The sequence below is a fragment of the Macaca thibetana genome, chromosome 11, assembly GCF_024542745.1.
Source record: "Macaca thibetana thibetana isolate TM-01 chromosome 11, ASM2454274v1, whole genome shotgun sequence".
Classification (NCBI taxonomy): Eukaryota; Metazoa; Chordata; class Mammalia; order Primates; family Cercopithecidae; genus Macaca; species Macaca thibetana.
In genome coordinates this window covers 35,235,653-35,520,329 of record NC_065588.1, presented here as the reverse complement: position 1 = coordinate 35,520,329, position 284,677 = coordinate 35,235,653, and the positions used below count along the sequence as shown (strand labels likewise).

Sequence of the window (284,677 nt, the reverse complement as noted above, 5' to 3'; positions counted from 1 at the left end):
TTTTGTCTTACTGCTCTGTTTCAAAATACCTGTTTTTAAGTCCTGAAATTCTTTCTTCTGTTTGATCTAGTCTATTATTGAAGCTCTTGGTTATATTTTTATTTTATTTGTTAAATTTTTCTGTTCTAGAATTTCCATTTTATACATTTTTATGATATATATCCCTTTTTCTCATTTAATTTTTAATTTTTGTGAGTACATAGTAGGTGTATATATTTGTGGGGTACAAGAAATATTTTGATACAGACATGCAATTTGAAACAATCACATCCTGGAGAATGGAGTATCCATCACCTCAAGCATTTATCCTTTGTGTTACAAACAATCCAATTATGCTCTTTTAGTTATTTTAAAATATACCATTAAGTTATTGTTAAGTAGTGTGTCTTATTCATTCTTTCTAACTGTTACATATATGACTGCACTCATTAACCATCCTCACTACCCTTCCCAGACTGTGGTAAGTATTCTTCTACTCTGTATGTCCATGAGTTCAATTGTTTTGATTTTTAGATTCCACAAACAAGTGAGGACATGTGATGTTCATCTTTTTATGCCTGGATTATTTCATTTAACATAAAGATCTCCATTACCATCTCTTTGCTGTTGCAAATGACAAAATCTCATTTTTTTAATGGCTGAATAGTACTCCATCATGTGTATGGACAACATTTTCTTCATCTATTAATCTGTTGATGGACACTTAGGTTGCTTCCAAATCTTAGCTATTGTGAACAGTGCTGCAACAAACATTGGAGTGCACGTATCTTTTTGATATCCTGATTTTCTTTCTTTTTTTCTTTTGAGATGGAGTCTCACCCTATCGCCCAGGCTAGAGTACAATGGTGTGATCTTGGCTCACTGAGACCTCTGCCTCCTGGGTTTGAGTGATTCTCTTGCCTCAGCCTCCTGAGTAACTGGGATTACAGGCATGCGCTACCATGCCTGGCTAATTTTTTCTATCTTTAGTAGAGACAGGGTTTCACTATGTTGGCCAGGCTGGTCTCAAACTCCAGACCTCATGAGCTGCCTGCCTCAGCCTCCCATAGTGCTGGAATTACAGGTGTGAGCCACCACACCTGGCCCTGATTTCCTTTCTTTTGGGTATATACTCAGCAGTGGGATTGCTGGATCACATGGTAGCTCTATTTTTAGTTTCTCAAGGAGCCTCCTAACTGTTCTCCATAGTGATTGTACTAATTTACATTCCTACCAACAGTAAACAAGGCTTCACTTTTCTCCACATGCTCAGCAGCATTTTTTATTGCCTCTCTTTTGGATATAAGACATTTTAAATGGGGTGAGATGATATCTCATTGTACTTTTGACTTGCATTTCTCTGATGATCAATGATGTTGAACATCTCTTCATATGCCTGTTTGCCATTTGTATGTCTTCTTTTGAGAAATGTATATTCAAACATTTTGCTTATATTTTGATTAGAATATTACTTTTTTTTCTTACAGAGTTCTTTGAGCTCCTTATATATTCTGGTTATTAACCCCTTGTTAGATGGATAGTTTGCAAATATTTTCTCCCATTCTGTGGTTTGTCTCTCCACTTTGTTGATTATTTTCTTTGCTGCACAGAAGCTTTTAAAGTTGATGTGATCCCACTAGTCCATGTTTCTTTTGGTTGCCTATGCTTGTGGGGTATTGCAGCCCTCCAGGTAGACACAAGGGGATGTCAGTGGGGCTCCAAGGATTAGTGCATGCAGGAGATGATAGGCCTCAGGGGAGATGCAGTCTGGTGGGGGCTGGGCTCTCAAAATGGTGTTGTGCTGCAGCTGTTTGGGTCTCAGGGCATGTGTGGGACCTAATGTGAGCTCTCTATCTGGAGCAATGCTGTCTTGCAGACTCCAAGCAGCTTCCTATACTAGCCTCTGACTCCCCAAGGGTCAAACAGCTCTCCCACGGCTAGAAGTGCAAGAGTCCATAGTGGGAATGTAGACCACTGGGGTTCACTCACTTACCCTTTCCCTGTACTGAAAAATCTCTCTGGGATCCCAGCTGATCTTGCCCCAGCAGACTTCCTTACTTCCCTTTCTTTCCTTGTTTCAAGTGTTTCCTCTGCTAAATTTCAGTGTTCTCCCTTAGATTCTCCATTTGAAGCATGGTTATTTTAGTTCTTATTTGTGCAGGAGATGAGTGTCAGGTACCTCTAGTCAGCCATTTTCTATGTAAAATTTAAATGACTGGATTATTTGTTTGTATTATGGTTCGTATAATATGTGAATGTAATAGAACTCTTGAAGCAGTGGCCCAGAAAAATTGGCTGTTATGACAGAAGATCCATTGAATCAATGAAAATTTCCTTTAAATGGGAAGACATCTTTTCCATTTTGGCTTTCATGACCCTGAACTTTCCTTATAAGCCATTTATTTTTTTGGCTAAGAAGTATTTATTGATCTCTATGTATGAAGCTTTACAGTAAATTCTACTTAAATTAACTAGGTCAGTAAAAAAAGGAACATATCTTTGCAATTCTTCTGTTGTTTTTAATATTAATCTAAAGCACTATAACATGGCTAAAGGAATGTCTTTTTTTTCTATCTACTTATCACACTTATTTTTTCTATAAAAATAAGATAATACTTATCTACTTTATAACTTTTTAATTTTTTTGTACAAGGACACAGAATTCATCGATTAGTGTAAATCTAGTAATAAAATGTTATTTCAGTAGAACAAAGAATTTTAAAAGTAGTCATTTCAGCAAATGTCAAAGAATGAGTTGCTGTACATGTCAAGACTTCCATCTTATTTCTCAATGTTTTTACCGTTAAGACCCCAAAGCAAATATCATTTATTCAAATAACTAAAATTTAAACAATACATTTTCATCAGATGTTTCCTGTTTTAGTTGAGCACTAGATAACATGTGTGGAAGAACTATCTGACATTATTACTAGATGATTGCTCCATAGTTTGCCCACTTTTGTCTACACAGTATAATTTGAAGGAAGGAACTTGTATTAATTGGGGTTCTTTGTCACAAACAACAAAACTCATTTTAACCTTTTTTTTTCGAGACAGAGTCTTGCTCTGTGGCTCGGGCTAGAGTGCAGTGGCACAATTTCAACTAACTGCAACCTTGGCCTCCCAGGTTCAAGCAGTTCTTGTGCCTCAGCCACCTGAATAGCTGGGATTACAGGTGTGTGCCACCATGTCTGGCTAATTGTGTACTTTTAGTAGAGACAGGGTTTTGCCATATTGGCCAGGCTGGTCTCAAACTCCTGACCTCAGGTGATCCACCTGCCTTGGCCTCCCAAAGTGCTGGGATTACAGGGTGAGCTACTGCGCCAGGCCCATTCTAACCAAATTTAAATAGTAAGAAATATATTAACATATCTTAGAAAGGGCATAGAATCTCTATGACAGTCAGAGAGGCTAAATCACATTGTAGAGTTACTCCAATAAAGATCCCATGGCTCTCTTATTGGGCATAGACAACCCCATCTTACACTACTGACCTGGGACACCATATACCTGAAATTCTATCATTGCTAGCCCCCAAAACCACATGCTTCTGCAACCATCTTCTCTAGAAAATATATTTTAAGTGGTGCTTGCCACTTCACATTATTCTTTTCCAACTGAGAGTTTCACATAAGTACACATGATTAGCAAAGCCAAGGTGCCTTGGTTGTGGCCTAGATTTCTAGCTTGAGGAAGGATGTCAAAAATAACAAAGGGCAAAACATGAGAAGTAGCTGCTATAGACCTTTTCCTGACCTGCCTGTCATAGGCTGCATTTATTGCTTTGTGTTAAATATCTTCTTGACATTATTAGGTCCTCTTTCCAAAGCAAATTCCCATTTAAGAGGTGACATAAAATCGTCTACAACTTAATGCATTTTTTCTCAGTTTCCTTTGCTTGAATGAGAAATTCTGGATGGTATGGGAACAAAGAATGTATGAGAAAGAATGAAAACACATCCACTGGTACAGGATAGTAAGGCAGGATAAATTTTGGTTTCCCAAATTGTTTAGAATCTTGGATCCTAGAAGGGTGAAAGGAGCCCAACAATCTTTCTCCCCCTATCATTTGAAAATGTATCAATGTATTTGTGCATTCAGTTGTTATAAAATATTCATCCAGTGGCTTGTAAAGATCATACCACTTTCACATCACAGAGCAAGCATCTGGTTTCTTGTTTAGATAACAACAGATAGTAGGATCTTGAGAAGCCCACTGAGTTATAGTGATCCCATAGTCCTAAACTTTACTAACTATAAAAATTCTATTCATGGGCTGGGTGCAGTGGCTTACACCTGTAATCCCAGCAATTTGGGAGGCTGAGGCAGGAGGATCACTCGAACCCAGGAGTTTGAGACCAGCCTGGGCAAAATGGAGAGACCCCCATCTCTACAAAAAATTTAAAAATTAGCCATTCATGGTGGCCCTCATCTGAAGCCCTGGATACTTGTGAAGCTGAGGTGGGAGGATTACTTGACCCCAGGAGTGACAGGTTACAGTGAGTTTTAATCACATCACTGCACTCCAGCCTGAGTGACACAGTGAGACCTTATCTCAAAAAAAAAAAAAAAAAAAAAATTCATCCATTATGACTGCAATAGCAGCAGAATATCCATTTTTCCAGGAAACTGCTAAGTAGAGCTCTGTGCCACAGTTCAGGTTCCCCAAGGAAGCCAAGGAGAGACAAAAATAGCCACAGAACAAGTTGTGTCCTTTGATGCCTTCATCTCCCTTTCTGCTCCTTAAAACCCAGGGATTTTTCTTTTTTCCATCTGAAGCACCTGGTGGTCTTTCACAGATATGTCCACTACAATCAAAAACATATTTCAGGATCTAGTGTTCACTCTATGGCAGTGACTTTCAAACTTTTTTGACTGTGTTCTTCCATAAAGAATATATTTTACCTCATGTCCCAGTATATACATATGTGATTGAAAGTAAAATATCATTAAATAATACCTTCCCTTACTAAGACAGAAAAACAAATATTTTCTGTTCTATCTTATTTCATTTATTTTGTGTTTAAGCCAAGACCCAATAAATTGATTTCATAAACTTGTAGCTTAAAAACACTGGTCTCTGATGGTATAAATGCTTAATAGAATTAATGTTTCCCCACTTAGGTATATTTTCGTTTTAGCAAAAGATGTAAAGTAAGGACAAAGAAATGTATCTCAGCTGCATGGTGGTTCACACCTGTAATTCCACATTTTGGGAGGCCGAGGCAGATGGATCACCTGAGGTCAGGAGTTCGAGACCAGCCTGGCCAACTTGGTGAAACATTTCTCTACTAAAAATACAGAAATTAGCCAGGTGTGGTGGTGGGTACCTGTAATCTCAGCTACTTGGGAGACTGAGGCAGGAAGAATTGCTTGAACCCAGGAGGCAGAGGTTGCAGTGAGCCAAGATGGCACCGCTGCACTCCAGGCTGGGCAACAGAGGACAGAGCCAGACTCCATCTCAAAAAAAAAAAAAAAAAAAAAAAAAAGAAAAAGAAAAAATAAATATATCTCTAAATGTTAAATTTTAGATACCAATAAGCTTATTCCAAAGGTAGTTTTGGAGAAGCAAGAAAAAATTTCACTATTTCTGAATTCCCAGCATACAAGTTATCTCTTGCCTGTTCTATTTTTTATTAATGTTTTTAGTTACAAAAATAATATACTTTCTAATAAGAAACCTAGAAAATGCCAAATAACTACAAAGTTATAAAATAAAGTTCACCATAATCTGACCACCCAAAGATAACCACTGTCAACATTTTGCTTTTATCTGTCTAGTTATTTGTTATATATGTACTTACATATATAATAAAAATAGTTTAAATAGCATGCATTTTAAAAGAGTATGTAATAAATGTTTACATGTTAATAATGATACTAACATCCTATTACAACTTAATTTTTAGGTGACAACAGTCTATCATATGGATGTATAATGTTGATTGTTCCTATTTTTTGAATTTTATAAACAACAAGCCATCAGTGTGAGCATGTTTCTGAATACTCCCACTTTTTTCTTTTTCTTTTTTTTTTTTTTTTTTGATACAGAGTCTTGCTCTGTCGCCGAGGCTAGAGTGCAGTGGCACGATCTCGGCTCACTGCAACCACCACCTTCCAGGTTCAAGCGATTCTCCCGCCTCAGCCTCCCAATCTGAATACTTCCTTGGGTTAAATTCCTAGAAGAGGTGCTTAGAGGTGAAGGAATCATACACTTAAAGTCTCTGACTTGGATATTGTCCTTTGGTTTGTGAGGTCAATGACACAAAATTCTTTATAGCAACTGGACCATCTTGAGTAATGTTCAGCTTTCAAAACCTATAGTACATTTGTTGACATTTGGATTGTGATTAATAACTGAATCTCGAAGGCAGTTCTAAAAGGTAAAAGAAAAAAATGAGAAACCACAAATCCTTAATAAGCAACTGAGATAGGCATGTGGAAAGGAGTGTGGTCGCTGAGCAACCACCAACAATGCAGAGCTCATTACAGGGGTTTGGGGATGGGAACGTATGAGCTGCCTCTGTGGTTGTGTTTAGAAGCTCATCAACTTTAACGCCATCTAGTATTATACCTCTTAGTCTTCTTCCAGTTCCTTTCCTCTCTGATTTCCATTCTGGCCCCCACAACTCCGAAATGTTGTGCCCCCTCTCAATATTCTGGCCTTAGTTAATCTCTTAATGAACTGTGTCAGTTTTGCTTGCAAATTGGAACCTGATCATTGCCTCCCAACAAACATCTAATAATTTATTGGAGGATGTCAACCAGTACCTTATTACTTTGACAAGTTAGAAGACCAGCATCTTCTACAAGCCTTACAATTCCCTGTAATCTTGGACCATAGCAGAAAAGGGATGGTTTATTTTGAGGCAAAGATGAAGGGAGCTGCAGTTAGGGAAAGGGCAAGGAATTATCAAAGAAGAGAAAAATTGGCATAATTAAGATATAGTGTCAATAGGATTATCTTTGTATGGGAAAGATTTGAAACACAGTCATTCATTTCTTATTTATTTATTCATTCACTTATTGATTCACATTTATTAAATCCCCCCATAATAAGGCTGTCAGTCACTGGAAAGTCAAAGTTAAATATCTCATAGTCATTTTCCTTAAGGAGCTCATTGTCTGAAAAATGAGCATCCAATATTTTTAGTTAGATCAAAACTTAGAAGGGAGGGGAAATGGTAGATATGTTTCTCAGCGTAAACTTCCGGTTGAGATAGAAGAAGTAGCATGATTGGCCAGGGTATAGGTTGGAGGTGAGTACAGTAACATGCTGTGGTGCCTGTTGGGTACCCTGGACACTGGAGATCCTGGAATTGTATCCTAGAACTGCAATTTGGGATATAGTTATAACATGCTCTTACAAACTTAGCACTCAATGGCATGTCATAGATATGCCATTAAGTTAAGTGCTGCCAAGTAAGAACAATTATGCCTTGACCTCATGACATTTACATCATCAGAGTACCCAAAAGAGAGAAGTGATTTGTTTGATATTTCACAAAAGAATTATAAATAAAGCAGATGCCCGATCTCTCTTTTTTTTTTTTCTTTTTGAGACAGTGTCACCCATCGGTTTGTCACTCAGGCTGGACTGCAATAGCACAATCATGTTTTACTGCAGCCTCAACCTCCTGGACTCAAGCAATCCTCTTGCCTCAGCCTACTAAGTAGCTGAGAATACAGGTGCATGCCACCATGCCCTGCTACTTTTTTTATTTTTATTTTTTTGTAGAGATGGGGTCTCACTATGTTGCCCAGGCTGGTCTCAAACTCTGAGCAATTCTCCTGCCTCAGCCTCTCAAAGTGCTGGGATTACAGATGTGAGCCACCTTGCCCAGTCAGATCTTTTAAGAAGGGTTATCAAACTGGATTTGGCACAATTGGGTTTATTCTAGAAGGCACCTTCCTGGACCAAGAAGGAGACTTGCATAAAACACCGCAAGTTAAGACTCAACTATCTTAGGCAAACAGTTAATCTCCCTCCTTAAGTTACTCAGTTGTTCCTCTAGAGGAGCTGTACCATCTTCTTTGAAAACACATAGGGCAATGGTTAGTCATACTGGAAAGAATAATAGTGATAAATCAAAGGAAAATGCAATAGTTGAAATAACATTGCAAAATTTTAAGACATAAATAATCCAGATTGTGCCACCGAAACCCAGATATTGAAAAAAATTGGTATCAGTAACATTTGTAAAGAAGCACAGTATTAAATTAAGTTAAAAAATTATACTAAATACTTGTGCTCCGTTTTGGCTGTGCTTTACCCCTAGTTTTGTGATAACCAAGGTGTCACTACCTATCTCAAAAGGTGTTATGAAATTCTGTGAGCAAACTTAGTTTACTAAAGTAAATATTAGGAGTAGGAAAATATATTTGACTGGAACTCATGAGATCTGGATCCTATTCTAGTTTGCCAGTAACTAGTGTAAATCTGAACAAATGAATTCCCTTTTTGACTTTCCATTTCTTCATATTTAAGTTAGGGATCTGACTGATTTACACAGTTCCATCCAATGATGTAATTTTGTCTTTTTGCCCACCTTGGTCTCGTGTGTGTGTGGGTGTGTTTTGTGTGTGTGTGTGTGTGTGGTGGGGCTTGGGGCTGGTATTAGTGACCTGGAAATCAGAGTTTGGGATCTCTCCAGTACTGGCAGCTCATTATAACATGCTGAATAACCTCACAGTTTCTTTGGGAAGAAAGGGAATGAAAAACTGTCTTGTAGCTGGGAAGACCCAGAGAGTACTCAACAGAACGCAAGGAGGGGAGGATTAATACTTATTCAAGGCCTGAGGGTAGTGAAGACAGGCTAGACCAAGAAAATCAAGGAGCTTTTTCTGCCTACCTTATTGTTTACTACCTTATTGTTTACCCTGTGGATTTTTCCCCCCCTTTCACACTGCTATCTGGCTTAAGAAAGTTCCAAAATGTTTCTTTTCTGGGATCTTGTGACCCCTCAAGTCATGATGCTAATTGCCTTACTTTAGCCTTGGCAGGAGCAGGACCATACCTCTGCTTTTATGGTCTACAGCTAAGCAAAAGCCTTTTGTTCCTTCCCTCCCCCACCGTCGCCCCACCCCGCCACCCTGCTCAGTTCTTCCTAGGGCAGAACAATTTTTTATTGTTTTTTTTTGTTTTTAATTTGAATAGATCATTTTGAGCTGCCATGAACACCCATTCCAACCATACAGAGTCAATACATTAGCCAGCCAACACTTCAACTGATAGAAGGTGACTTTTGGGTCAGGTATTAGCCATGAAGAGGTATTCCAATATTTCACCTGTTGGATTTACATGTTATGAAATACTTAAATATGGGACACTGTGGTGAGAAGTGTGCAAATGTTTAGGTTGTCACCACTTCAAGTGGTTGCTCACAACACAACCAAGGTGTGGCACTTGTACCACACAGGTCCTATCTTGCTAATTATTTATGGTAATTACACCAGAGGAAAATACACAGAACAAGCTGGAAAATAGAGATGTGAGTTTAAGGGAGAGGTAGGGAAGGGTGGAGAGAGAAGGGAGTAGCGAATGAAAAGGGTGTGGTGTATGTTCTGGTTCTGAAACCTTAATGTCTGCCAACCATGCAGTAGATATAGAGGTATCTGTAGCAAAAAAAAGTTCTAGAAATTCTGTTCGAGTTTTTGTTCCTAACTATTGATTTGAAATGCACCCTCTTAAGTATACATTAAAAGAGTAAATAACTGTTTTCCAATTTAAAGCAAAATAAGCTCATCCATCGTTTCTGTTCTTTGAATCTTTATGTGCTTATCAGAAACACTGGTATATCTCATAACATCATTAGTTGTTATTTCCAACATTTTAATTTATTTTTCTTCTGCTATCCTGCTGAACAGTTCTTTCCACAGCGTCAGAAATTTTAAAAATATACATTTAAAAGGTTTCTTGTTTAAAATATTTCAAGGTTTACATTTACAATATTCTGATTTTTTAAAAATCTGGTTAATATATTTTGGGTTTTTAAAACTTCATATAGGAGCCAGGCCCGGTGGCTCATGCCTGTGATCCCAGCACTTTGGGAGGCTGAGGCGGGCAGATCACGAGGGTAAGAGATCGAGACCATTCTGGCCAACATGGTGAAACCACATCTTTACTAAAAATACAAAAATTAACTGGGCATGGTGGGATATGCCTATAGTCCCAGTTACTTGGGAGGCTGAGGCAGGAGAATCGCTTGAACCCAGGAGGCAGAGGTTGCAGTGAGCCAAGATTGTGCCACTGCACTCCAGACTGGGCAACAAGAGTGAAAAAAAAAAAAAAATTCATATAGTTATCTATCCTGTAGCTTTAGTATGTGTTTGGGAAATTTGTTAAACTGTCCAAACTTCAGTTTTCTCAGCAATAAAATGGGATTTGAATACCTCCTAATGATTGTTAGAAGGATTAAATGAGATCACGTAGGCAATTCACCCGGCACTGTTACAGTAGGTAGTAAGGCAGACAGGAGCAGAAACAGGAGAGGGCCGCCTCACCAGAAATGCCAGACAGCCATCAGATGATGGTCAGATGGCTGTTGAACTGCCTCTCTAAAATAATAATTTGTCACAGCCAGCACCAAGAAAAGGAAGTCTCCCAATAGATAGAAAAAAACCTTGATGCTGGTGACCAGCAACTTCCTAATAAGATCTCAGGAGTTGGGTTAGTGAGCTCCAGTGTGTGCACTGAGAGGCAAAATAGTGGAGTTTAACTGGTATATGACCTTCCTCTAGGAACACTGGACTAGTAAGGGAAAAACGCCTCAAGCGAGCATGCACACAACTTTAGTGCACACATTGTGCATGCGGCCCCTCCCAAGTGCTGGTAGGCCGCTCTGCATGCAGACAGCCCGCCCCAAGGAAAGAATCACGGGAGAAGTAATGCAACCTCGGAAGCATGCCAACATATAAGACCCTGAGTCAAGGGTCAAAATGTGCACTTGAATCTCTCAAGTCGCTTGCTTGACTCTCTTCCAAATGTACTTTACTTCCTTTAATTCCTGCTCTAAACTTTTAAAAAAGACTTTCACTTCTGCTCTAAAACTTTGCCTCGGTCTCTCACCCTGCCTTGTGCCCCTCAGTCTAATTCTTTCTTCTGAGGAGGCAAGAATTGAGGTTGTTGCAGACCCATATGGATTTGCCACCACTAACAGTACAAACCCCAACAGTGGTAGTTAAGTCATGAATATAAGGGTATTATTAGCCTGACAAACACAATGGAGTCCTCAAAATGTTTTTTTACTTCAAATGGCTCAAAAATAATTTATGAACATGAATTTAAAGACGTGTGAGAGTTTCATTGTTTAAAACTACATCTATTCACATAACCTATTCTCTGTGGTCAAAAGGCCACAGTATAAGTGGGTTGTAAGATGAGATCTGTAGGGTAAGTAGGTACTAGGCAGCTTGCAGGGGATGTGAGGATCTAAGAATAAACAAAGGTGGGGGTGCAAATTTGGTCAGGGAGAGAAAGTAAATATATGCACAGAATTGCAAAAGTCCCCGAACTGAGCTGCACTTCAGAATAATCTTGAAGTTTTAAAAACTTACTGATGCCTGGGTCCTCCCCCAAAGGGTCTGATTTAATTGGTCTGGGATGGCCTTGGCATGGGATATTTTAAAGTCTCTATGTGATTTTAATGTCTAGTCAAGGTTCAGAACCAGCACTCTACAAACAAGAAATCAGGGAGTTAGAAGAAAATAGAGAGAAAGGTTACTGAGGCAGGAGAATAGAAAGACTAGAACGGAAGAAGCAGACAATTTGTGAAATGCCTTGCAGACTACGCAGTGCCATCCTATGCTGTGCTACGCTAAGAACTTTAGGCTTTATTCTGAAGAGAAATTAGTTGCAAGATAAAGAGTGAAGTGATCAGGTTTGCTAGCACTGGGTGCAGGGTCAAGAATTGATTATAGGGAACAAGACTAAAGGCAGGAGCTGAGTTAGATGAGTAAGAGGTTGTAATTGTCTAGGCTAAACACGGGCAGTTGTAATGGGTTGGAGAAAAGTGAAGCGATTTGAGATGCCTTAAGGAGGAAGAGCTGACGGAAGTTCGTGACCTGATTGGAAAGCAAGGATGAGAGGAATTGGCTGGAGATGCTGTTAATTGAGGTAATCCAGAAAAAGTGAAGTCTGTGAGAAGGAGATAAATTCAGTTGGAAATGCTGATTCCAAGATAGTATTGAAGAGTAAAGTACCACCCCACCGTCTGGGAAGTGAGGAGCGCCTCTGTCCGGCCACTGTGCAACTCTCCAGGTGTGAAGTGTCAGCCTGTGTGTGATCTTTCTGCCTTCCCCAAGTTTGCATTTTTGACCTTAAAGTTTACTTTTAAATTAAAAAGAAATAAAGAGTAAAGCAGGTAACGACCTTATTTTGTAATAATTGCATTATTTTAACAAACATTTATGATAGTTCCCATTTCCAATGGGAATTTACGGACATTATTCTGAGATTATCACACAATCCAAGGAAAACTTAAACAACCATCAGCAAGAATGGAGGAACCAAGCCAACTCTGCAGCAGGAACTCTGTTTGTTTGTTTGTTTGAGACGGAGTTTCGCTCTGTCACCCAGGCTGGAGTGCAGTGGCCTGATCTCAGCTCACTGAAACTTCCGTCTCCCAGGTTCAAGTGACTCTCCTGCCTCAGCCTCCCAGGTAGCTGAGATTACAGGCATGTGCTACCACACCAGGCTAACTTTGGATGACTAAATGGAGATGTTGGTAAGCACCTGGACACGTAGGTCTGGAACTTGAGAAAGCAATAGGGGTGAGTGCGTTGGAAAAAAGAAAGGACCTATGACTCAGGTCTCATACAGACTGCCTTTCCCTGCCTTCATTGCTGCTCCACAAGCTGGCCCTTTCTCGACTTGAACTTCAGGGCCTGTCACAACACATAATCTTTGCATTTAGTATGTAGTATCGGTAGAGCACTGAAGTAAAGGGGCAAGATGGGAGGAGGACAATTGATTATAGAAGGTTCTAAACACTACTTTGTCATATCTATTTCTATGAAGATGGTAAGACACCATGTAAGCATCGGAAAGACAAAATCAAGTAATAGGCCCAGCATTCCACCTCAGGTGTTGCTTCCTGGCAGCTTTTATTCCCCCCATATGACCCTGGTTCTCTGGTCAAACATAATTGGTCCAGGAGTAGCACCTGACCCTAGTTGAACCAATCTGAGACTCTCTAGAGAATTTAAACTGAAAGACACATTGATCACAGCACTCTGGAAGGAGAATCAAAGGATTCCTGGCTGGGTGCAGTGGCTCATGCCTGAAATCCTAGCACTTTGGGAGGCCGAGGCGGGCAGATCACCTGAGGTCAGGAATTCGAGACCAGCCTGGCCAACACCGTGAAACCCCATCTCTACTAAAAATACAAAAAAAAATTAGCCTGGCGTGGTAGCACGTGCCTGTAATCTCAGCTACCTGGGAGGCTGAGGCAGGAGAATCACTTGAACCTAGGAGACGGAGGTTTCAGTGAGCTGAGATCAGGTCATTCCCTTGCTCCCTCCCTCCCTCCTCCTTTTGGAGTCCCCAGGGTCTATTGTTCCCATCTGCTTTTTTGAGGCAGGATCTCAGGTGGTTCACCCAGGCTGGAGTCAGTGACGTAATCATGACTCACCACAGCCTTGACCTCCTGGGCTCAAGTGATCCTCCTACGTCAGCCTCCAAGTAGCTGGGACCACAGGCATGCACCACCATACCTAATTTGTTTTACTTTTTGTAGAGATAGGATCTCACTATGTTGCTCAGGCTTGTGAGTAAAGACATGTGATATTTGGTTTTCTGTTTCTGTGCATTTTTATACAAAATTTTATAGTAGTTACTTCCTTCTATAATTTGGAATTGTCAATTGGGTATATAATATGTTTCTATTTTTATTTTTAAAGTGTTTTTTTTTTAAATTCCTTTCCTCTTAACCTAGTTTGAATTGATTTTTCTAACTCAATCAAAAGAGTCTTCACACAACAGCTGAAGGCATGGAAATAAAAAACATCAAGCAGTTTAATATTCATCAACTATGGTATGTGAAGGGTAACAGGCATTAAGTTGAAAGGGCATTAATTAGGAAGGGTAATCACACTCTAGATTATGGTGGGTTTGGTATGTATCCAGGTTCACCTCCCTATGTATTTATATTTATATATATATATAAACCTCAGGTTTTAGAAATAATTAAGTGGGAATCATCCTTCTTGCTGTACAAGTGTCTGAGTGTTAAGCCTCTGAAACCTTCCAATTTATAACAGCACAAAAGATGGTTTTGAATATTTGAATCATTTTCTGCTTAAATTTTTAAACCTGGTTTGAATTTAGTGCTGGTAGGAGAATGTTTGTGCTAACTTGTCCTGAATAAGTGCTTCCAAATGATCAGTATCAGCCTCCAAATCTACAAACACCTCCATTAATCTGTCATTTGACATGACATGTAGAAGGAAATGACAGCAGACTCAGAAAAGATATTTAAAGCATCTAAGCCCTTATGGAATAGAAGTGTGTCATCTATTTTATCCAAACCCTCAGGGAATAAGTGATTTTGTTTTTGTTTAAGTATGTTTACCATAATCTACTGCCAACATTTTAAAATTAAGGATTTCCTCTCACTAAAAGGTAACACCCTAGTTTGCTCACTAAAAATCTGCACCTTCACATCTAGATTCCACGCGCTTATGAACAGTCTCAATTGTAACAGTTTTAAAATTATTTGATATTTTCAAACAAGTAGGTACCTGCAATTAATTATGACAGTGATTTTTAGCATATGTTTATTGCAAAATGAAATACATTCAGAAATGTTTAAAGAACAACGCAAGATAAAATGAAAAGTTACCAAGTAAACACTAATTGTCACCACCATACAGGTTAGGAAATAGAGCATTGCTAGCAACCTAAGAACCTCCCATCCTGTGCCTTCCTTCTAGACTCATTCTCCTCCCCTAAACTTAACCACTATTATGACTACATGATAACCACTTTCTTGATTTTGTTATGGTGATTTTTACCACCTACATACATACCTCTTGTACTAGTCTGTTCTCACGCTGCTAATAAAGACATACTTGAGACTGGGTAATTTATAAAAGAAAGAGGTTTAATGGACTCACAGTTTCACATGACTGGGGAAGCCTCATAACCATGGCAGAAGGCAAAGGAAAAGCAAAGGCATATCTTACATGGCAGCAGGCAAGAGGGCATGTGCATGTGCAGGGGAGCTCCCTTTATAAAACCATCAGATCTCATGAGACTTATTCACTATCATAAGAACACCATGGGAAAAACCCACCCCCATGATTCAGTTACCTCCCATCGGGTATCTCCCATGACATGTGGGAATTATGGGAGCTACTATTCAAGATGAGAGCTGGGAGGGGACACCATATCACCCCTGTTTCTGAACTATATAATGAGCTATATAATGAACGTATACTAATAGTTTTCTTTCGTATCTTAATACTTTTGGTCGACATTGTGGTTATGAGGTTTATTCATGTTTACAGGTACTTGTGCTTTGTTTGCAATGCTGAGTAATATTCCAGTATAAGAACACACTACTTTAAAAAATTATCTTTTTGATAATTATCATTCTGTGAGATTTTATAAGTTTTTCTGCCTTTAGAAATCAGCTACTTTTTATTACTTTACACAAATTTTAAAAGATGGCAGGCAAGATCGAGTCTCTCACTAAAAAGCTCACTGAAGATATTGTTAGGCCTGATGCTTTGCAGAGGAATTCTTGAACCAGCAGAGCATTTACACCTTATGTACAGCAAGTAATTACTGAGCATAGTTTCTGCAGGCTTTGTTCCTGTTAAACCGTCACTACAGCTGTGAAACAGGTGCACAAATGTATTTTTCTTTTTTAAACCATTGAAAAGAGTATTCCTGCCTTCACCTACTTCTCAGTAGGTGGTCCTGAGACTTAAAACACTGCCGCAAATAAATTATATCCTTCTCACTGAATTCTACTCATTAGAAATGGCTCCTTTCCAGAATTAATCCACAAAACAATTGCCATTTTCTAACATTGTGGAGTTGAATGATCTACTACTTGGTACTTGGGCAAAAGTGAATGAGTAAAACTGTGAGAGAATTTGGGTGACATCCTACTGAGAACACTAATCAAACTCTGGAACAAAGAAATTTTACAAACTTAGCAGCAAAGGCATAAAACATGTTTGATTACCTAAAAATGTTAAATTCCATATTATATATATAAGGTGCGTCTACAACAATAGGTTACACTGTATATTATGTAAGGAGAAAATTTTAAATCAATTCATAAAAACACTAAATAGGCCAGGCATGGTGGCGCATGCCCGTAATCCCAATGCTTTGAGAGGACAAGGCAGAATGATCACTTGAAGCCAGGAGTTCAAGACCAGCCTGGGCAACATAATGAGACCACATCTCTACAAAAGAAAAATGTAAAAATTAGCCAGGCATGGTGACACTGACCTGGTAGTCCTAGCTACTTGGGAGGCTGAGGCGGGAGGATCACTTGAGCCCAGGAATTCAAGGTTGCAATGAGGAAAACAGCAAAATGTTTTATATTTAGGTAACTAGAATGTCTTACAAACTGAGTTTTAATCCCACCTAAATATTTGGAAAGCATTTTCACTCTGAGCTGGCCAATTCCCTCTGCAAAGGCTAAACAGACCCATCTCAGGCCTGATTGACTGAGCACAGTGATTTCCAAAGCAGGAAACAATCTGACTGGGACATATCAACATCTGATACGGCAATTTCCTTTTCTGAATGCATGTATTTGTATTAAACTGGGGAACATTTCTGTACCTGGTTTGTTAGCTAGAAAACCATGCTCTTTGGTAGTGTTTTCACAGTTGGGTAGCATTAAACGAGTGCAAGTATGAGCTGTACAGAGCACTATTTCAACTTGTTCTTTTTTCTCATCTCAGTATTTTTGGATAATCAAAAAATGTTTATGGTATAATCAAAATTGAATTTCATCCCAAGGAATAAATAACCACAGAAATTCTATAGGTTTGTCATTAAACATATACCCAAACAGTGAAATGAAATTGATTATATATTAGAATGGGTATTTCAGAAACTCCAAACCACTAAGCATGAATGATGTTATTTGTAGATTAAATTCTCTTTTTTATTCCAAGACTGAAGATAAACATAGTATAGTGTTTGAAGGATTTTGTAAGACAAGCAAACTGAAGATTAAGATAAATAATAATAGGAGAACAGCACCATCTCTTCCCTTTTAAAAATACATATTTAACAACTGAGCTTATACCAGAAGCAAAAATATTTTGAATTATTGAAGAGCTCAAATTCAAACTGCCAAGATAATGACATGTAAACCCTCATAGGTAGGATATTTTCATAAGCAATCTCAACCATAGGATTAAATTTTGCCTTAATCCAAAATTTACCTTAACCATTTATTTTACACACACACACACACACACTCTCTCTCTCTCTCTCTCACATATAACAGTATAGAATAATGCATATAATGTATATATTAAACTTGGTAGATGAGAATTTTTCTTTATTTAAATATTTCTCTCACTCTGATTAATAACTTTCAAATATTAAAACATTACATTGGCCAGGTGTGGTGGCTCATGACTATATTCCTAGCACTTTGGGAGGCCTAGTTCAGAAGATTGCTTGAGCTCAGGAGTTGAACACCAGCCTAAGCAACAAAGCGAGACTTCGTCTCTACAAAAACTAAGAAAATGAGATGGGCATGGTGGTGCATACCTGTGATCCCAGCTACATGGGAGGTTGAAGCAGGAGGATTACTTGAGCCTAGGAGGTAGCTGCAGTCGACTGTGATCATGCCACTGCACTCCAGCCTGGGCGACAGAGTGAGACCCTGGTCTCAAAAAAAAAAAAAAAAAAAAAGAACTTTAAAGCATTAAATTTGTAATTTCAGTGACTGACTTATAAGGGATAATTCATTCTGGACTTTTGCACAAAACAGTATCACTAAAGTAAAAGACAAAATCATTTATTAATAAAAGGATATATTTTATCAAATACAGTAAGTCACCACGTACTGAAGAATATGGAGATAATTTTATTCATATGAGAAAAAGCAAACTGTGAGCCAGATAACATACGCTAATGATGTGGGAAAATAAGCAAAGTTAGGTCATCTAATAAAGCTAAATTAAGTTGGATAATTATTACCTAGTTTATTTCTGAGCAGACAACCCACACCATAAATATGAAATGGTTAAGCAGCATGGACACAGTGCTGTTTCTGTAGGAAAGCTAGGAGTGAATGCAGTTGTTGGTTGACTTGCCCTTCTTAAGCAGCGTACCAGGCTTCCCTTTTCTACAGTTAAAGTCAATGGAGAATTGTCTGTGAGTGTGCGGATGCATCATCTCTCAGTACAGGAAGGTGCTCTTGTCTCTGGTCAAATTCTCACTAAGGTATTGTTGAAACCCCAAAGAAGAGGAACTCAATCAACGGACGTCTTATTTCAGTGTCACAAAGAGCTGGTAATCTAGCTTGTTGGCTTCCACATCCAGATTTGCCAATTATTTGCTCTGTGATAAAACACTTAGCTCTCATTTCAGCAGTCTAAAATAAGGAAGCTCTGCTGCAAGGATGGTTGTAGGTTTAATTAATCTTAAGGAGCTCTGAAATCCCTGTCTACATGGTTAAATAAATAATACATGAAGGATTCTGGTCTTCTAGAAAGGGAAAAATAGGCTAGAAAAGTCTTGCCATAATGAACACACGCCACAAATGTGATTAACTAAGGGTTACTTGCAAAAATTAAAAAAGAAGGTAAATTAGCTTAGAAAGCAACCCTGACAAAATATAACCACCTAATGGTCAGCATTGTTTTGGTCATTTTAAATGTGAGAAACTGTCAGTACCTGAAGAATTGGAAGGAGGGAGTAACATGTTGTTTGAAGGGAAATAATATAAGTAATGCCACTTATTCAGAACTTACTGTATTATAGGCATTTTCTGGGAGCAGTGTATACATATTATTTTATGTAATCATTACAACACCCTTGAAAGATGGGTGTTATTTTCTGAACCAATAAGCACTATGAGTTTCCTTAACTTGCCCAAGTTGATGAGCTATTAAGGGGCAGAGTCAGCATTTAAACCCAGATGTGCTGTGACTCTGAACCTATAATTGTCACTCTAGGTTACAGGGGGATGAACTAGACTGAGTTTCAATACTCTTCCAACAGGAGGACTTGCCTGATAGTGGCTATGCACAAAGAAGATAATTAATTCCCTGGAAGCTTTATCCAGTGAGGTTTTGCTTATCTCTTAGGATGAACTAATAAGAAGCTGTTCATAAGTGGAGAGCCCTAGAAAATTCCAAAAGACATAGAGTCATTTCGCGGAAAATACTGGACTTTATATGAACAATCCTAAGAAAAAGATGAAACTCATTCGATGGCTCATGTTGCACAAACTGCTTATGAGGAACAAAATTATATTTACCACAGTCACTGGAAGAAGATGGTTGTTAGTTTACTGTACAATAAAAAAGTTATCAGTGATGATTTAAAAACATATAAGTATTTCTTAGTGTCCATATGTTTTATGCTATGTCTTACTTTATAGTACGGGTCTTAAGCTATAGTCCCAAAATGAGTAACTGACATTTCATTGAGTGAAATTAATTCCACTTTGTTGTAGTATTTTTAAAAACTTAAGTGCAATAAATATTTACCAAATGACAAATTTCCTAGAAGAAATTCTGAAAACTTTTTTTTACATATTTAAAAAAATGGATAAATATTATAATACCAAAAAAGAAATATGAAACTGAAGGACTTTCTGGCATGAAAGTAATTGTTTGGAAAGCACATCCTTTATTATGGTACAGATGGAGAAGGAAAGAGTGTTCTTAAATAAAAGTGATTTTTTAAATGTAAAATAATTAACAATCAGTGTCAGGTAGTAGAAGGAGCAGGATACCTGGGTTTTAGTTCTAGTTCTTTCACCAACTACATCTTGGATTAGTTGCAAAAACAAAGGGGTTGAACTTGATGGTCTCAAGTGTCTTGTGCAGCTCAGAATTCAATATGTCTATATTTCCTAAGAGCAAGATGAATAGCTCACACAATATTTTCTCAAGCAAGGGTAGAATCATTATGGCTTTGAGTCATTGAAATGTTCCCTGGACAAGCTACTCTGGAGGTACCATATGAGATCTTTCCTTGGCTCAGTGTGTAGAGATGATGTAATGTTTTAAAAGGCCCCACCTTGTTTGGTGAAATCACTCTATCATGGAGTACTGGCCTGACAGCTCTGAGAAGAGTTGCCAAAGTGGGCTGCAATATGAGGTTTTAAAGTTCTATTATCATGCTGCAAGAGGAATTTGGAAAAAATCAACATTCCAATATATTGAGAATGAAAAATATTACGATCTACCCCCATTTGTGGCACTTACTATGGCAGGGTCTGTTCTGTGTAAAACATGCAATCAAGCAGATAAAGTTTTATAAGCTTATGAAGGAACTTCATCAAGGAAGAGAGAAGTCCCAACAATCTCACTACCCTTATCATCTGCATTTACACAATGAGTTTCTTTAGGGAAACCATCTTGAAGCTTCTTCCAAGTAATGTGGAAAGGTTGGCACTTAGCCATGGTTAAAGAATCAACAAGGTTTTCTATGTGGGTGGGGGAAATTGCTTTGCTACACAGACAACAGGAATATTCTCTCAATGTAATGATAGGATAAACAGAAGTAAATAAGCTTCTCACTTTTTGGCACTCCCTCTCTCTCTTCCCCATCGTCTCTTTTTCTTACCTGTATTGTTTTAAAACCAAGAGGTATATGAAAGAACAACAGATCAAAGAGACACATAGGTGTCCTTGCTTAGCTTTTGCTCAAACTTTGATTTTTTTCTCTTTGAAGTCATAAGTCAGTTTTTTCCCTTTTAAAGATTTGGGCAGTCAATTTTCAGTTTAGAAATCTAGACCAGGTAATCATCATTTATGGTTCATAGGCCAGATATATTGCATGTTTCCTAACTTTACCATCCCCAATAAATCAGCAAAAAATGAGGCATTTTTATCCTTGCAATATCTATCTGTAGATCATAAACCCAGCTCATACACCAAGAACTATGCTAGGTACTGAGGGTACAAAGCCTAAAAAAATGATTATGGATCTTATCGTTAAATCAAAATCGATGACTAACGGATGTAGATATAAAGCTGATTTTTCTTCAACAACCCAATCAAAACATCTCTCACATGATCACTGTATATCATCAGGCTCAATTACTTAATCTATTGAGGTCACTGCTACAAATAATTTTCAAAAAGCTATTTTGATAATAGTCTTCAAAATTGGCATTACATTTTAAAATGTTTACTATTCATCAAATCTTCACCCTTGAAAGTAAGTTTAATTTTGGGGGTAAAACTGAAGCCATTGAGCCAAGTCTTATAAATAAGGATTGCTTGTAATAAGGATTGCAGTAAGTCAAACTGAGATATGTCTCTAAAGTAATAAGACTAATTCTGATATGAGGCTTGTGGAAAGTAGAGGAGAGATGATAGGGGAAGCACGTTGCAACAACAATTTGCTTGGTTAACAACCCTGAAAGGCTGATCAACTAGATCGCTAACTGAGGGTACAAGAGATTTGAATAATTTGCTTATTGTGAACTCAGTAGAACGAATAGTAGAATCCATAGTAGAGCTTTTATGTGAGGATGTACTCACTGAGATGGAGCAATCACTGCTTGTCTGGGCTGGACTAACCAAAATGGCAGGTTTTATAGTGAAACACAGATGAAAGACTAAAATGATGGATTATGTTAATGAAGAGGAAGGTTCTGTGTATCTTTAGATTAAATGAATATTATAAAATTTCAGTTTTACTGAAAGGGTTGACAACAAAAGCATTTTGCTAAAATCAAAATAAATGATGTATTCTAATTATATTAAATGATAAAGAGAAATAGAGGTGGCACTATTCTCTTTCACATTTGTTGCAAAATTGGGATTCATAAAGTAATTAAAAGCAATTGTTCATAAACATCATTCAACTTTTCCTCACTATCATCCCTTTTAAAAACTGGAATTTCTGTGCAAGGTATTATTTACAGAGTCCTTTTATAAGAAGGATTTTATAAAATTATATAATAGATATATTTATATTCATCTATTCAAATTAAATACTTGAGATACTTTTGGGATGATGCAGCTTAAGTTGGCATGGCATTTTTTCAGTTTTCAAATAACTTTCATAGTAATTTGAAATAGAGACAGGAAGGTGTATCAGTCAGTGTTCTCCAGAGAGAAAGAAACAATAGGGGATATATATATATATATAAAATATGGAATATATATACGTGTGTGTGTGTGTGTATATATACATATATATATAGAGAGAGAGAGAGAGAGAATTGGCTTATGCAGTTGTTGGGGCTGGCAAGTCTGAAGTTTGCAGGACAGGCCTGCAGGCTGGAAACTCAGGCAGAATTTCTGTATCTTAACGCAGAATTCCTTCTTCTCAGGGAAATCTCAGTTTCTGCTCTTAAGGCCTTCAATGGATTGGATGAAGCCCACACATATTATCAAGGGTAATCTTTTTACTTAAAGCCAACTGAATAAAAATCTTAATCATATCTATAAAATACCCTCACAGGTTTTTTGCCCCCATTTGTCAAATAAGAACACAGAGGCTCAGTTAAGTTAAGCAATCTGATTAAGTCACCCATCTAGGAATTGACAGAAGCCAGGTTGGAGTTCATATTCTGCCTCCCAGGTCAGGATTTCACCAACTCCATTCTATCACCCCTCTTGAATGTTTGCAGTGGGGCCTATAGCTCTTAGTTTTAAATTGGATAATTATTTCCTTAATTACAATGAATTTTTAAAAATGTTTTGTGATTATTTAGCTAGCATAAAATGTTTGTTCTTGATTGAAAACGTTATCTTCTTGGTTTGTGTCATTTATTCTTTCATTTAGTCATTTCACTTGAGCTACATGAATCAAAATGGTTCAATAGAGCCTATTGTTCTACTTGTCACATAGAGAATTACTTTGGTGCAATGGTATCCTCTAAGTATACTACCAGACAAGGGAGCCCAGAGGTCCTGGAACAGAAAGGTTCACAGACACAATAAAGATGCTCAAATTACAGTTTATTAAATCACACAGTGTGACAAAACCTGGGAAAAGAGATGGAGTGGGTTAACACACTTAGAACAGGTTATAAGTGGGGGTACCACACTAACCTGAATCCCTTATGCAGAATTCATATGTCCTGTCTCTCTCTTTGCTGCATCAAGTTTCCCAGCTTTTGACGTGTCTATGAGGATCATAGTTTAGACTTGAGTAAGCAGCCCACTAGTGGGAGATGTTCAGGGCCAATACACACTTGATCTATTAGAAAATGCAGGGGCAAGTGCACCAGACCTATTAGCCTGCTGAGCCTGGTTTTTATCTGTGTTTCTTGAGTTAACAGCATGTGGGGCTGGGCGCATTGGCTCACGCCTGTAATCCCAGCACTTTGGGATGCCAAGGCAAGTGGATCACAAGGTTAGGAGATGGAGACCGTCTTGGCCAACATGGTGAAACCCCATCTCTACTAAAAATACAAAAATTAGCTGGGCGTTGTGGCACGCACCTGTAATCCCAGGTAATCGGGAGGCTGAGGCAGGAGAATCACTTGAACCAGGGAGGTGGAGGTTGCAATGAGCTGAGATCGCGCCACTGCACTCCAGCCTGGGTGACAGACTGAGACTCTGTCACAAAATAAAATAAAAAAAAGAGCATGTGGGACCAGAATAGGATCATATGTTCTCATGGCCCAGCTATATCATGATCATGAATTGGTCTTTATATGTCTTTCTATCTTTAAGTAACATTTTCCCACCATATTTTTACTAACTATCTTTGGCAGGTCTTAGAGACTACTAATTTACTCTTGATATTTTCATGTTATGATTTTTCCTGTCTTTACATGCTACTGTTTACTCATTATCTATCCTTAACACATTCTGTGCGCTTCACCTCTAAATCATAAGCTCATAGTTTAATTACTGTGTATACTCTATGCTTTTTATGAGTTTCACCCTTACCACGTGTTCTCTTGTCTTTTATAAGCATTATTAAATATTCTCAAATAATTTACACATTACAGTACTGGAAGAAATAATAACTTTTATAAAGCTGAATATCAATAGAAAGTCTTAAGAATAAATCATAAATTACAATGTCACTATCAAATTTTACTGATAGCATCAAATCAAATTAGGTTTTTATAATGAGGAGGGCATGTACCACTGGACTAGCAGAGGACATGAAGGCCTGCCTTTGAGATTTACTTCTGGAGAATCCAAATGATAAATATAACTTCTCATGAATTAATCCAATTTCTCAGATCCTTAGTTTTGAAAGTGAAGTATTATGACTGTAAATACAGAGATCTTTCTATCATATGACTTGAAACCAAACACAAAAATAAACATGAACTGCATATGGTCTTTGAGTTTGAGTAGCTCCAAGTAGAGAGGGAAGGGAACCCATAAATAAGTAATTAATATCAGAATGAACAATGTCACAAAATCATGGAAGAGGAAATACCACTCCTAGCCGAATAGCAAAAACCTCCTAAGTGGAGTCATTGAAGTTGGATTTGATAAATAGAAGTTTGCAAGGTGGTTAGCTGAGAAGGAGAAAAGACAGTACAAACTATGCAAGACAGATATGAAGGAATAAAAGAGCATAGCATGGAAAAGGCATGGGGCAAGTTTGGAATGGCTGCAGTGTAGGTTTTCTTAAAATTAGAAGATGAATACATATGGAAAGGAAACTTGTGTCCGTAACATAGAGGGCCCCACAGGACTTTGTTAAGAGGTTTGTACTTTATCTTAAGATAGTGATGAATTATAAAAGAAGTTTTGACATAATCAGATTTGTCTCCCCAGATATCATCCAATTTGGGTCAGACAGTTCAGATTCTGATCTTGGTTTTGACCTCAGGCTTCGGGTAACTATTGTTTCCTGTTCTGTCTAACAAGCACCCATGATTCATCAGTAACATTTTTTCTTTTTTTTTTTTTGAGATGAAGTCTCGCCCTGTTGCCCAGGCTGGAGTGCAATGGCATGATCTCGGCTCAATTTAATATCCACCTCTCAGTTTCAAAAGATTCTCCCACCTCAGCCTCCTGAGTACCTGGGATTATAGGTGCACACCCAGCTACTTCTTGTATTTTTAGTAGAGACAGGGTTTCATCATGTTGGCCAGGATGGTCTCGATCTCCTGACCTCAGAATCTGCCTGCCTCGGCCTCCCAAAGTGCTGGGATTTCAGGCATGAGCCACTGCGTCTGGCCTAATAACATCTTTTTATAGTCCCCAGCCAGCATTCCATTTCCTCCTTCAATCACACATAAAGCAACACACTTCGTACTTTTTGGTTATACTGCAGGTTGAAGTTTTCCCTTGTATCTATGTGTGCAAATGTCAACTATCTCTTTACAAAGACTGAGTCTGATTCTCTCCATGAAGTTCTCTTGAATTGAAAAAAATTTTGTAGAGTATCAGCTTAGAAATCATAGTTCCACTTCCTCATTCCATTCTACACTGATTCTCTATAACAATTTGGAAAATGTCTTTCATTATTTAGTTCTTAGTTATATCTTATGCACAGTTCCCTTATAGTTTTACTTGTAAGTCTTATTGCCTGGAAGATTTTTTTTTTAATAACTACATGCATTTAGTGTATTCATTTAATTTTAATAACAAAACTCTAAAAAATAATATCACTAACTTCTTATGCAGCTGAAAATAGCAAACCATGGATTTTTATAAGAGTAATTATAGGAATTAAGACATACAATCAAGGGTACAGAAAACAAATGGCTGACTTTAGTTATTCTTGTGAAAATTGTTGTGAAATATGGCTTAAAATAGAAAACAAGAAAGAAACAGACTTCTGGTAACAGATTAAATTAATTGACCTCCAAATTGTAGGCACTTCTGTTCATTTCTGAAAAGGCTGTTTTATCTCCCGCCTGAACACATTGAAACTCTCCTTTTGTTGTGAATGACGTGTATTCAGCTGCCATTCAGGGATGGAAAACACCCCTTTTGATTGGTACCTGGAAACTTTAGAGCTTCTGGACTGAACAAAAGAGTTTTTTACGAATACAAAGGTTCAAATGTCTGTGTTATCTCTCAACTCTTCAGGAAGCAACTACTACTCTACCAGGGACTTATTTTTAATGCTTGAAACCTGTTAATGAAATATTAAGAATTATATAGTATTTGTTATGATTAAAACTTCATTCTGCATTAGCTTTATTCACTAGTGAGATGTGCCAAAGCAAATTTGATTTTAAGTTTTGAGTTAAAAAAAAAATATTTAGACAACTTCAAATGGAAAAGAGTAAAATTGGAATATGAATTCGAAAGAGTTTTTTTTTTTTTTTTTTTTTTTTTTTTTTTAGTAATACTTATTCAGTGCCTTATGTACATGACACTACTCTAGGTAATATACACAAATAAATTTCAAAGAATCATGTGCAGTGGTTTTATAATTAAATCAATAAAAAGAACAGCCAACAATTCCAGACTCAACAATTTGAAGTATAGGGGAAAAATGTTTAGAGAAAGTAAAGAAAAGAGAGTAGTAAATTCAAGTACATAAACATCTTTTTTTTTTTTTTTTTTTTTTTTTTTGAGATGGAGTCTTGCACTGTCACCCAGGCTGGAGTGCAGTGGTGTGATCTCCGCTCACTGCAATCTCCACCTCCCGGGTTCAAGAGATTCTCCTGCCTCAGCCTCCCAAAGTGGTGGGATTACAGGCGTGAGCCACTGCACCTGGCTGTACATAAACATCTTAACTTCTATACAACATAAAGTCCATGAGGCAGTTCAAAAACAACAAAATAAGAAAAATATTTACTGACAGAAACTCTGAGTGTATTTTACCATAACATTCTATTTTTTAAATTAACATCATCTTTTGAAACTTTTACTCATACCTAAGGCTGTAGTTCATTTTTAAAAATTTCTCTACAACACCCTAGTGTACCATAATTTATTTATTTATTTGACTCTCAATTAATATTTAAGATGTTTCCAGATTGACGTTATTTAAGACTTACTCATATCTTTTGATCATTTTTCTATGTATAATTTTCTGGCTTTTTCTAGGTAATTTGTAAGAATATGTTTTCTGTATTCTAATTCATTGTCCGTTTTATGTAAACAAATAACTTTCTCCAAGGTTTTGCTTATCTTCCCTTTTGATATTGTGGGGTTTTTAAAATTTAACTTAGCAAAACGTTAAAAATTTTATTTTGAGATAAAGGTAGATAAACTGATGGTGTGTTTCGATGGACAGAAGTTCATAATTGTAATGTAGCTTAATTTATCAACGTTTTCCTTTCTGATTACTACTATTTAGAGTCTTATTTTTAAAATCTTCTCTATTTGATATCATGAATACTATCTCTTTTCACCTAAAATGTTCATAATTTTGCCTTTTATATTATGGATTTGTTATTATTTTTTAGTATGATGTGAAATAGGGGTCCAATTTCACGCATTTTTAAAATGTTTTCTTCTCATTCACAGTTTTTCTAGAGCCACTTATGGGAAAGTTCCTCTATTCTTTGCTTAGCTCCTGGACCATCTCTGTCACAGATAAATGTCTATAAAATGTGAGTCTTTCTTTGAGGTCATATATTTCTTTCTCCTTGGTAAATATTTTTAACTGTTTTATCATACATGTTGCCACCAGGTAGAAAGGCAATTGACTATTTAACAATTACTTCTAGCTGACAACCTTGTTAATATTAATACTTTGTCTAAAGATTACCTTATGTTTTCAGTATCAACAATCAGCTCCAAGTAATGACAGTTTTATTTTTTTCTTTCCAGTCTTGATAGATTTCTTTCTTTTTATGTCCTGATTACAGTGGCTAGGACCTCCAGAACAATGTTGAAAAGAAATGCCATTCATGTGCATCCTTTCTTATTTCTAACTTTAAAGGGAATACTTCCAATGTATCACTGTTGAGTATGATACTTGATGTATTTTGTGTCTGTGTGTGTGAAGCTATCTTTTCCAAAATTAAGGGAAGTTTCTTTCTATTTCATGGAAAGCATTTCTCAAGAATGGTTGCTAACTGCTGTATTTTGTGTTTGTATGTGTGAAGATATCTTTTACAAAATTAAGGGAAGTTTCTTTCTATTTCATGGAAAGCGTTTCTCAAGAATGGTTGCTAAATGTAATAAAATGCTTTTTCTGCATCTATCATGATAATAGTAAGTTTTCCAAAAGATATTCTAATCAAACAAAACTATTCTTGTATAAACCAACTTTAATTTGATATATCACCCTTACTTATACATGGTAGGACTTAGTTTGCTATCTCATTTAGGAATTATTCTTTAGTCAGAAGGGAGATTCAGCTTATCAATTCTCTCTCTCTCTCTTTTTTTTTTGATATTCTCATCTGAATTTGCTATCAAGCTCATACCAATTTTATTAAAGAAGTTGGGGAGTGTTCTTCCTTTTTATGCTATCTGTATAAAATAAAAAAAACAAAATAAAATATGTATTTATAAATCAAAATTATTTGTTCCTTAAATGATTGGTAGAACTCATAAAACTGGGCATAAAGTTTTCTTTATGGGACTATTTCAATCTAGTGATTTTATTTTGATTTTTTTTATTGCTACATTGTCATACAGATGTTCTATTTCTTGCCATATAATTTTATAGAGTTCTATTTTAGATTGGTAACTTGTATTTTTCTAAAGATTAATCTGTCTTACCTATATTTCAGTATTTCAAATTTCACACCATTAAGTTGTTTACAATATTTTAGATATATCTGCTATATATTTTTGTTAGTTTATTAATTCCCAATTTTTAAAGTTGTGTCCTTTATCTTCTCTATTAGAGGTTATCAATTATATTAATCAGGCCAGACGCGGTGGCTCACGCCTGTAATCCCAGAACCTTGGGATGCTGAGGCAAGTGGATCACCTGAGGTCAGGAGTTTGAGACCAGCTTGGTCAACATGGTGAAACTACGTCTCTACTAAAAATACAAATAATTAGCCGGGCATGGTGTCACACGCCTGTAGTCCCAGGTACTCAGGAGGCTGAGGCATGAGAATCGCTTATACCCAGGAGGCAGAGGTTTCAGGGAGCTGAGATTGCACCCCTACATTCCAGCCTCGGTGACAGAGTGAGACCCTGTCTCAAAAAAAAAAAAAAAATTATGTTAATCATTCCAATTTTGTCTTTGTTAAAATTCTACATTTTCTCTTCTATTTTCATTTATGTCTTGTCTTACATTTATCATATCTTTTCTGTTACTTCTTTGAGTTTATTGTGTTGTTCTTTTTCTAATTTGTTAAATAAGATCCTTATGTCATTAATTCTCAACTTTTCTTCATTATTATTATTATTATTATTATTATTATTTTTTTTTTGAGACGGAGTCTCGCTCTGTCGCCCAGGCTGGAGTGCAGTGGCGCGATCTCGGCTCTGCAAGCTCCGCCTCCTGGGTTTACGCCATTCTCCTGCCTCAGCCTCCTGAGTAGCTGGGACTACAGGCGCCCGCCACCGCGCCCGGCTAATTTTTTGTATTTTTAGTAGAGACGGGGTTTCACCGTGGTCTCGATCTCCTGACCTTGTGATCTGCCCGCCTCAGCCTCCCAAAGTGCTGGGATTACAGGCGTGAGCCACCGCGCCCGGCCCTACTTTTGTTCATTATAATAAACATTTAAATTTAAAATAAATTTACCTGTATAAATTATGATAAGTAGTATTTATATTACTTACATTACTCTTCTAAGTATAATGTTTTCAAATTTCTATTAGAAGTGTTTTTAAATTTCTAAATATTTGAAATTATTTAAATTATATTTTTGTTATTATTTTCTACTTAACTGCACTTTAATTAGAGAATGTGGTACTAGAATTTAATTCCATCCTGGCTTTTGAAATTCCAAAAATTACACGTTTGATTTTTTTTTTTGTTTTAATTATGTTTACTTCTTTCTTTGCTCACCATTCCTCTCACAACACAGAAATTTCTGAGATCACTTTCCTCGCCTAAGTTTCTTTAGTGAGTTTCTTTTGTAATATCATCCCAAAAATATGATATTGAAAGTAGAGGAAAGAAAGCCCAGCTCACCTACAAATGAGTGACGCTTACATTGGCAGCTGCCCCAAAGAGCAATAATGGAAAGAAGATACTGGAATGACATCTACAAAATGCTGAGAAGAAATAACTGTTGTATTAATCCATTTTCATACTGCTATGAAGAAATACCTGAGACTGGGTAATTTACCAAAAAAAAAAGCTTTAATGGGCTCGCAGTTTCACATGGCTCGGGAGGCCTCACAATCATGGTGGAAAGTGAAGGAGGAGCAAAGACATGTCTTACACGGCAGCAGGCAAGAGAGTATGTGCAGGGAACTGCCCTTTATAAATTCATCAGATCTTGTGAGACTTATTCACTATCACAAGATAGTGTGATAGTGGAAAAAAGTACATATGGAAAAAACCTGCCTCCATAATTCAATTACCTCCCATGACATGTGGGGATTATGGGAATCACAACTCAAGATGAGATTTGGGTGGGGACACAGCCAAACCATATCAACTGTCAAATGTTGAATTTTATATTTCAGTGAAACTGTCTTTCAAGGGAAAGGGGGAAAAAAAAAGAAGAAAATATTTCCAACAAATAAACACTGGAAAAAATTACTACCAATAGAGGCAATATTTGAAAAGATAATGGATGATAATTTTCATGAATTATTGCAGACATACAATATTTAGATTCAGGAAGCCAAAAGATCATAAACAAGATAAATAAAAATCAATCCACAATTTTCTCATTCTCCCTAATCATTCTAGACCCTTGAATGAAACATACACAAGGTCTTCTCACTCTATCCTTCACATCTCTTAAGATCTCTTTAACTATATTTCATCCCTTTGTCTTTTTTGTGCTATATTCTGTTATTCTTCTAGATCTATTTTCTAGGTCCATCTTTCTTTCTTCAGCTGGGTAAAATTTACTACTTAATCCATACACTGGGTTTTTAATATTAATTATTATAGCTACATTTCTAAACCTCTATTTGGTTCCTTTCAAAATCTGATTGGCCAGTTTCAATTGTCTTTTTTTCTGTCCTCCTATTTTCATTTCCATTTCCATTCCACCAAGGTGTTGAGAATGGGAAAAATTGGGAGTGTGGCTGTGATTTCCAATAAGAAACTATGTCTGTTCTGCCCTGGTAAACCTATTCTATTCCACTGGTAAACCTCTTGCATCATGAAGATATTGAAAGGCACTTTCCACAACAAAATGGAAATCTCTCCACTAATGGCATACATTTCTGTGATAGCAAAATGAAATTATCAAACCTTTCTCTATGATATATGTGCCACCCAGATGTCAATATTTGTTTTGTTTTCTGCACGTGAGTAATTTCATTCAATACTCTCTACATCAGCAGTTTCACTTATTGCTCTTTGTGATATTAAGTGACATCTCCCTTTTACTATTTATAAAGTGAATTTCCTGTATTTCAGCATTTTTGGTTTGTTTGTTTGTAGTAGCTGGCTACTTGGGTTTCTCAACAAAGATGTGACTTACAAATATTTTGCTTCTAAAAATGTAACTTTCTGGAAAAGGCAAAACTATAGATAGTTTAAAAAGATGAGTGGTTGACAGGGGTTCAGGGAAAAGAAGGGAAGGATAAATAGAGGGAGTACAGGGGATTTTTAAGGCAGTAGAACAGTGCCATATGATACTGTGAACCCTGAATATCTGAGACAAGTCTTAGTTAATTTAGAAAGTTTGTTTCGCCAAGGTTGAGGACGTGCACCTTTGACACCAGCCTCAGGAGTTCCTGAGGACATGTACCCAAGGTGGTCAGAGCACAGTCTGGTTTTATATATTTTAGGGAGACATGAGACGTAAATCAACATATGTAAGATGAACTTGTCTTGGAAAGGCAGGACAACTTGAAGCAAAGGCAGAACAACTCAAAGCCAGGAGGGGACTTCCAGGTCATAGGTAGATAAGAGACAAAAGATTACATTCTTTTGAGCTTCTGATTAGCCTCTCCAAAGGAGGCAATCAGATATACATTTATCTCAGTTAGCAGAGGCGTGACTTTGAATAGAATGGGAGGCCGGTTGGCTCTAAGCAGTTCTCAGCTTGACTTTTCCCTTTAGCTTAGTGATTTTTGGGCCCCAAGATTTGTTTTCCTTTCACACACTGTAATGTGGATACATGTAATTGGACATTTGTCAAAATTCATACAAGGTATACCTCAGAGATATTGTGGGTTTGGTTCCAGAGCACTATAATAAGGTGAATATTGTAATAAAGTAAGTCACATAAATATTTTGGTTTTCCAGTGCATATAAATATTATATTTGGGCTGGGCATGGTGGCTAACGCTTGTAATCCCAGAACTTTGGGAGGCTGAGGCGGGCAGACCACTTGAGGCCAGGAGTTGGAGACCAGCCTGGCCAACATGGTGAAACCCCGTCTCTACTAAAAACTATGAAAAATTAGCTGGGCGTCATGGAGGGTGCCTGTAATCCCAGCTACTTGGGAGGCTGAGGCAGGAGAATCACTTGAACCCGGGAGGTAGAAGTTGCAGTGAGCCAAGATGGTGACATTGCACTCCAGCCTAGGCAACAAGAGTGAGACTCTGTCACATACACACAAAAAAGCTATGTTTGGCTGGGTGCAGTGGCTCATGCCTGTAATCTCAGCACTTTGGGAGGCCGAGGTGGGTGGATTACTTGAGCTCAGGAGTTTGAGACCACCCTGGGCAACATGGCAAAAACCCATCTCTAAAAAAGAACAAAAAAAATTACCAAGGTGTGGTGACACACACCTGCGGTCCCACCTATAGAGGGATGCCTGCAGGGGATGCTGAAGTGGGAGAACTGCTTGAGCCTGGGAGTTTGAGGCTGCAGTGAGTCGTGATCACACCGCTCCAAGCTGGGTGACAGTAAATCAATGAATAAATAAATTTTATGTTTTTCTGGATGTTGTGGCAAGTATCTGTACTCCCACTCCTACTCAAGAGGCTGAGGTGGGAGGATCACTTGAGTCTAGGAGTTCGAGGCCAAGAAAGTGAGTTGGTCTCTGAAAAAAATTATTTTTACACTATACTATTGTCTATTAAATGTGTAAAAGCATTATGTCTAAAAAAATGTACATACCTTAATTTAAAAATATTTTATTGCTGGGCACAGTGATACATACCTGTAATCCCAGTTTCTCCAGAAAATTGCTTGAAGTCTAGGTGTTCAAGGGTGCAATGTGCTATGATTGCACCTGTGAATAGCCACTGCACCAGCCTGTGCAACACAGCAAGACTTCATCTGTAAATCAAAAACAATAACAAACAAATAAATAAATAAATAAAACTCTATTGGTAAAAAATGTCAACAGTCCTCTGACCCTTCAGTATGTTATGATCCTTTTGCTGGTGGAGGGTCTTGCCTTGGTGTTGAGGGCTGCCAACTGATCACACTGGCGGCTGCTGAAGGTTAGGGTGGCTGTAGCAATTGCTTAAAATAAGACAACAATGAAGTTTGTCACAATGACTTTTCCTTTCATGAAAGATTTATCTGTACCTTGTAATCCTATTCAATAGTTTTTTACCCACGGTAGAACTTTCAAAATTGAAGTCAATTCTCTCAAACCCTGCTGCTGCTTTATCAACTAAGTTTATGTAATATTATAAATCCTTTGTTGTCTTTTCAATAGTGCTCACAGTATCTTCACTGTCTTTACTTATCTATAAGAAGCAACTCTTCATCCATTAAATTTTTATCATGAGATTGCAGCAATTCACTCACATCTTCAGGCTCCACTTCACATTTTAGTTCTTTTCTATTTTTACCTTATCTGCAGTAACCTCCCCCACTGAAACCTTAAACTCCTGAAAATCATCCAAAGTCCTGTCGATGTTAATATTTTGACGTCCTCCCATGAGTCATGAATATCCTTAATGGCATCTAGAATGGTGAATCCTTTCCAGAAGATTTTCAGTTTACTTTACCTAGATTCATCTGAGGAATTACTATCTATGACAACTATAGCCTTACAAAACGTATTTCTTAAATAATAAGACTTAAAAGTCAAAATTACTCCTTGATCCAGGGTTTCAGAATGAATCTTGTGTTAACAGGCATAAAAATATTAATCTCCTTGTATATCTTCACCGGTGCTTTTGGGTGATCACGTGCATTATCAGTGAGCAGTAATACTGTGTAAAGAACCTTTTTCTGACTAGTAGGTCTCAATAGTGGGCTAAAATATTCAGTAAACCATGCTGCAAACCAATGTGCTGTCATCTAGGCTTTCTTGTTCCATTTACAGAACACAGGCAGAATCAATTTAGTATAATTCTTAAGGGCCCTAGGATTTTTGAAATGGTAGATGAATGTTGACTCCAAATTAAAGTCACCAGCTGCATTAGTCCCTAACAAGACAGTCAGCTTGTCCTTTGAAGTCTTGAAGCTAGGGATTGACTTCTCTCTGGCTATGAAAGCCCTAGATGACATCTTCCAATAGAAAGCTGTTTCATCTACATTGAAAATCTGTTGTTTAGTGTAGCCACCTTCATCAATTATCTTAGTTAAATCTGGATAACTTGCAGAGGCTTCTACATCAACACTTGCTGCTTTGCCTTGCACTTTTACATTATAGAAATGGTTTCTTTCCTTAAACCTCATGAACCAACCTCTGCCAGCCTCCAAATTTTCCTCTGCAGCTTCCTCACCTCTCTCAGCCTTCATAGAATTAAAAAGGAATTTGGGTCTTGCTCTGGATTAGGCTTTGGCTTAAGATAGTATTGTGGCTGGTTTGATCTTTTAGCCAGACCATTGAAACTTTCTCTATATATGCGATAAGGCTTATATGAAGCAATAAGACTGTTTCACTTTCTATTTGTGTGTTCACTGGAGTAGTGCTTTCAATTTCCCTCAAGAACTTTTTCTTTGCATTAATAACTTGGCTAACTATTTGGTGCAGGAGGCTTAACATTTGGCCTGTCTTGGCTTCCAACATGCCTTCCTCACTAAACTTAAGCATTTTTAGCTCTTGATTTAAAATGAGAGATATGAGACTCATTATTTCACTTGAATGCTTAGAAGCCATTTTAAGGTTATCAACTGGGGTAATTTCAATGTTGTGTCTCAGGTAACAGAGAGGTCTGAAGAGAGGGACAGATGTGGGGGAGTGACCAGTCAGTGGAACTGTCAGAACACACAACATTTACCGATTGAACCTGCAGTCTTATATTGATGTGGTTTGTGGCAGCCCCCAAACAATTACAATAATAACATCAAAGATCACTGATCACAGATCAGTGTAACACATGTAATAATAATGACTCCTTCCACTGCCCAAGATGCCAAAATGAAAGAAGGCCAAGAGGAGGAAGGTGACTCCGGACCCTGCTGTTGGGAAGAAGCAGGAGGCCGAGAAACGTGTGAATCCCGTTTGAGAAAAGGCCTAAGAATTTTGGCATTGGACAGGACATCAGCCTAAAAGGGACCTCACCTGCTTTGTCAAATGGCCCGGCTGTATCAGTTTGCAGTGGCAAAGAGCTATCCTCTATAACCCACTAAAAGTGCCTCCTGTGATTAACCAGTTCACACAGGCCTTGGAGTGCCAAACAGCGACACAACTGCTTAAGCTGGCCGAGTACAGACCAGAGGCAAAGCAAGAGAAGAAGCAGAGGCTGTTGGCCCAGGCTAAGAAGAAAGCTGCTGGCAAAGGGGACGTCCCCACTAAGAGACCACCTTCCTTTGAGCAGGAGTTAACACTATCACTACGCTGGTGGAGAACAAGAAGACTCAGCTGGTGGTGACTGCAAACGACTTGTATCCCATGGAGCTGGTTGTCTTCCTGCCTACTGTGTGTCACAAAATGGGGGTCCCTGACTGCATTATCAAGGGGAAGGCAAGACTGGGACACTTAGTCCACAGGAAGACCTGCACCACTGTTGCCTTCACACACGTTAAGTCGGAAGACAAAGGAGCTTTGGCTCAGCTGGTGGAAGCTATCAGGACCAATTACAATGAGAAATATAATGAGAGTCACCATCACGGGGAAGGCAATGTGCTGGGTCCCACATCTGTGGTTTACATTGCCATGCTGGAAAAGGCAAAGGCTAAAGAACTTGCCACCAAACTGGATTAAATGTATGCTGTTGAGTTTTCTGTATGTGAAAATAATTAAAAATAATACAAACTCTCAAAAAATAATAATGAAAAGGCTTTGAAATATTGGGAGAATTACCAAAACCTGACACAGAGACATGAAGTGAGCACAGGCTGTTGGAAAAATGGTGCCAATAGACTTGCTTGACACAGGGTTGCCAGAAACCCTCAATTTGTAAAAAATGCAGTATCTGTGAAGCACAATAAAGTGAAGTACAAAAAATGATGTATGCCTGTACAATACAAAGAATTAACACTAATGTTAATGGACGTCAGTTAAAAATAATGTATTAACATCGTTTTATCAGTTGTAACAAATGTACCACTAATGAAAGATATTAATAATAGGAGGAACTAGAATGTTGAGCGGGTATATGAGAACTTGGTTCTTTCCACTCAATTTTCTGTAAACCTAAAACTGCTCAAAAAATAAAGTCAATTAGTTTTTTTTTTTAAAGCCAACTTTGAATTTAAGTTGCTCTGAAGTTCTGCTTGCTGCTTTACCTCTAGATAGAAAATACTTCAATTTAATAGTAGAAAGCATCCATGTTGCTTTTTCTGTGAAAATCTGATTTTTTTTTTTTTAATCAGAGAGGTTATCATTCTTTTTTTGAAAGTGTGATGAATTTTATAACAGATTATGCACTGGTATGTAGATATAAATTGATAGGAGAAATAGTACAACTTACTTTTCCTATATTCATCATCAAAATTCCTATTCTTTTAAAATTTTGACTGCTTGTGTGGTTACCACACTCTCAGATTAATTTGTCCCAGCATGTAAAGACTCCCATGCTAAAAGTAAGTATTTTGGAAAATGTCATTTCTACTTTTCCTCTTTTAAGGCCTGTGTGAAACATATTTCTTCTAGAAAATGTTCTCTGACACTATACTTTACTAAATTACTGCCTAATGTTCTGAATTGTGCTCACTCTTCTCTCTGACTTCTCTTTGCAGCCAATAATAGCAGAAGCTCTTAACTTTATGCTAGACACTGTATGTGCTAAGCATTTTATTTACACTAATTTGATTTTGAGGATAATCCTTCCTGGTAGGTAGTGTGATTTCTAGTTTATGAAACTGAAGAAGCCAGGATTATGAATTAGGTCTTATTGAACACAAAAGCCTTCTGCTTTCAAGGACTTTGCTGTATGTGTTTTGTTAGCACGAACCCTCAGAGCATCTCTACTATTTTGTAAGTGTTAAGCTCTTGCCTGTGTGCATGTTGTATAACCACAATGAAATGGTAAACTCGGACGGGAAAACACCATAAGTCCTATTTCTTTATTATCTGCCACTCCCAGTGCCTGCTGAATTCTTAGTCTAGTACTTTGTCCTGAAAATGCTAATGACCAACTCCAAAACTGATTTTTTAATTTTTTTAAATTACGGGCTCATCAAATTTAGAAAGACTGACTGGGCGCAGTGGCTTATGCCTATAATCCCAGTACTTTGGGAGGCCAAGGCAGGCGGATCACTTGAGGTCAGGAGTTCAAGACCAGCCTGGCCAACATGGTGAAACCCCATTTCTACTAAAAATGCAACAAAACAAAACAAAACAAATTAGCCGGGCGCGGCAGCGCGCGCCTGTAGTCCTAGCTACCCTAGAGGCTAAGGCAGGAGAATCACTTGAACCAGGGAGGCAGAGGTTGCAGTGAGCCAAGATTGCACCACTGCACTCCAGCCTCCGTAACAGAGCAAGACTTTGTCTCAAAAAAAAAAAAAAAAAAAAAAAAAGAAATTCAGAAAGACTACTGCTTTCCACTGAAATATTTTTATTCAGTAAATTCGAAAACTCAAGCACCAGTGCTTTCTTAAAGTACAAAAATTCAGTAAGATAAGAGAATGTCTTAAAGTGTTTTTGATTTGCAAAGCATTTCTAATATATATAATCTCTTTTAATTTTGACAATGCAACCATATAGAATTTTCATTTTAAAATGAAAATTATTTTGCAAATATCTAAGTAACAAACCTGTACTTGTACTTGCTAAATCTATAAAAATAAAAATAAATACAATAAAAATTCTGAAACTCAGAGAAGTGAAGTGACTTGTTTGCACTTGGTAGTAATTAGGTGGATTCATACTCCAGCCTAAGTCCTCTGATTCCAAAGAGCAGATTACTCAATAATTCACAGTTTGTGTGTCTGAGTGTGTATTTATTTAAAAGTTTTTATTACAGCCAAATTATCATCCAGAAAGGTTGCTACCAGTTGATAGACAATGTAATGAAATGGTTAGAGCATTGACTCTAGAGCCACTTATTAGCTGTGAGACCTCAGTATAAGTTACTAAACCATATTGTGCCTCAGTTCAACTGTAAAATGTGGATGACAATATAGCACCTAATCATAGGGTTACTGTGAGGATTAAATGAATTAATATATGGAAAACACTGAGAACACATTTGTGATTCTATCAGAAAGCCATTATTAGTAACAATCTAAAGGGTCAAAAATGCCACTGACTTTTTGCCTTATTTTGCATTTTCCTAATTACTAGTAAGGTGAGCACCATTTTGTGTTGTTGTTGTTTGGTATGATCTCTTTTGTGAATGGTCAGCCCATATCTCTTGCTCATTCTGTAAACTTTTTTTAGTCTCTTCATTTTGATTTGTAGGAGCTTTACAACATATTCTTGGGCTGGGTGCAGTAGTTCACATCTGTAATCCCAGTTCTCTGGGAAGCCAAGGTGAGAGGATCACTTGAGCCCAGGAATTCGAGACAAGCCTGAGCAATATAGGAAGACTCCTTCTCTACAGAAAATTTAAATATTGGCTGGATGTGGTGTTGGACACCTGTGGTCCTAGCTACTCAGGAGGCTGAGGTTGGAGGATACCTTGAGCTAGTAAGGTGGAGACTGCAGTGAACCATGATTGCATTACTGCACTCCAGACTGGACTATAGAGTGAGAGTTTGTCTCAAAAACAAAACAAAACATATTTTGGATATGAATCCTTTGTAATACATATATAGCAATCTTTTGTCTTGTCACTTATTTTTAACTTTGTTCAAGTTGTCTTTTTTTGTAGCAGTTTAAAACTTTTATGTACTCAACTTGTCAAGTTTTTCTTTTAAAAACTTTTGATTTGTATCATATATTTTATATTTACTTCTAATACTTACATAGTTTTGGTTTTTATATGCAGATATTTTATACCCTAAAAATTAATTTTTGTGTATGGAGGGAGGGATCTCCCTCTTTCCCTCCCAAATGAGTAAGCATCATGACATGAGTAATTTGGAGTTTGATAATCTGTTCAAGTTTTATCGCTTGTAATACTCACCCCTCAAATCTTCTCTCTGGTTTCCCCTCTGACCTCTTTCTAAAAGATAGGGATATTTTAATATCCTGATGATATTTTCTATCATCAGAGAGTGAGAGTGACAGAGAGAGAGAGAGCTGGTCTTCCTTCCTTTTTTTTATAAGGGCACTAATCTCATTATGAGGGCCACATACACATGATCTCATTATGAGGGCCACATCCACATGACTTCATCTAATGCTAATTATCTCCCAAGGGCCCCATCTTGAAATATTATCATATTGGAGGTTAGGGCATTAACATATGAATTTGGGGGTGGGGGACACAAATATTCAGTCCCTAAATTCCATCCTTGGTCCCCCAAAATACATGTATTTCTTCCATGCAAAATACATTCATTCCATCCCAATAGCATCAAAAGACTTAACTAATACCAGCATCAACTCTAAAGTCTAAAGTTCAAAGTCTCATCTAAATATCATCTAAATAAAATATGGGTGAAACTGGAGGTATGATATATACTGAGGCAAAATTCATCTCCAGCTGTGAACCTGTAAAATCAAAAAAGTTATATGCTTTCAAAATACCATGGTAGAACAGGCATAAGAGAAACATTTCCATTGAAAAATGGTTATTTCAGAAGAAAGAAAGGAGTGACAAGTCCCAAGCAAATCCAAGACCTGGTAAGGCAAATTTCATTAGATCTTAAGGCATGAGGATAATCCTCTTTTGCTTGATGCTCTGCTCTCTGGATGCACTGTGGTGGCTGCATTGCTCCTTGGTTCCAGGTCAGGGTCCCACCCCAACAGCTTTAGGCAGAGGCCATTTGGCTGGCTGAAACTAAGGTAGTGGCCTGGATCACCCTCTTAATCACCTTCAGGTTCATTGTTGCCTCTTCTTGATGAATAGTGCATGTTTGCAGACAAATGGCACTATCATCCCATCCTATCAAATCCAAGAGGTCTAAAAGCCTTCCTTTATTTCATCCCATCTCCATCCCCTTCAGCTCAAACTTGCAGTGTTTCTCTTTGTATAATTCCATAAACTCTTTAACAAGTGATAGCCTAGCAACACCTCTGGTATGCTTTTTACAATATGCTTTCTTATTTTTGCAATATGGTCAGCTGAGAACTTCCTAAATCTTCAAGTTTTGGGTTTTCTTGTGTGTAACAATTCCTTCTTTAATTCCTCTCTCTCCATTCACGTTTCACTATAAGCAATCAGGAAGAACTAAGCCACTTGTTCAACACTTTGCTTATAAATATCCTTAGCTAAATAGCTAGTTTCATTGCAAGCAAGTTCTACCTTCCACAAAACACTAGTATACAATTTAGTCAAGTTTTTGTCACTTTATAACAAGGATTACCTTTCCTCTAGTTCTGATAACAGGTTATTCACTTCCATCTGAGACCTCACAAGAATCACTAATACCCATATTTCTAACATGTGCCTCAAAACTCTTCCAGCCTCTACCCAGTACACAGTTCCAAAGCCACTTGCACAAATATGTTTAGATATTTGTTACAGTAGTACTCCACTTTTTGGTACCTAAATCTGTTTTAGTCTGCTTGGGCTGCCATAGTAAATACCTTAGATTGGGTGGTTTAAACAATGGAAATTTGTTTCTCATAATTCTGGAGTCTGGAAAATGCAAGATCAAAGTGCTGGCCTATTCATTTCCTGGTGAGGGCTTGCTTTCTGCCTTGCAAATGGCCACCTTCTTAATGTGTCATTACATACCTTTTTGTGCATGTGTAGGGAGACAGACAGAGAGAGGGAGAGCAAGCTCTCTAGTGTCCGTTTTTACAAAGGCACTAATCCCATCATGAGGGCCTCATCCTCATGGCCTCATCTAACCCTAATTATCTCCCAAGAACCCTGTCCCTTCATACTATCACACTGGGTGTTAGGACTTCAACATATTAATTGGGGAGGTGGGGGAGACACAAACATTTAGTCCATAACAGTTACTATTATAGGGCATCAGGTCACATGTTGCTCATGCCTTTCCAACTCAGACAGCCTTAGGACTGGTGTGAGTTTCAAAGGAGAGAGCAAAGGTCTTCTTGACCCCTCAAAGCAACATTGTGCAGTCTGGAGAATTTGTCATCATCTGCCACCTTGAAATTAAGCCTATGAGAAAGCAAAAGCTTTCTCATAGAGTACCTGTTGTAGGCAGTAGCACTTTGTGGATTTGGGAATATCAGTAACTTGGCTCTACTTTCCAGCAAGAATGGCATACAGTGTAGTACCTGTTGTGGCTGGGAGAGTAAGGAGCATCATAGCCATTCTTCTTCATGGTTACCAAGTGGATTTCCCTCTCAAAGTCCATCTCCTTCAGTGTCTGATGCATGCCACATTCTGGAGATAGCACCAGAGACCTCACCTACAGGGCCTGGGCACTGCCATTCTGGCCTTGGCCTCTATCTCAGGCTTAGGCCCCAGCCTGTCAAGACATGACATTTTTAAAGCACTCCACCCACCCACCAGTAAAAACAAAACAAAATAATGTGGTGTTTAGATTAATTAGGAAATTAAAATAAGTAGAGAATATTATTATTGATGCATGATGTTGCCAAATAAAAACATCAAATATGCATTAATGAGGACTACAAGAAGCTGTGACAAGCAATAAAAAATAATAATCCATCATGGTTCACATGTTTGCATACTATTCTATGTAAACCCATAGATTTTATTTATATTTAAATTTATAATTTTATTTATATTATATTTATTTATATTTAGACTTTTTCCGAGTCTAATATCTCACTCCAGAATATGATAGATATTTAGTGTGGTGAAACTTTCCTTTTGTGTGTGCGTGTGTGTGTGAGACTCTGAATTGCTTCACAGATTTAAAATAAGCAGGATCAAAATAAAACCTATGGGCACATCTACATACCCTGGATGTGCAGTAAAACGTGCTGCCGCTTAATTGATGAAACTGCGTTCCAAGAGCAGCTAGTGTTTCCTTAACTAATATTCATGTTAGTTAATGTTTGGACTTGAAGAAGTTGCCATTTATTCATCCTTTTGTTCAGTGAACAGTTATAGAACACCTTCTTTGGGCTACTGCTTTATAGTAAGCACTGGACACCAACTAGGGAACAGGATGCAGAATCTGTACTTTGCTAGAGGTTACAGTCAAGTGAGTGGAGTTTACTGCCAAGTAGGACAGAAAAAATAATACATTGAGAAGACATGAATTTAATAAAGAACAAGAATTATGAAAGTGATCCAAGTGGAGATAAGTTTAAACAGGAGGCTCAAACTGTTACAAGGATAGGGAAATTGTGAAAATAGCATGGAAATTTCAGGTATGGGGATGGCAAATACAGTGCTTAGAAACAAACCATATATATATATATTTTTAGAGATGGGGTTTCACCGTGTTAGTCAGGCTGGTCTCAAACTTCTGACCTTGTGATCCGCCTGCCTTAGCCTCCCAAAGTCCTGGGATTACAGGCATGAGTCACTGCGCCCAGCCTTGCAAACTATACTTTCATTTCAATTTTGAAACTTATCAAGTTAGTAGGAATAGTAAGGAATTGATATTTGTGGAAGTGTTTTAGAGAAATGCATGTGTATATGGCACATGACACCATTATAGTAGGTAATCAAGCAGACATGAGCAAGGCAGGAGAGGGCACCACCCGCCCCACCAGGAATGTCAGGCGACCATCAGGTGATGGTCAGGTGGTGGTTAAACTGCCTCTAAAATAATAATTGGTTGCAGCCAGCAACAGGGAAAGGCAGTCTCCCAACAGACAGAAACAACTGAAACTGATAATCCACAGCTTCCCGATAAGATCTCAGGAGTTGGGTGAGTGACCTCATGAATACGCACTAAGAAGCAAAATGACAGAGTTTAACTGGTTATGACCTTATAGGAACACTCAACTGGTAAGAGAAAAATGCCTCAATGAGCACGTGCACAATGTCAGGAAGCACACTGCACATGTGGCCCCTCCCAAGTGTTGGCAGCCCACTGCACATGTGGACAGCCACTCTAAAAAAAGAATCGGGGAGAAGAGATGAGGGAAGACACCGGAAGAATACCAATGTATAAAACCCCAAGTCAATGGTCAAACTATTCACATGAATCTCTCAAGTCACTGGTTTGGCCCTCTTCCAAGTGTACTTTACTTTTGTTCCTGCACTGAAACTTTTTTTGTGTGTGTGTATTTTTTTTTTTTTTTTTTGTATTTTAGTAGAAACAGGATTTCACCGTGTTGCCCAGGCTGATCTTGAACTCCTGAGCTCAGGCAGTCCACCCACCTTGGCGTCCCAAAGTGCTAGGATTACAAGCGTGAGCCACCGCGCCTGGTACTGCTCTGAAACTTTTTAATGAACTTTCACTCCTGCTCTAAAACTTGCCTTGGTTTCTCCCTCTGCCTTATGCCCCTCGGTTGAATTCTTTCTTCCGAGGAGACAAGAATTGAGGTCGCTGCAGACCCGTGCGGATTTTTCACTATTAACAACATTACTAGTATTTTGATTTTATACAGTCACTAGTTTTTCTTTTTTTTAAACCAAATACTCAGATAAATATTTCCAAAATCTTGATGATAGAAAATGAATTCACAGGTAACTTGATAGTTGTTCTGGTATACAGATGCTAATGTGTGGGATGAATTAAGGAGAGGACAGGCTGGAGACAGGCACCTCCTGGGAAAATAATGCATTAGTTCTGGCAACAGCTTGAGGTTTGAGTTAATAGTTCTTTTTATGTCCTACAAAAATAAAATTTATATCTTTATATTTTAATATTGAATAACCAAAATATGTAAGTACTATTAAAAACCATAGTTTTATGTTCTTTCTAAAATTCTAACTTATATTTTATCATAGTACAATACTTTTCATACATAGTTTTCTAAGTTTAAAATATTACTAACACCTATACTTTGGACATTTATAAGGTTAAAAAGTTACAATAAGCTAACATTAATTTATTGAAGAAAAATTTTTATTAATTTACGGTAGCCTAAGAATACAATGTTTATAAAGTCTGCAGTATTGTGCAGTAGTAATGTCCTAGGCCTTCACATTCACTCCCACCCACTGACTCACCCAGAGCAACTCACTTATAGTCCTGCAAGCTCCATTCATGGTAAGTGCCCTACACAAGTGTACCATCTTTTATCTTTTATACCATATTTTTACTGTACATTTTCTATGGTTAGATGCGTTTAGATATACAAATGCTTACCATTTTGTTACAATTGCCTGCAGCATTCAGTATAGTAACATGCTATATACACCACACAACCTAGATGTGTAGTAGGCTGTATGGTCTATGTTTGTGTAAGTACATGCTATAATGTTGGTACAATGACACAATCACCTGAAGATGCATTTTTTAGAATGTATCCCCATCATTAAGTGACACATGACTGTGTATACACACACACATACACACACAAGTATAGGTGTGTACATTAATTTATTTTTTCTTTGTTTTAAAGACAGGGTCTCACTCTGTCACCCAGGGTGGAATGTGGAATGCAGTGGCACAGTTACAGCTCACAGCAACCTCAAATACTTGGGCTCAAGCAATTTTCCCTCCTCAGCCTCCTATGTAGCTGGGACTACATGTGCACCCCACCCTGCCCAGTTAATTTTTTATAAATTTTTTGTAGTGGCTAGGTGCAGTGGCTCATGCCAGTACTTTGGGAGGTTAAGGCAGGTGGATTGCTTAAGCTCAGGAGTTCAAGACCAGCCTGGGCAACATAGCAAAACCCTGTCTCTCCAAACAAACAAACAAACCACAAAATGGCTGCCTGTGGTGATACATGCCTGTAGTCCCAGGTACTCTGGAGGCTGAAGTGAGAAGATGACTTGATCCTGGGAGATAAAAGCTGCAATGAACAGAGATTGGGCCACTGCACTCCAGCTTGGGTGACAGAGCAAGATGAAGGAAGAAAGGGCAGGAGGAAAGGTGGGAGGGAGGAAGGGACGGGGAGAATAGGAGTGCTGGGTCTCCCTATGATGCCCAGGGTGGTCTCAAACTTCTGGCCTTAAACAATCCTCTCACCTTATCCTCACTAAGTGCTGGGATTACAGGCATGAGTGACTGCACCCAGCCTTAACTTATTAAAAAAAAATGACTTACAAAAAGTTGTAAAATAGAACACACAGTTCCCATATGCCCAGGGGCCCTTATATAACAATTTATGTAAGTATGCCATAATTATCAAACCAGAATATTAGCATTTGTTTACAAAATGTCCTTGTTCTGTTCCAGGGAACCCAATCTAGGATCTCCCTTTGCATTTAGCTGTCATGTCCTCTTAGTTTTCTATCTGTGACTGTTTCTTTGTCTTTCAAGACCTTGGCACTTTTAAGAGTACTAATCATTTATTTTGTGGAATGTCTGTTAGTTTGAGTTGTTCTGATGTTTTCTCAAGATTTGTTTGAGGTTATGCATTTTTTGCAAGAATATCAGAGAAGTGATGTTGTACCCTTCAAAGTGCATCCTATTAAGAGGCACAGGATGCTCATATGTCTTATCACCAATGATATTAACTTTGATTTCATACCTGAGATGTTGTCTGCTAGGTTTCTCCACTAGAAAATTATTTTTTTGGTCTGGGCTCATTGAAACATCTTAGGGAAAATATGTTGACAGTATGATAATCTTTTTTCTCATAATACTTTCATCCACTAATTTTAACATTTGTCAATTATTTCTTGTCTATAACAATTATTACTGGGATGTTCACCTAATAGTGATTTTCTATTTCCATCATACCTTCTATATTTATTAATTGGTATACTCTTATTCAAAGAAATAGCTACCTTTTCTCCCTCATTTATTTATTTCTTCCATGATTTATTTATATCAGTATGGGCTCATGGATATTAATTTGTTTTATTGGTTATAAGGCATTAGAAAAAGAATAAGAAAGCAAAGAAGGAGGGAAAGGGAGAGTGAAGAAATGCTAGTCTTTCCTCAGACAAGCCGATGAAAGTAGTTTTAAATATGGAATCATTTATGTGCTAAAACACTTAAATTGATTTAGTAATTTACAAATGGAAATGGAATTTAGACTGATCCCTTTTGTACATTCATTAGTGAGTTTTCTGAAGTTGTGAACTCTCTCCTTGCCTTCCTACTACCAATTCTTAGTTCCTTGGATACCTGGCTTTTCTTTTCTTTTCTTTTTTTTTTTTTTTGAGGCAAGAGTCTCACTCTGTCGCCCAGGCTGGAGTTCAGTAGTGCAATCTTGGCTCACTGCAACCTCTGCCTCCTGGGTTCAAGCTATTCTCCTGCCTCAGCCTCCCGAGTAGCTGGAACTACTACGCCCAGCTAATATATATATATATATACACACACATTTTTTGTATTTTTAGTAGAGACAGGGTTTCACCGTGTTGGCCAGACTGGTCACGGTCTCCTGACCTCGTGATCTGCCCGCCTTGGCCTCCCAAAGAGTTGGATTTCAGGCATGAGCCACCACGCCCGGACAGACACCTGGCTTTTCTTTCCCCTGTCCTATTCAAACTATTCTCTCATAGTTACACTTAGCTTTGCTGATGTGATAGATCCATTGACTCCTTCCCTGTCTTCATTCCTTTGGGTTCGTCTAGTACCTTGATACTCTTGTTCTGCCTTTATTTTTGTCATGTTACTTCCAACCCAAGTGTTCTTTCTACCATATACTTTCTGTTTCCTATCAGACGAGTTTTCCTTTCTTCCCACTCAACTTGCCTGTTTCTGCTAATATCCTGTTTCTGCTAATATCCTAATATCTCAATTGCCTAGATTTAGGAATATTTTTTAAAACCACTCATAAATTCGTAATCCCCGATTGGAAGGACTTCAAGAGGCCCTTTAGTTCACATTTCCCCCTCATCCTTCCTAGTTGATGCTTTCATCTTTTTGCTGATATCTTCAGGGAGTGTTTTTCTAGCCTATGAATGAGCATTTTCAATGGCAGGAAATTTAATACCTTAACCTCGTATCATTCTTCTCCTGTGTTGCGAATTTCTATTCATTTTTCCTTTTAGAATGTCTTTCATTTGTAAGTTCTACTTCTCCATTTTTACCATACGCACTATTAAGATGCCTAGTTCAGGTCGAGCATGGTGGCTCATTTCTGTAATCCCAGCACTTTAGGAGATGGAGGGCAGATCCCTTGAGGTCAGGAGTTTGAGACCAGCCTGGCCAACATGGAGAACCCCATCTCTACTAAAAATACAAAAATTACCTGGGTATGGTGGCATGCACCTGTAATCCCAGCTGCTCGGGAGGCTGAGGCAAGAGAATTGCTTGATCCTGGGAGGCGGAGGTTGCAGTGAGCTGAGATTGTGCCACTGCACTTCAGTCTGGGAGACAGAGTGAGACTCCACCTCAAAAAAAAAAAAAAAAAAAAAAAAAAAAAGAAAAAGCCTAGTTCAGGCCATGTCATAACTAAAAAAGTATGACAATATGATCTGGTGACCTGAGTGTCCCCAATCCATATCATAGACTTGGACCAGATTCATAATCCTTTTTAAAATCTTATTTTACTTTACACATTTAAAAACTCCTGCCTTTATCTTATCACTCTTCTACTCACAAAGTTAAAAGCATTTCCTGTATTTTCTATTAGTCTAAACTCCTGTACTATGAACACTGTACCTACCCCCTGACTTCTCATTGACATCAAAAAAACACCTTTTGTTGTGGTGGTGGTGGTGGTGGTGGTGGTGGTACGTGCATAAGCAAGTGTGTTTAGGTGCTGCCATGATCTTGTTGTTAATTTATTGTCCATCAATATCTTACTGTGTCCATATCTTTTTTTAATCCCTATTGTTAACATCGTATTTAGAAACAAGTCCTTTAAAGAGTCATTTGGGCCAAAAAGGGAGTTTAACAACAATTTTTCTATCAGAAATGGTTTTTCACTTTGCACGACTGCAAAAATTAGAGGAGTAGCTTAGCATTATAAAATCAATACAAATGTCATCAGTTTCTCCTGGTTGGAAAGGCTTCCTTGGTAGAGCCTACTGTGAAATAACTGGTCTCAGAATCAATCAAGGAGATGAAAGCAGAGTTTTACTTTGAGTTAGGTAAAGCATCTTAGACAGGTAACATGCATATTTTTGCTTAAAAAGCATCAATTCTACCAAATGGGTATCTGCATAGGGAATATTGAGGTATCTAGATGTTAGGACTTTGTTACTCTACTGTAGCTTAAAAAAATTTTTTTTGAGGGGAGGTAAATCTAAGCACATGTTCAGTGAAGAAGTTCGGGAAATATATATTATCCCCAACTTAAAAGACAACTTTATATTTTTAATTGATAGAGGTTTTTGGAAATAGAATACAGATGAAAAATTTAGGGCTTTATTAATCTTTTGACTCAGGGTATCCAGAACCATGAGAATTTGAAAAGTATCCATGTGGCGGTAACAAGAAAAGAAAATGGTTAGGACAAAAAAAAAAAAACAAAAACAAAAACAAAAAGGCAGGAACTCCAATCAACAGATAGGGGAAAAGAATGGTGATATTGATGAATAAATAAAAGATGAAGGGGTAGTAAATGGTGAAATGTTCTCTCTTAAAAATGGCTAATAAAATTATCTTTCAGTGATTCAGTTCTATAATACACTTAAAAAAAAAAAAAACACACACACACACACACAAAGAATGAAGTTCTAATGAATGACTACCCCAAACTGCCTATCAGGTTTGGTCCTGCACAGTTAAGAAAAAAATATACTCCTCTTACAAATTTGGCTTGAGATTTTGGCTCAGATCCAGCATGACTTAATAGCTGTAATTTGCATTTGAATGCAATTAACTGGGCCAGTACTTTGAGGGTAATCAAGCTGTCTGCAATACACATACGCTGCAAACTCAATAAATGTCCAAAGCACTGGAGGGGAGGCTTTATTCTTTGAATTTCCCTTATACAAGGAACTCAGGTCCACGTCCTTAAATTCAGTTAGATTTCAAACTCTGATCTTAAATGTGAACGATGAAATCTAAATTTTATCTAATTGTTTATTCTTAATGAATAAAAGTTGAGATTCTTGTCTTTTTTTTCTTAGAATTTCACTGTTTTTCAGAAGTGATTTATATTATTTTAAAAATTTCAACTAGTAAAAGAAGATACAAAGAAGGAAAATAAATTTCCTCAAACCCTTATATCCAACCCAGAAATAACTCCTACCCTATTCAAAATAAATAAAAATAAAAAGAGAAAATATATGTATAGTTAAAAGTTTGATTTTTTAGTAATGTTATGAGTCATTAAAATGAGTTTATAAAATGTTAAACTGCTTTTATTATAAGATAAATTACTACTATTAGAATTTAAGATCATCTCATTATTGAAATAATATATTCTTCACAGGCAAACACTTGTTGTACCGCAGGCAGAGATTTTTTCTAAGTCCCCAAAACAAAATGATAGTGAAACTAACAGTGAAGGACAAAGAACTCAGAAAAGGGAGTCAAGATACCTGAATTTTAATTTATCTCTACCATTAACTTACAGTGGTGGTGGTGGTGGTGGTGTGTGTTGGGAAGTAGGTGGAACTGGTGTGGTAGTGAATTCTCCTCTCCACAAAATTAATAAACTTAATAAACCTGGGATATTGAGGCTTCAGTGAGCCGTCATCATGCCACTGGATTCTAGCCTGGGCGATAAAGCCAGAACCTGTCATAAATAAACAAACAAACAAACAAATAAATGTACCCACCTTCTAGGTTGTTGAGAGAATTAAGTGAAATAACACTTGTTGGGCACTTAGCTCCATGCACTGGCATGAGGAAAGAGCCCTACACATGTAAATGCTTTTCATTGTTAGTGGGGAAAATGTACACACACACACACACACACACACATACACACACACACACAGACTCATAAATAATCACTGAAGGAAAACTGATATTTCTGATTGTGGCATTAAGGGTTAGCTTTCTAAAGATTTTTCCAAAAATATTTCTGAAGGGATGGTTGTCTAGGCATGCTTTTCCAAAGCCAGCTGTTTGCATACAAAATTATAATCAGATCTTTTTCTTTTCATCTTTCTGCTAGCAGCCAAAAGGAAGAGTCAAATAACTTTTAATGACTGATTAGAATGTGGAAACTAGAAAACACAGGGTAGATGGCCTAGAGGGAGAAAACCAGTGAGATAGTTACACTAATGCATGCTGTAGCTTCTTTTCAACTGCCTCTTTTTGGCTGCCTTGCAGTAGGTGCTGTAATGAATCTTTCTTCCAAATGTACCTAAGACAGGTGCAGCTGCAGCATCAGTACCTGCTTTAAAAAACAATGTATTTATACAAATATTTAATATTTTATTTATTTTGAGATGGAATTTTGCTCTTGTTGCCTAGGTTGGAGTGCAATGGCGCGATCTCGGCTCACTACAATCTCTGCCTCCCAGGTTCAAGCAGTTCTCCTGCCTCAGCCTCCCAAGTAGCTGGGATTACAGGTATGTGCCACCATGCCTGGCTATTTTTTGTATTTTTAGTAGAGATGGGGTTTCTCCATGTTGGTCACGCTGGTCTCAAACTCCCGACCTCAGGTGATCCACCTGCCTCGGCCTCCCAAACTGCTGGGATTACAGGCATGAGCCAGCATGCTGGGCAAAAATATTTATTATAAAATTAGTTTTGATGTGCCCTTACTGGGAGCTGGTGCTGTGATTTACATATGATAAACAAAGCTCTTTAAACCCCTAAACAATTCAATAAGCTTGGAAGTACATTACTTATAAAAAACTGAGACTAGAAAGGGCTCATATTTGTCCAAAGACATATAGTCATTCAGCTAATATTTAATGACCCTTAATATGTGTCAGACATTAAATTACGTGTCAGACTGTTGAAGGAACTACAGAAATATCCGTGAATAAAGCAGAAATGATCCCTGCTATCTTGGATCCCATATTCAAATGCAGGGAGGCAGACAATAAACAAAAAATAAGACAATATCAGCTAGTGATAAGGGCTACGAAGAAATAAAAGACTGATATGATAGCACGTAACTGGGTGTACAGGGTCAGAGATCAGCGCAGTTACACAGAACCTTCTGTTCAGAAGGGCCACACTCTCGGTTTGATAATGTTCTGCTGTCATTGTCTTGACATTCGTAATTTTATCTTTGGACTTGTGTTTTATAAGTGTGGTTTGATAAGGCACTGTGACATATGAATAAGCAGAAGACATATGTGCAACATGCATGTCCTCTGTTCCTTGCCATGCCATTCTTATGTAGCATTTGTGATCCCTCATAAGCATGGAATTCTGGTTGAATCACCACCCTGGGGAATTCAGTGAGATTCAAAGCCAGTGTGCAATAAATGTTCTATGTCTTCCATGGAGGAAGCAGGGATACCTATATGTTTAGAAGCCATGCTTCTCTCAAACCAGAACTTGCTTCTGATGAAAGAAAGGCTTTAGTTGAATTAAATTTAAAGGAATTTAATTGGGCAATGAACAATTTGCGAATCGAGCAGCCCCCAGAATCACAGCAGATTAACAGAGACCACGGGGGTGCCTCGTGTTCAGAACAAATTTATAGACAAAAAAGGTAAAGTGATGTACAGGAATCAGAAGTGAGGTACAGAAACAGTGAGATTGGTTACTACTCGGTGTTTGCCTTATTTGAATGCAGTTTGCACATTCTGCAGTCTATGAGTGGTTCAAGTATGGCTGCTGGGATTGGCCAACACTCAGCTATTGTTACAGGTGCATGCTACCAAGTTAGGTTTTAAATTTTGTCTATTAAGCTAGGTTACAGTTCATCAACAAGGACTCAAACATAGAAGGACAGAGTCCTTCTCAGGCCATAGTTTACTTTAACACTTCCAATGCAAAAAGAAGGCAATGACATTCTGAAAGATGACCAAAGAACCCAGTCTTATTCTTTTCTTCTTTCATAACTTCCTGTAGCAGCCAGCCATTAACTCCAAAAGTGATGATGTAATGTATTAGTCCTTTCTCATGCTGCTATGAAGAAATACCCAAGACTGGGTAGTTTACAAAGGAAAGAGGTTTGACTCACAGGTTCGCATGGTTGGTGAGGCTTCAGGAAACTTACAATCATGGCGGAAGGCACCTCATCACAGGGTAGCAAGAGAGAGTGAGTGCCAAGTGAAGGGATAGGCCCCTTACAAAACCATCAGATCTCATGAGAACTCACTATCAGAAAGCATGGTGGAAACTGCCCCTGCAATTCAACTATCTCCACCTGGTCCTGTTCTTGATGCATGGGGATTATTACAAACAAGGTGAGATTTGAGTGGGCACACAGAGCCAGACCGTGTCAGTAAAAGGAAAGGAAAGATGGGACAGAGTAGTTTCCTTTCTTTTCAGTTCTTTCTGACATAATCTGTAAGCCAAAGGTAGGAAATGTTAGTAGCATATGTGTGTATGAAATAAAAACAGTTGAGTTAGTTTTGTGCAAGGTTTCTACTGTTAAGAATAAATACATAAGGAGGTATGAACTATGAAATAAGTTGTATAATTTTTATAATCCCATGTAAGAGTTAAATACTCTTCTATTGATACTTAAAACCAGCATTGTACACTATAAAGACAAATGGAAAAAGTCATGGAAATAATCTAAAACTTTAACTTTTCTTTATGGAGAATGACATTAAATAGCAAACAAACAAACAAACAAACAAACAAAAAAACACCATGACATGAGAGAGCTTAAAGAAGGGGAAAAGCTTTCTTTTTTTTTACCTTTCATACCATTTTTATCCTCCTTTTCTTACAAGATCCCTCACATCTTCATTTTGCGCCGGGTGGTGCAAATCAGGTAGCTGGTCTTTGTGGGGGTGCTATTTTAGATTGGGTGATCAGGAGAGGCCTCTGAGAAAACAGCATTTAAACTGATAACCTAGAAATTAAAAAAAAAAAAAAAAAAAAAGCCAACCATGGGAAGGTCTGGGGAAAGAACATTCCAGGGAGAGGGTATAGCTAGTGCAAAGACCCTAAGGCAGGAAAGAACTTTATGAGTTCCAGAGATAGAAAGACCAGTCTTACCAAAAAGTAGTTGTTAAGGTATAGAGCGGCAAAATGTGAGGTCAGAGTTGGGGGCAGGGACAGGGTGTGAAGGTCTTAAAAAGTCTAGAATAATTTATTCTATTTGGGTTAGCAGCCATTGGAAGGTTTCAGGCAGAGAAATGACATAAATGACTTACGTTTTAAAGGACATTATTCTGGCCAGGCATGGTGGGTCACACCTGTAATCACAGTACTTTGAGAGGCCAAGGCAGGCGGATCACCTGAGGTCAGGAGTTCGAGATCAGCCTGGCCAACATGGCAAAACCCCGTCTCTAGTAAAAATACAAAAATTAGCCAGGCATGGTGATACGTGCCTATAATCCCAGCTATTCGGGAGGCTGAGGCAGGAGAATCATTTGAACCCAGGAGGCGGAGGTTGCAGTGAGCCAAGATCACCCCACTGTACTTCAGCCTGGGCAACAGTGAGACTCTGTCTCAAAAAAAAAAAAAAAAAAAAAAAAAAAAGACATTATTCCTGCAATGTGAAGGCAAGAGTGGACTCAGGGAGACCATCCCGAGCAGTTTATAGCTGAAGAATTCCTTACCCTTCCAGGTAAAATTCATCATATTTCTCTTGTAATTTCTGTTATTCCACTTACGTATTTTCAAATATATCTTCCTGTGCTAGACAGTAAACTCCTTGTAAGTGCTGACATTGTCTTATTCTTCTCTAAATCACTGTTGTCCCTCACTTTGTTTGCATATAATCACTTAAAATATTTATTGAGTCAATGATTGGAATAGGACTTAAACCACTCTTGCAGTAAAAGCTCTGCCCTTGGAACTTTTTTAAAATTAAGATTATTTAGAGGAGTCAAAAGGAAAGGTGTTATAGTAGCTATACATGAATTTGAACTAAATACAAAATAGTATGTTAATTTTACAACTTTAGAGATTTGGGGAAAAATTACTGACAAGGTCATTAATGAGAATTTGAAATTCTACACTGCCTCTTCCTGAAACCGTGTGCAATATGAACCCAAAGCCACAGCTATTATTGGTGCTAATATTTTGTCCAGAAGTTCCAGCCTGGTGTCTTGGGACTATAGTTGGCCTGAGACATATTTTGACTGGTTTGCAGCATACGTAAATATTGTGCTGAATTAGTTGTTGGTGTTTAAAACTAAGGAGTTTTTGCATAAAGATCTGTTTTTCTCTTTTTCTTGAGAAGCAACAGACATACAAGAAACAAAAATCTTGGCTGCATTGGATTTGCATTTCATCAAGGCAATATTCAGCCAGACTTGAGGATGGCCACCGCCTTTGGAAGGGGCCTGTGATGGTCCTCACCTTTATTATAGTAGTCACCTTGCTCCGCTCTTCTGAGCTATCTGCCTGGCTCCTGTAGGCATTTGTGTTTGTGACTCCCCTTACTGAGACATATATGTACACTATTGTTATTTTAAATGAGAACTTTTTTTTGGCCAGGTGAGGCAGCTCATGCCTGTAATCTCAGCACTTTGGGAGGCTGAGGTGGGCGGATCACTTGAGGTCAGGTGTTTGAGACCAGCCTGGTAAACATGGTGAAATCACATCTCTACTAAAAATACAAAAATTACCTGGATGTGTTGGCACACTCCTGAAATCCCAGCTACTCTGGAGGCTGAGGCATGAGAATCACTTGAACCCCAGAGAAAGTTGTTGCAGTGAGCTGAGATCACACCATTGCATTCCAGCCTGGGCGACAGAGCGAGACTCTGTCTCAAAAAATAAAATAGGTTGGGCGCGGTGGCTCATGCCTGTAATCCCAGCACTTTAGGAGACCAAGGCGGGTGGATCACAAGGTCAGGAGTTCGAGACCAGCCTGGCCAATATGATGAAACCCTGTCTCTACTAAAAATACAAAAATTAGTTGGGCATGGTGGTGCATGCCTGTAGTCCCATCTACTCAGGAGCTGAGGCAGAAGAATTGCTTGAACCCGGGAGGCAGAGGTTGCAGTGAGCCGAGATCACACCATTGCACTCCAGCCTGGCGACAGAGCAAGACTTTGTCTCAAAATAAAATAAAATAAAAAGAACAACTTTTTTTTTTTTTTTTTTTTTAAAGAGGGTCTTGAATTATACAAATTTCTCTTTAGTTTTCTTGCTAAATGTGCTGGGCCATTCTTGCTTTCCTTGCAGCTTTCATCAACAAAAGCAGCAAGGTGGCCAGTCCAGATCCACCCAGATATGGGCTTGCCAGGTCAGGGTGAAATGCAGCTCCGATTTGTTAATGGATAAATTTTGAGGCTGAAGGCCCTCCAAAGAGTAACCAGAGGAGAGCTTTCCTACCAATTTGATCTATAGAAGGATACTCAGCATCTCTACCCTCTTTACCTCCCAGTTACATGTCTGTTAAGATTTAGGGGTAGTGAGATTAAGGGACAGAATAAATTTAAAACTATCATTATATACCCCATCTGCCTTCCCATGCGTTTAAATCATCAAACACTTCTTGTTTTTCCCAAAGTGTTGCAGCCTTCTCTGAGCCACGCTGCTGTATCACTGCTGAACAAGATGATTAGGTGTGTGATTGTAGATTGTAGGCATTTGAGGTAGTGCCTTTATTTGGATAGTGCCATTTAATCTATGATACTATTTTGTATGAAGCCACATGTTTGTTTATAGAGATGTATGGAGCAGTCCACAAAAGATACTCTGTGGCAAAGCTAATAAAGGCTGTTTCCACAGAGCTATCTGAAGGCATGTAGAAGCACAATAGTGACAAACAGAAACCACAATGGGTCAATGTTGAGAGAATCCTGGGATTGGGAGGTGCTTTTTAAAGGCCAGAAGGGAAAGAAAATCAGTTTGGAAGGATTTACTACACAGCAGGTCTTGGTGGATATATTCAGTTCTGGGAACACTTGGCAGTACCAGGGTGCAGTTCATTTACCAGTGTACAAATGATTGAACAGAAACGCATTCAGGAATCTCGAGTAAATAATTTCCGTATCTCACCCGAGCTGGTAAACTGGCGATGGACTGTACAACAGCCCAGCTGTCCAGAGACAGGGGACAAACCCGGGAGTCCGTTTAGCATGAATGATCGACTCCAGGGAGGGAGGAGGGAGAGCGTTCAGCTGGGGGCTAGGGAAGGGGGTCAAAGTCCAAGCTGCAGACAGGACAATAAGGCTATGCGTGGGACACAAAGCCGAACCGGAGCAGCAGCTGGCTGGCTCCCGGCGCGCCGCTGAATCAAGCTTCGATTTTAGAAGGGACCTGGCAGCAGCGCCTGCACAGGCTGCTTCCTTCTCCTAGAAGAGCCTGGAAGGGCGCACAGGCTGGTCGCCCTCGGGCGAGGGCAGCCGGCCGCAGGCATCCTTCCCCCTCTCCTCCCTGCCCAGTAGCGCCAGGCAGTGACCCGCCGAGGGCAGGGCGGGGCGCAGGCTGGGGGAGGGCTAGGTAGGGCCCAGCCGCGCGGCCGCGGCTGACGCAGTGCGGGGCGAGGAGCCGGGAGAGCCCCGGCGGGCGTGGAGTCCCCAGTCCGGCCGCTGGGAGGCCGCGTCCCCACCGGAGGGGGCAGGGCGCACTCACCCGGCCGCCCCGAGGCCGCCGGCGGCCTGTTGGCTTCTCCACCGGCGCGGTCACCGTTCAAGCGCGCTCCGTCCCCGCCCCAGATCCTGGGGGGTGAGCGGGGGAGAAGGGGCGGGCACCCGCGAGCAGTGAATCACCTCCTCCTCTTGCTGCCTCACCGCCGCCGCCACCTTTCCATTCAGTCGCCCAACATGGCTGGAGCGCGGCGGAGGTGAGCCGGCCGCCCGCAGACGCCCCAGCCTACTGTGCCCGAGTCCCGCGGCCCCGGCGGCGCCTCAGCTCTGCGGTGCGGAGGCCCAACGGCCCTGTCGCCGCCCGCCGCCAGCATGTTGGGCGCCCCGGATGAGAGCTCCGTGCGGGTGGCTGTCAGGTGAGGACGGGCTGCCGGCGGCGGGCGGCGGGCGGCGGGTTGAGGGCGCGGCAAGGACCTGGCTGTGGCCCGGGGGCACCGGCTGCCGGGGTGGAGCGACCTGAGGGGCGTCCCGGCCGGGGTCTGCGGCTGAGGAAACTGAGGCAGTGGGTCCCCGCCGGCCTGGCACGCGCGGCCGGGTGCTGGCAAGGAGACTGCGCCGCCCTCACGCCGTCTGTGTTTGCAGGTGGCTGGCGGCTGCTCGGCCCCGGGTTCCTGGGGGGCGTCTTGACTTCTCCGGGGGAAAAGCCCTCGTCACTCCCCTCCGTCCCCTCGCCGGATCAGTCGCCGCAGGTCTGGCCGCCTTGGACTATCGCCTGTCCGGGAGGATCTGCCTCTGCGCGGGGCTGTGGTGTTCTTTTTTATTAGTTCTAGAATGTCTGTCATACGTGTCCATGCAGCTCCGGCCTTCCCAGGCAGGAGACAAAGCATCTGACTGTCAGCGCCGGCGACCACAGGGCCCGCCGCGCGCCCACTCGGGTTCTGATGTCTGTGCAAATGGGACATCTTTTTCAGCATCACGGGAATCTAGATATGCCCTCGCGTGTGGGTAGAAGAGACAGATCTGGCCTCTTGGGTGTTTGAATGGAAGTGGAATTTAAGGTAAAATCCACCGGGGAGAGGTCTACAGAAGGAAGAAAACTCTTTAGCCAGAGAAGGGTGAAAGGGGTGACTGTGTGAAACATACTGACGTTAGGCAGGGTGGATGCAATGTAATCGTAACGTTATACAGGCCAGGGTGTGAGTGGAAATACTAGGTACATCAAAATTATATTTCTGCCAATGACAGGCACGAGTATTCGATGTAATTTAGGCTGGTTTGATACTTATCAAGAAGGAAAGCTCTGATAGTTGCTCATGGAAAATTGCAACATCATCACACTGTGTGAAAAATTAATGAAGCATTCATTCTAGAGTAAGTGCGTGACTTTCACAGCTCTGAGAGTCTACTGTTAATTCGCTTCCTTTATTTATGCTTTAAGGATTATAAAAATAATCTACACTCCAAGAAATTAGAAATTATTAACAATCTCCCAGTCTTGTAGTCTTTCCAGAAAATTATTTTAAAAATTCTCCCCTCTAAGCATTTCTATAGTTACTATTTTAGTGACACATCTTGGGTTGGGAATAGTAATGGCTGTTTTGTATACTTTGTATCTTTAATTAAAGAATAAAATGAGTTTTTAAGTTTTTTTTTTTTTTTTTTTCCCACCCAGGGAGGTGACAGTTTTATGACTGGTTAGAATCACCTGTTAGAAGGCTTTTGAAGTTTTAATTAGGCCTTGGTTATTCTAGGGTTACTTATCCAATTGTTAGATTAGTCTGTTTCTCCTATTCACTGCTACTACCTCTCTTTTAGCCCTTTAATACCAGTTAATGACTGCACCGGGGTGGAGAAAGGGGAAGAAAAAAGACAAAAAACCCAATAAGGGGCAATTTTGTTAGGAGAGCTGATCGAGGAAGGTGAAGAAGGTGCATACAGTATTAGTGAAAACAATTTGTTTTTAGAAATTTGAGATTTTTATGTGTGAATTCTCTGGACTATCACAAGGCAGTTTGTTGACCATTCTATTAAATCCGATGCTTCTTTGCCTGTAGAGACATGGATGACCCTAAACTGATGTTGACTGATAAATAACTTGTATTTTGTTTTGATGTGCATGTTAGGACTTTTTAGGTGAATGACTGTCGGTTTGATTTTTGGAGAAAGGCTTTATAAAAACTTCAACATAACTTAGTAAGCCACATTGCAAAGATTCCATTTGTTGAATTCAGGACTCCTTCTCCCTTCCCTTCCCTTCCCTTCCCTTCCCTTCCCTTCCCTTCCCTTCCCTCCCTTCCCTTCCCTTCCCTTCCCTTCCCTTCCCCCCTTCCCTCCCCCCCCTCCCCTCCCCCTCCCCTCCCCTCCCCCCCTCCCCTCCCCTCCCCCCCCCCCTCCCCTCCCCTTTCCCTTTTCCCTTCCCTTTTCCCCCTTTTCCCTTCTTTTCCTTTCCCCTTTCCCCTTTCCTTTCCCCTTTCCTTTCCTTTCCTCTTTCTTTTTTTGAGACAGGGTTTTGCTGTATCATGCAGGCTAGAGTGTCGTGGTGCCATCATAACTCACTGCAACCTCAACCTCTTGGGCTCAAGCAATCCTCTCATCTCAGCCTACTGAGTAGCTGGGATTACAGGCATGTGCCACCTTGCTTGTCTAATTTTTATACATTTTTGTAGATATGGAGCCTCCCTATGTTGCCCAGGATGGTCTTGAACTCCTGGGCTCAAGCCGTCCCTCCCAAATTGCTGGGATTACAGGCATTAGCCACTGCACCTGGCTAAATCGGGGATTTCTTTCATTAAATACATTGTTCTCTGAACAGAGCTACCCTGTAAACTTACTTTATATAGGATAAAAATAGCTTATGCTCATATAGCACTTTAGTATTTATAAAGTATTTGGACTTAGATTGTTCATTTATAACCACCATTATTTATTGAAGATATATCCTCATCTCTGTTATCCTGATTTCTGGGCTAAAAGTACTGATAATAGTTTGACTTAAACTGTGTGCCAGGATTAGTGCTGTGTTAAGATGTTTTATCTCATGTAAAGTCTTATTTATTCCTCATAACAATCTGTGACTTAGGTCCTGTTATTATTATGGCCATTTACAGATGACGCACAGAAAGATTAAGTAAACCATCCAAAGTTAAATCGGTAGCAAATGAGAGAGCCAGGGTTCCGACCCAGATAGCTTGACTCAATAGACCAAGTTCTTAACCACTAACCCTGCAGAGGTGAGAGGCAAGAACATGGCTTTGCAAAGTTTCGCTTAGGTTTGGGTCAGTTGCCTGTTCTTGATTTGGTGTTAGTTCGGTTACTGAATGACTTTCACAGGTTATTCATATTTTGATATTGCCAGGAAAGATACAGCTAAGACAGGACCTGAACTTAACTAAAATATTTCCTCAAATTATTTAATCTTTCCAGCATCCTGTTACCCTACCCTTCAGTTTGTGACAGCTTTCCTCAGCAGAATAAATAAATCAATACAAAATTGTATGTCTATATACAAAATCAACAAAAACATTTGACCTGCTTTTTTCCTTTAAGGAGTAATACAATCGTGGAAATGCATCCTAGAGGTGCTTATGTTTTATTAGAGGCTTATCAGTATGTTAAAGCTGATGACTCTATTGTAGGTTTCTCAAGATAAGTGAATGGGTTATATACAGCTTTGGGAGAAAGATGTTAAACAGAAAGTTTCTCATTTAGGGAGAGCAATTTTTACTCAGTTTCCAAAAATACCTTTTGGCAGTATATTTGAGATGTTCTGTGGGGTTTCTTTCATTGAGATAGATATGAATTTGGATAATAGCCCTTGCTATCCAACCCCATGTGGCTATTAAGTGCTTGAATTATGATTAATGCTACTGAGAAACTAAATTTTTAATTTTATTTAATTTAAATTAGTTAAAATTTAAATTTAAAAATTGGTCCTTCATCCAGTTATTAGAAACTTTTGAGTATGTTTCGAACAACTTGGATCTACTTTTTCAACAGTAAAGTTTTGAAATAGAAATAGTGATACAAGTATTTCTGATGAAAATTTAGTGTACATATTGACTAGAACTGTAAGTGTAATAGATATACATTGGCTTTCAAAGACTTACTCTGAAGAAACAAATGTAAATATTTCAATTTTTATATTGACTATATGTTGAAATGATAACACTTTGCTTACATTTAGTTAAATAAAATATAATTAAAATTAATTTTCATATTATCTGTGTCTATTGGATACCACTGTACTATAACTTAAAAATGTGAGGAATACATTTAGAATAAAACTTTTCACAGACATCCCATCATGGACTAATCACATCCTTAGATTAAGAAAATACCAAAATATTGGGTGTCTGGTTTTAGAGTGGATATGCACGTACGCACAGAAGTGTATGTATATATATATATGTGAGATGTAAGATGTGATTCAACAGCAACACTTCTTTTCCTCAGAGTGCATGGGTGTAGGAAGGTATGGATTTTAGACTCAATAATCAGGTAGCTGGTTTCCTAGGAAATGTGGTAAGTTGAATGGATGGCTTAGATAGATGTCGCCAACAAAAATGAACAATAAAGTACAATGTAGAATCTATTCTTATTATCTAAGTATACTGAATTGAATCGAATGGTTAACTCAAAATGATAAAGTCAAACATTTCACATTCTAAATCTAATACATTATGAGATGATGTGTCTTTTTCTCTTCCCTATCTCTGACACAATAACTTTGAAATGTTTTTCCTTTTCAATAACTTTAGCTTGCAATATATGTCAAGAGTTTAGTGAAAATGAGAGATACAGAAAGCACCTTTGTGTTTTTGTGTTATTCGCTGTATGTAGAAACTAAAATTTCCTTGCCTGGCTTTATCAGAGAACTGTACCTATTCTTTGCAGTTAGTTTGTATTAGTGTGTAATGTGGTCTAATTTGTGTTTCGGTTTGCTGGGTTTTCACCTTACCAAAGCACTCTAAGGAGTGGCGTTGCTCAGCAGGCTTAGGGGCTATTTGGACATTCAGAAGCTCAGTTTTAGGTCTGTCACTAGCACTTATTTGCAATGTGACCTCACTATACTTTTCTTTTTCCCAATGCTTGTTTGTCAACCTAAAGATATCAAGAGTTGTAAGAACTTTTCATGTGCAGTCTGTTAAATATGATTTTAGTTGTTGTTAGTCAAACTGCAGGCACTAACAATGCCTCTATATTAACAGGAAGGAACTATTTTAATATTTCAAACTTGACTTTCCTAATAATATAATTTCTTTAGGTATCCTTATTACAGAAGAAGAAACATGTAGGCTGTAATGGTCTCTTTGTCCCATTCTGGTTATAATACGAATGAACAATATTTTATTTGCTCTACATTAAAATCCTATGAGATAGCCTGGGCAGCTATTATTATCTCTGTTTTATAGAGGAGAAAAATGTGTCTCAAGGTTTATTCGCTACTAAGTAACAGAACTGGAACTCAAACTCAGGTTTCTGATATCTATTGCTGTGCTCTGAAACATATTTCCAAATATTTTTTTAAACATTTTACTTAATATTTTCAATGTAATAAGGATCTTTTAAGTTGAAACTCAAATATACATGTGAGGTAAATTATTCGAAACAGTTTAATGTTAAAAAAATATGGGAGCAAATGAGTAAGACCTCCGAGAAATATTTATTTTATGGAAATAGATGATTATTTGGTGTTTGGTTATTTATTCCTTTCATCCTTAATGCAGCAAATCTTTAAGTGCCTATTACATGCCAGACACTTTCCCACCACAACAAACATGACATATGTTGTCCTTGCTTTCATGGAGCTTAGATCTAGCAGTACAATGCTTTTTAAACACATGAAATATGTGGGAATGAACACACAACAGAATCATAGCACATACCAGAAATGAAAGATAATTGTTAGATTTGAGTTTTTGTTTCTCTCTTTATTTTTCTCAATGACATTTTTTAGTTCATACATTTCTCACAGACAACGATTTAAAAAAAATTGTGCCCCACTTCCAAACATATTTCATACAAAATGCCCATGCATTAGGAGGATATTACTTATATCATGGCCTACTTATATGTCTTTGTATTTGGATGAGGAAATAATGGAAATGAAAGAGAGTAGACTGAAAAGCCAGCAGATAATGCAAGTAGAAAGTCAATGAAATAATTTCATTTACAAAATGTGAGTTGATAGTCATTTTTCAGATATGGTTTATTAAGTAGTGGACCTGTTTGTTATTTGGGACTCAATGGAACTTCAGGTTTCATGTCTAATTATTACTACCCCTTGAGCTCTTGCCATCTTACCTGCTAATTGGTTAATATTTTGATGCATAATTATGGGGTAGTGAATGATGCACTAGAAATTCCAGTTTAGTGAAACCATGAAAGCAGAAATTATCTTAGCAGTTAATACTGTAATATGCCCAATCTTCCAATTCTCATCTCTTTCTCCTTAAATAAATTGACTTGGAATATGCATTATTATAAGTGTTTTTCCCCAAGGCATGCTCAAAGATGAGTCTTGGACTTATAAATAATTGCTTTCTGTAAAAATCACATGTGGCCTGACATAATCTGAGTTTCAGATTAGAAAGAAAAACATATCAATAAAAATGCATGGCAGATAATAGTATTTGTTTACTGTATATCATTAGGACAATTTTATTCAAAATAAAACAAAGTTGTTTGTTGTTATTTTCACTGCTTCTCTTTGGAAAGGGGATTTGTGGATTCAACTTGGTTTCCCAATGGATTAACTATTTAATCTTCTCAGAGTGTTAAAATAGTTTTCCTGTGGCTCAGGCATTATGTGAAGCAAATGACAGCCAAGCCAAAGGGACAGTTTTCATGATACCATACAATTATTATAAGATCTTTATGAAGGTTTCAGAATAATTTTTGAGGTTACCTTGTTCTTTTTTTTTTTAATTATTAAAAATTTTTAAAGCTGGCATTGTGGTGTGTACCTGTAGCCCCTGCCACTTGGGAGGCTGAGGTGGTAAGATCGCTTGGGGCTAGAAATTCAAGGCTGCAGTGTGCTATGATCACTCCTGTCAATAACCACGGCACTCCAGCCTGGGTAACAGTGAAACCCTGTCTGAAAAAAAAAAAAAAAAGAAAAATATTATATAGTAAACTCTTCTAATTATTGACAAAATAGGTCTTAAAGTTAAAAGGGATCTTGAAGGGACTAATTGGTTGAGGCCCCTTTTTCGAGATAGTTGAGATGTTAGAGGCCCAGAAATGTTAAAAGGAATTGATTGAGGTCACATGACTAGTAGCTCAAGTCTTCTTGATTAGTGCTGTGGATTTTCTAGGACTTCATACTTTGCTAACATACATCCAAGAAATAATTTTTATTTTAAAATAACCTACAATTTTAATCCCTTAAGCATTCCTTTAATTGTAGTGTGACATTTAGATAAGGTCGCTCACTGTCAACCCCTTATTTTGACTTTAGAAGCACCTCAGTAGTAGGAACTTGATCAATGATTCTAACAAAGATCTCTCAGAAGTAAAGGGAGAGGAACCCCAGGGGTAGAAACCCAGGTCTAAATTTTGAGGTTTCTGGTATATTAAAACATAAATAAATGCCAGAACTGAGTTATAAAAAAAATAGACTTTTTAACGTTTGCATGTAGCATATTAATGCTTTCACAACAACCACAGAAATACAATTCGTATGTGGTCTAACTTGAAAATAATTTTAGCCATGTAAATAGAAGTTCTTTTGTGAATTCTAGGCCTGGGACGTGTGGCTTCCCTCCCACTTTGGTTCTTCATTATTCCAACAGACTAAAGGATTATGGCACATTGCAGTAATAACAACCTCACTAAAGGGAAGGTGGCTGGAGTGTGGGATGGGGGTGGGGTGGAGTGAGGCATATTTTTTGGGATCTGGAATGGAAGATGGAGGCAGAAATCTGAGTGGTTTAAAAAGATCTCCTTTTGAGTGTTACTTCACTAATTAGGAGGTTCTTAACTAGACCCATTTGAGAAGGAAATACGGAATACATTTTGATTGTAATGGAGGTCTGTCACCCCAAAAGCATCCTAAATCCCACATCTACACAAAGCTTTTCTAGACTGGTGCCATGCAGAAAAATTTCTGCCATTTGGGGTCTTAGACCTGCCATATATGATTCTTCTCTCTCTCCCTCTGAAATTCCAATAGGAAATGGCTTGAAATGTTCAAAACCTCAAAGAATATTTAAGCACTATTACAATAGAACATTTGAAGGACATTGGATTATTGACTTGAGACAAGTAGATATCTGAGTGCCTAGATTGTAATAAAGGTCATTCAGGATTTAACCCCATGGTCAGTCTACTTGGGCACATCCATCTGCTTCTTCAGTAAGAGGAAAGAACCAAGAAAAATGTTCAGACTTAGTTGTGGAATGGTGGGGATCATGGACCCACCCAGAGGCTAAAAAAATCAAGGACAGCTCAAGGTTTATTCCTCATTTTTTGGGTGTCTTAGTGTGTAGTAAGATGTTAGCTTTTGAGATTAGATTTGAATTATTCTCAACTTTGGAGAGTTGTGTCTGTCACATAGGCCTGATAAGATCATAGATCTCTCAATATGATAAAGGAATTACATTTTTTTCAGAATAGATATCCTCATTATTTGATACAACTACTAAGTCAGCTAGGAGTTGTTCTAAATAAGTCTTTATCTTTCAGCAAATGGGAACAAGAGACCTTGGAGAGTTAAGCTGTAGTTTATTATATTGTGGCATATTGATCACATGGTACTAATGAGGCACAGGGCATATCTAGCCTCAATTGTATTCCTTCTTATTTACTTTTTTGGAACAAAATTCATTCATATAATACATAATTAATGAGTGTTCATTGTGTTCTGGAATCACGTAAGCTGGAAGCATTAAAGTAATTGACTGCAATGTGCTATGATAGAATGAGCATTGCATGGTTAGAAAACTGTTTTGGTTTAGACTCTTACCCCTGATAAAGTTGGTTTTCCCTTGGTAATTCTCCCCTACCCCAGTGGATTTGGGAAAGGATCAAGAGACAACTGCGTGAAAGCACTTGAAAAAACGGCTTTTATACAAACATAGGTAGTAATATTATTAGATAAAGTTGGTAAAACTAACTGTTATGGTTTGAATGTGTCCCTCCAAAAAATCATGTGTCGGCAACTTAATCCCCTATGCAACAATGTTGGGAAGTGGAGCCTAAGAAGAAGTGATTAGTTTATGAGGGCTCTGCCCTCATTATTGGATTAATGTCATTATTGAGGGAATGGTTTCATTTTCTTGAGAGTGGCTTTGTTATGAAAGAGTTTAGTCCCCTGTTGCTCTCTTGTGCATGCTCTCTTTCCTTCTGCCTTCCGCCTTAGGATGAGGCAGTAAGAAAGACCTTGCCAGATGCAGGCCTCTTGACCTTGGAGTTCCCAGCCTCCAGAACTGTAAGACATACATCTCTGTTCATTTTAAATAACCCAGTCTATGGTATTTTGTTATAGTACCACAAAATGGACTAGGACACCAATGATGGGTACGTTCATTATATTCCAAACTCTAGCAATTGGATTATTCTCTGATGTATAACCTGTAACTTGAATTTGCAAAGTGCTTTTAAGGTATCTGTATCTGGTATCTGTTCTTTTGCTTTTTGAGTATCTCTTACTTATATCGCTGTAAGTGATATAACAGTATATATAAATACTTCCAAGATCCTTATTCTATCTAGTCTCCCCTTTTTCTTTTTGCTTTCAATATGTAAATCACATGCCATACTGCTCTACTCTATCAAATTCATCTTTTTATAGTTTATTAGAATTCACTATTTTTATTCTTTCTTTTTCCACAAAGCCTTTTAATTAGTATAGTTCTTAGTGTTTGTAAAGTTACTAGCATATACTTTGTGAGATTAACAGTAGTTTTGAGTTATACTTGTTACTAGTTGCTTAACCTAATGTAAGAGAATGATAACTAAAGTGGATAGTAAAAATATGAATTTTCCTTCTGAATTAGGTTGCACCAGATTTTTGGAAATATTGCTAATGCTTTCCTCTTACTTCCTTTCATCAACCTTGGCAAGAAGTTATTACATTAGGCTGTGGATTAAAGAGCACTCTAAGGGATAAACTGAGTAAAAGTAGCAGAAGTAATAATATAAAAATTTTAATTATACATTGACTTTTTTCATAAATATATTTTTTTCTGGGACCTGGAGCTAATGGGGCAATGTGCCTGCAATACTCATTAATAGAACTTATATAAAGACTTGCCTGAAGGCATTTTAGAAGAACACTGATATTTAGAACCAGAACGTATATCTTGTAAGCCTGTCTAATGATCTCAAAATCAGTTTATAATTCCATAAGAAAGTTATTTTTATTCAATTTTTTCCCATTATTGAAATAGGTTAATCACATTAGAAAAATTATCAGGAAAAGATGAGAACAATCAATCATAATTCCCTAATATAATTACTACTAGCATTTTGCTATATTTCTTTTTAGTCTGTTTTTATATGTGTACCTACAGTGTTTTGAAATCGTTGTAATCAGTATGTTGATACCCTTTAGTAGCTTGATATTTACCCCTCTAGCACATAGAATAAGAATTTGTTATTCTATCTTGGGGGGAGGGATTGTATTGGGAGTTATACCTGATGTAAATGACGAGTTGATGGGTGCAGCACAGCAACATGACACAAGTATACATATGTAACAAACCTGCACGTTATGCACACGTACCCTAGAACTTAAAGTATAATAATAATAATAAAAAAAATAAATTAAAAAAGAAAAAGAATTTGTCCATCTTGGTCCTAGTGTAGTGGCTCACGCCTATAATCCCGGCACTTTGGGAGGCCGAGGTGGGCAGATCACCTGAGGTCAGGAGTTCAAGACCAGCCCGCCCAACATGGTGAAACCCTATCTCTACTGAAAATACAAAAATTAGCTGAGCATAGCAGCAGGCACCTGTAATCCCAGCTACTTGGGAGGCTGGGGGAAGAGAATCACTTGAACCTGGGAGGCTGAGGTTGCAGTGAGCCGAGATCATACCACTGTACTCCAGCCTGCATGATAGAGTGAGACTCTGTTTAAAAAAAAAAAAAAAAGAATTTGTCTATCTTTATATTAAGGAATGACATTTTGAGTAACATGCTAAATATTATATACCATCTGCTTTATTTCAATAACTCAGTATAATATGCATTAAATTCAATATATCAAACAGTGATTTAATTGACATGACTTTATTGTTTAATAAGGGCATTAATTTCATTTTTATAAGAACTATGCTGTCTCCTTAGATTCTTTATAAAGTTTCATTGCTACTGATGAACACTGACTTTACCAAAGACTGTTTATTGGAATTGATGAGGGTGAATAGTGCTGCTCACCCAGAATATATGGGTAAGCATTATGGTACTGAGGATGCTTTCCAGAAAAAGATATATTGATATTTAATTTTAACTTTTCACCTATATTTATGTAAAGACACAATGTATTAGGATGGAGTAGATATTTTCCCAGCACATTATTCCAAGCCACTGATGGTAAATCAAACAAACACAAGACCACAACTATTTCATGTTTCCTGAAAATAAGTGAGTTTCTAAGGTTTTTATTTTGCTTGCTTTCACCTCAGTTCAACACAAAACACTTCTCTTTGAGTAGCCTGTTGGTCTGTTAGTCTTCACCTGTCCTGTCCTAAAGTGGAGGTTGTCAACTGCTAATTCAACATGACATTGCAGATTTCATTCCTAGTTATTTGACCTGCCATTTAAAGTTCCTTAGTTCCAGTGTGACATCTGTGACATTTTCAAGTGTCAATTTAGGCAATACAATATGAGGCTTTTGAATTTTAGTTTGCTAACTTGCCCTTAGATTGACAACAGATTCCATCTGTCCTTGATAATATTCTTATATATTTTGTTACATGAGAGGAATTGGATCTTCTGTTGCCTCTGTAGCGGATTTGGTTTTTGTTTTTGAGTGTTTCTTTAGTTAGCTTTGGCTCTAAATTTTTTATTAACTTCATGTAACCTAATCATAATTTTTCACAAGTGTGTGTTCTGTGACATCAGGCTTCCTTTGAATTCCTATCTTGCTTAACTGTTTTCAGATGAAGTTCTTCATGCCCCAAGTGGACAAACTCAGCCTCTCTTGAGTTTCTGGGTCAGTCCTCAATAAAGTCACAAGTAAATCACAGTAGCAGTTTTGTTCCACCAACCCATTAGTGTGAAATTTTTTGGCTGCTGCTCCAGACTTATTATTAATTATTCCTGTGCTTTTAGGATCATAGCCTTCCCTTTAACCTCCTATTTTACTTGTTCAAACTTGGCTTCTGTCTTGGTTTCCTGATTTAGATCTCTTTCCCCGTATCTTGAATCCAAACCCACTTGACTAAGTGAAATTATTGAAAGCCCCCTCTCTGTGGAGAGGGAAACTTGTCCCCTTTTGTCCCAACTGGAGTCTCCTTCAACTCATGTGGGCTGCACAGAACTAGGAGCTGCCGCCAGAGTTATTCTACTTGTGTACATAAGCTGGCACTGATCTGTTCTAGGTCATCTCTGGACATTACTTCACTTCCATGCCATCCAGTCTAGTTGTCCAGCTTTCCATTTTACCCCATTCAACCTGGAGGCCCTAGAATGTTTTGAGACTAAAATCACATGGGATCTAGAAGCTGCGATTTCCGTGTGTGTCTTAGTCCGTTTTCTGTTGCTATAACAGAGCATCAACAGGGATGATTTATACAGAAAATAAATGTATTTACCTCCTGGTTCTGGGTGCTGACATCTGATGAGGGCTTTCTTGCAGCATAGTACCATGGTGAAGGACATCACATGGCAAGAGGGAGGGTGTGTGTCTGCTCAAGTCGTCGTCTTCTTACAAAGCTGCTAGTTTCATCATGGGGGCCCTCTTCTACGACCTTATCTAATCTTTATTACCTCCCAAAGGCCCTACCCTCAAACAACATAATGAATTTGGGGATTAAGTTTCTAACACATGAAATTTGGGGACACATTCAAATCATAGCAGTATGGGATTGACATGAAACACCCACACACCAACACATAAAATCCACTAAGGAGTTGAATGAATCTGCCCAATATGGTATAAAATATATTAATGTTTATAAAAAAATAAATTGATATGTTTCTTTTTTTTTTTTTTGAGACGAAGTCTTGCTCTTATCCCCCAGGCTGGAGTGCAATGACTCACTGCAACCTCCAACTCCCGGGTTCAAGAGATTCTCCTGCCTCAGCCTCCCGAGTAGCTGGGATTACAGGTGCCTGCTGCCAAACCTGGATGCTTTTTATATTTTTAGTAGAGACAGGGTTTCACTGTGTTGGCCAGGCTGGTCTTGAACTCTTGACCTCAGGTGATCCACCCGCCTTGGCCTTCCAAAGTGTTGGCATTACAGGTGTGAGCCACCGCGCCTGGCCCTTAATTTTATTTTCTTTTGCAGCATGACTTATGGAAAAAAGCATGGACTTTATTTACATTTTTATTTTTTTAATTTTTACTATTATTATTTTTTAACAGGGTCTTAGGGTTTTTCTTTGTTGACCAGGCTGATCTGAAACTCCTGAGCTCAAGAGATCCTTCTCCCTCAGTTTCCCAAAGTGCCTTGATGATAAGCATGAGCCACTGTGCCCAGCCAAGCATAGACTTTAGAATCACAAATATTTGAGTTCAGAATTTCGGATGGCCACTTAACTTTTATGAGCCTTAATTTTCTCATGTATAAAATAGGGTCAGTCCCTTAATCCCTATCTCACAGGGTTGTTAAGATTGTTAGAATGTTCTTTAGAAATGTTTGTGAGATGTTAGATTCTTTTTTTTTAGTTTTATCGCTCCTCTTCTTTTTTCTCCTCTTTCTATCTCTGTTTTCCACTTCCTCTCTCCATCTACCTGAAACTCTATTTTTCCTCTTCTAGGTAATATTTAATAACTAACCATAATTTCTTTTAAAATCACCTTAAGGTGGGGTTAATTTCTTTGGTGAGTTCCTGTTTATAAAACTCCACTTTCATCTTGGTTGGTTTTTTTATGCGTGAAGTGGAGGTAATAAGACTACTAACATAAGAGAATCGTTATGAGAAATAATTGACATAAAGCACTCAGAATAATGTCTGGCACATAGTAATTCTGAAATGTTAGTTGGGATTAACTTCCAAAAATCTATTTCTTTAACAGAGATTCTTTCTGTCTTCACTTGGGCCCCGTTTTTACAGTTTATTATGTCTGTCTTTAATGATGAAGAAAAGGGATGATAATAGTGCAGTGATATTTGATAATATGTGACCTTGATATTACCAGTCAAAGCTATCAGCATTATATTTATATGATAGAATGGATATCTTGATTTATCTTTAATGAATATGTTGAGTTGTGAAAGTCAAGACCGAGATGATTATACCCTTTAGAGCAGTTTGAATAAAATTTTTTTTAATCTTTGTTCTCTGTTGGTATGTATATTAATGGAAATTCATTCCTTTTCTGTTTATCTTTGACATGGGGGATACTTATTTGTTTCCAGTTGGTTGGCAGACAAGGTGAGCTCACTGGCATATTAATCCTTAAACCTCTTAAATATATTGCTTAGTATATCATTAACCTGAGCACACCTCTACTTACACCAACAAGGTTTTTACTAAGACCCCATAATTAGTCGCACACACACATACTTTATATTTAAACTGTAAGTGACCATCTCATTTCCATGTGTCATGTTTAATTTGAAGTCATTTTTTTTTTTTTTGAGATGGAGTCTCTCTCTGTTGCCAGGCTGGAGTGCAGTGGCACGATCCGGGCTCACTGCAACCTCTGACTCCCAGGTTCAAGTGATTCTCCTGTCTCAGCTTCCCAAGTAGCTAGGATTACAGGCACATACCACCACGTCCAGCTGATTTTTGTATTTTTAGTAGAGCCGTGGTTTCACCATGTTGGCCAGGATGGTTTCGATCTCCTGACCTCGTGATCCACCCACCTCGGCCTCCCAAAGTGCTGGTATTACAGGTGTGAGCCACAGTAATTTGTCATTTTTAAAGATGGACTGAAGTGACAGTTCCTTTGCTAACTTAGCAAAACATTTGATTAATTTTACTTCTCCTCTTTGTAGTTACAAGTCATATTGCATATTATAAAAATTTTAATTACCATGGTAAAATAAGAAAAAAAATCAATTAACAATTATTTGTGACTTTTTTCTAAGGATCTTACTCAATAATTGGGTCTTGATTGTTGACACAATAATAGCCACTGAAACCTTTGATTAGATAACTAGTTTTGTTTGGGTTGAAAAAGAAGTTTCTGAGGGATAAGGTATCAACAAATGAGGTCTGAAACTTAAATGATCCTGAAAACAACCTTCACTTTTTAAGACAAATCTGTTTAGAAAACAAACTTGATTGAATTGTTAAAACACATACCTTTCGAGTCCTTCACAAAAGTTGGTTTACTGTGCAATGAAATACTGTGATGACAGATGGACCTAGAATATTTGTGGTAGACAGTTAAGTGGACTATTGAGGATGACTAAGAAAGCCCTATTTGCTGTCTTTGACAAGGTAGAATCATCCACATATAAGCTATTAGGATAATGAACACAATAGTAGGAATAGACTAAGAATAAATATTCTTCAAAATCATCCCTACCCATACTGCACAACAGATGCTTATATATTTGAATTGTTTTCTGTACCTTGTGATGAGAACCATGTTCTCTGTTTACCTTTAGAAAGAAAAAGATATGGCTGGGCACGGGTGGCTCATGCCTGTAATTCCAGCACTTTGGGAGGCCAAGTCAGTTGGATCATCTGAGGTCAGGAGTTTGAGACCAGCCTGGCCAACATGGTGAAACCCCATCTCTATTAACAATACAAAAATTAGCCGGGTGTGTTGGTGGACACCTGTAATCTCAGCTACTCGGGAGGCTGAGACAGGAGAATTGCTTGAACCTAGCAAGTGGAGGTTGCAGTGAGCCCAGGTTGTGCCATTGCACTCCAGACTGGGCAACAGGGAGAGACTGTCTCAAACAAACAAAAAAGATGCAATAGCAGTCATCTTTGTGGTTTGTGGTTTTCTTTTCTTTTGGACTATCAAATATGTTTATTTGCACATTGAATAATTTTCTTTTTATTACTGAATATTTTAAAATGAACTTCAATGATGAAAAGTAATGCTGTTGGACTTTGAGTTCAAATCCCTTCTGTTTCACTGACTCCCTTTGAAGTAGTAGCGGTGGAAAAGTAACCCTGTGAAAAATAACGTTACGCCTCTCTATGAGTCAGGTCCTTTTGCGTGTAAAGTAGATAATACTTCTGTTGAGTATATTACAGGCTTTTTGGAAAGTGCAGCTAGTAAAAATGTAAAAAGAAAGCTGTTGCTCCAAGTTCATTGTAGGCACAGCAGAAGTTACTAAAGTATTCCGATATCTAAAGAAACAAAATTTTTAAGGATAATAAGTCTATCCCTGACCATTCCAATTTATTTCAGCTCAGATCCATTCTGAGTTTTACTTTAGTTCAATTCAGTTTATTAGTCACTGAGCCCCACTAGATCAAGTGCACTCAACATAGTTTGATGGGGAAATACAAGATGATTCAGATAGGGGTTTTGCCCTCAGTCCAATTGGGAGAGCCTTGCATGTCTACACAAGTTCTGATGGCTCTCCCATGAAACATGCCAAACATGAAGCAGGAACACATTATGTGCAAGCTATTAGTTTGCCCCTCCAGCCACTGTAATCACATTAGCTACTTTCTCAGACAGTAAAATGATTTATTTATTTTTTTTTTTAAACTTAGTCTCACTCTGTCACGCAGGCTGGAATGCAGTGGTGTGATCTCAGCTCACTGTAACCTGTGCCTCCCAGGTTCAGGCGATCCTTGTGTCCCAGCCTCCCAAGTACCTGGGATTACCAGCACCCACCACCACGCCCAGCTAATTTTTTTTTTTTTTTTTGTATTTTTAGTAGAGATGGGGTTTCACCATGTTGGCCAGGCTGGTCTCATACTCCTGGCTTCAATGGATCTGCCCACCTCGGCCTCACAAAGTGCTGGGATTACAGGCGCAAGCCACCATGCCTGGCCTTAATTTCCAAAATAGTAATGTAAATGCTTCTTAATAATCGTATAAATCCCATGACATCTGATCTTTGTGATCTCCTAATCTTTGACATAGCCTCCTTGGTTTATTTGCTTTCCCTTCTCTAATGCTTTTCTAATTTCCATGCTCATTCCATTTTTAAAAATACCTCTCCATGAATTTATTCCTATTGTAATCACATATGTTAAATGCAGATATTTACTGATGACTGTTCACACATACAAGGACGTGAGTACACACATACATGCATGTACATGTGTGTATACTCACACATTCGCAACATCCTTTTCTCACGCAGTTAGTTAATAACATCCATTTAGAGTGGACAGCTTGGATTTTAGTGAAGTAGAAAGCTTCTATGGAAATTTCTTAAAATATTCCAATTCTAAAAATATTTTGAATACAATTTAAAACTCCTTTGTTAACTGCTTATTTTTTTTCATATGCTTCATTTCATCAGTCTTAGTGTCTTTTGGGTACCAGCTTGTTTTGTCTTGGTAGACTGATTACCTGTTTTATCATTCAAAGACCCAAAGACCCAAGGTATGGTAAACATTTATTATTGGTGGAATTTTGCTGTTGAATCTTGCATAGACTTGTAAATGTCCTTGACAGCTCCTTTTTTTTTTTTTAGTTTCTAATCTTACTTCTGTTAGATGTATCTTTCAGAGTAGTCAGCTCTTGTTATAATGAAGTGGCAGAAACATGATTTCCTGAGGAAAATGGGCTCTGACATTAGGAGACTTGCTTGAACCTGACTCCTTTCCTAGTTTTTAACCTTGGGTGGATTATTTAATCTGCCTAAGCCTCTGTTGCCTCATCTGTAAAAGGATATTGATAATATATGCCTCACAAAATTATTCTATTTTAAGGACACCTTTCCTAATTCTGTCATATTCTCAACACTTATAGCCCCTAAATATATATAAGTATAATTTATATTATATGACAGTAAGTTTATTCATAGATGGCTTTGTAAACAGTTATCTTTAGTATCTGGGCCTTATGTTGTTTTTTTCTTCCTCCTCCAATTCATTGTGAATTATTCAAAAGCAAGGATAGGCTCTTTTATTTCTTGTTTGTCTTCTGTCTGGATGCTGAATACATCAGCAGGCACATCAGCTCTGGTTTTTAATACCACAGTTGAAAAATATAATTTACTTCTGATTATTCTTATGGAGACTTTATTCAGTCTGTCAAAAACCATTTGACTGCCATTGGTGTGCCTGGAAGGGAGTTCTGGGTATTGAGGGTACAGATGTGAGCAAGACAAGAGCTTTAATTCTCAAGGAGAATTTAATCCTTTAATCCTCACCATTGGGTGAGGATAGAGACAGTAGATTTTGTTTTTAAATCCAGGTATTGATATATACTATGGAGAGGATAAAACAATATGCTTGATAATAGTTGTCCTTGGTTGGGAGGAGTCATTTGATTTGAGATCTGAATATTGGAAAATGAGCCATGAGAAGACCTGAGAGAACAGCATTCCAGCAAAAGCAAGTGGAAAAGGGCTGAGAAATAAACTGCCCTGTTAGTGGACTGATGAGAAGGACAGTATAGCTAGATATAGAAAACAGAACTGAAGGTGAAGATTGGTAAGATCGGAGAGGTAGGTAGAGAGGTAAGATCATTAAGGGCCTTATAGTTCAGGGTGGAAATTTTAGACTTCACTTTTAGTGAGAAATCTTTAGAGAGCTTCAAGTTGAGATGTGACATGATCCAATGTGCATTTTAGAAAGATAACTTTTGTTGCTCAGTACAAGGTGAACTGTATTATAAGAGGTGAAAATGTAGAAGATGAGTGAGAAAGCAGTCGTTATGTTCCAGGAGTGACATAAAGGTGGCTTGGGCTAAAAAATAACAGTACAAATGGTGAAAAGTAGATTTGGGGAGATGGAGCTGTTAGGATTTGCTGGCAAAGGGTGTGATGAAAAGAGAAGGATCAAGTAGATCCTTAGGCTTGGGGCTTTGAGGTGGAATTGATTTTTTTGGGAGTGAGATTAATAGTTCTATATTGTCTGTGTTGAAATTGTTATGCATATTGGACATTCTAGTAAAGATGTCAAGTCAGTTATTTAATATATGAGTTTGGATCACAGGGAAGATGTCTGGTCTGAAGATAAACTTTTGAGAGTCAACAGCATTTAGATGGTTGAAGCCATGGCACTGGATGCATTCATCCATGAAGAGGGACAATTTAGAGAAGACTTACGGGAAAGAGATCTGGAACACTCTAACATTTAGAAGCCAAGAAGAGAAGATCTAGTCAAGGATACTGGAGAAGAGAGGTTAGTAGTAGAGAGGTAAGAGAAAGCGGTGAGAGTATGTAGTCCTGAAAGTTGATTTTAAATGTTGCTGAGAAGTCGAGTAAGATGTGAGCAAAAGTTGGCCATTGCCTTTGGTTGGAGTTAAGTTATTGATGACTCAAATATGAGCTATTGTAGTGGAGTGCTTGATAACAATAGGTTAATGAGAGAATGCTAGGCAAGGAAGCAGAAACAGTGGAATCAAATAATGCATGTAAGTTGTTGGACATGATAGTAGGAAGATGAAGTAGTTCTCTTCTGACTTTTTTTTTTTTTTTTGGAGACAAGAGTCTTGCTCTGTCCCCCAGGCTGAAATGCAGTGGCACAATCTCGGTTCACTGCAACCTCCGCCTCCCAGGTTCAAGTGATTCTCCTGCCTCAGCCTCCTGAGTAGCTGGGACTACAGACATGCACCACCACGCCCAGCTAATTTTTGTATTTTTTTAGTAGAGACGGGGTTTCATCGTGTTGGCCAGGATGGTCTCGATCTTTTGACCTTGTGATCCACCTGCCTTGGCTTCCCAAAGTGCTGGGATTACACGCGTGAGCCACCACGCCCAGCCTAATTTTGTATTTTTAGTAGAGACAGGGTTTCTCCATGTTGGTCAGGCTGGTCTCAAACTCCTGACCTCAGGTGACCCACTCGCCTCGGCCTCCCAAAGTGGTGAGATTACAGGCGTGAGCCACCGTGCCCAGCCCGCATTTTTTTTTTTTTTTTAACAAAAATTAGGATGATTTTAAGGAGGGTAAGAAGCTGTGGAATTGTGTTGTTGAATGTAGCACCTATGGGGATTTGAAGTTGCCAAGAATGCTGATAGGACTACTAGTGGCAAGGAGAAGACTGTGGATCTTGAGATCAGTGGATGAGGCAGTGTGTCCAGGTACAGCAGTAAAGGGTAGTAAGATCTACTTTATTGAAGGGTAGTAAGATCTACCCTTACATATGCTTCAAAGAATATGGGATCTTTGGGGGAAAAAAGAGAAGAGAGATATTGGAAACTACATTAGGGAGCAAGAAAAAAACTCGTCTCCAGGCACTGACTTATATGTGGTGTAGAAGAAAAAATAGCCTTACTTGAGAGCACTTCAGTAGAAGCCATGTCCTCAGGGGATGAGGTGAAGTTTTAGGTTGAGGGTATAGATGAGTGTTCTAATAAATAAAAATAGTTTATTTTAATACATTTGTCAAGCACTTACTATGTGCCAGAAGCAAAACTGTTCCCAGCTCTAAACACATATTAACTCATGCGATCCTCCCAATAATCCTTTAATATTGGTACTATTATTAGTCTCACTTTATGAATGAGGAAATTGAGAAGTTAAGCAACTTGCCCTTGGTCACAGAGTTGGAAGTGGCAGTGCTAGGTTTGTTTCCCTCCAGTGTTCCAGGCAATAATCACCCTGTACTGCTGATGGCAGATGATGATTTTCAACACACAGTGGAAGTTATTTAGGAACGAAATGAAAGATAGATGATGGGGCCAAATTAGAGGATATTTAGAGCAGTGTTGAATGAACGTTTTTATATTGAAGGATGATCTTGGAAGCTTGCACTTCTGATGGAGACTTTGGTGAACAGTAGTTTGATGAACTTTTGGCATATTTCAGACCAAAGAACAACTTGAAAGCCTCAGATGGCTAGTTTTACTAGGGGTGGAGATGTTTTGGTAACTGGGAAAAAGAGGGTAATTAAAGTTTTGAGGTGTCCCATGACACCACTGAGAGGAGGTGGAAGGGTAATTGATGATTTATGTTTTCATAGCAGTAGCCTACCATTTGTCTTGTCTTATTGACAGTCTTGGGTGAATATTATATTGACTAGTTGTTTTTCTGGCCCTGAAATTCAAGGATTATAGTCTTATCATCTGATATTATTTAATACAGCTGCTTTTGGCAGCAAAATTTAGAACAATACTAGTCACACTGAAAGGGGATTAAAAGACTTTGTGGGAAAAATTTTTATATTTTTTTCACAAGACTACTTGCAAAGGTTAACAATTTTTCTCTGATTGTAGAAGTACTGTTTGAAGCTGGGCATGGTGGATCATACCTGTAATCGTAGCACTTTGAGAGGCCAAGGCAGGTGGATCACTTGAGCTCAGAAGTTTGAGACCAGCCTGGGTAACATAGTGAAAATCTGTCTCTCTAAAAAAACAAAAATACAAAAATTAGCCAGACATGGTGATGCGTACCTGTAATCCCAGCTACTTGGGAGGCTGAGGTTGGAGAATCGCTTGAGCTAGGGGAGGTCGAGGCTGCAGTGAGCTGTGATGGTGCCATTGCACTCAAGCCTGGGTGATATTTGAGAGTTTGCCTCCCACCCCCCCAAAAAAGGTACTATTTGTTTATTTTGGAAAATTTATAACAATTTCACCACTCAGATAAATTTTAAAAATGTTATTTTATTTCTGCCATTTATATATTTTTTATTTATATATAATATATATTTTATATATTATATATTTATATAAATTATATATAATATATAATTATAACCATATGTAAATTATATATAATTATATAATATATAATATATAAATTATATCTATTTTATTTATATATTTGTATAAATATATAATTTATAAACAGGTATAATTTGTATATTATATGTTATATAATTAGATATAATTTTTATGTATAAATAAATACATATATTTTTATTTATTTTGAGATGGAGTCCTGCCCTGTCACCTAGGTTGGAGTGTAGTGGTGCAACCTTGGCTTACTGCAGCCTCTGCCTCCTGGGTTCAAGCAATTCTTCTGCCTCAGCCCCCTGAGTAGCTGGGACTGCAGGCATGCACCATCACACCCGGCTAATTTGTGTATTTTTAGTAGAGACATGGTTTTACCATGTTGGCCAGACTGGTCTCAAACTCCTGACCTCAGGTTATCCGCCCGCCTCGGCCAACCAAAGTGCTGGGATTACAGGCTTGAGCCACTGCCCTGGGCCATCTGCCTATCACATTTTTAATACAATCTTATATTACAGTCGTGTTTTGCTTAAACAGGATATGTTCTTAATGACACAGAGATTTGTGTCGTTAGGTGATTTTTTAGTTATGAGAACATAATAGAGTATACTTATACAAACCTTGATGGTATAGCCTATTATACAACTATGGTATATGATAGAGCGTATTGCTCCTATGCTACAAACCTCTGTAGCATGTTACTGTACTGAACATTGTACAGTAGGCAGTTGTAACACAATGGTAAGCATTTGTGTATCTAAACAGATCTGAACATAGAAAATGTATGGTAAAAACGCAGTATTATAATCTTAAGGGACTACTGTTGTATATGTAGTCAGTCATTGACTAAAATGTCACTATGTGACAGGTGTCTTTAACCCCAAATTGAATCCTATTGTATGTACAGTTTTCCTTCATTTTTCACTTCCCTTTTTTTCTTTTTTTTTTAAATAAGAGCATTTCCCTAGATCATTAAATTGTTCTTTCAAACCTGATTCCTGAAGACTGTATAACTGTTTTTTTTGAGTGGGTTGAATTTGATGGGTTACAGCTAGGAAATTTGGGTTTATGCTTCAATCAGGATTTGTCTGATTTTTTTTTTTCTTTTCAGCCTCATGGGTAGATCTCATTACTTTCAGTTTACTTTTAGCTGTAAGAATGGTGTCATTTTCAGAAATTAGAGTACTGCCTAATCTAAACCAAAAACATCCGATTTGCTCTTCTTTTCTTTCCATCTAGCTCCATCCTGACTGAAGATTTAATGACCTACAGTGGGAAAGGGGGACTCGCCTTACTGCCTCAACTTGCTCTTTCATTCCTCCTTCCATACTCACTTTGCTGTTTCTGGGTCTTCAAAACAGGGAGTGGAGACACATTTGAGGAAGAAGAGCAGATTTTTTTTTTTTTTTTTAAATTTAGTGTTCTTCGTAGTTCTTTGCTTGATGTTCTTTATAGTTCTCTCTTGCTTTCATTAGCTGGTCATTACACCCTTGGGTTCTTTGTAAAGCCTCCTGAGGGCAGCTTCCTTGCTGCATCTGTGATGAGATGCATCTGTGATGAGAATTCTACTCTCTATCTGACCTCTTGGGAATCCCCTGGCTCCTGTTACCTCTTTACTCTCCTCATATACCCATAGCCTCTTACAGCAAATGTACCTTTGCCCCTGTAGTCAACTTTCCTTAGCAAAATTCCAGTGAAATGGCATATTCTCAGGCCATTCTCATTTTGTCCACTTGGGCAATGAGAAGTATCACATATCTGTGACTCGTAAACAGCAAAAGTGCAGCTCGCTTATTGAGTTACTGCCCTCTCATTTTTTTTTTTTTTTACTTTCTGTCTTCAGACTTTTCCAGGTGAGAAGCAGATACCATTTCTCTGTGTTTATATATACATCTGGACTCCAGAGGACACATCAGATTTTCCCAGAACTCTCTCACCTGGCCTCTCCAGGTGGACACTGTGAGATGGGCCTGTCTTCTATGAGATAGACATACTGAGATGGGATGTGCTTGAGTTCTGCAGAATGGAGATGCCAGAATTCTCTTCTTTTAGGTCTTCAATTTCTGAAAGTAAAATCTTAGGCCACCCTCTCATTTTTCTTGACACAGGAGAGATGTTCTACTTCCTTATACTTTGGAGAGGAAGAGAGAAAACAATGTTCTCTATAACTTGGAATTTCTTCAAAATATCCCCACCATGAATCTTTAGCCTTATCTTATATAGGCTCAAGATGAATGAGAAAGGGCTTATGGTTGGAGGGCTAGTTTGGCTACCTTTTGGTAAATCATGTGAGACTGTGTCTAGCAACTTTCCTTGAGACTTTTCATTGAAATTATGAGGCAGTAAGAAAAATCCTTTCCCTATCTTGATGTAAATGCGAGTATTTTGTATATACTAATAGTTCAAATGATTTCGTAGTAAACATTACTGGTCAATGTGGTTCCTTTACATAGGAGCTTCAGTCAACCCTCAAGGGAGTAGCAAAAAGGAACTGTTTACACTACAGAAATGGAAATTATAGGACCCAGGGCTGAGCCTTGCATCTTACAGTAACTAGATAAGTTAACTTTAGGCAAATCACGTGCTTTCTCTTGGCATCATTTTTAAAATGAGAGAGTTAGACCAAAGGATCTCCTCCAAGATTCCTTGTGTCTCTAAAGTTTATGAATCTGTTTCCAAGGCATTTCTACTGTTAGAATTACACCCTCTAGGAACTTGTCAACAGAGTACTCCTGTAAGTGGAGCTTTCAGAATACAGCCAATACTAAACCATACTCTTCCTTGTCATGCCATTTCATGCCATTCATTCATTTCTTCAACATTTATTCATTCACTTAACAAATACTATTTTTACTTGTATGAATCCAGCCATTGGCCCAAATTCACATGCAAGTTAGATACTGTGCCTTTTCCGCTTAAGAGGAAACCAAACCAAACAAACAAAACCACTGTTTGAGAAACTGTAATTGAGCAAATAGCAAATATTAATAAAATAACAAATGTAGATTCTAAGGCAGTTCCTGGCATATAGTAGATACTTAGCAAATGTTAATTCCTCCCTGAAACAAAGGGCAATTAAACCAATGGAACCTATTCTGGGGGCTGCACTAATTGTATCACATAAATGCTACATTTTTTGGTAATTTGTGAGTATTATTATAACACAATCATATAACATCATCATTTGTCATAGTCATTTAGCAACTTTCTCTTATTGCAAAACCAGACCTTCCTTTAACTTATTAATGGTGAATTCTCACTGATGCTACTATAGAAGCTTGAGTGGTCACCACTTATAGAGGAACATTCTGAATTAAATGTCTTCCGCTCTTGATTTCTGTTGAGTCTATAGTTTTCTAGTACTTCCCAAACACTCTGATGTTTATGTGCTGAGGTAAAGTATCATAATCAGATATTAGGAACAACAGATAATGAACTCACAGAAAATTCTAGGAAGTCCTATATTGTTTTCATATATCAGTTACCCAAGTAACAGGAAAGGTGTTTGCATTTTTGGAGAGGATTCAACAATGTTTGCTATGTTTTCATCACTTAACATATTACTTCATGTATGTGGGTAATTCCTACTGAATTACTAACTGGGCAGGTCTCAAAACTGTTACTAATCATTTCTGTCCAGATATAGATTAGACCTTACAAGACCAATGTTTTCTGGATGTTTTTCTGTCTATAGCTAGTGTTTGCTCTCTTTTTTTTTTTTTTTTTTTTTTTGAGTCAGGGTCTTATTTTGTCACCCAGGCTAGAATGCAGTGGTGCAGTCTCAGCTCACTGCAACTTCTGCCTCTTAGGCTCAAGGGATCCTCCTGCCTTAGCACCATGAATAGCTGAGACTAGAGGCATGCACTACCATGCTTGGCTAATGTTTGTATTTTTTGTAGAGATGGAGTTTCGCCATGTTTCCTAGGCTGATCTCCAACTCCTGAGCTCAAGAGGTCCACCTGCCTCAGCCTCCCAAAGTGCTGGGATTTCAGGCATGAGCCACTGCACCCAGCCAATTCTTTGCTTATTTAAATGACAGAATTAGACATTGCCCAGAAATTGGACCAAATTGGATTCCCACTAGTAAAATTTAAGTGGTAGAGCTTCTTGTCATACTGTCATACTTGTCATACTGTCTTTTATATTAATAATGTATATATTTTCCATTCCCTTTGTCACTGCCCTAGTTCAGGTTTTAAATTATTCAATGCCTGACCGAGTGTAACAGTGTCATAATGATGTAGACCAGTAAGGTGTGAGCATTCCGTGGAACAAATCTTCTTTCCAGGGTGATCTGACCACAAATTAAGTGTTATTGGCATTGCTTTGTTGGTTGTATAGCCTGTCTGGAACTCAATAGGTAATAAGATGAAGGAAGCCATATCTTTTCCTTGTATGCTACATTTGCTAAGTGATACGAAGAAGGCTCACATAACTGTTCCTTTACTGGTTAAAAAGTAGCCGGCTAATACATTTTCATAACATAATATAACAATATAAATTATATTATATTTATATAATTTAATATATATATATTTCATAACATAATATAACATAATATAACAATATAAATAGAGGAAAATTTGGTGAAATCTAAAAGCTATATTTGTCAGTATGATTGATATTGGAAAATATAATCATGACTGAACAAAATTGTATCCACTTGAGAATTTTCTGTTCTCTTCACGTGATTCTGGCATTATTGTTGTATTCATACTTAATATTTTTCAAGGTTCTTTGCTGCCCCAATTTAGTAGTGCCATATTTTTCTATCATTCTCTCTCATAACACTGTGTCTTCTGATACATTTTTAAAATTTCCTTTTTTTTTAATGTACCCCTTGTTGTAGCCAAATCCTGTTGCTTCTTTCTCGTTAATGTCTTATATACTGCACTTTTCTTCTGGTCCCACTCCTAGCCATTCACACACATGGCCTTCATGCTAGTTCTGGTGTTTACTATTTAATTATTGAGTTAATGCTATAGTCTGTTAATGAATGGTAGTAATAGCTAACATTTATATGGCTCCTTGTAGATTAGAGAGTGAATTCTCAAGGTTTGTTTTTTTAATTTTTTTTAAGATGGATCTCACTCTGTCACCCAGGCTGGAGTGCAGTGGTGCCATCTTGGCTCACTGCAACCTCTGCCTCCCGGGTTCAAGTGATTCTCCTGCCTCAGCCTCCTAAGTAACTGGGATTACAGGCACCCGCCACCACACCTGGCTAATTTTTGTATTTTTAGTAGAGAAGGGGTTTCACCATGTTGGCCAGGCTGGGCTTGAACTCCTGACCTCAGGTGATGTGCCCTTCTTGGCCTCCCAAAGTGTTGGGGTTACAGGCGTGAACCACCACGTCCAGCTGTCAAGTTTTTTTATTTGAGCATTATAATCAGCTTATTGTTATTCCCAGTTTAAAGATGACAAACTAGAGACTTTGAGAGTATCAGAGAATATTAATTAAAAGAGCAATGACTGGAACCAGGTCTTTTGACTTCCCATCACATACTCTTTCTATTATGTCCTTCTGCCATTTCTTACATCTATAATTCTCTATTTCATTGCTATCATATCATTTTTTCCTAAAGTATCACTTTCAACACATCTCTACTGATCTTTTTGTCTTCTTGCCCCTGCATATTGCTACTCTTTGAAGTTAGATTTATCATTACCCCAGAGTTTAGGATGGAGCCTGTTCTTATGGGCTATCCTGAGCTCCAGTAGCTTAGAAGGTCGACATTGTCTTGCCTTTAGGCATAACCTTTTTTTCCTTTCTGAATGAATTAAAACTTTATTATTGGCTCTTCAGTAGCTTGATTCCAGGAACTGAATTTTGGCCATGCCTTATATCACTATTCCAATAATTTGTCCTCTGGCTTGTTGCTCTCTGTACCTTAGTTACCAGCTTTGTTTACTGGTTAGTTCATCATTAAGCTTTCCCTTGAACTAATATCAACAACCAAATAACACTTGTACCTGAAAGAAGTGGCCCAAGGATGTGATGCCTATATTTAGCGGAAGAGCTTTCTAAGCAGAGGGAATTCAAATACAATAGCCCTGGAATGGGAAATTCCCCAACATGTTTCAGAAATAGAAGGCAGGCCAACATTGTTGGAATAGAAAGTAGGTGGGTTGAGAGAAAGGTGGAAGGAGTTAAAGTCAAGTCAAAGAGGTAACACAACAAAATGTGAAGCTGAGATGTGAAGCTTGAAGTATCTCCTGCAAATTCGGAGGGACACTAATAAAGTGTCTTTTCTAATGACCTGCCAGGTTACAGAAGCAGAAGATGAGGTCATGGAAAGCTTCTCAGACATAAGGGAACTAAAATCATTTATGTTTTAAAGAAACATTCTCTACCAGACTTTTAAAAAATTTCCATCCTGCCTTTGAATTTAACTATAGGAACAAAACAAAACAAAAAACTGACTTTAAGGAAAGGCCAGGAACTCAGTTCTGTTGAACAGCCTTCCTAAGAAAGATTTGCAAGCAGTATTTCTCAGGTACGTTTAGACTAACTTCATTAGGGTTGTCCACAGTGACCTCTAACAGTTACTTGCACTGTTTTGATGGTGTTTTCCCATTTCTAGTCTGATTTTGCTTGGCTTTTTTTTTTTCCTCTAATAAACCCATTCCATTAAAAAAACCCCCAAAAAACAAAACACTTGTAATCACAGAATGTTTAGCACAGACCCTTGTATATAGTAAGTAATCTTCATCATTTTATTAATATCTAGATCCCCAATATTCAGAACAGTGACTAATTCATGAGTCCTTCAATAAACATTTGTTGATTGACGCTCTAAATTTTCGTTATAAATCAAAGTAAATCTTTGTGATTGGTTCTCTGATACCGGCTGACATTATTTTCCTGAGGCCGACTGTATATCTGCTTAGACTTCACTGCCTGCTGCTTAACCTCGTATTCCTAATGTTCTCTACCTACTGCTAGTGTTATGCGCAGACCGTTTATTCCCCGAAGAAGACCACCAGAGTCCAGAGTCAAAGCTAAGCAGCAAGGATCTTTATTACAGGTTCGAACCTGGAACTCTCCCTCGCTCGTGAAACGAGACGGGCAGGAGAGCTCCCCCACTGAGCTCCGAGCAGTGTTATATAGTCTAAGAAAAGTGGGCATAGAATTATTATACAAATCAGATATATGATTGGCTAGTGTTTGAACAAGGCGATTTGGCTAACTATGATTGGTTCCCGCCATTTCTGATATTTTGGTTCAAACTTTGAGGCGGGAGAGCAGGTTTATGGCAGCAAGAGTTTATCTTACTTAAACACATCTTGTGACCTTGCCTCAGAACTTACAAAATCTCTGGTATGTGCAAAACAAAAACTCTGGTACGTGCAGAAAACCAGGTACTCACAGAACTTACGAAATCTCTGGTATGTGCAAAGATTAGAGAGCAGAACAAGGGTGTAGCGGGTGGGGGGCGGGTACACATCTATCTTTGTGTCCTTTCATTTCCCCCTTCTCATAAGTAACTGGATGTCTAATCTTGGATTTCCAGAGTCTTATAATATAGCCTCACTTTCTGTGTGCAGGAGAGGCTGGTGATGGCTACGGAGGACTATTAGTTGGATGGTATCAAACCTTTCTCTGACAAATTGTAAAATTTTATTTACCACACAGGGGCCTATAGTGAATAGAAGTAGTAAAGACATTAGGGGGCCTAAAAGGGGTGCCAGAAGGGAAAACATTGAAGAGCTCCACCAATTGTTAGTGGCTGTAGTGAATTGTTGCTTTTTCATTTCTAAGCTTAGTTCGTGTAGGCGTTGGACTCTTTCCTCAACTAACCCTGACTCATTTATATAGAAACAGCATTTTTCTTTGAGGAACATACAGGTACCTCCTTTCTCAGCCATGAGTAAGTCTAAGGCTCTGCGGTTTTGAAGGGTGACCTGTGCTAGGGAGGTGAGCTGCCGCTGAAGGGAGGCTAGGGAATAGGCGGAGTCTTCCATAGCAACAGAGAACTGTTGTAACAGCTTGTCGTTTTCTATTATGGAGTGTTGTAGGGCCCCTCCTGCTAACCTCGCTGCGACGACAGAGGTGGTTAAGGATATTCCGGCAATTAGTGGTAGAAAAACTGCTCGTCTATGTCGCGCAGTTTCAGTTGGGGCAGTCCCTGCCCAGCCTATGAACTCTGCCGGGGTCAGCAGGGTCAGTCAGGGAACTAGTGTAACAGGGATGCACAACTGTCCGTCAGAGATGCTTTTGGACAGAGTTTTTAACAGAGTCATATTATACCAGAAGAATACACCAGGGGGAGCACGTATGGGGCTATTAGGGTATGTAGCCGTCTGGTTGCAGAGGCTGCTACTAAATGCTGAATAACAGTAGGGGTATTTCTCTTGGTATGGGTCACGGTACAGGGCTACATCAGGTATTGCAACTGTTGATGAATTAGAATCTGGCATATAGTTTGTGGGTGGGGAGGAAAGGGGAACAGCGGTTAATGGTGGTCTTCCTAAGGTTGCACACATAAAGCAAGAGGACAGGTCGCCTAAACCGGTGAGGTTGGCGAATGCTAGCCCTTCTTGTAATAGGGTTAGCCAGGAGAAGGGCTGCAAGTCTTGTGATAGCTTGGTTTCCTGTCTGTGGATTTGTGTATTGATTAAGGGTCAAATCTGGACTAGACTCCGCCACAAGTACAGGTGGCTACTAGGCCAGCTACTACTGGCATCGTAGTAGACTGCCCCATGTTGGGGCGATGTCCACCGGGAGTGCCCTGGATCTGTTATTATCCAAGTGAATATGTTGGGAGTCCCTGTTGGGTAGCGAGTCCTGAGGAGGTTAGACTTTCTCGGGTATTCGTCTTATACCCTGGCTGAGCGCATTTTACAATAGTGGTATGGGCAACCTGCATTCTGGTGCCACCAATAATTCTTACAATTATATTCAGTCTGATCATATTCAAAACAAATCATGGGTATCCCCGGTTGGGCAATTTGGAAATTAGTGAAATTGAGGTAAATTGGAGTATTGCACCCGGAGGGGGGGCAGTCTGCACTAGCTAGCAGTTTAACCGCTTGGGGGGTTTCCCCGGGGTGAGTTTTGTTCTCATAGAGCCAGAACCTCCAGACATAGGGATTAGACGGCGCAGCAGTTAGGCGAGTCAGATGTATAAGGCATAAAAGCATAGGCAAGCTAGACATGGTTACGGCTATGTGGGTGATGGCGCAGGGTTAGCTTTAAGGGATTGTTCTTAGCTTTGTCTACAGTCCATGTAACCGGTGCTCCAGACGGCTCGAGAAGGTCGGATGTTGGGTCCACTGGTTTGACGTGTGTGTAGTGGATCCACGAAGCGATGCCTTCTACTTTGAGAGCGGTGGGAGTAGTCAGGAGTACTTGCAGTGGTCCTTTCCACCTGGGTTGAAGAGTTTCTTGCCGGTGGCGCTTGACTAGGACCCAGTCTCCCGGCTGGAACGGATGAGGCGTCGGCGGAGGTCCTGCCTCGTATAGTTCTCGTAGTCTGGGCCAAATTTCCTGGTGAATTTTCTGTAAGGCTTGTAAGGAGAACAGGAGCTCAGAGACATTTTCAGTTTCAGGTTTGAGTAAGTCATCTTTTAGACTGGGGACCAGGGGTGGGGGTCTGCCATACATGATTTCATATGGTGTGAGGCCCAGTCTGTAAGGGGTATTTCGGGCCTGGAATAGAGCGTAGGGGAGAAGTACTACCCAATTAGTGCCAGTCTCCATGGTCAATTTAGTTAAGGTCTCCTTCAGAGTCCGATTCATCCTTTCTACCTGTCCTGAGCTTTGGGGCCTATAAGCACAATGTAATTTCCAATTTGCCCCCAGAATGGAAGGCAAATCCTGACTTACCTTAGCAACGAAGGCTGGTCCATTGTCTGACCTTATTTGGATGGGAAAGCCATACCTGGGGAGGATTTCTTCCAAAATTTTCTTTGCTACAACCTGAGCAGTTTCTCTCTTAGTTGGGAACGCTTCTGTCCATCCTGAAAAAGTATCTCAGTCTCTGACGTTACAGCCGCTCCTGCATACCGCTGGCCTTGGTGGACGTAGCTGCTGCCATCAGTGAACCAGGTGAGTTCTGTGTCGGGGAGCGGACGATCTTGCAGGTCCTCCCGCACCTCATGCACCTGAGCCAGTATCTCAGTGCACTCATGGAACGGGGCATCCAAGTCTGGATTTGGCAGCAGTGAAGCAGGGTTTAAAGAGGTTGGGGGCAGAAAAGTTATTCTGAGGGGGTTTAACAGCAGTCTTTGATAGTGGGTGAGCCGGGCGTTACTCATCCATCGGTCCGGCGGCTGCCGGAGGATGCCTTCAATGGCATGCGGGGTTATAACACGCAACTCTTGCCCTATGATAAGTTTATCAGCGTCTCGGACCATTAGGGCGGTCGCTGCGATTATCCGCAGGCAGGGTGGCCAGCCAGCAGCCACTGAATCTAATTTTTTTTGACAAATAGGCAACTGGCCTCTGCCAGGGGCCTAGGTACTGTGTTAACACGGCTTTTGCAACACCCTTACTTTCATCTACGTATAAGTGGAAGGGCTTGGAGACATCAGGGAGCCCCAGCGCGGGGGCTGATAACAAGGCAGTTTTGATTTGTTGAAAGGCCAGCTCAGCCTCTTCCGTCCAATTGAAGGGCTGCCGTTCCTTTGTTGCCTGGTATAGGGGCTTGGCTAACTCAGCAAATCCGGGTATCCATAACCTACAGAACCCTGCTGACCCCAGGAATTCTCTCACTTGCCGTGTCGACTGGGGTCTAGGGATGCGTAGGACTGTTTCTTTTTGGGCTTTGGTTAGCCAGCGTTGCCCCCTTTTTAATAGGTACCCCAGATAAGTTACCTCCGACTTGCAGATCTGAGCCTTTGTTGCTGAGGCTCGGTAGCCTAGCTCCCCCAGAGTCTTCAAGAGGTCCTCAGTCCCTTGAACACAAGTTTCCGGGGATCTGGCTGCTATTAAGAGATCATCAACATATTGCAAAAGAGTTATTTCAGGGTGTTGCCGCCGGTACTCACCCAGATCTTCATGAAGGGCTTCATCGAACAGGGTTGGCGAGTTCTTGAACCCTTGTGGCAGCCTGGTCCATGTTAGCTGACCGTTGATGCCCCTCTCAGGATCCGTCCATTGAAATGCAAAGAGTCCTTGACTTTTGGGAGCCAGAGGAAGGCTGAAGAAAGCATCTTTTAGATCAAGAACGGTATACCACTGTTTTTCGGGATGTAAAGCACTCAGAAGAGTGTATGGATTGGGCACAGTGGGATGTATGTCCATGACCTTTTTATTAACTTCTCTTAAATCCTGTACTGGCCTGTAGTCCGTACTGTTGGGTTTACGAACAGGTAACAGTGGAGTATTCCAGGATGAGTGGCAAGCCCGTAGGACTCCCTGGTCTAGGAGTCGGCGGATATGGGGCGTAATTCCTTCTTTTGCCTCCAGGGGCATAGGATATTGCCGAACCCGAACCGGGTCCGTCCCTGGCTTAACTTCCACAAATATGGCAGGTCGATGTTTAGCTAGCCCTAAGCCCCCAGTTTCTGCCCACGCTTCAGGGAAACGCTGGAGCTAAGAGTCAATTTCCTGATCGGGGGGCTTTTGCTCTTGATGGAGTCTGTACTCATCTTCTAAGGTGACAGTCAGGATAGATATTGGCCTGTTTTGGGATTATCGGAGAACCGAGCATTTTGGGACTTCCAATTGTATAAATCACTAGTGGAAAAAGGCCAATACATGAGACGGGAGAGCCCGGTATCATCGAGCGATCCTATTACTCTGAGAGGCAGGGCTACGGTGGAGTCAGGGAGTCAGGAAGCTTGGTCCCGCAGTACCCGGCCTCGCGTTCGGCTGGCCGGCCCCCCCGGGTTACTTTCGCTCTCGGCTGCTTCCGCTTCTCGGTTTCCCTCTACGGAAGCACCACCCTGGGGGACTGGGTCCTGCGGGATAAGGTGCGGATATGGTGGGGGAAGTGTGGGTTCTAACGTTAGGGGGTCCTGGCTGTCTGGCAGCACAGGGGCCGAGGGAGCAGAGGGAGTCCTTTGTCTTGTAGGTCGCATTACTAGGACCTTGCAAGGCTCAAGGATGAATGGAGTTATCCAGGGCGGTGGGTCTTCCACAAGATTTTGCCACACTAGAATATAAGGAATTTGATCAGGATGTCCTGACTGCCCTGGCAGGAAAATCTTAGTTTTTACCTTAGTAATAATAGAGAGACAGAAAGTTCCTTCAGAGGGCCACCCTACGCCGAAAGAGGGCCACTCCGAACGGCAGAAAGTAACTAGCTTTCCCTTCTTTAGTTCTATGCTTAAGTTACGCCCCCGAGCCTTCACATCCTTAAAATTGGTAACAAGGAGTGAGAGCGGCGTGCTCTGGTTGTTGCCTATCTTTGGACTGCTCCTACAAAGAGAAGGAGGGACAAAAATGAGTGTGAAGCAGAGGGGAGTATCCGACAGGTCCGGTCCTGGAAGGGGAAGAAAAGGTTTTATGTTTCGTTTTGGACTTACACTTAACACTTAACAATAACGGACAGACAGTGAGAAACGAGCCTTCGCGAGCGCGTGTTGGACTTCCGACCTGAGTCAGACGGGGCAACCAAGGATGGAGGCCCCCAGATGGGCACTGGGGGACGTCTCCCACCAGTCCCGAGTGGCTGTCTTTTAGCGCGTCCGCCAAGACCTTGCCACTTATAAAACAGACCAATACAGATTACAGATTACGGATTTCGCGAAATTTCAGGGAGACAGACAGAGACAAAGACAGAGACAGTGACAAAGCCGGCTTACCTACAGATTAAGATCCATTGACTTGGGGGTCTGGTGGGCTTGGGGGAAATCCCAGACGAGCCCCCATTTGTTATGCCCAGACCGTTTATTCCCCGAAGAAGACCACCAGAGTCCAGAGTCAAAGCTAAGCAGCAAGGATCTTTATTACAGGTTCGAACCTGGAACTCTCCCTTGCTCGTGAAACGAGACGGGCAGGAGAGCTCCCCCACTGAGCTCCGAGCAGTGTTATATAGTCTAAGAAAAGTGGGCATAGAGTTATTATACAAATCAGATATATGATTGGCTAGTGTTTGAACAAGGCGATTTGGCTAACTATGATTGGTTCCCGCCATTTCTGATATTTTGGTTCAAACTTTGAGGCGGGAGAGCAGGTTTATGGCAGCAAGAGTTTATCTTACTTAAACACATCTTGTGACCTTGCCTCAGAACTTACAAAATCTCTGGTATGTGCAAAACAAAATCTCTGGTACGTGCAGAAAACCAGGTACTCACAGAACTTACGAAATCTCTGGTATGTGCAAAGATTAGAGAGCAGAACAAGGGTGTAGCGGGTGGGGGGCGGGTACACATCTATCTTTGTGTCCTTTCACTAGACCTACTTGTTTTTACTAGCCTGAATGCATGGATTTCTTTCCATAGTTATGGTGCTTCTGAGACTCTCTAATCGTCAACATATCTATTTGATCTTTAGGTCTTACGTTTAACTGGATGAGATGTTTACCAAGACTGTGTAGAATTCTTTAAGAGTCATTTAAAGCTTTAAATTCTTTCTTAAAGATGATTTTCAGACTATGTTTGTAGTACATGGTTGTCAGTCAAATATCAGCTAGATCTTTTGATAATAAAGTATTATAGACAGTAATGTAATAGTCATTAATGGTTTCATAGTGAGCATTTTTGGTCTGCTTTCTGCACAGCTGCCCTTTTGTCATTGAATAAGTTGTGGGGGAGGAGACAGTAAAAAGGACAATTGGGTAAAACATAATCTTTATATGACCATTCCTGATAACAGCAAGAATAATTATGCCTAATTCATTGAATGAAACATCTTAAGTATATAGAATGATTTTGAATATTTCTGCTAATATATAAAGGAAAAGAAAGAATCAAGTCAGATTTCCAAGCTTTTAAACTAGAGTACATCTGAACCGTTTGTGAAACCGAAACACATGTTTATGCCCATTTTGTGGGTGTAGGTGCAAAACTTTCATTAGCATCAACAGGTAAATTTTTTAAAATGGTATTTTGTTGATCTTATCTGTCAGGATTGTAGACCTCAGATATTACATTTTTTTATGGGAAAACAACTTTATGAGATAACTATTTACACTTTAATATAGCTTTAATTCCATGTTACATACGATGGTCTTCTTATTATGGCAAAAAACGAGGAGGTTACCTGAATACATTTTTATTTTGTTTTTATTTTTAGAGATAAGTTCTTGTTCTGTCACCCTGGCTGGAGTACAGTGGCACAATCATAGTGCACTGCAGCCTCCAACTGCTGGGTTCAAGCAATCTTCCTCTGCTGGGTTATAAGGATTAGTCACTGTGCCTGGCCCTGAGTACATTTTTGTACTCTATGATATGTGTATCATTTTTTAGTTCTTATTTCACAGTTTTGAAGTAATTTGAATTAGTGAATCCTTGTAGAACTTCAAAATTATTATCTGTCAGAATTAATTTTGTACTTTTAGAATAAAGAAGTGAGGTATGACAGTAGGCATCTATCTGACACACTTTCTTGTTGTCCCCGAGGAACCTCTTTTAAGTATTTCACCTGGTCAAGGAACTCAAAGGATTAGGTGTTGATGTTTTGTTTAAGTGGAATAGCATTCAATAGGTAGGGGCAGGAGGGAAGAATTGACCAATTGTTTCCAAAATGGGTGTAAGAACCTAGGCGTGCAATATTAGCTACTAATTTATCTGTTTAAACTGGAAACAAAGATTTTTAGATACTACAGAGTCAAGATAACAAAATTTTAGTTATTCTTAATGGCACCTTCTCAAGTGCTGTATTCTTTTTTTAATAAAGAAGAAGTTCAGTTAGGTAATTAAAATTAAGTAGATGTTTGACCTGAAAAAATAGATGAGGCATTTCTAAAAGATTTGCTATATTAATGGTTTCAAAACAAAAAAGAAATACACTAAAACAGGTGCTTTCAAATTCAAATTTCAAAATCACTGGGATAGGCCCTCCAGAATGATTGAAGGCTGAATTCATATTTGTTTTAAATGAGATTTTTAAAAATTTCATAAATACATGAGAGTTTTTTGGTTCTTTGGTAAACTGTATAACATTTATTAAAATCTAGAATAGTTTTAGTGCAGCATTTTAGAGCAAAATTAAGTATCATATCTTTGAGGGCTTGACGTGGGACTTAGGTAGTTCAGAAGTAGGTATTTGTAAAGAGTTACTGCTCTAATTATGGAGATGCATTAGTTATAATAGATATATTGTTAATTAATTTTTTTTCTATTTTTTTGAGACAGGGTCTGGCTCTCTCACCCAGACTGGAGTGCAGTGGCACAACCTTAACTCACTGAAACCTCCATTTACTAGGTTCAAGCAATCCTCCCACCTCAGCCTTCTGAGTAGCTGGGACTATAGACACATGCCACCATGCCCGGCTAATTTTTGTATTTTTGTAGAGACAGGGTTTCACCATGTTGCCCAGGCTTGTCTTGAACTCCTGAGCTGAAGAGATCTGCCCACCTTAGCCTTCCAAAGTGCTGAGATGAAAGGCACGAGCCACCACACCTGGGCGCTAATTACTTTTCAACAGATCCTTTCATCCACTTGATGGTAGAGTAGGCATAAACAACTGTTCCGTTTGTTATTCATCATGGGTCATTCTTAGTGACTAGTCAAACGTTTAAATATCTTTTACATCAGAATGTCTAGAAAACAGGCAGGAGAAACATAAACCTTGATTTTTATGGTCTTGTTGCTATGTGGTTGCATTTTACAAGTGTCTACTAAAATACCATTAATCATTGTACTTATTGAGAATATACATTTTTTTTTCCTTAAATTTATTATGTGCTCTTTGGATGTTAAAAATGTAGCCCCAGGCAGGGCACTGGAGCTCACACCCTGGTGTAATCTCAGCACTTTGGGAAGCCAAGGTGGGTGGATCACCTGAGGTCAGGAGTTCAAGACCAGCATGGCCAATATGGTAAAAAACCCCGTCTCTACGAACAAAAATTAGCTGGGTGAAGTGGTGTGCACCTATAGTCCCAGCTACTCAGGAGGCTGAGGCGGGAGAATCACTTGAACCCAGGAGGGGAGGTTGCAGTGAGCTGAGATCATGGCACTGCACTCCAGCCTGGGTGACAGAAGGAGAGTCTTTAAAAAAAAAAAAAAAAAATTAGCAGCAGGCCAGGTACAGTGGCTCATACCTGTAATCCCAGCATTTTGGGAAACTGAAGACGGAGGATCACTTGAGGCCAGGAGTTCAAGATCAGTCTGGGCAACATAGCAAAACCTCATCTCTAAAAATAAAAATAAAATACATGGAAATTAGTTGGTTGTGGTGGTGCATGCCTGTAGTCCCAGGTTCTTGGGAGGCTGAGGCAGGAAGGCCACTTGAGCCCAGGAGATTGATGCTGCAGAGAGCCATGATCACGTCACTGCACTCTAACTGGAGTGACAAAGGAAGACCCTGTCTCTAAAAGAATAAAAAATAAATGTATACGTGTTTTTTTTTGTTTTTTGTTTTTTGTTTTTTTTTTTTTTTTTTTTGTGAGACGGAGTCTCACTCTGTCACCCAGGCTGGAGTGCAGTGGCGCAATCTCGGCTCACTGCAAGCTCCACTTACTGGGTTCATGCCATTCTCCTGCCTCAGCCTCCCTAGTAGCTGGGATTACAGGCACCCACCACCATGCCCGGCTAATTTTTTTGTATTTTTTTAATAGAGACGGGGTTTCACAGTGTTAGCCAGGATGGTCTTGATCTCCTGACCTCATGATCCACCCACCTCAGCCTCCCAAAGTGCTGGAATTACAGGTGTGAGCCACCATGCCTGGCCATGTGTTATATTTTTAAATCAATTTGAATGGTATTTATTAAATTGCTTACAATATGCAATATATTGTGGTGGATTAAAGAGAATCACTATAAGGCATAACATTTCAAACTTAAGTATGTATTCCAGTCACCTGTGTTTCTTGTTAAAATGCAGATTTTAATTTATTAGGTCTGGGGTGGGGTCTGAGACCCACCATTTCTAACAAACTCCTTGGCTGATGCTCCTGTTTCTGGTCTATGCGTATCAAGGCTATAAGTTGTAGATTATATCATTAAACAGTTGGCATTCTTATTAAAGAATTAGTGTTTACCCACATAAAATATTTAAATAAGACTTCAGGATAAGAGGTGGTTAGAGCTAAAAGAGGCGTGGACAATATCTAGTTTAAAAGTTGAGGGGAAGCTGAGATCATTATGGACAAAAAGCAATTAGGGACTGCTTTATGGCAAAGGCAAGGTTTAAGTTAGGCCTTGAAGAGAGGCAGGAATTGGTGGAAAGGCAAAAGAAAAAACTTTACAGAGAAGGCGAGCAGTGGTAAAGACCAAGATGAATCTGAATGAGGGTGGTGACATTTTAGGACAGGGAGAATCATTCTCTCTCTTTCCCTCCCTCCCTCCATTCCTCCAGGATATGAGAACTTTGCAGGGGAGAATTTTGCAGGGGACGAGGAAGAGAGAGAGCGAGCTGTCTTATTTTCCAGTATATAGAAGTTTTTTTGTCTTTTTAAAAAAAATTTATTATTATTATTTAGATGTTTCTATTGTTTATTTATAGTTCAATTCCTCTGTGGTCATAAAAAAAACTTGGTATGATTTCAGTTCTCTGAATTTGTAAGACTTGCTTTATGGCTCAGCATATGGTCTGTTTCAGTAAATGTTACTTGTGTGCTTGAAGAGAATGTGTGTTCTACAGTGGTTGTGTGTAGTGTCTTATAAAAGTCAAATAGGTCAAGATAGTTAATAGTATTGCTTAAATCTTTCATATTGCTTCTAATTTTTTTGGGTCTGCTTTATTAGTTACTGAGAGTAGTGAGTTAACGTTATGCAACTATGATAATGGACTTACCAGTTTCTTATTTTGTTCTGTCAAATTTCGCTTTTTAGATTTGATATTATTAGGTGGAGATAAACTCAGTTTCATTATATTTTCTTTTTTTGTTGATCCTTGTACTAGTTTCCTACTGTTGTTATAACAAGTTACCACAAACTTAGTGACTTAACACAAATTTATCTTATAGTTCTGGAGGTCAGAAGTTCAAAATTGGTTTTACTGGGCTAAAACTAAGGTTCTCCAAGGGCTCTAGGGGAGAATTCCTTCCCTTTCCTTTTCTAACTTCTAGTGCTGCAATTCTTGCATTCCTTAGCTCATGGCCCTTCTTGTATCTTGAAAGTCAGCAGAGGGTGAGCGGAGTGTGGTGGCTCATGCCTGTAATCCCAGCACTTTGGGAGGATGAGGCAGGCAGATCACCTGAGGTCAGGAGTTCGAGACCAGCCTGGCCAACATGGTGAAACCCTGTCTCTATAAAAATACAAAAATTAGCCGGGCATGATGGTGGGTGCCTGTAATCCCAGCTGCTTGGGAAGTTGAGGTGGGAGAGTCACTTGAACCTGGGAGGCGGAGGTTGCAGGGAGCCAAGATCGCCATTGTACTCCAGCCTGGGAGACAGAGTGAGACTCTGTCTAAAAAAAAAAAGCCAGCAGAGTACCTTCTTCAATTTTTCTCTATTTCCAGCTTCACATTGCCTTTTCTTTTATAAGGACTCTTGTGATTAGATCAGGCCTACAGAGATAATGCAGGATAAGCTGTCCATCTCAAGATCCCTAATGTAGTCATATCTGCAAAGTCACCTTTGTCATATAAATTAACATATTCACAGGCTCCAGGTATCAGGGCATGGCTATTTTGGGGCTGGGATAAGATGATAGACATTATTCTATCACAATTCTGTTATTATGAAATATTCCTCTCTATCTTTGGTAATATTTAATACTTCTTCTTCTTATTTATTTATTTATTTATTTATTTATTTATTTATTTATTTATTTTGAGGCAGAGTCTCTCTCTGTTGCCCAGGCTGGAGTGCAGTGGTGTGATCTCGGCTCACTGAAATCTCTGCCTCCCAGGTTCAAGTGATTCTCCTGCTTCAGCCTCCTGAGTAACTGGGAATACAGGCACATGCCACCACACCCGGCAATTTTTTTGTGTGTATTTAGAAGAGACAGGGTTTCACCATGTTAGTCAGGCTGGTCTCAAACTCCTGACCTCATGATCTGCCCGCTTCAGCCTCCCAAAGTGCTGGGATTACAGGCATGAGGCACTGCGCCTGGCTAATATTTAATACTTCTTAGCATAAACTCTTCTTTTTCTTTCTTTTGTTCTTTTATTCTTTCTTTCATTTTTTTTTCTTTTTTCTGAGACATGGTCTCGCTTCATCACTCAAGCTGGAGTTCAGTGGTGCAGTCACGGCTCATTGCAGCCTCAGTCTTGCAGGCTCAAGCAATCCTCTCACTTCAGCCTCCTGGGTAGCTATTTTTTTCTGTTTTTTTTTTTTTTTTTTTTTTTGTAGAGACAAAGTCTCACTATATTGCCTAGGCTGGTCTTGAACTCCTGGGCTCAAGCGATCCTCCTGACTCAGCCTCCCAAGGTGCTGGGATTACAGATGTGAGCCACCACACCTGGCTCTTTCTTATTTGCTTAGGGTTCGTTGTGGCTCTGTCTTATTTGCTTAGGGTTCATTGAGATTCTTACATCTCTAAGCTCGTCTTTTGTTAGTTTTGGAAAATTATTGGCCATTATACTTTCAAATACTGCTTTTGGACTAGGTGTGGTGATTCATGCCTGTAATCCCAGCACTTTCAGAGGCCAAGGCAGGAGGATTGCTTGAGACCAGGAGTTAGAGACCAGCCTGGGCAACATAGGGAGACCCTTAAGACGACGACAACAACAAAAAAAGATTAGCTGGGCATGGTGGCATGCACCTGTGGTCCCAGCTACTCAATAGGCTGAGGCGGGAGGATCACTTGAGCCCAGAAGGTTGAGGCTGCAGTGAGCCATGATCATGCTACTGTGTACATGATCATGCCTGAGTGACAGAGTGGGACCCTGTCTCAAAACAAAAACAAAAACAAAAGCAAAAACCCAAAAACAAACAAAAGCCCCCACAACTGTTGCTTCTGCCACATTCTCTTGTTCTGGGACTCTGATTATACATGTGTTGTGTGTTGAGAGCATCCCACTTCTCCTTTATGCTCTGTTCTCTTCTTCTTCTTTCTCTCTGCGCTTCAGATTGGATATTTTCTATTGATCTGTTTTTGAGCTAACCAAACACATCTTCTTTGTCCAGCCTGCTATTAAACCTATTCAATGAGTTCCTGATTTCAGATACTTTATTTTTTTAGTTTGAGAATATGCATTTAACTATAGATTCAAATTTTCTCTTGAAATTCTGTATCTTTTTATCCGGGGTTCCTCAATCCTGGAACCAGGTGCACAGCAGGAAATGAGCAACGGTTGAGCCAGCATTGCCCCCTGAGTTCTGCCTCCTGTCAGATCAGTAGTGGCATTAAATTATCATAGGAGTATGAACTTTATTGCAAACTACACATGTGAGGGATCTAGGTTGCGTGCTCCTTGAGAATCTAATGCCTGATGATCTGAGGTGGAACAGTTTTATTCCAAAACCATAATCCCTCTCCACCGCGCCCCCCCAACCATCCCTGGAAAAATTGTCTTTCACGAAACCAGTCCTTGGTGCCAGAAGGTCGGGGACTGCTGTTTTAATAAATTTTTTATGTTTTTTTCTTCTCCATTCTTTAATGTATTTGTAAGTTTTTTTTAAATCTTCATTAGCTAACTACAGCATGTTGATCATCCGAAGATTGTTTTCCATTATCAGTTTTTTTCTCTTGATTATTTGTCATGCTTTCCTTTCTCTATTCATATGCCTTGATGCTACTGATTTTATGCTAATAATATGCAAAAGGCCAATTTTGAGAGAGATTTTTGTTTTTTTTGTTTGTTTGTTTTGGAATGGGCATGGGTTAAGAGAGTTTAAGAGTCATTGTGAATAGGAACATAAAGATAGCACCTTGTTGGTTGTGAAGACATTGAGTAGGGGAATATTTGTTAAAATGATAATGGGGTTTTCTCTAGGACTTTCTGAGAGATTGAGTAAGCTGTATGATCTCGAGCAAGTTACCTAACCTCTAGAAGCTTTGGTTTTATCTTCTGTAAGATGAGATAATTATAGTATTTATCTCACAGAGTTACTGGAAGGAATAAATTAATATTTCTGGCAGCATAGTAAGGGTTTGATATATTACTTATTGATTATTGAGAATAGACTATTGGATTTGGTTATATGATAAGTCGTTAATCTCTTTGACAGTGGGTTTTCAGGGATGGGTAGAGACAAAGGCCTGAGTAAAGGAGGTACAGGAGAGAATGAGGAATTCAAAACAGCAAGAATAGGCCATTGTTTTGAGATTGTCAAAAAGGGTATTAGAGAAATCTGGTAGCCAGAGGGAGACATGAGGTTCAAGGATAAGTTTGAAACATTGTAATAAATGTAATTACAATAAACTTTACAGTAATTCTGTATAGTAGTACTATTTTGACCCCCACTGTAAAAATGAGAAATCTCTGGCATAAAGAGAGGAATACAATTCTAAAATGTTTGTGTGCTGAGAATGATCTACTGGGAAGGGAAGAATTGACAATGTAGGAACTGGAAAGAATAATTCTAGGAGCAAAATTTCAAATAAGTGGGAAATTATGGAATGTAGTCCACAAGTGGAGAGAGGGACCTTTAACAGGAGCAGGGAGTGTGCATTCATTTAACAATATTGAAAGCAGAGTATATGAGTAGATTTGGGAGAGGGAAGATGAAGTTTTATTCTGATAGTTTGTATTTGCTCACTGAAGTAAGAAACAAGGGAATGAGCTAAGCATGAGTGTGTAGGTATTGTAGAAGAGGCAGTGAATTAGTTATTTTGGAGAGTGGGTTGATTTGAGATTATGAATGAGTCCTTTGATAGTGCTGAGGGCCCATTTGAGTTTGTGGTCATACACGTAAAGTGGAGATTGTGGAGGTAGGAGAGAAAAGGGAGGCAGGAAGCTTGATATCCTTGAGAAAGAACAAAAGATGAATTAATATGGTGAAGCCAAGAAAGGAAGAAAACAGTTCTTTCCCTTGAAAAGCTTAAAGTATACCTGCCAAGTTAAATGATACACAGGGAAAAGGATACATAAGTATGCAAATGATAAATGCCAAATGACCTAGAACACAGGCTTTGTCCCTTCAGAGGAGGGATTGAACGTTTTGGGTGACATGGAGGACTTTAGTGGGAGGTAAGCATTGATTGGACATTAAAGTATCTGCAGACACCAAAAGAATAATCATTTAGCAACTCCCTGGTTCCAATACTGTGCTTTCTTTTATTTAGAGTCTTTGAATTTCCTATCCATTGATTCTGCTTCTTGTGGCATTGGGTGGATAGAGACACTGATGTGTCCCTTTCTGTTGAAGATAATTCAACAGAAACATTGAAGATAATACAATGTTATCCACAAAGGAGGTATAATCACACTGTAATGACCTTGAGATGTTTTCACTTTTACATAATATATCAAATATATTGCTTGAAAATTTGTTAAAACTTAAAAGTGTTATTTTGTGTTTGTTTGGCTTTTTTGGAGGAAGTGGGGTGCTGTTAGATAATAGAGTAATACTTTTTTTTTTTTTTTTTTTTTTTCAGGCTCTGTTCTGTTACTTCAAATTTTGGTTGAAATTTACGGATGTGTTTTGAATGTTCTAAGCTTTATTTGACTTGAACTTGAAGGGTGGCAAGGAAGGAAATCTGCAAAGACATGCTTTACATATGAGCTAAAAGGGAAATTTTCTTCTACACAAAATAAAATGTTAGTCACACATATAATGATGGGTTTGTAACTGTCCTGTTACTATTTTGTACACTACTGAGTGACTTTATTATTTTTCTTATTGCATATTTTTTTTTTCTTACAGCCTAGTTAAGAACGACCAACTTCGTGTTTTTAGTCATTTTAGTGAACAGGCAGTCTTCTGTTTCAAACAGAGAAATGTCTGTTAGTAAGAAACTTGCAACAATAATGTAGGGCTTTTTTTAGCGGTTTGTTTTGGAACTTTACGTACACTTTTTAAAAGCAGCTGCAAGGAAAAGTGTGTGTAGTTTTTTGTTTCTTAAATGTTAATGTAAGAAAAAGTGTGTGTAGGTTTTTGTTTCTTAAATGTTAATGTAAGGGGTATTTAAAGAACTATATGAAGCTTTTTAACAGTGCTTTGACTTTTACTAAATATTTTCTGCACTGTAGTTTTACTGTAAGATGGCAACAATTTTACGTAAGACCCTAAATTTGTTTTACATAAACAAAATTTTTCTTACAAATACTTTTTTTAATGTTGCAATTATTTTGGCAAATGTACATTTTTGAGAAATAAGTTGCATTTATTTTTCTAGTTAATCTCTTACTTTAAAAATAGCATTTAATATTAAATTTAAAAAATAAATTATCTCTTTTCTTTTTTTTAATGGAGTTTTGCTCTTGTCACCCAGGCTGGAGTGTAATGGCACAGTCTTGGCTGACTGCTACCTCTGCCTCCCAGGTCCAAGCGATTCTCCTGCCTCAGCCTCCCAAGTAGCTGGGATTACAGGCGCCTGCCACCACGCCCAGCTAATTTTTGTATTTTTAGTAGAGACCGGATTTCACCATGTTGGCCAGGCTGTTCGCAATCTCCTGACCTCAGGTGATCCATCTGCCTCAGCCTCCTGAAGTGCTAGGATTACAGACCTGAGCCACAGTGCCTGGCCTTCAAATATATTTTTACCACATGAATAGCTTTAAATTCTCCGTTACACCCTTTAATGGTTATCTACTATATATTTTTTAGTTTGAAAAAAAAGCCTTAGGAAAATTTACTTTCCACAGACAGAATTTGTTTAACATTGTGCATTTGAAATTTGTATTAGTTCAGCAAGGAATATATACTATTTAGAATAATATTGATACTGCTGAAATAGTATGAAGGTATCACTAATTTTATATTTAATTTGCCAGGACAAAGAACTCTTAAAATTCCATTATTTTCTTGATATAGTATGTATATAAAATTCTGTTTTGGAACATGTTAGGAGTCTCATTTACTATTGACTTGTAGAAAGCATATTTGCATTGATTATGATTATGTGTTTTTACATTGCTACCTATATAATGAAACAGGATGGTAGTACTACATTGCAAGTAGATGGCATTTATGCTAAATAGTGTTATCTCAAGGGAAAGGAGGATTTTTATATTTAATGGCCCCAAATTCTTACTGTATATTTCTCAACTGCTTGTGGATGTGTTTTTTAGTTATGAAAAAGAGTAACAACTCAGATTATCTTAAGCACTATTTACAGTAGTGAAATGAATACCCTAAATATGTTACCCTTTCTTATTAAAAAATATTTTTAGAGGAGCTAGAAAATGCAGTAATTATTCCACATTACTTTTATTTCTAATCAAGTTACCATTATTTTCTCGTCTTATTTGTTAATAAGGTCAGTTGGAAAAGGTAGTCTTTCACCATATGTCAGTGGCTCCTACATTTTAGTGTGTCTGAGAATCTCCTGGACCTAGGCATGGCGACGCACGCCTCTTACCTCAGCTACTTGAGAGGCTGAGTCAGGACCATCGCTTGAGTCTGGGAAGCAGTAGTGCACTTGGAAGTAGTAGAGTAGCATGATTGTGTCTGTGGATAGCCCCTGCACTCTAGCCTGGGCAACATAGTGAGACCTTGTCTATAAAATGAATGACTAAAAATAAAAAAGAATCTCCTGGGTGCTTGACAAATGTGTGGATTCCTAAACCCACTAGAAATTCAGAATTACCAGTCTATGTGATTAACAAGCTCCCAGGTGATTAAGATGCATTTGGTCCTCTGAGAAACTTTTGACAGGTACAGTTCATTAACATTAATTCAGTTCTCATTCATGTTAACTCAACATTAATTTCAACATTAACTTAATTTTCATGAAGTCTTCAAGGGGTAAGTCTTTGCTACTGAGCTGAGATTGTTTCACTTAAAAACTTACATGAAAGTATTCTAGCTATTTTAATAGCTTTGAAAGTTAAAATAATGAGTTCTCATGTTTTAGATTGTAATAACATATTTGTGTAGAGTTCTACAGTTTAATAGTCACTATTACATCTATTGCCATTTTATCTTCATAAAAAGCCTGTAAGGTAGGTAAAACAGGTATTATTACTTTCATTTCATGTACTGGGAAACAGGCTAATGAAAGTTAAGTAACCTGCCCTAGGTCATGTAGCTAATAAACAGCTGAGATTCACTAGAACATAAATCTTGACTCCTAGACCCATGCTTTTTCCATATCAAACCATATTAAGTTATCTAAAATTGAAGCATTGAAAAAGCATGTGCGTACGTTTAAATATGTATGTGTATATGTATCACACTCACATGTATATACACATGTATCATCAGAAATGATTAAACTTTTTCTAATTAAAAACTTAGTATGCTGATTAGATGTTGGCAGTTTTACACAGTAAACATGCTTTGTCTTACAAACTGTAGACTGTGAGTTCCATAAGGGCATGTACCGTGTATTGTATATCTTGGTATTCTCATTGCCTAGCCTAGTGTTTTGCATAGAGCCCCCAGGTATTCAAGGGTTTGATGAATGAACAAATGGTTAAATGAATGACCTTTAGGTTTTTTTATTAAGGGGTGTTTAAAGGTTTTTGATGTGTATTTTTGTCTCGAAGTGGGAAAGGTTCATTACTGAGCTCTTGACTTTTAAGTGGGGATGACACATATTCTTGAATCATGAGTACATGTAGTGCCAGTTCTCACAAGCAGATGCCAAATACTGCTTCATGAACCAGCACAACAATCGTATGATAGTAGTAATTTCTTCTCTTGCAATGTGTTATGACATATTTTACAGTTTTTAGGTATTTACAGGTAATTTTTTTTTTTCAGTAAATATAATGCAAGGGTGTCTAGTGTTTGGCTTCCCTGGGTCACATTGGAAGAAGAAGAATTGTCTTGGGCCACACATAAAATACACTAACACTAATGATAGTTGATGAGCTAAAAAAAAATGCCAAAAAAATTAATAATATTTTAAGAAAGTTTATGAATTTGTGTTGGGCCACATGCAAAGGCATCCTGGGCCGCACGTGGCATATAGGCTGCAGGTTGGACAAGTTTGATATAATGTATGTTACTGGGTAAAATTAAATTCTAAGTAGAGGAGAAAGGGGCTCCTCTTATTTTATTATTTAAAAATTATTTATTTATTTGTATAGGTATGTATAATACAAGTGTCTTGCTATGTTTCCTAGGCTGGTCTCATACTCCTGTCCTCAAGCAATCCTCCCACCTCAGCCTCCTAAGTAGCTGGAATTACAGGCATAAGCCACCAAGCCTAGTGTACTACTTATTGTAGAAATACTTTAGAACCCTTTAGAGGACATCTAAAAAAATGTTTCTAAACCTAACAAACTTTTAAACTACCATTATGGCTTTCTCCTTGCCTTTCTTTCTAGAAATACATTGATCCAACTCCTGTTCTATCCAAGTTGTGATGGTGGTTCAGAAAGATTTTCACTATTCTGTTATCTGTTTAGAAGATATTCTTTTATGTAATATAAATTTTTTGGTGTCTCTTCCTAATTGTATAAAATTTCCTAAGAGGCACAATCACCCTTTTTATCTTAGAGCCAGATTATCCCTTTGCCAATTACCCAGAATGTCCAAATATGCAGTTTTGATAGGTCACTAGTTTTGTTTGATTTTGTTTTTATCAGTATATTTAATTTTTGTGTCTGGTAGGAGTAGGAAGAATGCATGAATGCAGTGTAATTTAGTCTATTTCTCTGCATACTTGCAACTTGTAACTACTTCAGTAAGGAATTATATTGAATCAGTGGTTCAAAAGAAGTTTTGGATAAGCTGTGGTTTTCATGTATTTCTACAGTTCTCCTTTTTAAAAAATATTACATATAGCTGTTAAGTGCATTCATTACCAATCCTGAAATCCCATTTCTAAAAGGCAAATGTCTAGCAAAATACTTTTTCTTGAAAAGATTGGAGAGGAATTTAAGAGGAGGCAACACTAAACACTTCTCATGAAGACATGCCTTCAGTAGATGTTCTGGGCACTGGTTTTGATTCAGTTTTTGGTGCTTAGCCAAGCATTCCTCCCATGCACTTTCAAGTTCTTTCTGGCCACACTGTGATTTTGCCTCAGTGAGTATCTGTAGAATCATGGGAATTTGGCCTTTACTGTTGTTGATAATATTTTATTGTGAACACCCTTTAATCTTTGGCATACTAAATTTCATCTAAAGCATCTTTCAGCCTAGAAATGTTTTTTGTTTTTTCCCCAAATATTGTCTTTTTAAAAGGTAAGAAAATTGGGTAAAGAATTTACTTTGAGAATTTTGTTTCCTTACTGCTCCATTTTCCCATTCATTATTTTTGTTGCTTTTGACCTGGAAACAATTTCTTTTTCCTGTATCCTTCTCTAATCTTTTAGCTCTTTTGAAAACTGAAGCTTTCTACTGTTACTATTCCTTATGAATGTCTGTTTTTCCTTGCTTACTATATACTCTCTAGCCTTTACCTCATTTCCTTTTGGTTCCTAGAGCACTTATGATTCTCTTTTGTGGCACTTATTTTATCTTGCATTTTTAAAGGAACATGTCTGTATTCTCTGAAATGCAGACTCTGTGAGGGTAAACTCTTAGCTTATTTACAGTTGTGTCTTATAAGTGTCAAGCATGGGGTTTTTCATTGAGTGGATACTCAATCAATATTTATTCTCTTGGATTAAATTAATCTTCCAGTTTGGCTTCCATGAGTATAATTATATAAAAATCACTTGTCTCCAGGAACCTGTGTAAAACCTGAGCAGAAGATGGTTTTTTCCTTTGGTATAATTGGTCATTTTCTGCTTTAGGTTTTTTTGTCCTGATTGCTAATGCATTATGAGAACGACACATCTTGGCAGTACATGTCTCTTTTGTGTTGGTTAGAAATAAGATAGTCACATTCTAGAACTGTAGCCTAAATCAGCCTTTCTCTATTTCTGGACCTAGTGATAGTTCTTAACTCTATCAGCACATTGCTGGAATTAGCAAGAAAGTAGCAGCAGTTAAAGACCCTTCCCTTTCTTTTAATGGCTGCATGGTATTCTATGGTGTATGTGTACCACATTTTCTTTATCATTAAGCTGGAAGCCGTTATCCTCAGCAAAGTAATGCAGGAACAGAAAACCAAACACCGTATGTTCTCACTCGTGAGAGTTGAATGACGAGAACAGATGGATGCATGGAGGGGAACAACACACACTGGGGCCTGTCGGGGGTTGGGGTGAGGGGAGGGAGAGCATCAGGAAGAATAGCTAATGAATGCTGGGCTAAATACTTAGGTGATGGGTTGATCTGTGCAGCAAACCACCACGGCACATGTTTACCTTGTAATAATCCAGCACATCCTGCACATGTACCCTGGAACTTAAAAGTTGAAGGAAAAAAAGAAACTCTCCCTTTCTGGTATTTAAAAGATCTTGGACTCTCAGCTCTCCTTCCCATCACCTAAAGTAGAGGCTGAGCATTAATAACTTTCAGCCATAAGTAAATAAAATTGTAAACAGTGGAAAATAGCTTTAAAGCCTTGGGACTAGGATTTTCACTAAAACCAGGAAGAACTTTTTGTGTAGCATTCTCTCGGCTTTATTTCTGTATTAATGTTTTCATGTATTAGCAAAGAGCTTTGTGTCAATGTTATACACATGAGGTACAAGTGGTAAATAGAATAAATATATAAATGATAAATGATGACAATTTATCCCCCTTCTTTCCCTTTAATTTCAGTAAGATGTAAAATAAAGTGATTGGGGTGGAGTCACATAAATACATATTTTAATTCCTTCAACTTCTAGTAAATAAATGCTTTCTGCCTCTGGTTTTCGGAAGTGTGAAATCCATGTTTTCAGCAGGGCCAGTTATCAGCAGAGAGGATCAGAATTTAAGTGAGTGAGAGGCCCAATCAGGTGGAAGATGCCTGGGGGCCTATCAGACACAGGGGCAAGTATGCCTGGCCTCAGCTGTAGCTTGCCAGTTAACCTGCTGAGCAGCTTTGGGTTTTATTTGTTACTTGGGGAGAGAAGATGTGAATAACCAAAGTAAGACCTCATGCATACAGAGTGCCTCATATGTCTCATGTTTATATAATGTATTATGAATGTTAAATGCATCAGATGCCTCATTATATTTACAACTTCATGAATATTAGGTGCTTTTTGCATATGTAGTGCCTCATCAATGTAGATTTCTCTTGGTCCTTCCATTCTGTCTCTATGTAGGGATAGATACTAGACTAATTAACTACAAATGTCCTAAGGTATCCCTGGGGAATTGGTTCCAGCCCCACCCCTTTGCCCCCTGTGGGTACCTAAATCTGTGGATGCTCAAGTCCCTTACATAAAATGGCATAATATTTGCATATATACTCACACATCCTCACATGTACTTTAAATCATCTCTAGGTTACTTATAATACAAATTACAATATAAATGCTATGTAAATAATTGTTATACTGTATTTTCTTTTGATGGAATCCTGCTGTAATCTTGGCTAAGTATAGCCTCGACATCCTTGATTCAAGTGATGCTCCAGCCTTAGCCTCCACAGTAACTGGGACTACAGGTGCATGCCACCATGTCCACTTTGTATTTTTTTGTAGAGATATGGTTTCTATATGTCGCCTAGGCTGGTCTTGAACTCTTGTGCTCAAGTGATTCTCCTGTCTCAGCCTTCCAAATAATGGGGAGTACAGGCATGAGTTACCACTCTCAGACATTATACTGTATTTTTAAAATTTGTATTTTTATTGTTTTTTTTATTGTGTTATTTTAAATTTTTTTTAGTTTTGATCCTTGGTTGGTTGAATCTGCAGATGTGGAACCTGGGGATATAGAGGGTTGACTGAATTTCCCTTTATACTCAATTCATCTTATGAATTCTGCCTGTCTCACAAGCTAGTTATTTACTAATTACTTTTCTATGCTAACACATCTTAAAAGCATTACCTAGGTCTTGTAAACTATATGCTTATTCATCTTCTATAGCAGAATTACATATTTTCAAAACCAAATTTACATTATAGGGCCTTTGAAGTTGTGGTTCCCTCTCTTTCTGTAACCCTCTTACTCCAGGGATTATTTCTGTCATCCTCTCACTTGGGCTCTTCAAGTACCTTCTATTAATCTCCTTTTTGATCTTCCAGCCTAAAACAATTCTCCTGCCTCAGCCTCCTGAGTAGCTGGGACTACAGGCACATGCCACTATGCCTGTTTAATTTTTAAAATTTTTAGTAGAGAAGAGATCTTGCTGTGTTGCCCAGGCTGGTCTCAAACTCCTGAGCTCAAGTGATCCTCTTGCCTGAGCCTCCCAAAGTGCTGGGATTACAGGCATGAACCACCATACCCAGCCTGTTTTTTGTGTGTTTATATCTTTGTGCATGAGTTCATGTAAAAGAACTTCCTCATGAACTATCTATCATTCAGTACTAAAGATGGCCACTTGAAACCAAGATTCAATGACCTTTTTCCCTATGATGGTTTTTAAAATGTAGAGTGTAAATTTCCTAGAACACTCAAGTTCATATTTACCGTAGTGTATACAACATTGTTGTACCATACATAATAAGAATGTGTCAATTACTTTGAGTTTGCAGACAGAATTACAGTTAGAACAATCATTTTTAGATGTCAGTTTTACTTGTGGTTATAGAAGAGCCCCTGGGGATACAATTTAAAAGTCTGGCTAAGAATATTGTGTCATATTTGTGTGGGTGCCTGTGGTTGAGGCAAAACTTTGTAAGTCATACTCAAAATCTGAGGAATTTGTTTCTTACTTATCTACCATTGTGTTAAGTCTGTAAGCTCTGCATTCAGCTATTTATATGTTTTTGAATAGTGCCTGTCATTAGATTATTTTTGCCACCACTCAAGTTGCTATGGCCATGTGCGAAGACTCTTTGTAGGCCAGTGGATCCAAATGTTAGTGTTATTATTTGGGGGAATTGGTGAAGATGTCGATCCCAGGGCCCTACTGCTCCAACAGTCTGTTTGGCTTCCTTCAGTGAGGCTCAGAAACATGAATTCCACTCATTCAGCAAATGCTTGAGTACCTACAGTATATGCCAGGAACTGTTCTGGGTCATAGGAATATATCAGTACTACTGTCTTGTAGACTTGGGAGTCACTGCTGGGAAAAGGGCAATCACATATTAAATAAGTTAATTACATAATATATTAGAAGGTGATAAGTACTGTGGAAAAAAATAGAGTTGATTAAGGTGAATCAGCAGTATGGGGGTTGGTTTCGGTGGGGGCTAAGAATGAAGGTGGAAGTGGGAGTGTAGTTTTACCTAGCTCTCAGCATTATTCTGATATGTGTTTCACTATATTTTGAAAAACACTGCTATAGACATTATAATTTAAAATGATAATTTAGTATGATTTCCCATCAATTGTGGTTCTTGAAGTAAAAAAAAAAGTATTGAACACAAACATTATGCTATGCATTATAAAGAACCAAAACAAGTATTTTAGCAGTTTTGTTGGGGTATAATTTATAGACCGTAAAATTCACCCAATGCAAGTATATAGTTCAGTAATTAAGTACATTGATGCAGTTGTGTGACCATCATCACAATCCAGTTTTAAAACACTTCTTAAGAAGTTCTGTTGTATTTACTAATAGTCCGTCTCAGGCAACTACGGATCCTGTTTTCTATCTATGTAATTTTGCCTTTTCTAGAAACTTTTTAAATAAATAAAATCATACACTATTTAGTCTTTTGAGTGTGGTGTGTTTCACTTAGCATCATGTTTTTGAGGTTTATTCATGCTGTTGCATATGTCAGTAGTTCATTCCTTTTTATTGCAGAGCAGTATTGGATTGTATGGTTATACTGTACTTTATTCATTCACCAATTGATAAATATTTGCATTATGCCTAGTTTTTGGCTATTTTTGAATAATGCTGCAAATATTTACGTATTTCTCTGTCCACGCAAAGACATTACATATGTCTTCCCCAGTTTTGGGAACTTGGGCAAATTACTTCGTCTCTCCTGGCTTGACTTTTCTTCTCTATAAAATGAGGGAGTTATAGTAAGTATTCTTTCAGGGCCCCTCAATTTCTATTATATAATAATTTAGTGCACAAGTATATATGTGTGTACCCATATAATTACTCTGTTTCTTAACTATTTTAATTCATTATTTGAGGAAAACAGTACGCTTCCTGCTTAGGGATGTAAAAATACAATGTTTCGTTTAGTAAGATCAATTGTTGAATTGTTCATTGATTTACTTCCACATTTATTAAGTTTTGACTGTTGCTTTGTGCTGAAGATAAAAGATGGAAATCCTTGGGGACGTTAGGGATCTCATGGTGTAACCTAACCCAGATTTGACTGCTCACTGCTTAAAAACCAAACACAAGAGGTGAGGGTTGGGAAAAAAAGCAGGTTTTAATCAGAGAGCCAGCAAACCAAAAAACATTTAAGTACAATTTTACATTTTAAAATTTACCATAGGGTTTTTAAAGGGCAACTTGGTATGGGATATATGTGGGTGTGGTATAGAGTGGGGGGGTCTCTGTGCCTTGTTCTGATAGCTATCTTAGGTAATCACTGGTCCGGAGGTCAGGTTGGCCTTATGTTGACTTTGTCCCGATGGTGGTGGACTAATTGTTCGTGACTCCTCCTAAGCGGGAGGATTCCACAGGGGTCCTGTGCCTGGTTTGTTTCAAGATTAGCCTCTAGAATTTTTTAAGAGCGTAATTAGATAAGCATGTATTGCTGGAGTGGGGTGTTTAGAGAGGGAAGGAATGAAGAGGTGAGGCAGAGGGAGGGAAGAAAAAGAAAGTGGGTGATTTTTCTTTCTTTCTTTTTTTTTTTTGAGATGGAGCCTCGCCCTTGTCACCCAGGCTGGAGTGGTGCCATCTTGGCTCACTGCAACCTCCACCTCCTGGGTTCAAGCGATTCTCCTGTCTCAGCCTCCCGAGTAGCTGGGTCTACAGGCGCCCGCAACCATGCCTGGCTAATTTTTATATTTTTAGTAGAGATGGGATTTCCCCATGTTGCCAGGCTGGTCTCCAACTCCTGACCTCAGGTGACTCGCCCGCCTTGGCCTCCCAAAGTGCTGGGATTACAGGCGTCAGCCACTGTGCCCGGCTGAAAGTGGGGGATTTTTATAACTGAGGACATAGGTTATGATCTTATAACAGAAAATACACAGCTAGACAGATTAATGAAAATGCTATGGAAACATGGCGGTATGGAAACGTGGTAGAAGAAGTCTTAACCTTAGGAGATCAGAATTAGCCTCCTAACGGAAGTAATGCTGTGAAGGAGTGGGTGGGTGGGATGAGCAGGATAAGGATGGGCATTTCAGGCAGAGGATAGAACAGTTCTAGAGCAATGGAAAGAGAAAGAGCCTGAAGTGTTTGAGGGCTAAAATGAATCAACCTAGCTTTAAAAATAATGGGGAGCTACTAAGAGATTTAAATAGAAAAATTAGAATTTTTACTAAATTTGATGTTTTTAAAAGGTTACTCTAGCAGGTTTATGGAAAACAGTTTAAAATATATGTATGGTAGTGGACAGGGAAATGGGCTGAGCGGAGGTAGCGAGAACAGTGAGAAGACTGTTGCTATTGTCCGGGTGAGATATGGCTTTGAATTGAGCTAATAGTTGGGATGGAGAAGATGGTTTGAGAGATTTTACACAGACACAATGAGATCTTCACAATGGATTAGATGTGAGATAGGTAAGAGAGAAGGCTAGGAAGATTGGCATTTCTCATTAATGGAGCTAGGGATTGGTGTGGGAAGAGCAGAGATATGTGAAGACAGTTTAGTTGTCCTTCGATATATATGGGGGTTTCAGGAACTCCCCCACATCTCTTCTTTAGAAAAGAGATTGGGATGGAAATGAAGATTTCAGAGCTGTAACTATATATAAGGTCACTGTGAGAATCAAAGGCAATGACATCTGAAATTGCCGTGCCTATATTACATAATCACCTGACAAAAAGTGGTAGATCTGGGTTTTCTGACTCCAGTGCGGAAGCTCTTCTACTCAGTGAAATATATTCTTGTGACATTATCATGGAGGGGATATAAGCAGTCCCTGGGGTTGTATTCCAATATCTTTAAGATCTTTTCAAGTCTTGAGATTGGAACTAATGTAAACTATGTAAATCAGTGGCTGGTACATAGCATGTGCTATATCAGTGTTTGTGATTATTCTATAAATCTACAGCAAAATTAACAAAAATGCAAGCCAATGTTTTATTTATGTCTAATTAGTTATAAATAAGTTTGCCGAAAGCAGTAAGAAGATTGCTTGGATAGAGCCACTTGCAGTTTCTTTAAAGATTTGGTTAATGAAAATGAAGTTTAAATTAGGTGAAATTCAACGGGTTTTCTGCTTCAAAACGGTAAATAGACAAAAGACTGCAGCATTTGATGTGAAGATGACCTATGTATTGCATACTCTGCAAAACTTGCAGAAGAATTGGCTTAGAAAAAGTGCTGCCTGGCTGCTGCAGAGCTTTGATTAGCATCTGAATAGAGGAATGAAAAAGAGATGAAACCAAGCATTCAAAATGAGGAGGACTAATGGATTTCCTGCAGATTGGTTTAGTAGTACAGATACTTGAGTTCTGGAATATGCCTGACCTGGTCTGGCTGACTACAACACTCAATCCAAGCTGCAATGCTTGTATTGCTATGTTGAGCTCAGTGTTATAAAAGTTAAAAACCTACCTACTTCTATTTATATTTCCTTGTTCTTCATCATAAAATTGGATGGTTTATTGTGAGGGTTAAATGACAGTACATGAAATTACGTGAAAACCCAATTGTGGCTGTGGGGAAGGGAGACGAATTTGTAAACCCTGGAGTGAGGTTCTGCCTACCTGAGGCTGCTGCTGCTGTGCGGAGACCCCCGGGTGAAGCCACCGTCATCATGTCTGACCAGGAGGCAAAACCTTCAACTGAGGACTTGGGGGATAAGAAGGAAGGTGAATATATTAAACTCAAAGTCATTGGACAGGATAGCAGTGAGATTCACTTCCAAGTGAAAATGACAACACATCTCAAGAAACTCAAAGAATCATACTGTCAAAGACAGGGCGTTCCAATGAATTCACTCAGGTTTCTCTTTGAGGGTCAGAGAATTGCTGATAATCATACTCCAAAAGAACTGGGAATGGAGGAAGAAGATGTGATTGAAGTATATCAGGAACAAACGAGGGGTCATTCAACAGTTTACATATTCTTTTTATTTTTTTTTTCTTTTCCCTTAATCCTTTTTATTTTTAAAAATAGTTCTTTTGTAATGTGGTGTTCAAAACAGAATTGAAAACTGGCACCCCATCTCTTTGAAACATCTGGTAATTTGAATTCTAGTGCTCATTGTTCATTATTGTTTGTTTTCATTGTGCTGATTTTTGGTGATCAAGCCTCAGTCCCCTTCATATTACCCTCTCCTTTTTAAAAATTACGTGTGCACAGAGAGGCCACCTTTTTCAAGACATTGCATTTTCAGGCTTGTGGTGATAAATAAGATCAACCAATGCAAGTATTCATAATGACTTTCCAATTGGCCCTGATGTTCTAGCATGTGATTGCTTCAGTCCTGTTTTACCATGTTCTAGCATGTGATTGCTTCACTCCTGTCACTCCTTCACTCCTGTCACTACTGTGACTTTCAGTGGGAGATGGAAGTTTTTCAGAGAACTGAACTGTGGAAAAATGACCTTTCCTTAACTTGAAGCTACTTTTAAAATTTGAGGGTCTGGACCAAAAGAAGAGGAATATCAGGTTGAAGTCAAGATGACAGATAAGGTGAGAGTAATGACTAACTCCAAAGATGGCTTCACTGAAGAAAAGTCATTTTAAGATTTTTAAAAAATCTTGTCAGAAGATCCCAGAAAAGTTCTAATTTTCATTAGCAACTAATAAAGCTATACATGCAGAAATGAATACAACAGAACACTGCTCTTTTTGATTTTATTTGTACTTTTTGGCCTGGGATATGGGTTTTAAATGGACATTGTCTGTACCAACTTCATTAAAATGAACAGTATTTGTAAAAGTCGTACTAATACTTATTTTATTTTAATTGTATAGAAATGAAAATATGTAAAATAAGATTTTCTTGCATAAATACTGGAAATTGCACATGGTACAAATTTTTTCTTCATTACTGTACAGTGATGATGTTAATGACTTTGAAGCACTGAAAGTTACTGAAGTGCTTTCTGAATCAAGGATTTAATTAAGGCCACAATACCTTTTTAATACTCAGTGTTCTGTTTTTTAAAAAACTTGATATTCGTGTATGGTGCATATATATGATACAGTTACCTAATCATGTTGAATAAATGGACATGCAAAATAAAAAAAAAGAAAAGAAAACCCAATTGTGATTTTCATGTTATTTCATGTAATGTTATTACCCTCAGTGCCAGGCACATTGTAAATGTCCAACCTGTGTTAGTTCCCTTTCTCCTCACTCCACTGCAAGCAAAGACATAGTTAAAAATTTATTCTTTTTCTCTTAATACTTTTGGAAAAACATTAAAAAATTGCCTCAGTTAGTTTAATATTGCCTATCTTAGGCTGGGTTTCCTAGAAAACAGCGCCTAGAAGCTTATGCTCTACCAAGTGGGGAAATAACAGTGTAAGAGAAGTGAGAGAAAAATGAAGCAAGGTGAGAAGACGGAATGACAAATACAAGGTGACACATAATGGAGTTGTGAACACAGCCAAGTCACCAGGGGTGTCTCTGGATAACCCATATGGAAACATTCATTTAGGATTAGTCCACTGGAGGGACGAAAGGGAAATAATTTATCTGTGCCTTCTTCCTATCTCTTGTCTTCCATTGGTTAGCATTTGCCTCCTGCCCTGCTGGGTTCTGCTACTCATTCCAGAAGCTACTGGGAAGCCAGATCCTGCAACCCCATGGAGCAGCCCTTCATTTGTGTCTAGAAATGGTGGGAAGTGCAAGGGTTTTTGTGAGTCTAGTCAAACCAGGTCTGATGCCATACTACTGCAGATCTTGTACAGTGCCAGGAGCTCAGCCCTCTCTCCAGGCGAGGCTGAGACAGCTGACAAGGTTAGGAGGTGATGCAGGTGGGGCTGAAGGATCTACAGAAGACCAAAAACTGGGTTCCTTACACAGCAATTTCCTTAGAATGCCATTTATTTCAGAAATGTTTTCTTTTAAAATATTGGTCCTTGTTTTATGTAAACATCTAGTATGGCTCATTTATAGTATATATTTTCCCACAATCTGAATTTTATTTTATTGTCTTTTTATTTTATTTTATGTATTTCTTTTCTTTTCTTTTTATTTTATTGTCTTTTTCTTTTAAAGAGACAATAGATTTTTTTACTTGTCTTTTTCTTTTAAAATTTCTTTTAAAATGTTGATCCTTGTTTCATGCAAACATCTAGTATGGCTCATTTATAGTACATATTTTCCCACAATCTGAATTTTATTTTATTGTCTTACCAGTGACAGCCAGTGTAACACATGGTGCTGAATTCTCTCAGCCTTTGAACATATGAGTGCACAGTGCTGCAAATACTCTCAGCCAACAAGAGCACCAACTACCTCCTTGTCCTGAACTGAAGAAGTTTATCTAACTTGCTTGCACTTCACTTTGGCCTTTCCATTTATTTCACTGCCATTTATTTCACTTTCTGGCAAGCATAAGTGGTTGACAAAAGGTATGCAAGGGCTGGATTTGCCACAAAGAAACAAAGGAATGACCACTGGATTATAAATGAAAATGTTCTTGTGAAAGTTCCTTCTAGGAAATGCTGAGCAAACAGAGTAATCTCCCTTATGTGCAGCAAAAATCACCACACACATCATTGCAGCCTGAGAGGACTGCCTGGTAGTTATACAAACAAGGGTTGGGAGAATGATGGTTGAGGCATGCTGTGGCTGCAGGCAGCATGAAGAGCCAGATATATATTTATATCACAATCTTCTTGTCACTCTTTCTTTCATTCTTCATGTCACACTCTTTTTGTCACTCATTCATGAAAAGCCAGGCAGCACTTTTTCTAAGCTCTGTTAATTAGCTCTAACTAATGATGCTCCCTCTTCGCTGGAAATATCCTTTTAATCCCCAGGTCCTGCTGATTTTTCCTTCCACATTTACTGTGTCTTATCCCCTGACTTGTGCTTTTGTGATTATTTCCATCTTTATCAATCTCTTCTTTTAAAAAATTGCAGTTTACGGCTGGGCGCAGTGGCTCACGCCTGTAATCCCAGCACTTTGGGAGGCTAAGGTGGGTAGATCACGAGGTCAGAAGTTCAAGACCAACCTGGCCAAACTAAAATTGCAAAAAATTAGCCGGGCGTAATGGCAGGTAATCCCAACTACTCAGGAGGCTGGGGCGGAAAATTGCTTGAACCAGGAGGCAGAGGTTGCAGTGAGCCGAGATTTTGTCACTGCACTCCAGCCTGGGTGATAGAGCAAGACTCCATCTCAAAGAAAAAAAAATGCAGTTTTTAGCATTTGATTTGACTTTTACTTCATACACTATTGTAGATTTAATATATGTGATTACATATACATAGGTGTGATAGACTTGTTTCTCCAAGTAGATTATAACTCTTTGGAACCAAATTCTTGTTTTTTATTTTTATTTTTTATATTTGAGGCAGAGTCTCCCTATGTTGCCCAGGTTGGTATCAAACTCCTGGGCTGAGGCGATTCTTCCATCTCGGCCTCCCAAAGTGCTGGGATTACAGCCGTGAGCCACCACACCCAGCTGTGAACCAAATGTCTTAAGGCTCCTCTGTATACACTACTAAATTTAGTGCAGGATGCATAGGAAGCACACTATAAAACCCATTTAGATAGATAGTATCATTTGTCAACTGAACTTTAGCTATCTGAACTCAGGAAGTGAAAATTTTTTTTTTAAATTGAATCCTTCAGTATCCAAACTTGCTATTTGCTACCTAAAAATTAAGAACCAAATAGATTTGGAATTTCTTGCATTTTGAGCTTGTTATTGAAACTCTGTCTAAGCCCAAGAACCAAATAGATTTGCACAGCATAGGATACTCTCCTTCCGTATTTATGTTGTGTTTCAGTGATGGAATCAGCATGTGTTACACTGAGACTCTAGCTATGGCTCCTTCTATCCTGACTTCAATAAAATAATTACACTCAATTATTTTAATTATAATTACTCAAGTAAAATAATCATACTATTACCACTATTGTGAAGGCTGTGGCTAGGCAGGAAGTGTGACCTAGAGAATACTCACAGGGTTTGGAATAAGACATGCATTGGCTTGAATTCTGGCTCTCTCTGGCACTTAATTGTCCATATTTTACTTTTGTCACATGTAAACTTATAAAATTAATACCTACTTCTTTGGATTATTGTACAGAGTAAAATAATGCATGTAAAATGACTGCCATATATGGTAGGCACTTGTTGAATGACATATATTCTTGTTTTTTTCCAACAGTGCTATTAATCATCTTTCAGTTCTGACAAATATATATATGTATTTCCTTCTTTTAGGCAATCAGTCAAGTAGTTTTTATTGAATATCTTTTGTAGGTTATACATTACAATGTATATATGACTCTATATATAATACTGTTTTTAATATAGTTTGGTATAACATAAATGAAGTTTATCCCACAATGTTGTGGTGGAGCAAAATTTAGATCTTAGGTTTTCATTGTTTTTAATTTTTTTTTCTTTTTGAATAAACTTTAGTCTCCTAAATAAAGACTACCTTCAAGGAAACAAAATCTAACATCCAGTAATTCTGTTTGTCTCTACTTTTCCTCATGAACTTGAATCATTCACCTCTTATTAGCATAAATTGAGTGCTATTGTCTTTTTAAACCAGAAGTTTCTCCTTCCATTAAAAATTCTTATTTAAATCATTCACTTCCATGAAAATATAATGGGAATGATCTGAATACTCATACTTTGTAAAGGTTTTACAGTGTGTGGATTGCACACGTGAGAAAAAACCTAGGTGTTTTGTTGTTGTTGTTGTTGCCATTTTGAATAGTTTCCGTAGTCTTCTCTCATTTTCCTAAGAACCTGCCATATGGGAAGCATAGTGCTATATATAGGAGGTTAGGTGTATGGGAGAAGAGATACAAAGATGAATCAAAGATGCAAGTAGTGTCCCTAAAACACAATTTGGTTGAAAGTGTGTGTGGGAGCAGACAAATGTACAGAATGATTGGAAGGTGTATAGTGTGTGGGGTAGTATAGGGAGAAGAGGAAGATGTGAACATCTCACATCCCACATTGCTTGACATCCCAGCAGATCTGGAGTAGAGGGATGGGCTGTTGGGTTGACACCATATAAAAATCTTCAAAATGTGTAGTCATTAATGGAACCTGAATTAAATTATTGAAATTACTGCAAATTAACATTTTAAAAGATATCCATCTTCATAAAGATGGAAATCAGAAAGAAAATGCCCTGCACTCCAAAAGAGTAATGGATAGGGATCTATTGTACTGCTCCTAGGAGAAGGTGGTCATTCTCTCAGTGGGTCTGCAAATCTTGGCATGCCTTGGAGCTTAATGGAAGAGATATCTGATTATGGTAAACGTGTCTTATCTTCGAAAGTTCTTTTATGGTTTAAATTGCTCACAAATGTGATTTGGTTTTGGGGTATTATGGACTGGTGGTAGTGGCAAGCAGACTCCATTGAAAATAGATGCATGGGAGCCTATATTTTAATTGCCAATTAGGGCATCTAGCAAGTTCATCATGGTGCACATTATTTATCAGTTTATACCACATGTTGCTCCTTTGAACAAATTTGTGTTATGGATGATTCCATATTGCCCTTTATTGATTTCAAACTCTTAAATGGACAAAGCAAATGTTTGTATATTAGAGATACATAAAAAGCATATGTGAATTGTGAAACATCAAGGACATATACAATGTTATTTTATTAACTATTTTTCTTTGTTCTTAGGCTTTCAGGAGACATCAGCATATATATATATATATATTTTTTTTTACTGAATAAATATTAGGTAACCAAATACCTGTACTGAATAAATGTTACTCTATATGACAGATATTTAAATTTAAAGGTTTTTTTTTTTAATAGTGGAAAATTAACTGATGAAAAGTCTTAGTTCTAACAAACTCTAAAACATATGTACTAATACAAAATTTACATTTTAAGAAGTGCTACATTAAAATTGGTTAAACAATTCCCAGGTTTTAGAATTCAAGGCATTTTTACCTGTGTTTACAAATTTCTGTTAAAGAATGCATTTCATTTCAGTCAGGTTTCAGTATGTTTAGAGCTTTCTTATTTTTAAAAATAAGTGGTAATTTAGCACTGTATCTGGCAGTAAATGGTTGTGCAAAACACTGATTTTTGCGTAGTGAGTCACAATCTAAATTAACCAGAAGTTTAGCTGGAATAGGATTTTAAAGCCATTCTAGAGATATATTTTTACAACAAATTAAAAAGTTTCTTGTCGTAGTTTTATAAGCATATGTAAGTTAGAATATAGGCTTAGCTGCTCTGAGATCCAAAACAACAGATGTGTAAATAAGATAGAAATTATTATTGTAGTTCACGGCTAGTAAGGAATCTGCAGTGTTGGGGACTAAGGCTCCTTCTATCTTGTGGCTTTGCTCTCCCTAGGATATTGATGTAATATGTGTGAATGGAGACTGCCATGTTCACAGCCTAGCAGGAAGAGGAACAGGGAGAATGTCTTAGTCCATTCCTGTTGCTTTAAAGAAATACCTGAAGATGAGCAATGTATGAAGAAAAGAGATTTATTTGGTCATGGTTCTGCATGCTATAAGAAGCATTTGCTTCTGGTGAGGGCTTCAGATTGGTTCTACTTATGATGGAAAGTGAAGGGGAGCAGCGTTATGCAGAGATTACATGGTGAGAGAGGAAGCAAGAAGGGAGGAGATTCCAGGCTCTTTTTAACAATCAGCTCTTACAGGAACAAATGGAGAACTCACTCACACTGCCTCTGGTCTCCACCATGGAAGGTATTAATCTATTCATGAGGGATCCACCTCGATGACGCAAACAGCTCCTATTAAGCCTCACGTCCAACACTGGGGATCAAACTTCAACCAGAAGTTTGTGGGGGACAAACATGCAAATTCTAGTAGAGGACATGCTCTTTTCTTCAAAAGAACTGACCTGGAAGTAGCACACATCACTTTTCTTGCAGCATTTTAGTCAGAACTCACTCATGTCACACATGTTACCACCTATAGCAAAAGAGGGTACCATATACCTAGCTAAGACTCCTATTAATGTGGAGGAAAAAGAACATGCATTTGGGAGACATCTAGCAGTTACTGCCATGTGTACTCTCTTTTCCATCCATGGAGCATCTCTACTCCCTCACCACATTTCATCCATCTCATAATTTATTGTACTTGGGAGGTGGGAAGTCAGCTCTCTCCCCAAGTTCTGATGTGGATTCTTGTGGTTGGAACATCCAATCTGAGAGCTAATTTGTTTGCCATCTACTAATGGCCCACATAAGGATCCAATGTACAACGGATACTGTGTCCATTGTATAAGTAGGGGTGAAGTAACACATCCAAAAGATAGCAGTAGAGGAGAAGCAAGATAAGACTCTTCATTTGGAAAAGGGGAAGATAGGAAACCTAGCAGTTACTTAGCAACTGTCAAATCCTGTATGTGGGAGTCATGATGATTTTTATCCTGGCAGTAGAAAAAGGTCTTTGTTAGCCTCCTGGCAAGCTTGCCCCACTGTCTTTGTGGAGGAGAAAATCACTTGTTCTCCATGGTTCTGGTTATGTCCTTTGGGAGGTTCTTTATTGTCTGTTGTTCTCCATGGCCAAATTTAAAGTGGACATTGGAAAGTGTACTGTTTTCTTGGGGTTAGATAGCTTTCAAAGCTGACTCCTGCTGGTACCTGTAAGGGGGTCTGAGAGGTTGTCTTTGAGATGAACAGTCATAGGCTTTTATGGTCCAAGCTTGTGTGTGTGTGTGTGTGTGTGTGTGTGTGTGTAATTACTGCATGCTTTCAAAAACTCATTGAGTTGTCTGCCTGTTTGTGCAGATTAACTCCAAATGCAAGTAACCACAGCCAAACTCCAAATGCAAGTAACCACAGCCAAACATAGATTTTTTTTTTTCCCCAGCTAAAAATTCTGGATTTAAACTGTTGGACTTTGTGTTCTGCAAATTCCCCAGTGTCTTAATCAATGACAGTTATTTCCATGCTTAGGTGAGAAGGTAATACCTTTACCATTTTGATTTCTGGGCAGGCTGCCATTGTCTGGCTAGAAACTGTTAGGGTCCCAGGATTATATCAGTTTAGTCTGTGTCTTCTGAACCTCCTGTTTTAACTGTGTTAGTAAGGAATATAGAAACACCTGACTTTTAAACCCTATAAAGCCCCACAGTAAAGTCAACTTAGGTTTCAAGCTGTATGTGGTGTACACTTTCCTCAGTAGAGCTGAATTCACTTCCACATCTGCCTGAGACTGCTTTATTTAGGCTGAGTTTATTTTTCTTGAAGGGCTTTGTTGAGAGCAGCAAGAAGAAGCCAATCCATACTAAATGTTTTGGTGTGGCTTAGAAAGAGTTAGTAGCTTTTCATCTTACTGTTTGTTTTGTCAGCAGCTGCCGTTCAACTTCCAAGTCAGTGTCACATATTACAGGTTCCATTAGGGTGGCAACTACTTCTGGTTGTCAAATTCTGTTAGGACATGGGTTGAGCTATTCTAACAAAGATCCAACATTACAAGGCCTTAATAGAAAATAAGTTTACATTTCTTCCACATTACAACCAGACTATAAGCAGCCCAGAACTGATAAGTACCATTGTGTTGGTATCCTGTGATCTTTCTATCTTATTGATTCACCATCCCTCAGGTATTACCCCCATTCACATGATCCAGAATAGTGCAGCCGACCGTTCTACATTCCAGCCAGTGAGAAAAGAAGAAAAAAAGAGGAGGCCCATCCTTTCCATTTAAGGACTCTACTGTTGACATTGACCAAAGTTGACCACATGACCACATCTAACTGCAAGGAAGCTTAGAATGTGCATGGTGTCCAGGCAAAGATTTTCTTAATAAGGAAAAAAGAGAGAATGGATTTTGGAGTACCATTAGCAATTTATGCCACAAAACATAGGATACACATTGGAGCTTATAGGACAAGAACAAAAACAAAACCCAGAACAAATAAACAGAAAGCCTTTATCACCACCCTGAAAATTAATTATTGGGTAGGATAATTGTAAAGTACAGTAACCTAGGCATCAATACCTGACTGCATATATATGTATATATGTATTTAAACTACCTTTATAATAATTTAGTCTGCAATTTGCCTTTCAGAGACCACAATGAAATGCTTAGGTGCATTACATTTGATACAATGTGTTTAAAAATTTATGTCTGCACCTGTGAGTTTTTTTCCCTCATTAATACTTAATGAAGTATAAAGTACAGAGTAGGCTCAAAATAGCATAGTCTCAAGCCTTTCCAGCACAGCTCCCCTAACTACAATGAGAGAAATGTGTAATGTACTTTCAAACTGGAAATTTCTTTGAGTCTTCAAGTCTTATCTAAAAGATTAGTATAAATTTTGCATTTATATTTATTTTTAAAAATAATACTATATTTAATAATATATTATTAATATTTATTAATAAAATAAAAACATATTTGTTTTAAAAATAAGAATATTTAAATTACTTATTAATATTACCAAATATAAACTTGGTGCTCCAGGAAGATATACAGTATTTTTTCTGTGTCTTTCACACTGATGCATACCTCTTTGGGTACGGATGAAATGGTTGAGAAATTTGGGTAGTTGGGCTTATAAAACTTATGTGATGTATTTTGTTCATATCCAATAGCATCCAGTGACGAATTAAAAGATATCTGATATGGGTACTGGCAGCAGGCATTTTAAGGGATACCTCCTTCCTTATTTTCTCTGCCCTTCTGTTCTCAGTGGTTGCTTCCTCAGCCCACTGCCTTCACATAACTAATTCTTCATTCTACCAGTCTCCAATCAAATGTCACAGTTTCTGAGAAAGAACTGTCTTGATTATGGCAGACAGACCCCAAGGTGACTGACACCCCATGATCCCTGCCTCCTGGTTACTTACTTTGCTGGAGTTAAATAGTACCTGTGAATTACTTCGAACTCATAGAAAACAGCAAAGATGATGGGATATCACTGCTATGATTACATTATATGAGACCAGATTTTAGCAGACTGGAGCAAGAGATTCTCCTGGTAGTTTTCAAGTAGTGAGCTGACACACTATGAGAGCGTCACATGGCTAGGCCATGAGAGCGGCATTTAGGAGCTGAGAGCTAGCCCTTTGCCAGCAAGATAAAAGGGCCTCAGTCCAGAACTGCACGGAACTGAATTCTTCCAACAACTTGAATGAGCTTGGGTGAGGATGCTGAATTCCAACTGAGAATGCCACCCAGCTCTTGCATTGATTTTAGTCTGGTAAGACTTTGACTGGAAGTCATTGCTGTGCCATGCCTGGACTTCTGACTTACAGACACTGTGAGATAGTAAAATGTGTATTATTTAAGGTTCCAAGTTTATAGTAAGTTGTTTCACGGCCATAGAAAAAATGTAGAGGTTAAGAGTTCTTTGCTGCTTAAGGGGAAAAAAAAGCCCTATGTTCCTTTTTCTACATCCTGCCTCCCTTCTTCATGGATGTGGCTGCCAACATGTGGAGCAGCCTTGTCCAAGGATGGGGGAGTGGGAGACATGATCCAGAATCAGGGATATAATCCAGAATTGGGTCTACAAGTTTCAGCTTCTGTTGAGCTTTCTTGTCTGAGCTCATGCTGTGAACCACGACAATAAAAATTGTAGTTATGTGAAGATATTTGATTTTGCAAAAGCTAGAAACCACTTAAGTTATTAGGAATGGCATGCAAATAAAATTCTATTCTATCTGTACAGATAATGTTAAGATAGCTCTTTTAAAACAGTAGACTTAATAATCATTATTATGATTTACCTTAATTGAAAAAACTCCATGAGTTAAGGAAAAAAAAAAAAGCAAATCATGTTTCTTTTGTTGATTTATTGATTTATTTTATATTTGATTTCCTTTTCCTCAAAAATCCCACCTATTCAAGGGTCCTCTGAAATAACATGTTATCTCTTCTTGTCATGACTATACTTTTCTTCCCTCTTCTTACTTGGGCTGATGTCTTCCATCTGTTTTACCTTAAGGCTTTGAAACTCAGAATTCAACATCAGCATCATCACCTGAAATGTATTAGAAATGCAGAATCTCAGCTCCTAGACCACTCAGACCCTTAATATCAAAATCTATATTTTTAAAACTATTTACAGTAATTCATGTATACATTAAAGTTTGAAAAGTACTGCTCTAAGCCTCTTCATGGTGTTTTAATAGCATACATTTTTAATTGCAGTTATTTATTTTTTATTTTTTTGAGATGTCTCATTCTGTCACCCAGGCTGGAGTGCAGTGGCACCATTCTAGCTCACTGCAGCCTTGAACTCCTGAGCTCAAGCGATCCTCTCACTTCAGTCTCCACAGTAGCTGGGACTATAGGTGTGACCCACCAAGCCTGGCTCATACAGTTATTTTTGTATTTGCCTCATTTATTATTATTATATTATAAATTCCCAGTTGTCAGGAGCTTAAGGTTTATTCTTTATTTCTCCTGCAATGGCTAACATGGTTAACTTACATATAGGGGCACAATAAATTATTTGTTAAATTGAATTGACACTAGGAGGATTTCTTCCTATTTTCTGGAAAAAATTTTTATAGTTAGTCTCAAATATCTGTCACTTAGGACATCATTTTGTTGATATAGCAGGAACCTTTATAATGTACTTACAGACATTAGGCCTTTGCCGGAAGGGGAAAGCTAGTGGCTCAGACAACTCATTATGGTTCAAAAATCTCTAATGATATTTTTATTCAATTCCTAATACTCAAATTGTTCTCTCAGAATGTACAAATGTAGTTCCTAACTCTATTAGTATTCATGCTAATGGATCATATTTATCTATTTCCGTTGACCTTCAATTCAAGAAGAGGATTAAGTGCATTTTGCATGTTTGTCAAAGATACTTTGTCCTCTAATGTTTCTCTAGTACATTCATGCATTAAAATGTCTAGAAAAGTGAGCCATCTTTCCTAGATACCTGCTCTTGCCCACTTGCTATGAATTTTTTCACTTCCCTCTGATTTTGTCCTAAAAGTAATAGACCAAATTAAACTGGCCAGAATTATATGAGAAATGCTGTTTGTATTCTCCATTTTTGATACTTCATGCAGTAATGTAATGCTCCATGGATGACATTCAGCTAGCTTTCTAAAAGGCAAACAATCTGTAAAAAAAAAAAAAAAAAATGAAGCAAATGTATGCAAGTTTATTAAAAAGGTAATTTCATTGACAGGTATGTTCACTCCACATGCTGTTTATGTGTATGTGTGTGTGCATTTAGAAAAATATGGCTTGTTAATTGATTATTTGGGAGGGAGATTTGTTAATTGTTCATTTGGATTTTAAATACAAAAAATCTGTTTGTATCCTGAGTCTTGTGGAGACTCTTCAGTTTGCCTTAGTAAGCACGACAGTAAGATATCAGAGTTGTTTCATATAGCAAATTCAAATACACTATAAAATAGTTTAAAAAATCTGAGTCTGCTGAATCTATTGAAAATGCCCCATTGGAGTGGATTTTTTTTTTCTAATTAAATTCATGTGGACCCGATAAATTTGACACATATGCAACATTGCCCTTTCAAACATGACTCATGTTTTTATTTTATTGGCAACCAGATTATCTGTAATTGTTCTTAGAATCATCACAATATAAAATTTTCATAATTTTAGAGTTGATGCTTAAGAGAACTTTAGGATCATCTTATTTCATCTTACCATATGCAGGAATTTTCTCTATGGCAATGGTTTTCAGCCATCTTTTTTGAACACCAAATTATCTTTTCTTAATATAAAATCTTACAAATATATAAGAGCTGAATCTTCTGTGCTTTAAGAGAATGATGAAATACAGATTGATTCTCTGTCTCTCACCTCCTGACCCCACAACTTGAGGTAACTTTTGGCAGAGAAACTGAAAATCAAAGAAAGGTAATTTTTCACAAAGTTGGTTGACAAGGCCAGACATCTATTAATTGAAACAATCTCCAAATACATAATTTTAAAAGATGGTTGCTGCTCTGGGTGGAATTCAGTTTCTTGTGCTTATGTGACTGAGGTCCCCATTTTCTTGCTTGCTATTGTCTGGGGATTGTACTCAGCTCTTAAACGTAGTCTTCTCTGTAAGTAGTTCACAACATAACTATTTGCTTTCTTCTTGCGGTCCAGCAGAAATGTGTCTAATGCTTCACCTTCTTTAAAAGACTCACTTGCCTAATTAGATCAGGCCCACCCAGGATGATTTCCCTTTAATTAACTCTAACTGGTTAGTAACTAAATTGGAAGTGGTATGTCTTCATAATTGCAGGTTCCACCACACTTATGGGGCGGGAATTGTATGTGGGTGTGGATCATTGGGGATCATCTTCAAATTCTGCCTACCACATTTTCCTTACAAAAATAAAGTGTTCCTTATAGTCTAATGTCTTGGCTTTGAGCTGTCACTTGTGGTTATTGGGAGATGACAGAATTATGGCTTATTTTAATGTTTGTGGTAGGAGTTTTTTTTTCCTTGATGGTAAAAATTGGTATCAATAACTTATGTTCGTCACTTTAGGACCAGATTCTTAATCTGCACAATATCATCCGTATTTTTAAAATGTTATTTTTATTTCTAGGAAGCAAGATGAAGTAATAAGTCTTTTTTTTCCTTCTCAGAGTGATTGTAAACACAAATAATATACATCTGGGATCAAGGATGTATTACTATCATTATAGAGTCATAATGCTAGCTTTCCCCATAATAAAATAGTTTTAATAAAACATATACTATTATGAAGAGTAGAATGAGACCCTTCCCTTTCCCCAAAGAACATATGTAGTTTCATTTAGAAAGAACTTTACAGGAGAGTTTTGAATATCCTTTATATAATTGGTATAGGAATGTAATAAGAAAAAAATAGAAGGTATTAGAAACTTACTAATCTGAGAATGAGAGTTGAAATACCATCTAGTTATTACTTTTATTCTGATATTACATTTTCCCTTTTGCTCCTCCTTTCTTGAATTTTCTCCTGCCCTTCCTTCAAGTTTATTTATTTCTTTCTTTTCTTTCTTTTTTTTTTTAATACAAGATGGAATCTCAATATGTTGCCCAAGCTAGCTTCAAACTTCTGGACTCAAGTGGTCCTCTCCTCTCAGCCTCCTGAGTAACTGGCACTATAGGCTCGAGACACCACACTCGGTTTCCTTAAGTTTTAAAAATGAAACTGAAGTGTTAATTAAGTCTTTTTGATTATAAGAATTTATAAAAGTAATTCAGTTGACCAACAAAGATGATATTTTATAAACTTCATATTATCGTTTATTACATATTTAACAATAAAATCTATTGAAAACTCTAGCTGTATCCAGGAAAGAGACTGGGTCAATGACTTGTTTGTGAAAGGCTGGAGAATTGTAGGGACCTATATTCTAGGTCAATATTGACTTCAGGAATGGGAGTGGAAGGAATGATGACACAGTGGTAGTGCTTTAAAAAAGCATTGTTAGGCCAGGGGCGGTGGCTCACACCTGTAATCTGAGTATTTTGGGAGGCCGAGGCAGGCGGATTGCCTGAGCACAGGAGTTCGATACCAGCCTGGGCAACACAGTGAAACCTGTCTCTACTAAAATACAAAAAATTAGCCGGGCATGGTGGCGTGTGCCTGTAGTCCCAGCTACCCGGGAGGCTGAGGCAGGAGAATTGCCTGAACCTGGGAGATGAGGTTACCGTGCGCGGAGACAGCACCACTGCACTCCAGCCTGGGCAACAGAGCGAGACTCCGTCTCTTAAAAAAAAAAAAAAAGTGTTGTTACCATTTCCTGAGACTTAACACTGATCTGGTCAGGATCTCGACAGGAAACAGATGATATATCGAAACAAGATAATTTAGGAGAGTTTGGAGGAGAACAGGCAGCCTCAGGGGAAGCGACAAGAGATGAGGCAGTGCTCTGGTGTTAGTAACAGAAGGTGGACTGCTATACCACTGGCTATGGTATAAGAAGTGGCTGCCTAATAGGAGCTGTGGCCTTTGGGAGAGGGACAGAGCCCACTGATGGGACCTGGCAGGGAAGGAATCAGGACAGTAAATATTCTGACCTCATTCCTCTCCTCCCCTTAATGTCCTACTGATACCTCCCATTGCTGTGCTTCATTGGAAGCCTGAGGGCAAAGGAGCCCCTGGCTGACGCCCATGAATGTCAGTCTCCCAGGGTACAGGCTAAGTTGAAGATGGGTGAAGGATCAATCAGAAGGAAAAAACTAAGGAACGTTTGGCAGAGATCTGTAATATACCTTTTGTGAGCCTTTTGGTAGCATCTTTCATCATGTGGAGACCAAAGTGAGTGTTCATTTTAGAGGATAATGTGTTAGCTGGTATGCCTAATTAGATGGTGTCATAATATTCACAAAACTTCCCTAAATTCTAACAAGGTTTTTTTTTTTTTTTTTTTTTTTTTTTTTGAGACAGTCTCGCTCTGTTGCTCAGGCTGGAGTGCAGTGGCACGATCTCAGCTCACTGCAACCTCTGCCTCCTGGGTTCAAGCAATTCTCAAGCGATTGTCCCGAGTAGCTGGGACTACAGGTGCCCGCCACTATGCCCGGCTAATTTTTGTATTTTTAGTAGAGATGAGGTTTCACCATATTGGCCAGACTGGTCACGAACTCCTGACCTTGTGATCCGTCTGCCTTGGCCTCCCAAAGTGCTGGGATTACAGGTATGAGTCACCACACCTGGCCAATTTTAACAACTTTTATACTAGTGCTTCTGCCCCTAAGGACTGTCATAACCAGGGAACAAATGCACTTCAAGAAGTTTTGACTTGTTTTCCCTGAACTGACTTTTTCTCCCTTCTCAGTCTCGAAAATTTTAATCACCCTCCAAAACCCAGGTCAAATATAGTTTCCTGTATGCAGTTTTTCCTGTTCCTCCCCCATTACCCTCTGGCTGATCTTTATTCCATTTATCCTTTGTATACAATATTTCATTGACCATATGTTTAATTTTCTTATAGTTCCCCTACCCTTGACCATGGTTGCACTCCTCAAGTTTTTGTTTTTATTTAAAACATTTTTTGCCTTACACACTGTTTGACATTTAGTAGGTGCTCCACAGGGCACTGTTGACCAAATGAAATTTTCTGTGGGCCTTGGGTTATCAATAGGCCACCACATACAGCCACCAGCATCAACAGAAATTTCATGAGCACTTTGGAAAGTAGGCAGGTGGTTCCTATTGTTATTTAAAGTACTCCCTTCCCTCACTCCCTCAGTTTTGTGGGGGTAGAGGCTTTTTATTTCCAGGAGAAGGGCTAAACAAAACTCTGGAGTTTCCAGAAGAATTAATTACAGTTATGCATAGGATTGGACTTTTATAAAAATCCAGAATTTGACTTTTTTTTCTTTATTTTGTCAGCCTATGTGCATTATTTCAATGTAGTTCTTTGAACATCTGCTATTCAACAGAGAGAGTGGCACAGTGTTACCCCCCTGTGAATGATACTGGTTTCCTCAATTGAGAGAACTTTTATCAGTGCTCTGTGTCCTTAGATGAACCGTGGGATAAAAGGTAGGAGATACTAGAGTGGAAGTCAGAGGAAGATGGCACAATAGCTCATCATCCTATTTTTCCTGGTTTCTTTTTCTGGTTCGCCACTACAGAACTGTCCTTGAGAGAAATAAATCTTTATTTTTCCAAGGGGTGTTGTAAACCAGAGACTGAGTAGTATAGTCTAGAATTGCAGCCAGAAGCATTAGCTATGTACACTGTATATTAGGGATTTTAATTGATAATGTGTATGTTTATGAATATCCGTTTATTAAGAATAAACTTCATAAAGTTTATGAGTCCAGTGGACCACACAGAGATGACACGGTAGAATACAGAGCTAATTATATAGATTAGGATAAGATTTCTGGATTGCTTTCAACAGCTGTTCATCATTAAATGGATTAAAAACAGGTTCTTTTCGTCATCTTTTTCATTCATAACAGTGTGTACTCCCTAGTCCCTGGAACACATTACTGTGCTTTATTGCCTTTAGGCTTTTCACTCAATTAATAATCTCTCTAATGGAGTTACTGAGGTGTGTTTCTTTCTTGAATGTCTTGAAGAAATACCTTTCTTCTCATCACCCATCATTGTAATTAAAGATCCATTTGAGGGAGAGGAATTTCTTTTTATGGACTTGAGTTATTTATTATTTATGCAGTGCCTGATCTCTTAGGAAACAGTTCAGCAAGTCCACAAATGGCCTAACAAGTTCTTATGGTGTGTCAGAAACTCATTTCTAGAACAGAAGGTGGAGAGTTAAAGTAGGGCAGATGCTTTCTTATTGTGGTATCTACTAACTGGAATGAACTAGAGGAGGATTTTAAAAGGGACCAGAAACCCCAGGGGCTCAGTTGTGATGACAAAATGATAGCTGTCCTGATTTTGGGGAAATGGAAGGAAGGAATTTAGTAAGATATAATTAACATCAAGAAATGAAATTGAACACCAGTAAGTAGCATCCAACATAATGATCATCCAAAACACCAACAAATGAGATAAAGAAAGGGAAAAGACCTGTACAGAGGACAGATTTATTGGTGTTCTATAGGAAGAACAAAGGTGTTACCAAGGTGCCAAGTGGGCTAGTTGCGGATAGGTGTAGTAAAAGATAGGTGTAAGTAAAAGAACTACACAAAGTGGGAATCAGGTCAGATTATTGAATAAATTGGAGAACTACCACAATCTTGTGGGGATGAGATCAGAATAACTCAAGCCAAAGAGGAGAGACAGTTTACAAAGACATTTAGGTAATGGAAAAATTCGTCACATGTATGAAACCATTGATTAAGGACAATAGTACTTTCTAATAGGACAACAAATCAGCAATGGCTAGTGGCAAAAAGGAGGACATGTTTTTTGTTATTCCTCTTCTATTTGTAGGGAGAAATAACTTGACCAATAAATGAGCAAAAGAAAGGCTTATCCCTTGTGATGTTTTTAATAAAATGGGGAACAGAGGAATAGAAGGGGTGAGAATGTAAGAGAGAGTCTGAAAAGTACTACAAAAACCACATGCATTTAAAAATTTAAGCTTGATCATTTGCATCATTGGACTCAGATTATTCAGTGATGTTGGTGCTAGTCTTATAATTTTGAAAAAAAAAAAGTACGATCAAGACCATCCTGGCTAACCCGGTGAAACCCCGTCTCTAGTAAAAAATACAAAAAAATAGCCGGGCGAGGTGGCGAGCGTCTGTAGTCCCAGCTACTCGGGAGGCTGAGGCAGGAGAATGGCGTAAACCCGGGAGGCGGAGCTTGCAGTGAGCCGAGATCTGGCCACTGCACTCCAGTCTCGGCGACAGAGCGAGACTCCGTCTCAAAAAAAAATAAATAAATAAATAAAAAAGTATGGGTTCCGGCACACATAAGTTATAAACTATAATAAGATAGACTTATTTATTTTCCTTAGGTCAGCATTCCTTCAGTAGCTCATCTGTCAACATTCTGGTCACTAGCATTTAATTCAATTTAATTCAGTATAAGGACAAATTGTACCATAACAATTTAATCCCCAGCTTTAAACAGACTTGTTACTTAGGACCTTAGTTATATTCCTTTCTTGAATGAAATTTCCTTACTGGTTATATGTCTATAGAAAAAATGATAATAATATTAAATAATAAAAATTCTTATTTTGGCTCCTGTTGTACCCTATACTGATAAAAGTAGAAGGATGATTGAGACTTGACTATTTATTACTATGAAAAGGCTGATTTTGGGATTATGACTTTTTATGAGTGGAGATGTAAAGACATCCAGCTTTATTATCTTTGCATAACAATATATTTATGTATATCTGTATATATATGCATACATGTATGCAGGAAAGTTCGTTGTTGCATTACACTTCTATTGATGACGTAGGAGTTCTATATTTAATTTCCTTTGGGACTGAAGGTATCCAAAGGGTAATTTTAAAAATATAGCAATAGTTTGGGGAGCCAAAGAGTAAATCATGCATTTTTTAACACATTGGAAGGCCCAAGCCGAGATGTTAGGGTGCCTCATGAGGGAAATGACTTAGAGAATTTGCAGGTGGTATTGTAACAACACTTTATAGCTACGTAGGCTCTCATTGTCACATATTAGCTCATTTGTTCAAGATGCTATCATGTGGATATGGCAATAATATTATAATATTTAATAGATATTTTATAGACAAGGAAATCAAGGCTGAGAAAGTGACCTGCCAAAGGTCACAGCAAGTATGTATTAAGACCTGTGAAGGAACTGAGTTTTCACTCTGTTTACAAGCTAGCAAGCTAACCCATTACTGTATCATAAATAGTGGCAGAAGACACAAAACTCCCGATTGGAGACTAAGGACTTTTATTACTTGTGGTATAATAAGTAATGTGACTTCATGTTGATTTGACCTGGTTCTCCATTCCCTCTCAATCCATTGGGGGCAGCGCTGATACACCTATTATATGGGTGCTGTGCAAGCAGGTGGGCATTGAGAAACATTGAGCTTATGGATTAACCACATTTATAGTAAGCAGAAGCAAGCCAGGTCTGTTGTGAAGACATTACCTTATCCTTAACGTTTGCTTGTTTCCAACACAACCTTGAGAAATGATCCATGAAGAGAGCAGTCTGTGTCTTGCATTCTTGGCATACCCAGCAAGAATGTGCAGGAACTCTAAGGTTGTGGTGAATTGCCTCTTAATAGCAGTATGTGACAGAACTAATGTATAAACTCAGTTTTGCTAAGTTTCATGACTAAAACTCAAGTTGAAAAGGTTAAGCCTTTCCCCCAAAATACTTTATTTTAAAATGTTTGTTTTATTTAGGACATATCAAAACATGTCGTCTTGGCTTATTTAAATATATTCAATCACTAAAACCAGTTTCAGTTATTAAAAAGGCAAAGAAGAGAAGGCAGAGCCCACTTTTAAGACATTTCCTCTATTTTGTCTCAGAATCTCCCCTAATTTTCACTAGTTCCTTCCACAGCAATGAGCCCATGATAATGTTTTCATAAATGAAGTAGTCCCTTGCCCTGTGTCCACAGCAATATTTGTTATACAATAAGGAACAAACAGTAAGAAGTACTGATGGATAGTGTATGGCAGGGGAAAAAAGTAGTTTATTTCAACCTTTTAAAACCCAGCATAGAGAAACTTTGATTTGCTTTTCTTGAAGGATTAATTAAAATACAATTTAAACTTGGAATTAGTAAAGCCAGGCTCCTTATAGATTAGAAAATGGACATGTAGCATGGTTAAATGCTTGTTCAAGAACAAGTTTCTAGTGACAGAATAAAGTGATATTATATTATTGTAATTATCATATATCTTGCATTAAAATACTCTTTTCTTACCTAATGTAGTTTGTAGGGGTAAGTCAGTAAATATTTGTGGATTACTTTGCTTTAGGAATGAATAAGATATATCCTCTGTCTTCAAAGAATCATTTGCTAATGGAGAAATGAGAATTCAATTTTAATCCATAATTGTTTTTCTTTAAGAAGCAGTTTTAAATACATCTAGTTGTAGAATAATACATTTTTAAAAATCTACTTGGCTTTATTATTTCTTAGTGTTAGTCAGTTTGATTAACATTAGTTAATCCAAACATTAATGCTGATTATTTCCTAGTGTTGGGATTAGATGTATGTGTTTAATGATCTTATTTTTTACATAAAAATACTGAGAAAGAAGATATTTCAAAATATCCAAAGTTGTAAATGTTATGTTTCCAATTTTCTCTTTTACAGAAGGATAGGTATATTTTGTCTATATAGAACATCAAGTAATTGTTTTGAAATTGAGGTTTGTAGCTAGTTTTCAAACTCATCAATTACAAAGCAGGTGAATTGACTTGGGTTGGGTGTTCCTGTGAGAATTATTGACTTGAGTACTAATTTAGGGATTTGGAGATTTTAAAATATTAATTTTTGAAGAGGAATTAAAAAGGTGAACCTGTCCTTAGTCTTTGAAGTATAGTTAGCTTCCAATTAATCTGCATGTGTGGGACACCATCCCCTCCTAGGTATGACTTTCTCAGACCTGTTGGAAAATTGCCATTGCTTGGATCCAGTGGAAAAGTTTCCACCCATCTTGTTGGCTTTTAAAGCCACTCTCTCTCCTCTACCCATGCAAATGGATGAAATTGGGCATCATCCGTGTTTCAAACAGAATCCTCCTTGCCATTAGCGAGAATAATAACCGGATGAGTAGAGATTAAGAGAATAAGTTAAAGACATTCTGAGTGACATTAGATTCTAAAATTGGCTATCATATCTGCAATTAAAATGGCACCTTGTTTTTCTTTGTTATGTTGAACTGAAATTTAAAGTATCTTAATAGCCAAATAAGTTAGCTTATGGTTTTAATCATTTACCTAAAATTAATGGCACACTGATATTAAGTAGTAGCCCAGTACTCGTTTTCATTAGAGAGCTGGGTTTATTATTTTTGTCTTTTTTATTACGTGGGATTTGTTAAGTTTCACAGAGTACTATAGCAACCGTAAAGCTGGTAGAAAAAGCAGAGACCTGGAGTTAATGAGGTAGCTTTCAGGAGAGAGAACAGCCTGAGAGCAGACAGGACTTTATGTTGAAATGCAGAGTTTGTGTGAGCTCCCAAAACAAGAGATATCAAAAGAAAAATGTTCAGGCAGGTAAAGGAGTTGGGAATTGAAAGGGTGGAAAGAGTGTCTAGGAAAAGGGAATAATGTAGTTGGAGGCATAGAAATAAGAGAGAGCATAGGTGGTAGTGAAGCTGCTTAAAATAAACCATCACCATGGCTACCAGTGAAAATCCTTTAATGCAAAGATGTGGCATGGCAAAGCAGAGGGATTTAGAGATGTACTGAAGGGTTTTGTGCAGGGTAGTGAGCTGACCAACTTCCTGTTTTACAAATTACTCATATTACAGTGTGTGGAACAGGTTGGTGAGGGCAAGAGTTGACACAGGAAGACTGGTTAGAAGTCTTTTGCAATATTCTAAGTAAGAGATAATGATGGCCTTTGTTAGGGTGGTGTTGATGGGGGAGGAAATAACTTGGTGGGCTGATGTATTTCAGAGAGAATAGCTCTTAGATAGGTGGAATAGGGAAGAGGGAGGAATTCACATGGAATTGAGGTTGTTTCTGACTCTCCTATTTCTGGCGTGGCAACAATCAAGACGGTGATTTTTCCTAAAGAGGCTTGGGGTTTTTGCTGTGTTTTCCTCCACATGACTAAATATAGTGTGGTAGGAGAAGAGGAGTTTGGAAACCAAAAATTATTAATTTAGAGAGCACCACTCATCTAGGTTGTGTGGAACCAGAAAGCCAAAGCTGCTACTACCATGGGCGGTTTTTATAGTCTATGTGCATAGCTACAAGAAATTACAAGAAATTCTTTGTTTTATTTGCTATAATAATATTTAATGTGTATTACAGTACACAAATATTATTTCCATCTTTCCCTTTTCTAAAATACAGTATCTACAGTTAAGTATTATTGAATCTAAAAGGAATCTTGGAAATTATGGTTTTCCTCCACAGTTGAGGAAACTGGTGCTCTGAGAGAAGACCACATGATACCTATGGAGTGACAAGTAGTAAAACTCGGGTCTGCTACTGGCCACTCCATTGCTCTTGCCTCATTACCTGGACAGCTCCACATTGATTAGTACATTCCATTACAGCTAACAAACAAAGCTGAAGAGTTTATTAAAGAAAAATACCAGTATCATAGAGGAGAAAAAATAGTTGCATATTCTTTACTTAACATATTATTTACATAAGATATTTTTGAGGCATACAAAATTCTATTTTAGAAAACCAGGTTTGCAGAAATTCAATCCTTTCTGTCTATTACCTGTAAAGAGTTAGACTTAGGGGATCTGGACTTGGGTTTGGCTTTATCTCTAATAAATAGATGAACTTGTTTTACCTGTATTTTACCTCTATTGACCTGAGGTTTTTTTTTTTTTTTTAATTTCAGAAAATAAGGCTATGAGACCAGATTCCTTTAAAATCTGTTCCTTGATCATTTTATATTTTTCTTTTTCATTTTTTTTTTTTGGAGATGGATTCTCACTTAGTCGCCCAGGCTGGAGTGCAGTGGTGCCATCTTGGTGGCTCACTGCAACCTTTGCCTCCTGGGTTCAAGCGATTCTTCTGCCTCAGCCTCTCGAGTAGCTGGGATTACCAGCTGCACCACCACGTTGGGCTAATTTTTGTATTTTTAGCAGAGACCAGGTTTCACCATGTCGGCCAGGCTGGTCTGGAACTCCTGCATCTCAAGCAATCGGCCTCCCAAAGTCCTGGGATTATAGGCGTGTCACCGTACCTGGCCTCATTTTATATTTTTAATCTGTGTTTGTCTTGCCTTTCTTCCTTAAACTGCTTCTCTTTAACCATGGCAAGTAGAGAATCTCTTTAAAAACTTAGGTACAGTAAGTGAGTGGTATATATTCCAGAATATTCTGTCCTGTTTATAGAGCCTACAGAATAGGATTAGATTTTGGTTTATTCTGTTATGAACATATCTTCATATTTACTTTTTTTCTTTGAAAATAGGTTTTGAAATTTGAGAGAGAAGACAGACAGGAAGGTATTGGATTCAAGTGGATGCGCAAGGATGTGGTGTGGGTGTAGTGCAGTGATCCTCCAAGTGGAGGAAAGGCAACTCATAATAATTCACTGTTTTGGAGAGAAGATATTAGAACTTTCATTTATATTTATTTCTAATTTATTTCTTTTTAAAATTCTGCTTTTGTATATACAATCGACTCTCCATATTCAGGGGTTCCACAATTATAGATTCAACTGACTGTGGATTGAAAATATTCAGAAAAAATAATGGATTGTTACCTGTGTACTGGACATGTACAGACTTTCTTTTCTTATTATTCTCTAAAATAATGCAGTATAACAACTATTTATATAGCTTAACATTGTATAAGTATTATAAGTGATCTGGAGATGATTTAAAGTATACAGAAGAGTAAGTGTGTAAGTTATATGCAAATACTGCATCATTTTATGTCAGGGACTTGAATATCTGTGGATTTTGTTATCCATGGGGAGTTGTGAAACCAATCTTTCATGGAAACTGAGAGATGACAGTATTTCAGTATATGACAAATCAATATGGTAGAACATGAATATTATTTATAAATGAATATATATATGTTGTGGGAATATGCTTAAACATGTTACTGTGACAGAACATAGTGGTCAAATAGGTTCAGAAACCACTGGTGAAGAGTTAGCAAAAAAGACGAGTCAAGGGCATCAAGACATTAAGATAAATAAATGTCCTTGCTTTTTTATTTTTCCATACTATTACCACTGGAAATAAAGAGAAAAAAAAATCTAAAATAATAATAATAGCAAATAGCACTTTGGTAGCGGAATTTATTGGATTGAGTATCTACCTCTTACAGAGGAGAGGAAAAGTATCCTCTTGGATAAGTATCTAATTTTAAGATGGATTTTACTCTTGTTCATGATTTTGGGGGATTGTTAAGTATCTCATTGAAATTAAGAAAGTCATCTCATATACTGAAATTGATTCATTATAATTCAATTTATTTAAACTTTTCAACTGAATAAGCATTAGGTAATTACATTAGAGTTTTAAAAAAGATTTGGCCAAGAATTTTTAGGTCCTATTTTTTGAGAGGTTTTTTTTTGGCATTTATTTTATTTTTTTCTTTTCTGATTATTTCTCACAGAATAAGACCACAGCTTGCCAAAGAGAAGATTGAAGGATGCCATATTTGTACATCTGTCACACCGGGAGAGCCTCAGGTCTTCCTAGGGAAAGACAAGGCTTTTACTTTTGACTATGTATTTGACATTGACTCCCAGCAAGAGCAGATCTACATTCAATGTATAGAAAAACTAATTGAAGGTTGCTTCGAAGGATACAATGCTACAGTTTTTGCTTATGGACAAGTAAGTGCCATATTATTTTCATAGGAGTTGAAACTTTTCAGAAATGTTAATTCAGTTGCGCTTTCATTTTTGTTTCTTAAGGTTATGTTAAGGTTGAACACTAATCTTTCTCTGTTCTTTTGTTTAGACTGGAGCTGGCAAAACATACACAATGGGAACAGGATTTGATGTTAACATTGTTGAGGAAGAACAGGGTATTATTTCTCGAGCTGTTAAACATCTTTTTAAGAGTATTGAAGAAAAAAAACACATAGCAATTAAAAATGGGCTTCCTCCTCCAGATTTTAAAGTGAATGCCCAATTCTTAGAGGTAATAATCTAATTTTGGCATTAATTTCTTTTAAAGTTTGTTTTTATAGACCATAAGTGTTCATGATTTTATACTGTTGGCTTCTAGTACAGTGCTTTGAAGATAGTACTCAATAAATGTTGTTTGAGTAAATTAACATTAGATAATAGAAATGTTTTCCTTACTTGTAGGAAGTGATGTTTGAGTTTAAGATTATAAACACTTGACCAGTGTCCATAGAATAAAATAACAATTAATATTGTTTATTTAAGAACCCCCCCCTTTTTTTTTGGAGATAGAGTCTCATTCAGTCACCCAGGCTGGAGTGTAATGGCACCATTTCGGCTTACTGCAGCCTCTGCCTCCTGGGTTCAAGCGATTCTTGTGCCTCAGCCTCCTGAGTAGCTGGGACTACAGGCATGCGCCACCACACTCGACCAAATTTTTGTAATTTTAGTAGAAATGGGGTTTTGCCATGTTGCCCAGGCTGGTCTTGAACTCCTGGCCTCAAGCAATTCACCTGCCTCTGCCTCCCAAAGTGCTGGGATTACAGGTGTAAGTACTTATTTTTATCAATAGATAAAGGTTAATTACTGTTGTAATTTAGACAGGCTTACAAAGTGGTGGGAACTTAATGAGTAAGGCCAAAAGTAGGGGAAGTATGTGAGAAATAATAGGTCTCAGACTGTAGCACTTATCTGGCTGAAGAAATTATTATCCTTGCATAGGTAGACAGATGTTTTGATATAATGTCCAAAGGTGGTGGTGGCTTTGGATTAATTTAGGCTGTCTAGTGTGATAGAAGGAAAGTAACACTAAGAGGACATCTAGGATTTGAGCCAATATTGCACTTTGGTGGACAGTGGCATAATTCTGGGTTCTTGGTGCAAAGAGAATTTAGTCTAAATTACCTGATCCATGAGCTAATCATTTTCATCATTGATGAAACATTTTACTCAGCATTGTGTAGCACAAAATAGAAAAATTAATATCAGTTTTTTTTTCTGCTGGTTTTAATGGACATTCTTATTTAGTAAAAACCAGAGAATATAACTGTGTGTTCCCAAGGAAAGTAAATGATGGTAGAAAAAGAAAAGAAACAGTGTTATTCCATCTTCCCTTTCACCCTCCAAAATGATATTAGGCATTGTAACTTTAAAACATATTGATAGAAAAACAGGTATGTGTATCCTCTTTTAAGGAGGTATCTGGGTTTTTTCAGCCTCTATTGATACAGGAACACTAATACTGTTGCTGACCTTGCAAACATGCTAAGTGTTAATTTTTCAACTCGTTAAGAAAGGTTTCAGGGCAATAGGAAATATGTTTTTAGCTCAAGTAGTAAAAATTCTGTAAATATTCTGAAGCTTAAGATTTGTCTACATTTGGCACGTGTTTCTAGGGTTTGCTTGTATTTGTAAATATTTAATTATCTCTTGCAAAGGATTATTAGATCATTTTAGCTAGTCCTCAACCCATTTGTCATGATTAAGTCACTTATGTAAATAAATCTGGCATTTGCTTATAATTGTTGTAATAATAGCCTCATTCATTTTTATGTGTTATTTTGAAAAAAATATATGTCATTTTGAAGTACTTTAAAAATCTGTATGAAGGAAAACATTATGTAATGTGTTGTTATGACAACTACCCAGACGATTTCTGCTAAAATTAGATTTCTAATATTTTTTGATAGCTCTATAATGAAGAGGTCCTTGACTTATTTGATACCACTCGTGATATTGATGCAAAAAATAAAAAATCAAATATAAGAATTCATGAAGATTCAACTGGAGGAATTTATACTGTGGGCGTTACAATACGTACTGTGAATACAGAATCAGAGGTAATATTTATATTGTAGTTAAAACAGAGCATAGCTGGCTTTGTTTAAATAGTGAGCTTTGCTGATAGTCTGCTTAAGATCAAGATATGAAATTTATATCCTGAAGCATGACATGGAATTAAAATCTTGTCTTCTTTCCTCACATTTTAAAAATCAGAATATTAGTATAAAAATATCAGGGTTATGATAAAGTCAGCATAGTTGTCACAGCATCAAAAGAATCTGAGAAAATTTATGAATAGCTTTCATTCACAGCTAGAGAAAGAGGGTTAGACAATTGATGGTGAAGGATGAGACCACAATCCTTTTGTACTTTTTGCTTTAACCTATGTAGAACTGTATCATGGCTCCTAGAGGGAGATTGTGGGAGATTGTTGAGAAAAATTACAAAAAATAATTTTAACGGAAGATAGAGAAGAGCCTGAATAATTCAAGTTATTACTCAGTTTGTACCAGAGTGTTCTACTGTAACAGTTTTGGAATGGAACGTGCAAATGTCAGCAAATGGCAAACAATGGAATCTCAGTGTTTTCTTCTATTTAAAAAATAATACACTATTATACTGAGAAATTCATCTCAAAAAGTGCCTGTAACTAAACTAATAATGTGAAATTCCACATCTTTTATATCCCTTAACATGGTGGGTTTTAGCCATTACCTCAGACTTTGGATTGTATAGTATGCTGTTTATTGTTCAAGTAAAGTCCTTTGTTTCTTCCGCTTTTTCAGATGATGCAGTGTTTGAAGTTGGGTGCTTTATCCCGGACAACTGCCAGTACCCAGATGAATGTTCAGAGCTCTCGTTCACATGCCATTTTTACCATTCATGTGTGTCAAACCAGAGTGTGTCCCCAAATTGATGCTGTGAGTTATCAATTCTAATTTCTTAAACTTTCAATTTTTATCTCCCTAAAACCACATGAATTCTGTGAGAATATATTTAAGCCAAATTCAGTTAATTTAGTCATTCCTTTTTCTGATTTCCTCTTCTGATCCTAGTTAAATTGAAGCTGGTCAGCCATGTCAGATTTTGAAATAAAAAATTGTATACATGTCTGAAAAACCAAAAAGGATGCTGTGGCCATATGTTGGATGTCATCACCTGAGACCCTTTGCTTTTGAGGATTATATGCTGTAGTTTTCCCTTCATTAGCATAAGCAAAGCCTCAGTTGATAATAGTTGAGTTCTGAACATCCAGGCTTTTTCTGCCTTTAAATTTCTAATTGCCAGCAGACATTTTTTGAATTTATTATTTATTTGGCTTTATGCCTATTTATTTGGTTGTGCCTATATGTGTACGTGGGATGAGCTCAAGGTAGAGTAGGAGGATATTTAATGTTACATTAATAAAATATTTTCAATTATTTTTCTTAATTTCAGGACAGTGCAACTGATAATAAAATTATTTCTGAATCAGCACAGATGAATGAATTTGAAACCCTGACTGCAAAGTTCCATTTTGTTGATCTCGCAGGGTCAGAAAGATTGAAGCGTACTGGAGCTACAGGCGAGAGGGCAAAAGAAGGCATTTCTATCAACTGTGGACTTGTAAGATTAAGGCTTTGTGCTGAGAATATATCAGAGCTTTTCTATTGTCCTTTTGTCTTTTGTAATTTATAATATCCATATGGAAATCCTTCAGACACTGAACTGAGAAATGAAAATTATAGAACAGTTATTAGTAATGCACTGAATCTCTGATCTCCTCACGCTTTTTTCTCTTTTTTATATTACAGATTTTCTTCATGTGTATAAATTTAGTTGTACTAAAATTTATATGTGCATAAAATTATACATATACAAATTATTTGAAAAATTCTTTCCACATTTAACAATATATTGTCAAAATCAATTTATTTATTTATTTTTATCTTTTATTTTTTTTAAATAGGGTCTCACTGTGTCACCTACTCTGGAATACAGTGGTGCGATCATGGCTCACTGTAGCCTTGACCTCACGGGCTCACTTCAGTCTCCCTAGTAGCTGGGACCACAGGCCAGCACCACCACACCCAGATAATTCTTGTATTTTTTGTAGAGATGGGGTTTTGCCACATTGCCCAGGCTGGTCTCAAACTTCTGGGCTCATGCGATTCACTCACCTCAGCCTCCCAAAGGGCTGGGATTACAGGCGTGAGCCACTGCGCTTGGCCCAAGATTTAATATTAAGTTATTTCATGGGTGAAGACCTTCAAAGTAGCCTTTTGATAATATTTTATGACAGTCATTTTATTGACTTTGGAAATTATAATGTTTTTTGGTAATGATTTTTTAAAAGTGATACTTTTTCTAGGTTATATTAAAAATTAACTTTAATACCATGCCACTTAATGGCATTTTGATTGGAAAACTCCTTGTGATTTAGTGAGCATAAAGCTTCATTATATGGAAGGAAATATTTTAGAGCAAAGTTTTGTGCATTAAAATGTTCTTATTATCTTCATTACATAACTGGAAATTTGTGCCTGCACAAATGTAATGACATCCCTAAATTTCTGTGACGCCAGTAGCATCAGAGTTGTAACTACCCAATGGATTCTTTTTGCCCGCTGCCCAGATAGAGCTGATTTATCAAGATGGGGGAATTGCGATAGAGAAAAAGTTTAATGCACACAGAGCCAGCTAAATGGAAGACTGGAGTTTTATTACTCAAATTAGTCTTTCCAAAAATTCAGAGACTGCGGTTTTTAAAGTATAATTTGGTGAATGAGGGGGCTAAGGGAGTGGGGAGTGGAGGTGAAGTCATAGGGTGTCTCAGTGGGTTCTTCTTGCTGTCTTCTGTTCCTGGGTGGGATTACAGAACTGGTTGAGCTAGATTACCATTCTGCATGGTGCCAGCTGGTGCATCAGAATGCAGGGTCTGAAAAAATATCCAAACACCAATCTTAGGTTTTACAATAGTAATCTTATCCATAGGAGCAATTGGGGAGGTTAGGAATCTCGTGGCCTCTGGCTGCATGACTCTTAAATCATAATTTCTAATAATCTTGTGGCCAATTTGTTAGTTTTACAAAGGCTTGCTGGTCCCCAGGGAAGAAGAAGGGTTGTTTCAGGAAAAGGCTGTTATCATCTTTTCAAAATTCTTTAAACTATAAACTAAATTCCTCCTTTAGTTATCTCAGCATAGGGATGAACAAGGGCAGTTTAGAAATTAAAGGCAAGATGGAGTGGATTAAGTCGGATCTCCCTCACTGTCATGCTTTTCTCACTGATACGAATTTTGCAAAGGCAGTTTCAGAGTGTGTGGTGTCTGCTTTCCTCCCATTAATCAGCCCCCAATATTTGCTCCTATATGATTATGACCCTTCTATGGGGAAATTATCAACCAAGGCTGATTAGAGAGAGCCAGACCTTCCAACTCCAATACTCATCTTGATGGTCCAACCATGTGGATGAATGTTGTGTAAAACGGCGTGCCTGGATTCTGGACTTTGTGTATTGTTTTGACTTTCTTAGGAGATACAATCATGGTGGTATTTACATTTATGTTGTTAGGAAAAGACAAAAGCCATTGCTTTGTTTTCCTCTTTAGGCTCTTGAAGCATGTTGAGACATATCTAGTAGAGTTTCAGTATTACCATTGCTTATGACGGTAGCCGCTCTGAAAAGGGGGAATGACGACAAAGTGTGATCCTGTTGCCACTCCCTGCATGATCTATTTTTCCTAACAAAGTTATGATTATAGATGTTTGCATTACTGATGGCTAGTGTGAGCAACATTTTGGATAATGTTTATCTTGTAGGTGATAATTCAGTGACAGTAGGAAAAACAGCAGGGTCGCAGGAGGAGTGACTACAGAGTTCTGTAATTTGACTAGTTTTTAAATAATTGGATGCTAACACATATATTATTGTATTTATTTATTTATTTATTTGTTGAGGCGGGGTCTCACTCTGTTGCCCAGGCTGGAGTGCAGTGTTGTGATCCCAGCTCACTGCAACATCCACCTCCCAGGTTCAAGCTATTCTCCTGCCTCAACCTCCCAAGTACCTGGGACTACAGGCACACACCACCACGCCTAGCTGATTTTTGTATTTTCAGTAGAGATGGGGTTTCCCCATGTTGGTCAGGCTGGTCTCGAACTCCTGACCTCAGATGATCCACCCACCTTGGCCTCCCCAAGTGCTGGGATTATAGGAGTGAGCCACCGTACCCAGCCCATCTTATTGTATTTCTAAGGATAGATATACTTGCATAGGAATACCTTGTTCAGAGAAATAATACTGATTTTTTTGCTGTGATTAAAGAAGATTTTCTTTTCCCATGGGAACTGTATTGCAAAATGAAAATTCACATCAAACTGTTAAACTAACTAAACATTTTATTTTTTCATTGAGTTGAGGAGAAGAATTTGTAACATGAATGGACAATTTTCTGGGGACATAACCTGATGCTCTGATAATTCTAGGGATAACTAAAGTTGTCAATCTTATTTCTATTTCAAAGAATTAGTACTTACTACTATAGTACTAATATACACATAAGGTATTATATATAGTACTAATATTTATGTAGCAAATTTTCAGTGGCGTTGATTACAAATGTAAAACAAAACCAAACAAATATTCTTAATTATATTATGTCTCTATATTATTCTCTGTAAGCTTTCTTTATTTAAAAATGTTATAATTAATAAATTTGTATCATTTTGCCGTCTTTCTTTCTCTTTCTTTTAGTTGGCGCTTGGCAATGTCATTAGTGCCTTGGGAGACAAAAGCAAGAGGGCCACACATGTCCCCTACAGAGATTCCAAGCTAACGAGACTACTACAGGATTCCCTTGGGGGTAATAGGTATGCGTAGATGATTATCCTTTACTCAGAGTTTTGATTATTCATTATTAAGTAAGCTTGTAATTATAAAGCAAACTAATAGGATGAGGAACTAATCCTTATACTGTTAAGAATCTGAAATGTGTGAATAATTTTGTATGTTATTTCACATAATCCTTCTAGCATCCCTTGAGGTGTAGGTATTATTATTCTATTTTCTAGATAAGGAAAATGAAATCTAGAGAGGTTAAGTAATTTATTCAAGGTCACTTAGCTTATATATGAAGTCAATAGTATGTGGACTTTCTCTCTTATCATAGCTTCTGCTTTAAGTACTTAGCACAGAGTAGATACCTAATATAATTTTGTTGAAAAAGTAAATACTGTTTTCTAAGTAATTACAAGGTAATTTAAATATTATTGGTACTTCTTTTTTTTTTTTTTTTACAAAATCTTCTAAAAATTCAAATTTTTTCTATATGTAGAAAAATCTTCTTAATGTCCACTGAATGAAATACAGAGTGTTGTCTGGTTATTAACTTTGCCAGTATCACTGACATTCTTCTTTCTCATATCTTGCATCATTCTAATATGTCTTTTCAGCTCTTTTTTTTTTTGGCGGCGGAGTGGGTAATGTATTCCCTTCTGTAAACGTGCTGGCTTTACAAATGGAAACATTTTTGGCATTTAAATTCAATCATAGCACAATTCAACAAGTTACCAACCACCACAGTGAATCTATTTTATAGTGTTTGCAATAATGTAACATCGTATTTACTGAAAAGATTATTAGCTGCTATACAAGAAATCTAGTATTTAAACTTACAAGGTTTCTTTTTGAACAACTGTGTTAGTTCTGTCTTGCACTGCCATAAATACCTGAGACTGGGTAATTTATACAGAAAAGAGGTTTAATTGGCTCACAGTTCTATAGGCTCTACAGGAAGCATGATTCTGGCATCTGCTTGGCTTCTAGGGAGGCCACAGGAAACTTACAGTCATGGTGGAAGGCAAAGGGAGAGTGATCACTTCACAGGACTGGAGCAGGAGGAAGAAGAGGGAGGTGCCACACACTTTTAAACAACCAGATCCTCTGAGAACTCTATCATGAGAACAGTTCCAAGAGGGAAATTTGCCCCCAACCTCTAATCACCTCCCGCAAGGCCTCACCTCCAACATCGGGGATTATAATTTGACATGAGATTTGTGCAAGGGCACAGATCCACACCGTATCAACAACTATTATCCAAATAATTTTGGATAGTATTAAATCCTTTTAAGTTTATAATCTATTTGGTTTAGAAATAAAGTTCTGTTTTGGCCGGCTGTGGTGGCTCACACCTGTAATCCTAGCACTTTGGGAGGCCGAGGCTGATAGATCACGAGGTCAGGATATTGAGACCATCCTAGCCAACACGGTGAAACCCCGTCTCTACTAAAAATATAAAAAATTAGCCAGGCATAGTGGCAGGCGCCTGTAGTCCCAGCTACTCGGGAGACTGAGGCAGGAGAATGGCATGAATCCAGGAGGCGGAGCTTGCAGTGAGCCGAGATGGTACCACTGTACTCCAGCCTGGGCAACAGAGTGAGACTCTGTCTCAAAGAAAAAAGAAATAAAGTTCTGTTTTGTAGAATACAACATTGTCATTTTTATGTTTCTTCCTTTTATGTAATATTGGCATTTTTCTTAACTCATGTCTCTTCCAGCACATCCTATGTATGAATGCAGTTTTCTTTCCACTATAATGTATCTCTTGCTTGTGTTCTACATTTTCAGTATCAAGAGGGGTCTTATTATAACAGAATAAAAATTTTCATTTTTTCAGCCAAGTGTAAATTTTTTCAGGTTTTCTAAATTGTAGCTTTTTCCTATATTTATTTCTTAACTATAAAACAAAGCAGAGATGATAAATGTCCTCCCCTTACAAGTTTAACTCTTGAAAACTTCAATACTTTTGAGAGTTTGCTTACTTTGCAAGTGGTCTAAAATCTTTTCACTGTGGGTCTTGAATTTCTGTTGAGTTTTAGGTACAGCTAAATAGTCTCATGTTCCTCACCCATTTCCTTAATGGGTAGTAATCTCTCAAGGGAGATGACCCCTTCTAATTCCTTTCTTCGTGTGCCTCATTTTTTGCTTAAAATTTTAGGATTGCATTCCTAGTGCAAAAGCACTGTACTTTGTGTAAGCCTTGGAAAGCAAAGTATCTTCATTTTTTGAAGTTTATACAAATTAAGCTTAAAAGAAAAATTAGATATTTTTGAAAATAAGCTCCGTATGTTTATGTGCATAATTTAGTGTCTTTTAAAAAAGTCGAGCTGGCTTTTTTACGTTTACAGTGTTTAATAAACATCATAACCAGTTTATGGCAAAAATTCTGGAAAATACAGGAAAGTATAAAGCATGAATAAAAATCAGTTATATTTCTGGCTGGGCATGGTGGCTCACACCTGTAATCCCAGTACTTTGAGGTCTAGGTGGGCGGATCACCTGAGGTCAGGAGTTCAAGACCAGCCTGGCCGACATGGCAAAACCCCATCTCTACTAACAAAAACACAAAAATTAGCTGGGCATGGTGGTGGGCACCTGTAGTCCCAGCTACTTGGGAGGCTGAGGCAGGAGAATCACTTGAACCGAGGAGATGGAGGTTGCAGTGAGCTGAGATTGTGCCACTGCACTCCAGTCTGGGTGACAGAGTAAGACTCCATCTCAAAAAAAAAAAAAAAAAATTCTAATACCTAGAAGTAACTACTGCTAACATTGTGATGTATTTTCTTCCAGATGTATAGTATAACTTAATTTATAGGAAATATAAAATATAATAAAATATTTAAGTGATATAGTTAACTTTAAAACAGAATTGTGGTTTTTGTGTGAACTTTTAAAATAAATAGCTTTAATATTTTCTTTGAGTTTTTCATAAACAGAATCATTGGTGAAATTTATATATTTTGGAATTTGTTTAATATATGACATTTTCCCTATACAGTTGATCCTTGCCAGTTCCTCTCATTCCTGACTTTCACTATTCTTCTTAAGCCCTTGATCCCAGCACTTCTCAAAATATTTGTTAAAGGCGAGTCCTTCCCTTCTTTCTAATTTGTGGTAGGTTAATATTTTGCATGACCATACAGAGCTTGCCCCATTTGTGACTCACCATGGGAGTTTGAAAACACTTGAACTGATCTACATTCAATGAGAGGAGGTCATTGATTATAGGAAGTTCCAGTGTTGTGGAAGTTTCTAAAGTGCTTACTTGCAATTTCTGCACTACTTTACACATTTTTTGTAAAGAAATGAAAAATAGATGTATGTATCTGTGTGGATCAAAGAAGGCTAATATAAATTTATTTTCCCCAATTTTACGTAAGTAAAAATAATCTGCAGACCGGTGCTAGACTGGGGACCACACTTCAAATTTCCCTATTCTCTAATCAGCATCCATAATCCTCACACTTACTGAATTATCTTATTCTCTTTATCAAAAGAGAAAACTAAAATGGCATGAATTATTTTAACTTTCTGACCCCCAGTAAATATTATATACACATGACACACACCACAAACAATTGTTAATGACCTAATACTGGTTCAAATATTGTGTTATATGTTTAGAAGTACACTGATAAATAAAACTTGATCATCCCTGTCCTTTAGGAATTTAAAGTCTAAGAGTTTTAGGGTCTAGAAAATTTCAATATAATAATAATATAATGAATGCAAAAGAGATATGCAAAAGGTGTGAGGAGGCAGAAAGGGTACAGACAAACTGAGGATTTGGTTCTTGGATTAGGTGATACCTTAGTTGATTGTTGAATAATAGTAACAGTAAGGGTAAGCAAGAGTTGTAGGGAAAAGGTATGGAATGGGACAAGGGGTACCTACGAGTACTGTGTTGAGATTATTGTAGAAAGAAAAGATTGGAAGCAGGAGACTAGGAGGCTAAGATTATGATTGATAGGCGTTGATTTTTCTACCAGGATAAGTAGACTGCTCCTTAATTGCAGTTCCTGCACAACTTTTAGTTAGTTTGTGAGTGTCTATTAGAATCTCCATGTCTGCTTTATTGACAAACATACTAATTGGGGCATACTTAGCATTTCACTATCCTAAACTTTGGTGGCTAAATCAATTTAGCATGACCATAAAGTAATGTTTCCCACTTTTCCTGTGTAATCTGGCCAGAAACTGGAACTCTGATCATTCAGTCACAAATGACAGTTTATATAATGAAACACAAGAATATACTAAGTTCTCGTCTTGTTCCAGTGTGATTCGATTTTGTGTACAATTCTTTGCTGACATCAAAACTCAGCATACAGGTGATTACGAATAAGTTTTTAAAATACTGAAAGAATAAATGAATAATGAAAGAAGTGGTTTTTTTATTTTCAATATAATATATTGTAGTCAGTTTAATTTTAGAATTACTGCGTGCACTGCTTCAAATCTTTTTAGCAAAGAGGTAAGAAATAAATATATGTGCTTATACTTTCTCAAGGTCAAAGGTGAGTAATATCAATGTATTTCCCCAAAGTAAACAAAATCTTTTTCTTTAAGATAGTCTTAAAGTACAGGGGCTTTTAAATTTGCTCAATATTTTGGTATCTTGAAGAGAAGATACTATTCAAATGTCAGGAGTTTAAAAATGATTATTTTAGCATTTTAGGTGCTTTTATCTGTAAGCCTAACTATTATTTGTAACTTTCAGCCAAACAATCATGATAGCATGTGTCAGCCCTTCAGACAGAGACTTTATGGAAACGTTAAACACCCTGAAATATGCCAATCGAGCTAGAAATATCAAGAATAAGGTGATGGTCAATCAGGACAGAGCTAGTCAGCAAATCAATGCACTTCGTAGTGAAATCACACGACTTCAGATGGAGCTCATGGAGTACAAAACAGTAAGCTAATGAGTTTGACTGCATTTTGTGATACATCTAAGGCTGGCACTTTCTGAACACAATAATGCCTTACACATATGTGTCTCTGGAATCTCTTGGTTGTCATAATAGTGTCCTCCTTCCTTTTGGAGGTAGGAGTCTCTAGTTTTCCTTGTGGGCAGTCTTTAACTATGTTCAGTCTAACCTAACAACTGTTTGTTCAAAAGCTTTCCTACCCTTTTTTTTTTTTTTTTTTTTTTTTTTGAGATGGAGTCTCCCTCTATCACCCAGGCTGGAGTGCAGTGGTGTGATCTCAGCTCACTGCAACTTCCTCCTCCCAGGTTCAAATGATTCTCCTGCCTCAGCCTCTGGAGTAGCTGGGATTATAGGCAACCGCCACCACACCTGGCTGATTTTTGTATTTTTAGTAGAGATGGAGTTTCACCACATTGGCCAGGCTGGTCTTGAACTCCTGACCTCAGGTGATCTGTCCGCTTTGGTCTCCCAAAGTGCTGGGATTACAAGTATGAGCCACTGCACCTGGCTAATCAATTTCTTTAGTAACAAATACATTGTGAAGTGTTCTGCTAGAGGGGAAAGGATTTCTTTTGCCTTGGGGTTGGTAAGATAAAAGTGCTCTTGGTTGGAGAACGTATAGTTATAGAGTATCCTTAAGCAAAACTCTTGTGTTTTTGACTCCTCAAGCAACAAGGACATTGTTTTCCTTTACTAGGGTAAAAGAATAATTGACGAAGAGGGTGTGGAAAGCATCAATGACATGTTCCATGAGAATGCTATGCTACAGACTGAAAATAATAACCTGCGTGTAAGAATTAAAGCCATGCAAGAGACGGTTGATGCACTGAGGTCCAGAATTACACAGCTTGTTAGTGATCAGGCCAACCACGTTCTTGCCAGAGCAGGTATGCGCGTAAGGTGGGATAAGTGAGGGATTAACTTCTGGAGGGTAGGGAACATTCTTTGTGTTCACTAATTACCTAGCATAGTTGAAATAGAAATGCTAGTCTCTGTGTATACAGTCTGTGGTTTTAAGCTAAATACCTAATTTCAAAAAATAATAAATTCTTATATAAACAAAATATTCCCTTTATAATAATACTATCTTATGGTCTGCCCATCTAATAAAGGGTAGAAAATTTACTGTAAGCATTGTGTTTTAAAAAATTACTGTTTTGTTTCCCGACTTTTTTTTCTTCTGTTTTGTTGAAGTCTTAATTTAAAGGAAAATTTTTATTTCATATTTTGTCTTTCAGGTGAAGGAAATGAGGAGATTAGTAATATGATTCATAGTTATATAAAAGAAATCGAAGATCTCAGGTATAGTTCATGTTCTGTAACATATAATGCATATGGTTTTTTGAATTTTGCAATGTTATAATATTTCTGTTTGTTGAGCTTATTGTTTGGCAGTTGTCCATGGTGATATTTCAGCCCTTTGGTTAGGTTAACTTTAGGAGACTTGTTACTTACCTTTCCCTTGATGTCATATTCCAAGCTCCTTTCCTCCCCTCTCTTCCCGTATTATTCTCCTACTCTTACTGCTATATCCCAAAATTGGGTGCTTACCTAACTTGACATATGCAACAGGCAAAATTTATGTTGCTGAAGTTATCTTTGATGCCTTTCCTTCATATGCCTCTTTCCCCATCACTTGGGAATAGATCAATATCTACACGTCATCTCCAATTTTTTGAATCTCCTGTTCTCTTTTATATCTTTAGCTATTCCTGCATGTAAATCATGGCATACCTACTAATTTGCCTGCCCCTCTGTGGTACATCTATTCACATTTCATACAACATGCCACACATACTTGCATATGTCAATACCATGACTGGGGCTGGGGGCAAGCATGACATAAAGAGTTCACACTCTAGGTTGGGCAGCATACATAAATCATCACATGTAGTAAACAGAATGACAGAATTTAGTTAAAGGATGCCCATGCCTGGTGTAGGAATGTGGAGGGGAGTAGACTTGGGGAATAGGGTTGGGAAAGAAGGTTAAGTCAATAATATTTTCAGGTTCCATGGTTTGCTGTGATGACTGAGCTATATTTTTCTTGAAGGAAAACTCCAGTCAGCTCCATGGCAGAGCATCTAAGTAGTTCAAATCTCACTTCTGCTATTTGTAGAACATAAGCAAATGGGAGGAGATCGTCTTTCACAGTTACCCTGTCTTGTATTTGTGTTCTCTTTCTCTTCCTCTGGCTGTTCTAGAGGTTCTCAAACTGTGGCAAGTACTATCGCCACTGTTTCTGGCTACACAAGGCACATTGAATCTCTTAAGTGTTTCAAAAAGCAAAAACAAATGAAAACACATGCCGATGTGGCAATATAGTTATTCAAGTATAATTTTATTCTGTGTGTGTATATGTGTACATATATATTATATATGTTATGCATAGTACATATATATATATAATTTTTCATGCTTCACGTTTTTGACAGAGACCTTTGGGCACTACATCCTAGTTCTGCTCAGCAGCCAACCTGGACTTGCAGTTTCTACCCCTTGTTGGCAGTACTGTTCCCTGCCTACTGCTAAAACTTTGTTCTCTGACCAGTCTTTCCTGATTCTGTTGACCCCATTTTACCACTCCTTGAGACACAACTGATAGCTCTGTTTTTTAGTTCTTGAAGATCCTCTTCCTGCTCCTAGGCTGCTTCTCTTATCGCTTTTATTTCTTTGGCACTTGCCAATTGTTAAAGCGGATTGCCTATTCCAGTTCTTAGTCTCTCTTTCCTTTCCTCCACTCTGTATTCTAAGGTTGTACCTCGGCTTTTTGTCACTGTTAGGCAAATTGCTTGACTAATGTCCTTATTTCCTAGAAAACTGCCAGAACCACTTCCACTCCTTCTAGTGGCTAAAAGTAGCATCTAATATCTTCCTTCTTCTAAGTCTTGAGTTAAGACTATTCCTTCCTTAAGCCATTTAGAGAACAGAGATGACTCATGGGCCCTGAGTTCAATCGCTGATCAAATCTTTCCTGGTGTAGGTTAATACCTTGTTCCAGATCCTCAACTTATCTCCCTGTAGGCCATACAAAAAGTAGATTCTGTTAATGTACCCTGGAGTTTGTGGAGGTAATCCCTAAAAGGCCTTTATTAGCACTAGGATCAAAGAGTCATTGGATATGCCCCTACCAAATGCAGACTTTTAACATTAGGTGAAAAACGTAAATTTTAAAATAAAATACCCACATTATTTATTACATAATAATAAAGGAGCCCATTAAAATATAGATCATTATTGTTAGCTGATTTATTATATTTTCATTCATTCTTAGCATTCCTTATTAAGTACCCAGGCTTTGTGCTAGAAATTAAAAATATAGAAAAGTGTAATATATTGTTTGTACTTTTCTACTGTTTGATAATCATGAATTTTAACTTTGAGTTTTTATGTGAATTTTCTCTAAAACAATTTTGAAGTCATTTAATTAACCTAGAAGTTTGTACACAGCTATTTAACCATCTAAAAATACTGTAATTGTTCTGCTCACATATGGTATCACATTTATACTAAAACAATTTCATTAAAGAATGTGTAGGACCAGGTAGGGTGGATCATGCCTGTAATCCCAACACTTTGGGAGGCTGAGGTGGGAGGATCACTTGAGGCTGGGAGCTTGAGACCAGCCTGGGCAACATAGTGAGACCCCATGTGTCTCAACTATTTCAAGAGTAGAATGAATAATTTTGGTAGGCAATGAAAAAGCACTGAGCTGACTGTGACTTCCAGAGCTTAGTATTGCAAATAATCCAGCATCTTTCTCTGAAATATTTGAACATATGGCAAAAGTGCTTAGTAATAGAGTGTTGAGAGAGATAGGTTGTATTTTTTTCTTATTTTTCAGTCTCAATCACTATTGTGCCTGACTGACCTTGAAAATCTATTATATGTAAGTAGATAGTTGTATTTTTGATGGTTTAAATAAAATAGAAATAAGGGAATTGGCCTAGAGGACTCTCTGAATCCTTTTAGTCTCAATAATCTAGGTTCTTTTAGGATTTCATTGTTTGATGTCTTCACGTGTTAGGATCAGTGTGTACATTATTCTGTCATTATTAGGACTGCTTGAGCAAACAAAATAATTTTTTCAATTCTCAAACTCAAGTTTCCTTGGAGATACTGTCTTTTCCCATGCTATATTCAGGAGCCAGATGTCTGTCAGCCAGTTTGGGGCAAATTTGACAATTTATTCCTTGCACAGTTTTGGAAATGCTGCTATTGTGTGATGAATGAGGAACTGAAACTAAGGGGAGCATGCTGCTTGTGTATTTTTTAAGTTTAAATAATAGGTTTACAAGCAAGGACAACTGATGTCCAACTGGCCAGAATTCAAGTAATCTAATTACCACTGGCATCTGAATATGTAGAATTCTTTTGAGTATTAAGATTATGATTGCAAATGTATAATTATTCAATCAGGAAATTTGAAAAAAAATTTAAACAGTGTTTGTGAGCATTCTTTTGTGATTATTTTTATTATTTTTTGAGAATTTTATTTAGTTTAAAAATCCTTATCCTGTAGCCATGTTGAAATGCATTTTGGAAAACTTTTTTAACATGCAGATTAACTCATTTAAAATGTTCCTGCCTTATTGCTAGAGCAGTCATATTCATAGAGACAGAAAGTAGAACGATGGGTGCCAGAGCTGAGGTAAAAGGGCTGAGGGGGAAGTTAATATTTAATGGGTATAGAGTCTCAGTAAGGGAAGATGAAAAATTTCTGGAGATGGATGGTGGCGATGGTTGCAGAACAGTGTAGATTTGCTTAGTGCTACAGAGCTGTACACTTAAGAAATGGTAGTGTGGTATACTTTATGTTATGTATTTTTATCCACAGAGAAAAATACTCCCTATTTAAATATATTTTTATTTGCTAGAGCAAAATTATTAGAAAGTGAAGCAGTGAATGAGAACCTTCGGAAAAACTTGACAAGAGCCACAGCAAGAGCGCCATATTTCAGTGGATCATCAACTTTTTCTCCTACTATACTATCCTCAGACAAAGAAACCATTGAAATTATAGACCTAGCAAAGAAAGATTTAGAGAAGTTGAAAAGAAAAGAAAAGAGGAAGAAAAAAAGGTGGGATTATAAAATCACTGCTAAATGAATCTCTATTTCCTTTTCAGGGTATTTTAATTTGCAATTATAAAGAGCATACATAGTTTCATGAGTACCTTAGTATATGAAATAAATCACTATGTTAGCTGAAACTACAACTATATTTTTAATGGTTTATCTCTACTTATGTGTAAGAAAAATAGATTTAATTGTAATAATATGGTAATTAATTTTATTTAGACCATGACAATATAAAATTACTATTATAAATTATTTTATTATTTCTTCAAATAGCTGCTTTTGCATTCCATTCATTTTGCTTTTCGGCAAAGCTTGCTGTACCATTATAACTCAGTGTTTTCATTTTTTTCCCCATTTCCTAATACAATTAAGTAGTCTCATGGATATTTTCATCCCTGTCTAGATTAGTTTAACTAAAGGCTAAACTAATCCATCAGAATGTCATGTAATGTCATTTGGTCTCTTAAATATTTTCTGCAGGGCTTCTAATTTGATTATGTGAAAATTATTTATGCTATTTCAGGCTTTTTGAATCTTCCAACAAGGAGTTACTCAGCTTTTCACCACTGTTCTAGGCTTTCTCTTTCTTGCATCCTGATAGTTTGTCCCTCTGAAATCAACTGGGTGCAAAGGAGAGGAAGAAAATGAAAATTTAACCACTTGTAATGTGTAAGTGGTTAAATATTCGTAAGCTCTTTACATGTTTACACACTGATTCTATTGTGCAGTCAGATTACTTACAGAGACTATATTTTGAGCATACCAGTCAAATTAAATTTAAACATTTTTGGCTAGATATTCAAAAGGAAGCAAAATCATCTGATTTGCCACCTGGTTTGTTACAGGAGGAATGCTTTGTAGAACTGATGTAGACGTTTAGCCTACCTGCTGCTTTGCTCAGTTTATTTAGAAATGTATTTAGGCAGCCAGGCATTTCTTCCTGGAGCAGCCAGTTGATCAAAGTCATTGGAAGTTTAAATTCTTCAAATTAACTCTGCTTTGTGTTCTTGAGTTTAGAGAGAATAATTAAAACAAGGAATTGTACATTATGGTTAGGCATTGCATTTGAAATTGCATTCTTGAGATATTAATGTCTTAGATGTTTTCATAGATCATTGATTATGGCAGCATTAAGAAATGTATAATGATTAGCTCTCCCCCTATGGAGGGCAATTAAAACTGAAATAATGATCATAGGATTATCGAAACTAGTGTTACCCAAGTTACTGCTTGAATTAACTTGAGACTTTTGCACATGACTTATCGCTGACTTGTAAAATCCACTTCTGTAGTTGGTCAAAATGTCAAATGGTATGACTTGTTTTCAAAGATCTAGGTCATTTGTATTCATAAATAATAAGTAAGTATAAGCAAAGTTTTTTTTTTAAGGTCACAACTGATACTGCTTTTTCCTTTTGAGGTAAATTTAGAGATATTTCCTTAATCACTTGTTGAATATGACTAATGAAAAACAACTAAGGATCCCAATAGAAATCTAGGCTGTTTTGAACATTTTAATAGTGGTTGTGACTAATTCAGTGATTAGTTGTGATAATTATTACAATAAAAATAATAGATGTTAATACTGATAAGAACTCACCAAACAACTGGATTTAAACATTAAAGCCTAAGTGAAGAAAATAATTCATTTCCTAACAAAAAACCGCATAATTAGAGATAAAATATTTGTGAATGAGCCAGATAAGAGATGAAAGATAGCTTAGAATGAGAAAAATAAATTAATACTTTCTAAAAATTAATATACCTATAGAGTGCTATATGCGAACATTTTAAAGAGCATTTTCACACATGCTGTAGTGTACCTTTGTACACTGACACCTATATAATTTTATAAAACTGACACCTATATAATATGTGAATCTAAAAAATTTTCTTGTGTACTATACCATGTAACTATAAACATTTTTAGAGCCAATTTATAAATTTTTATTGCTACATATAAGAATTTATAACATTTAATAGGTCTTACCATACTATAATCAAATTTTTTTTTTGAATTAAAAAATGAAAACCAATCCTGTTTTACTTAGTTTGATAAAGCATTTTGTTCATCACACTTGGATCCCAATAACTTTTAACTGTATGTCAATTTCTATTTTTAAAATGTAGCTAAGCCCTCATTTAGCCAAAGGATTCCCTACAAGTTGAAAAAATCCAGCATACAATATACCTAGAGTTCCAGAAATGTTTAGAAGGACAACAGCTTTACTAAAGTGCTCAGTCTTCCACAGGAGCTCCTTGGAAGTGATAGCTCCTGTTTAGATGCATTGATTCTGATTGAGTTGCATTCCATGCTTCATGATTATCTATTTTATCTGTCAGAGAGGGCATTGCAAAATGTGGGTCTGCCTCAACCTTACACATACAGGAGGTTCAGTTAAAAATTAATTGAAACTTTGGCCTAATTTTTCTCTAGCAAGCATTGTAAATACCTGGTATCCAAATTTCCCAGCTCACTCACATAAAATGATTTCTGCCCATTTTATAATATGGTAAGAATAATTCAGAAGGGGGCAAGAAAAGGCAAGACAGGGGAAAGAACCTTCTTTCCCTCTCATAGGTGTAGGCCAGTCTTTGGGGGAAAAATGGGAATTTCTGCTTGAGCCATTCGTTCTTACTAACCTTCTTGTGTCCCCATGCAACCTTGATCCATTCCTCTCTTATGCGGTCCAGTTCTCATGTAATTCTGCCCTACCCCGAAGTGCTCCCAATTTCAAAATTATCTACTTCTCTGATCTCCTTAAATTCAAACTCAGGAACAAGGCCATTTGACTAAAGGAATTCATACCAGTGGAAATGACTGATAACTAACAAGCTTCCTTTGTAGGGGTGTTTGTAATTTTTAAAGAGGATACATTAATCCATACAACAAAATATGTTAGACAGCATAATCTAATGAAAAAAAGATAGAGTAGGAAAGTGGTTTTTTTTTTTTTTTTTTTTTTTTTTTTTTTTACCTTCTTGTGCCTATGAGTTTCTAAAACCTGACTGGGGCTTGCTTGACCTTTGGATTTAGCTATTCTAAGCTGTCCTGGCTTCTATAGCTGCCTCCTTTCCTTGTCACTGAATTCACAAACTCTTTGGAAGCTCTGTGTCTTTTAATTTATTGCTCTGTGTTGTAGATTCTTGGTTGCCGTGGCTACAAGGCCTCTGACAATGTAAGAGTTGATAGGAAGAGTAGTAACTGGATCATTTTAATGCCAGAAGCTGCATTTGTGTTTAAGAAGGATGCCACAAATGCTGTCTTCTGCATCAGTCTTTATCAGAACTATAACTAATAGCTAATATGTAAGGTTTTAAGGTTTGCTCCTCTACCTTATTGTGCTTATTTTCTGTTGAGCTGTAGAATAATCCAGAGGTGTAGATAGTAAGAAAATAACAATTAAACTATGTTGCATATCTTTCAGTTACACAAATGTTAGAATGGTTGGCAAGAATTGTCATTCTCTCTCTTTAACTGTAGAAGAAACATTGTAGGGGAACTAAATGAACTAAAAATTGAACTCCTTTAAGTTAGGGAGAGGTGTTAGATTATTAGTTTATTTCTCTGTCCCTCCATTGTCTTTTTGAACCACTGATTGTAATGGTTTTTAAAAAGGCAATTTAGGAGGTGTCTAAAATTTATGTACTTGCTAGCTCATGTCAGCTTTATATTTTAATATAGCTTTCTTGTATAAGCTAACAAAAGTCTCTATATTGAAAATAGAAAATCTGGGTTCTTCGTGAGGAAACCACATTCTCTGAGCCATTGTAGCTCATTATCATTAGTATAAGCCTAGAGTAGACATAAAAGTTTTTTGAATTTTTTGTATGTGGACGAGGAAAATTTACCATTCACATATTAAATCCCATATTTTTGGATATCTAGCTTTAAATGACTTGCAACATAAAAAAACTTCACTCATCGATCAGACTGCACTGATTTGCATTTAGTGGTGTTGGGTTGAAACTCTAGAAACACAGATTTCTTAGGCAGTGGCTTTACTTTGCTTTTTCTAATCACTATACTGGACCGTTTGATTACTGTATATTACTTTGTAGACTTTTTCTCAGAAAGATTGCTAGTCTCATCTAATGGCGGCATGTAAGTTGATGCGAAAACAATCACAGACCAGTAAATAAGAATCACATGGGAGCACATATATTATGAAATTAAAATGAAAAGAACTGGCTTGATAAAATAACTCATACCTCTGATTCAGTCTCTTCATTTTAAAATATTGATGATTCTGAAAAATATTTTCTGAAAAATATTCTGGGCAGAAGTGTTCTATATCAAAATTGCCATATACTTAATCAGAGCCTAGCACATCTGTCTTTTTTTCTATATGACAAATATTGGTATACAGTACATTCCACTGAGTAAAGATCTCCAAGTTTTAATATTGAATATTCTTTATCTTTAAAACCCTGTACACATGGTATTTCTTATATGTTTCTGGTTAAAAAACAATCTTACTAATGGAAAGTACTACAGTTCTCCCCACCTCTTTTTTTTTTTTTTTTGCCACTATTGCTTTATAGATATGCCCGTTCAATAGTTTATAATAATTAGTAAACTCTTTAATCCCAATGTGAAATTTTATTTTCAAGTAATAAAATTACAGTTTTTCCCAGATATCATAACAACCATATTCATTTGCCTGCAATACCATTTCATGTATAACTTTGAAATCAGTTTTTTTTTTAGATTTAGTGATTTTCATATGTAGTGTATTACAACAGAAAGTATGTTTTTAAAAGTATTATCCTAGAATTTAGTATTAGTGGTATTTTCATATTATGGTATAAAGGCATTACTTTGTGAATTCTTTTAATGATGCCATTAAAAATTCTTCTGTAAACGCTTGAAAGAAAGAATATATTATTGAAAGTGGTCTTTTTTGGGGGAAGCTGAGTAAATTGACCCACTTCAGACTAAAGAAAAGGCATCCAAGAATGCCTAATCCTTATCAACTTTTATAAATTGAGACTATACATTTTGCTGCTGCATAATTTCAACTGATAGTCTATATACTCTTCTTAGATATATTGCTGCTTGATTTTCTACTTACTTTTTATTCATACAAATGTATTGCCTTTTTACTGTGTATTGTCCTTTGATGATATCTTTTAAAATTTATTTTAAAGTCTTCAAGCTCATGTATCATTTTTACCTTCTTATCACTTTCGCTTTTTACTGTCTGGTTTGTCCTTCATTGGCTTGGCCTTCCAATACTGTGCCTCGTGATTTTGAAGGCTACAGAAACTTGAGGAAAGCAATCGAGAAGAAAGAAGGTTGGAATATTTCCCAGGTTTTCTATTAAAATGTTTAAATACTGAGTTGCCATTCACAAGGAAATGTGTTATAGTATTATATATTGTTTCAGACTAGATAAGCTGGGGTGCTCCTAAAAGTAATGCTGACTTTATAAAACTAACAAGAACACTGTAATACATTTTTAAGAAAGTACTTTTTAAGAATAAAATCTTCACTAGATACTTCAATTAAAATTCAGGCAGTTTCATGTGATTACAGAATAAACTATGATAATTATGATGATGACTTAGCTTTTGTAGGGTAAAAATGGCCCTAAAACCCCTGCCATTTGATTTATTTAAAAAAGAAAAAACAACAGTAATTCTTTGTCTTACGGAAACTTGTGAGCAGAATGGAAATTGACATTTTGTTGTAGCACATGCTGAGTCATGGGTGGGCTTCTGTCTCTCTTATTTATTTAATATAATCTTTACTGGAAAAAAAAACCGTTAAAATGACAACAAACAAAAGGAAACTGTGGCCTGATTACAAATAAGATTTATAAGACATTCTTAAGGTTGAAATAGAAAAACAATTTTTGCTTTTAAAATGTATTTGAAGTGGACATCAAAAACAGGATAGTTGCTTTTTTCATTGGAAACGAGCAAAATTTAGAATCATATTCTTGATTTGCATTTTACTGATTCAGAATTAGGATTATTTAACCAAGGATCAAGTGATATTTTCCTTATCAGAACTTTTCTTCATAGATTTTCCTAAACAAGTCTCTAGATTACAGTCAAAATGATTAAGAAAACATACTAGTTTCAAGGTAATATTTAACTGTTTTGGAAGCCCTACTTTAGAAATTCATCTTTTACTTAAGAACTTGAGAACTTATACTATGCAATTAGTTAAATGAATATCTTACTTTAAATATCTTAAAGTTTAAAATGTTTTTCTTTAAATTATAATTTATATTTTATAATTATATTTAGTATGTTATATAGTATTCTAAAGTTTTTATACTTATATGCCATAAGTCCATAGGTTCTTTAAAGTATTCTGTACTTAGGCTATAATTTTAATTTTTTTATCAGTCATACCCTAACTCACCTAAGCAATACATATTTAGGACAACATGTTTATTACTGGAGTTAAATTAAGGCATTAAAATTGTGAAATTTCTTCTATTCTGAAAGGTCAAAATAAGATACATCATTAAAATTGTGTGTGGAAGCATTTAATCACCATAAAATACTCAAGTCCTTTAAATGTACTCAGTGAAAGGAGTTTACTTCCATCTTTACATGATCCCTGAAGGATAGCAAAAGCAGAGTGGTTTGGTGGTTACAGAACAATGTCTGAAACATAGTCGTGTGTACAGATCTCCTAGGGATTTTGGTAAAATGCAGATTCTGATTCAGTAGGGCTGAGGTGGAGCCTGAGATTCTGCGTAAGTAATAAGCTCCCAAGTGATGGAGATGCTTCCAGTCTGTGAACTGAACTTTGAAATGGTCTGGGAGTCAGGATAACTGGTTTTAGTCCTCTTGAGGGGATTAACTTCTCCAGGCCACAGTTCCCTTTTTGTTTGTCAAATGAAGGGGTTAATTGCTAATTCCAGCTCCCAAGCTTCTGATTCTATATAAAGTACTAATTTAAATATCTTCCATTGCTATTTAGATACTTATTTTAGGTATCAATTTGCCTCGGTTTACTGAGGAAAACTTGAATATTTGAGGTATAAAAATTATAACTATCAACTTGTATTTTAAAAGCTTAAGCCTTTAAATTAATAATGTAAAGTTATGACTGCTGATTTTTCTGCATCAGAAGTGGCATGAATGACTTATAATATATGAGTTAATGTAGACGTAAAGATAGCATTTGTTTAACTGGGTATCAGTGACTTGGAGTAGGGAGTAGAAGGATATGTTGAGTCAAATGTTTGGAATAAGGTGGTTGTATGGCCGTAAACTTAAGTATAATGCGATTTGGTTGGAACTTGAAGTAATACAAGAACAGAGAATAATGAAAACTGTATTCTGTAGCAGTCACAGGTGAGAAAGGGAGACTGCCCAGGAGAGGGAATTGGGAAACCTGCTGGAAGATGTCTCCCTAATAAATTGTCCTTTCCTAGCCCTACACCTTAGACCTAGACCTCAAGTATAGCACTGTTTGAGTACATACTGCTGGCCTTTTAATTGATGATGGATGAAAGGGGAATTTCTTTCTAGATTTTCAGCTTGAACTGCATGATGGTGGAAAATCAGCAGTCCTAGTATATTATAAGCAACCTAAGAGAGGCATTTAGTATATCACACAAAATTATTTATTGTTTATCATAAAAGTTCTTTCTAGGTGGTTCCTAGTTTTCTTCAAGCTCATTTTTTCTCCATGCAAATGATTTAACAGCACTCATGGATCCCTGTTACAATTTACTTCATTCATTTCCAGTTAAGACTGTTATATTGGTACTCCTACTTGTAATTTCTTCTCTCGCCATATATATGCTGTCTCTCATGCATCTTTATGCATTTTTAAAACTACCATTCTACTCCAGCCGAGCTAGTACATGAGATACATAAGCATGTTCAAACAGAGGTGCTTATGCGTAGTCACAGGGATTGATTTATTTAACAAACCACTTACTTCACATTCGTTATGTGCCAGGCCCTGGGTACTAGGGATGTAATGTGGAGGCCAACAGACATGATCCCTTCCCTTAGGAAGCTGACTGCCTAGTGAGAAATACAGGCACTAAATAAATAATAACATAAACATAAATGACAAACTCTGAAAAGTACTTACAAGGGAAAAGTATTTATATTCATAGTGCTCAGTACAAAAATATCTCTGAGAATAGAAACCTACAGTTAATCATTAAAGTTATAGTTATAATAGGGCCTAAATGAGATTAAGTTTTTAGCCTAAAAGCTAAAAATCAATCCATATATTAGGGAAATTATTTAATATAGAAGAATATATGAAAAAACAATAGCTGTTATTGAGCTATTCTGATAAAGTTTTTTTTCTAGAGGAATTTTACTCAGAGAATATTGTATTATTTGAGTATTTATTTATTTATTTTTAAAATTTATTTTAATTAACTAATTTATTTATTTTTGAGACAGAGTCTCACTCTGTCGCCCGGGCTAGAGTGCAGTGGCATGATCTCGCCTCACTGCAACCTCCATCTCCCGGGTTCAAGCGATTCTTCTGCCCCAGCCTCCTTAGTAGCTGGGATTACAGGTATGCACCACTATACCCGGCTGTTGTGTATTTTTAGGAGAGACGGGGTTTCACCATGTTGGCCAGGCTGGACTCAAATGCCTGACCTCGTGATCCACCCACCTCGGCCTCTCAAAGTGCTTTTTAATGATTTTAAAATGCTACTATAGCACAAAAGGAAATAGTTCATATACAGATTCATTTAAAGTTTACTTTCTTAATGTTATTTAGCTTAATTAAATATGTGAGTCTAGTGATCAGTAGTGTACTGTCTGTGCATAGTTGATTGCTAAATCCACAAAGGATTAGAGTTATTTGGGTATACAAAACTTCTCTCTTTTCCTCAGGACCACCAGGGCTGAATTAATTTAGCTATAATCATTCCCTGATATGTGTGTAGTTATGGTTGTAGATACCAGGTAACTGAAGAGGAGAGCCTCCACTTATAAGGTGAATCTTGTGGCAGACCCTGAAATTTTCTATTCAATCAAAGGGCAGCCTGAACATTTGATAGTTTTTGGTATGCAAAGACCCATTGTGTGAGACCATAATGAGAAGTGGCCTTGTGCTGTATGGGCTGCCTAAGAAAAAAGAGCCTGTGCCACTACCTGAAGGAGACCTGAACACACTGATGGATGTAGCTAGTGTAGACAAGCTTACTGTGGGCAGATTTAATCTGGAACTTTAAATATACTCTTAAATGTATTAGGACATCAATAAAAATGTAGTTTTTTTAATATCATTGTATTAATATGAGATAAGTTTTTTGTATTCAAATGAGAAAACAAAAATGTTTGATTTCTTTTGAATTCCAGTTAATTGACTGCTACTGTGACTAGTTCTTAGGGGTGTCGAGGTCTCGTGCTTTCAGGCATAATCTATTCCTCAGTGTTTTCTGAAAATAAGCTTTTCTCCGGTGATATAAATCATTACACTATTGACTGATTGGCAATTTCCATTTTTCTCTGAAGCGTCAGGTAGAATAGCTTTGCTCATTTAAGTGACCAACATTTAAAGTTTGTTTTCACAAATCATTGATGGCTTTTAAAAATCTGAGAGAAAAAAAGTGAATACTTTTCCTTTCTGTTTTAACACCATACCCTTATGTTCCTTTTTTTAGTGTGGCTGGTAAAGAGGATAATACGGACACTGATCAAGAGAAGAAAGAAGAAAAGGGTGCTTCAGAAAGAGAAAACAATGAATTAGAAGTGGTAAGTGTGAAAGAATGAACTTGTCAGTTTTAGTCACCAGGTTTGGTTGTTCTTGGTTGCTGATAACTAACTTACTTGTAGAAAAATGAACTGTTTATGATGCATTCTGTTCAATCTATTTCTTTGAAGATGTTTCTTCAGAAATATGAACTGTAAAATATTGACAACTGTCAATCTTATGTATTGTGAAAGCATTGTGTTGCAGAGGCAAGGATAGAATACTATGAGAGATGAAATACTTTTTGGTTTAAGACAAAATTATTATCTAATAACCTTAACATCTTGGAAGGATTTTTATACTGATGAAAAGTGAACTTTTTTATGTTTCTGTATTTTGTACTCCAGCAGCCTCTCTCAATGAGAGAATCAGTTTGTTTTGCCAATATTTTGCTATTAATTTTCACAAATCACATTTTAGGAAGAAAGTCAAGAAATGAGTGACCATGAGGATGAAGAAGAGGAGGAGGAGGAGGAGGAAGATGACATTGAGGGTGGTGAAAGTTCTGATGAATCAGATTCTGAATCAGATGAAAAAGGTACTTGCCATTTGGTATAAGGGCAAAAATTCATTTTGGGAAGTTGTTTAAACCGTGACAGAAAACTCTTAACATTCTCCATTTCATACTTGATGAAAGCAACTTTTGTGACTACTGACCTACATTTGCCTTCCAAGGCTTATGTGCTAAACAAATGAGTTACTTCTCTTGCTGGATGTAGTCATTGTGTGATTTCCATTCTTGCTGAGTACAAATAGCATTGTCCTTGATCAAAGTGAACACTCTTTATCTCATTCACCTTTTTGGTTTTTGATTTATCCAGGAAACTTTTCTAATGACTAATCAGTGAATAAAAATACCTAGTTGATGGTTTTTATGCTCTTGTTTGAAAGCTAGAATTCTGATATTTTGACCTAGTACCAGGATTTTTATTTTCTTCTTTTATAAATAGCCAATTATCAAGCAGACTTGGCAAACATTACTTGTGAAATTGCAATTAAGCAAAAGCTGATTGATGAACTAGAAAACAGCCAGAAAAGACTGCAGACTCTGAAAAAGCAGTATGAAGAGAAGCTAATGATGCTGCAACATAAAATTCGGGACACTCAGCTTGAAAGAGACCAGGTGCTTCAAAACTTAGGTAAGAATTATATTTAATTCAAATGAAAGTTCAAGCTGAATCTTCAAAATGGGTTTTTTATCTTTTCCTGTAGAAGAAAAAAATGATAGAAGCCGTATTAAACCTAAAAAAGGTTGTTTGTTTTGTTTTTGCAAGTCTCAGTTTGTGTCTTTTATTTAAAAGTTATATGTAGCTTGTAAATACTTTCTGACCAGGTTATATGTTAATTTGTCTCATAATGTTAAATATTGTTATTTATTTTGTTTTTTCATACTGATATCTGCCTAGGCTGTTTACTCACTTTATACAAATTTATGGTTGTTTTAATGTTTTGATTTATGTTGGGTACATTTTAACATAACATATTAATGAATAAGCTTCAATAATCATTAAACAGGGTAAGAGTAGATAATAAAGAGAGAATGATTGAAAGACACCCTAGTCTTCTGAGATGTGAATGTTTGGGAAGTAGCTCTTCTCTTTGGATATGGACTGTAAATCTGTGAAATAAAAATCTGTGTCTCACAAAAAACATATAAAAATATCCTCTGGTCATTTAGGCTCAGTAGAATCTTACTCAGAAGAAAAAGCAAAAAAAGTTAGGTCTGAATATGAAAAGAAACTCCAAGCCATGAATAAAGAACTGCAGAGGCTTCAAGCAGCTCAAAAAGAACATGCAAGGTTGCTTAAAAATCAGTCTCAGTATGAAAAGCAATTGAAGAAATTGCAGCAGGATGTGATGGAAATGAAAAAAACAAAGGTATTGATTGTTTTTTCCATTAACGTTTGATGTTCAGTATGATTTTGCAATTAGTTGACAAAAAATAAACAACTATTGTGGTTCTTTCCGTATTCGATAAAGGTAACCCAATCTTACAAATGATGTACTTTCCTTTGGCAATTAGAATTTGTTTCTGATAGTCATTCCTCATCAAAGCCTTTCTTCAAGAGTAACTGAAAATCATGTGCTCATCAGGGCTTCTTAGACATTGATGGATATTTCTTCTCTTACAACTCTTACGCAAGCTTAACAAAAACATAAAATATTTCAAATATGCAAGAAAGCATAGATAATAACATAACAAACATTGTATCCACAATCTAGTTTAAAATATTAAGCATTACAGATACACAGTAAGCCTTCTGTTTATCTCTTCCTGATCATATTCCTCATTCTCCAATAGCTAATAACTGTCTTACATTTAGTGTTTATCATTTCTATACACAGAAAAGCACTAATTTTCTTCCCCTGTCCAAAGAGAGTGTGCAAATCCTGATCTGTTATCTGTTTTTGTTGAGGAATCAATTATTCTTTACGTCTATCATGAAAGTCATTGTAGTTTTCTTAAAATAGCAATAAAATAGCAAATATGGAAGTGATTTGGATAGTATAACCATGCATCACTTAATGATGGTACGTTCTGAGAAATGCATTTTTAGGTGATTATTTGTCAAACATGGAGTGTACTTACACAAACCTCGATGGTATAGCCTACTACACACTTAGGCTACATGGTAGAGCCTATTGCTCCTGGGCTACAAACCTGTACAGCATGTTACTATACTGAATACTCTAGGCAATTTTAACACAATGCTAAATATTTGTGTATCCAAACATATCTAAACATAGAAAAGGTATTGTAAAAAATACAGTATAAAAGATAAAAAATGGTACACTTTTTTTTTTTTGAGAGGGAGTCTCACTCTGTCGCCTCCCAGGTTCAAGCAGTTCTCCTTTCTCAGCCTCCCAAATAGCTGGGACTACAGGTGCACACCACCATGCCCAGCTAATTTTTGCATTTTTAGTAGAGACAGGATGTCACCATATTGGTCAGGCTGATCTCGAACTCCTGACCTCAGCTGATCCACCTACCTCAACCTACCAAAGTGCTGGGATTAAAGGCATGAGCCAGTGTGCTCAGCCAAAAATTGTACACTTTTATAGGCATACCTGATTTTACTGTGATTTGCTTTATTGACCTTTGCAGATATTGCATTTTTTACAAATTGAATGTTTGTGGCAACCCTGCCTTGAGGATGTCTGCTGCTGCTATTTTTCCGACAGCATTTGCTCACTTCGTGTCTCTGTCAGCATTTTCTTTTTAACAATTAAGTTTTTTGATTAAGACATGCAAACTATATTTTTAAACATGATACTATTGCACACCTAATAGACTACTGTATAGTATAAACATAACTTTATATGTACCGGGAAAGCAAATAAATTTGTGTGACTTGCTTTAATGTGAATTCACCTTTTTGCGGTGCTCTGGAACCAAACTTTCAAGGTCTCCAAGGTGTGCCTGTAAGGTGTGCACTTAGCATGAAGGGAGGTCGCAGGACTCTAAGTTGCTCTGGGTGAATCAATGAACGTGAAGTCCTAGGACATAGCTATACATTGCTGTGGACTTTATCAATACTGTATACACTTAAGCTACACTAAATTTATTTTAAAAACTCTCTTCAGTGATAAACTAACCTTGGCTTACTGTAATTTTTTTTGTACTTTATAAATATTTTAAGTTAAAAAAACTTTTTGACTCTTTTGAAATATCACATAGTTTAAAACACAAAATGCATTTTATAGCCGTACAAAAATATTTTTTCTTTATATCATCATTCTGTAAACTTTTATCTATTTAAAATTTTTATATTTTTTACTTTTTAAACTTTTTTGTTAAAACTAAAACACAAACACACACAATAGCCTAGGCCTATGCAGAGTGAGGATTATCAGTATCACCGTCTTCAACTCCCCATCTTGTCTCACTGGAAGGCCTTCAGGAGCATTAACACATGTAGAGCTGTCATCTCCTATGATAAAAATGCCTTCTTCTTAAATATCTTCTCAAGGGCTTGCCTGAGGCTGCTTTATAGTTACCTTTTTTTTTCATAAGTCTAAAACAACTATAAAAAGTATAGTATAGTAAATACATAAACCACTATAGCTCCACTATAATCTTATGAAACCACTGTCTTAAATGTGGTTCATTGTTGAGTTAAATGTTGTTATGAGGCACATAACCGTCATTAGATTATTATGTTGTGTAGTTGCTAATAACAACAGTAGCTAAAAATCATTAAGTGCTTTATTAAGTTGTTGAGAATTCAAGTGCCAGGTACTGTTAATACATTTTGTGGGTGTTAACTGGTTGAGTTCTCACAAAAATCCAATGCTATAGATATATTATTTCCATTTTATAGATGAGCAAACCAAAGCCTAGAGAGGTAAAGTAATTCGATCAAGGTCACACAGCTACTGATAGTAAGCTAAGTATCAAGATTTCAAGTTGCAGAGCAACTGAATATTGAATACAAAAAGTATAGAATACTAAGCAAATAAAAATGTATTAGAAACAGAAATACATGAATCTCACAGAAATAAGAATTGCCCATTTTAAATGTGCAGTAAAACTGCATGTTTCCATGTTAAGTATTCGGAATTCTAAGAACTTACTTCCATATATGTGCTTGATTGAATGAATGCTGTGACAGAGTAATTTCAATAGATGTATATACCTAATTGATTAGGTTCGCCTAATGAAGCAAATGAAAGAAGAACAAGAGAAAGCCAGACTGACTGAGTCTAGAAGAAACAGAGAGATTGCTCAGTTGAAAAAGGATCAACGTAAAAGAGATGTAAGTGGATTTTAACTCTCAGTTATGTAACAAAATTGTACATTGAAAAAGATGGTTTAATAAATGGAGGAAACATTTCTGGTAACCCTAACTACTAATTGCAGGTTAAGGACAATAGATAAGCATACATATTATAAAATGTCATTTATTACAATATGTGCATTATGGTAATTCAGTATAAGAGTTCATTAAAAAACTGTAATATTATATATTTTATTTGAGACTTATTTTCCAGATGATGACATAGAAGTAAATGGCAAGAATAACTGGTTATCTCTAGGATGACCAAGGAACTAGTTGCAGTATTTTGTAAGATAGCAAGTTTAGGATGGTTCTGAAGAGTGTTTTATCACTAGAAGTACTTATAAATAATCCTAGAGTAACAACCAGCCCTTATTAGAAGAGGCTTTTCTAAGGACTATCAAAATTTTTGTATCCTTTGACTCAAGATTCTACTTCCATGAATTTAGACGAAGAAAATAATCTAAAATAAGTAAAAATACTCTGCATCGAAATCTTCACTTTAGGATTCTTTGTAATTGTGAAAAAAGTAAAAACAACCAAATCCCTGACAATGGGAGGAATGGTTAAAGGAATTATGGTACATTCCATTTATATTTTGAAACTGTATACCTATCTGAAAAATGACCACACATTAAGTGTAAAGCATGGTCATCTTACAAATGAGGGAAAATTCAAAGGATGCATCTCAACATGCTAATTGTAGTTGTGTTAGAGTTATAAGTTATGGTTGATTTTTTTTTCTTCTTCTTTTCAAAATTTTGGCAATATGATTATTTCTTTTAGGTGAAAAATTATAGTTATGATTTTTTTTTCTTAAAAGAAGAAGCTGGGTGCAGTGGCTCATGCCTATAATCCCAGCCAGCACTTTGAGAGACTAGTGGGAGGGTTGCTTGAACCCAGGAATTCTAGACTAGCCTGAACAACAACACAGCAAGTCTCCCTCTTTGAAAAAGAAGAGGCCTTCACTTTTTCTCTTTATTATTGGTTAGGTTTCAGCCGTTATTCCTTTTTACTTGCTCAACTTTTCCTAAATCCTCCCTGGAAAAATATGAGCATAAAGCATATTTTAGAAAATGGAAATCTATTTTGGGATGTAACGAAGAAAGGGGACAGAGAAAAGAGGGAAGTGAGGTAAAGTGGATAGTGGATATTTTGGCCAGATGACTCCCCTATTTAGGTTATATTTATTTCTTTTTTTCTCCTACTATGTCAGTGTATTTTAATAATCAGTGTATTTGTCATAGTTAATTCCTGGGCATTTAAAATTTTGTTTTTATCAATTTGTTCCTACTGAAATCAAGTAGAAGCACATTCTAACATATTGCCTATTCTTTTTTTTTCTGTTATTGTTTTAAAAGTTGAGATATAATTCACATATCCTAAAATTTACCTTTTAAAGTGTACAATTCATGTTTTTAGTGTATTCACAAAAGTGTGAATGATCACCACTCTCTAATTACAGAAAATTTTCGTTACTCCAGGAAGATACACTGTACCCATTGGTAGTCACTCACAATTGCCCCTGGCCCCTGGCAGCCACTAATCTGCATTTTGTCTCTCTGGACATTGCATATAAATGGAATCATACCAGATGTGGCCTTTTGTGTCTTGCTTTTTTTTTTTTTTTTTTTCCTGAGGCGGAGTCTTACTTTGTCACCTAGGCTGGAGTGCAATGCGTGACCTTGTCTCACTCCAACCTCTGCCTCCCAGGTTCAAGCCATTCTCCTGCCTCAGCCTTCAGAGCAGCTGGGACTACAGGCATGCACCACCACACCTGACTACTTTTTGTATTTTTAGTAGAGGTGGATTTTCACCATGTTGGCCAGACTGGTGTCGAACTCCTGACCTCAAGTGATCCACCTGCCTCGGCCTCCCAAAGGGCTGGGATTACAGGTGTGAGCCACTGCGCCCAGCTGTGTCTGGCTTCTTTTATTTAACACGATGTTTTCAAGGGTCAACCATGTTATAACATGTATCAGCACGTCATTCTTTTTTATGGTTGTATAGATAGAATACGTTTTCTTTGTCCATACATCAGTTGATAGACGTTTGGGTTCTTTCCATTTTTTGTCTGTTTATTTTATATTTAATGAAAACCTTTGGACAATAGGAATAATTTCTTTACAGTGTATGCTACCTATTTCTTTATTACTAATTCATATAAGATATAGGGAGATCAACATTGAACTCCTAGGATGAACTTTTTGAATGTTTTCCATAACATATGATGCCTATATTCTATTATAAAGATACAATGCTGGCTAATCACATATAAAGCTAACATTCATACTCCCTCTCCCTTTTATTTGTTGCCTTGTGTACCTATTGGCCTCCTTTTAAAATTGTTCCTTGTCATATTCATCTTTGAACCCTTAGAAAGTTCAGGGTGACATTTACATACCATATAAAAATATGAATGAGCTTGAGATTTGATTTTTAATAGGAAGAAATTGAATGTAGTAAGAAGTTTCAAACTATATGATAATTATAGTTTTTGATAATTCATTAATTTAAAAAACACATTAATTTTGCTTTTATATCAATCATTGTGGCAGGCAATTAAGATATAGTTGTGATAAGATAAAGTCATTTTCTCAAGGAATTCCCATCTGATGAGGCAGAAATATACATAAACCTAAAATGAATGGTCTGCTTGAATTTGAATGCAAAACACGAGGGATTATTTGTTAAATAACAGGATTTAAGTACTAGAAAGGAAGTTTGTAGTGAACTGTCATTCTTAAACTTTGTCCAACAATACAGAATTGAATAAATGATAGAACTGGAATTAAGATATAAGTTCTTTCTTTTTTCCTTTTTTTTCTTTCCTTTCTTTCTTTCTTTTTTTTTTTTTTTTTAATGAGATGGAGTCTCGCTCTGTCCTCCAGGCTGCAGTACAGTGGTGCAGTCTTGGCTCACCGCAGCCCCCGCCTCCTGGGTTCAAGCGATTCTCCCACCTCAGCCTCCCGAGTAGCTGAGATTACAGGCACGTGCCACCATGCCTGGCTAATTTTGTATTTTTAGTTGAGACAGGGTTTTGCCATGTTGGCCAGGCTGGTCTTGAACTCCTGACCTCAAGTGATTCTCCCACCTTGACCTCCCAAAATGCTGGGATTACAAGCATGAGCCACCGCTCCTGGCCTCTGAGTTCTTTTTAAGTCCAAATTTTTTTCTTAAATTATATGCCTGTAGAATGGCTTGAAGTAATCCTAATTAGTTATCTTTATTTTGAGAGTACCTGGAAACAAATTAATAGTCAATGCAGACATGTTTTATTGTCCATTTACTTTATCCACCATAAGATCCATAGTTATTACAAGGTACTAATCAATATATATTCTTCCTATGTCTACAACAATTTATAATTATTGTATATATTATAAGATGACTCTATTGAAAATATTCTAAACTTTGTTTCTTCCTATCTGTGCCTCAAACAGCAACTAAAACAAGATGTCTAACAAAATTAAATAAGATAACATTTGTAAAGCATTTAGAAAAGTACTTGCATGTAGTAAGCACCAAATGTATCAAATTTAAGTATGTAACACAGAGATAACCTTTCATTTTTTTCAAAAAGGGATGAGGTATATCTGTATTTATTTGTGTTTGTTGGGATAAAACAGCTGTACCTGTAATAATGTATACAAGGTTGTTGACTCAGATCCTGCTAAGAACTCACAGTTCCCAGGGGTATGGGGAAATATATTTATATAGGAATAGGAAATATTGTGTCTTTCACTTTACTATTTCCACTTATTTAATATTATTTTGCAGCATCAACTTAGACTTCTGGAAGCCCAAAAAAGAAACCAAGAAGTGGTTCTACGTCGCAAAACGGAAGAGGTACAGTAAGCAAGCTGACCATTTGGAAGAAACATTCTGACTTTGAGATATATGATGTCTTTCTATAGACTAAGATAATGAGTCAACCTCTGCTGCAATTTCAGGTTACAGCTCTTCGTCGGCAAGTAAGACCCATGTCAGATAAAGTGGCTGGGAAAGTTACTCGGAAGCTGAGTTCATCTGATGCCCCTGCTCAGGACACAAGTTCCAGTGCAGCTGCTCTCGAAACAGATGCATCAAGGACAGGAGTCCAGCAGAAAATGAGAATTCCTGTGGCGAGAGTCCAGGCCTTACCAACGCCCACAACAAATGGAACCAGGTCTACATAATTCTGTTCCTGCTGACATAATCTTCTTGGCCATTAATACAGAATGTTGTACTTAAATGAAAAAATGGCTCATTATTTGACAGTACACAATCAAATAAGTGCATAAGTAATTATGCTTGTCTGTTTTATATGATTATAGGAAAAAATATCAGAGGAAAGGATTGACTGGCCGAGTGTTTATTTCCAAGACAGCCCGCATGAAGTGGCAGCTCCTTGAGCGCAGAGTCACAGACATCATCATGCAGAAGATGACCATTTCCAACATGGAGGCAGATATGAATAGACTCCTCAAGGTGTGGGAAATAGAAAGTAGATATGCTCCCCCTTAGCTGACTGTTAATTTTACTCTTCCAATTTTGTTTCCCGGGTAAATTTAACACTTACCAAGTTTTGGGGGGGTTTTGATTCTACAGTATATAAATAGATGAACATAATTTCTTAAAATCCAACCTGCTTTCTCAATAGCAACGGGAGGAACTGACAAAAAGACGAGAGAAACTTTCAAAAAGAAGGGAGAAGATAGTTAAGGAGAATGGAGAGGGAGATAAAAATGTGGCTAATATCAATGAAGAGATGGAGTCACTGATTGCTAATATAGATTACATCAATGACAGTATTTCTGATTGTCAAGCCAACATAATGCAGATGGAAGAAGCAAAGGTTTGTAATTTTTTGAAAAGTGTAATGGCTTAATGAAAAGTACTTTTGTATTGTTTATCATTCAAAGCACTTTGAGTTTTTACGTGAAGGTGTTTTCTATTTATTGGTCTAATCTAATACTTAGATTTTACATGTATGCCACTTCCTGCTTGCTTTTCAGATTTCTCTGCTGATTGTGTGATAACATTTATTGTTTATGTAACACATGGGTCATTTTTACATCCCACTTTGAATTCTTAGCTGCTTAAATGTATTTTATCTTTTCAACTAAACCCTATGTTTCTTGGGGTAATGATCATATATTGCACCTATCTGAGCATCTCGTTAGCTAACCCAATACTAGGAAATAAATATATGAAACAATATATAAAACCTTCTGTTTTCAGCTCAAAGTAATGGTCATCATATTATGCTGATTTTATATAGGAAGAAGGTGAGACATTGGATGTTACTGCAGTCATTAATGCCTGCACCCTTACAGAAGCCCGATACCTGCTAGATCACTTCCTGTCAATGGGCATTAATAAGGTCAGATATAACCACACTATTACTGAAAACCTAAGTTTTGACTAATTCATTGTAGTTTTATTTATCTTTCTGTAGTAACCATTCGCTTTGTAATAAGGAAGAAGATTATTCATAATTGGAAAGTATTTCTTTTACCCTTCTTTAGAGTCAGGAAGAGTGAGAAATATTTAGATCAATTTCATTAGCATGTCGTCTATTATGTTTGTTTATTAGAGCAGATAAACAGCTTAAGAAATAATTCCCCTTTTGCTTTAACAAAGGAAAAATTAGAAAAAAATTTCTCAGTATGCAAACAAGTTTGGTATCATAACTAATTTAACATTGATTCTTTACAGATCAAAAGTGAATCAGAAAAGAAAAAATAATTTAATCATTCTCTTATTTTGAATGTAAATTCTCTAATTTGTCACCTGTAAGAAAACCCTGCCCAAATGTTGAAGATGATAATGGTTTCTGACTCACTTTTTTTTTTCCATGTTGGGACTGTTATACTCTTTCTGTTCTTACGCCATCTCACTTAATTTTCACAATGTGCCAAGAGGTAATTATTATTGATCTCATTTTGCATATGAGGAAACTGAGAATCCAGAAGATAACATCTTGGACAGGTGAACTTGTCCATGATCACTAAGCCAGTTTGTGGAGGAGCTGGGATGACTCAAGGTCTATCTGATGTCAAGCCCATATATCATATTCATTTGCTGTTTGATACAGATCTTTGTGTGGTAGATCCTGTTTCATATGACCTAAGATAATTTTTTGTTGTGTTTCAGGGTCTTCAGGCTGCCCAGAAAGAGGCTCAAATTAAAGTACTGGAAGGTCGACTCAAACAAACAGAAATAACCAGTGCTACCCAAAACCAGCTCTTATTCCATATGTTGAAAGAGAAGGCAGAATTAAATCCTGAGCTAGATGCTTTACTAGGCCATGCTTTACAAGGTAATTTGTACTCGATTTTAGTTAAATGAATTTGCATGGTAGCTTTGCTTTTTCAACATGGTATAGTATATCCCTTTCCCCTATGGCTTGACTGAATAGATGCTATATTTACTCATGCTTTTAATAATTATTCTTTCTTTAATTTGCATGTATACATTTGGCAAGGTAATTGTTGTTATTCCAAGAAATGATTACCAACTTAAAATGGCTTACTTAACCTTATTAAGCAATTAGTTTTTATGGGCAAAGAAGACCAATCAAGTTTTCGTATTGGTTATCTAAATTACTTAAAATATTAACCAAGTTTCTTTACTTTACTCTGTGTATCTCACTGCCTTAAAAATAAATTTATAAGTGTTTGCTATGGCATCTATTCTACATGTAAATGGTACATAATCTTGTTTTATGTGGGAGTTTTTAACATTGGATCTGTTTTGATTGGAGTATTGCTTTTTGTTTCCTTTTTGCTGTTATTTACACAGATCTAGATAGCGTACCATTAGGTAAGTATGTTTAGCTTTCTGTGTATCCTACAGCTGCATGAATTACTAATTGTTCATGTACACTAATTGTGGTACATCTTATTTTAAAGATTTTTATTGGTGGTCAAGTGGTTTTTGCATGATCTTTTTTGAAATGTATCCATGGCCACAAACACACTAAGTCTTTTATCTTTATTAAACATTCCTGATTTTAAAATTCTTAGATGTTTAAAGAAGTATGCTTTTGTTAGTTGTCGCTTTTATTATTTGAGTTCCAGTTGTGGCTCCAGTTTCATAAACCCCCTGTCTTCTTTCTCTTTCTTATAGAAAAACATAATATATATGTTCTGTTAAATTTTTAAAATATATCTATTAACGTGCATCTATTGTTTTAACCTCATAAATAACTTTCTTCTGTATATATCTTTGTGTGTGTATATATATATATATTCTTATCTGTTTATTTTTGTAAATTTAGGCACACATTTTTAAATATTGTAAACTGAACAAAACTATCCAAAGGATTTTATCAGAACAGGTTGAAACAGTATTGGTCAGGCTGTTCAAGTACCTGGCATTATAACTAGCCCTTTTCCATTCCATGTGTTATCAAGCATGTTTCTTTGCCTCCTCCTTCCTCTGTCCCTCTCACTCTTCGTCTCCCTCCCTCTCTTCCTTCTCCTCCCCAGTCCGTCCTCCTCCTCTTTTTTCCCTCCTCTTCTTTCTCTTCCTCCTTCTTCTTCCTCTCCTCCTCCTCTTCTTTATCTTTCTCCTCCTCCTTCGTCTTTCTCCTCCTTCTTTTTCTCCTTCTCCTTCTCTTTGTTCTTCTTAGTGGCTCAATTCATAGTAATATATGCTCTCTTTTAACTCGAAAGATAAATTATTTGATGTCTTTATGTGCAGAAGAATATTAAATTGGTAATTTGATGAGCAGTGTTACTGTTTTCCAACTTTCTTTTTTTTGAGACGGAGTCTCGCTCTATTGCCCAGGCTGGAGTGCAGTGGCCGGATCTCAGCTCACTGTAAGCTCTGCCTCCCGGGTTTATGCCATTCTCCTGCCTCAACCTCCCGAGTAGCTGGGACTACAGGTGCCCGCCACTTCGCCCGGCTAGTTTTTTGTATTTTTTTAAGTAGAGACGGGGTTTCACCGTGTTAGACAGGCTGGTCTCGATCTCCTGACCTCGTGATCCGCCCGTCTCGGCCTCCCAAAGTGCTGGGATTACAGGCTTGAGCCACCGCACCCGGCCCTGTTTTCCAACTTTCAAACAAATTTCAATTTTCTGGAGCTTAAAGAAAGGTCAGAAGCAGAGAGTAGGAACCCATTCAGCTAATGTAACCTATGACTCATGGCAGAAATTTGCCCTAGGAACTGGGGCTCTTCTAGACGAAAGGAGCCAAATAAAAAGCATGAGATGAGAAAACAATGAAATTTAAATCCACAGAAGCTAGAAAGTCATAGGTACATTGCTTTAAATATCATTTAGTTGTTCTCCAGTTTTATCACAATCATTAGGCTCTATGCTGGGATCCAAAGATGAGTGAGATGCTGAACTTGTCCTTATGGACTTGATGCCCTGCTGAGGAGGAGAGACTATGAACGGATTATGATATATTGCAGTGAAGGCAATGATTGAGATCTATAGACTTATGGGAGCACAGAGTAGGACCACCTAACAAGAATGGAGGAGTTAATGAAGGCTTTCTGGACGAGGTGACATTTAAGCTAAAATATAAGTGAAGAAAAAGAGTTAGCCAGGAAAAAGACAAGGTTGAATGGGAGCCAGAGAGTCGCTCCAGGCACAGGGGCAGCAAAAGCTAAGGCATCGGAATTTAGCCACACTTTTGTGTACCTGAGGCCTACAAACAGGTTGATGCTCCAGAGCAGCAAGTTCATGACATGGAATGATGAAACTTAAGGCTAGAGGATGAACCAGGGCCAGCGCCCCATGCTCACAGGGTTGTACTTTTGTAGCTTTTAAAGAACATCCTGATTTTTCTGTATCTGTGTTGGGATCCCAAAGGTCACCACTATCATCAGAGATTTGCTAGAAGACTCACAGGGCTTAGTATATGGTTGTATTCATGACTTAAGATTTATGATATCAATGTTCATAAGGGGAAAAGACACAGATGGCCTCCGGAAGAATCCATGTCCAGGCATTTGTATCTCTCTCCCTCCCATGAGAGATCACACAGAGTGCTTTCTTTCCCCAGAACAAAAAACACAGCAATATTGGTGCAATGTTTATATCCAGAAAGTCCAGTAGATGCTCAGTGCCCAAGGGTTTTACTGGGGATGGTGAGTGACATATGTACCTTCTGTTGGTCTAGACTTCCAGAAGGAAAGCAAGTGTTCAGCATAAGCCATATTATTTGCAATTTCTAATGTACAGTGAGCCACTTTTATTAGTTAATAGTTGACTGGAGACACTCTGAGAGCTGTTTTCATATGTCAGCCAAAGTCCAGTTTTCCAAGCAGACCTTTCTAAGGACAGCAGTCTCAAGGGCTGCAATGTTAAATTTTTAAATATATAATTAGTATATGGAAACTACACACACACACACACACACACACACACACACACACACGTTTTTAAAATAATAACTTTAATGGAAGACTTTTAAAAATCCAGTTATTTGGTTAACTTCCAGTGAAGTGAGACAGTGAAACTCTATAATGATATAGATTAACTTTAGGGTATTTGGGAGTTTTGTTTTGTCTTTGTCTTTAAAGCTACTGTGATAAAAGAAGCTAATTTTGGGCTAGAGTTGTGTTCTCAGAGTTGAGAGTACAGCAGTGAGTTGTTGGTGTGTCCTGCTGCCCAGATTACTATAATACTTCAGACCAAACTTGGTACTGAAGAGGGTCTGAGTTGGTGACCATCTGGGTGGGATCCTCTGGGCTCTGGCCAGACTGGTTCTGTGAAGACACCATTATCTCTAACTAAGGCATACAGGCATAAGCAGGAGTTAAGAGCTTTTTACGAAGGACTTGCATGATGTTTAACATTTAATTCCATCACACTCTGCAAGATAAATACTAGCAAATCTTAGCCTGCTGTTAAAACACAGAGGGAAAACAGAGGCTAGGTTTGTCATTTCTTTATAACATAATTTTCTATATTCTTTACTAATTCAGTACCTTGGCCGGGCGCGGTGGCTCAAGCCTGTAATCCCAGCACTTTGGGAGGCCGAGACGGGCGGATCACGAGGTCAGGAGATCGAGACCACCCTGGCTGACATGGTGAAACCCCGTCTCTACTAAAAAATACAAAAAACTAGCCCGGCGAGGTGGCGGGCGCCTGTAGTCCCAGCTACTCGGGAGGCTGAGGCAGGAGAATGGCATGAACCCGGGAGGCGGAGCTTGCAGTGAGCTGAGATCCGGCCACTGCACTCCAGCCTGGGCGGCAGAGCGAGACTCCGTCTCAAAAAAAAAAAAAAAAAAAAAAAATATAATAATAATAATAATTCAGTACCTTAGAACTCAATTATCCTTTCTGTGAAGCAAGTCCTTGAGCCTTCCTCTAATGAGATACATATTGCCTTCAAAATCACCATTTTTTTTTTCACTTCAGAAAGTAAACCCCTTTGAGTGAGTCCTAGATATGATTCTATTTTAGATAATAGTACCAAGTCTTACTGAACAATGAGAAAGGAAGGGAACACTTGTGGAGAGAAATGAATCAATTGACTAATGTTGCCATAGTCTACCTGTATTATATAAAATTTAAAATTAAAAGGGGATGAACTGTATATATTGTTCTTTAATGTATATGTTGCCCATAATTTTGTCTTTAGATTTATGAAATGATTTTTATAATAAAATGTATACATTAAAACAGCCTACACCGATGTTAGGGGCTTGCTGGCATTTTAAGTCGTTTACTTTCTGTGGCTGTTTTATTTACTGACTTCCTAACAGTTTTATGTTTAATTCTTCTCCCTTTTCACTAGTCGGCTACAGTTGTTCTGAAATAGTAGTGGTTTCTTTGTATTAGTTTACAGAACTGTTGCATGCAAACCTATTGGTTTTGTCTTCTGTGTTCATGTGAATGAGCTGCATGCTGATGTGTGACTTCTGAACACCCTCATACACACCTTCTCTCTTTCTATATGAAAGCAAAAATACAGAAATTAAAAAAGGAAAAATATCTAAGTACATTGGCATAACTGATAAAGTATAACAACTATATTTATACTTTATGTAGTATTCTTGGTTGGCTTAGTACATTAAAGGAGGCCCATGTAGCGTTTACTTTATATTTTTAAACAGTAGATTCTTGTATGTTTGGATGGTACAGGATACATACATAATTCTGCAATAGTCATATGTACTCATCTCATTCAGAAGGATGTTATTCTTCTATACTCTACCATTCAAAGTCATGGTTTTCCTGTTTGAACATGTTTTACTCGTTCTAGAACACACAATCAAAGGAGAGTTTTTAAAAATACTTTTCTACAATTCTATCTATTTAGATTCAGTTACTAAAACCATCGTGCCCATATTGAGATGTTGAGCTGTTGTTTATTACAGCATGTGGATTGCAGTCACCATTCAAACTGTGACATGGGGACAATGCTTACATTTTAAACATTTTTTTGTAGAAAACGTAGAGGATAGTACTGATGAGGATGCACCTTTAAACAGCCCAGGATCAGAAGGAAGGTAAGAAGGCATTTAGAAACAATAGAGTTGACTTATTTACATAATATTTTAAATACTTTTATCTCGTTGTATCAAATAATTACCATAAAACAAATAATTTTCAATCTAATGGCCTAGTGAATAGCACTTAGAAACAGTAAATAGAAACCAAGTTAAGTTACGCTTAACCATCATACATTTTAAAATGAAAATATTGAAATATTTAAGGAACATAAATGAATTATTTTTAAATTAGTTCATTTTGACTTTCAATATTGTCTTTCTGTATTTCCCATAGGCATATAAATTTTTTGTAGTCATTGATATAGAGGAGCTATAGCTTTCTATAATAATTTTCTATTTAATCTTGTGCTTAATTATTTATTTGCACATAGCACACTGTCTTCAGATCTCATGAAGCTTTGTGGTGAAGTGAAACCTAAGAGCAAGGTAAGAAGAACTGAAAGTATCAGGTAAACATGTTTTACACTGTTATTTGTTATTGCTATTAAACACATAGGTTCAGATTTGACTCTTAATAGATTAGCAAGAGGGCCTGGTTTTACTAAAGATCTTCTTTATTTAGTTTTTTTTTGTTTTTTTAATCATATTTCCCTTTAAGTGGTAACTGAAAAAATTTATATTAAAAAATTTCTCTGGCCAGGTACGGTGGCTCACACCTGTAATTCCAGCATTTTGGGAGGCTGAGGCAGGTGGATCATGAGGTCAGGAGATCGAGACCATCCTGGCTAACACGGTGAAAACCTGTCTCTACTAAAAATACAAAAAAAAAAAAAAAAAAAAAAGCCATGCGTGGTGGTGGGCACCTGTAGTCCCAGCTATTCAGGAGGCTGAAGCAGGAGAATCTCTTGAACCCGGGAGGTGACGCTTGCAGTGAGCCGAGATTGCGCAACTGCCCTCTAGTCTGGGCGACAGAGCAAGACTTTGTCTCAAAAAAAAAAAAAATTCTCCTTGGTGGAAATTGGGCTTTACTGTATTCTTATATTTTTCCCACTGGATAACACAATTATGGATGGTGATTCTTAAGCTGCTGATTAACTAAATTGTAGACTGTGTAGTGCCATACAATATCATTATATTGGCAGGAGATTTCTTAAATTTTAGCATTCTAGTGTGTTCTTAAGTATTTCTTATTTAACCGTGCCTTGAGGTGGTTTTAATAATAATCCAGTCCGTAATTATTATGTGTTAAAAACTTACAAAGCTATAATGCATATTTATAGGGTTTTTAAAAAATGATATAAATTACACACACAGTTAAATGTGTGAGCTACCTAATGGTACATATCAGGTTGAATGCGGTAGCATTTGATAGTAGGTGATTTGACTAACAATCCTACAATGTTTGAAAACAAAGAATTCTTGCGGTGCTTATTGAATATTGTTGAGTGAATGGATTGAATCAGGACCTGAAATAATAATACTGTGCAATGGGTAGTGTATATTTAAGGCCCACAGTGGTTAATCAGGTAATGCAAATGACTAATTTAGCTGGATATACAATAACAAATGGGTCATCATTATGTCTACCTGGAGAGTACATGTCCCATCTAAAAGGAAATAGCCACCATCAAGTTTTGCTCATTTTTACCATGTGGGAATATGAGCCTAAGGCTACCAGATCCTTTGTTTTTTCAAGAGAATTCTTAAATACGGATTTTTACATAAATTTCTCAGATTATTAAAACGCTGGTCAAGCCAATCAAAAAACATCTCCAGGCTCTTACACATGGTCTTTGAGCTGTTGGCTTGGCAGCATGTAGTTTGTGTTTTATTATTCTAAGTGTCTAAACAGAAGTTAACAAAACTCAAAGAAAACATTCTGCTATGGTTTGGATCTAGTCCTAAGCAAAGGAGAGAATCTCTTAAGATAAATTTTATCTTTTGGGCCCTGAGAAAGCCTATTTAATTATGCCACTGTGGGACATTAGAGAGAGATGTGAAGTGGTGGCCTAAAGGTCATCTCCTAAAAGAACCCCCTGGGTTAAGAATTCCCAAGAAAAATTTCATGTCTGCTCTAGGCTCTTGGCTGTGGAGAGAATTAAGAGTGTAAAAAATGGCTACAGGGCTTTCTCTTTTCTGAAGTGCTACCTGCTACTCCGTTTGAACTGCTGAGATGCCTGAAAAGCATCTCATATCATTTCTTTTTCATTTATTGAAAAAAATGAAGTTGATTATATATTTTAAATTTGTGTGTACCAGCACTGTGTTAGGAGCCGGGGCTATACAGCTGAAAAAACAGGTTTGCTGCTTTCTAGAGGCCTATAATCTGGTAAACCACTTGATTATCTGTTCAGTGACATCAACAACTAACTGAGCAATAACCGGATAGTCACTTGGTTTTCAAGAGTAAGGAAAGGAATGCTTATAGTGAGTTTAGATTTTAGGAAAATAACCTTTACTTGCCTCAGCAGGCTGCCCAAAGCTGATACTGGCTGGTGTTGTCCAGTGGGCAGATTAAACATCTATTTAAGGTATCATGGGAAGAGGCTTACAATAACTGAAAAAAACTTGTATTAGAAAAAGAAATTAAGCATGGGAAAAAACAAGATTTAGTTGAGCTTCCCTGCAATTATCTTTTGGTTTAATGTCTTTCTTCCTTTTTTTTTTGTTTTTTTTGTTAAATTATATTTTGAGGGAGCTGGCCGCAAGTGGCAGGAGAGCACAGTAATGTTGGAGGCAGACAGCCTGGCTTTGAATCTGGCTTTGTCACTTACTAGCTGTATGACCTTAGGCAAATTACTTAGCTTTTTTGCGCCTCAGTTTCCTCAATTGGGAATTGAGATAATGATATTACTCCTGCTAATATAATAATGTGTGTGGAACAGTGCCTGGCATATAAGTACAATACAAATGTTGGCTATTATTTTGGCCTCTAAAGGTTTTGTCCAGCTATAGCTCAGGCTTGTCACTATCTCACATGCTATGTTTGGCACACCTTCTAGGAAAAGACACACTAAATGTTTTTACCTATTTCAAACTCATATAAATCTCTGTTCCCTAATCATCTTCTATGCAAGAGTTTGCTCCTGATTGCTTTTCCTTCCATTCTTTGACTAGGCCCGAAGGAGAACCACCACTCAGATGGAATTGCTGTATGCAGATAGCAGTGAACTAGCTTCAGACACTAGTACAGGAGATGCCTCCTTGCCTGGCCCTCTTACACCTGTTGCAGAAGGGCAAGAGATTGGAATGAGTACAGAGACAAGTGGTACTTCTGCTAGGGAAAAAGAGCTCTCTCCCCCACCTGGCTTACCTTCTAAGATAGGCAGCATGTAAGTTTGGCCCAGCTACACTAACTTCTTTTCTTTTGGCTTTTTTTTAAAAAAAAAGTATGCATGTTGCTAATTTCTTATTTCTATTATTTAAAATTTATGTAAATTTGATCTCTGGTTTTCGAAATAATTTGTTAGGTCTTGTCTCCCCTAATTTATTGGAGAGTTGAAATAATTTGAAAGGTCCTTTGTTGAATTGCTTTGTCTTGTTGCCAAGTTTTAGGATCATTCTTAAGAGTTATAATTTTTATAACATCTGAGTTGTGAATTACAGACAATACTTATATAGAAACACCTAAATTAAAGTTATACCTATAAAACTGTTATGTAACTATTATGCATAAACAGAAAGTTTAGACTCTTAAATTTTCTCTAAATTACCTATATCCTAGTTTTGAGAGAGCTGTCAGGATAGTAAATCTTTGCTGACTCTTTTTAAAGAAAAAAGAAAATACCAACTACAAATTTAATACATTTTCAACTTTCCTAATTTTTTACCTTGAAGCATATTGTTTATCTCGGATGAGTGATGCCCCCAAAAATATTTGTATTGGTATTATTAAAGATTTGAAGAAGGAAATATTCTCTTTCTTATGATAATCTGAACAAAAAACCTTCTATTCAAAATAAATCTTGCATGGACTATTTTCAATTATTATCTTGAGGACAAAGAAAGATTTTCCCACATAGTCCTGTGTGTGTGCGTATGTGTGTGTGTGCATATGTGTACCATGTGTGCATGCGTGTGTTTTGATAGTTATATTAATATTAAATTAGTCATTCACTGGTAAAGATTGTTAACGTCATTTTTCAAACTAATCCTCACATGTGATCTAGCAGATAATTTATGGAATGAATACATCTCTGCACTGAAGAATATTCCCCCCCCCCAAAAGTGGCACACACTATATGATATGTGAATAATACGAAATAACAAACTTTCCACACCTGAATAGCTGTTTCTCATAATATTCTTCATTTTATGAGGATATTTCCATTGTTTTCCATTCAGTAATCCCATCTGCTACCTTTTGTTCCAGAATTAATTTTAATGATGACAGAACTTTCTTGCATGTGCTTGAGGTGGCCTATGTAATTAACTGTTGGATCTGCTGTTAGAGATTGCTAACCAGTATAGTTTATGGCTTCATTGCTTTTGTGATAAGATGAGAGTAGAAGAAATGCTTTTGGTGAAGGTAGTGATATAGAGCTGAGGTCAGATTTTAGGAACTAGCATGTGTTAGGTGTTTAGCTTGTCAGATGAGTGAGACTTGAGAACTTCAAGACTAAATCTAAGGCCTGGAATCCAGATTCAGGTAATCTCTTCTATTTGTCTTTTTACATTTTAAAAATGTATCGTTTATGACAGGTTATAAAAAATATCTTTTGGCCTCTGCCTCTAGATAACTTAGTTTATAGTTTTCATAAATTCACATGCTTATACTTATATATTTGTAATTCTTTATACATTGTGAGAGTTTGGTCACTCACTTAGTGCAGTAACTCTTCTAAGCCATTACTGCATAACTTTTACTCAAGTGATCCTTGTACTTTAAATGATGCAGGATTGCTAAAATGTGATTTCCTGATTAGAAAAATCAAGTACACAAAATTTAATTACATGTAGTTTTCGCTTTAAATAGGAATCATGTAAACCCATTCTGGAAGTCTTGCTGTCTAATTCCTTAGTGGGTTTTTTTTCCCCCAGACTTTTTCTTTTTTTTAGGTGGAGTCTTGCTCTGTCGCCCAGGCTGGAGTGCAGTGCTGTGATCTTGGCTCACTGTAGTCTCTGCCTCCTGGCTTCAAGCGATTCTCCTGCCTCAGCCTCCCAAGTAGCTGGGATTACAGGCGCCCACCACCACACTCAGCTAATTTTTGTATTTTTAGTAGAGACAGAGTTTCACCATGTTGTCCAGGCTGGTCTTGAACTCATAACCTCAAGTGACTTATCCACCTCAGCCTCCCAAAGTGTTGGGATTACAGGTGTGAGCCACCATGCCTGGCCCAGACATTTTTTTTTTTCAGTTACAATTCATTACCACTGTATACAAAAATTATTTTCTTGAATTTTTAATTACAAGCAGACATTTGGCATTTAAAATATTTAAGGCAAGAATACTTTATTACTAAAATATACATAGATACAAATTAAATACTAGCTAAGTAAAATAATTATGTATTTTTGTGTGTATGATTACCTATAGAACTATTTTGTGATCATGTCTCAATATTAATTCGTTAAATCTCATTGTTTCTTAAATTCTGATATGCTAATATTTTTGTTCTTACAAAACTATAAAGACAATTTTTCTTCATCTGAAATAATTACCAGTGAAATTAAAACACATCCAAAATATTTGTTGTAGCTATTAGGCAGCATATCATTGATATTTATATTCACAGATGATAAGTTGTTATATATTTAATAAGATCACCAGTTTAAAAATTATGGTTGTTGAGCTTCCATCAACTAAAAATAACTCATGTAATATTTTCCTATGTTAGTTTTATTTTTTGTTCTCAAGTAATAATCTTTCTCAGGTTCCAGTTATTAACCTATTACAAATTTTAGATTGACTATCTACCAAAGTTGTATGTGCAAATTTAGAATTAGGTAATTAAAGAATCTTATTTTACTTTAGTTCCAGGCAGTCATCTCTACCAGAAAAAAAAATTCCAGAGCCTTCTCCTGTAACAAGGAGAAAGGCATACGAGAAAGCAGAAAAATCAAAGGCCAAGGAACAAAAGCAGTAAGTGACTAATGTTTTTCACCTGCTAGACTGTATTAAATGCCTGCTGCACTTAGTGCTAAAGACAGTCATGAAATTATTTTCCAGATTTCGGCTGGCACTGTGGTTATGACTATTTGACTAATCAAGACAGTCAAGTCAGCTTTTGGCTTGACTCAGTGGTCTAATATTCTTGGTCATATACATACTTGTAAAAATATTTGAGCACTTGTCCCTGAACGTGTCCACTTACTTATTTTCCAGTTATTTGTGTATATCATTTTAAGAGTTAATATATACTTGAGGTAAGGCTTATTAAGTCTATATTTCAAATAGTCTTCTATTAATAGAAAAATTTATAATTAATTTTGACCATCATTGCAATGTCAGCTAAAACTGACCTTGACCCTACCTCTTTACAGTAGCTGACAGAAAAACTAATAAATCATAGGGTGTGTTGTTGTGCCATTTTCTTGCTGCTCTCTCATGTTTACATTGTTGGTATTATCCTCAGTGTTTTTTTTGTGTGTTTTGTGAGGGTTAGTTTACTTAGCAGTACATAATGTAATCTGATGATCCACTTAACTGGGCATTTAAAAATTGCAGCATGACAGCATGCAGAAGTTGATTGGATTAGAACCAGTGTTACCCTGCCACCCCTCCCTCAGTTTGCCTGTTCTGCATGTGACAGGTAGATCTAAGACATGTCCTTGAGGGAAAGCATTTATGCGAATTTACATTTAAATATTAGCGAAGTAAATTACTTTAATTTCTTTAACAAAAAATAAATGTGAATATATTTAAAAGGAAGTGTTCATTTATTTTCTGTGCCTAAATGGACAATTCTATACCATCCACTACCCTGTACCAAGATGCACACTCTCCTTTTTGACCACGAGTTTAACTGACTTGAATGTCATAGAAATTATCCTCCTTATCACCCTTGCTTCCTGTACTTAAAGACGTAGTTTGCCTGTTTCTACTGAATTGAATCTCTCAAGAATAATTGGGAAATGGGGATGGAGCGCATAAGTGATTTAAAAATAGATGAATGAATCAACTGAATAAGCAAACTTCTCATAAGCTCTCTGGGTCTCTTTCCTCATCTGTAAAGTGAGAAACTTGCTCTTGATTCTAAAATTATATGATTTTAAATGTGGCTTGCTTTATTTTTATACTGACTTCTGATTTCAACAGTCAGAATCTTCTCTTTAGTGCCATCTTGTGGCCAATGTAACAAAATCCAGTGAAAAGAGATTTTAAAAATTGTTCAGAATGCATTTTATCTTACCAATAAGGAAGAGAGAAAGGAAAGAAGGAGTTCTCTAATAAAAAGATTTTTTTTAAAGAGCATGTTTCTTATAACTTTTCTAACAAATCATAACAATTAAAGCCACCTACTTTATGTTCTTTTTTTCTTGTAGCTCAGATTCTGGAACTTCAGAGGCTAGTCTTTCACCTCCTTCTTCCCCACCAAGCCGGCCCCGTAATGAACTGAATGTTTTTAATCGTCTTACTGTTTCTCAGGGAAACACATCAGTTCAGCAGGATAAGTAAGTCATTATGGAAGAGAGCCCCAATTATATATATAATATTCTGAACCTGTCAGTACAGTCTGTAGAAAACATGTAGTCATCTCTGTGTAGGCGATGGAGCCTGACTTGTGAACTCTTACCATATTTTATGCATCTTTCCAATGGGAAAGGAACCATGCAGCCAAAATTAGAGAAAATTATTTTCCTGCTGAACATTATTCCCTGTTGTAGATTTGTATTGCTATTCCTTCAGCACTTGTCTTGCCTTTTGTTTTACAAGTAAATTAGAACTGAAAAATCTTTGAGACCACTTGATGTTTAAATTTTTGAAGATTCCTTAGCTTCTATCAGCCCACAAAAGCCTCTAATTTAGATAGCCTGAGTTGGAAAGAGGCAAATTACTTTACTTCTGGGGGATATAACAGTTTACAAAGACCACTGTTACATGTGCAACATGTTATTGTCATCTGATTGTTCTAAACAAGTTCACCACAAAATTTCAGTAATTGTGTTGTTGGAATAAAACAATCACCTTTACGGATGGAGAGAGTAGGACTGGGAGCGGGGTGGAGAAGTTGAAGGGATGTGGAAAATGTAATTGTCATCAAATTTGAAATGACAAAGTATCCACACATTGAGCCAGAATCTCTCTTGCAAGAATGCCGTACTAACAATACTGCCATAAGGTATTTATTAACTCTGACTTGTCTGCTTGGACTCGGAATGATAATGATTGTTTTCTGCTATTACCACCCTGTATGTATCAATATCTCTAAAATTTATAGGATGCCATTTAAGATCTGTCTGGCATGTTTAGATCATTTTAAATGGCTCTATAAACTTAGAGAATCATGCCATAATTTTTAAAGAATTATAAATATGCTTAATTTATGGATAATTCTTTTATTTATGGATCCTTCATTAGATTTTAATATGGTTTAATTAGTAGAAGACATGTTCTTTAAATTGATATAGGTAGGTAAATATTTTCCTGTGTTATTAAACAAAATATTCTTTAACATTGTAAGTTATTTCTGTCATTAATTGAGAAAAGTTGAACATTAGGAATAGTTTTGGAAAGTCAAGTTTCACTAGGTATATGAAGAGTTGCTAAATTTGTGTCTACCTTGCCTTCACAGTCAGAACATTTTCTGTCAATCTTTTGATAATCCTGACAACCTAATCACAGTTCCATATTTTTTACTGAAACACTTTATGAGCTACCAATCATTTGACTCTTTTGTCATCTCTATAAACTAAAATGTAGAATAACTGACTACTCTACACTTTCAAAAACTTGCCTACCTCCTTACATTACTTTCTCTGGGGCTACTTTTTGAGACTACCATATCCCACTAGCAAGACGCAGATCCCGCACATTGTTTCTAGTTACATTCTATGCCAACACTCACCATATCCTCATTCTCCTCAAGCCTGTTGTACAGTCTAAATAGATTTTCATAATAACCAGACTCACTGCAGTCTTGGAGGCCTCAAGGTAGGGCTAACAAGAGTGACTTGTCTATTTTAAAAGTCCACTAAAGTACCCCAGCTATTATTAAGATGCTCTCTAGTCAAAAGAACTCAGTGTTTTTGAAATAAGCTAAAACCAAAGGTTGTTAAATGAGTGACTTGCTTTCTATGCAAAAACACAATCTATTTGTGTAACTTCAACATTAGCGTCTGTATCTAAAGTAATCATTATCAAGATGAATGAAATTGATGAACTGTTATTGAAATGGGAAAATTTTTCCAGGACTAGCCAAATTAAATGGAGCAAACCTTCAAGGGCTATATCTCATGTACTTGATATTGTTCTTCTCCAAGGACTAAATTTAGAAGTGAGGATAGATTTTGTATATCAGTATTAGAAAAATTTTAGTCCCCAAAGTCTTGCTAGAAGACATAAATATCAAACTCTTTACATGACTTAGCTATACCTTAAATATGCTAATATCCAGTGCAAATAGAAAAGCAGGGCACTATGAAGGAAATGTTTGCTATATATCTGTTATTCATGCTGTTGATTTTGAGTCCAGAGTCAGTGTCCTTACCTGTTGACATCTGTATTCTTTCTCTCATAATTCTAACTCTTTCACTATAGGTCTGATGAAAGTGACTCCTCTCTGTCGGAGGTACACAGGTACTTTCTTTCCTGCCTTTCCTACATTCTGGAATTTCATTGATGTTCTAAAATGCCTTCCTAGAAATTCTAAGCAAGTCTCTTTTTTGTTGCATGCATCACTTGCTGTAAATCATATAAATGCACTAATATTTCTAAACATGATAATTTTAATACATTTTTGTGATCATACCTTTTAGATAAAGTAGTGGGTTTTTTTTGTATAATAGTTTAAAAATTGTGATACCTGTTTTCTGTCTGTAATCTAAATCTTTTCTTTAAAAGAAATCAAGTTTTGTGAATATTGATGTCAAGAAGGTTTCTTATTCTCAACGATTAAGTATTTCTAATGCCTCAAAGTGTGTGAGGTAGATAAGACATTTTGTTTTGTTGGTTTAGCAATTTTAAGTAAAAAGATTATATGATTAAAAATAAAAGTATGCTAGAGAAAAAAAGGATACTGTTGTACCAAAAATTAAAAAGAATAAGAAATAAACACTAAGGAAGCATTTTTTTAAATGAATATTTTTAAGAATAGGTGCAGCTTTAAAAATAACTGGTATTTTTTTTCTCATGTTATGGATTTTTCTGGGGGTCCTTAACTTCTCTTTCCTTTTCTCTCTGTCTCATTCCCTTTCACTATTATCATTTTATGTCCTCCCTCTTTGCACTTGTTTTCCTTGTTTTACGGCCATTTTGCTGATCATCAGCAGATCCTCCAGAAGGTAGGCAGGGGAAGGGAGAGGAAATTAATTTCATTTCCAGTATCAAAAGACCTTACAGGTTTGCATGGGACAATAATAAGTGTTTATTTATTTTTTTCTCCTTCAGATCAAGTCTGTTGTACAAATTTGCCATATTTAACCTTAAACTCTTTTAAAGTTGATTTTGTATTTCAAAATTTGAATAGATTAATTTGAATAGAGAAATAAATACCATGGCTGTATGTTTCTGATATCTATAAGTTTCTGTTATCTTTGGTAGTTTATATAAAATATTAATCCTAATATTCTGAATATTTAAGAACATTTTAAAGTAATTAATAAAACACTATGTTTAATATTGAGATTCCTTTTTCTCAAAAGACTGAATAACCAATGGCATAAAAATACATAAGAATCAAAAAAAGACATCCTGATCTCCAGGAAATAACTGTGCAATACATAAGTCACTGGGGCAAATATTTACTGAGTATTTTATGATAGTATAACCTCTGATATGACAGAATTGTGTTGGATGTTACATTTAATATTAATGTAACATAAGGGAAACATTTAATAGATTATTAGGATAAAGCTTGTAATCTGAAGGAAATAAACCTTTGGAGACACAGTATTACATATCTGAGGGTACAGTTTAGTTTTTTCTTAAGATTTGTCATTAAATGCACATTTTAAATAGTTCTTAGGCTGTTAACATGAATTGTTTTCTTACAACCAGCTTTTTGACCTATACATACATATATATTTTCTGTTTGAGAATTAACAGTAGCAACCTACTATTCTTTAGAATCATACCTTTACAATATTTGAAATCATATTTTTAAATTTGATGGCTTCGGTTCATATCTATGAACCTTAAGGCATCAAAATTTCAAAATGGCAGATTCAGACTTTTGAGCAGATCTTGCTCCAGTTTCAGTTTTAATCTGGTTAAATTGTTAGATTATAAATTACTGAGCATCGGTTTCAATAATCTCAAATTCACACATGTATGCAAATCATGGCATCAGATTTCATAATTATATATCCAAAGATTATAATTCCTTATGTTGTTTATAGGGATAAGAAACTCCTATCACTTTTGTGATCATTATACCCAGACCCTAAAAATAAATGTTTTTTCTCCCCAACTCTAAATTTACCTCCTTTAAATTTCCATTCGTTAGTCTTCATCAGCCCTTTTTTCCCTTACCAGAATTAATTTTATGTATCTTTTTGTTTATATATGACAGCTCTTCAAATATTCAGCGCTTTTAAATTATGCTATTGTATCCTCTCTCCAGTAAATGTTATTTTATCAGCTCAATAGTTTCATCATCTGTTCCTTATGTAATATAGTCTACAGATCCTTCATTCTGCTTCTACTGTTTTATAAAGGCTCCAATTTTTCAATGTTCTTCTTAAAATGGGACATCTAAAACTACACCTCATTCCATATATGGCCTACATAGAATGCAGTAAGTCTATCGCTGTCTTTCTCCTGAAATATTTATTTCTATTAAACAAATCATTGATAGTGAGTAGGCATATAAAATAAATGAATTTTGTTTCAGTGATTTTGTTCAGGCAATATAATGTCCAGCTCTTTAATATGTCCCTTTAATAAGCGTGCCACTTCTCCCTAGGGCTAGGGAAAGATTGACTAGATACTAAAGATCTTCCAGATCAGCCGTGACTTTGACTCGTTAGGTGTGACTCTTCAACTACCTGTGGAAATACTTTACTCTGACAGTTCCATACTTATTCACACTGTCCACAAGTCAACATATATTGTGAATATGACATTCCCTTAAATTGGTATCTATTAACCCTACAAAAAACTTTCCCCATGAGATTGATGAGCCCATGTTATCTTGTTGGTGAGCATTTATTTTTAAGTGGATAGTGATTTGCTTAATGTATTCCTCTGTGAGACGCAACAAGAAGTTGAGTTTCTGAATTCCACGTTTTTCCTGCTTTTTGGAAGATCAGGTCTACATGTTTTGTCCCCTTTTTTGATCTTTGTGATTTCTTAGAGTACTGACAAGGATTTTGCCTACACAATGGCATATACTTTCAAAATCCTGTGATATAATGATTTAAAAACAGAAATACCTGAATTTATTGAATAAATCTCCATCGTCAGCTCTAACTTATCTTGGGCTCATGTTTCTTAATCATTTCTGCCCTCTTGCATCTCGAAGATTCTTCTCTTTCATTAAGAAGACGGAAACAAAACAGTTTTCCTTTATCCCTGTATTTGTCCTAATATTATGCCATTTGTCTTACATAATGGACATAATTCAGCATAATTTGAAACATATAATGCTTTGAGCGAAGGTACGTTAGACTGTTTGTCATGTCTTAAATCATCTTTAGCGTCCCCAACACCATTATTTTAATTCAGACCCCATCTTAAACTCCTTTGGGAGAGGGACAATGTTTTGATAATCTTTATATTTCCATAGTACATAGCCCAGTGCCATAAAGCAGAAACTACAGAAATATCTAATTTATGAGAAAGCTCCCTAAAGAGCTTCATTGTTTTTAATTTTTAATTTTTAATTTTTGCAGGTACATAGTAGATATATATTTATGGGGTACATGAGACATTTGGGTACAGGCATACAATGCACAATAATCATATCGTGGAGAATGGGGTAGCCATCCCCTCAAGCAATTATCCTTTGTGTTACAAACAATCCAATTACACTCTTTTGAGTAGTTTTAAAATGTACAATTATTATCAACTATAGTCACCTTGTGGGCTATCAAATAGTAGGTCTTACTTATTCTTTCTATTATTTTTGTACCCCTTAAACATCTCCACCTCTCCCAACCCCGACTATCCTACCCAGCCTCTGGTAACCATCCTTCTACTCTCTATGTCCATGAGTTCAATTGTTTGATTTTTAGATCCTATAAATAAGTGAGAATATCCAATGATATCCTCTTTCTGTGCCTGGCTTATTTTACTTAACATAATGGTCTCCAGTTCTATCTATGTTGTTGCAAATGATATGATCTCATTCTTTTTTTATGGTTGAATAGTACTCCATTGTGTGTATGTACCACATTTTCTTTATCCATTCACTGTTAAGTTCTCATTCTTTTAAAATTTTCTTTGAGATTGTCAGTTTTTTCTTTAAGTTTTTGATATTTTTGACCCATTGTCCCTTTAGAATTTCTGTTCATTCAATTGTTCTTATCTTCGATTTTTGTTTGAAATCTGCTTTCTTAGTATTTTAGGTGGCATATAAGTTACACTTTCTCCAGCATGTTCCTTTACACCCCAGCTTGACATAGAATTATGTTTTCCTGTTATTTGACATTTCTGCTTCTTCCTTATTTGTCAGAATTCAGTACACTCAAATAATTCCCAAATGTGGTTTCATTAAACCTTGGAGAGATGAAATTGTTAATAAGAAAATCTAGATGTATTATAGTTTTTGCTCTTTGCAGAATGTAGCTGTTAGCAGATGCCTGATTAGTTGATATACTCCATCACTGTTACTATTTCACACTTTGTCCTTTTGCTTAAAAGACAGCAGTCTGGATTTTATTACTACTTACTTATAAAGACTTCTTAAAGTTAGGTGAAAAAAAACAAAACTAGTCTCATGATATAGTCTCATGATATTTAAGTGAGTCTTGGTTTGTTTGTTTTTTCCCCACCTTAGGGGCATAATCAACCCATTTCCAGCTTCAAAAGGAATCAGAGCTTTTCCACTTCAGTGTATTCACATAGCTGAAGGACATACAAAAGCTGTGCTCTGTGTGGATTCTACTGATGATCTCCTCTTCACTGGATCGAAAGGTGCCAGTAATTATCTAATGTAGATATTTAATAGCTTTTAAAAAAATTACATTTTTAACATGCTCTAGAAAGCTGTCTATTTAAGACCAGAAAGAATCAGATAATCTGGTTCAACTCCTGAATGTAAAACATGTAAAATTATTGCATAGTTGAGCAGCAAGTAAAACCTCTGTTGAAGTTTTGTAAATACACTGGTGACAGAATACATCTCTCTACAGTATTTGGGCATGTACTGCATATAGGGTCCTGAATTTTGAAATGCAGGTTATATAAAAATCTATAAAAGGCTATTTAAATGTACAATATGGGAAAGAGAATAAGATGCGTAGCAACCACTATTTCTGCAACACTTACTACATATCAGGGGCTATGCTAGGCAGTATGCTAATACTAATATATCTCACTTAATTCTCACAACAATCTCAATGAGATACATATTGCATCCTCATTTTGTAGACAAAGAAACTCAGGCTTCAAGTGAATAAATACTTTTCTCAGGTAAATTTAGCTAGTAAGTGGAAGAACCAGGATTAGAAACCTCGGTATACCCTTCTCCAATCCTGCACTCTTAACCCCTTTGGTACAATTGCAAGTAACTGGAAACCAGCTATAAATGCTTTGAAGAATTCTAGACTAAGAGTTTTGGGGTTCTGGAAAAGGAAGAAATTATGCCCAGCTATGAGAAACAAGGAAGGCTTTTACAAGGAGTCATTTAGGATGTACTTTATAGGATGGTTTGGATATTGACAGAAATGAATAATCAAGATTACAGAATAACATAAGCAGAGACATGAAGATCAAAGTGGAGCATGTTTGGAAACTAATTCTACTTGGGTTGAAAAATAGAATGTGTATAAGAGAAGTGCTGGTCTTTGAGGCTAGAAAGGTGAAAAGCAAGCATATACAGGAATTCAGGGAGCTCATCAAAGTTTTTAGCATTTAGGGATAGTCCAAGATTCACTTTAATCAACAAATATTTATTTCTCATTGTCTATGAGGGAAGTATAAGATCCCAGCTAGAACTTATGAATTTAAGGTAAAAGAAATTCCCTAATTAAAAAAAAAAAGTTCTTTGAAAATACTGTATTTTTCTAATGATTCAAATTAAATGTATCTCTCCAGTATAACTAGATATTCAACATATCAGAAAAAGAACAAGAATAGTTTTGTGATTATGTTTTTGGGTCAAACATAAAATTTATATAGTCATTGACCCTTGGGGGGAAAAATGTGTGTATATTTACTAGTGTAGAATGTTGTGAGGAGGTGGGTATATGATCAGAGGAGAATGTTTTGAAGAGGCTGATCTGAGACTGCCACTCTAAATTCAGGGGCAATTTGAAGCAAGACTCTTTTGTTATGACCATTTCAGAATTTTTCATAAATATTTTTTCAATACCACATGATACATACACCAGACATCCTAGACTTTTATCTGATCCTTTATACATACCTTGTCTTTGAGCCTGTTGCAGAGGGTCAAGGATGACGTTAGGATTCTTGTTGTATGTTAATTACTATTTTCGTTTCCTTCCCATAGAAGAGAAATTGTTTAAATAATTTTTATTATTAATAGAACCTAAAGTAGTTCATATTAACAGTGTTTTTTTATTATTATTTGTTTGTTTTAGATCGTACTTGCAAAGTATGGAATCTGGTGACTGGGCAGGAAATAATGTCACTAGGGGGTCATCCCAACAATGTTGTATCTGTAAAATACTGTAATTATACCAGTTTGGTCTTCACTGTTTCAACATCTTATATTAAGGTGTGGGATATCAGAGATTCAGCAAAGTGCATTCGGACACTGACGTAAGTAACTTGAAGACAAATAGCATAAAGGAGGAATATCTCTTCTTCTTTTTTTTTTTTTTACAAAATATAAGAAAAGAGAGGACTATAAATGCATTTTAATTTTTGTATACCTGTTCACTTCCTAGAGGATATTAAAAGTGTTCACAATGAAAAGCACAGATAAAATAAGAGGGGGAAAAATTTGACAAATGAAGTATAAGAGCCTGGTATTAAACAGAAAGGGATAAGCCATATTTGATCGGTGACTAAGTATACATTTCATGTTTTCTCCCTCCCAAATATAAGGTATTACATTTTAATACTATTTCTTATTTGATAGAGTTCAATGTTTTATATTACTTGCCTCAAATAACTACCATTCCTTGGGAAATGGCTGAAATCACCATGGTAGGTAGTGAAGAAGTACTTATAACCTTTAATTAACAGAGATTGAAAAGCTGAGAGTGTTTTTTAAGGACTGAGACTGCTTTGGTGTGAGTGCAAATTTCATAACTCTAGGTGATGTTGGATAATTGGAGGACGAATTTGTTTTTTCTGTGCTCATTATCGTATTTGTCTTTAGAAGTGTAGAATAAGTGATTCTTTTTGCTGTGATATTGATGAATTATTTTAATAATCAAAATTGATGTAAACTCGGTAATCATTTAAATGAGAGAAGAGAGCATAAGAAAGGTTAATTTTTACTAATTTGTAGAGATAGTAGAGACTATTTATAGTGCTGTTTTGTAATTTGAGAACATTATTCTTTGTACTGAATACAAGTCTTGAAAATCTTGTAGAAAAATATTACTATTATATCGTATATTAAGATATAACATATCTTATGGTAGAAATTTACCAATTCAATTGACTCACTAAAGTCAAATTTGAAAAGATTGATTATGGCTTAATATTCTAGAAGTTAGCTAAAAAAATGTTTCAAAATTTAGAAGAAATTTCACCTAGAATTTATCGGAAGAAACAGGCATACGCTATATTTAAGGCTTTAGATACTCCATCTGTGATTCAGTTAAAGTAAATGAAAACTGCAAATAATTCAAAAGGTCTCCATTGTCTTTAATCCAGAAAGGCAATTCTTATACACAAAAGAGTATTGGTAAGCCTGGCCCTCAGGTGGAGGGGGGTGGTGCTTCTGGAAGCTGTAGGAAAATAAATTACTTTTGTGGCAACGTATCATTTGTTGATTTTTTGTTTTGTTTTGTTTTTGAGACGGAGTCTTGCTCTGTCATCCAAGGTGGAGTGCAGTGGTGCATTCTTGGCTCACTGCCACTCCCACCTCCCAGGTTCAAGTGATTCTCCTGCCTCAGCCTCCCGAGTAGCTGGGACTACAGGCATGCACCACCACCCCCAGCTAATTTTTTGTATTTTTAGTATAGACGGGGTTTCATCAGGTTGGCCAGGCTGGTCTCAAACTCCTGACCTCAGGTGATCCACCTGCCTTGGCCTCCAAGTGCTGAGATTACAGGCGTGAGCCACTACACCCAGCCATTTGTTGATTTTTATTTTTTTTATCTTTTCTGAAAGATGTTTTAGTGCCTCCTAACTTAGGGCCTGGAATTACTAGTATACCAAGTAAGAATTTTAAATCATGTAATCTTATTTTATTCATTCATCTCTTCACTTACCAAATATTTATTTATATGTGCCAACTCTGTGTTAGGTGCTGTGCTAGGTACTATGCGTACAGTGACAAAAGGACACTGTTCTTGTTGCCTACAGCCAGTTTCCCGGGAATTCAAGGAATTCTAAGCCAAACCCAAGTCCAGGAATGTGACTTTTTTGCTTTGTTTGTATCTCTTAAGGTCTTCAGGTCAAGTTACTCTTGGAGATGCTTGTTCTGCAAGTACCAGTCGAACAGTAGCTATTCCTTCTGGAGAGAACCAGATCAATCAAATTGCCCTAAACCCAACTGGCACCTTCCTCTATGCTGCTTCTGGAAATGCTGTCAGGATGTGGGATCTTAAAAGGTAGATATTTTTAAGAAAACATACCTCTTGCCTATGGCAAATACAACTTCAGATATTAATAACATTAGTGCATGTGAAGTCCAATTTTTATGACCCCAGAAGTCAATGTAAAATCATAGGCTTTTTTTTTTCAGCATATACCTCTAAATGTCTCTTGTGTCCTTATTAACAAACTGACAATTTTCTCTTTTTTTAATCTCCATTGCTTGGAAAATAAGTATGGGGGAAAAATAAAATTAAAACATTACAATTTCTTAATATTTGCCTACAAGTCATGTTGTATACTAGAAGGAGGCCAAGATTCTCATCCTAGTTTCACCAGTACTCTTGATAGAGTTATTTTTGCAACATCACTTAAATATCATATATCTTAAATGTTTTCATTGATAAAATTAAATTAACAACTTGAGCATAAAGTCCTCACAGAATTTTTGTGAATATAAAATAAAATATATGTAAACTATGAAGTATTAAGAAGATAAAATAGTTAAAAAGAAAAAAATGATAAATTAAAATTTAAGGCATTACATCTTTCATTTGATTTTTATTTCCTATGAAATGTGAGTTTTTTTCCTTTACTTGAGTATTTATGTTAGCTTGTTTTCTAGTTCTTAAAATTTTGGCAGCAAGGGAACATTCACTTATTAGTTAACAAATACTTAATCAACCCAAATATGTCAGGCATTGCACCAACAGTGTGGTGAGTACTGACAGTAAAGATAGAGCAAGACAAATGTGGCGGGTTGTGAACTCCCGGGCTCAAATGTTTCTGACACCTAAGCCTCCCAAAGTGCTGGGATTACAGGCAGGAGCCACTGTGCCCAGCCTTGATCTACCTTCTTAGAGCTCATCTTATAATGGAGGACAAAGGCCATTAAACAGGCTATTACAGGATTCTTAGTAACATTTCCGATTCAGGTAACATGGGGTGCCTCTCATCCAGAAGGGATTTGCCAATGGTAAATCAAATGGATGTTTTTTTGAAAAACTTTGAGAAAAACTAGTGTTATAATTTATAACATTTAAGGCATGTTACAGTATGACTGACAAAGTATGATAAACATAATTTATAGATAGATAAGAGAAAAACCATGGTCCTAAATACTATATTATAAATAAAATGTAGAAAATTGAAAACAGTACTTTTTTAAGAAAATAAGAAAAGAGGTGAGGACTTGGCTTATTCTTGAAGATACTGAATTTGACTCATAGTAAGAGCACCATAGAAGAAATAGTCAAAATTATGACACAAGGCAGAAAAGATACCAGCTTTTCAAAATCTTTGCACTTTTTAATTTGCTGGTTGATTTCAGTAAGATATTACTAATTAAATGTAGATCTTAACAAAGGAACTAAAAGAATATTTTTCAAGAAACTGTAATATCTTAAAAGCTAGATACATGTCTTTATTCCAGCAGCTTGATTTGAGGTAGGACTGTGAAACAAAGGTTCATTCTTACCCTCTGACAACTGACATTACCCAGTTTTCTACCAGCCACATAGCTGGTCATTTTCATATCTTTATAATAATTGATGAAATTATTTTGACCACTTATTTTCTGATGTACACATCCACACATATATGTGTGTATATAGATATATGTATGTATATATGTGCATATACGATGTACATGCACTTACGTGTATTTGTGAAAATGTGTGTGTAATAAAATAATTTTACTTTCTCAGTATTGTTACTGATTTTGTAATTACATCAGTGACATTATCATTTTATTTGAAATTCAAATTGGACCTAATCAGTCCTATTCAGACATTTAGCAGATTAATGTTTAGGTGGATTTAGGTTGGAGTTAAAATTAATCATTTTTTAGACTTCTGCTGCTTTTTTGCTTGCCTAAATGACATTAGTCAGCTTTAGAATAACTTATTTATGACTCTCCCATTTGCATCATAGATTATATTAGTTTTGACTAATTTGAACAGAGTTTCGTAGATGTGGAGCTAAAATAAAAAAAGCTGGTGATGCTGTATGTTTATTGCAGCACTATTCACAATAGCAAAGACTTGGAATCAACCCAAATGTCCATCAGTGATAGACTGGATTAAGAAAATGTGGCACATATACACTATGGAATACCATGCAGCCATAAAAGAGGATGGATTCATGTCCTTTGTAGGGACATGGATGCAGCTGGAAACCATCATTGTCAACAAACTATTGCAAGGACAGAAAACCAAACACCACATGTTCTCACTCATAAGTGGGAACTGAACAATGAGAACACTTGGACACAGGAAGGGGAATATCACACACCGGGGCCTGTTGAGGGGTAGGGGGTAGGGGGAGGGATAGCATTAGGAGATACACCTAATGTAAATGTCAAGTTAATGGATGCAGCACACCAACATGACACATGTATACATATGTAACAAACGTGCACATTGTGCACATGTACCCTAGAACTGAAAGTACAATAAACAAAAAAAAGAAAGAAAGAAAGAAAAAAAAAGCTGGTGATGCACACCTCTAAGTCCCAGCTACTGGGGAAGCTGAGGTGGGAGGAGAATTGCTTGAGGCCAGGAGATTGAGACTGCAGTGCGCCATGATCATGCCTGTGAATAGCCACCGCACTTCAGCCTGGCAACATAACGGAACCCGATCTTTTTTTTTTTCTTGAGATGGATTCTTGCTCTGTCACCCAGGCTGGAGTGCAGTGGCGCGATCTCAGCTCACTGCAACCTCCCCCTCCCAGGTTCAAGCGATTCTCCTGCCTCAGCCTCCTAAGTAGTTGGGATTACAGGCACCCGCCACCACATCAGCTAATTTTTGTATTTTTAGTAGAGACAGGGTTTCACCATGTTGGCCAGGCTGGTCTCAAACTCCTGGCCTCAGGTGGTCTGCCCGCCTTGGCCTCCCAAAGTGCTGGGATTACAGGCATAAGCCACCGCACCCAGCCCAAGGCCCCATCTCTAAACATATAAAAAGAAAAAAAAGTGAACTATTTTATGAAAGAATGTAGATTGTCTATGTTGAGGCTTAGTCCCATAAGAAATATTTTTAAATAAGACCATTTTTCTTTATTTTTAAAGGTTTCAGTCTACAGGAAAGTTAACAGGACACCTAGGCCCTGTTATGTGCCTTACTGTGGATCAGATTTCCAATGGACAAGATCTAATCATCACTGGCTCCAAGGATCATTACATCAAAGTATGTATAAGAGACTTTCTGAATTATATTTGTCTATTAAGTGATAATTTTGAAGTATTCAGATTCATCTAGGTCCTCTTTCTCTTAATTTTCTTTTTTCCTTTCTAGTCTTTGCTTTTTCTTTTTAATCTTTTCCTCAGTCATAGTTAGTGGTTTTATCATCTTATTATTCAATCATGCGTTCTCATTTTTCATAGAAGAAAGGTTGGAAACAATTTTAAAGCTCTTTTAGCTCAGTCTTCCAACTCATACATGAGTCTTATTGTCAAGATGTTTTATCTTGAAAATATTACGATCTTCAGAATTTTTTGAAATTAGCAGGTAAGGTAAGGAAAGATGCATAGTTTGATTCTAAAAATGTTAAATTTAAATGCTAAATGAAATACTAATAAAGGAAATTCACATGGCTAGAAGGCCATTAGAAATTCAAGTCTAGAGTTTAAGTTGTGACTAGAGATGTAGGTTTGGGAGCCATTCAAAGAGAACCAGATGTTCGAGGAGTCAAGAGTTGATGATGTGGCCAAGGTGGAGAGAAGTTGACTGGGAACTCAGCCTTGGGGAATATCTGTGAGAACCAATAGGAAGAAGGTAAGAAAGAGAGGTAGGAAGAATGTAAGTACTCATTCTAGAAACTTTGATTAAGATATGAGAAATGGGTTAATGACTTCAAAATAGAATAGTTAAGAAAGGAAGATTTTATATCCTAGAGACATGAACATATTTATGTACTTAGGAATTGGGCTTAGTGGAGAGGGAATGAGTGAGGAGAAAACTGAAGTGGTGGCAATTGATGAAGGTGGCAGGGGGAGTTAGATCATAGATGTGAACATTGAAGATAAGTAAGTATACTTTAGCTTCTGATAAAGAAGGGAAGGGTAAGAAGAAGTTTAAAGATAAAAAGAAACCTTTAGAATGGAAAAGAGTGTCTAAAAAGTTTATTTTTTATTACACTAGCCTTTTCAGGAAGGCACAAGATTATGGGCCAAGAGAGATGAGGGCAACTGAGGAAGGTGAAAAGGTTTTGAACAGCAGCTTTGGGGAATTGGAGATGACCTCCGGGACTGCAAAGTTACCTAATAGTCATTAAATAATAACCATATTTTTTATTGAATTTCACCTGGATTTATATGTAATATTTTTATTATTAAACATATCATTTGTGCAGTTATACATAAAAAAAATATGGTTTCCTTTCTTTTTTTTTTCATAGAGAACATTCTTTATTTATTGAGCATTTACTATGTGCCAAGTACTTTTCATGCATCTCATCACTTAAGCTTATCAGCATCTCCAGCAACTATTGGGTAGGTAGGATCCATGAGCCCATTTTGTAAAAAGAAAACTGAAGTCCAAAGCATTTAAGCAACTTGCCCAGGACTTGAACTCAGATCTATTTGAAATTCCATTCAGATGTTTAACAATACTAAACTGCCTCCCTCCATTGTACTCTGAAGTGAGTCATATTCTTAGCTATGTGTCCCAAGCAGGCATATGTGGAGTATTTTATAGCTGTGTGTACCATTTGTAACAACTTCTTCATGGTGGTGTGAGGCATTTCAGAGCATTATATAAGACAGTCTCTTCATGTTTGTGCTGTTTTAAAATTAGACTTGGTGCAAGCCAAGAAGCCGCCAAGGGCATTTTATTATTATTATTATTCTTTATGTTCTAGGGTACATGTGCGCAACATGCAGGTTTGTTACATATGTATACATGTGCCATGTTGGTGTGCTGCACCCGTTAACTCGTCATTTACATTAGGTATATCTCCTAATGCTATCCCTCCCCCTACCCGCTCCCCACAATAGAACCCGGTGTGTGATGATCCCCTTCCTGTGTCCAGGTGATCTCATTGTTCAGTTCCCACCTATGAGTGAGAACATGCGGTATTTGGTTTTCTATTCTTGCGATAGTTTGCTGAGAATGACAGTTTCCAGCTGCATCTATGTCTCTACAAGGACACGAACTCATCCTTTTTTATGGCTGCATAGTATTTCATGGTGTATATGTGCCACATTTTCTTAATCCAGTCCGTCACTGATGGACATTTGGGTTGATTCCAAGTCTTTGCTATTGTGAATAGTGCCACAATAAATATACGTGTATATGTGTCTTTATAGCAGCATGACTTATAATCCTTTGGGTATATCCCCAGTAATGGGATGGCTGGGTCAAATGGTATTTCTAGTTCTAGATCCTTGAGGAATCGCCACACTGTTTTCCACAATGGTTGAACTAGTTTACAATCCCACCAACAGTGTAAAAGTGTTCCTATTTCTCCACATTCTCTCCAGTACCTGTTGTTTCCTGATTTTTTAATGATTGCCATTCTAACTGGTGTGAGATGGTATCGAATTGTGGTTTTGATTTGCATTTCTCTGATGGCCAGTGATGATGAGCATATTTTCATGTGTCTGTTGGCTGTATGAATGTCTTCTTTTGAGAAGTGTCTGTTCATATCCTTTGCCCACTTTTTGATGGGGTGGTTTTTTCTTGTAAATTTGATTGAGTTCTTCGTAGGTTCTGGATATTAGCCCTTTGTCAGATGAGTAGACTGCAAAAATTTTCTCCCGTTCTGTAGGTTGCCTGTTCACTCTGATGGTAGTTTCTTTTGCTGTGCAGAAGCTCTTTAGTTTAATTAGATCCCATTTGTCAATTTTGGCTTTTGTTGCTGTTGCTTTTGGTGTTTTAGACATGAAGTCCTTGCCCATGCCTATGTCCTGAATGGTATTACCTAGGTTTTCTTCTAGGGGTTTTATGGTTTTAGGTCTAACATTTAAGTCTCTAATCCATCTTGAATTAATTTTCATATAAGGAGTAAGGAAAGGATCCAGTTTCAGCTTTCTACTTACGGTTAGCCACTTTTCCCAGCACCATTTATTAAATAGGGAATCCTTTCCCAATTTCTTGTTTTTGTCAGATTTATCAAAGATCAGATGGCTGTAGATGTGTGGTATTATTTCTGAGGGCTCTGTTCTGTTCCATTGGTCTATATCTCTGTTTTGGTACCAGTACCATGCTGTTTTGGTTACTGTAGCCTTGTAGTGTAGTTTGAAGTCAGTTAGCATGATGCCTCCAGCTTTGTTCTTTTGGCTTAGGATTGCCTTGGCAATGCAGGGTCTTTTTTGGTTCCTTATGAACTTTAAAGCAGTTTTTTCCAAATCTGTGAAGAAAGTCATTGGAAGCTTAATGGGGATGGCATTGAATCTGTAAATTACCTTGGGCAGTATGGCCATTTTCACAATATTGATTCTTCCTATCCATGAACGTGGTATGTTCTTCCATTTCTTTGTGTCCTCTTTTATTTCACTGAGCAGTGGTTTTTAGTTCTCCTTGAAGGGGTTCTTTACATCCCTTGTAAGTTGGATTCCTAGGTATTTTATTCTCTTTGAAGCTATTGTGAATGGGAGTTCATTCATGATTTGGCTCTCTGTTTGTCTGTTACTGGTGTATAAGAATGCTTGTAATTTTTGCACATTTATTTTGTATCCTGAGACTTTGCTGAAGTTTCTTACCAGCTTAAGGAAATTTTGGGCTGAGACAATGGGGTTTTCTAAATATACAATCATGTCATCTGCAAAGAGGGACAATTTGACTTCTTCTTTTCCTATCTGAGTACCCTTTATTTCTTTCTCTTGCCTGATTGCCCTAGCCAGAACTTCCAACACTATGTTTAATAGGAGTGGTGAGAGAGGGCATCCCTGTCTTGTGCCAGTTTTCAAAGGGAATTTTTCCAGTTTTTGCCCATTCAGTATGATATTGGGTATGAGTTTGTCATAAATAGCTCTTATTATTTTGAGATACGTTCCATCAATACCGAATTTATTGAGCGTTTTTAGCATGAAGGGCTGTTGAATTTTGTCAAAGGCCTTTTCTGCATATATTGAGATAATCCTGTGGTTTTTGTCTTTGGTTCTGTTTATATGTTGGATTATGTTTATTGATTTGCTTATGTTGAACCAGCCTTGCATCCCAGGGATGAAGCCCACTTGATTATGGTGGATAAGCTTTTTGATGTGCTGCTGGATTCGGTTTGCCAGTATTTTATTGAGGATTTTTGCATCGATGTTCATCAGGGATATTGGTCTAAAATTCTCTTTTTTTGTTGTATCTCTGTCAAGCTTTGGTATCAGGTGATGTTGGCCTCATAAAATGAGTTAGGGAGGATTCCCTCTTTTTTTATTGATTGGAATAGTTTCAGAAGGAATGGTACCAACTCCTCCTTGTACCTCTGGTAGAATTCGGTTGTGAATCCTTCTGGTCTTGGACTTCTTTTGGTTAGTAGGCTATTAATTATTGCCTCAATTTCAGAGCCTGCTATTCGTCCATTCAGGGATTCAACTTCTTCCTGGTTTAGTCTTGGGAGAGTGTAAGTGTCCTGGAAATTATCCATTTCTTCTAGGTTTTCTAGTTTATTTGCGTAGAGGTGTTTATAGTATTCTCTGATGGCAGTTTGTATATCTGTGGGGTCGGTGGTGATATCCCCTTTATCATTTTTTATTGCGTCTATTTGATTCTTCTCTCTTTTCTTCTTTATTAGTCTTGCTAGCGGTCTATCAATTTTGTTGATCTTTTCAAAAAACCAGCTCCTGGATTCATTGATTTTTTGGAGGGTTGTTTGTGTCTCTATCTCCTTCAGTTTTGCTCTGATCTTAGTTATTTCTTGCCTTCTGCTAGCTTTTGAATGGGTTTGCTCTTGCTTCTCTAGTTCTTTTAATTGTGATGTTAGGATGTCAATTTTAGATCTTTCCTGCTTTCTCTTGTGGGCATTTAGTGCTATAAATTTCCCTCTACTCACTACTTTAAATGTGTCCCAGAGATTCTGGTATGTTGTATCTTTGTTCTCATTGGTTACAAAGAACATCTTTATTTCTGCCTTCATTTTGTTATGTACCCAGTAGTTATTCAGGAGCAGGTTGTTCAGTTTCCATGTAGTTGAGCGGTTTTGATTGAGTTTCTTAATCCTGAGTTCTAGTTTGATTGCACTGTGGTCTGAGAGACAGTTTGTTATAATTTCTGTTCTTTTACATTTGCTGAGGAGTGCTTTACTTCCAACTATGTGGTCAATTTTGGAATAAGTGCGATGTGGTGCTGAGAAGAATGTATATTCTGTTGCTTTGGGTTGGAGAGTTCTATAGATGTCTATTAGGTCTGCTTGCTGCAGAGATGAGTTCAATTCCTGGATATCCTTGTTAACTTTCTGTCTCATTGATCTGTCTAATGTTGACAGTGGGAAGTTAAAGTCTCCCATTATTATTGTATGGGAGTCTAAGTCTCTTTGTAAGTCTCTACGGACTTGCTTTATGAATCTGGGTGCTCCTGTATTGGGTGCATATATATTTAGGATAGTTAGCTCTTCCTGATGAATTGATCCCTTTACCATTATGTGATGGCCTTCTTTGTCTCTTTTGATCTTTGATGGTTTAAAGTCTGTTTTATCAGAGACTAGGATTGCAACCCCTGCTTTTTTTTGTTTTCCATTTGCTTGGTAGATCTTCCTCCATCCCTTTATTTTGAGTCTATGTGTGTCCCTGCATGTGAGATGGGTCTCCTGAATACAGCCAACTGATGGGTCTTGACTCTTTATCCAGTTTGCCAGTCTGTGTCTTTTATTTGGATCATTTAGTCCATTCACATTTAAGGTTAATATTGTTATATGTGAACTTGATCCTGTCGTTATGATGTTCGCTGGTTATTTTGCTCGCTAGTTGATGCAGTTTCTTCCTAGCATCAATGGACTTTACATTTTGACATGTTTTTGCAATGGCTGGTACCTGTTGTTCCTTTCTGTGTTTAGTGCTTCCTTCAGGGTCTCTTGTAGGGCAGGCCTGGTGGTGACAAAATCTCTAAGCATTTGCTTATCTGTAAAGGATTTTATTTCTCCTTCAGTTGTGAAACTTAGTTTGGCTGGATATGAAATTCTGGGTTGAAAATTCTTTTCTTTAAGAATGTTGAATCTTGGCCCCCACTCTCTTCTGGCTTGTAGAGTTTCTGCTGAGAGATCTGCTGTTAGTCTGATAGGTTTCCCCTTGTGGGTAACCCGACCTTTCTCTCTGGCTGCCCTTAAGATTTTTTCCTTCATTTCAACTTTGGTGAATCTGACAATTGTGTGTCTTGGAGTTGCTCTCCTCGAGGAGTATCTTTGTGGCATTCTCTGTATTTCCTGAATTTGAATGTTGGCCTGCCTTACTAGGTTGAGGAAGTTCTGCTGGATGATATCCTGCAGAGTGTTTTCCCACTTGGTTTCATTTTCCCCATCACTTTCAGGCACACCAATCAGATGTAGATTTGGTCTTTTCACATAATCCTATATTTCTTGGAGGCTTTGTTCATTTCTTTTTCCTCTTTTTTCTTTAGTCTTCTCTTCTCGCTTCATTTCATTCATTTGATCTTCAGTCGCTGATACTCTTTCTTCCAGTTGATTGAGTCGGTTATTGAAGCTTGTCCATTTGTCACGTAATTCTCATGTTATGGTTTTCATCTCTATCAGTTCTTTTAAGGTCTTCTCTATATTGATTATCCAGTTATTCATTCATCCGTTCTTTTTTCAAGGTTTTTAGTTTCTTTGCACTGGTTACGTAGTTCCTCCTTTAGCTCTGAGAAGTTTGATCAACTGAAGCCTTCTTCTCTCAACTCGTCAAAGTCATTCACTCTCCCGCTTTGTTCCATTGCTGGTGATGAGCTGCGTTCCTTTGGAGAAGTAGATGCGCTCTTATTTTTTGAATTTCCATCTTTTCTACACTGCTTTTTCCCCATCTTTGTGGCTTTATCTGCCTTTGGTTTTTGATGATGGTGACGTACTGATGGGGTTTTCGTGTGGATGTCCTTTCTATTTTTCAGTTTTCCTTCTAACAGTCAGGACCCTCAGCTGGAGGTCTGTTGGAGTTTGCTTGAGGTCCACTCCAGACCCTGTTTGCGTGGGTATCAGCAGCGGAGGCTGCAGAAGATAGAATATTGCTGAATAGTGAATGTTGCTGTCTGATTCTTTCTCTGGAAGCTTCGTCTCAGGGGTGTACCCTGCCGTGTGAGATGTGAGGTGTTGATCTGCTCCTAGTGGGGGATGTCTCTCAGTTAGGCTACTCAGGGGTCAGGGACCCACTTGAGCAGGCAGTCTGTCTGTTCTCAGATCTCAACCTCCATGCTGGGAGATCCACTGCTCTCTTCAAAGCTGTCGGACAGGGGTATTTACTTCTGCTGAGGTTTCTGCTGCTTTTTGTTTAGCTATGCCCTGTCCCCAGTGGAGGAGACTACAGAGGCAGGCCAGCCTCCTTGAGCTGTGGTGGGCTCCACCCAATTCGAGCTTCCAGGTGGCTTTGTTTACCTACTTAAGCCTCAGCAATGGCGAGCGCCCCTCCCCCAGCCTGGCTGCCACCTTGCAGTTAGATCTCAGACTGCTGTGCAAGCAATGAGGGAGGCTCCGTGGGCGTGGAACCCTCTGGGCCAGGTGTGGGATATAATCTCCTGGTGTGCCATTTGCTAAGACCCTTGGTAAAGCACAGTATTAGGGTGGGAGTTACCCGATTTTCCAGGTGTTGTGTGTCTCAATTTCGTTTGGCTAGGAAAAGAAATTCCCTTCCCCCTTGTGCTTCCCAGGTGAGGCGATGCCTCACCCTGCTTCAGCTCTCGCTGGTCGGGCTGCACCCACGGACCAGCACCAACTGTCCGACACACCCCAGTGAGATGAACCTGGTACCTCAGTTGAAAATGCAGGAATCACCCATCTTCTGTGTCACTCACACTGGGAGCTGGAGGCTGGAGCTGTTCCTATTCAGCCCTCTTGGGTGCCCTCCCTGGTTTCCTTTCTTAAAAGCCTACAGACACAAAGCATGTAACATGCAAGCGAAAGTAGTGTTAAAAAAAGGGCACAGGTTTATCCTCAGTTGTCATTCCTGTCAGGTTAACTTAATTAACTTAATAAAACTTCCATAACAACAAATAACAAAACAAAACAATAATTAAGATCTGGGGCCATGATGCATGCCTGTAATCCCAGCTACTTGGGAGGTTGAGGTAAGAGGATCACTTGAGCCTGAAGTTAAAGCAGCTGTGCAGTATGATTGCACCTGTGAATAAGCACTATACTCCAGCCTGGGAAACATAGTGAGACCTCATCTCAAAATAATAAATAAAATAAGTAAAAAGAAAAAATTTAACAAACCAGAAACAGTAGGTAACAAAACAAGTCATATCTGATTAACATACATGTGTATGTGTTTCTAGGACTGTACAAATATTTGCGTTTGTTTGCAAGTTAAATAGGATAACTGCTTTGTTTCTACCTTTCTAGATGTTTGATGTTACAGAAGGAGCTCTTGGTACTGTGAGTCCCACCCACAATTTTGAACCCCCTCATTATGATGGCATAGAAGCACTAACCATTCAAGGGGATAACCTATTTAGCGGGTCTAGAGATAATGGAATCAAGAAATGGGACTTAACTCAAAAAGACCTTCTTCAGGTAATGCAGAACCTTTTCATGGTTTAGAGTGGGCATTTCAACATGATCCTGTAGCCTGTAGAAGAACTTGAAGAGGTTCTATGTTGATTTTTATCATTTATGGATAATATTAATCAGGCCTTTTTCTTAAAGAATGTTTCATCCTCCCCAGAGTTCTTCATTGGGAGAAGGGAAACATTCAACATTGAATAATACCTGCTAGATAAGAGAAGAGATGCTGATAAGAGTTGAAAGATCTAGGGTTGCTCCATGCATGTGTTTATTAAATAAAATCAGCCTGGGAGTAGTGCAGTTGCAGTTTGTCATTTTGTTTTGCTTTTGTTTTACGTACACATATTCCAAAGAGTTCCAAGTTTAGCTAAAGTCAAGAGTGATATAAATAATTCCTTATCTATAAGAGCATTTTCATGCATCTAAGGGTGGTGGTTCTCTCATTTCCTACAAAGTGATAATTGGGTTGAATAAATTCAAATATTGGTGTCTTTTCCTAATTCCCTGGAAAAGAAAGTAGTTAACAGATTAAATTCTTTTCAATTTCAAGTTTTTCCTTATATATACGTATATGTGGGTATGTATATGTAGTAGTTGCTTCCACTTTCCTGCTTGTAATCAGTAGATGAAAACCAAACAAACAAACATAAATATTAATAGGAAAAACTTGGCAATAGATGCATATACAGTGTTACATTAAAAAGCTTTTTAAAAATAAACATACAGTCATGATTATAATTTTATATTTTGCATATAAATACATTTATGCATGAAGTGTAGTCATATAGTCTAATCTTGTAATTATTGTTTACTCATCATAAAATATATAGATTACCTTTGGTCTTCTGCAGAAATCTTCAGGCCTCTATATTCTCTATTGAAAGTTTAAACTAGTGATATTATGAGCCAGTCCTTATAATCCACATATCAGGTTGCAGTTTTCAAACTTGCTTTATTTAATACATTTTGGAGAAAGGTAAGATATTTACTGCCCATGAAGAGGATATGATGCTCGAAAATTCTATATACTTTCAGGATCTTTTACATTCTGTAGATTATAGCCCTTAAATGCTGATAACAATGATGAAAATTAGTGAGGCAAGTTGGGAAGCAAATTACCCACTTATTTCTTTAAATCACTAAGAGTGATTGCATAGAAAGTAAACTTTATTCAGGCAATTCTGAATATTAAGTTTTGCAATAAAATGTTTTTCAGTTTATTTTCATGTGAAAATGTCAGTTTGGAAGCTCTCCTTAAGCTACTGATTTCATTTTTTTTCTTTTAGCAAGTTCCAAATGCACATAAGGATTGGGTCTGTGCCCTGGGAGTAGTGCCAGACCACCCAGTTTTGCTCAGTGGCTGCAGAGGGGGCATTTTGAAAGTCTGGAACATGGATACTTTTATGCCAGTTGGAGAGATGAAAGGTCATGATAGTCCTATCAATGCCATATGTGTTAATTCCACCCACATTTTTACTGCAGCTGAGTAAGTTTTCTTATATGATTTTTCTCTATATTGGTTGCTTTTGTTCGGATTTAATACATATGTTGTAAATATCTAGAAACATTGAATATGCAAAATCCTTATAATCATTCTAATGTCTGTTTTAAGATGTCTTACTTATATTTTCTGATGTACACTGTGGGCACTGAATTTAGGCACCCCAGGTTACATGACAATACCGTTACTCCTGTATAGCACTCTGTTTATTTTAGGAAGTGAGCTGTCACATGTTTCCTTGATGGTTTTGACTTTTAGAAAATAATGACTAATTTCTAAAGATTTTTATTTTCAGAAAGGCAACAAATTTGCCATTCTTCATATTTGGAACAAATTATTTAAAAACTCTCTCTGCTTCCTCCTCCCTTTAAAGTATAAGTATGTAGTAATAACATCTGCTTCCACCCACTTGTGGATGACTGGATTGATTGACTCATTTGTTCATTCACAGTGAATCTCCTAAGTGCTGGGAATTGTTCCAGACTCCTGGAAACAGAGCAGTGAGCAAAACAGATTCCAAACCCAGTCTATATTCTTATGAGAAGAAATGGAAAATACATTAAGTAGAATGTGTTAGATGGTGTGACAAGTGCAATGGTGAAAAATAAAAGAGAGAAAGGGGATGGGATTTTCCTAGGGCAGGGTTACAAAATAGGGTGGTCAGTGAAGGCCTCATGGAAAAAGTGACATTTAAGATACTTGAAGGAGGTAGAAAGATGTTGTGACCGTAAAATGACAGTTTATATATATAAATGACATTATATATAGTACACATATATGTACTTTGAAAAGGAAAAGTGTATGTATTATATAATGTGAAGTATAGGTCTCATTCAAATAAAATGTAATTTCTTGTGAATATCCATCTAAAACACCTCCCAATTTTGTTTGTGTACCATTTATATCTATTTAATTTGAGCACTGACTTTATTCAAGGTGTCCCAAATGCATGAATACCCTGATTTTATTTTGAAGACTTTATTTCTGTGTCATTTCTTTGGATTTGTGCAGTTTCCATTGAATTTCTCTTTTCATTTAGATTTACTTTCATCTTGAAGGTGCATCAGAGCCGATTTATTTTGTTTTTCTAAAGTTCTTACCTTTGATGCTTCATCGATGCTATTTCCAAGATGCATTACTTTCTGAAAAGTCACCACTTTTGCTTACTTCCTTGGAAATTTGTTGTGTCCTTGAAAATTTACCGGCTGTATCTCACATTGACTGTGGGACACCCAATACAAAACTTACTATTGTGTATCAGTGAGGCCTGGGGATCAGCATGTAATATAATTATACTTACTTATCTTCCAGGATATGGTCTCAGTTTTGAAGAGCTAAACTTTTTTTTTTTTTAACTTTATTTTAGGTTCAGGGGTACATGTGCAGGTTTTTTTATATGGGTAAACTTGTGTCACCAGTGTTTGTGGTTCAGATTATTTCATCACCCATGTGCTAAGCCCAGTACCCAATAGTTATTTTTTTCTACTCCTCTCCCTCCTGCCACCCTCCACCCTCAAGTAGGCCCCAGTGTCTGTTGTTGCCTTTTTTGTGTCTATGAGTTCTCATCATTTAGCTTCCCTTTATAAGAGAGAACATGTGATATTTGGTTCTCTGTTTCTTCATTTGTTTGCTAAGGATAATGGTCTCCAGCTCCATCCATGTACCCACAAAATATGTGATCTCATTTATTTTTATGGCTGCATAGTATTCCATGGTATATATGTACCACATTTTCTTTATCCAATCTGTCATTGATGGGCGTTTAGGTTGATTCCATGTCTTTGCTATTGTGAATAGTGCTGTTATGAACATTTGTGTACATGTATCTTTATGGTAGAATGATTTATATTTCTCTGGTATACACCCAGTAATGAGATTGCTGAGTCAAGTTGTAGTTCTGTTTTTAGCTCTTTCAGGAATTGCCACACTGCTTTCCACAATGGTTGAACTGATTTATACGCCCACTAACCAGTATATAAGTGTTCCCTTTTTCCACAACCTTGTCGACATCTGTTATTTTTGACTTTTTAATAGTAGCATTTTTGACTGGTGTGAGATGGTGTATCATTGTGGTTTTGATTTGCATTTCTCTAATAATGTTGAGCTTTTTTTCATATTCTAGTTAGCAGCATCTATGTATTCCTTAGAAAAGGGTCTGTTCATGTCCCTTTCCCACTTTTAAATGGGTTGATTGTTTTTTTCCTTGTAAATTTGTTTAAGTTCTTAAGATGCTGGATATTAGATCTTTGTCAGATTCATAGTTTGCAAATATTGTCTCCCATTCTGTAAGTTCTCTGTTTACTCTATTGATAGTTTCTTTTGCTGTACAGATGAAGAGCTAAACTTTTTCTCAGCTTACTCAGTGTATATCACATGCAAATATGTCTACTACATGTTTTCAAAATCACGGGAAAATAACCAAGAAAATCAGAAGGACTTTTAAAAAATTAGTTCTACTTATTTGTTATTTAACAAATATTTATATAGTGCTTACTATGTGCGAGGCATTGTTCTAAGTGCTTTGCAGACATTAACTCATTTAGTCCTTAGAATAACTCTAGAAGTTAAGTATTATTATTATAATCTCTATTTTACAAGTAGGAAAACTGAGGCACTTTATAACTTACATAGATAATTTCATCATACCTGTCATTTATGGATCTGATATCATTGATTTTTCTCTTAATTATTGGTGTCATTGTCTTCTGCTGCTTTTCATGTCAAGTAATATTTTATTAAATGTTAGACATTGTAATATTTTGAGTATCTCAATTTTGTCATACTTTGTATTCCTTTAAGGAGTATCAGGCTTTGTTTATCAGGCAATTGGATTACTTGTGGTTCAGTTTTAAGTTTTTAACACTTGTTTTTAACCTTTGTTAGGTAGGTCTAGAGTAGCCATTACTCTGGGGTTAGTTGGCTGTCCTATGAAAGTTTAACTCTTCCTGCAATTCTACTGAAGGTACCAGGTGTTCAGTGGTATCTCTCTACTATACCTGGTCAGAAATTGAACATCTCATAGCCCTCTATGAACTCTGGGAGGTTTTCAATATATAGCTCCCTGGTAGCTGTTTGTTGTCTGACCTTATCGTTGCACTCTACTCATGTGCAACTTAACATTCAGTCAAAGACTTTAGGAGACCCCATGTAGATTTGTAGAGTTCTTTCTCTGCATAGATCTCTCCTCTTCTCTACTTCCTGGATTTTGTTTTCTGTCTCTTCAACTAAGTGCTCCTGTGATTCTCTGCTTGGGTTTCCTCTCCCTTTGCTGTGGTATGCAAAATGCTTCCAGGCAGACAGCCGGGGCTATCACACAGTATCTTCTTTGTTTCCCTTTTCTCCAGGATCACAGCCTCGCATTGCCTGTTGCCCAATGTCTGAAAACAGCTGCTCCATAAATTTTGTCAAGTTTTCTCTTTGTTTACAATAGGGGGGTTAACCATGGCTAGTAGTGGAAATTTAATCATCTCAAACTTAACATATCCAAAATTGAACTCCTAACCTTTTCAAGAAACCTACTCATTCTACAACCTTCTCCATCACAGTTGATGGCTTCCCTGACATTTCTGTGCTCAGGACAGAACCTTTCATTCCTCCCCTTCTTTTGTACTTCGTATCTAATCCATCACCAAGTCCTGTTAGTTCTACCTTTAAATTATGTCTAGAATCTAACCACTTCTTACCACATCCTCTACTTCTTCACCAGACTTAATCACCATCAGCTCTTGGATTACTATAATAGCCTTCTAAATGAAGTCCTTTGCTCATATGTAGTCTACACTCAACACAAAATCTAGAATGATCCTTTAAAAGCATAAGTTAGATCATATTCCTTCTCTATTCAAAACCCTACAGTCGTCCTCCATTTCACTTAGAGTTGAGTCCATACTTGATCTTGCCCTCTGAACATCTGTTTTCACCCTTGCCATATCATCTGGTACCCTCTGGCTTATCCTTTTCTTGCAACCCCAATAACCTCTTTGCTGGTCCTTGAACATTCCAAAGCCACTCCTGCCTGAGGGCATTTGCCCCAGCTGCTCTTTTGGCCTGGAATGTTTTTCTCTCAAATGTCCTGACCCTGCAAGTCTTTCTTCCTCAGTAAAAGTATCCTGGCCATTTTATTTAAAATTGTAATCTCTCCTATCGCCTAGCACTCCTGGTCCCCTTGGCTGTTCTCTCCTTTTTTTTTACCCCTGTGGCACTAATCACCTTCTAATATACTCTATAGTTTAATCATTTATTATGGTTTATTGTCTGTCTCCTTTTGCTAGAATACATGATCTACAAAGGCAAAAGGTTTGAGCTTTTAAATTTTATTTTTGTTTTTTTAAAGCAGCATATCCTGGCAAGGCGCAGTGGTTCACGCCTCTAATCCCAGCACTTTGGGAGGGCGAGGCGGGCGGATCACGAGGTCAGGAGATCGAGACCATCCTGGCTAACACGTCTCTGCTAAAAATACAAAAAAATTAGCTGGGCGTGGTGGCAGGCACCTGTAGTCCCAGTTACTCGAGAGGCTGAGGCTGGAGAATGGTGTGAACCCGGGAGGCAGAGCTTGCAGTGAGCAGAGATCGAGTCACTGCACTCCAGCCTAGGTGACAGAACAAGACTCTGTTTAAAAAAAAAAAAAAAAAAAAGGCACATCCCAAGCACTTAGAATGCTTTAAAAAAAAAAAAAGTCATATCCCAGGGTGGGTGCAGTTGCTCATGCCTGTAATCCCAGCACTTTTGGGAGGCTGAGGCAGGTGGATCATGAGGTCAAGAGATCAAGACTGGCCAACATGGTGAAACCCCGTCTGTACTAAAAATGCAAAAAAATTAGCTAGGCATAGTGGCATATGCCTATAGTCCCAGCTGCTCAGGAGGCTGAGGCAGGAGAATCGCTTGAACCCAGGGGGCGGAGGTTGCGCAGAGGAGCTGAGATCGTGCCACTGCATTCCAACCTGGCAACAGAGTGAGATTTTGTCAAGAAAAAGAAAGAAAGAAAGAGAGAGAGAGAAAGGAAGGAAGGAAGGAAGGAAGGAAGGAAGGAAGGAAGGAAGGAAGGAAGGAAGGAAGGAAGGAAGGAAGGAAGGAAGGAAGGAAGGAAGGAAGGAAGGAAGGAAGGAAGGAAGGAAGGAAGGAAGGAAGGAAGGAAGGAAGGAAGGAAGGAAGGAAGGAAGGAAAGAATATCCCAAGCATACTTGGAATGTAGCAGGTTCTCAGTAAACATTTGTTGAGTAAATGGTTAAATGAATAAATGCAATGCTTGAATGGGTGGATAAATGAAAATATTCCATTGCTGTTATCAATGTATGTGTGCTGTGTGGGATGGTGAGAAGATAACTGATTAAAATATAGAAAGCCCGGGTTCTAGAAAACCTTTGCTGTGTTACATTGGCACTCCACTAAACCTTTTTCCCTTGGGATGGAATACATAATCTCTGAAGTGCATTTAAACTATTAAATTCCATTGAAACTCTTATTATTATTATTTTTACTTTGGGTTAATCAGGAAATTGGAAAAAGAAACATTTCTGTAAGCCATGAGAGATATGTTAAGAAATGTGATTGTCTAATGACAGTATTCACCTGTGAGGGCAACAGAAACATGTTTTCTCAGAAATACTTTTTATAAAAAATTTAAATTTCAATTAATAATAACTGTGTATATTTACAGGGCATCAGAATTCCATTTAATCTTCTACATTCTGTGCCAGGTGGAGTATTAGTTCACTTCTCAATAGCCTGTTGCTTTTTCTGTAGGCTTGTTTGCTGAGTTTACCTAAAGATATTTCTTCGTGACTTTGCCATATTCACTAACTCCCTAGAAATCCTGCCCCTGCTTTCTCCCTGCCTAGAAGCCTCACTGTGACCTGCAGGCTGTTTTGCCTGAAGACTTCTGACACTATGTCAGATCACATGCTGTTCTTTGAAATAATGAGTGCAGATCCAGTGTTAAAGAGATAAGGCTCTGGAGCCAGACTGCCTGGATTCACATCTCAGCTGTGTCACTTACTTGTGTTCTGGGCCTCAATTAGCTCTTCAATAAAAAGGGGATTATAGCAGTAGCTATTGCTAATGGTAATTAAAGGGAATTAAATGTATGTTAACATAGGTAAAGGGCACCTGGTAACAATGCCTGGTTCATAGTAAGTCCTTGATAATATAAGCTGTTATCATTATTTGCTATATAAATGAGACAATGCATATTTGTACTTGCATTTCTTGAAGACCTATGTAGAAAATATTTCCATGATAAGTAATTATAAGAGCTATTTCTTTATCTTTCTGCATTTGTTCATATATCCATGTTATTTATTTTTTTGTAGTGATCGAACTGTGAGAATTTGGAAGGCTCGCAATTTGCAAGATGGTCAGATCTCTGACACAGGAGATCTGGGGGAAGATACTGCCAGTAATTAAACATGAGTGAAGATAAGTTGTAAACTGAATGCTGTGATAATACTCTGTATTCTTTATGGAAAATTTCCTGCACTTATTAGGCAAAGCGTATGAATGGGATTAACTGGAAAATATATCTGAATTCAACTGCTGACTATAAATTATATTCTAATAAAATTGTGTGCTATCTTGTGTGCTTAGTTTTAAGATCAACCAATAGATATATATCCTACAATTGATATATTGCTTTATTCGCACTTTTATTGTAGCTGAATTTTTGTGCCTATCTATAAAACACACCTTCAAATTATTTGAATTACAAGACATCTGCTTTTGTGACAGTCAGAAAACACACCTGGCATACAATGCAACCCACTGTTAACTCATTCATATAGTTTATTCAAGTGATTTATGTATTTAAACATATTGAAAATGTTAGTCAAATTGTGGTTTACTTGTCAGGTATTTTTATCAGTCTGTAGAGAGTTCCCAAATTTCAAAGGTCTTTTAATGTAATGGACAAAAATAAGATATGCGAATATTATTGATGAATTTTCATAAGGTGGAATTGATCTTAATCTACTAATAAAGAAGGGTAAACAGTTTGTGTTAAATGTTGGCATTTACTTGTATTGACCAAAGTTTTGCAGCTCTACTATATTCTGTGCTCAGGACTAAAATGCTGTTAAATTGTTGGTTTTTTTTTTTTTTTTTTTCAGTGCTGTGCATATATTCTGTGATGGGAAACGTTGATGTCCTAACAGAAATATATTTTGATCTATTTTCCTATGGAGTTGTTTCTATTATCACCATTTAATTTTGTTTTTATTTAATAGTAGTATTTCCTTCCCTTTTATCTAATTTTTTTATATGCTGCTAAATATATTTTAAATACACTATGTTTGCAAACCTTGGTAGCTATGGTGAGAACTACTATCATCTGTGGTGGGAAAAGCTATGTAAATAGGTAGATTGTATAGAGAGACTATCTTGTGTTGTGCCTGTATGAATTTTTAAAAGCTGTTGATTGGATTTTGCAAAAGGATGTATAATATTTCTGTCTGCCTAGAATATTAATTTGTAAATTCTGCAAGTTTAATTTTTATGTGGATGGTATAACATTTGAAAATATTGTCTTACATGATTTTTTTCCCCTGAAAATATTTGCTTGTAAATGAAAACTTAGCTACGGCTTAAATAAACATGTTGCTATGAAATTATTTTTACTGTATTGTTCTTTTTCCAAATTTCAAGAGAATGGCCAGTCTTTGTAAAACTTTGTTTTATCTTTGTGTGATAGAAGAAAAGGCATGTTTTTGGTTATCTGGCAATCCGTATGCATTCCTTTCTTTGCTTACTAGATGTGAAATATTCTTGAGAATTTTAAACAGTAACCTAATCTTGATGAACCGTGGAACCTCACTATTTAAAGCAATTAAGTTCAACTATGTAATTTAGGAATTTGAACATGCATGATAAAACAAAACAAAAAAAATCCTGTAAACATTAAGATAGTGGTAACCTTGTTTTCTAGAGAAGAGAAGGGGTGGCTGGTGACTAGCAGGTGTCACAGCAAGTGAGTTGGGAGGGTAGGGAGAGTGCTTCTGGGGTCCTAGCAATGTTGTAATTTTTGACCTGGGTCCTAAACATAAGCATTCACTTTCTACATACATATTAAACTGTAAGTATATTTCTCTATCGTATTTTATGTATGTGTATATGTTCTAAGTTTCATAGCAAAATAATTTTTGAAAAAAGTTTTAAGGAATATATTTTCCTATAAGGACAAAACTCCGCTCCTTTGTAATTTTGCCTCCTTCCCTGAAAGAAGGTACCATGCCAAGATCTGAAAGAGACTTCAAGACTATTTTAATTTCAAGTCTCTTGCAGTGTTTCTTTTTTGCAGGACTATTGCTCAATAATTCATTAGTTCGATCATTGACTTATTCAATGGATGTTTAGTGAGCATACACATTGCCAAGTATTGGGGGTGAAAAAATAACAAAACTGAGAGACACTTGCCCTCTGAGTAGAGTGAGATAATAAAACCAGTATTTACATAATAGCTTGGTAAGTGCTCGGATAAAGTCCAGGGTGCTTTAGCACCTATTAGAGGTATCCAAACTTCACTGCAAATCCAATGAGAGGTCCTGAGCACTGTGTTTGGTTGTGCAAAATACAAAGTTCAGTGTCTAATTCTACCTTTTAAAATGCTGGAGGCTCAGCTAGTGTGGATCTGATTTAAGAAATTCAAAAGCATATGTAAAGGAGGCACCTTTAAAAAATTTACATATTGAAACGTGTTAACCCCTAAAGATCCCATTCAGAAATGTTAAAATAAGTATTAAAGCAGTGAGATAGTGCCTGTAAGATTTAAAATGGATTACTCCACACTATGTATTAAATATATGTTTGTTCCCCCCCACACACAGAATAGCCTCTTTTTTTTTTTTTTTTTTTTTTTTTTTTTTAGAAGGTATGTTTCTGGTTTTAAATTCAAATCTTAAAAGTTAGCAAGAAATAATTACAAGATTTTGCACATTAATTCAACTCTACCTTACAGGCTCACATTTATTATTTAACTCTCAGGTGACGTGGAGTCTTTCATAAAAATTTACATTAAAATAATCAACAAGCCAACAACTTGTTTCATGCTGCTATTTGCTACTTTTCCCAAGTGTTTCCCATACCTTAACTCAAAATGGTTTCAAATTCTGTTTTCAACCTCATAATAGGTTATTTTTCTGCTTTGTTATTGGGGATTTTATTTGCCAACTACTGTGCAGATGCTAATGGCTGGGATTTTGTATTTATATTATATATAAATATAAAATCTACAGATTGCTGTGTATGAGCATCAGTATACAAAAATAAGAGTTATCTATCCTTTCAGTTTTTAACTATAGCAAGATGCTTAACCACTTTTAAAATATGCTGCCATTAATCTCTCCTTTTATTTTTTAATATTTTGATGAGGATAATAGTTATAATAGCCAACATTTATTGAGCATTTACTTTCCACTTTTGTTTGACTGGACATCCCCTAAAGTAGGGGAATCTAAAATGCCTTCTCCCAAGTTTGGAGATGTTTAATTGTGAATAAATAGTATGCATCCTATAATTGATGAAATATAGTACTACATATTGCGGGGGTTTCTGCCAAACAGATAAAAATAGTGACAAATGTTGTCTATATCATATATGGTAGATAACATGATTCCAAACTACTTCTAATATGCTTTAGTGTATGTTAGATTTAGGAAAAGCAAAGACCACATTTCCCAGACTTGCTTCCAACTGTGTCCCACATTTAACCTGCCTTACACCAAACGTATAAATCCAGGCAAGAGGTAGAGTGAGGAGGAAGCAGTGTTTTTGCAGCACAATTTTAGAAGCTTTTTTTTTCCAGTGGCAACAGTGACAGTGTCCCAGCTGGCTAGTAGCTGTGGGTGCTGCGAGACCAGGCATAAGTAGGTCTTTTTGTTGGCACTCAGCTGAGCTGCTGGTCTTGGAGTCAACAGGGGAGAGGGGCAGTGGCTCCCTAGTTCCCCATCATCCTGACTGTGGTGGAAGCACTTATTTGATAGACTAATTCTGGGAGATAACCTAGCACTTGCTTCTCTAGTTCTAAACATTTTGTAAGCACCCATTTTCCTATGCTAAATTCCTTCCTGCTTAAACCAACTGCAGTTTTTTCTGTGTTTGCAATTGAATTGTAAAAGATCTACTATCCCTTTTTATTTGTAACCTATGTTTTAAGATATGTCTTCCATTTATTTTTTCCAGACTCTAAGTTAGTTCTCAAAAATGACCATCCTCTTTTCTCATTAATCTATGTAGTTGTTTTCACTTGGAAATCAATACTTTTCAGTTGTCTGGAGTCTTCCTATGTTAGAATAGAATCTCGTTAAGTACTATGATTCTTTATGAAAGTCATTGTCTTCGCTCTTCTCTGGCAGGTCTATGTTCCAGAGCCCCCAGGAATTATTCTGCTTTGTCCTTCATCCTCCAGTTGCTCAGTTCTTCATAGGTGTGCTGTGTGGGTTTTGTTTGTTTGTTTGTTTTGTTTTGTTTTTCCCCTACTTATAGTTCTGTTTACCCTGAGTGGTTGGGGCTGGCTGGTGCTAGGAGCATATAGTACTCTACTCTGATAGGTCTGCAATTTACAGCAAATTGTCAGTTCTCTATTGATGCCCCGGAAAATCCCTTCTGCTCTTTCTTGTCTCCCAATCTGTAGGTGTCAGCTTTCTCCAGTACGTGCAGCTGCCTCAGAGTTCTGCTGGGCCTGCAAGACTTCGCACACCCTCTCAGGACAGCAGGCATTCAGAGATGCCACTGTTTCTTAAAGGTATCCACAGTGCTGCTGTCTCTGACCACCCTATTAGACAGGCTCCTCGGGTTTTTGGCCCTGTCCAGTGTTTTATTCAGGAGAGTTGGAGTGCAGAGATCATAGATAACATTTTCATGCTTCCTCACTCATGGCAACCATTTAACGCCATCACTGGAAAATATGCAACAAATAAAAACTGAGTGATAAGAAACCTAATTTCAGTTAGGACTGCATTCACCTGCATGTACCAGGAACCTGATTAGGGTGTGTGTTATCCTCTGACTGGATTTTAGGCAGTTTTTATAATTAGGAGTCTCTACCAGAGGTAGGCAACTAGGGGTGTCTTCTACAAGCCTCCAGAAAGACAGGAAGTGGCTGAGAAATTTAGTAATGTAATTTTAATCTGCTTTGGCCGTTAACTGAAGGATCCTAAAACAGGGTTGGTGCAAAAGTAATTGCAGTTTTTGGACAATAAATTTTATTTTATTTTATTATTATTTTTTTAATATTTATTTATTTTTTATTATTATATTTTAAGTTCTAGGGTACATGTGCATAACGTGCAGGTTTGTTACATATGTATACTTGTGCCATGTTGCTGTGCTGCACCCATCAACTCGTCAGCACCCATCAACTCGTCATTTACATCAGGTATAACTCCCAATGCAATCCCTCCCCCCTACTCCCTCCCCATGATAGGCCCCGGTGTGTGATGTTCCCCTTCCCGAGTCCAAGTGATCTCATTGTTCAGTTCCCACCTATGAGTGAGAACATGCGGTGTTTGGTTTTCTGTTCTTGGGAAAGTTTGCTAAGAATGATGGTTTCCAGCTGCATCCATGTCCCTACAAAGGACACAAACTCATCCTTTTTGATGGCTGCATAGTATTCCATGGTGTATATGTGCCACATTTTCTTAATCCAGTCTGTCACTGATGGACATTTGGGTTGATTCCAAGTCTTTGCTATTGTGAATAGTGCCGCAATAAGCATACGTGTGCATGTGTCTTTATAGCAGCATGATTTATAATCCTTTGGGTATATACCCAGTAATGGGATGGCTGGGTCATATGGTACATCTAGTTCTAGATCCTTGAGGAATCGCCATACTGTTTTCCATAATGGTTGAACTAGTTTACAATCCCACCAACAGTGTAAAAGTGTTCCTATTTCTCCACATCCTCTCCAGCACCTGTTGTTTCCTGACTTTTTAATGATCACCATTCTAACTGGTGTGAGATGGTATCTCATTGTGGTTTTGATTTGCATTTCTCTGATGGCCAGTGATGATGAGCATTTTTTCATGTGTCTGTTGGCTGTATGAATGTCTTCTTTTGAGAAGTGTCTGTTCATATCCTTTGCCCACTTTTTGATGGGGTTGTTTTTTTCTTGCAAATTTCTTTGAGTTCTTTTAAATCATTATAACTAAACTCAAACGCATTTATTAATTACAAAAAATAGGAACCATTACAATAAACACATTGTTTGCCAATGAGAAATAAGTTCATTTATTCCTGTAGCATAAAAATCTGTGCTTCAGTATTCTTCAAACTCTTGGAAAGAATTTTCTACATTCTGCTCATTGTGGAAGGGTTTTCCCTGCAAAAACTTATCGAGATGCTTGAAGAGCGGTAGTTGGTTGGTGAGAGGTCAGGTGAATACGGCAGATGAGGCAAAACTTCACAGCCCAGTTTGTTCAACTTTTGAAGCATTGGTTGTGTGATATGTGGTTGGGCATTGCTGTGGAGAAGAATTGGGCCCTTTCTATTGACCAATGCTGGCTGCAGGCACTACAGTTTTCGGTGTGTCTCATTGATTTGCTGAATGGTTTCACCAGAATTCAGAAAGCTGTAGAGGATCAGACTGGCAGCAGACTACCAAACAGTGACCATGAACTCTTTTTGGTGCAAGTTTGGCTTTGGAAAGTGCTTTGGAGCTTCTCAGTTCAATACTGGGCTGGTCATCGCCAGTTGTCATATAAAATCCACTTTTTGACGCACATCACAATCTGGTTGAGAAATTGTTCATTGTTCTTGCGTAGAATAAGAAGACTGCATTTCAAAACAATAATTTTTTAATTTTTGCTAAGCTCATGAGGCACCCACTTATTGAGCTTTTTCACCTTTCCAGCATGCTTCAAATGCCAAATGACTGTAGAATGGTCGATGTTGAGTTCTTCGGCAACTTCTCCTGTAGTTATTAAGAGGATGGGCTTCCATGATTGCTCTCAGTTGGTCATTGTCAACTTCTGATAGCTGGCCACTACATACCTCATCTTCAAGGCTCTCGTTTCCTTTGCAAAACTTCTTGAACCACCGCTGCACTGTATGTTTGTTAGCAGTTCCTGGGCCAAAAGCATGGTTGATGTTGTGAGTTGTCTCTGCTGTTTTACAATCCATTTTGAAATCAAATAAGAAAATCAATCGAGTTTACTTTTTGTCTGACATCATTTCCATAGTTTAAAATAAGCATAAGGTAAATAGCAAGTAATAAGTCATTAGCAAAAAAAAAAAAAAAAACATAAAGTGAGAAATGCACATTAAAATGATGTATAACATAACCACATTTATTTAAGAATGTATTCCAATATCAAATGGCACATTCCAACAATACAAAAAAACCACAATTGCTTTTGCACTCACCTAATACTTCACTTCTTATCTGAGGAGAGCCATATCCCAGTCTATTCCTACATCCTTTTCCCTATACCTTCCTTTCCTATCTTTTTTTTCTTTCTTTCTTTCTTTTACTTTTGGAAAGATGTGTGTTGATTGTTGTCAGGGAATCCCCCACAGACAAAAAAAACTCCATGAGAATTATCCTGCCACATGGGTGGAGGAGATTTTAATTGTTTGAGACAGCTCAGCACCAAACAAGGAATCAGGAGGACTCTGTAGTATATGTGGCAAAGATGTCTAATTTCTCCCTCTACCAGTCCTCCTTTTCCTTTTAGTAATAGAAGCCTGTGGATTCTAGCTGAGCACTTGCTGCCTAGCCAGAGATGACATTTTCCCCCCATCTCGTAGTTGACCACGACTGTGTGCTATTGTTCTGGCCATGAGATTGATGTGGAAGTAATGTATGCAATCTCTGGTCCTACTTTAAAAAAAAAAAAAGTGCTTGGCCTTTACTTTCTCTTTCCCCTTTGCACTGACTGGGATATGGAAGTGGTGATGATGAACCAGCCATCACAATGCCGATGAGGACAACATCTGGCTGATGTTAGAACAACATGATAGAAGGAACCCGAGACCCTGTGTGGCCTGGTGAAACAGAAATTCCTCCCTGTCCTGGAGGAATCAAACTTGAAGGTCAGCAAAGTTTTTTTATGTAAAGGGCCAAATAATAAATAATTCAGGCTTCGTAGGTCACATATTGTCCCCGTCATACATCCTTGTTTTTACAACCATTTCAATATGTAAAAATCATTCTCACCCTGAGGAATGTACAGAAAGTCTGGCACCAAATTTGGCTCACAGGTTACAATTTTGTTGACTCCTGCTGTGGATAATGTTACATGGGAGAGAGATAACATCTATCTGTTCTGAGCCACTGAATTGTAAGATCCTTTGTTTCAGCACTCTAACAAATATGGCATATAGCCATGCAGTTAATGATTTATAACAAAATATATTCTAGGAAAGATTTTCCACAGAGAGGGAGTGGATCTCTCCTGGACGGCAAAACCCAGACATATAAAACATCCCTCATCTTCAGAGCTGTCATGTACTGCACAACTCAATAAGGTACCACTCACCTTTCAGACATTGTACATTTATACATCTATTACAAGTTTAAGGCAGATGGCAGTAAATCATCTTGTACTGAAAGATATAAAAAACACAATGACAGATTTTCAGCCTATGGAAGTAAACAGTGTATTCAGAAAGGTGGTTTTTCTGAACAGTAGTCTCTGATAGTGAACTCTTTGATCTCCATTGCCTAAGGTTAAAACAGTCCCCATTAAGTAAGGTTAGTTAAAAAATAATGAATTTCTTCCCTTAAAAATATAAGTTGCTTAGGAAACTCCAGCTTCATGTAATTTTTAAATTAGAAATTCCAAATTTTAAATGCCACAATATTTTGTATCACAGATGCCTCTCTAAAAATAAATTTACATGATGAGACCTTGTCTCTAAAAAATAAAAATAAATAAAAATAAAAATAAGCGATTTTAAAAACTAGTTATTTAAAATGAACAATGTGGACAAGATATACTAACAGATTCTCTGGGACTGATCACCCATTATTCCATGAATAATAGAAATTTCTGATAAGAATGTTGCTTAATAGAGATTTTCCTATGTTATCTCTGCGGTTCTAGTGGGTGGCAAAGGCAGCCATCCAGGTAGGGCACTGTAAAGGCGTGGCCTTAGTCATTTACACTAGGACAATAAGAGACCCTCTACAAGTGTGTACCTGGATAATGTGTAATGGCTGCTCTTGATGCCTTCTCCACTCACACTTCATTGCAAAAAATTGAATGAAATCCAAGTATAAAAGGCATAAAGGACACAAATCTGGATCTAGTAGCTATTTGCCAACTTTTTGGATTTCTTAGCACCTTTGAACAGCTTTCTGTGTTAGGGGTACGTTCACCTTATGAATTCCGCGTCTCACTCCAGATGTCCGTTTTGCTCATTTCCCCACCTTCCCTTGTGGCCAGGATGGCAGGTGACTCAGCCCATTAAAACTACAGGCAACAGACTTTGAATTGGAAGCTAGTGACACAAATATTGGCACCTCACTGAATCCCTTTGATGGGGATGGTAAGAGCTAAGGCCTATTTCTTCATGGAAGCAGTGGCAGTTTGAGTGTCAGGATCCATGCTGCAAACCATGGAGTCTGTGCCTAGTGGAGGAAGAAGCAACCAGTTATGTGGTATGATTTTGGACATTGTTCCTGGTTGTCTACCCCCTCCAAAGCTTTCTCTGGCCATTCAGGAATTGTACACGTTAACTAACAATCTCCAGTAAATTCCTTTTCTGATTGAACCAGTGGAGTTGGTTACTGTTATTTGTAGCTATGTCAAAGGATGAGGATCTGCTGGAAACTGAATTACCACTTCCTGGAAGTGGCACAGATATCAGCATTGTAAACAAATGACTCTAATAGATCATTCTCCTATTTCTGACACTTTCACTTTAAACATCTCCCTAGATTAAAGCAGATTTCTCTATTTCATGCTTCTATTAAAGGACCACAGAAGAATCTCCAGAAGGGGTCTGAGATTCCAGGTCCTTACATAATATTCTTTTATCTCATGGATTATTAATATGACTATTTTCCTTAGGCAAGGCATTTCAGTGTTATTGTGTTCCTCTTTGATGACCACCTGCTTGAACTGAAAATAATTGCATCTGCAATCCTTTGCTTAAACTGCCTTTACTTAGTATTGTTGCTTTTTTCCTCTATTTGATATTCAGTTTTCTATAAATAGGTTAGGAAAAACGTGTCCTTTTGTATTCCAAATAAGGCAAAGGTTGTAATTGGATTTCTCTGAGCCCATCGTTTCTGCCTTAAGGAAAGTATTATATAGGATGGGAGCACTCCCTCTGTTTACTGGAGTATGATCTGTTAGTCTCTGCAGGAGCTGGCTGCAGAGTGGGAATGAGAAATGGCCAACCACCCCCATCACCAAGTGAGCATTAACGTCTTGAATAATTAAAGATTCCCACCTTCAGGTAGAAGGCTGAAAAAAGAGTGGGTAATATCTAGTAACTATTATGCATTGCATTTGATATGGAATAACCAACATGTAAGAACTGTTTGGCTGGTCTCTATCTCTTGGTATCCTGAAAAGTTTCTTATACAATAAAAAATTAAAGTACAATTTAACCTGAAGAGAAGTTGTAGTCTCAAATTGGGAAGACCCTCAGACACAAACACACATTCTATTTTTCTCAAACTCCAGTTTAGGAGTTCATTCTACCCTACATAGTCCATGTGATTCAAAGAAACCCCATAACTAGTCCTGATTAGTCTAAGCCAGTGGTTCTCATTTTAGAACGCACCAATCAGAGTTACCTAGCGGGGTTCTTACAACACAGATCACCTGGTCCTAACTTCAGAGTTTCTGGTTCACAAGAATTTGCATTTCAAACAAGTTCCCAGATGACACTGGGGCAACATTTGAGAACGCTTTGAGAACCACTGGTCTAAGTTGATTCTATTCCCTTTTGTAATGGTTCAGGAACCTGGTTAAGGAACAGAGGTTTTGATCAATTGAAATCCAACATCTCCCTGGCAATGGTTATTTGTCTAGGTTTGGAATCCTGACCTAGCTCTTGGCCTGTATGAGAGGAAGTGTTATTATACTATGACCAGGAGAAGCCCACTGCACACTCCCACTGGACGGATTTAGCAAGCCTATAGTTCCAGCTGCTACTGGAAGTCATCTTTGACCACAAAGGAATCCATCTTTGGAATGATTACAATGGTAGGGATGTCAGAGCAGGCTAACCCCAAGTCTGCCCAAACTTGGGATGCCTCATTATGTGAGATGATAAATACTCTTCTTGGTAAGCATGTCTAGGCTGGGGTTTCTTTCCCAGCCCTCGAAAGCCCTCTAATGGACTCAGTTACCCACGAGAGATGTGCCTATATGTGCAGTTCAATAAGAGACAGTTTGAAGAAATGTGAGGAGTGGGTCAAATAGTAGTTTTCTTGCAAGTACTTTGGTTGAAAATCCTAGACTTGCTTTCATCTACCTTTATCTTAGAAAAACAGAAAACTAAAAGTTGTTCTCTTTCTTTCTGTCTGGGGGAGTGATGTTTAGATTTCAGTTTAGAGAGGTAGTAGTAAGGAATAAAAATATGAAGGACAGAGAGAGAAAGAGAATTCCAGACAGAGGAATGAGCAATCAATCAGGAGCCAGATAATAATAAACCTGTCTGCTGAGTTAAGGAATTTGAACTTTGTTTCTCCATGGTGAAGTCAAGAAAGACTTCTAAAGACGGCTGTGACAAGTTACTCTGGTGGTAATGGATTGAAACAGACAGATATTGTACACAGGAATGCTTATAGGACGCTGCAAGAATAGTCTAGGTTGGATGTTTTAAGGGTATGAAGTAGGGCAGCAACCCCGAAAATGAAGAGGAAACTCGTGGATGTGAGACAGAAAAGACTCTTTAAATGACTGTTGAGATGTGGGAGTGAAGAAGAAGAATATCGTGGATTTGTGCCTGGTTAATTGGATGCACGTAGTGCCAGGATAGGGAGGAGGAAGAAGAAAAAGTCTAGAATATCTCACTTTTCTCTAGCTTCCTTCATCTCTACTGCTACTACATACCATCATCTCTGACCTGGGCTTCTGTCATAATCCACCCTTTGATTTTCTCTTATCTCCTCTCTCTCTCTTCCAAACTGTTCCCCAGAGTGACATTTTCCAAGTAAAATTGTATTCCAATCACCTGCTTAGAACAATCTGGAGGATTTTCATGGTTCTCCCAACAAAGACAAATGGCTTTAGGGGATCTCTATGCCCAAGTCCCGCATGCACTTTTGTTCAGATTCACAGAATCTTTGCATATGGTATGTCTTCTATTTGTTCAGTTAACTGTAACCTGTTAGATCTTATTTCAAGTATGACTCTTAGGAAACCATGATCCTCCAATAAAAAGTAAATTCCTTTACAACAAAGAGCTGAGTCCCTTTCCTTCACACAACTTATATCAGTTTGTAATTCATTATCAAGTTTGTTTTATCTGTGTGCCTTCCTCATTTGACTTCCAACTTCTTGAGGAAAAAGTCTGTCTGATTTTGTTCACCCTGTTTCCCTTGCATCTGACACAGTGCCTGCCATGTAACAGGAGCTTAATAAATATTTGTAGGATGAACTTATTTTAGGGGCAAGATTATGAGGGTTTGTTTTTTTTTTTTTTTTTTGTATGTCAGGGACTGAGATGCTTGTAGGGAACCCAAAGAAGTATCTAGTAGCCAGTTTTATAAGAAGGCAGCTTCAAAATGTCAAAAATGAATAAAAAGGTTGAAATAGTTGAATATTTGAAATAGGGTTTCATAACTTTACTTGAAAATAAGCAGTTACTAATATTAGCTTAATCTGCCAACAAGAGTTTTTTTAAACTGAAGCAAAGAAAATGTCAAGATTAATTGAATACTTTACAAAGAAGCATACTAATAAGCTGGCAGAGATTTTATACTTCCGAAATTTAATGGGAAAGTTTAAACATGGTAATCCTGTCACTGAAATGTTTAAAAAATATGATCTGAAGGGAGATGCTGTGTTTCAAAAAAAGTGCACAAATGATTGCAAAATCTGATAAGCTGAACACCAAGGAAGAAAAAATTTAACCTAATCCTCTATACTGGAAGTTATTAGTGAATAATGTTAAGAATTTCAAATGAATTAATTTCTTTATTCCATTAAGTTATGATATGGTTTGAGAAGAGTAAATCAGATAACAAGAATGTCAAAAATCAAGAGACTGCTTACCACAAGAGGATAAAAGCATCAAGAAAAGGACACTTTCCTGTTAACTCATTTAAGTTGTATTTTTTTTTTTAGAAAAGTCCCCCAAACAAGGGAATGATAACAATATAGCAAGAAAGTAGTGTTGATTCAGACATATACTTTATAGTCCATTTCCCACAATTAATTAGAAATGTTAACAATATAGAAGGACTTAAGGGAAAAGCTGCAAACTCCACAGCAGTTGGTATAATCCTTTCCTTAAATACTTGGTAGAATTCACTGGTGAATCTATTTTGACCCTGTGTTTTCTGTTTTGGAAGGTTGTTAATTATCGATTCAGTTTATTTCATCTATATAGGCCTATTCAGATGGTCAGTTTCTTCTCATGTGAGTTTTGGAATATTGTGTCTTTCAAGGAATTGATCTATTTTTTCCTAGGTTATAAAATCTGTGGGCATATGACTGTTCATAGTATTCTTTTATTATCCCTTTAATGTCCATGAAATCTGCAGTGATATCTCTCTTTCATTTCTTATATTAGTAATTTTGTCTTTTCTGTTTTTCCCTTAGTTAGCCTGGCTAGAGGCCTATTGTTTCAATAATCTTTTCAAAGAATCAGCTTTTAGTTTTGTGGGTTTTTTTTCCTATTGATTTCCTGTTTTCAATGTCATTGATTTCTGCTAATATTTTATTATTTTCTTCTGCTTATTCTGGATTTAATTGCTCTTATTTTTCTAGTTTTTAAGGTTGGTGCTTATATTATTGAATTTGGATCTTTCTTCTTTTCTAATATATGCATTCAATGCTACAAACTTCCCTCTAACCAGTACTTTTCCTGCATCTTACAATTTTTGATAAGTTGTATTTTTATTTTCATTTAATTAAAAATATTTCAGGACTTCCTTGGAGATTTCTTCTCTGCTCCATATGTTATTTAGAAGTGGGTTGTTTAACCTCTAAGTGTTTTGTGATTTTCCAGTTGTCTTTCTGTTGTTGATTTCTAGTTTAATTCCACTGTGGTTGGAGAGAAGATACTGTATGTTTTTGATTCTTTGAAGTTTGTTAAGTTGTATTTTATGCTACATGATGTGGTCCATCATGGTAAATATTCCATGTAAGCTTGAGAAGAATGTGCAACCTGCCCCTGTTTAATAGAGTAGTTTATACATGTAAATTATATCTATTTGATCAATTGTGTTGTTGAGTTCAACAATGCCCTTACTGATTATCTGCTGCTGGATCTGTCCATTTCTGATAGAAGGGTGTTTAAGTCTCCAGCAATAATAATGTATTAATCTGTTTCTTTCTGAAGATCTATCAGTTTTGCCTTACATATTTTGACACTTTGCTGCTAGGTGCAGGTACATTAAGGATTGCTATGTCTTTTTGGAGTATTGACCTCTTTATCATTAAAAATGTAATGCCTATCTTTATCCTTGATAATTTTCCTTGCTCTGAAGACTTCACTGAAATTAGTATAATTACTTACACTTTCTTTTGATGAGTAATAACAGGGAATGTCTTTGTCAATTTTTTTACTTTTATTATATGTTTTACATTTAAAGAAGGTTTTTATAGCAACATATAAGTAGGTATTTTGATCTAATTTTAACCATTGATGTTTAATGTGATTATTGATATAGTTGGATTAGTATCTACCATATTTGTTACAATTTTCTATTCATTGCCCTTGCTATTTGTTCTTATTTTTTCTCTGTTGCTCTTTTTCTGTCGTTTTTGGTTTTAATTGAGCATTTTATATGATTTCATTTTTTCCCCTTTATTAGCATATCCATTATTATTATTTTTTTACTTTTTTTCTGTGGTTGCCTTAGAGTTTGTAAATATACATTTACAGAGAAGCCAAGTTTGGTTTCAAATGAAACAACAAGGTATTCCTAATTTCTCCCTCCTATCTTTGTATCATTTCAGTCATTCATTTTACTACACAGAATCTATCAATATTTTTTTTAAATTTTTATTTATTTATTTATTTTGAGATGGAGTCTCGTTCTGTCACTCAAGCTGAAGTGCCGTGGTGCGATCTCGGCTCACTGCAAGCTCTGCCTCCCAGGTTCACGCCATTCTCCTGCCTCAGCCTCTCGAGTAGCTGGGACTACAGGCACCCACCACCAGACCTGGCTAATTTTTTTGTATTTTTAGCAGAGACAGGTGATGTATTTTAACATCACCATGTTAGCCAGAATGATCTCGATCTCCTGACCTCATGAGTCCCGCGTCTCAGTCTCCCAAAGTGCTGGGATTACAGGCGTGAGCCACCGCACCCAGCCACTTTTTCTTTTTCTTTTCTTTTTTTTTTTTTTTTTGAGGCAAGGTCTTGCTCTGTTGCCCAGGCTGGAGTGCAGTGGCATGATCTTGGCTGACTGCAACCTTACAGGCTCAAGTGATTCTTATGCCTCAGCCTCCTGAGTAACTGGGATTACAGGTGTGAACCACTGTGCCACGCTAATTTTTTATATTTTTTGTAGAGATTGAATTTCGCCATTTTGGCCAGGATGGTCTTGAACTCCTGGCCTCAATTGATCCATCCACCTTTGCCTCTCAAAGTGCTAGGATTATAGGTATGAGCCACCATGCCCAGCTTCATCAATATGTCTTTGTTACTATTATTTTGAACAAACTATCATCTGTTAGATGAATTAACCATGTTAAAAAAGAGGTTTTTTTCTTTTTTTTTTTTTTTTTTTTTTGAGACGGAGTCTCACTCTGTCATCCAGGCTGGAGTTCAGTGGCATGATCTTGGCTCACTGCAAGCTCCATCTCCCAGGTTCAAGTGATTTTCCTGCCTCAGCTTCCTGAGTAGCTGGGACTACGGGTGCAAACCACCATGCCCAGCTAATTTTTGTATTTTTAGTAGAGATGGGTATCACCATGTTGGCCAGGATGGTCTTGATATCTTGACCTTGTGATCTGCCCACCTTGGCCTCCCAAAGTTATGGGATTACAGGCGTGAGCCACCATGCTCGGACAAAAATAAGGGTTTTTATTTTACTTTCACTTATTCCTTCTCTAATGATCTTCCTTTATGTAGATCCAAGTTTCTAACCTAGCTTATTTTCTTTTTCTCTGAAGAATTTTTAACATTGCTCTCAAGGCAAGTGTACTGGTAAAGAAAAAATCCTTCAATTTTTGTTGGAGAAAGTATTTCTCTTTCACTTTTGAAGGACCCTCGCGGAGGATATAGAATATAAGCTTGGTTGTTTTTCTATCAATACTTAAAATATTTCTCTTCACTGTTATTACTCGCATGGTTTCTGAGAAGTTAAGTATAATTCTAATCTTTGTCTTTCTATAAGTAAGCTCTTCTTTTCCTTTGGATTCTTCAAGTTTTTTTTTTTTTTTTTCGTCTAAGATTTTCTTCAGTTTGAGTATGATATGTCTAGGTATAGTGTTGTTTTGGGATTTTATCCGGCTTGGTGTACTCTGAACTTTATGGATCCGTGGTTGGGTATCTGACATTAATTTAGAGAAGATTCTCAGATATTATTGTTCAAATATTTCTCTCTCTTCTCCTTCTGATATTCCCATTACATGGATGTTACACCATTTATAGTTATTCCATTGTAGTTGGATATTTTGTGGGGTTATTTTCAGTCTTTTTTCTCTTTGCATTTCCATTTTAGAAGTTTCTATTGACATGTCCTCAAACTTAAAGATTCTTTGTCTAATGAGCCTATTAAAAATGTTCTTCATTTCTATGATCATGTTTTTGATCTCTGGTATTTCTTTTTCATTCCTTCTTAGAATTTACATACCTCTGTTCACATTACCCATATGTTCTTGCATGTAATCTACTTTTTCCATTAGAGCTCTTAGCGTATTAGTCATAGTTGTTTTAAATTCCCTGTCTGATAATTCCAGCATGCCTGCCATGTCTCACTGTCTTTCTGAGGCTTACTTAGTTTCTTCAAACTGTGTTTTTTGCCTTTTAGTATGCCCTGCAGTTTTAGGACATTTTGTATTGGGTAAAAGGATCTGCAATAAATACGGCTTTGCTAATGTGGTAGTAAGATGTTTGGGGAAGGGAAGTGTTCTACAGTCCTATGATTCAGTCTCAGTCTTTAGGGAGCCTGCTGCCAGCTTAGCATGACAGAATGGCTAGAGGAAGCTGGAATTGGGTATTTCTCTTCCTCCACATGAAAGGTACCAGTGGGTTTGAGTTGGGTGTCTCCCTTTCCTAAGGTCAGTTGAGTCTGATAAAACCTCAATAGGTTAGACTGTGGTATCTCTTGAGGGCAAACCTTGTTAAGAACAATAGAATGCTCTGGAGCATTTCAAAATGGCTGCTTTTCTTCTCCCACTGTTGGAAGCCTGAGAACTTTCTCTGATCTCACTGTGAGAATCTGTTAGAGCTCTTGGAGGTAAAATTCACAAAAGTATGAGGACTTAAGACTGGGCCCCCTTGGAGTTTTTAGCTCTCTGACTCGTCCACACCTAGCCTCCAGATATTCACTAATATATGGCTTCAGTTTTTCTACTTTACCACTGGTTCGCAAGGAAGTTTCTGCCTATGAGTTTCTGCTTTAGTAAGTTGTAATTCTCTGTATTCTCCTTTTGTTTCTACAGTTTTGAAGACAACAGTTTGTCCTGCGACCTCATTTCTCTGACAGATCTAAGAAGAGCTGTTCATTTTCTCCTGACATGCTGTATTGAAAGCCAGAAGCCCCTGTTTCTATATATATAGTAGAAAATTTGATATTATAAAATAGTATAGAAAATATCCAACAGCATCTTTCTGAGTAAGAGTAAGTTTTTTGAGGCAGGGGTGAGGCATGTGTTTTATATTTGTGTGTCTGTGTCTGGGTAAAATTGATATATAAAATATATATCTTACAGTGGGTCATGGTCAAAACATTTACCCTAAGAGAGGATACTGTGATTTGAGCCAAGGACAGGTGATCAGACCAACTGGGGGAAGAAACCTCAACAGAGAAATTGCTGACGATGTATCTGGGGAAAAGAGGAACCACAGCTCTCTGGCTTAGGGCCTTAGAAAACCAGGCGCAAGTCGTCTCTATACCCATGGGGTGCTGAACTAATACTACCTTTTCTTCCTGGATTTCCTACTGTAAGTAATACCAACAAGGATATGACCACAAAATGATGCAATATCTCTACCATTCTGCATAAATGAGAATACTGTCACTAATCCACAATTTAAAAATGGGTTGTTACTTTACAATCTCATCTTACACAACAGGAACATATTTGGAATCTAAAGCAATAAAACCTTGATTTATTAAATCATCAAAATGCCAACATGCCAGGAATTATCAGTTATATAATTTGATTAATATTGCTTAAAGAATGTACTTGACATTCATTTGTAAAATTCAATACTTTTGAGAGTTGGCCAGCACTAAAAGAAAAACATATATTCCTATCATTTTTTTCTTCTTATCGAAACCAAATAGACCCATAGGGACATCTATCAATTATGCTTATTTTGTAGTATTTTTGTTTTTTAAGGAAATAAAGAATGCCAGTATTTTGCTGTTTAACAAAGATTATGACATAAGATTACTGGAGTGATAAAATGGCACCTCTGTATGTAAGCTAAACTCTTATTAATTTGAGGTTTTATAGTCTCATGTATATGTAGGGTTTTTCACATAAAATCTTTCAGAAAAGACCTTATTCATATTAATATCTGTTTTGTCCTGCTGCTAAAACTGGTTTAGCCATTGTATAATTGTATCTGTGGGGAAATATAGCAAGAGATACCTTTAAGTTTTGAATTTTGAAAACCTATTATTTTTTTTCCTTTATCAGAGCTGGCTGTTTTAATTTAGACATCTTACTTCTTTTCCTCTTGTAGCTCTAATACTTAGATAATTACCTTAACTGTATATGTAAATATGCCTCAAGAAAATCTGATGCTAATGAGGAAACTGAGGCATGAGAAAGCTAAACAGGCTAATTATAGAAGTCAGATAGATCTCTGAATGGCCAGCTCTTTTAAGCTGTTACTTGCTAGGTGGGGTCAGGTAGGGAGGGAGGTGAAGAGAGAGAGAGATCTGGTTCAACTCATTCACCTTATAGAGATTCCTTCTAAACCAATACTGTCCAATAGTAATATGATATGAGCCACATAAAAAATTAAAAATTTTGAGTAGCTACATTGAAAAAGGTAAAATGAAATAGTAAAATGAATTTTAATACATTTTACTTAACACAATGTTTCCAAAATATTATTTCAGCATGTAATCAACAACAAAAAATTTATCCATGAGATTTTTTGCATTCTTTTTTGTACTAAGGCTTCTAAATCTAGCATGTATTTATACTGACAGCACATCTCATCTCAATTCAGATGTTAGCTTTTCATTAGATTTATTTTTATCTGAATTCAGAGTTCATAAAATTTACAGTGGAAAAATTCATATGCACAAGTTGATCCAAACACACTTAAAAGTTTTCCATTGATGAAGCTTAGCATCAGTTTTACAGCTGAAATTTAGTTTAATTCAAATTTTTAAAAAATCTGAAACTAAATTCCTCAGTTGCACTAACCACATTTTAAGTGCTCAACAGCCACACGTGGTTAGAGGCTACTGTCTTGGACAGCACAGTTGTAAACAGTGGTAATCTTAAATTATTTCCTCCAAGAGTTGACTCCTCAATTATAAAGTCAGAATTGAGAATATTTTTATGGAATACTCTCTCAGAAACTAACCGAAAAAGATGAGACATAAAACTTTTTTGAAATGAGGAAAGTACTGGATTTAGGGGAAATTAGGTCTGACTTGAGCCCTTAGGGCAATTAGTCAATGGATCTGTGCAGGCCTAGAGTCCCATTTCCGTAGCTGTATGAATGTCCCTACCTCTCTGGGTAGTTATGCAGTTTGACAGAAGATGTGGTCAAGATGGAATAGCTTTATTTTTTAATTTTTTCATTTTAAAGGGATTGCACTTAATTCAAAGTCAGGCAATTGGGCATCTTTCTCTTCTTCCTTCCCTATTTTCACTTTTCTTTCTTTGTAAACTGAAATTTAGGTCTAGTTTTACCAAAGAAGGAAGAAATTATTTGACTTACCGCATAGGTTATTTTAGGAAGAGAGAGACCAGAGAACTATTCCAAATGTAGATGAAGGACAGTATCTGCATTTTCTGCCTGCCAATCCATTTAGTTTTCATTTTCCTCCCTCATATTTCTTTATGCAGAGAGAGGACTATGAAACTTTGATTGATACACTTTTCATTTATTGTCATATACTACACTGCTAAAGACTGTCTAAAGGATGAAAACTGAATGTATTTATTTAATAATGATTATACATGTATGCAGTTGCACATTAATATAGATGCATTATGTTTCCATGGGTTTAAAAACCTGGAAGGGCAATGTTTATTATTGTTTTACATTACATTGAGTACTCAAAAACATTTGTTTTGATTCTTAACTAATTTGTATTAGAGAAGTATAGGCTTACATATCAAGTGATGTACTCATGTAAGTAAAATTTGATTCAAATAAAGTAAATGCTGATGATTTATTAACTAATATAATTAAATATATATTATCATATGGGCGCATCAAGTTCTTACAGAATCCAGGGGAAAGGGACAGTGGCTACTCCAGGACCTAGCTCCTTCAATGTGAGCTGATTTCTCCCAGCTGTGCGTGGGGCTATTGTGACCTGTCAGATGAAGCTACTCATTTCACCTTCTGCCTGAGGAAGGGCTCTTGGATGTTGAGTTTTTAATCACGTCTGCTCAATCATATGACTTTACACTGTTTTTCTTTTCCATCAGTTTGGCAATGGAGAAATGTAAACTGAGTCTAATATCTTGTGTATGTATTGGACATTTCTTTTCTTTTTTTTTTTCTTTTTTTCTTTTTTTTTTGAGACGGAGTCTCACTCTTTCGCCCAGGCTGGAGTGCAGTGGCGCGATCTCGGCTCACCGCAAGCTCCTGGGTCCAGGCCACTCTCCTGCCTCAGCCTCCCGAATAGCTGGGACTACAGGCGCCCACCACCACGCCCAGCTAATTTTTTTGTACTTTTAGTAGAGAAGGCGTTTCACCGTGTTAGCCAGGATGGTCTCGATTGCCTGACCTCGTGATCCACCCGCCTCGGCCTCCCAAAGTGCTAGGATTACAGGCGTGAGTCACCGTGCCCGGCCGACGTTTCTTTTTTTTATTTTTATTTTTAATTTTTGAGACAGAGTCTCGCAGGTCGCCCAGGCTGGAGTGCAGTGGCGCTATCTCGGCTCCCTGCAAGCTCCGCCTCCCAGGTTGACGCCATTCTCCTGCCTCAGCCTCCGGAGTAGCTGGGACTACAGGCGCCGCCACCACGCCCGGCTAATTTTTTGTATTTTTAGTAGAGACGGGGTTTCACCATGTTAGCCAGGATGGTCTCCATCTCCTGACCTCGTGATCCGCCCGTCTTGGCCTCCCTAAGTGGGCATTTCTATTCATTCCTTCACTCTTTCATTCAACAGTAATTTGTTCTAGATACAAAAATCATTCAGGCATAATTCTCTCACCCTCGTGGCCATTCTAATTATCAGAGGGAGGTGGACCAGCAAATACAGTAAAGTGTTATAAGTGCTATGGTCAGTTCTATATGGGAAGAAGAAAGAGGTTAGGAAAGTGCTTTATAAAAGAGGGAACTTGCGAATCTGGAAACATAAATGTTTTTCCTGCAGAAATGGGTAGAAAAGGGTTGAGATGGGGAAACGGCAGTCTAAGCAGGACTTTAAGCAAAGGTTAACAGGCTTGAAATGGTATGGTATATTTGGGGGAACTATAAGTTTTTGGTCATGGTCGAAGCATAGACTTAAAACACGTTTTTTGATTGATGTATTAGTTGTAGGTATTGAAACATAGCTTTAGTAAGTTATGCTAAGGAATATGAATTTTATCTATGTTTAATGAAGAGCCATTGAAAGGTTTTATTTAGGGAAATAATAGGATCTATTTGGTGTCTAAAAATATGACCCTGAAAGTGGTTTTGAGAATGGATGGGAAGGCAATCTCCTATGTGCCATAATATATTATGCCCATTGCAATAGTTCATGGATGATGCTGATGTATGAATTAAAGTGGTGGCAATTGGGAAAGAGAAAATAATTATTTGTATAAAGTCAGTTATGAAAGAAATATTTTTCTAAGAAGATTAGGGTTTACTTAGAGACTTCATTCATTCATGAAAACAATTTGGTTCCCCGTTCTCTGAAATAACAATTCAGTAATTAAGAATCTGTATCAAACAATAATATAACACAATAGCAGTAAGAACAAAATGACAAACTTTTCAGATGATTTTGATGAGCATCCAGGATTAGCATCCATGGTTTTAGAAAATAAACTCTTGGAGTTCCAAAGAGTAAACAGGAGTCATTGGGGAAAGCTTTTTTATGATAGCAGCTTCTACCCTGTTTTCTCTGCCTTACACTGGCAGAGGAAAATAAAAGACCCTGAGGCTCACTCACCTCATTCATTCAACTTTTTCAACAGAAAAAAAACTTAGGCTTTTTTCCCTAAATTTTGGGAAATCCTCCCCCACCCACAAAAAAGAAAAATTGGGGAAGAATTAAGAGGTGATTTGCAAATTTGCCAAGTATGCACAGAAGCCAGATTTTTCCGTAGCTGAATGAACAAGAGCTCTCCTAAATTTGAACAATGTAATCATTTTAGCTTATGAAGACAACCTTTTGATTTGACTTGAAGTGGTCACTGGTGCTTTGGTAATGCATATCCACTGAGGAGATTTTACATTCCAGTGTCACTGCCAGACCAGCTGATGATACATTGTAGATGCCTGAAGCAGCTTCAGCTAAGAACTGAGAAATTAAGGAGGAGAAAAGAGAGTAGGATAATAACATGGTCACTGGGACGTCATGACCTTTCAGTGTGCAGATTACTAACAAGTTAGTTTTTTCTGTATAAACTGAGGAACATTCTGAAGATTTTGATCTTTCTGGGAACATTTCCAGAACAGTTTTTAGTATTTCCACCAGGGGGCAGTGATGTCCTCTACAACGTTGGTGACTGCACATAGACAAATTTATCATTTTTTTTTTTTTTCTTTTGGACTTGAAGTGGGTTTGAGTGGGAAGCATTGATTAATTCTAACTGCCTATGGATATTAGGGTGGATTTGGAGTCAAATTCAAGCGGAAGACAGAATCGTTAAACAGCATCTGAAGAAGTGCAGTCTTAAACCAGTGATTACTTAATTAAATCAGTTGCTACCGTTGGTTAAATTGAATAGCTATCTTCAGACTCTGAAAACTCATAATTCTTGAAGCTCCTGTCCAGCAGCCTTAGGAGGTTCAAGGAATTTGATTTGCCAAGAATTATGTGCCCCATGAAACCATAGGAGCAAATTCTGCAGAACAGATGACAAGGGATAGAGTATTGCTTCTAAAGAGCTCAGACCCTTAATGAGTTCAGGCTCTGTCTTCTTGTCGCTAATTCCACCTTAGCTTGTCAGAAGAGATTTGGCTGCTGGAAGAATATAATTGTGTTTCCGCTGGGTAAGTTTAATACGCATGGCTCTTAGCAGGACTAGAGGAGCAGGGCTTTTGGTAGAAAAAGGAATGGACTCAGGGTTAGGAGAAGGTATTTGAATCCTGGTGCTGACATTTTAATGACAGTAGAACCATGGCTTACTGTAATGGGTGTTGATTAGGACCCTCCAATCTGGGTTTTTATCCTGGCTCTGCCACTAACTTTGAGGAATCTTGACTAAATCACTTGGCCACTCTGGTCTTCAAAGTTTATATCTGTGAAATGAATCGGTTGATCCAGGTGAGCTTTTGGATCCATCACAACTATGATATTCTAAATTTTATAAAAATACAGATCCATTACCACTTAGCTGCCATCTAGACAGTGCCAAGTAACTGTGGACAAAAAAAGTTTTTCAGCAAGACCAATTTTACCTGGCAGCACAGAATTTGAATGTATTTATAAAAGAAGGAGTTTTATTAGTGTATACAGTGGGCAAAAAATTGAGAGAAAGGGATCATATAAGGTTTCATCTAGAAATGCATTAACATATCATTTCTACCCCATTATTTTACAAATGAGGAAGAGGCAATAGGCCAAGATTCTTCAAGATTCATTCATCCAGATGTTTTTCTGGGTGAATGTGCAGAAGCAAACAAAGCAAAGTTTCTGCTCTCTTGAGCTAATGTTGCAGCCAAAAGAGAACTAACTGTGTAGCATTATAGATGATAATATATTAAAGAGGGAAGGTAGGATAAGGGGAAAAGGGAGTGCTAGAGTTCCATTTCATCTGTGTACTTCAGAGAAGGCCTCTCAATAAGAGAACATTTGAGCAGAGACCTAGAGAAGAGACAGAACTAGGCAGATATCTGGGGAAGGTTGTTTTAGGTGGAGAGAACTGCAATTTCAAGGGCTTGGAGACAACCCAGGAATAATGGGCAGGGCCAGGATTTGCTTATTAATTTATTCATTCATTCAACAGATACTTATTCAGTGCCAACACTGTGTGACATGCTATTTTGGCTACAGGATTGAAATATTGTTTAATTCCAAAACCTTTGTTTTCAACCATGCTTCCCTGGTACACTGACCTTTTCTTGCATACTCACTTGTTGCTAAGCACTATAGTAAGCACCTTATGGGCATCTTACTGAAATTAGTTTTCAAAACTATTCCATAAAATTGTTACACGAAAACAATAAAAAAAAGATTCTAAGGAAGGCAGAAAAATAAAACTTAATGTTATTTATTTCAGATCTTATTGAATTAGATGGGAAGATGTACTGTTTTGTCTCATGAATAACTACCATAAGAAAGCTACCAGAATGACCCCATTGATATTATTCAGTTAATTCATATGAATATTTATTGTGCTTTTACTCTGTACCTGGTGTGGTGTTAGAAAGATGAATAAAATATAAACTCACAGGAGGAATTACAATAGAGTTGATAAATCCTTTATGTGTTAGGGCTAACTCTAAGAGAATGAGCAAGGTGCTGAAGTTGGGGGAGGAACAAAGATCTGAGTCTTGCTGGGGAAGTCAGGAAAGACTCTATAAACCAAGGAAGGTTTAGACAGGAAACTGAAGGCATGACACACACTCTAGCACTGCATGGAGCAGATGTTTTAAAGGGTATATTGGGGGAAGAGTTACAAACAGAACATTAATAGAGTGATGCAATTCCCTACTTTCTCATTGTTCTACAGTTTAAGCCAATTTTAGGCTGGATACACAATTGTCAATGTTTCCGTTGAAAGCAGCTCCAACCCTGTAACTCTCTACATATTTATAGGATCAGAGAAATGAAGGATATACCTGTGACTGTATAACAATGAGTGGGGAAATGACATTGTTAGAAAGGGGGAACCTCCAAAGCCTAGTTGCTGGTATCATCCCATTTGTTCCATTTGTTTTGAGCTAACTCTCACTTGCTATAGAGAATTCTTATAATTTTATGTTGTCTTAGCATCCATTTTGAATATTAATTTAACTTTATCATATCAGAGGCAGGAGTCTGTCACCCTTGACACCATTTCCAGTTTGCACCAAACCTACATGGCTCCAGAAGGGTGATCAGAGATAAGAAATTCAAGGTATCTCTCCTGTCTAGCAGATGGAGCTGCCAAATTTCCTGCCATTTAAGTGCCCCTTTTAGATATCTGCCCATTAACTCACAGTGACTCACACTCTATTCCTTTATATTTCTTTTATATATGCTGCTGGTTGCCTCTCTCTCTCACTCTGTTTGCCTGACTTCATTGCCGCCTCACATGAACTGGAGAAAGAGAACTGCCCTCCAGACTCACTATGTTCTCTTCACCCAGGAGCTGTAAGCGAAATCATTGATCTTGTCTCCTGCTGGAGTGGCGTATTAAATTTGCACCTTCCATCTGAAGAACGAGGGACTGCCCCAGCTAGCTTTTCTCTAGGATGAGCGATGGAGTGTGGGTGGGGGAAACACAGGGTTGGGCTTGCAGTGCAAGAGCCTGAACCATGGTCAGGCAGGGGTCAGATAAGACCCAAAGAGGTGTCTGCTATTATAATCAAATTTCCCAAGGAAAGGAACTCCTGGTCATGGGTTGGACAAGGAGGCCTTAGGCCATCCACCAGGTAAAAGAAGTATCCCTATGGAAGGCACACTGTAAACACCCATATCTAGCTCCCCATCATTTCCTTTTAGGGCAGGATTGCTAGATGCTCTGCTACTGGAACCCCCGTTTTGTTGAGGGTTGTCAAGACACCTGCTGAGCCAGGTCTCTGCTAGTCTTCCCAAAAGGGAGGAAGTGAGCCTGTTGGCCCATCAAGATCTGTCTTTCCTTGGATGCATGAGGGAGAGTTTAAGGGGACTCAAGGGCATTCCTGATAGAGGGATAGCATGTGTAACTGGAGGAAAACTGGAGATTGTGGTGTGATTGGGAAAGTGCGAATATTTTGACCTGACTAAAGTATACTGTGTGAGGCCAGAGGGGAATGGGCGTTGGAAAGTGAGGGGCTGTGTAGAAGGGCAGGATTCCAAAAAGGCTGCCTGGCAGAAGCATGTGCAGAAGACTTGATAGGCCATGTTTTGGTGTTTGCAGCTTTCCCTCCAGGCAAGTGGATCCAGTCATATAGCCCAAATGAAATGCGAGCTGGGTGGCGTGTCGTAAAATGCAGCTTCATGCATTCCCAGTTCACGGGAACTAGGTGATGGAAGTAGGTGGTATTCAGCTCCATCTTGTTGCTCTGTGGAAGTTTGTGTCCAGTGTCACCAGAACTTTGGATTTTTTAGGTAGAGCTAGAAATATGGGTTTATGCACAAAATATTCCAAATTTTAATGTTGGAAATAAATTTAAATTTACTTAACAAATGTATGGGCCAAGGTAAACATAGAGTGCATTGGTTTCCAATCTCCATGGGAGATGAAAGGGACCATATGAGATCTTAAAATGGTGACTGATGGGGTCAGTTTTGCTTTTTAGAAGGATTATTTTGGAAACAATTTCCAGAATAGATTGGAGGAGATAGGATAGAGTCAAGAAGAGTAATTTGAAGCTTTTGAAATAAAAATCGAGAAGCTGAATTAAAGTAAAGGCAACAAGGATAAAGCTGAGGGGCATTTAAGAGAAGAATCGACAAGATTTTGTACCACTGGAATATAGATACTGAAGACAAAGGGGTTTCGAGTGACATTTACTTTTCTGATTTGGAAGACTAGGTGAGTGATCCTTTGAGTCACTGAAATAGTAAATGAGGAGGCAGTGCTGGCTTCTCAACCAATATTGAGAGTTCTTCCATACATTGAGTTTGAGTATCTGTGGAAAATTCAATTTAAAACCTCAGAGCCAGTTTGATGAATTTGATAGCTCAGAGAAGAAGTCACATTAGGATTATGTACTGGGGAGTCATCTGCAAATGGCTCCTATTCATTTTTTTTCAACAAACACAAATATTTTTCTTTCATATGCCAGGCTCTGTTCTTGTTCCTGGGAATACAAATGGCTCATGATGCAGCTGGTCTCCAAGCTCATGAAACTTGCAATATATGGAAGCAGGCAGATAGTAACAAGAAGGCACACAAATACAATAAATACAAATTGTGATAACTGCTAGACAAGCATAACTTGGAGATATCATGGGGTTGGTTCCAGACCATTGCAATAAAGTGAATATCACAATAAAGTGAGTCACACAAAGCTTTTGAGTTTTCCCAGTGCATACAAAACTTATGTTTACACTCGCCTATTAATAGTATAGTGTAATAGACTAATTAACACTAGTTTATTAGGTGTGCAATAGCATTATGCACACTTACAACATGAGTCTATTAAGTTGCAATAGCATTATGAACTTATTAGCATTACTATTAATAGTATAGTGTAATACACTATAGTAGTCTATTAAGCGTGCGGTAGCATTATATCTAAAAAAAGTAAACTGTTAATTAAAAATACCTCATTGCTAAAAATGCTAGCAATCATCTGAGCCTTCAGTGAATTGTAATCTCTTCGGTTATGGAAGGTCTTGCCTCAATGTTGATGGCTGTTGACTGATCAGGGTGGTGATTGCTGAAGGTGGGGGACTATGGCAACTTCTTAAAATAAGACAATAATGAAGTTTACCTTAACAACTGACTCTTCCTTTAACAAAATATTTCTCTGTAGCATGTGATGCTGTTTCATAACATTTTGCCTACTAGAACTTCTTTCAGAATGGGAGTCAGTCCTCTCAAAGCCTGCCACTGCTTTATCAACTAAGTTTATGTAATCTAAATCTTTTGTTGTGATTTCAGGGATGTTCACAATGTCTTCACAAGGAGCAGATTCCATAAGAAGCAACTACTTTCTTTGCTCATCCATAAGAAGCAATTCCTAATCTGTTACAGTTTGATCATGGAATTTCAGCAGTTCAGTCACATCTCCAGGCTCCACTTCTAATTCTAGTTCTCTTGCTATTTCACCACATCTGCAGTTCCTTTCTTTACTGAAGTCTTGAAGCCCTCAAAATCATCCATAGGGGTTGGAATTAACATTTTCCAAGCTCGTGTTCATGTTGCTATTTTGACCTTTTCCCAGGAATCGAGAATGCACTTAATGGCATCTAAAATGGTGAATCCTTTCCAGAAAGTTTTCAATTTATTTTGCCCAGATCTATCAGAGGAATCACTACTGATGGCAGCTGTAGCCTAAAGAAATGTGTTTCTAAAATAATAAGACTTGAAAGTAAAAATGATTCCTTGGTCCAGGGGCCAGTGAAAGAGCAACTGTTTGAAGAAAAACTCAGTTTTAAGGACATAATGTCTAAAAACCTCAAAGGAACAAAAATGTCAAGAAAGAGAAGGGCTGAAATATGGTTGTTGGATTTGGCCAGTGAGAGGCAGCATAGAAGAGAGGGGGTGGAGGTTGTTAGAGTACAATGATGAACTGAATCTTGAAGAGAGGTGAAGTAGTAGAGATGAAACGTGCAGGTCTTTTTTGTGAATCAAACTTGGGATTTAGGACAATAGCTAGAGTTGCTGAGTAGAACAAGAGAACACTACAGGCTTGAAAAGGCCTTAGTATTTCCTACATGTTACTAAGATGTGATCTTTCCACTTTAATTGTGTGGAATTTATAGTTGCTCACATTCTCCAACTTTGTGCCTGTAGCAAGGGGCAGTGCTTTCAGAGCCCATGTCGGTTCATCTGTTGTCATATATTCCAGAAATATATTTGCACATCCCAGAAATTTTGAGATTTGATTGTGTTTGATTTAGTATTTTAGTCTTTGATTATCCTTCAGTTTTACCAGCATATAAATAACATCTTCTCAATAATGTGTTAGCCCCTTGAACTCTTTCTGATGCTTGTTAGATGTTTTTCTTAGTCAAGACTTTTTTTTTTTTGAGACAGAGTCTCTCTCTGTCACCAGGGCTAGAGTGCAATAGGGCAATCTTGGCCCAACTGCAACCTCTGCTTTCTGGATTCAAGCGATTCTCCTATCTTAGTCTCCCAAGTAGCTGGGATTACAGGTGCCTGCCACCACACCCTGCTAATTTTTGCATTTTTAGTAGAGACAGGGGTTTCACCATGTTGGCCAGACTGGTCTCGAACTACTGACCTCCAGTGATCCACCCACCTCGGCATCCCAAAGTGCTGGGACTACAGGTATGAGCCACTGCGCCCGGCCTGGTCAAGACTTTTAAGTGAATTTTTTCTTTGTTGAATTGAACGACTTCACTTGGGTTGACTAAAAACCTAATTTTAAGAAATCCATTGCTTACTAACAACTGCTCTTTTCAATCTCTTGTGCCAGAGTATAATTTTCTTTTGGCCAATGTTGGTCATTAAAAGTCATTTTCTAAACCCTGAAATATCACGGTGCGTAACAAAACAAGACCAGACTAGTTTTGCGATCTATGAAATTTTCATTGCAGAGTTTAATTGACTTTTATCTTTTTTGTTTGTTCTTTTACTTTTTTGATATATCTAAATCCCCATCTGTGTGTACTGTGCTGTACTGCTTGATAATATGGCTCTAGATAATAGAAATCCATTACATCCCTCAAAGAAAATAAAAAACCTGCTCTTCAAGGAGTAGAGGGGAACACAAGTAGAAATTCAGTCTCTGACTAAGAATCAGCATGTGTTTGTTTTTTCCCCAAAGAAAGAAAGAAGAAAATAAATAAAAGGTAGAAAACTAGACCTCAGAATTGTAGTTTCATGCTGCTGCATAAAATAAAGCCCATATGGTAAAAGAAAGGCTGTCAATAATCCTACAGAGTAGAAGGATTTTGTTCTTTCAGGTTAAAAAGGAACCTGAACCTTTGTTCCTAAAATATCTTGAAACTGAAGCAAGCAAAGTTTATTTTCACTGCCACCTTTTCCTATTTTGGACTGACATTTCTAACAATCACTAGAAATCAGCAGGAAACCCAACTCTTTTTTTTTAAAATTTATTTATTATTATTATACTTTAAGTTGTAGGGTACATGTGCATAACGTGCAGGTTTGTTACTTATGTATACTTGTGCCATGTTGCTGTGCTGCACCCATCAACTCGTCATTTACATCAGGTATAACTCCCAATGCAATCCCTCCCCCCTCCCCCCTCCCCCCTCCCCCCTCCCCCCTCCCCCCTCCCCATGATAGGCCCCGGTGTGTGATGTTCCCCTTCCTGAGTCCGAGTGATCTCATTGTTCAGTTCCCACCTATGAGTGAGAACATGCGGTGTTTGGTTTTCTGTTCTTGTGATAGTTTGCTAAGAATGATGGATTCCAGCTGCATCCAAGTCCCTACAAAGGACTCAAACTCATCCTTTTTTATGGCTGCATAGTATTCCATGGTGTATATGTGCCACATTTTCTTAATCCAGTCTGTCACTGATGGACATTTGGGTTGATTCCAAGTCTTTGCTATTGTGAATAGTACTGCAATAAACATACGTGTGCATGTGTCTTTATAGCAGCATAATTTATAATCCTTTGGGTATATACCCAGTAATGGGATGGCTGGGTCATATGGTACATCTAGTTCTAGATCCTTGAGGAATCGCCATACTGTTTTCCATAATGGTTGAACTAGTTTACAATCCCACCAACAGTGTAAAAGTGTTCCTATTTCTCCACATCCTCTCCAGCACCTGTTGTTTCCTGACTTTTTAATGATTGCCATTCTAACTGGTGTGAGATGGTATCTCATTGTGGTTTTGATTTGCATTTCTCTGATGGCCAGTGATGATGAGCATTTTTTCACGTGTCTGTTGGCTGTATGAATGTCTTCTTTTGAGAAATGTCTGTTCATATCCTTTGCCCACTTTTTGATGGGGTTGTTTGTTTTTTCCTTGTAAATTTGTTTGAGTTCTTTGTAGGTTCTTGATATTAGCCCTTTGTCAGATGAGTAGATTGCAAAAATTTTCTCCCATTCTGTAGGTTGCCTGTTCACTCTGATGGTAGTTTCTTTTGCTGTGCAGAAGCTCTTTAGTTTAATTAGATCCCATTTGTCAATTTTGGCTTTTGCTGCCGTTGCTTTTGGTGTTTTAGACATGAAGTCTTTGCCCATGCCTATGTCCTGAATGGTACTACCTAGGTTTTCCTCTAGCATTTTTATGGTATTAGGTCTAACATTTAAGTCTCTAATCCATCTTGAATTAATTTTATATAAGGAGTAAGGAAAGGATCCAGTTTCAGCTTTCTACTTATGGCTAGCCAATTTTCCCAACACCATTTATTAAATAGGGAATCCTTTCCCCATTTCTTGCTTTTCTGAGGTTTGTCAAAGATCAGATGGCTGTAGATATGTGGTATTATTTCTGAGGACTCTGTTCTGTTCCATTGGTCGATATCTCTGTTTTGGTACCATTACCATGCTGTTTTGGTTACTGTAGCCTTGTAGTATAGTTTGAAGTCAGGTAGTGTGATGCCTCCAGCTTTGTTCTTTTGACTTAGGATTGTCTTGGAGATGCGGGCTCTTTTTTGGTTCCATATGAACTTTAAAGCAATTTTTTCCAATTCTGTGAAGAAACTCATTGGTAGCTTGATGGGGATGGCATTGAATCTATAAATTACCTTGGGCAGTATGGCCATTTTCACGATATTGATTCTTCCTATCCATGAGCATGGTATGTTCTTCCATTTGTTTGTGTCCTCTTTCATTTCACTGAGCAGTGGTTTGTAGTTCTCCTTGAAGAGGTCCTTTACATCCCTTGTAAGTTGGATTCCTAGGTATTTTATTCTCTTTGAAGCAATTGTGAATGGAAGTTCATTCCTGATTTGGATCTCTGTTTGTCTGTTACTGGTGTAGAAGAATGCTTGTGATCTTTGCACATTAATTTTGTATCCTGAGACTTTGCTGAAGTTGCTTATCAGCTTAAGGAGATTTTGGGCTGAGATAATGGGGTTTTCTAAATATACAATCATGTCATCTGCAAACAGGGACAATTTGACTTCTTCTTTTCCTAACTGAATACCCTTGATTTCTTTCTCTTGCCTGATTGCCCTAGCCAGAACTTCCAACACTATGTTGAATAGGAGTGGTGAGAGAGGGCATCCCTGTCTTGTGCCAGTTTTCAAAGGGAATTTTTCCAGTTTTTGCCCATTCAGTATGATATTGGCTGTGGGTTTGTCATAAATAGCTCTTATTATTTTGAGGTACGTTCCATCAATACCGAATTTATTGAGCGTTTTTAGCATGAAGGGCTGTTGAATTTTGTCAAAAGCCTTTTCTGCATCAATTGAGATAATCATGTGGTTCTTGTCTTTGGTTCTGTTTATATGCTGGATTATGTTTATTGATTTGCGAATGTTGAACCAGCCTTGCATCCCAGGGATGAAGCCCACTTGATCATGGTGGATAAGCTTTTTGATGTGTTGCTGAATGCGGTTTGCCAGTATTTTATTGAGGATTTTTGCATCGATGTTCATCAGGGATATTGGTCTAAAATTCTCTTTTTTTCTTGTGTCTCTGCCAGGCTTTGGTATCAGGATGATATTGGCCTCATAAAATGAGTTAGGGAGGATTCCCTCTTTTTCTATTGATTGGAATAGTTTCAGAAGGAATGGTACCAACTCCTCCGTGTACTTCTGGTAGAATTCAGCTGTGAATCCATCTGGTCCTGGACTTTTTTTGGTTGGTAGGCTATTAATTGTTGCCTCAATTTCAGAGCCTGCTATTGGTCTATTCAGGGATTCAACTTCTTCCTGGTTTAGTCTTGGAAGAGTGTAAGTGTCCAGGAAATTATCCATTTCTTCTAGATTTTCCAGTTTATTTGCGTAGAGGTGTTTATAGTATTCTCTGATGGTAGTTTGTATTTCTGTGGGGTCGGTGGTGATATCTCCTTTATCATTTTTAATTGCGTCGATTTGATTCTTCTCTCTTTTCTTCTTTATTAGTCTGGCTAGTGGTCTGTCAATTTTGTTGATCTTTTCAAAAAACCAACTCCTGGATTCATTGATTTTTTGGAGGGTTTTTTGTGTCTCTATCTCCTTCAGTTCTGCTCTGATCTTAGTTATTTCTTGCCTTTTGCTAGCTTTCGAATGTGTTTGCTCTTGCTTCTCTAGTTGTTTTAATTGCAATGTTAGAGTGTCAGTTTTAGATCTTTCCTGCTTTCTCTTGTGGGCATTTAGTGCTATAAATTTCCCTCTACACACTGCTTTAAATGTGTCCCAGAGATTCTGGTATGTTGTATCTTTGTTCTCATTGGTTTCAAAGAACATCTTTATTTCTGCCTTCATTTCGTTCTCTACCCAGTAGTCATTCAGGAGCAGGTTGTTCAGTTTCCATGTAGTTGAGCTGTTTTGATTGAGTTTCTTAGTCCTGAGTTCTAGTTTGATTGCACTGTGGTCTGAGAGACAGTTTGTTATAATTTCTGTTCTTGTACATTTGCTGAGGAGTGCTTTACTTCCAATTACGTGGTCGATTTTGGAGTAAGTATGATGTGATGCTGAGAAGAATGTATATTCTGTTGATTTGGGGTGGAGAGTTCTATAGATGTCTATTGGGTCTGCTTGCTGCAGAGATGAGTTCAATTCCTGGATATCCTTGTTAACTTTCTGTCTCGTTGATCTGTCTAATGTTGACAGTGGAGTGTTGAAGTCTCCCATTATTATTGTATGGGAGTCTAAGTCTCTTTGTAAGTCTCTAAAGACTTGCTTTATGAATCTGGGTGCTCCTGTATTGGGTGCATATATATTTAGGATAGTTAGCTCTTCTTGTTGAATTGATCCCTTTACCATTATGTAATGGCCTTCTTTGTCTCTTTTGATCTTTGATGGTTTAAAGTCTGTTTTATCAGAGACTAGCATTGCAACCCCTGCTTTTTTTTGTTCTCCATTTGCTTGGTAAATCTTCCTCCATCCCTTTATTTTGAGCCTATGTATGTCTCTGCGTGTGAGATGGGTCTCCTGAATACAGCAGACTGATGGGTCTTGACTCTTTATCCAGTTTGCCAGTCTGTGTCTTTTAATTGGAGCATTTAGTCCATTTACATTTAAGGTTAATATTGTTATGTGTGAACTTGATCCTGCCATTATGATATTAACTGGTTATTTTGCTCGTTAGTTGATGCAGTTTCTTCGTAGCCTCAATGGTCTTTACATTTTGGCATGTTTTTGCAATGGCTGGTACCGGTTTTTCCTTTTCATGTTCAGTGCTTCCTTCAGGGTCTCTTGTAGGGCAGGCCTAGTGGTGACAGTATCTCTAAGCATTTGCTTATCTGTAAAGGATTTTATTTCTCCTTCACTTATGAAACTTAGTTTGGCTGGATATGAAATTCTGGGTTGAAAATTCTTTTCTTTAAGAATGTTGAATATTGGCCCCCACTCTCTTCTGGCTTGGAGAGTTTCTGCTGAGAGATCTGCTGTTAGTCTGATGGGCTTCTCTTTGTGGGTAACCCGACCTTTCTCTCTGGCTGCCCTTAAGATTTTTTCCTTCATTTCAACTTTGCTGAATCTGGCAATTATGTGTCTTGGAGTTGCTCTTCTCGAGGATTATCTTTGTGGCATTCTCTGTATTTCCTGGATTTGAATGTTGGCCTGCCCTACTAGGTTGGGGAAGTTCTCCTGGATGATATCCTGAAGAGTGTTTTCCCACTTGGTTCCATTTTCCCCCTCACTTTCAGGCACCCCAATCAGACGTAGATTTGGTCTTTTTACATAATCCCATACTTCTTGCAGCTTTGTTCATTTCTTTTTCTTCTTTTTTCTTTAGGTTTCTCTTCTTGCTTCATTTCATTCATTTGATCCTCAATCGCTGATACTCTTTCTTCCAGTTGATCGAGTCGGTTACTGAAGCTTGTGCATTTGTCACGTATTTCTCGTGTCATGGTTTTCGTCTCTTTCATTTCGTTTAGGACCTTCTCTGCATTAATTACTCTAGCCATCAATTCTTCCACTTTTTTTTCAAGATTTTTAGTTTCTTTGCGCTGGGTACATAATTCCTCCTTTAGCTCTGAGAAATTGATGGACTGAAGCCTTCTTCTCTCATCTCGTCAAAGTCATTCTCCGTCCAGCTTTGATCCGTTGCTTGCGATGAGCTGCGCTCCTTTGCTGGGGGAGATGCGCTCTTATTTTTTGAATTTCCAGCTTTTCTGCCCTGCTTTTTCCCCATCTTTGTGGTTTTATCTGCCTCTGGTCTTTGATGATGGTGATGTACTGATGGGGTTTTGGTGTAGGTGTCCTTCCTGTTTGATAGTTTTCCTTCTAACAGTCAGGACCCTCAGTTGTAGGTCTGTTGGAGATTGCTTGAGGTCCACTCCAGACCCTGTTTGCCTGGGTATCAGCAGCAGAGGCTGCAGAAGGTAGAATATTTCTGAACAACGAGTGTACCTGTCTGATTCTTGCTTTGGAAGCTTCCTCTCAGGGGTGTACTCCTCCCTGTGAGTTGTGGGGTGTCAGACTGCCCCTAGTGGGGGTTGTCTCCCAGTTAGGCTACTCAGGGGTCAGGGACCCACTTGAGCAGGGAGTCTGTCCCTTCTCAGATCTCAACCTCCGTGTTGGGAGATCCACTGCTCTCTTCAAAGCTGTCAGACAGAGTCGTTTGCGTCTGCAGAGGTGTCTGCTGCGTTTGTTTAGTTTACTGTGCCCTGTCCCCAGAGGTGGAGTCTACGGAGACAGGCAGGTTTCCTTGAGCTGCTGTGAGCTCCACCCAGTTCGAGCTTCCCAGCGGCTTTGTTTACCTACTTAAGCCTCAGCAATGGCGGGCGCCCCTCCCCAGCCTCGCTGCTGCCTTGCCGGTAGATCACAGACTGCTGTGCTAGCAATGAGGGAGGCTCCGTGGGTGTGGGACCCTCCTGGCCAGGTGTGGGATATGATCTCCTGGTGTGCCTGTTTGCTTAAAGTGCAGTATTGGGGTGGGAGTTACCCGATTTTCCAGGTGTTGTGTGTCTCAGTTCCCCTGGCTAGGAAAAGGGACTCCCTTCCGCCTTGCGCTTCCCAGGTGAGGCAATGCCTTGCCCTGCTTCAGCTCTCGCTGGTCGGGCTGCAGCAGCTGACCAGCACCGATCGTCCGGCACTCCCCAGTGAGATGAACCCAGTACCTCAGTTGAAAATGCAGAAATCACCGGTCTTCTGTGTCGCTCGCGCTGGGAGTTGGAGACTGGAGCTGCTCCTATTCGGGCATCTTGCTCCGCCCTGCTAGCCCTGTTTTTGTGGATTCTGAGAACTGATATTTCAGATGGGTTTGAAGAGTAGAAGGACAAAGGAAATATCCTCCAAGAAAAATCGGAATGAAGCTTTCTGAGAAACCGCTTTGTGATGTGTGTTACACTACTCTTTCATGGAGGAGTTTGCTAGCACTGATTTTGTGGAATCTCAGAAGTGATATCTTGCATATCATTGAAACCCACGGTGAATCATGAAAGAACCTCAGACAAATCTGCAGAGAAGCCTTCTCAGAAACCTCTTTGATGTGGGTGAATTCAGCTCAAAGGTTTACATCCTTGTTGTCATTGAGAAGCTTGCTAACAGTGTTTTCACAGAATCTGTAATAAGACAAATGGTGGCGCTCCGAGACAACAAATAACCTCAGCCCCGAAAAGAAAGACACTTTCTGAGAAACTGCTTTGTGATATGTGAATTCCACTCACTGAGTTACAGCTGTATTTTGTGGATCCGTTGGCTAGCCCGGTTTTTGTGGAATCTGAGAACTGATATTTCAGATCCCTTTGAAGACTATAGGGGCAAAGGAAATATCCTCCGATGAAAATGAGACAGAAGCTTTCTGAGAAACTTCTTTGTGATCTGTGAATTCGTCTCACAGAGTTACAGCTCTCTCGTCATGAAGCCGTTCGCTAAGACTGTTCTCGTGGAATTGGCAAGGTGATATTTGGGAGCCCATGGAGGGCTATGGTGAAAAAGGAAATATCCTCAGATAAAAACTGGAAAGAAGCGTTCTGAGAAGCTGCATTGTGACCTGTGAATGCAACTCACAGAGTTACACATTCCTTTTCATTGATCCGTTTGCTAACACTGTTTACTTGAAATCTGCATTGGGATATTTCTTAGCACAATGAAGCTTACGGTGACAAAGGATATCCTCCATTAAAAACTAGAAAGTGGCTTTCTGAGAAACTTCTTTGTGATATGTAAATTCATCTCACCGAGTTACAACTTTGTATTCATGAAGCAGTTTGCCAACACTGTCTTCGTGGATTCTGCAAAGTGATATTTGGGAGCTCATTGAGGGCTATGGTGAAAAAGGAAATATCCTCAGATAAAAACTGGAAAGAATCGTTCTGAGAAACTGCACTGCGATGTGTGAATGCAACTCCCAGAGTTACACATTTCTCTTCATGCATCAGTTTGCTACCACAGTTTTCTTGAAATCTGCAATGGGATACTTCTTAGCGCAATGAAGCTTATGGTGACAAAAGAGATATCCTGAGATAATAACCTGAAAGAGGCTTTCTTAGAAACTTCTTTGTGATGTGTGAATTCATCTGACAGAGTTTCACTTACGTTTCATGGAGCAGTCGATTAACACTGCCTTTGAGGATCCTGAGAAGGGTTACCTGGGATCGCATTGAGCCATAGGCTGATAAAGGCAATATCCTCTCACCAGTTTTCATGATATGACGTTTCCTTTCTCACTGGAAGCCTCCGGGTGCCACTTAATATCCCTTCCCAGATTCCTCAAAGACAGAGTTTCCAAACTGCACAATGTAGTGGACGCTTTAACTCTCTGAAATTAATGCACACTCCAGAGAGCAGTTTCTTGGAACGTTTCTTTCTGTTTTTTATTTCTGATATTTCATTTTTTGCCATAGTCTTCAATGTGCTGCAAAATATCACTTTTTCAGTTTTTCAGGAACTGTGCTCAAACACTGCTATGAGAAAAAAGGTATAACGCCCTGTGTAATTCACACATCACAAGGTAGTTTCTCAGAAATCTTCTCTCCAGTTTTTATATGAAAATATCTCCTATTTAACATCAAGCACAAACGTGGTCTGAATGTCCTTTCGCAAATCCGTCCATGACGCAGTTTCAATACTGTGTAATAGGAAGAAAGTTTTTTCTATGTGAGATGCATAGACTTATCTCTCTCAAAGCAGTTTCACAGAAAGCTTCTTTCCAGTTTTTGTCTGAGGATACTTGCTTTTTCACCATAGCCGTCCATATACTCCCAAATGTCCTGTGGTAGCTTTTTCTCCAAATGGGACTACCCCATCCTCTATGAGAAGAAAGGTAGAACTCTGGGTAGAATGCACATGCAACAAAGCAGCTCCACGGAACTCTTCTCTCCCGTATCTATCTGAACACATTTCCCTTTTCACCGTAAGCCTCAAAGTGCTCCCGAGTATCCCCTAGCTGACCCACCTAAAACAGTGTTAGAATACTGGTCAATGAAAATAGAAGCTTAACAGTGCAAGTGGAATGCACGTGACCTAGAGCAGTTTCACCAAAGGTATCCTTCTGGTTTTTATTGGAGGGTATTTCTTTTTCAGCATATTCTTGAGAGTGTTCCCAAATGTTCTTTCTCAGTTTCCACAGAAACAGTGTTTTCAAACTGCTGAATACCAAGAATGATTTAACTCTATGAGAGGGATACACGCATCACAAACCTGGTTCTCCAAAAGCTTCTCTCCAGTTTTCATTCTAAGAAGTTTACTTTCTCACCCCAAGCATTCGGGCGCCACTTAATATCCCCTCACAGATTAATCAGAGACAGAGTTTCCAAACTGGTCAACGTAGTGTCAACTTTAGCTTTCTGAAATGAATGCACACGCTAGAGAGAAGTTTCGAAGAACGTTGTTTTCTGGGTTTTATTCCCGGATATTTCACTTTTCACCATATTATTCAAAGTGCTGCAAAATATCACTCTTTCAGTTTTACAGGAACAGTGTTCAAACACTGTCTTACCAGAAAAGAGGTATAACTCCCTGGGTGGAATGCACACATCACAAAGCGGTTTCTCCGGCAGCTTCTCTCCAGTTTTTATCTGGTGATATTTTCTATTTCCCCATAATGCTTAATATGTTCCCGAATGTCCCTTTAGGAATCCGTCCATGATGCAGTTTTAAAACTGCGTAAGAGAAAGAAAGATTTATCTATGTGAGATGAATAGACATATCTATTACTAAGCAGTGTGACAGCACTTCATTTCAGTTTTTGTCTGAGGATAATTCCTTTTTCACCATAGCCGTCTGTATACACCCGAATGTCCCCTGGGAGCGTTTTCTCCAAATGGGATTCCACAATCTTCTCTGAGAAGAAAGGTTTCACTCTCTGAGTGGAATGCACACGTCAAAAGCACCTCCTCGGAAATCTTCTCTCCAATATCTATCTGAAGATATTTCCATTTTCACCATAAGCCTCAAAGCACTCCCGAGTGTCCCTTAGCTGACTCACCTAAAACAGTGTTAGAATACTGCCCAGTGAAAACAGAAGCTTAAATGTGCAAGTGGAATGCACGTGACCTAGAGGGTTTCACAGAACGTTTCCTTCTGGTTTTTATTGGAGGGTATTTCTTATTCAGCATGTTGTTAAGGGTGTTCCCAAATGTCCTTTCTCAGTTTCCACAGAAACAGTGATTTCAGACTTCTCAATACAAAGAATGATTTAACTCTATGAGACGGATACACACATCAGAAACCAGGTTCACTGAAAGCTTCTCTCCAGTTTTCATTCTAAGAATTTTCCTTTCTCACCACAAGCATCCGGGTGCCACTTAATATACCTTCACAGATTAATCAGAGACAGAGTTTCCAAACTAGGCAACGTGCTGTCAACTTTAACTCTCTGAAATGAATGCACACTTCAGAGAGAAGTTTCTTGGAACGTTGCTTTCTGGGTTTTATTCCTGGATATTTCACATTCCACCATATTCTTCAAAGCACTGCAAAATATTCCTTTTTGAGTTTTACAGGAACAGTGTTAAAACACTGTCTTATGAGAAAAGAGGTATAAAACCCTGGTTGGAATGCACACATCACAAAGTGCTTTCTCCGAAAGCTTCTCTCCAGTTTATATCTGGTGATATTTCATATTTCCACATAAGCCTTAGTGTGCTCCCGAATGTCCCTTGGGAATCCGTCCATGACGCAGTTTGAAAACTACGTAACAGAAAGCAAGATTTATCTAAGTGAGATGAATAGACATATCTATTACAAAGTAGTGTGAGAGAACACTTCCTTCCAGTTTTTCTCTGAGGATAATTCCTTGATCACCATAGCCGTCTGTATACTCCCGAATATCCCCTGGGAGCATTTTCTCCAAACGGGATCCCCAATCCTCTCTGAGAAGAAAGGTTTCACTCTCTGAGTGGAATGCACACGTCAAAAGCACCTCCTCGGAAATCTTCTCTGCAGTATCTATCTGAAGATATTTCCGTTTTCACCATAAGCCTCAAAGCGCTCCTGAGTGTCCCTTAGCTGATTCACCTAAAACAGTGTTAGAATACTGCCCAATGAAAACAGAAGCTTAAATGTGCAAGTGGAATGCACGTAACCTAGAGAGTTTCACAGAACGTTTCCTTCTGGTTTTCATTGGAGGGTATTTCTTATTCAGCATATTGTTAAGGGTGTTCCCAAATGTCCTTTCTCAGTTTCCACAGAAACAGTGATTTCAAACTTCTCAATACAAAGAATGATTTAACTCTATGAGATGGATACACACATCACAAACCAGGTTCTCCGAAAGCTTCTCTCCAGTTTTCATTCTAAGACGTTTCCTTTCTCACCACAGGCATCCAGGCGCCACTTAATATACCTTCACAGATTAATCAGAGACAGAGTTTCCAAACTGGGCAACATAGTGTCAACTTTAACTCTCTGAAATGAATGCACACGTCAGAGAAAAGTTTCTTGGAACGCTGCTTTCTGGGTTTTATTCCTGGATATTTCACTTTCCACCATATTCTTCAAAGCGCTGCAATATATCACTTTCTCAGTTTTACAGGAACAGTGTTCAAACACTGTCTTACGAGAAAAGAGGTACAACACCCTGGGTGGAATACACACATCACAAAGCGCTTTCTCCGAAAGCTTCTCTCCAGTTTTTATCTGGTGATATTTCGTATTTCCCCAGAAGCCTTAATGTGCTCCCGAATGTCCCCTGGGAATTCGTCCATGACGCAGGTTCAAAACTACGTAACAGAAAGCAAGATTTATCTAAGTGAGATGAATAGACATATCTATTACAAAGCAGTGTGAGAGATTCCTAGTTTCCTGGAACGTTTCTTTCTGTTTTTTTTCCCCAGATAATTCAGATTTTGCCATAGTGTTCAACGCGCTGCAAATATCTCTTTTTCAGTTTTACAGGAACAGTACTCAAACACTGCTATGAGAAAAAAGGTATAACGCCCTGTGGAATGCACACATCAAAACGCAGTTTCTCAGAAAGCTTCTCTCCAGGTTTTTTTCTGAAGGTATCTCCTATTTAACGTCAAGCGCGAATGTGCTCCCGAATGTCCCTTCGCAAATCCGCCCACAACGCAGTTTCAAAAATGTGTAATAGAAAGAAAGTTTTATCTGTGTGAGATGAATAGTCATATCTATCACAAAGCAGTTTCACAGAAAGCTTCTTTCCAGTTTTTCTCTCAGGATGCTTGGTTTTTCACCATAGTCGTCCATATACTCCCAAATGTCCCATGGTAGCTTATTGTTCAAACGGGATTCCCCCATCCTCTATGAGAAGAAAGGTATAACTCTCTGAGTGGAATGCACACGTAACAAAGCAGCTCCACGGAAATATTCTCCCCAGTATCTATCTGAAGATATTGCCGTTTTCACCGTAAGCCTCAAAGCGCTCCCGAGTGTCCCTTAGCTGACTCACCTAAAAAGTGTTAGAGTATTGGTCAATGAAAACAGAAGCTTAAATGTGCAAGTGGAATGCACGTGGCCTAGAGCAGTTTCACAAAAGGTTTTCCCCTGGTTTTTATTGGACAGTATTTCTTTTTCAGCATATTCTTAATTGTTCCCAAATATCCTTTCTCTGTTTCCACAGAAACAGTGATTTCAAACTGCTCAATACAAAGAATGATTTAACTCTATGAGACGGACACACACATCACAAACCAGGTTCTCTGAAAGCTTCTCTCCAGTTTTCATTCTAAGACATTGCCTTTCTCACCCCAAGTATCCGGGCGCCACTTAATATACCTTCACAGATTAATCAGAGACAGAGTTAACAAACTAGGCAACGTGGTGTCAACTTTAACTCTCTGAAATGAATGCACACGTCAGAGAGAAGTTTCTTGGAACATTGCTTTCTGGGTTTTATTCCTGGATATTTCACTTTTCGCCATATTCTTCAAAGTGCTGCAAAATATCCCTTTTTCAGTTTAACAGGAACAGTGTTAAAACACTGTCTTATGAGAAAAGAGGTATAACTCCCACGGTGGAATGCACACATCACAAAGTGGTTTGTCCGACAGCTTCTCTCCAATTTTTATCTGGTGATATTTCCTATTTCCCCAGAAGCCTTAATGTGCAACCAAATGGCCCTTCAGAAATTTGTCCATGATGCAGTTTCAAAACTGCATAATAGAAAGAAAGATCTATCTAAGTGAGATGAATAGACATATCTATTACAAAGCAGTGTGAGAGAATGCTTCCTTCCAGTTTTTCTCTAAGGATAATTCCTTGATCACCATAGCCATCTGTATACTCCCGAATATCCCCTGGGAGCATTTTCTCCAAACGGGATTCCCCAATCCTCTCTGAGAAGAAAGGTTTCACTCTGTGTGTGGAATGTACACATCAAAAGCACCCCCTCGGAAATCTTCTCTCCAGTATCTATCTGAAGATATTTCCGTTTTCACCATAAGCATCAAAGTGCTCCCAAGTGTCCCTTAGCTGACTCACCTAAAACAGTGTTAGAATACTGCCCAATGAAAACAGAAGCTTAAATGTGCAAGTGGAATGCACGTGACCTAGAGCAGTTTCACAGAACGTTTCCTTCTGGTTTTTATTGGAGGGTATTTCTTATTCAGCATATTTTTAAGGGTGTTCCCAAATGTCCTTTCTCAGTTTCCACAGAAACAGTGATTTCAAACTGCTCAATACAAAGAATGATTTAACTCTATGAGGTGGATACACACATTACAAACCAGGTTCTCCGAAAGCTTCTCTCCAGTTTTCATTATAAGACGTTTCCTTTCTCACCGCAAGCATACGGGCACCACTTAATAGCCCTTTACAGATTAATCAGAGACAGAGTTTCCAAACTGGGCAACGTAGGGTCAACTTTAACTCTCTGAAATGTAAGCACACCCCAGAGAATAGTTTCCTGGAACGTTTCTTTCTGTTTTTTTTTTTTTCCGGATAATTCAGATTTTGCCATAGTGTTCAACGCGTTGCAAAATATCACTCTTTCAGTTTTAGAGGAACAGTACTCAAACACTGCTATGAGAAAAAAGGTATAACGCCCTGTGGAATGCACACATCAAAACGCAGTTTCTCAGAAAGCTTCTCTCCAGTTTTTTTTCTGAAGTTATCTCCTATTTAAGTCAAGCGCGAATGTGCTCCCGAATGTCCCTTCGCAAATCCGCCCACAACGCAGTTTCAAAAATGTGTAATAGAAAGAAAGTTTTATCTGTGTGAGATGAATAGTCATATCTATCACAAAGCAGTTTCACAGAAAGCTTCTTTCCAGTTTTTCTCTCAGGATGCTTGGTTTTTCACCATAGCTGTCCATATACTCCCAAATGTCCCATGGTAGCTTATTGTTCAAAAGGGATCCCGGTCCTCTATGAGAAGTAAGGCATAACTCTCTGAGTGGAATGCACACGTAACAAAGCAGCTCCACGGAAATATTCTCCCCAGTATCTATCTGAAGATATTGCCGTTTTCACCGTAAGCCTCAAAGCGCTCCCGAGTGTCCCTTAGCTGACTCACCTAAAACAGTGTTAGAGTATTGGTCAATGAAAACAGAAGCTTAAATGTGCAAGTGGAATGCACGTGATCTAGAGCAGTTTCACAGAAGGTTTCCCTCTGGTTTTTACTGGAGGATATTTCTTTTTCAGCATATTCTTAATTGTTCCCAAATGTCCTTTCTCTGTTTCCACAGAAACAGTGATTTCAAACTGCTCAATACAAAGAATGATTTAACTCTATGAGACGGACACACACATCACAAACCAGGTTCTCTGAAAGCTTCTCTCCAGTTTTCATTCTACAATGTTTCCTTTCTCACCACAAGCATCCGGGTACCACTTAATATACCTTCACAGATTAATCAGAGACAGAGTTTCCAAACTGGGCAACGTAGTGTCAACTTTAACTCTCTGAAATGAATGCACACGCCAGAGAGAAGTTTCCTGGAACATTGCTTTCTGGGTTTTATTCCCAGATATTTCACTTTTTGCCATATACTTCAAAGTGCGTCAAAATATCCCTTTTTCAGTTTTACAGGAACAGGGTTCAAACACTGTCTTACGAGAAAAGAGGTATAATACCCTGGGTGGAATGCACACATCCCAAAGTGGTTCCTCTGAAAGCTTCTCTCCTTATTTATCTGGTGATATTTCCTATTTCCCAAAAACCCTGATGTTGCTCCCGAATGTCCCTTTGGGAATCCATCCACGACGCAGTTTCAAAACTGCGTAATAGAGAGATTTATCTAAGTGACATGAATAGACATATCTATTACAAAGCAGTGTGAGAGAATGCTTCTTACCAGTTTTAGAGTGAGGATAATTCCTTTTTCACCATAGAAGTCTATATACTCCCAAATGTCCCCTGGTAGCCTTTTCTCCAAATGGAATTCCCCAATCCTCTAGGAGAAGAAAGGTTTAACTCTGTGAGTGGAATGTACACGTCAAAAGCACCTCCTCGGAAATCTTCTCTCCAGTATCTATTTGAAGATATTTCCATGTTCACCATAAGCCTCAAAGCGATCCCGAGTGTACCTTAGCTGAATCACCTAAAACAGTGTTAGAATACTGCCCAGTGAAAACAGAAGCTTAACAGTATGAGTGGAATTCACGTTACCTAGAGCAGTTTCACAGATGTTTACTTCTGGTTTTTATTGGTGGTTATGTCTTCCACCATATTCTTAAGGGCGTTCCCAAATGTCCTTTCTCAGGTTCCACAGAAATAGTGATTTCAAACTGCTCAATCCAAAGAATGACTCAACTCTATGAAGTGAATACACACAGCACAAAGCAGTTGCTCTGAAAGCTTCTCACCAGTTTTCATGTGAAGACTTTTCCTTTCTCACTGGAAGCCTCCGGGTGCCACTTAATATCCCTTCACAGATTCCTCAAAGACAGAGTTTCCAAACTGGGCAACGTAGTGGAAGCTTTCACTCTCTGAAATGAATGCACTCGTCAGAGAGCAGTTTCTTGGAACGCTTCTTTCTGGGTTTTATTTCCAGATATTTCACTTTTTGCCATAATCTTCAGTGCACTGCAAAATATCACTTTTTCAGTTTTACAGGAACAGTGTTCGAACACTGCCTTATGAGAAAAGAGGTATAATTCCCTGATTGGAATGCACACATCGCAAAACAGTCTCTCGGAAAGCTTCACTTCAGTATTTATCAGAAGATATTTCCTGTTTCCCCACAGGCCTTAATGTGTCTCCGAATGTCCCTTTGCGAATCCGTCTCTGACGAGTATCAATCCTTCTATGACGCAGTATCAACACTATGACGAGTGGAATGCACACGTCACAAAGGAACTCACTGAAAATCTTCCCTCCAGTATCTATCGGCAGATATTTCTGTTTTCACCGTAAGCCTCAAAGCGCTCCCGAGTATCCCTTTGCTGAATCACCTAAAACAGTGTTAGAATACTGCTCAATGAAAACAGAAGCTGAACTGTGCAAAAGCAGTTCACGTGACCTAGAGCAGTCTCACAGAACGTTTCCTTCTGGTTTTGATCGGAGGGTAGTACTTTTTCAGCATATTCTTAAGAGCGTTCCCAAATATCCTTTCTCAGGTTCTACAGAAACAGTGATTTCAACCTGCTCAATTCAAGGAATGATTTAACTCTATGAGATTAACACAAACATCACAAAGCACTTGCTCGGAAAGCTTCTCTCCATTTCTTTACGGAAGATGTTTCCTTTCTCACCACAAGAATCCTGACGCCACTTAATATCCCTTCACAGATTCCTCAAACAGAGTTTCAAAACTGGGCAACATACTGGAAGCTTTAGCTCTCTGAAATGAATGCACACCACAGAGAACAGTTTCTTGGAACGTTTCTTTCTGGTTTTTATTTCTGGATATTTCACTTTTTGCCATAGTCTCAATGCGCTGCAAAATATCACTTTTTCACTTTTACAGGAACACTGTTCGAACACTGCCTCATGAGAAAAGAGTTATAATTCCCTGATTGGAATGCACACGTCAGAAAGCAGTCTCTCGGAAAGCTTCATTCCAGTATTTATCAGAAGATATATCCTGTTTCTCCAAATGGCTGAATATGTCTCCGAATGCCCCTTCGCGATTCCATCTATGACGAGTATCAATCCATCTTTGATGCAGTATCAACATTATGATGAGTGGAATGCACACGTCACAAAGAAGCTCCTTGGACATCTTCTCTCCAGTATCTATCTGAAGATATTTCCGTTTTCACCATAAGCCTCAAGGCGCTCCCGAGTATCCCACAGCTGACTCACCTTAAACAGAGTTATAATACTGCTCAATCAAAACAGAAGCTTAACCTCGTGAATGCAATTCACGTGACCTAGAGCAGTCTCACAGTAAGTTTTCTTCTGGTTTTTATCAAAGTGTATTGCTTTTTCATCATATTCTTAAGAGCGTTCCCAAATATGCTTTCTCAGGTTATACAGAAACAGTGATTTCAAACTGCTCAATCCAAAGAATGATTTAACTCTTTCAGATGAATGCAAACATCACAAAGCACTTGCTCTGAATGCTTCTCTCCACTTCTCATCGGAAGAGGTTTTCTTTCTCACCACAAGAATCCAGGTGCCACTTAATATCCCTTCCCAGATTCCTCAAAGACAGAGTTTTGAAACTGGGAAACGTAGTGGAAGCTTTAACTCTCTGAAATGAATGCATACCCCAGAGAGCAGTTTCTTGGAACATTTCTGGATTTTACTTCCGGATATTTCACTTTTTGATATAGTCTTCAATGCGCTGCAAAATATCACTTTTTCAGTTTTACAGGAACAGTGCTCAAACACTGCTATGAGAAAAAAGGTATAACTCCCTGTGGAATGCACACATCACAACGCAGTTTCTCAGAAAGGTTCTCTCCGGTTTTTATCTGAAGTTATCTCCTATTTAACATCAATCACAAATGTGCTCCTGAATATCCCTTCGCAAATTTGTCCATGAAACAGTTTCAGAACTGCGTAATAGAAAGATAGTTTTATCTATGTGAGATGCATAGACATATCTATCACAAAGCAGTTTCACAGAAAGCTTCTTTCCAGTTTTTGTCTGAGGATACTTGCTTTTCCACCATAGCCATCCAGATACTCCCAAATGTCGTGTGGTAGCTTATTCTCCAAATGGGATTCCCCCGTCCTCTAGAGAAGAAAAGTATAACTCTGTGAGTGGAATGCACACGTAACAAAGCAGCTCCACGGAAATTATCTCTCCTGTATCTATCTGAAGATATTGCCCTTTTCACCATAAGCCTCAAAGCGTTCCCGAGTATCCTTTTGGTGACTCACCTAAAACAGTGTTAGAATACTGCCCAATGAAAACAGAACCTTAAATGTGCGCGTGGAATGCAAGTGACCTAGAGCCGTTTCAAAGAAGGTTTCCTTCTTGTTTTTATTGGAGGGTATTTATTTTTCAGCATATTCTTGAGTGTTCCCAAATGTCCTTTCTCAGTTTCCACAGAACCAGTGATTTCAAACTGCTCAATACAAAGAATGATTTAACTCTACGAGATGGATACACACATGACAAACCAGGTTCTCCGAAAGTTTCTCTCCAGTTTTCATTATAAGATGTTTCCTTTCTCACCGCAAGCATCCGGGCGCCACTTAATATCCCTTCACAGATAAAACAGAGTCAGAATTTCCAAACTTGGCAACGTAGTGTGAACTTTAACTCTCTGAAATGAATGCACACGCCAGGGAGAAGTTTCCTGGAACGTTGTTTTCTGGATTTTATTCCCGGATATATCACTTTTTGCCATATTCTTCCAAGCGCTGCAAAATAGTCCTTTTTTAGTTTTACAGGAACACTGTTCAAACACTGTCTTACGAGAAAAGAGGTATAACTGCCTGCGTGGAATGTACACATCACAAAGCTGTTTCTCCGAAAGCTTCTCTCCAGTTTTTATCTTATGATATTTCCAATTTCCCCATAAACCTTAATGTGCTCCCGAATTTCTCTTTGGGAATCCATCGATGACGCAGTTTCAAAACTGCGTAATAGAAATAAAGATTTGCCTAAGTGAGATGGATAGACGTATTTATTACAAAGCAGTGTGAGAGAACGCTTCTTTCCAGTTTTTCTCTGAGGATAATTCCTTTTTCACCATAGCTTGTGTATACTCCAAATATCCCCAGGTAGCACATTTTCCAATCGGGATTCCCCAATCCTCTATGAGAAGAAAGGTTTCACTCTGTGAGTGGAATGTACACGTCAAACTCCCTTCTTGGAAATCTTCTCTCCAGTATCTATCGAAAGATATTTCCGTTTTCACCATAGGTCTCAAAGCGCTCCCGAGTGTTCCTTAGCTGACTCACCTAAAACAGTGTTAGGATACTGCCCAACGAAAACAGAAGTTTAACAGTGCGAGTGGACTTCACGTGACCTAGAGCAGTTTCACAGAAAGTTTCCTTCTGGTTTTTATTGGAGGCTATGTCTTTTTCCACATATTCTTAAGAGCGTTCCCAAATGTCCTTCCTCAGGTTACACAGAAACAGTGATTTCAAACTGCTCAATCCATGGAATGATTTAAATATATGAGATGAATTCACACATCACAAAGCACTTGCTCTGAAATCTTCTCTCCACTTCTCATCTGAAGACATTTTCTTTCTTACCACAAGAATTCGGGTGCCACTTAATATCCCTTCACAGATTCCTCAAAGACAGAGTTTCCAAACTGGGCAACGTAGTGGAAGCTTTAACTCTCTGAAATGAATGCACACCCCAGAGAGCAGTTTCTTGGAACGTTTCTTTCCAGTTTGTATTTCCGGATATTTCACTTTTTCCCATAGTCTTCAACGCACTGCAAAATATCACTTTTTCCGTTTTACAGGAACAGTGCTCAAACACTGCTATGAGAAAAAACGTATAAAGCCCTGTGGAATGCACACATCACAATGCAGTTTCTCAGAAAGCTTCCCTCCAGTTTTTATTTGAAGATATCTCCTATTTAACGTCATGCATGAATGTTCTCCTGAACAACCCTTTGCAAATCTGTCCATGACGCAGTTTCAAAATTGAATAATAGAAAGAAAGTTTTATCTATGTGAGATTGATAGACATATCTATCACAAAGCAGTTTCACAGAAAGCTTCTTCCAGTTTTTGTCTGACAATACTTGCTGTTTCACCATAGCCGTCCATATACCCCAAATGTCCCGTTGTAGCTTATTCTCCAAATGGGATTCCTCTGTCCTCTATGAGAAGAAAGGTAAAAGTCTGTGGGTGGAATGCACAACTAAAAAGCAGATCCACGGAAATCTTCACTCCAGTATCTATCTGAAGGTATTGCCCTTTTCATCATAAGCCTCAGGGAGCTCCCGAGTTTCCCTAAGCTGACACACCTATAATAGTGTTAGAATAATGGACAATGAAAACAGAAGATTAAATGTGCGAGTGGAATGCAGGTGTCCTAGAGCAGTTTCACAGAAGATTTACTTCTGGTTTTTTTGGAGGGTATTTCTTTTTCAGCATATTCTTAAGAGTGTTTCCAAATGTTCTTTCTCAGTTTCCACTGAAACAGTGATAACAGACTGCTCAATACAAAGAATTATTTAACTCTATGAGATGGATACACGAATCACAAACCAAGTTCTCCGGAAGCTTCTCTCCAGTTTTCATTATAAGACGTTTCCTTTCCCACCGCAGGCATCCGGAAGCCACTTAATATCCCTTCACAGATTAATCAGAGACAGAGTTCCCACACTGCGCAATGTAGTGTCCACTTTAACTCTCTGAAATGAATGCACATGCCAGAGAGAAATTTCTTGGAACGTTGCTTTCTGGGTTGTATTCCCGGATATTTCACTTTTCGCCATATTCTTCACAGCGCTGCAAAATATCCCTTTTTCAGTTTTCAGGAAAAGTGTTGAAATACTGTCTTATGAGAAAAGAGATATAACTCCCTGAGTGGAATACACACATCACAAAGCATTTTCTCTGAAAGCTTCTCTGCAGTTTTTATCTGGTGATATTTCCTATTTCCCCATAAGCCTCAATGTGCTCACGAATGTACCTCAGAGAATCTGTCCATGATGCAGTTTCAAAACCACGGAATAGAAAGAAAGATTTATCTAAGTGAGATGAATAGACATATCTATTACAAAGCAGTGTGAGAGAACACTTCTTTTCAGTTGTTGTCTGAGAATAATTCCTTTTTCACCATAGCCATCTGTACACTCATGAATGTCCCCTGGGAGTGTTTTCTCCATACGGGATTCCCCAATCCTCTATGGGAAGAAAGGTTTCACACTGTGAGTGGAATGTACACATCAAAAGCACCTCCTCGGAATTCTTCTCTCCAGTATCTATCTGAAGATATTTCCGTTTTCACCATAAGCCTCAAAGCGCTCCCTAGTGTCCCTTAGCTGACTCACCTAAAACTGTGTTAGAATACTGCCCAATGAAAAGAGAAGCCTAACAGTGCGAGTAGACTTCACGTGATGTAGAGCAGTTTCACAGAAAGTTTCCCTCTGGTTTTTATTGGACTTTATGTCTTTTTCAGCAGATTTTTAAGAGTGTTCCCAAGGTCCTTTCTCAGGTTCCACAGAAACAGTAATTTCAACCTGCTTAATCCAAAAAAACGATTTAACTCTATGAGATGAATACACACAGCAGAAAGCACTTGCTCTGAAAGCTTCTCACCAGTTTTCATGGGAAGACGTTTCCTTTCTCACCGGAAGCCTCCGGGCGCCACTTAATATCCCTTCACAGATTCCTCAAAGACAGACTTTCCAAACTGGGCAACGTAGCAGAATCTTTAACTCTCTGAAATGAATGCACTCATCAGCGAGCAGTTTCTTGGAAAGCTTCTTTCTGGGTTTTATTTCCAGATATTTCACTTTTCACGATAGTCTTCAAAGTGCTGCAAAATATCACTTTTTCAGTTTTACAGGAACAGGGTTCGAACATGCCTTATACGAAAGAGGTGTAATTCCCTGAGTGGAATGCACACATCACAAATCAGTCTCTCGGAAAGCTTCACTCCATTATTTATCAGAAGATATTTCCTATTTCCCAACAGGCCTGAATGTGTCTCGGAATGTTCCTTCACGAATCCGTCCATGACCACTATTAATCCCTCTATGACGCAGTATCAACACTGTGATGAGTGGAACGCACACGTCACAAAGGAGCTCCTCATAAATCTTTTCTCCAGTATCTATCGGAAGATATTTTCGTTTTCACCGTAAGCTTCAAGGTGCTCCCGAGTATCCCTTAGCTGACTCACCTAAAACAGTGTTAGAATACTGCTCAATGAAAACAGAAGCTTAACTATGCAAATGCAATTCACGTGACCTAGAGCAGTTTCACAGAAAGTTTCCTTCTGGTTTTTATAGGAGGGTATTTCTGTTTCAGCATATTCTTAAGTGTTCCCAAATGTTCTTTCTCAGTTTTCACAGAAAGAGTGATTTCAAACTACTCAATATAAAGAATGATTTAATTCTATGAAATGGATACACACATCACAAACCAGGTTCTCCTGGTTTAATTCTCTCTCTTTAATTCTATGAGATGGATACACACATCACAAACCAGTTTCCTTTCTCACCGCAAGCATCCGGGTGCCACTTAATATCCCTTCACAAATTAATCAGAGACAGAGTTTCCAAACTGGGAAACGTTGTCAGCTTTAAATCTCTGAAATGAATGCACACACCGGATAGAAGTTTCTTGGAACGAGGCTTTCTGGATTTTATTCCCGGATATTTCACTTTTTGCCATATTCTTCAAAATGCTGAAAATAGTCCTTTTTCAGTTTTACAGGCACACTGATCAAACACTGTCTCACGAGAAAAGAGGTATAACTCCCTGGGTGGAATGCACACATCACAAAGCGGTTTCTCCGACAGCTTCTCTCCAGTTTTTATCTGGTGATATTTCCTATTTCCCCATAAGCCTTAATGTGCTCCCGAATATCCTTTCAGGAATCCATCCACGATACTGTTTCAACAGTGCGTAATAGAAAGAAAGATTTGTCTAAGTGAGATGAATAGACATATCTATTACAAAGCAGTTTGAGAGAACGCTTCTTCCCAGTTTTTGTCTGAGGATATTTCCTTTTTCACTATATCCGTCTGTATACTCCCGAATGTCGCCTGGAAGCGTTTTCTACAACCTTGATTCCCCAATCCTCTTTGAGAAGAAAGGTTTCACTCTGTGAGTGGAATGTACACGTCAAAAGACCCTCCTTGGAAATTTCTCTACATTATCTATCTGAAGATATTTCCGTTTTCACCATAAGCCTCAAAGCGTTCCCGAGTGTCCCTTAGCTGACTCACCTAAAACAGTGTTAGAATACTGCCCAATGTGAACAGAAGATTAACAGTGCGAGTGGACTTCTAGTGGCATAGAACTGTTTCACAGAAAGTTTCCTTCTCGTGTTTATTATAGGTATGTCTTTTTCAACATATTCTTAAGAGCGTTCCCAAATGTCCTTTCTCAGGTTCCACAGAAACAGTGATTTCGACTGCTCAATCCAAATAATGATTCAACTCTATGAGATGAATACGCTCAACACAAAGCAGTTGCTCCGAAAGCTTCTCACCAGTTTTCATGCGAAGACGTTTCCTGACTCACCGGAAGCCTCCGGGCGCCACTTAATATTCCTTCAGAGATTTCTCAAAGACAGAGTTTCCAAACTGGGAAACGTAGTGGAAGCTTTCACTCTCTGAAATGAATGGGCTCGTCAGAGAGCAGTTTCTTGGATCTCTTCTGTCTGGCTTTTATTTGCAGATATTTCACTTTTCGCTATAGTCTTCAAAGCACTGGAACATATCACATTTTCAGTTTTACAGGAACACTGTTCAAACACCGCCTTATGAGAAAAGAGGTATAATTCCCTGAGTTGAACGCACACATCACAAAGCAGTCTCTCGGACAGCTTCACTCCAGTATTTATCAGAAGATATTTCCTATTTCTCCACAGGCCTGAATGTGTCTCTGAATGTCCCTTCGCGAATCTGTCTATGGCGAGTATCAATCCGTCTATGACCCATATCAACACTATGACGAGTGGAATGCACACGTCATGAAAGAGCTCCTCAAAAATCTTCTCTCCAGTAACTATCGGAAGATATTTCCGTTTTCATCATAAGCCTCAAAGCGCTCCCGAGTATCCCTTAGCTGACTCACCTAAAACAGTGTTAGAATACTGCTCAATGAAAACAGAAGCTTAACTGCACGAATGCAATTCACATGACATAGAGTAGTTTCACAGAAAGTTTCTTTCTGCTTTTTATCGGAGGGTATTACTTTTTCAACATATTCTTAAGAGCGTTCCCAAATATTCTTTCTCAGCTTCCAAAGAAACAGTGATTTCAAACTGCTCAATCCAAAGAATGATTTAACTCTATGAGATGAAAAGGCACCTCACAAAGCACTTGCTCTGAAAGCTTCTCTCCACTTCTCACCAGAAGGCGCTTCCTTTATCACCACAACAATCTGTTCGCCACTTAATATCCCTTCCCAGATTCCTCAAAGACAGAGTTTCCAAATGGGGCAACGCAGTTTAAGCTTTCACTCTGTGAAATGAATGCACTCGTCAGAGAGCAGTTTCTTGGAATGCTTCTTTCTTGGTTTTATTTCCAGATATTTCACTTTTCACCATAGTCTTCAATGTGGTGCAAAATATCACTTTTTCAGTTTTACAGGAACACTGTTCAAACACTGCCTTATGAGAAAAGAGGTATAATTCCAAGTGGAATGCACACATCACAAAGCAGTCTCTCAAAAAGATTCACTCCAGTATTTATCAGAAGACATTTCCTTTTTCCCCACAGGCCTCAATGTGTCTCTGAATGTCCCTTCACTAATCCATCTATGATGAGTATCAATCCGTCTATGACGCAGTATCAACACTATGACGAGTGGAATGCACACGTCACAAAGTAGCTCCTCGGAAATGTTCTCTCCAGTACCTATCTGAAGATATTTTCATTTTCACCGTAAGCCTCAAGGCACTCTCGAGTATCCCTTAGCTGGCCCACCTAAAAGAGTGTTAGAATATTGCTCAATGAAAACTGAAGCTTAACTGTGTGAATGCAATTCACATGACCTAGAGTAGTTTCACAGAAAGTGTTCTTCTGGTTTTTATCGAAGGGTATTACTTTTTCAGCATATTCTTAAGAGCGTTCCCAAATATCCTTTCTCAGGTTCCACAGAAACAGTGATTTCAAACTGCTCAATCAAAAGAATGATTCAACTCTATGAGATGAACACACACATCACAAAGCACTTGCTCTGAAAGCTTCTGTCCACTTCTCATCAGAAGAAATTTCCTTTCTCACCACAAGAATCTGGGTGCACTTAATATCCCTTCCCAGATTCTTCAAAGACAGAGTTTCCAAACTGGACAACGTAGTGGAAGCTCTAGGTCTCTGATATGAATGCATACCCCAGAGAACAGTTTCTTGGAACGTTTCTTTCTGCTTTTGATTTCTGGATATTTCACTTTTTGCCATAATCTTCATCACGCTGCAAAACATCACTATTTCAGTTTTACAGGAGGAGTTCTCAAACACTGCTATGAGAAAAAAGAAATAACGCCCTGTGGAATGCACACATCACAATGCAGTTTCTCAGAAAACTTCTCTCCAGTTTTTACCTGAAGATATCTCCCATTTAATGTGAAGCACGAATGTGCTCCCGAATGTCCCTTCTCAATTCTGTCCATGATGCAGTTTCAAAACTGCATAATAGAAAGAAAGTTTTATCTATGTGAGACTCATAGACATATATATCACAAAGCAGTTTCACAGAAAGCTTCTTTCCAGTTTTTGTCTGAGGACACTTGCTTTTTCATCATAGCCATCCATATACTCCCAAATGTAACATGGTAGATTATTCTCCACATGGGTTTCCCCGTCCTCTACGAGTAGAAAGGTATAACTCTGCGAGTGGAATGCACACGTAACCAAGCAACTCCACAGAAATCTTCTCTCCAGTGTCTATCTGAAGATATTGCCCTTTTCACTGTAAGCCTCAAAGCGCTCCCGAGTATCCCTTAGCTGACTCACCTAAAACAGTGTTAGAATACTGGACAATGAAAACAGAAGCTTAACAGTGCGAGTGGAATGCATGTGTCCTAGAGCAGTTTCACAGAATGTTTCCTTCTGGTTTTTATTGGAGGGTATTTCTTTTTCAGCATATTGTTAAGGGTGTTCCCAAATGTCCTTTCTCAGTTTCCACAGAAACAGTGATTTCAAACTGCTCAATACAAAGAATGATTTAACTCTACAAGATGGATACACACATCACAAACAAAGTTCTCAGAAAGATTCTCTCCAGTTTTCAGTATAAGACGTTTCCTTTCTCACCGGAAGCATACGGGCGCCACTTAATAGCCCTTTACAGATTAATCAGAGACAGAGTTTCCAAACTGGGCAATGTGATGTCAACTTTAACTCTCTGAAATGGATACACACACCAGAGAGAAGTTTCTTGGAACGTTGCTTTCTGGGTTTTATACCCACATATTTCACTTTTCACCATATTCTACAAAGCGCTGCAAAACATCCCTGTTTCAGTTTTACAGGAACAATGTTAAAACACTGTCTTACGAGAAAAGAGATACAACTCCCTGGGTGGAATGCACACATCACAAAGTGGTTTCTCCGGAAGCTTCTCTCCAGTTCTTATCTGGTGATATTTCCTATTTCCCCATAAACTTGAATGTGCTCCCGAATGTCCCTTCGGGAATCCGTCCACGACGCAGTTTCAAAACTGCATAAAAGAAAGAAAGATTTATCTAAATGAGATGAATTGACATATCTTTTACAAAGCTGTGTGAGAGAACGCTTCTTCCCAGTTTCTGTCTGAGGATAATTCCTTTTTCACCATAGCCATCTGTATACACCAGAATGTCCCCTGGGAGTGTTTTCTCCAAACGGGATTCCTCAATCCTCTATGAGAAGAAAGGTTTCACTCAGTGAATGGAATGTACACGTCAAAAACCTGTCTGTGGAAATCTTCTCTCCAGTATCCATCTGAGGATATTTCCGTTTTCACCATTAGCCTCAAAGCGCTCCTGAGTGTCCCTTAGCTGACTCACCTAAAACAGTGTTAGAATACTGCCCAATGAAAACAGAAGCTTAAATGTACGAGTGGACTTCACGTGACCAAGAGCAGTGTCAGAGAAAGTTTCCTTCTGGTTTTTATTGGAGGTCATGTCTTTTTCATCATATTCTTAAGAGCGTTCCCAAATGTCCTTTTTCTGGTTCCACAGAAACAGTGATTTCAAACCGCTCAATACAAAGAATGATTTAACTCTATGAGATGGATGCACACATCACAAACCAGGTTCTCCGAAAGCCTCTCACCAGCTCTCATTATAAGTCGTTTCCTTTCTCACCGGAAGACTCTGGTTGCCACTTAATATCCTTTCACAGATTTCTCAAGGACAGAGTTTCCTAACTGGGCAACGTAATGGAAGCTTTAACTCTCTGAAATGAATGCACACACCAGAGAGAAGTTTCTTGGAATGTTGCTTTCTGGGTTTTATTCACGGATATTTCACTTTTCACCATAATCTTCAAAGTGCTGCAAAATATCCCTTTTTCAGTTTTACAGGAACAGTGTTCAAACAGTGTCTTATGAGAAAAGAGGTATAACTCCCTGGGTGGAATGCACACATCACAAAGCGGTTTCTCCAAAAGCTTCACTCCAGTTTTTATCGAGTGATATTTCCTATTTCCCCAGAAGCCTTAATGTGCTCCTGAATGTCCCTTCGGGAATCCATCCATGATGCAATTTCAGAACTGTGTAATAGAAAGAAAGATTTATATAAGTGAGATGAATACACATATCGATTACAAAGAAGTGTGAGAGAATGCTTCTTTCCAGTTTTTGTCTGAGGATAATTCCTTTTTCACCATAGCCATCAGTATACTCCCGAATGTCACCTGGGAGCGTTTTCAACAAACAGGATTCCCTAATCCTCTATGAGAAGAAAGGTTTCACTCTGTGCGTGGAATGTACATGTCAAAAGCACCTCCTTGGAAATCTTTTCACCAGTATCCATCTGAAGATATTTCCGTTTTCACCATAAGCCTCAAAGCGCTTCCGAGTGTCCCTTAGCTGACTTACCTAAAACAATGTTAGAATACTGCCCAATGAAAACAGAGCTTAACAGTGCGAGTGGACTTCACGTGACCTACAGCAGTTACACAGAAATTGTCCTTCTGGTTTTTATTGGAGGTTATGTCTTTTTCACCATATTCTTAAGTGCATTCCCAAATGTCCTTTCTCAGGTTCCACAGAAAAAGTGATTTCAGACTGCTCAATTCAAAGAATGATTTAACTCTATGAGATGAATACACACAGCACAAAGCAGTTGCTCCGAAAGCTTCTCACTAGTGTTCATGCGAAGTCGTTTCCTTTCTCACTGGAAGTCTCCAGGCGCCACTCAATATCCCTTCACGGATTCCTCAAAGACAGAGTTTCCAAACTTGGCAACGTAGTGGAAGCATTAACTCTCTGAAACGAAAGCACACCCCAGAGAGCAGTTTCATGGAATGTTTCTTTCTGGTTTGTATTTCTGGATATTTCACTTTTTGCCATACTGTTGAACGTGCTCCAAAATATCACTTTTTCAGTTTTACAGGAACTGTGCTCAAACAGTGCCTAATGAGAAAAGTGGTATAATTCCCTGAGTGGAATGCACAAATCACAAAGCAGTCTCTCATAAAGCTTCACTCCAGTATTTATCAGAAGATATTTCCTGTTTCTCCACAGGCCTGAATGTGTCTCCGAATGTTCCTTCGCGAATCCGTCTATGACGAGTATGAATCCATCTATGATGCAGTATCAACACTATGAAGAGTAGAATGCACACATCACAAAGGAGCTCCTCGGAAATCTTCTCTCCATTATCTATCGGAAGATATTACTGTTTTCACCATAAGCCTCAATGCGCTCCCGAGTATCCCTTAGCTGACTCACCTAAAACAGTGTTAGAATACTGCTCAATGAAAACAGAAGCTTAACTGTGTAAATGCAATTCACGTGACCTAGAGCAGTTTCACAGAGTTTACTTCTGGTTTTTAACGGAGGGTATTACTTTTTCAGCATAGTCTTGAGAGTGTTCCCAAATATCCTTTCTCAGGTTTCACAGAAACAGTGATTGCAAACTGCTCAATCCAAAGAATGATTTAACTCTATGAGATGAAAACACACATCACAAAGCACTTGCTCTGAAAGCACCTCTCCACTTCTCATCGGAAGACGTTACATTTCTCACCACAAGAATCCGGGCGCCACTTAGAATCCCTTCCCGGATTCCTCAAAGATGGAATTTCCAAACTGGGCAACGTAGTGGAAGCTTTAACCCTCTGAAATGAATGCACATCAGAGAGCATTTTCTTGGAACGTTTCTCTCTGGTTTTTATTTCCGGATATTTCAATTTATGCCATAGTCTTCAATGTGCTGTGAAATATCACTTTTTCAGGTTTACAGGAACAGTGCTCAAACACTGCTATGAGGAAAAAGGTATAACGCCCTGTGGAATCCACACATCACAACGCAGTTTCTCAGAAAGCTTCTCTCCTGTTTTTATATGAAGATATCTCCTATTTAATGTCATGCACGAATGTGCTCCCGAAAGTCCCTTTGCAAATCCGTCCATGACGCAGTTTCAAAACTGCGTAATAGAAGGAAAGTTTTATCTATGTGAGATGCATAGGCATATCTATCACAAAGCAGATTCACAGAAATCTTTTTTACAGTTTTTGTCTGAGAATAATAGTTTTTTCACCATAGCCATCCATATACTCCCAAATATCCCATGGTAACTTATTCACGAAAAGGGATGCCCCCGTCCTCTATGAGAAGAAAGGTATAACCCTGTGAGTGGAATGCACTTGCAACAAGGCAGCTCCACGGAAATCTTCTCTCCAGTATCTATCTGAAGATATTTCCCTTTTCACCGTAAGCATCAAAGTGCTCTCGAGTATCCATTAGCTGACCAACGTAAAACAGTGTTAGAATACTGGTCAATGAAAACAGAAGCTTAAATGTGCGAGTGGAATGCACTTGACCTAGAGCAGTTTCACAGAAGGTTTTCCTCTGGTTTTTATTGGAGGGTATTTCTTTCTCAGCATATTCTTAAGAGTGTTCCCAAATGTCCTTTCTCAGTTTCAATAGAAACAGTGATTTCAAAATGCTCAATACAAAGAATGATTTAACTCTATGAGATGGATACACACTTCACAAACCAGGTTCTCCAAAAGCTTCTCTCCAGTTTTCATTATAAGGCCTTTCTTTTCTCACCACAAGCATCCAGGCGCCACTTAATATCCCTTCACAGATTAATCAGAGACAGAGTCACCAAATTGGGCAACGTAGTATCACCTTTAACTCTCTGAAATGAATGCACACGCCAGAGAGAAGTTTCTTGGAATGTTGCTTTCTGGGTTTTATTCCCGGATATTTCACTTTTGGACATATTCTTCAAATTGCTGCTTTCTCAGTTTTACAGGAACAGTGTTCAAACACTGTCTTATGAGAAAAGAGGTATAACTCCCATGGTGGAATGCACACATCACAAGGCGGTTTCTCTGACAGCTTCTCTCCAGTTTTTATCTGGTGATATTTCCTATTTCCCCAGAAGGCTCATTGTTCAACCAAACGTCCCTTCGGAAATTTGTCCATGACGCAGTTTCAAAACTGCATAATAGAAAGAAAGATTTATCTAAGTGAGATAAATAGACATGTCTATTACAAAGTTTTGTGAGAGAATGCTTCTTTCCCGTTTTTGTCTGTGGATAATTCCTTTTTCATCAAAGCTGTCGTTTTACTCCCGAATATCCCCTGGTAGCGTTTTCTCCAAATGGGATTCCTCAATACTCTATGAGAAGAAACGTTTCACTCTGTGATTGGAATGTAAACGTCAAAAGCACCACCTCGGAAATCTTCTCTCCAGTATCTATCTGAAGATATTTCCATTTTCAGCATAAGCCGCAAAGAGCTCTCGAGTGTTCTTTAGCAGCTGAACCTAAAACAGTGTAAGAATACTGCACAATGAAAACAGAAGCTTAACATTGCGAGTGGACTTCACGTGTCCTAGAACAGTTTCATAGAATGTTTCCTTCTGTTTTTTTTTTTTATGGGAGGTTATGTCTTTTTCCACATATTCTTAAGAGCAATCCCAAATGTCCTTTCTCAGGTTCCACAGAAACAGCGATATCAAACTGTTCAATCCAAACAATGATTCAACTCTATGAGACGAATAGAGACAGCACAAATCAGTGGCTCTGAAAGCTTCTCAATAGTTTTCATTAGAAGACGTTTCCGTTCTCAACGGAAGCTTCCGGGTGACACTTAATATCCCTTCACAGGCTCCTCAAAGACAGAGTTTCCAAACTGGGCAACGTAGTGTCAATTTTAACTCTCTAAAATGAATGCACTCGTCAGAAAGCAGTTTCCTGGAATGCTTCTTTATGGGTTTTGTTTCCAAATATTTCACTTTATGCCATAGTCTTCAATGCGGTGCAAAATATCACTTTTTCAGTTTTACAGGAACAGTGTTCAAACACTGCCTAATGAGGAAAAAGGTACAATTCCCTGCGTGGAATATACACATCACAAAGCAGTTTCTCAGAAATCTTCACTCCAGTATTTATCAGAAGGTATTTCCTATTTAACCAAAGGCCTGAATGTGTCTCCGAATGTCCCTTCGCGAATCTGTCTATGACAAGTATCAATCCGTCCATGACGCAGTATCAACACTATCACGAGTGGAATGCAAACGTCACAAAGGAGCTCCTCGGAAATCTTCTCTCCAGTACCTATTGGAAGATATTTCCGTTTTCGCCAAAAGCCTCAACGTGCTCCCGAGTATGCCTTAGCTGACTCACCTAAAACAGTGTTAGAATACTGCTTAATGAAAACAGAAGCTTAACTGTGCGAATGCAATTCATGTGACGTAGAGCAGTTTCACAGAACGTTTCCTTCTGGTTTTTATTGGAGGGTATTACTTTTTCAGCATATTCTTAAGAGCGTTCCCAAATATCATTTCTCAGGTTCCACAGAAAGAGTGATTTCAAACTGCTCAATCCAAGGAATGATTTAACTCAATGAGATGAATGCACACATCACAAAGCACTTGCTCCGAAAGTTTCTCTCCACTTCTCATCAGAAGACGTTTCCTTTCTCACCACAGGAATCTGGGCGCCACTTAATATCCCTTCCCAGATTCCTCAAAGACAGAGTTTCCAAATGGGGCAACGTCATGGAAGCTTTAACTCTCTGAAATGAATGCACACCACAGACAGTAGTTTCTTGGAACGTTTCTTTCTGGTTTGAATTTCCGGATATTTCACTTTTTGCCATAGTCTTCAATGCGCTGACAAATATCACTTTTTCAGTTTTACAGAAACAGTGCTCAAACACTGCTATGAGAAAAATGGTATAACGCCCTGTGGAATGCACACATCAAAACGCAGTTCTCAGAAAGCTTCTCTGTGGTTTTTATCTGAAGTTATCTCCTATTTAACGTCAAGGGCGAATGTGCTCCCAAATGTCCCTTGGCAAATCCATCCATTGCACAGTTTCAAAACTGCATAATAGAAAGAAAGGTTTATCTATGTGAGATGCATAGACATATCTATCACAAAGCAGTTTCACAGAAAGCTTCTTTCCAGTTGTTCTCTGACGATACTTGTGTATTCACCATAGCCGTCTATATACCCCAAATGTCCCGTGGTAGCTTATTCTCCAAATGGGATTCCCACGTCCTCTATGAGAAGAAAGGTATAACTCTGTGAGTGGATGCACATGTAACAAATCAACTCCATGGAAATCTTCTCTCAAGTATCAATCTGAAAATATTGCCGTTTTCACCATTAGCCTCGAAGCACTCTCGAGTATCCCTTAGCTGACTCTCCTAAAAGAGTGTTAGAATACTGGTCAATGAACACAGAAGCTTAAGTGTGCGAGTGGAATGCACGTGACATAGAGCAGTTTCACAGAAGGTTTCCTTCTTTTTTTTATTTTAGGGTATTTCTTCTTCAGCATACTCTTAAGAGTGTTCTCAAATGTCATTTCTCATGTTCCACAGAAACAGTGATTTCAAACCACTCAATACGCAGAATGATTTAACTCTATGAGATGGATACACACTTCACAAAACAGGTTCTCCGATAGCTTCTCTTCAGTTTTCATTATAAGACGTTTCCTTTCTCACCGCAAGCATCCAGGCACCACTTAATATCCCTTCACAGATTAATCAGAGACAGAGTTTCCAAACTGGGGAACGTAGTGGAAGCTTTCGCTCTCTGAAATGAATGCACTCTTCAGAGAGCAGTTTCTTGGAACGCTTCTTTCTGGGGTTTACTTCTAGATATTTCACTTTTCGCCATAGTCTTGAATGCGCTGCAAAATATCACATTTTCAGTTTTATAGGAACAGTGTTCGAACACTGCCTTATTAGAAGGGAGGTATAATTTCCTGAGTAGAATGCACACATCACAAAGCAGTCTCTCGGAAAGCTTCACTCCAGTATTTATCAGAAGATATTTCCTATTTCCCCACAGGACTGAATGTGTCTCTGAATATCACTTCGCGAATCTGTCTATGACGAGTATCAATCTGTCTATGACGCAGTATCAAAACTATGATGAGTGGAATGCACAGGTCACTAAGAGGTTTTCCGGAAATCTCTCCAGTATCTATCAGAAGATAATTCCGTTTTTTTTTTTATTATTATACTTTGAGTTCTAGGGTACATGTGCAAAACGTGCAGATTTGTTACATATGTATACTTGTGCCATGTTGGTGTGCTGCACCCATCAACTCGTCAGCACCCATCAACTCGTCATTTACATCAAGTATAACTCCCAATGCAATCCCTCCCCCTCCCACACACTGTGATAGGCCCCGGTGTGTGATGTTCCCCTTCCCGAGTCCAAGTGATCTCATTGTTCAGTTCCCACCTATGAGTGAGAACATGCGGTGTTTGGTTTTCTGTTCTTGTGATAGTTTGCTAAGAATGATGGTTTCCAGCTGCATCCATGTCCCTACAAAGGACACAAACTCATCCTTTTTTATGGCTGCATAGTATTCCATGGTGTATATGTGCCACATTTTCTTAATCCAGTCTGTCACTGATGGACATTTGGGTTGATTCCAAGTCTTTGCTATTGTGAATAGTGCTGCAATAAACATACGTGTGCATGTGTCTTTATAGCAGCATGATTTATAATCCTTTGGGTATATACCCAGTAATGGAATGGCTGGGTCATATGGTACATCTAGTTCTAGATCCTTGAGGAATCGCCATACTGTTTTCCATAATGGTTGAACTAGTTTACAATCCCACCAACAGTGTAAAAGTGTTCCTATTTCTCCATATCCTCTCCAGCACCTGTTGTTTCCTGACTTTTTAATGATCGCCATTCTAACTGGTGTGAGATGGTATCTCATTGTGGTTTTGATTTTCATTTCTCTGATGGCCAGTGATGATGAGCATTTTTTCATGTGTCTGTTGGCTGTATGAATGTCTTCTTTTGAGAAATATCTGTTCATATCCTTTGCCCACTTTTTGATGGGGTTGTTTGTTTTTTTCTTATAAATTTGTTGGAGTTCTTTGTAGGTTCTGGATATTAGCCCTTTGTCTGATGAGTAGATGGCAAAAATTTTCTCCCATTCTTTAGATTGCCTGTTCACTCTAATGGTAGTTTCTTTTGCTGTGCAGAAGCTCTTTAGTTTAATGAGATCCCATTTGTCAATTTTGGCTTTTGCTGCCGTTGCTTTTGGTGTTTTAGACGTGAAGTCTTTGCCCATGCCTATGTCCTGAATGGTACTACCTAGGTTTTCCTCTAGCATTTTTATGGTATTAGGTCTAACATTTAAGTCTCTAATCCATCTTGAATTAATTTTCGTATAAGGAGTAAGGAAAGGATCCAGTTTCAGCTTTCTACTTATGGCTAGCCAATTTTCCCAGCACCATTTATTAAATAGGGAATCCTTTCCCCATTTCTTGTTTCTCTCAGGTTTGTCAAAGATCAGATGGCTGTAGATGTGTGGTATTATTTCTGAGGACTCTGTTCTGTTCCATTGGTCTATATCTCTGTTTTGGTACCAGTACCATGCTGCTTTGGTTACTGTAGCCTTGTAGTATAGTTTGAAGTCAGGTAGCGTGATGCCTCCAGCTTTGTTCTTTTGACTTAGGATTGTCTTGGACTTGCGGGCTCTTATTTGGTTCCATATGAACTTTAAAGCAGTTTTTTCCAATTCTGTGAAGAAACTCATTGGTAGCTTGATGGGGATGGCATTGAATCTATAAATAACCTTGGGCAGTATGCTGTTGAGTGCCACCAGACTTCATAATAATATCTAAGTCATTCAGGAGCAGGTTGTTCAGTTTCCATGTAGTTGAGCGGTTTTGATTGAGTTTCTTAGTCCTGAGTTCTAGTTTGATTGCACTGTGGTCTGAGAGACAGTTTGTTATAATTTCTGTTCTTTTACATTTGCTGAGGAGTACTTTACTTCCAATTATGTGGTCAATTATGGAGTAAGTGCGATGTGGTGCTGAGAAGAATGTATATTCTGTTGATTTGGGGTGGAGAGTTCTATAGATGTCTATTAGGTCTGCTTGCTGCAGAGATGAGTTCAATTCCTGGATATCCTTGTTAACTTTCTGTCCCGTTGATCTGTCTAATGTTGACAGTGGAATGTTGAAGTCTCCCATTATTATTGTATGGGAGTCTAAGTCTCTTTGTAAGTCTCTAAAGACTTGCTTTATGAATCTGGGTGCTCCTGTATTGGGTGCATATATATTTAGGATAGTTAGCTCTTCCTGTTGAATTGATCCCTTTACCATTATGTAATGGCCTTCTTTGTCTCTTTTTATCTTTGATGGTTTAAAGTCTGTTTTATCAGAGACTAGTATTGCAACCCCTGCTTTTTTTTGTTCTCCATTTGCTTGGTAAATCTTCCTCCATCCCTTTA

General features: G+C 37.6%; 2 protein-coding genes across 12 annotated transcripts; both read left to right on the top strand.

Moving 5' to 3' along the window:
* The first annotated feature begins 56,983 nt into the window (after positions 1-56,983).
* Positions 56,984-220,455, top strand: KIF21A (kinesin family member 21A). 11 transcript variants are annotated; one of them, XM_050750116.1, is made up of 38 exons: positions 56,984-57,383; positions 138,710-138,932; positions 139,060-139,242; positions 140,918-141,067; positions 141,797-141,931; positions 142,449-142,616; positions 145,746-145,861; positions 150,550-150,745; positions 151,458-151,647; positions 151,999-152,062; positions 155,638-155,841; positions 161,101-161,139; positions 165,453-165,543; positions 165,962-166,079; positions 166,492-166,680; positions 167,220-167,419; positions 170,191-170,298; positions 174,100-174,168; positions 174,273-174,487; positions 174,636-174,789; positions 174,962-175,156; positions 175,583-175,684; positions 176,458-176,623; positions 177,106-177,126; positions 181,714-181,774; positions 182,149-182,203; positions 184,835-185,049; positions 187,692-187,799; positions 189,203-189,331; positions 191,418-191,456; positions 192,146-192,160; positions 195,817-195,953; positions 197,585-197,765; positions 199,571-199,735; positions 202,787-202,904; positions 211,192-211,362; positions 212,640-212,839; positions 219,163-220,455. In XM_050750116.1, the coding sequence occupies exons 1-38, from the start codon at positions 57,340-57,342 to the stop codon at positions 219,254-219,256; spliced, it is 5,028 nt and encodes a 1,675-aa protein (XP_050606073.1). In that variant the 5' UTR covers positions 56,984-57,339; the 3' UTR covers positions 219,257-220,455. The 11 variants fall into 11 exon arrangements, with proteins under 11 accessions (XP_050606073.1, XP_050606075.1, XP_050606080.1 ...); XM_050750118.1 differs by lacking the exon at positions 177,106-177,126; XM_050750123.1 differs by lacking the exon at positions 189,203-189,331.
* On the top strand, positions 113,048-115,157 carry LOC126931729 (small ubiquitin-related modifier 1-like). Its single transcript, XM_050750142.1, has one exon. The coding sequence runs from the start codon at positions 113,599-113,601 to the stop codon at positions 114,121-114,123; it is 525 nt and encodes a 174-aa protein (XP_050606099.1). The 5' UTR covers positions 113,048-113,598; the 3' UTR covers positions 114,124-115,157.
* Positions 220,456-284,677: the final 64,222 nt, after the last annotated feature.

What these genes read in the sequence shown, in the direction of transcription:
- LOC126931729 (XM_050750142.1), top strand. Translation starts at nt 113,599, where the DNA reads ATGAAATTACGTGAAAACCCAATTGTGGCTGTGGGGAAGGGAGACGAA.
- KIF21A (XM_050750116.1), top strand. Translation starts at nt 57,340, where the DNA reads ATGTTGGGCGCCCCGGATGAGAGCTCCGTGCGGGTGGCTGTCAG. An exon ending in TCCGTGCGGGTGGCTGTCAG is followed by an intron (nt 57,384 to 138,709) that starts GTGAGGACGGGC and finishes TATTTCTCACAG; the next exon opens with AATAAGACCACAGCTTGCCA. An exon ending in AAAGAAATCGAAGATCTCAG is followed by an intron (nt 152,063 to 155,637) that starts GTATAGTTCATG and finishes TTTATTTGCTAG; the next exon opens with AGCAAAATTATTAGAAAGTG.